Source organism: Callithrix jacchus, chromosome 2 (assembly GCF_049354715.1).
Source record: "Callithrix jacchus isolate 240 chromosome 2, calJac240_pri, whole genome shotgun sequence".
NCBI classification, from domain to species: Eukaryota; Metazoa; Chordata; class Mammalia; order Primates; family Cebidae; genus Callithrix; species Callithrix jacchus.
In genome coordinates, this window is record NC_133503.1 from 64,305,090 (window position 1) to 64,563,705 (window position 258,616).

General features: G+C 46.0%; 4 protein-coding genes, 1 non-coding gene and 2 pseudogenes across 6 annotated transcripts; 3 read left to right on the top strand and 4 right to left on the bottom strand.

Moving 5' to 3' along the window:
- Positions 1-13,729: 13,729 nt before the first annotated feature.
- On the bottom strand, positions 13,730-13,836 carry LOC118151822 (U6 spliceosomal RNA). The gene has a single exon (XR_004740228.1). It is a non-coding gene; the product is annotated as a U6 spliceosomal RNA (small nuclear RNA).
- Positions 13,837-14,835: 999 nt separating this feature from the next.
- LOC100401944 (small ribosomal subunit protein eS6-like) lies at positions 14,836-15,991 on the bottom strand (annotated as a pseudogene).
- A 5,693-nt stretch (positions 15,992-21,684) lies between these two features.
- On the bottom strand, positions 21,685-200,125 carry STK10 (serine/threonine kinase 10). Of its 2 annotated transcripts, XM_035290516.3 has the most exons (20): positions 199,987-200,125; positions 199,073-199,156; positions 142,937-143,101; positions 108,771-108,819; positions 100,821-100,970; positions 90,601-90,673; positions 89,422-89,616; positions 88,306-88,387; positions 78,441-78,575; positions 74,620-75,168; positions 72,143-72,273; positions 63,336-63,459; positions 62,702-62,881; positions 43,591-43,683; positions 40,270-40,399; positions 36,445-36,569; positions 34,754-34,942; positions 33,438-33,563; positions 31,946-32,059; positions 21,685-23,063 (listed from the first exon to the last, which is right to left on the bottom strand). In XM_035290516.3, exons 2-20 carry the CDS (start codon positions 199,142-199,144, stop codon positions 22,923-22,925), a joined length of 2,823 nt encoding a protein of 940 aa, XP_035146407.2. In that variant the 5' UTR covers positions 199,145-199,156; positions 199,987-200,125; the 3' UTR covers positions 21,685-22,922. The 2 variants fall into 2 exon arrangements, with proteins under 2 accessions (XP_035146407.2, XP_008989120.3); XM_008990872.4 differs by lacking the exons at positions 199,073-199,156; positions 199,987-200,125 and adding an exon at positions 174,600-174,908.
- On the top strand, positions 177,555-179,257 carry LOC100414592 (keratin, type II cytoskeletal 8). The gene has a single exon (XM_035290519.3). It carries the CDS (start codon positions 177,608-177,610, stop codon positions 179,054-179,056), a length of 1,449 nt encoding a protein of 482 aa, XP_035146410.3. The 5' UTR covers positions 177,555-177,607; the 3' UTR covers positions 179,057-179,257.
- On the bottom strand, positions 199,959-201,037 carry LOC118151333 (cAMP-dependent protein kinase catalytic subunit alpha-like). The gene has a single exon (XM_035290520.3). It carries the CDS (start codon positions 201,006-201,008, stop codon positions 199,959-199,961), a length of 1,050 nt encoding a protein of 349 aa, XP_035146411.3. The 5' UTR covers positions 201,009-201,037.
- A 22,941-nt stretch (positions 201,038-223,978) lies between these two features.
- On the top strand, positions 223,979-225,475 carry LOC100400712 (ADP-ribosylation factor-like protein 5A pseudogene; annotated as a pseudogene).
- A 21,885-nt stretch (positions 225,476-247,360) lies between these two features.
- On the top strand, positions 247,361-254,403 carry EFCAB9 (EF-hand calcium binding domain 9). The gene is made up of 4 exons (XM_008990846.5): positions 247,361-247,514; positions 251,400-251,548; positions 252,910-253,086; positions 254,160-254,403. Exons 1-4 carry the CDS (start codon positions 247,379-247,381, stop codon positions 254,301-254,303), a joined length of 606 nt encoding a protein of 201 aa, XP_008989094.1. The 5' UTR covers positions 247,361-247,378; the 3' UTR covers positions 254,304-254,403.
- Positions 254,404-258,616: the final 4,213 nt, after the last annotated feature.

The window sequence follows — 258,616 nt, forward strand, 5'->3', positions numbered from 1 at the left end:
CCCCACCCTTAGGCTGAAAGTCACAAAAATGGGAAACTCATATTGTGCAGTTCTCCTGTTTCATTTTTTTTTTTTTTTTGAGACAGAGTTTCACTGTTGTTACCCAGCCTGTAGTGCAATGGCGCGATCTCGGCTCACCGCAACCTCCGCCTCCTGGGTTCAAGCAATTCTCCTGCCTCAGCCTCCCGAGTAGCTGGGATTACAGGCGCGTGCCATCACGCCCAGCTAATTTTTGTATTTTTAGTAGAGATGGTGTTTCAGCTTGTGGACCAGGATGGTCTTGATCTCTTGACCTCGTGATCCACCCGCCTCAGCCTCCCAAAGTGCTGGGATTACAGGCGTGAGCCACCGCGCCCAGCCTTCTCCTCTTTCAGTTTTAACTGCCTTCTGGTATATGCCCGTTTGTTCACTCTCCAGTGTCTTCAGGTAGTTTTGTTGTTTGTGTTTTCTTGTTGCCTTCGGCCCGGAGTTTACAGTTGTTTATGGGACAACTATATGTCAGATTTATCCATTACTTAGCTACACTGGAATATACTCGAGTTTTTTTCTCACTCATTAGTTGGATGTAGAGGACATCCCCTGCTCCTCCAGTGAGGCTGTAGACATCAGCTGAAGAGAGGCATTAGTGGGGCTCAAACTTGGCAGCCTATTAAGTTAGCCAGTAAATGGGTTGAAGCAATATTCCCAAGTGTAGAATGTGCCGTTTCTAAAGCCAGAAGAGGTCTGCCAACACTGTGCTTCTTAATGTTAGAAGCTTCACTCTGCAATAATAATTACTATACCCTAAAGGGGATGTCCTGACATGGCATGCCCCGGATCATTAAGCACTTATTTATTTTTATTATTATTAATATTTATTTATTTAGAGATGGTTTCATTCTGTTACCTAGGCTGGAGTGCAATGGTGTGATCAAGACTTCACTGCAGCCTCGAACTCCTGGGCACAAGAAATCCTCCTACTTCAGCTTCCCAATTAGCTGGGACTATAGGAATGTAACATCATGCCCAGCTAAATTTTTTTTTAATAGATGGGGGTTCCCCCATGTCGCCTAGGCTGGTCTTGAAGTCCTGAGCTCAAGCAGTCCTCCTACCTCAGCCTCCCAAAGTGCTGGCATGAGTCACCACACCCAACTGTTAGGCACTTCAAAACTACACTGGTCAGCCAGGTGCAGTGGTTCAAGTCTGTAATCCCAGCACTTTGAGAGCCAGAGGCAGGTGGATCACTTGAGGCCAGGACTTTGAGACCAGCCTGGCCAACATGGCAAAACCCTACTAAAAATACAAAAATTAGCCAGGTGTGATGGTCCATGCCTGTAATTCCAGCTACTGAGGAGGCTGAGGGGGGTGGATCACTTGAGCCCGAGAGGCAGAGGTTGCAGTGAGCCAAGATTGTTCCATTGCACTCCAGTCTGGGTGACACAGCAAGACTCTGTCTCAAAAAAAAAAAAAAACAGAACAAAAAAAAACAAACAAACAAACAAAAACCTAAACTGGTATAGCAAGGTTTTTATCTCCCAACCTCTGGAGCATACAATCTCATTGGGATATCTGCAGTAATTACCACTTCTGTGCATCAGGTCCAGTTAATGTAATATATCAATATAGTGAACCAATGTGATGTTACATTGAGGGTCCAGGAAATCAAGTCCTATTTGGACTATATTTTGACAGAGAATAGGAGAATTAACAGGACAGTCTTGAGGCAGGATATAAATGTATACTGAGGCAAGATGTAAATGACAGTCGTGAGGAAAGATGTACATGTAAATGTTGTCCAGCTCAGGTAATGCAAACTGTTTCTGATCTTCCTTTCTGGTGGATATTGGAAGGTGAACATTTATTAGATCAATAGCCAATAATATGTTAGAGAGGTTATTCTCTTCATTCTAATACAGGTCGAACATTACAAATCCAGAAATCCAAGATTCGAAACATTCCAAAATCTGAAAATTTGAGGTCACTGATATGACACTCAAAGGAAATGCTCATTGGAACAATTCAGATTTTGGAGTTTTGCATTTGGGATGCTCTAATGGTAAGTATAATGCCAATCTTCCAAAATCCCAAGAAATAAAAACTAGAAAATACTTCTATTCCCTGGCATTTTGGATAAGTGATAACCAACCTGTATAGATAGCATATTCAGCACAGCAATTACAGTGTGGCTACCACTTAGTTAAGTTTGCAGTATAGTTCAGCATCATCTGCCATTATCTATCTGATTTTGCAGGGTCTAGAGTGGGAGATTAAAATGGGATATAATGAGCACTACCACCCTCACTTCCTTTCAGTCTTTTAAGTTTAGCATACCATTCTACCCACAAGGCAGTGTTGTTTGTGATTTACTATCTTAGCCAGATTTAGGGATAATGGAGTGGGGTAGGGAAGAGCAATTCAGGGGCCTTCACTTGGCCTTTCCTACTACAATAGTCTTTATTTCATAGGTTTAGGAACTAATGCAGAGGTTCTCCCATATATTAGGTATATACAACCTGATCATACATTTGGGTACCAAGTGTGTGAGTCTATTCTCACACTGCTATAAAGAACTGCCCAAGACTGGGTAAGTTCTAAAGAAAAGAGGTTTAATTGATCCATAATTTTGCTGGGCTGGGGAAGCCTCAAGAAATTTACAATCACGGCAGAAGGGGATGCAAACATGACCTTCTTCACATGGCAGCAGGAAGGAGAAATGCTGAACAAAGGGGATAAAAACCCTTATAAAACCATTGACTCTCATGAGAACTCACTATCATGAGACCAGCATGGGAATAACTGACCCCATGATTGAATTACCTCACATCAAGTCCCTCCCACAACACGTGAGGATTATGGGAACCACTATTCAAGATGAAATTTGGGTGGGGACACAGCCAAACTGTATCATTCCACTCTGGTCCCTTCCAAATCTCATGTCCTCACATTTCAAAACACAATCATGCCTTTTCAACAGGTCCCCAAAATCTTATCTCATTCCAACATTAACCAAGAAGTCCAAGTCCAAAGTCTCCTCTGAGACAAGGCAAGTCCCTTCCACCTATGAGCCTGTAAAATGGAAAGCAAGTTAGTACAGGGGGTACAGGCATTGGGTAAATACACCCACTCCAAATGGGAGAAATTGGCCAAATCAAAGAGGCTACAGGCCCCATAGAAGTCCAAAATCCAAATGGGCAGTCATTAAACCTTAAAGTTCCAAAATGATTTCCTTTGACTCTGTGTCTCACATCCAAGTCATGCCTTTGCAAGAGGTGGGCTTCCATGACTTTGGGCAGCTCTGTCCCTGTGGCTTTGCCTGGTAAAGCGCCCCCTCCTGGCTGCTTTCATAGCTGGCATTGAGTGTCTGCAGCTTCTCCAGGCACACAGTGCAAGCTATCAGTGGATCTACCATTCTGGGGTCTGAAGGATGGTGGCCCTCTTCTCACAGCTCCACTACCAGTGCCCCAGTGGAGACTCTGTGTGGGGACTCTGACTCCACATTTACCTTTTACAATGCCCCAGCAGAGGTTCTCCATGAGGGCTCTACCCCTGCAGTAAACTTCTGCCTGGACATCTAGGTGTTTTCATAAATCCTCTGAAATCTAGGTGGAGGTTTCCAAACCTCAATTCTTGACCTCTGTGCACCCACAGGCCAACACCACATGTAAGCCACCAAGGATTGGAGGTTGAACCCTCTGAAGTAATGGCCTGAGCTGTACATTGGCCCGTTAGCCACAGCTGAAGCCAAAGCAGCTTGGGATGCATGGCACTGTGTCCCAAGGCTGCATAGAGCAGTGGGCCTTGGACCCAGCCCATGAAACCATTTTTTTTCTCCTAGGCCTCTAGGCCTGTGATGGGAGGGGCTGCTGTGAAGGTCTCTGACAAGCCCTGGAGACATTTTCTTCATTGTCTTGGTGATTAACATTCGGCTCCTCATTACTTTTGCACATTTCTCCAGTGGGCTTAAATTTCTCCCCAGAAAACATGTTTTTTATTTTTTGAGACGGAGTTTCGCTCTTGTTACCCAGGCTGGAGGGCAATGGCGCGATCTCGGCTCACCGCAACCTCCGCCTCCTGGGTTCAGGCAATTCTCCTGCCTCAGCCTCCTGAGTAGCTGGGATTACAGGCACGCGCCACCATGCCCAGCTAATTTTTTTGTATTTTTAGTAGAGATGGGGTTTCACCTTGTTGAAAGAAATTTAATTGACTCACAGTTCTGCAGGACTAGGGAAGCCTCAGGGAACTTACAATCATGGCAGAAGGTGAAGCAAATGCGTCCTTCTTCACATGGCAGCTGGAAGGAGAAATGCCAAGCAAAAGGGGCAAAGCCCCTTATAAAACCATCAGATCTCATGAGAACTCACTATCACAAGAACAACATTGAGGTAACTTCCCCCATGATTCAGTTACCTCCCACCAGGTTCTTCCCATGACACGTGGGAATAATAGGAACTACAATTCTAGATGAGATTTGGGTGGGGACACAGCCAAGCCATATCACCAAGGAAATTATTGACAGGTGTTGTCTGTGAAGACTTTGGACCCATTGTAAGAAAGACCTGGGTCAGAACTACATTCATGTCTGACCTCTAGAATCCCTACTCTAATGATGAGTCTTTGATGGTGCTTTAGTTTTGGAACTTTTGATCTCCTTCTCAGCACTCTGTCATGGTAGTTCCAGCATATTACCTCATTCAATACAGGCCATTATTTTTTCCAAGTACTTAAACACTATCCCTCTATTAATTCTAACTTCAAGGCCCCTTGTCAGGCTATTAAATATTGAGTTCTGGAAGAGTTTCCCCATATCAGCGAACACTCCTTTAACCAGATAAATATTCTACCACCGCAATTCCTATTTCAGCATCCTCAAGGTACATTTGTAAGCAAGCACCCCCTATTCTTGTTGGTATGTACTAGTCTGGTTCTACAGATTCTTTGGTGAATAATCCTTTTCTATTCTTAGCAAAGCCGGCCCTTCCCCAGGTGGGTCATGCTGAGACTTAACCCTAGTTGTTTGCCTACTGTCCAGGAGGGGTATGGGGAAAGATCTTGAGGAAGGCAGATATTGTTTTGCAGGTTTTCTGCCACAGTTCAGGCCCCTGCATAGTTTCTGCAAGGGTGGGGCTGCTATTGTCTTTTAACAAGGGGAAACTTTTGCCCAGAATGTTCAAGGGGATCTAAGAGTTAAATGTTCTCAAGTGCCTCTTCCCAGGTATCTGCATCCAAGTCTCATGGTTCCATTTCTCCCCTATCAGGGCCTGATTTTCTTGGAGAAAACTTACTGGGACGATAAAGTTAGCCATTGCTGAAGTTCTGCTGCTCTTATAATACAATACAGTCCTATGCCTGGTCTTCAGCACAGTTTGTTTTCCCGCTACAGTAGATGGCAGTCTTTTTTCTTTCTTTCTTTCTTTCTTTTTTTTTTTTTTTTGAGATGGAGTCTTGCTCTGTCACACAGGGTAGAGTGCAATGGTGCCATCTCAGCTCACTACAACCCCCGCCTCCCAGATTCAAGCAATTCTAGTACCTCAACCTCCCGAGTAGCTGGGATAACAGGTGCCCACCATGCCCAGCTAATTTTTGTATTTTTAGTAGAGATGGAGTTTTACCATGTTGGCCAGGCTGGTCTCGAATTCCTGACCTCAGATGATCTGCCTGTCTTAGCCTCCCAAATGCTGGGATTAAAGGCGTGAGCCACCGCACCCTGCTGACAATCTTTCTAAATGCTGCTGAAGAGGACTTCTGACTTCGCATCTTGCCTTCGACTGTTAACTGTCTCACCTGAGCCTGTCATTTTCGCTCATGCATCAACAACATCTGGCAACCATAAACTAATTCTGCAGTCCTTAAATAATTGCTTTTTCTGAATTGTACAAGCCAGTGTGACCCCTTTCAGCTGTATTCATTCTATTCTAATTTTCCACAGGCACGTATTTCACTAATGGCAACGATACAGCATACCAGGCACTAACAACACCTCCCTTACGATCAGTAATAGGGTCCTTATTGCCATCTGGCCAGCAAGTGATTGAATTCCAAATCTCATCCTTAGAGTCTATTTCCTAGGACTATTACCAGTTCCAAATGTCTTAAATAGGGTTATTCAGAAGCAGAATATGAAATGAGAACTTGTGTGCAAGTAATATATTAAGGAAATGCTCACAGGAGAAATTGGAAAATGAATAGGAGAAGCAGGATCATGGAGGGAAAATGCAAAGCAAGGGTGCAATCTCAAGCAAAGTTCCATGGTGGGTAGCTGCAGCCCGATCCCACAGAGGAATTTCAGAATATAAATTACGCCTCAGAGTTTGTCCTGACTTGTTGCAAGGGATCTGGGCTTTCATACTCCCACACCACTCAGTCACTGGCTGAGACCCACCCATCTTAGGGTGGGTGGGTATAAATTCTCATGCCCTTCTGACTCCAGTAGCCAAGAGCAGGCCTTTAAAGAGAGCCTCGGGTGAGGAGGGTTAAAGCAAAATCCACAGGAACTGGGACAATGCAAACAGAAACTATAAAGGCGGATCTGAGTGGAACCCGAACAGTATCCACTACATGCTTGTTATTTTTCCTCCCCAGCTCTCTTTTCACTCCTCTGACCCTGGAGGAGAAGAGCAAAGCGGCAGAAATGGTAAAGACACAAACTACATTCGAATAGGCTAGGTTATATTGCTGCTGTTGTAACAACCCCATAATCTCAGTGGCTTATCATATTTGGTTTATGTTTTGCTTATGCCTTTTGTCCTATGTGGACTGGGAGGGGCCCTGCTTTCCACGGTCACCGGGGCTAAAGCTGCTGGAGGTTCTGCTGTCTTGTTCTGCACCATCTAAAATGCACAGCCTCCTCATGAGCTTTAATAGGAAGAGCGAGACCAGAGAGTCAGGCTTGGCTTTCCAGTGTGCTTCACCACAGGTGTGACAATCATGTCATTAAGCAGAATGGGTCACCAGGACCTGCGTGACTGCAGGGAGGCCAGAAATATAGAGGATCCAAATGGTGCGTTTGGTGAGAATTGTCCCAACCATACCAATCTTTGTCACCAGGAGCTTGAGCTTGAGCTGGGTGAGAAAACGGTTATTTTTTTTGAGACAGGGTCTCACTCTGTCACCCAGGTTAGAGTGCAGTGGAGTGATCTTGACTCACTGCAACCTCAACCTCCCAGGCTCAAGATATCCTCCCACCTCAGCCTCCTGAGTAGGTAAGACAAAAAACATGTGCCACCATGCCCAGCTAATTTTTTGTAGAAACGGGGTTTCACCATGTTCCTCAGGCTGATCTCAAACTCCTGAATGCAAGGGATCCACTTGCCTCAGCCTCCCAAAGTGCTGGGATTATTGGCGTGAGCCACCAGGCCTAGCCTGAGAAAAAACTTTAAATCAATGTGAAAGTAAAACTTGGTAACAACACTTTACAAAATAATTTTGGAAAAGCTATGAGATTTGCCAGATAATTTTTTTTAATCATCAAGGTAGAGGGAAAAGATTTTACTTGGCACAGAAAATATGTTGTTATGTGAAAGAATAAAGTTTCTGGCCGGGCGTGGTGGCTGACGCCTGTAATCCCAGCACTTTGGGAGGCTGAGGCGGGCAGATCATCTGAGGTCAGGAGTTCGAGACCAACCTGCCCAACACGGTGAAACCCCATCTCTACTAAAAAAAAAAAAAAAAAATACAAAAGTTAGCCAGGCGTGGTGGTGGGAGCCTTTTAATCCCAGCTACTCGGGAGGCTGAGGCAGGAGGATCGCTTGAACCCGGGAGACGGAGGTTGCAGGGAGCCGAGATTGTGCCACTGTACTCCAGCCTGGGCGACAGAGCGAGACTCTGTCTCAAAAAACAAACAAATACCGGAAACCCCTAACTGTATAGTACTGATTAAGTAGATAACAGGACACAATATGGTGTGGTTCATAGGTTGGTAGGTTAATGAGCCATTTAAAACGATGTTTCCAGAGAACTGTTGTTGACATTGTTAAATGTTCATAGTATAATGCAAGTGAAAAAATCAGGATATAAAACCGTATCTGAAAATCTCTTCCCATCTTTTACCTAGATTACTGTAAGGACCCTGACCGTGAGCCACCCTCCAGCCTGTGTCCCTCCAATGTGTTTTTACAATGCAGCCAATCATCTGCCTACAACATCAAGCAGAAGTCATTCCTTGTTTGCAGGATAAAATCCAAATTCCTTTTCATGGTTTGCATAAATCTCCTGGTCAAGCCTCCTTTCCAACTTTATTTTTGTTAACTCCCCACCTCACACTCTAGTCTCAAACTTATAACCTCTCAGCCCAGATATCTCCTCTGAGCATCAGATGTGTGTACACAAATGACATCCCTCTGTGGATGTCTCGTAGGCATCTCAGATTAATTACTTTACTTATTTTATTTTACTTTGTGGGGTGAAGTCTCACTTTTGTCACCCAGGCTGGAATGCAGTGGGGCGATCTTGGCTCACTGCAACCTCTGCCTCCTGGGTTCAAGCAATTCTCCTGCCTCAGTCTCCCAAGTAGCTAGGATTATAGGCGTGCTCTACCACACCTGGCTAGTTTGGTATTTTTATTTTTATTTCTATTATTTATTTATATATTTATCATTTTTCTGTTTTTCCTTTTTTAGATATAAAGACAGGGTTTCGCCATATTGTTCAGGTTTGTCTTGAACTCCCGACCTCAGGTGATCCGCCCGCCTTGGCCTCCAAAGTGCTTGGATTTATTTTTGTTAACTACCCACCTTAAACTACCCTCCAAAGCACCCAGCCTAGTTTAGTATTTTTAATAGAAACAGGGTTTCTCCACATTGGCCAGGCTGGTCTTCAACTCCCAACCTCAGGATATCCACCCGCCTCGGCCTCCCTAAGTGCTGGGATTACAGGTGTAAGCCTGTATTTTGAGACAGTCTCACTCTATCACCCAGGCTGGAGTGCAATGGCATGATCTTGGCTCACTGCAACTGCAATCTCCACCTCCCGGGTTCAAGTGATTCTCCTGCCTCAGCTTCCTGAGTAGCTGGGATTATAGGCGGGCTCCACCACGCCTAGCTAATTTTGTATTTTTAATAGAGATGAGGTGTCTCCACTTTGGCCAGGCTGGTATCCCCCTCCTGACCTCAGGTGATCTACCCACCTCGGCCTCCCTAAGGGCTGGGATTATAGGCGCGAACCCCCCGTGCCTGGCCATTATTATGATTATTATTATTATCATTATTATTTTGAGACAGAGTCTGACTCTGTCGCCCAGGCTGGAGTACAATGGCACAATCTCGGCTCACTGCAACCCCTGCCTCCCAGGTTCAAGTGATTCTCCTGCCTTGGCCTCTCAGGTACCTGAGATTACAGACACCCACCACCATACCTAGCTAATCTTTGTATTTTTAGTAGAGACAGAGTTTTACCATGTTGGCCAGGCTGGTCTTGAACTCCTGACCTCAGGTGATCCAGCCACTTTGGCCTCCCAAAGTTCTGGGATTGCAGGCGTGAGTCACCATGGCTGGCCTTTGTTTTTTTGTTTTGTTTTGTTTGTTTGTTTTGAGATGACATTTTGCTCTTGTTGCCCAGGCTGTAGTGTAATGGTGTGATCTCACTGCAAACTCTGCCTCCTGGGTTCAAGTGATTCTCCTGACTCAGCCTCCTGCGTAGCTGGGATTACAGGCATGTGCCACCATGCCTGGCTATTTTTTTTTTTTTTTTTTTTTTTTTGAGACAGAGTTTTACTCTTGTTGCCCAGGCTGGAGTGCAATGGCTCGATCTCGGCTCACTGCAAACTTCACCTACCGGGTTCAAGCGATTCTCCTGCCTCAGCCTTCCGAGTAGCTGGGATTACAGGCTACTCTACCACACCCGGCTAATTTTGTATTTTTAGTAGAGATGGGGTTTTTCTCCATTTTGATCAGGCTGACCAACCTCAGGTGATCCGCCCGCCTCAGCCTCCCAAATTGCTGGGATTACAGGCATGAGCCACTGTGTCTGGCCTGGCCTTTGTTATTACTATTATTTTTTAATTTTTTGTAGGGACGGGGTCTCACTATATTTCCCAGGCTGGTTTTGAACTCCTAGGTTCAAATGACTGAGATTATTGGGGTGGGGGGAAGAAAAAAAGAGAGATTATTATATGACAACTTATTATTTTTATTTCAAGACTTTTTACTTGTTTCTTTTTTCAGCAGTAGCTTTGTTGAGATATAATTTGCATAATCATAAAATTCACCCTTTAAAGTATACAATTCAGTGTATTTTTTAATATTCAGGGTTGTACAAACATCACCACTATCTAATTTTAAAACAGTTGGTTCTAGCGGCCAGGCACGGTGGCTCAAGCCTGTAATCCCAGCACTTTGGGAGGCCGAAGCGGGTGGATCATGAGGTCAAGAGATTGAGACCATCCTGGTCAACATGGTGAAACGCCGTCTCTACTAAAAATACAAAAAATTAGCTGGGCACGGTGGCGCGTGCCTGTAATCCCAGCTACTCAGGAGGCTGAGGCAGGAGAATTGCCTGAACCCAGGAGGCGGAGGTTGCAGTGAGCCGAGATCGTGCCATTGCACTCCAGCCTGGGTAACAAGAGCAAAAACTCTGACTCAAAAAACAAACAAAAAAAAATTTGGTTCTTTTTAAAACTTTTGATGCTAAAATTTTCAAAAGTATTTATTCAAAAGCATTTTTTATCTCCTCAAAAGTAATAAGCGCCAGGCGCAGTGGTTCATGCCTTTAATCCCAGCACTTTGGGAGGCCAAGGTGGGCGGATCAACCATGCCAGCCTGACCAACATGGTGAAACTAAAAATTAGCCGGGCGTGGTGGCACATAATCCCAACTACTTGGGAGGCTGAGGCAGGAGAATCACTTAAAGCTGCCGAGGTTCCAGTGAGCCAAGATTGCACCATTGCACTCCAGCCTGGGTGACAGAGTGAGACTCCATCTCAAAAAAATAATAATAATTAATTTTAAAAAGTAGTAAGCATAGTGATTTTATTTATTTATTTATTTTTATTTTGGCCTTTTTTGAGACGGAGTCTCACTCTGTCATCCAGGCTGGAGTGCAGTGGCGCAATCTTGGCTCACTACTCTCCACCTCCTGGATTCAAATGATTTTCCTGCCTCAACCTCCCAAGTAGCTGGGATAACAGAAATGCACAGCCACTCTCGGCTAATTTTTGTATTTTTAGTAGAGATGGGGTTTTGCCATGTTGGCCAGGCTGGCCTGGAACTCCTGACCTCATGGGATCTGCCTGCCTCAGCCTCCCAAAGTGCTGGGATTACAGGCGTGAGCCACTATACCCAGTCGAGCATAATGATTTTAAAGTTGGATTTAGGCCAGGTGAAGTTGCTCATGCCTGGGCAATATAGTGAGACTGTCTCTACAAAAAAATTAAAAATTAGCTGGCTGTGGTGGCATGTGCCTATAGTTCTAGCTATTTGGAAGGCTGAGGCTGGAGGGGTGCTTGTGCCCATGAGCTATCATGCCACTGCACTCCAGCTTGTGCCACTGGGTGAGAACTTTTCTTTTTAAAAAAAAGTGTGGGTGCAGTGGCTCATGCCCATAATCCCAGCACTTTGGGAGGCCGAAGCGGATGGCTTATGAGGTCAGGAGTTCAAGACCAGCCTGACTAACATGGTGAAACCCTGTCTCTGCTAAAAATACAAAACTTAGCTGGGCATGGTGGCATGCACCTGTAATCCCAGCTACTCAGGAGGCTGAGGCAGGAGAATTGCTTAAACTGAGGAGGCAGAGGTTGCAGTAAGCCGAGATCGCACCGTTGCACTCCAGCCTGGGTGACAGAGCAACATTCCATCTCAAAAAAAATAAATAAAGCTGGACTTAGACTACTTCATATCTGTAGCCCCTATTGATGTATTTCTAATGTCTGTTCTTTCTCCTGGTGTGTTCATGTTATTTCTTCTTTGTGTGTCTAGTTATTTTTAAATTGTGTGCTAGACATTTGACTTGTAAAATTGTTTGCATAAATAATTGAAGCCTAAGTTCACTCCCCCAGTAAGGATTCACCTTTGCTTCTGCCAGGAGCTTGTGAACACTGGCAATCTTGGATCACTCCAGTCCAGTTTCAGAGATTTTTATTAGTTGAAGCAGAACTACAATCCTTATGAGGACTGTTAAATCTTATTTATGGGTATAGCCCTTTAGGGTCTGCACTCAAAGGGAATGGCTCACCTGGCTCTCTTCTATCATGCCCTTGGCAGGCCCTGGATTTCAGTCCTTGTCCATGGAGCCCTGGGAGCCTGTCAAAAGCTCAGCACTGCATTTCTGTTACCCTCTCTAGGATCAGCAAATGTACCCAGGGTGAAATCTCAAGAATTGCCTCTCCAGGTTTTCATCCTTGCTTGTATCCTGGCTTCATAATTCATCCCTATCTTGCAGTTTCAAGTACCTTCAAGTAGATGTATTTACTGTTTTTGTCTAGCTTTTCTGTTTTATTTTGGAGATGGAGTCTTGCCCTGTCACCCAGGCTGGAGTGCAGTGGCAAGATCTCAGCCCACTGCAACCTCCATCTCCCAGGTTCAAGCAATCCTCCTGCCTCAGCCTCCCAAGTAGCTGGGATTACAGATGTGCACCACCACACCTGGCTAACTTCTGTATTTTTGGGGTTTTTTTTTTGAGACAGAGTTTCACTGTTGTTACCCAGACTGGAGTGCAATGGCACAATCTCGGCTCACTGCAACCTCCGCCTTCTGGGTTCAAGCAATTCTACTGCCTCAGCCTCCCGAGTAGCTGGGACTACAGGTTCTCACCACTATGCCTAGCTAATTTTTTGTATTTAGTAGAGACGGGGTTTCACCATGTTGACCAGGATGGTCTCAATCTCTTGACCTCGTGATCCACCTGCCTCGGCCTCCCAAAGTGCTGGGATTACAGGCTTGAGCCACTGTGCCTGGCCTTGTCTCCAGATTTTTTAATGACCGCCATTCTAACTGGTGTGACATGGTATCTCAATGTGATTTTGATGTGCATTTCTCTAATAATCAGTGATGATGAGCATTTTTTTTATATGTTTGTTGGCCTCATATATGTCTTCTTTTGAAAAGTGTGTTCATATTCTTTGCCCACTTTTGGCTGGGTTTGTTTTTTCTTGTAAATCTGTTTTAGTTCTTTGTAGATTCTGGATATAATTCTGGATATTAGCCTTTTGTCAGATGGGTAGATTGCAAAAACTTTTTCCCATTCTGTTGGTTGCCAGTTCACTCTAATGATTGTTTCTTTTTCTGTACAGAAGCTGTGGAGTTTAGTTAGGTCCCATTTGTCTATTTTGGCTTTTGTTGTCAATGCTTTTGATGTTTTAGTCATGAAGTCCTTGCCTATGCCTATGGCCTGAATTGTTTTGTCTTGGTTTTCTTCCAGGGTTTTGATGGTGTTAGGTCTTATGTTTAAGTCTTTAATCCAACTGGAGCTAATTTTAGTGTAAGTTGTCAGGAAGGGGTCCAGTTTCTGCTTTCTAGCCAGTTTTTCCAACACCATTTATTAAACAGGGAATCCTTTCCCCATTGCTTGTTTTTGTCAGGTTTGTCAAAGATCAGATGATTGTAGATGTGTGGCGTTGCCTCCAGGGCCTCTGATCTGTTCCATTGGTCTATATCTCTGTTTTGGTACTAGTACCATGCTGTTTTAATTACTGCAGCCTTGTAGTACAGTTTGAAATCAGATAGCGTGATGCCTCCAGCTTTGTTCTTTTTGCTTAGGATTGTCTTGGCTATGTAGGCTCTTTTTTGGTTCCCTATGAAGTTTAAGGTAGTTTTCTTCAAGTAAAAATATGGAACGCTTCACAAATGTGCATGCTATCCTTGCACAGGGGCCATGCTAATCTTCTCTGTATCCTTCCAATATTACTATATGTGCTGCTGAAGCAAACACTACTCCAGTTTCGAATACCTTGTTCCTCATTTCTATTTGAGACCTCAACAGAATGGCCTTTACCGCCCATATTTCTACCAACATTCTGGTCATGAGCCTTTAAGTAATCTCTTAGATGGTTCAGACTTTCCTTACAGCTCTTCCCTCCTGAGCCCTCACCAGAATCACCCTAATGCTCCATTGATGGCAGTATAGGCTTTTTCTGGCCTGCTCCTTCCAATTTTTCCAGTCTCTATGCATTACCTAGTTCCAGAGTGGTTTCCACATTTTCTACAAGTGTTTGTTATTGTAACAGGCCACTGCTCAGTACCAATTTTCTGCTTTGGTTTCTGCTGCCATAACAGAATATCATAGACTAGTTAAATTTATAAAAAACAGAAGTGTTGTACTGGCCCGAGCATAGAAAATCAACATCAAGACAAAAGTATGCCAAATTGCAGGGTCTTTATTGCTGGCGGCCATGGAGTTCTCGCATCTCTCCAACCTGTGGCCCCGAAAGGAGGGTGTCAAGACCTTTTATACCCATAAAAATCACCTTGGGAGTGAGGGTGGGGGTGAGGGGCTCCAGACATTCCAAGGGCCAGTGGACTTTTTGACATTCTGGTTGTTACTCAAGTGATTCACAAAAGTCAAGATTAGCATTCGTTTACACATTATCTGGGTAGGGTGGCAATCACAGTCCTTAATTACTTATTCACATTTGGGTTATAGAGAGCAGTTTCAACAGAAAGCTGAGGGGTGGTTGAGATATGCAGTTTTATGGGGCTTTTTACCATGTCACAGAAGTTTATTTGGCTCACAGTTCTGGAGGCTGGGAAGTCCAAAAGCAGTATCTGGTAAGGGTCATCCAATGGCAGAAAATGGAAGACAGAAGTGAGCATAGACACAAAGGGAGGAAATTGGGTAAACTCATCCTTTTTTTTGAGACGGAGTCTCACTCTGTCACCCAGGCTGGAGTGCAGTGGTGCAATCTCGGCTCACTGTAACTTCTGCCTCCCAAGTTCAAGCGATTCTCCTGCCTTAGCCTCCAGAGTAGCTGGGATTACAGGCGCCCACCACCACACCTGGCTAATTCTTTTATTATTTTTTTTAAGTTTGATCTTATTTGTTACTCAAAAATCTTATTTCTGACTGAATTCAGACTTAGAAGTAGAAGCTCACAGAGATGGAAAGTCTGCGTCTCTTTGCAATGTGTTCCTGGCGCTTCTCTTTAGCCTCCTTCATTCTCTTGGCCAAAAGTTTAGCATATTCTGCAGCCTCTTCCTTATTGTTCTTAGTGCACTGCTTCTTCAGAGCAATATGCCGCCGTTTGTTCTGCAGGACACGTGGAGTAACAAGATGCTGAATCTGCCGGGTGCGGTGGCTCATGCCTGTAATCCTAGCACTTTGGGAGGCCAGAGTGGATCACTTGAGGTTAGGAGTTCAAGACTAGCCTGGCCATCATGGTGAAACCCCATCTTAAAAAAAGAAAAAAGAAACAAAATGCTGAATCTTGGGGTGCTTTGGTCCTAGGTTTCTTACCTTCTTTGTTTAAGGGCTTTCTTACAACATACTGGCGGACATCATCTTCTCCAGAGACATTGAAAAGTTTGCAGATTCTGCTAGCTCTTTTGGGCCCGAGGCGACGAGGCACCGTGGTATCAGTCCAGGAATATCCTTCTCTCCTTTTGTTACAATAACCAAGTTGAGAACACTCAGATTAGCATCCACAATGCAACCACAAACTGATTTTCTCTTTCTTTCTCCAGTTTTCCTTCGTCTGTAACAGGAATGCCCCTTACTCAGTAGGAGGCGGACACGGCCATGAGTCAAGATGCCCTGCTTCATGGGGAAACCTTGTTTCTCTTTCCCACCACTGATTCGGACCACATAACCCTTCCATTCTTCGCCCAGAGGGTCAGCAGCAACTTCTGTCTCCATACGTTTCTCATAAAAAGTACGAAGTTTGCATTCATCGTCCACTTCGATGAGTTTCTGGCAGCCAGTGGCTGAGAAGGAGATGTTCAGCTTCATCTTGAAGCAGCTCAATTTTTGTATTTTTAGTAGAGACAGGGTTTCACCATGTTGGCCAGGCTGATCTTGAAATCCTGACTTCAGGTGATCCTCCCACCTTGGCCTCCCAAAGTGCTGGGATTACAGGCTTGAAGTACCACACCCAGCCAACTCACCTTTTTATCAGGAATCCATTCCCATGATAACTAACCCACTTCAGCAATAATGGCATTAGTCCATTCATAGGGCTCTTGTACTAGTCACCTCTTAAAGGTTGCACCTCTCAACATCCTTACAGTGGCAATTAAATTTCAGTGAGTTTTGGAGGGGACATTTACACCACAGCAAGGGGTCAGCTAAAAAGCCCTACTTCTTGCCCTCATGGAACCTGCAGTCTTCCCTTTCATTCTGAAATCCTCAAAACTCTGGGCCAAAAAACTCTTTCACTGGGCGTGGTGCACTTTGGGAAGCCAAGGCTGGGGGATCATCTGAGGTCAGGAGTTCAAGACCAACCTGACCAACATGGAGAAACCCTGTCTCTACTAAAAATACAAAATTATCCAGATGTGATGGAGCATGCCTGCAATCCCAGCTACTCGGGAGACTAAGGCAGAGAATCGATTTTGTGGTGAGCCAATATCACACCATTGCACTTGAGCCTAGGCAAGAAGAGGAAAACTCCGCCTCATAAATAAATAAATCAAATATTTCAACATAATCTCAGTTCTTTTCAGCCAGTCTCTTGAATTGCCAAGGCCATGATTTCAACTGCCCTTTCCCTGAGTGAACTCCCATTCTTCTGACTGCCCTTGGGATAGATAAAGGTGTTTTAGCCTAGCATGTTGGTCGGGACCTGCTCATCTCTTCAGCCTCATGACCTGTAAAGCATTTATCCTAAACATCCCTATCTCCGAATGCACCTCTTCTGGTACATACTAGTTTGTCTTCCGAGATTCAGCATCACCTTCTCTGGGAAGTCTTCCCTGATTCTCCCAGGCAACGTTGGTCTGAACTTACACTCTGCTTTTCCAGGTCTGTTTCCCTACGCGGACAAGGAGACAGTGTCAATGTCTTACTCAATCTTGGCATCTCTAGCACATGGTACTTAAGAGGTGTCAATGAACGTGGAATGATCTCATTTCCCAAGTCCTATGAATCCCCTAGTGCACTGTTGGTTTGTCAGTTTCATGAATTATTTTTCACGAGAACCCCAGTCATTTTTCTAGCCCTTAATGGCAGGCAGGCCAGCTGCTTGTTTATTTGCATCTCCCAGACAGTAATCAATGTGAAGTCTGCACTGACCTCGTGGCTGCAGCCTGCCCCCTGCTGGTCAGAAGTTTTCCGGGACAGAGACAATTCAAGGCTGGAGAAACAGGGGTTCTAAATCATTTTTTGTGTCATAGACTCCATTGGCATTCCACAAAGAATAGGAATCCCTTCTCAGAATAATATATTATTTTTTGAGACAAAGCCTCACTCTGTTGCCCAGGCTGGAGTGCAGTGGTGTGTTCTTGGCTCACTGCAACCTCCACCTCCTGGGTTCAAGCAATTCTTGTGTCTCAGCCTCCTGAGTAGCTAGGATTACAGGTGTGCCACCACGCCTGGCTAATTTTTGTATTTTTAGTAGAGACAGGGTTTCACCATGTCAGCCAGGCTGGTCTCGAACTCCTGATCCCAAGTAATCTGCCAGCCTCAGTCTCCCAAAATGCTGGGATTACAGGCGTGAGCCACTGCCTGGTGGCTTCTCAGAATAACATTTTCAAGTGTGCAATATAAAGCACATAGATTACAAATGAAACCAATCATATGGAATACAGGTGACAAAATACTGAAAAACCTGTAGATATTATGTATGTGATATATATGCCCATGTAATGTGATATATGGATGTATATACACACATATGCACATTAAATAAGATCTAGCAATAGGTTTAATAGCTAATGTAATTTCCAAGTGATAAAAATATTTTGAGATCTTAGCTGGGCATGGTGGCGCACGCCTGTAGTCCCAGCTACTCGGGAGGCTGAGGCAGGAGAATTGCTTGAACCCAGGAGGCAGAGGTTGCGGTTAGCCGAGATCGCGCCATTGCACTCCAGCCTGGGTAACAAGAGCGAAACTCCGCCTCAAAAAAAAAAGTATTTTGAGATCCTTACAACAGCTGCAATGTGATATGAAATATCTGTGATTTTTATTGGTGATAGTCACAACTACTGTTAAACTGCTAGAGTTCGTTGGCTACATCCACAATGAAAGGAAATGCTTAATTTCAGTTAAAGGATAGTAAAACTAAAGACCAGCTGAGTGTGGTGGCTCATGTCTGTAATCCAAGGACTTTGGAGGCTAAGGGGGGTGGATCACCTGAGGTCAGGAGTTCAAGATCAGCCTGACCAACATGGTGAAACTCCATCTTTAAAGAAAAAATAAATAAATAAATAAAATAATAAAACTAAAGACCAACTCTTTTGCCATCCAAGTTCCAAGACACTCTGAATTCTACATATAGATCCTTTGTGGGGACAGTCTATGGACCCAAAGTTAAGGAAGCCTAAATGGTGTTTCAGAGGCATAACAGACAGATTCTTTTTAATACGGCAGAGATGGCTAGTGTCTAGGTGTCTGTGTGACCCTTGATTAATTAGTTCAAGTGGCAGTTGGGTGAGACACAGGAGGTGTGCCAGGAACACCTCTTGCAGAAGGTTTAAGTTTGACTCCCACAGTCATCACTTACCAGTGATTTGAGATTTGGCTTGACCCTTCCCCTGGCCTAGTGCCCATTTCCTCATCTATAAAATGAGAATGAGCCTGGTGTGGTGGCTCACACCTGTAATTCCAGCTGTTTGGGAGGCTGAGGCAGGAGGATTGCTTGAGGCCAGGAGTTTGAGACCAGCCTGGGCAACATAGTGTTCCCGCCTGCCCTGACCTCCATCTCCACAAAACAAGTTAGCCAGGCACCGTGGCTCAGGCCTATAATCTTACCTACTCAGGAAGCTAAGGCAGGAGGATCGCCTGAGACCATGAGTTTGAGGTTATAGTGAACCATGATCATACCACTGTATTCTACCCTAGGTGATAGGGAGACCCTGTCTCTACAAAAACAAAACAAAACTAAACAAAAACCCAATAGATAAATACATAAAATAGGAACGATGATGTCTTCCCGATTGTCAAAAGATTCAGTACATTAACAGGTGAAAATTTCTGGGGGCCAGTGAATGCTTGTTGTTAAATGAGAATGATATTAAATGCCTGTAGAGAACATGGCCCTCAACACACTCTCTCAACCAAGCATAATGTCTTTCTAAACAGAAACCTGAAGTCTGAGCTGCTGTATAACCTGGGAGGCACCTGTGTACTTGGTTGATAAGCCCTTTCTTGCTGGGCTTATGGATAAGTGTGCCCTGCTTTTCACCCCATCCAAAAGAACAACCCGAATGGCAGATAACCTTGTTATTTTATTAGAAGCATATTTACATTCTTGTATTCTTGTAGTTAACTTTCTAGAAAACCTTTTACAAAAATTTTGTATAAAGGCTGGAAACTACATAAAAATAACTTCTATGTTTCATAAAGAGAAAATATAAGTTAGTTACACTGACTCTGCTAAAACCAGACAGAGGGAAAAAAGAAAAATCAGCTCTGTCTGTCCCTTATGTAAAAAACACTAGCACAGAGCATGAGGAATACTGCCTGGGCCTCCCAGATGGGCACTGCAGGTGGCTCCCTTGTAAGGCTAGGAGACCCTGCCAGTCCCCAACCAAAAAAGCACAGGGAAGCTCTGAGGGGTCAGGCGACACTAAGCAGGGAGGCAGCAACTCCTTTAAGGGCAAAGAGGATGTGAAAGAGGCCAGGCGTGGTGGCTCACACCTGTAATCCCAGCACTTTGGGAGGCTAAGGCAGATGGATCACGAGGTCAAGAGATCGAGACCATCCTGGTCAACATGGCAAAATCCCATCTCTACCAAAAATACAAAAACTACCTGCGTGTGGTGGCACATGCCTGTAGTCTCAACTACTCAGGAGGCTGAGGCAGCAGAATTGCTTGAACCTGGGAGGCAGAGGTTGCAGTCAGCCGAGATTGCGCCATTGCACTCCAGCCTGGGCAACAAGAGCGAAACTCAGTCTCAAAAAAAAAAAAAAAAAATGACGTGAAGGATGAGCCACAAGGGGAATAATGAGACTTTCACCTGAACCATGACTGGCATTTCACCTAATACTTTCTCACACGCCAAACTACAAACAAAAATACTATAAGCAAAGCCCAAAGCAGCCCTGTCTGATGGTTCCCAATGCTGACCTGGCCTGGTAGAACTGGGTCTGTGTTCTGCAGTTACACTGCAGCTAGTTCCTGTTTCCCCAGCACCTGTGCACCAAAGAGAATAAAAGGAGAGGACTGTTGGACTTGTCTCATTTGTGAGAGACCTGAAAAACATCCCATCTGGGTCAAATTCTGCAGCAGGCAAGATAAATGCTCACTAACTTGAGAACCACTGCCTTACCTAGCTCCAAGAGGATCTTTCCTAAGATTTGGGCAGTCCCCTTTTCCTGTTGAAGGGCTGCTCCTCCCTTCCCAAGCATCCAGTTATAACCAATGTTGAGAGAATTTCCAGGAAATTGCTTTAGAAAGACAGAGTACCGGGCGCAGTGGCGCGTGCCTGTAGTCCGAGCTACTCGGGAGGCTGAGGTGGGAGGATAGCTTGAGCCCAGGAGTTCTGGGCTGTAGTGCGCTATGCTGATCAGGTGTCCGCACTAAGTTCAGCATCAGTATGGTGACCTCCAGGGAACGGGGTACCACCAGGCTGCCTAAGGAGAGGTGAACCGACCCAGGTCAGAAATGGAGCAGGTCAAAACTCCTGTGCTGATCAGTAGTGGGATCGCGCCTGTGAATAGCTACTGCACTCCAGTCTGGGCAACACAGCGAGACCCTGACTCAATTAAAAAAGGGCTGGGCGCGGTGGCTCAAGCCTGTAATCCCAGCACTTTGGGAGGCCGAGGAGGGTGGAGCACAAGGTCAAGAGATCGAGACCATCCTGGTCAACATGGTGAAACCCCGTCTCTACTAAAAATACAAAAATTAGCTGGGCACGGTGGTGCGTGCCTGTAATCCCAGCTACTCGGGAGGCTGAGGCAGGAGAATTGCCTGAACCCAGTGGCATGTGCCTGTAGTCTGAGCTACTCGGGAGGCTGAGGTGGGAGGATAGTTTGGCAGGCGGAGGTTGCGGTGAGCCGAGATCGTGCCATTGCACTCCAGCCTGGGTAACAAGAGTGAAACTCCATCTCAAAAAAAAAAAAAAAGAAAAAGACAGAGTATATGGAACCTTAACCGAGCTGGGCACAGTGGCATGTGCCTGTCGTTCCAGCTACTCTTGAGGGTTAAGTGGGGGGATTCACTTGAACCAGGAGTTTGAGACCAGCTTGGGCAACATATGAGAGACCCTTTCTTGCTCTGTCACCCAGGCTGGAGTAAAGTGGAGCAATCTTGGCTCATTGCAACCTCTGCCTCCCGGGTTCAAGTGATTCTCCTGCCTCAGCCTCCCAAGTATCTGGGATAACAGGCATGCACCACCATGACTGGCTAATTTGAGATTTTGCCATGTTGGCCAGACTAGTCTCGAACTCCTGATCTCAGGTTAACCACCAATTCTTTTATTTTATTAAAAATAAAAGAATCATAAACCTGTGGGAGTGAAGGTGGAAAAAGTCCTCTCACCCAAATCCTTACCAATTTTTTTGTTTTTGTTTATGTTTTTTAAAAGAAGATATCTTCCTGGAGAAGCCATATATTTTATAGCTATTTCAATGAAACAACTAGAAATCAGGGTGAAAAAAGGTTTTCTTTGTAAATAAACCTGCATATATTTGAACATTTGCTTTTATTGAGTTATATACAGTGCTGCCATGGGATCGCAATCTGGGAGAAGCCAACTGAGAAGCGAAGGCCCAGGGGTCTATCTGAGGTACAGAACCTGTGCTTCTGCCAGGTTCCTGGGGCAGGGGGCATTCCATTTCTCCCTGATGCTTTTTCTTCCTGAAGGTAAGTCCAAGAGACTGCCAGCCCAGGTCTGAAATGCAAGGTGGGAGTCCTGTACATGGTGGGGCGGGGATGGGGCAGAGGAAACAGCCCTCCTGTTTCACCTGCAGACAGGGTGGGCAAGAGTACTCTGGAGCAGACAGGGTTGTGGAAGCCTTGTGTGCTGAGGAATTAGTCCCTGAACACAGGAGCCTGTGTGGGACCAGCATGAGTCGAAGCCTGGCAGTACAGCCTGTGCTGCTCTGTGCCTCTGGTGCCAACACCCCGCACGCACCACACCAACTGCTCCACCTAACACACTCAGTGGCACAGGCTCAGGCAGCAAATGTGTTCCAATCCACCTGGGCAGAAGAGGCCAGGCCAGCAGACCAAGTCCTGTGTGTGTTCGTGCGTTCACACGTGTGTGCAGGAAGAGGGACGTGAGATGGCATGAAACCCTCAAGAAGCAGAATAAACATTTCAGCCTCCCTCTTTCCCCGGTCCCCACCTCCCACATAGACATGGCCTTATCTTAAGTGGAAAGCAAACTGGGAGAACAGGATGAATGAGGCCATCTCCTGAGCAGCCAGCTGCAGGCTGGGCTCCACCGGGAACACAAATGGCTCAATGATTCCGTGACTCTTCTGGGAATGACTGAAAAACCACCAAGAATTACGGTCAGATGAGCCCATGGAGTTTTCATCAGCAGTGCTTTGTGCCCAGAGAGAGCAAAACTGGTATTTTGGCAAACAGAAAAGACTTGAGGCGACAGAACACCCATTCCTCCTGGACCCTGACCCCAACAGCCCCATCCCTTCCAGCTTGAAGGGATCTGGGGCTCAAGGAGAACATACATTAGGGTCAGGGGACACATAATAACACCTCGCCCTTCACAGGTGAGTGAGAAGTCAGGAATGCCGGGGAGGGTCTGCCGGGCACAGCTGGGGTGGCACAGGGCGAGGGGCTGGATTTGAGCTGGCACAGATGCAAGAGGGAAAAGAGGTCCTGAGTTACTTGTTCACAGAGAATGAAGGAGAAGGCCCTGGGGCCCCCCCAGGCTGCCAGCCACAGCCCTGGGCGGTTGTTAAGAAGCATCTGCAGAACTGTAGGGGAAGAACTTGGTGGCCTTGCTTGGGGTGGTGGGGTTTGGGCACTCTGACTCCTCGCTTAGCTTGAAGAACATCTCCTGCTCCCGCTTCTTCTGGTTCAGATCCTCTTCCAGAGCCTAGGGAAGAGAGAGGAGGGTGGTGCTTGGTCAGATCTGCAGGCCATACATGGGTCTCCCACTCACAGGACCCCCACTGACATGGTCTTCTCTGGAAAGTTCCCTCCCAGGCCTCAGTACTTGGGAAACTAGGTCTTCCCTCTTTCCTATCCTAGAGCTCCTCTCCCAGGAGGTAAGCACACCTCCTGCCACTGCTACTCAGAAGCTCCCTGTGGACCGAAGAAGGGTACAGTTGGTGGAAATGCCAATCTAGATGGAGCAGGGAAGAAAAAAGCAGATGCAAATCCTCAGGCAAGAAAACAGCCAAATGACTGGAGAAAAACCCAAGGGGGAAGACGGAGAGAGATTTAGCAGGAAGGAAGCAGAGATGTCAGAGGCTTTTTGTTTTTTTTTTTAAATACACATGCCTTTGCCCAACCCCAGAGGTTCTGATTTTGAAGACTGTGGTGGGACCAAGGGTTTCTGTACTGTACAAACTCTTCAGGTAACTTGGAGGAGAGCTCTAGCTGAAAAGCACTGTGGGAGGTTCCCTTGGGCCCAAGCAAGCTTATCTAGACAAGTTGGATCCTGCTAGAAAGATTTTTATTTGGGCGGGGTGCGGTGGCTCACACCTATAATCCCAGCACTTTGGGAGGCCGAGGCAGGTGGATCACGAGGTCAAGAGATCAAGACCATCCTAGTCAACAAGGTGAAACCCCATCTCTACTAAAAATACAAAAATTAGCTGGGCATGGTGGTGCATGCCTGTAGTCCCAGCTACTCGGGAGGCTGAGGCAGGAGAATTGCCTGAACCCAGGAGGTGGAGGTTGCGGTGAGCCGAGATCATGCCATAGCACTCCAGTCTGGGTAACAACAGCGAAACTCTGTCTCAAAAAAAAAAAAAAAAAGTTTTTTATTTTCCTTTCGAGACAGTCTAGATCTGTGGCCCAGGCTGGAGTGCAACTTCACTGTCCCAGGTTCAAGCGATTCTCCTGCCTCAGCCTCTCCGGTAGCTGGGATTACAGGCGACTGCCACCATGCCTGGCTAATTTTTCCATTTTAAGTAGAGATGGGGTTTCACCATGTTGGTCAAGCTGGTCTTAAACTCCTGACCTAGGTGATCCGCCCACCTCGGTCTCCCAAAGTGCTAGGATTACAGGCATGAGCCACTGCAGCCGGCCCTGAAAGAGTTTTTTTTTCTTTTTGAGACGCATCGCATAGCTCTTGTTACCCAGGCTGGAGTGCAATGCAAAGAACATGGGCTTGACAGTGAGACAATGTTGCCAGAACTCCAGAATTTTTTTTTTTGAGGTGGAGTCTTGCTTTGTCTCCCAGGCTGGAGTGTAGTGGTGCAATTTCAGCTCACTGCAACCTCTACCTCCCTGGTTCAAGCAATTCCCCTGCCTCAGCCTCCCAAGCAGCTGGGATTACAGATGCACACCACCACACCCAGCTGATTTTTTTGTATTTTTAATAGAGACAAGGTTTTATCATGTTGGCAGACTGGTCTTGAACTCATGACCTCAGGCAATCCACTCACCTCGGCCTCCCAAAGTGCTGGGATTGTAGGTGTGAGCCACTACACCCAGCCCAGGATTTTCTAAAGAAACTGGAAATCAAGGTTTTAATGTAAAATCTCCTTATATACTTAAATGTGGACATCTTTATTTTATTTTATTTTTTATTGCATTTAGGTTTGGGGGTACATGTGAAGAACATGCAAGATAGTTGCATAGGTACACACTTGGCAGTGTGATTTGCTGCCTTCCTCCCCTTCACCTGTATCTGGCATTTCTCCCCATGTTATCTCTCCCCAACTCCCCACCCCCTGCTGTCCCTCCCCTATTCCCCCCAACAGACCCCAGTGTGTAGTGCTCCCCTCCCTGTGTCCATGTATTCTCATTGTTCAACATCCGCCTATGAGTGAGAACATGCGGTATTTCATTTTCTGTTTTTGTGTCATTTTGCTGAAAATGATGGTCTCCAGGTTCATCCATTGGACATCTTTAAAAAAATTTACAAGCCGGGCGTGGTAGCTCATGCCTGTAATCCCAACACTTTGGGAGGACAAGGCAGGTGGAACACCTGAGGTTAGGAGTTCAAGTCCAGCCAGGCCAACATGGTGAAACCCCATCTCTACTAAAAATAGAAAAATTAGCCAGGCCTGGTGGTGTGTGCCTGTAATTTTAGCTACTCAAGAGGCTGATGCAGGAAAATCACTCGAGGGGAGGCAGAAGTTGGAGTGAGCTGAGATCATGCCACTGCACTCCAGCCTGGGTGACAGAGCAAGACTCTGTCGCAAAAAAAAAAAAAAAAAAGGTACATCATGATGTTGGCCAAACATACCATGTCTGTAAGCCAATTCCAGCACATAGGCTATGAGTTTGGGATCTCAGCTCTAGGAATACCAACATTTAGCAGAGTGGTTTAGTAACTTGCCCAAGTCTCACAACTAGTTAGGACTTTATCCCACCCGTGTGACTCCGAAGCCTGGGCTGTTTAAGCACTATTCTGTCTACCCACCACATATATTTCTCAATACAACCTTCTAAGGCCAGAGTCAGTGATCTTTTTTCTGTTATGTGACAGAAAGTAAACATTTTTGGCTTTGCAAGACATATTTGGTCTCTGTCGTGACTACTCAACTGCCACCATAGCACAAAATCAGCCATAGACAATCTGTAAATGAATGAGCATGGCTGTGTTCCAATAAAACTTTATTTACAAATATAGGTGGTGGGCCAGATTAGGCCATTGGCAGTAGATTGTTAACACCTACTTTAAGGAAATAAGTATTGTCTACACTTTACAGCCCGAAAAACCAGGATTCAGGAGGAGGGAAGATTTGACTTGTTTGAGGCCACATTCTGTATTAACACTGACCCAAGCAACACTTTATTGACTCTGCCAGATATTTTGTATTTACTTGAAATACATCTGAATTTTTCTAAAAATACTCCACAATGTACAATCACCTCCCCTGCCTCCATACAAGGCAGGGGGTTTACAGGCTACTGACATAATGCAAGAATGTAAAAGACCATTTATTCTCAAATGAAAATCATCACCTCTGGGTCATTGTTCCAGCAGAAACCCAAGCAGCTAATGACAGAAGAATTCTATAAAGAATTCTGCAGAGGCAGCCCCCATAGGCAAAGTCCAAATGCACACTTGCGGTACCTCCCCTGAGCCCAGGCCCCTCTTTGAAACAATGAGATGTAAGGCAACAGCTAGAGGCGATGTGATCATTCATTTCCAGACTCTCTGAGGACGTGCCACAGGTATAGATCCCCCAGGTAAGAGAACCAGGTGAACGTTTCTTTCCGGATTGCAGAACCAACCTATGTCAGCAGGAATATTATTGATTTGAGTATCGAGTATTGAAAGTCCCAGCAGACCATGGTTACAGAAACTGATGAGCATGGGCCTGTTAACAAGAAGTCTGGGACCTTGGCCAGCTTCCAGCCAGAAAGCTCCATTAGCGCGGGGAGGGAGACCTCAATTCAAGGACTTCCAAGGCCATTACACAGCTGAGATGGGCAGCTGCCTCCTGTTCAGACCACAGTTCCAGTAAGCAGAACTGATGTAACATGGCAGAACAAACCTCACAAACCTCAGGACTTCAGGACCCAGGGGCATGAGATTAGGGGTAATTTGGGCAGCTCTCTCCTCAGAGAGTTTAGGGGAATGGAAGGGAATGAGTATGTCCTTGGCCTGTACTATGTGCTGGCAACTTTTGGCATAACATTGCAGTCTCGATCGCTTCACCATACAAACAACCACACTGAGGCCCCATGTTTGTTTTTTTTCTTTGAGGCAGAGTCTTGGTTTGTCGCCTAGGCTGGAGTGCAGAGATGTGACCTTGGCTCACTGCAACCTCTGCCTCCTGAGTTCAAGCGATTCTCCTGCCTCAGCCTCCCTAGCTGGGATTACAGGTATGTACCACTGTGCCGGGTTAAATTTATGTGTCAACTTGGCAAGGCCATGGTATCCACCTGTCTGGTCAAACACCAGACTAGATATCACTATAAAGGTATTTTCTAGATGTGAAAATACATTTAAATAGGTAAACTCTGAGTATTACCCTTCATCATGAGGGTGGGCCTCTTCAATCAGTTGAAGGCCTTGAGAGAAAAGAAGAAAGAAGGAATTCTGCCTTTAGACAGCAACAACCACCTGGTCTCCAGCCTGCTGACCTGTCCTGCAGATTTCAGACTCAGCCCCCACAATTGTGTGAGCCAATTCCTTAAAATAAATAAAGGCTAATACAGGTCCAGAGTGGGGAAGATAGACGGCTTGCCTAAGATCCCAAAGCTGGTGAACTGCAAGAACATCTGGAGTGCCAGCTAGAGAGGAAATGGACAAATTCCCTCCACCTCCGATACTATCCTAGTCCAAGCTGCCATCATTTCTCACCAAGGTTATCACGATAGTTTCCTTACTGGTCTCTCTGCTTCCACTCTTGACCCCTGAGGGCAACCAGCGGGATCCTCTTCAAAACATGAGTCAGTGTTGGGCATGGTGGCTCATGCCTGTAATCCCAGCACTTTGGGAGGCTGAGGTGGGCGGATCATGAGGTCAGGAGTTTGAGACCAGCCTGACCAATATGGTGAAACCCCATCTCTTCTAAAAATACAAAAATTAGCCGGTGTGGTGGCGAATGCCTGTAATCCCAGGTACTTGGGAGGCTGAGGCAGGAGAATTGCTTGAACCTAGGAGGCGGAGGTTGCAGTGAGCCAAGATTGCGCCACTGCACTGCAGCCTGGGTGATAGAACGAGACTCAGTCTCAAACGAAAACAAAAACAAAACCATGAGTCAGACTACTCTGTCCTGCTCAGAACCCTCCAGTAGCTCCACCTCCCTGACTTTAGCTCCTATTACCTCCCAACTGCCACTCTCTCTGGCTGCAGGGGCCTCCTTGTTTCATAAGCAAAGCATCCGGGCCTTTGCAGTTGCTCTTCCCTGTGCTGGGAATGTCCCCCTGAGACCCCCCACAGCTGCACAGCTCCCTCCCTCAGGTCCTTCAGATCTTTGCTCAGATGTCATCTTCTTAGACATCTTCCTGCCACACTGTCTGAAGCAGCCCAGCTTTGTGACCCTGCATGCTGTTTCCCTCCCCGCTTCTTGGCCTCTCACTAGGTCAGTCCTTCCTGAGAGCATGGACTTGTCCCTTTTGTTTAGTGTAGTGTCTCTAGAGCCCGAAACAGTGTAGGGCACTTAGTAGGTGCTCAAGAAATATGTGTTGCATTAATACACAAATGAATGAATGATCAAGCTAACGACAACACCCGAATGCAATCCCACGTGATAAGCACCATGACAGGGGCAGGGACAGGGAGTTGCTGGAGCCCAGAAGAGACACCACACAGCCTCCGTGGGGGAGACCTGAATAATGAAGACAAACAGAAGATGGCCAAGCAAGGCTGCTGGGTAGAGGATTCCTGGCAAGGGGAAGAGGCTGGGCAAAAGCCCAGCAGGGAACAAGGGAAGTGCATATGGTATGGAGATCTCTTTGGGTACTGAAATCTGTTCAGAGCACAAGTGGGGGATGAGACTCACAGGAGATAAGGCAAGAAGAGTGGTTCTCAAAGTGTGGTCCATGAACCCCTAGGGGCCCCAAAACCCTTTCTCGGGGTAGGGGAGGGGCAGCAAGTTCTAGTTTCCTATTAATATACACAGTTTGTCTTTTCACTGTTTTGATATTCATGCTAATGGTACTAAAGCAATGATGGGTAAAACTTCTAGAGCTTCTGGAGGATTAAGACGATGGCACCAAACTGAAGAGGTATTCTTCACCACTGTGCACTCGCAGTATTTATTTATTTTTATCTTTTTTTTTTTGAGATGGAGTTTCACTCTTTCACCCAGGCTGGAGTGAAGTGGCATGATCTGGCTCACTGTAACCTCTGTCCCCCACCGCCCCAGGTTCGAGCAATTCTTCTGCCTCAGCCTCATGAATAGCTAGGATTACAGGCACCTGCCACCATGCCTGGCTAATTTTTGTATTTTTAGTAGAGACTGTTTCGCCATATTGGCCAGGCTGGTCTCCAACTCCTGACCTCAGGTGATCCACCCACCTCAGCCTCCCAAAGTGCTGGGATTACAGGCGTGAGCTGCCAAGCCAGTCCCACTCACAATATTTTAGAAAGTTTTTCAGTTAAAACAATAAAGCCAATTGCACTTAAGATCACCTTGATGGTGCAATACAAATGGTTCATTTTATTAAATCCTGACCTTCAATGTCACGGCCCTTTAACGTCCTGTGTGAGGAAATGGAAACCATGCATAAGGCATGTCTGCTGCCCATCAAAGCATGATGGCTGTCTAGAGATTTTGTTCTTTGCAATTGTCTTAAGTTGTGAGCTGAACTAGCCACTTATTCTACAGAATATCTTTTTTTTTTTTTTTGTAGAGACAGGGTTTACACCACGTTGGCCAGGCTGGTCTTGAACTCCTGACCTTAGGTGATCCACCCGCCTCGGCCTCCCAAAGTGCTGGGATTACAGGAATGAGCACTGTGCCCAGCCTAGAATATAATTTTTATTTATTTTTTATTTTATTTTATTTTTTTTTTGAGACAGAGTTTCGCTCTTGTTACCCAGGCTGGAGTGCAATGGTGTGATCTCGGCTCACTGCAACCTCCACCTCCTGGGTTCAGGCGATTCTCCTGCCTCAGCCTCCTGAGTAGCTGGGATTACAGGCATGCGCCACTATGCCCAGCTAATTTTTTGTATTTTTAGTAGAGACGGGGTTTCACCATGTTGACCAGGGTGGTCTCGATCTCTTGACCTAGTGATCCAGCCGCCTTGGCCTCCCAAAGTGCTGTGATTACAGGCGTGAGCCACCATGCCCGGGCCAAATATCATTTTTATTAAAAAAAAGTAACTGACAACCAGGGGCATGTGTCTACAGTTCCAGCTGCTTGGGAGGCTGAGACAGGAGAACTGCTTGAGCCCAGGGCAACATAGCAAGATCATATTAAAAAAAAACTGACACATGTGAGTCTTTAGCAAACACGTTCTTGAAAATGAACAAATTGTGCGGATCACTTCAAGGAAAACAACCAAGGATATTTATTGCTAATGACAAAATTTGAACATTCAAGCAAAAATTAGAACTTTGGAAAACCTGTGTCCACCAGCCTGAACTTGACAGTTTCTCAATTTTCTTTTTTCTGACAGGGTCTCAATCTGTTACCCAGGCTAGAGTGCAATCGTGCAATCATGGCTCACTGTAGCCTTGACTTCCTGGCCTCATGTGATCCTCCCATCTCAGGCTCCAGAGTATCTGCGACCATAGGCATGTGCCACTGTGCCTGGCTAATTTTTGTATTTTGTGTAGAGATGAGATTTCACTATGTTGCCCAGTCTGGTCTCGAACTCCTGAGCTCACTCCTGTAATCTCAGAACTTTGGGAGTGGTAGCCAGCACTTGTAATCCCAGCTACTCATAAGGCTGAGGCAGGAGAATTGCTTGAACTGGGAGGTGGAGGTTGCAGTGAGCCGAGATCGCGCCACTGCACTCCAGCCTCAGGCGACAGAGTGTAACTCTGTCTCTAAATAAAAAATAAAATAAATAAAATAAGGAAATCAACAGATGAGTCAGGAGGGACGTTGCAGAGGGGCCAGTGACAGAGAAGAAACCCAGCAGAAGGTGGCCCTGAGAGGACAAGACAGGCAAGGAAGAGAGTGACTGAGGGCATTGACCGCCACCAGGAGGTCAAGTCCAGCAAATCGTAACCATGGGAGTCGGCCACCAGGATGCTGTTATTGACCTTGCCAGGAGCGGCTGCAGTGGGCCGTGAAAGAAATTTCTCAGTGGGCTGAGGAAGATATTGCGACAGGGTAATGGGCTGCTCAAAATGCTTTGCAAAGAAGGAGAGAGAGTGACAGGGCAGTAAAGAAAGATGCAGGACTGAGTGAGGGCGTGGGTTTTCAAGGTGAAAGTATGGCAGGCGCAATTCAAAAGTGACCCCTGTGACTCACTCTCGTATAACTCCCCACTCATCTGAGTGTGGGTGGAACCTCTGAATGTAATATCATTTCTGCAAGCAGGGAAACTACCCCATGAGCCTGATTTAATCACATGAGCCTTTTAAAAGAGTTTTCTTTGGCTGGTGGCAGAAGGGGACATCAGAGACATTCAAAGCACGAGAAGGTCTGAATGCATATTTGCTATTTGCAGGTGGAGGAGGCCACATGATAAGGAATGCCAGTGGCCTCTAGGAAAGAAAGTAACCCCTGTCTGAAGCCAGCAAGGAAACAGGGACCTCAGATCTACAGCCACAAGGAACTGGATTCTGTGGAAAGCTGAATGGGTTTGGAAGTGATTCTTCCCCAGAAACTTTAGCTAAGAGCCAGCCATGCTGACAACTTTGACTGCAGTCTGGTGAGTCCCTGAGCAGAGAACCCAGGCAAGCCCACCCAGACTCGTGACTGCCATCACTGGAAGAGAGTAAATGGACGTTGGCTGAAGCTGCTGAGTATGTGGCAGTTCATCACACAGCAACAGGAAACTAAACTGGCAAGGAGTCCATCTGGTGCTGGGTTCTGACCTCTCAGAATAACCTCCTCTTAAGAGAAAATCCCCATAGGCTGGGCTTTGGCCTGGCAGCATGGCTGCTTCGACTCACTGCAGCATCCTCTGTGGACACTACATGGCAGGAGTCCTTTGGTCCGTGAGAGGGAGCCAAGCAAGAGGATGCCCTTCCATGGGTGGAAGCTGCGGGGCATTCATCCACAAAGGGTTAGAAAGTTCCCCCGTCTCTCAGGCTGGAGATCCATTTTATGGTGCCACAAAGCAAGAGCCCACCAAAACAAGGAGACCTAACATGTTCTGGCCAGAGGCCTGTGCACGGCACGAGCAGAGTCCGGGACTGAGCCCACCAGCCGAGACATGGTTACCTTCTTGCGCGGCCGAAGCTTGTCCCGCCATTCCTTCAGGTTCTGGTTATGGCTCTCGTCCAGGGCCTTCAGCTTCTGGGTCTCATGCTCTACCAGGAGGTGGCATTTTTCATTCTGGAACAAATTCCAGGCAAAACAGGTGAGAAATTAGAAAAAGACACAGGCCCTAAAGACTGAGACACACTTCACACTGTGGCCACAAGGGCACCAGCATCGTTCATTTATTACTTCTTCTTGACTATAAACCCCATTTATTCAACCTCTATATGTATGTTACATGCACCAAGAGGTGCCTGGAGGAATAGTCTAGAATATGTTAACAGTTCTTATTAACTCTATGGTGGGGATGTGTGGTAATTTGCAACTTTTTTTTTTTTTTGAGACTGGATCTCACTTTGTCACCCAGGCTGGAGTGCAGTGGCATGATCTTGGCTCACTGGAACCTCCATCTCCTGGGCTTAAGTGATTCTCCTGCCTCAGCCTACCGAGTAGCTGGGATTACAGGTGCCTGCCACCACACCTGGCTAATTTTTGTATTTTTAGTAGAGATGGGGTTTCACCATCTCTTGGTCAAGCTGCTTTCTAACTCCTGACCTCAAGTAATCCACCTGCCTCCCAAAGTGCTAGGATTACAGGTGTGAGCCACCACGCCTGGCCTGGAAAGTGCCTTTATCCAGATACCACTACCCTACTGGGGTTGGAAAATTGGAGACTTTCATTTTGGGTTGCATGCTAGAGGCTTGCGGGAGTTTAGAGTTCGGCTGAGTGAGAAGTAATAATCACAGCAGCGCTGAGTTCCTGTGGCGTGCTGGGAGCTGTGCTCGGCACTTCATATGGGCTCTTAGTGCTCACAGAAACCCAAGGCAGGGATAGGAAAACAGATGCGGAAGGTGAGTGGCTTGGCCAAAAGTCCCACCGTGGTAAGCAGCAGAACCCTGCCGGGCAGGCATCAACACCTGGAATGTTTCCTCCACGCCTCCCTGCCTCTCCAGAAACTGCTCGATGGGTCCAACAGTCCGAGTAATTTCCTGAGGTTCATGTCGGGCCCCATCCCCACAAGGGGGCTTCAAATGCCAGCTCCTGGGGCTAGGAAGCTTGAAGAGGTCAGGAATTATGACAGGAAAGCAGCCCATAAGGGGTTCGGCCACACCCCAACTGCCTTTGCCCAAAACAGCGATGACTCAGAAGCCGTGCCGCAGCCCACTGCCGGCTTCAGCATCGCTGCAGTCACAAGTCCTCGCCCCAGTCCTGCACAGCGGGAATGGGCATCCCCACCCCACATCCGTGTTAGAGGTGTGGGAGCTATGGCTTGGGAGGGCCTTATGATTTGCCCAACCTCAAAAGCCTGAGAGCAGCATGGCAGGATTGCAACCCGCCCACCCTGGGCTTCGCTGATGAAGATCCTTCCCTGCTGTGGAGTTTCTGGCCCCCTGAGAGCTGATGGCCTTGGGGAAACCGAGGCAGCTGGGGGCGGGGGCAGGCAGGGCAGTACCTGCAGCTGCTGCAGCTCGCTCACGTTGCTCTCACACTGGGCCAGCATGTCCCGCATCTGGTTCTCGTGTTTCTGCTGTTGCTGCAGCCGCTCTGACTTCTGCCTCTTCTCCTCCTGCTGGGAGAACTGCACCAGAGAGAGGGTGGGTGCCTCAGGGGGCCAGGGCCAGGGCCTGGCTGGTTGGGTAGGTAGCCCACCTCAGCCCTGGCCCAGGGAGACCCTTCAGGGGACTGGTCTGTGCCCAGCCCCAGTACCCGGCACCACCCCAGGCAGTGCCCGTGTTAAGGTAAGTCCTCACCCTAAGCTGAGATCCAGCCCTGCTCTCAAGGAGCTCCCAGGATGGTGGGGACGTGACACTGTAATGTTACATATGCCAGGAAAGTGTGTGTGCCAGGCAGGAATCACAGGGCCCATGTGCCCAAGCCACACGGCAACACAGGATGTGGGGAAGATGCCCAGATAAAAGCATGGGAGTGTGGAAGGGAACAACGCAGGACAATCTGCAGCACAGCACCACGCTCCCGCCTCTGTCCACACACAGAGGTGAATTTACCATGAGGCTGATGAAGCTTCCAGGGCACACCTGGTGACTCACACAACCCCTCCCCCCGCCCCGCCCCACCGCCAAGACCTTATGGTGGGAGGGTCAAGGTGTATCTTTCTTTTTTTTTGAGATGGCGTCTTGCTCTGTCACCCAGGCTGGAGTGCAATGGTGCGAACTTGGCTCGCTGCAACCTCCCAAGCAATTCTCCTGCCTCAGCCTCCTAAGCAGCTAGGATTACAAGCATGCGCCACCATACCAGCTAATCTTTGTATTTAGTAGAGACAGGGCTTCACCATATTGGCAGGGATGGTCTCGAACTCCTGATCTGCCCGCCTCGGCCTCCCAAAGTGCTGGGATTACAGGAGTGAGCCACCATGTGTGGCCTTTTTATTTTGAGATGGAGTCTCGCTTTGTTGCCCGGCTGGAGTGCAATGGCGAGATCTCAGTTCACTGCAACCTCCGCTTCCCAGGCTCAAGCGATCCTCCCACCTCAGCCTTCCAAGTAGCCAGCATGCCTGGCTAATTATTTTTAAAATTATTTTTTGTAGAGACGGGGTTTTGCTATGTTGCTCAGGCTGCTCTCAAACTCCTGGGCTCAAGTGACCCACCTGCCTTGGCCTCTCAAAATGTTGAGATTATAGACGTGAGCCTGTAATCACGCCCAGCCTGTATCTTGTTTCATATTCTCCCAAATCATATAAAGCCCAGGCCCCGCCAAACCTGGCCCTGCCTGCACCCCAGCACACCCGCAGACCCGCACACCGGCTCCCACCTGCTTGATCTTCTCACGCTGCTCAGCCGCGCTGCCTGCACCGTTGATGTGGAGGCTCTTCTTATACATGGCCATGCGAGTCTTGCCCTCACTCCTCTGAATCTTGGGCAGCCGCGCCTTTTCCTGCTGCTGCCGCACCTTCAGCTGCTCTATCATGCGCTGGTTGTAGCGCTGCATCTGCTCCAGCTCCTGGGGTGGGGGGTGGGTGCGGCACTGAGGTCAGCTGCACTCTGCCCTCAAGAGTGTGGTCAGAGGCTAAAGGCCCCCACACTCCATTTGGGGGCCCAGGACCAACGAAGCCCACAATGTTCAGTGAAGCAAAGTTTGTTATTTTACTTTTTTTTTTTTTTTTTTTTTAAAGACAGGGTTTTACCATGTTGGTCAGGCTGATCTTGAACTCCTTACCTCAGGTGATCTGCCCGCCTTGGCCTCCAAAGTGCTTGGATTACAGGCGTGAGCCACCATGCCTGGCCTGTTATTTTACTTCTACAGCTAGTAACATTTTTTTTTCTCACTTTAAAAATTCTTGTTAATATTTTGGATTCTTATCTTCTAGATGCCTTCTCATCTAATCAATGGTGGCATGCCATCATTAGCTAGTATCGCAAAGCAAAATGTACACTAAAAGGGATGGTTCATCATTAGTGACGGCAGATGTGAATTTATATTGTAAAAAAAACTTGATACATTTAAATTTTTTTCCTTCCCCTAACACCTATTTCAAAGCTCAGCATGGGCATCACCTCCTCCAAGAAGCCTTCCCTGATTTCCTCACCTGGTTGGGTAGCCTTATTCTGAACTCCCATGGCCCTATGCTGACTCCCATCACTGCACTCAGATAAGAAACTGGAATTGTCCACAGCTGCTGTGCATCCAGACCTTGGTCTGTCCGTCACTGTCCCACTATGGAGGCTGAACTGAGACAGACAACTCCCACAGGAGAGGGTGCTTGGCCGCACAGAGCAGGGCTCTCACCTGGGGAGTTCAGGGAAGGCTTCCCAGTAGAGGTAGTGTTTAAGTGGAGATCTACAAGTATTCTGAGGGGATACACAAGAAAGAGAAAAACAAAGAGGAAATGCAAAGGGAAGACAAGGAGGGAAAGAGAAAAAAGAGCAAAGGCAGACATACCCCGGGCAGGTGCGGTGGCTCATGCCTGTAATCCCAGCACTTTGGGAGGCCAAGGCGGGCAGATCACTTGGAGTCAGGAGTTCAAGACCAGCCTGGTCAACAAGATAAAAGCCTGACTCTACTAACAATTACAAAAATTAGCTGGGTGTGGTGGCAAGCGCCTGTAATCCCAGCTACTTGGGAGACTGAGGCAGGAGAATCACTTGAACCTGGGTGATGGAGGTTGCAGTGAGCCAAGATTGTGCCCCTGCACTCCAGCCTGAGTGATGGAGTGAGACACTGCCTCAAAAAAAAAAAAAGAAAAGGAAAGAAAAAAACAATCACAGCAAGTAACAAGAGTCAGTGAGGGAGCTGCTTGGGCCATCGCATGGTTTCCCCTATTCCCAGTCCCTCGAGCTGAAGCAGGACACCCCTGGAGAACTCCTGGGGCCTCACTGCAGCAAGCCCTGGCTCCTCTCAGGGGCACAGATGGTACCCACGAGGTGCCCCATCACGCACAGCTTCATAGCTCTCCCGGGTCGGCCCAGCAGCGGACCGGAGCCCCACGCCGCTGGCAACCTTACCTTCTCATGCTTGCGCAGCAGCTCGTGCCGCTGGAGGAAGTACTGGTCTTTGAGCTGCTGCTTCACCAGCTGGTGCCTCTCCTGCAGCTGGTGCTCCTCCATCTCCCACAGGGCCGCTTCCCGGTCTGCGGAGGACATGCCACCCACCTGGTGAGGTGCTAGCAGCCGGAGACTTGACAGGCCCTCGGCCCCACCCCTCTGTACCAACCTGCTGGGCTCAGGAATCGCCACGTGTGCTACCTCATTAGACCATGTTCGCTGATCTGAGCTGAGGTATAGAAACCTCCTGTAAGCCTAAGGAATGATAGCTCCCAGCAACATGGTATAGCAGGAAGTGTTCAAAGTCAGGAGCCAGAGAAACTGCAGATGTAGGCTGGTACCCAGCTCCATCAGTGGGATTAGGAATGGAGAGGTTTTCTAGGCATCAGCTGCCATCTCTGCCAAATGGACATAGCTATACCATGGAGGGAGGAGCGTCCTTGGGAGACACTTTTAAGTGCAATCCACACTGCATCTCTGCTTTCCTGATGGGCAAATGGGAAGGGCTCAGATGAGACCCCATGAAGAAGACACAATGGCCCCTTGTCAATATTTCCTCCTCTGAAAAATGGGTGAAATCCTCCTTGTCCCCTGCACTTCCCATGCATGTGTTATGGAGACAATGGTATCTGGCGTTTTATCACTGGAGGTCGATTAATCCACTCTTTTTTTTTTTTTTGAGATGGAGCTTCGCTCGTAACCCAGGCTGGAATGCAATGGCACAATCTCGGCTCACTGCAACCTCCGCCTCCTGGGTTCAGGCAATTCTCCTGCCTCAGCCTCCTGAGTAGCTGGGATTACAGGCACGGGCCACCATGCCCAGCTAATTTTTTGTATTTTTAGTAGAGACGGGGTTTCACCATGTTGACCAGGATGGTCTCCATCTCTTGACCTCGTGATCCACCCGCCTCGGCCTCCCAAAGTGCTGGGATTACAGGCTTGAGCCACCACACCCGGCCCCGATTAATCCACTCTTATGCACAGCACCCAGGTGGAGACCTGGGGTCAAAGGGAGAATCTCACATCCTTTGAGACAGGAGATTATGCTTGGTTCACTTCGAATGTTGTTTATTTCACTGCATTCCTGTTCTGTGCAAAATGCTATCTGCTTTTGGTATATGAGAATCGTGATTTTGCCTTCCACACCAAAATCAGAACCATAGTTCTGTAAATAGGGCGGTTCTTACCAACATCATGGGATAGGAAAAAGAAGTGAAGGCTTTTCTCAAACAACTGTGCTCTATGCAGAATATTGAAAACTTACGGACGTTTTCAATGTGATCCACACCAAATAATAAGAGATGTGTGTTGCTTAACCGCATTGGTCATCAAAGGCCTGGATGAGGTCTGTTTTATAAATGGCCCTGGGATATTGGCCTCATGTTGTTTACTTCCTCACAGTAAGCCCAGACCGTCAAAAGTCCACAGGCACCAAACTCAAATTTGTATCCATCCCCCTGTTATTTTTAAAACATAATATGTATGGCTGGGCACAGTGGCTCACGCCTGTAATCCCAGCACTTTGGGAGGCCGATGTGGGCAGATTGCTTGAGCCCAGGAGCTTAAAACCAGCTTGAGTAAAACCGCAAAACCCAGTCTTTAGTAAAAATAAAAAAATTAGCTGAGTGTGGTGGTATGCACGTGTAATCCCAGCTACTCGGGACGCTGAGGCAGGAGACTTGCTTGAACAGTGGAGGCAGAGGCTGGAGTGAGCCAATATTGTGCCACTTTACCCCAGCCTGGGTGACAGAGTGAGACTTGGTCTCAAAAAAAAAAGAAAACCCCAAAAGCATGTATATAGTTATACAAAAAAGCTCAAACAGGCTGGGCCAGACGAGGTGGTTCATGTATGTAATCCCATCACTTTGGGAGGCCAAGGCGGGTGGATTACTTGAGGTCAGGAGTTCAAGACCAGCCTGGCCAACATGGTTAAACTCCATCTCTACTAAAAATATAAAAAGTAGCTGGGTGTGGTGGTGCAAACCTGTAATTATCTCAGCTACTACAGAGGCTGAGGCAGAAGAACTGCTTGAACCTGGGAGGTGGAAGTTGCAGTGAGCCAAGATAGCATCACTCCACTCCAGCCTGGACAACACAGAGACTCCGTCTCAAAAAAAAAAAAAAAAAAAAGCTCAAACCAAGCAGATATTTAGCCATTTGGAGCCTGCCTACTTTCTATACCCTGTGAAACTGCACCTTATATCTGCTAGCCATAGAGAAGGCAGACCCAAGGGTTACATAAAGACCCCACTGCCCTTTGCAGTTCTCTGACCCAGAGATGCCCCATCTGAGCTCTCTATGCTGGACAACTCCTCTAGACATGTGACCCCCCTCTCAGGTCCCCTTCTTGCCCAAGAGTTCTTTTGCCCTCGTCCCCTGCTGGGTGATGGCCTGCACCATCATCTCTAGAAGGCCTCATTCTGTATGGGAGCCCCTTGGCATGTAAAGCTGTCCAAATGCCCCCCTAAGCAAAGCTGCTTGTATGCTACTGCCATCTTGTGGTCATTTATTTTTCTTCAGTCAGCCCTGAAAACCCTTGAACTCAGAACAGCACCAGGGTAGGCCCAGCTCTATCACCCATCAACTGTGCAATCTTAGTATTATGGCTTGAACGTTTGTGTCCCCTCTAAATGTGTGTGTTGAAATCTTAACCCCTGAGGTGAGGGTATAAGGAGGCAGGGCCTTCTGGGAGGTGATTAGGTCATGAGGGTGAAGCCCTCATAAATGGGGTCAGTGCCCCTTTATTAATAAGAGAGACCCCAGACTGGGCACGTTGGCTTATGCCTGTAATCCCAGTGCTTTGGGAGGCCGAGGCAGGCAGATTGCTTGGGCCCAGGACTTCGAGACCAGCCTGGACAACATAGAAGACCCCATTTATACCAAAAACACAAAAATTATCCAAGCATGGTAGCACATGCCTGTAGTCCCAGCTACTTGGGAGTCTGAGGTGGGAGGACTGCTTGAGCCCCAGAGGCGGAGGTCACAGTGAGCCATGACTGTGCCACTGCACTCCAGCCTCAGCCACAGAGCATGACCCTGTCTCAAAAACACCACAAAACAAAACCGCAAAACCCTCAAAACCCAAAGAGACTCCACAGCTAGTCTCCCTTCTGCTATGCGAGGATGCAGTGAGAAGGAGCCAACTATGAAGCAGAGAGTAAACCTTCTCCAGACCGCAAATGCGCTGGCACTTAGACTGCAGATTTCCCAGCCTCCAGAAATGTAAGAAATGAGTATCTGCTGTTTCTAAGCCACCCAGTCCGTGGTAATTTGTCGTAGCAGCTTGAATGAACTAAGATACTTGGCCAAAGAATAGTAAGTCTCCAAGCCTCAGTCTCCTCATCTACAGAAATGGGGATAGATAACCTAGGCCCAGCTTCACAGTGTTAGGTGAGGATTCAATGATACAAAGTAGAAAAACAGCCTGGCTGAGTGGTTGCTCAGTCCACGCCAAGCTGTTGGATGGGGCTCCCTATCCTGTCTCCGCCTTCCGTAAATCCAGCTCGCTTATTAACAATTTCCACCCACTCTAGGCCTGTTCCTTTCTTTCTGTTATTCCCTTGACTTCTGGAATAATGTCAAATAGTGTTGGTGACAACTGCTGTCCTTGCCTTGTTCCGTATTTCAGTGGGGTTTTTCCCCAGGTTTCACCATGAAGAATGATGTTTAGTTTTGGGGATGGAGAAGGCCTGGGGGGTTTTCTTGCCCATCCCCACTTCCCAGGGCTGGGATGTCCATTGACAGAAACTCTGGGCCAAGACAGCACTGCCACTTGCACACCCCCACCTCGAAGGAGCTCCTGCTTCCTCATGAGGCATTCACGCTCCTTGTCACAGATCTCCCGCCTGTTGTCGGCGGTGAGCTTCTTCATGGCCAGCTCCAGGTCCTCCTTCTGCTTGGCTACAAAGTCCCGGTCCTATGGGGAGGGAGGAGGACAGGGCTTTACTCAGAGCTGGCTTGGGCACCTCAATATCTCTTCCTATTATGGAAGAAAAGCCTACGTGATCAGAGAAGAAAATTCAGAAAATGAAAAAGAAACTGGTGGAGGGGAAATTGAAGAGAGACTTAGAGATACATCAAATAATTTCAGCATGTGGGCTTCATCTGGATCCTGGCTCAAAGAACAACTTTATTTTTTTTAAAAGATGACATTCATGAGACAACTGGAAACTGGAATGCTGACAATGTAATGCTGTTCAGCAATTATTGTTGAATTTGCTAGGTATGTTTACAGTATGGTGGTTATTTTTGTGATGTTTGACAGGTAAAATAATATAATGTCTGGGATTTGATTCAAAATAATACCCTGGGGTCAGGGAATGAATGAGTGGACATGAAGTGGTATTACTGAGGTTAGGTGATAGGTATATGGCAGTGCATTATACCATTATACCTATTCCTATGTTTCTATGTTTTGTTTTGTTTTGTTTTGAGAGAGGGTCTCGCTCTGCCACCCAGGCTGGAGTGTAGGCACTTGAGCTTGGCTCACTGCAACCTTGGCCTCCCAGGTTCAAGTGATTCTCCTGCTTCAGCCTCCTGAGTAGCTGGGACTATAGACATGCACCACCACACCCAGTTAATTTTTGTATTTTTAGTGGAGACGGGGTTTCACTACGTTGCCCAGGCTGGCCTTGAACTCCTGACCTCAAGTGATTTGCCTGCCTCGGCCTCCCTATTCCTATATTTTTAAGTTTCCATAATAAAGAGTAAAAAAAAAATTAAAATAAAAAAATGTAGAAACCATGGAATTAGTAAAAATGGGTTGACAACTGTGGTATGTCTGTACAGGTATATCTACAGCTCTTATTATTATTGTGTGACAAAAATCATTCAAAAGGGCTCAAAGAGATATGTGAGCACGCAAGTTCACAGCAGGATTATTCACAATAGTCAAGGGATGAAAACAACCAACATGTCCATGCAGAGATAAATGGATAAACATCATGTGCTATATCTACACAGTGGAATATTATTCAGCCTTAAAAAGGAAGGAGATTCTGACACATGCAACAACATGGATGGACCTTGAGGATATTACGCTAAGTGAAATAAGCCAATCACAAAAGGACAAATGTTGTATGATTCCACTTATATGAGTACCTAGAGTAGTCAAATTCAGAGAAAGCAGAGTAAAGTTACCAAGGGTTGGAGGAGAAGAAATGGAGAGTTACGGTTTGATGAGTCAGAGTTTCAGTTTCACAAGATGAAAGAGTTCTGGAGATGAGTGGTGGTGATGGCCGCCTAATGTGAATGTGCTTAACACACTACCCTGTCCACTTAATAATGGTAAAGACAGTCAATTTTATCTTACAACTATTTTACCACAATTTAAAAAATTACCTAAAAAAATCTTTCCATGTTATAATGTGATCTTCCGGCCAGGCGCGGTGGCTCATGCCTATAATCCCAGCACGTTGGGAGGCCGAGGCAAGTGGATTGCCTGGGGTCAGGAGTTCGAGACCAGCCTGGCTAACGTGGTGAAACCCCATCGCTACTAAAAATAAAAAAATTAGCCAGGTGTGGTGGTGGGCACCTGTAGTCTCAGCTACTGGGGAGACCAAAGCAAGAGAATCACTTGAACCTAGGATGCGGAGGTCGCAGTGAGCAGAGATGGCACCAATGCACTCCAGCCTGGGCAACAGGGTGAGACTCCATCTCAAAAAAAAAAATAAAACAAGGATGCAACTCCCAGTTGTGGGAACTCTGTTTCAAAACAATAAAATAAATAAATAAATAATGTGATTTTCTATCGTGTGTGTCAATAACTGAAAACATTTCGTGCAATGGATGCACTCTGTTCATCCAATAAACAATAGCATGTTTCCAGGTTTTATCTATTTTAAACAGGGCTTCTTCAAATTCTGGTAGCTAAGTATTTGTGAACCTCTGATAATTCCTTCTGGATTTTTAGACTTTCTCAGGATTTCTAGAAGCAGAAAATTCAAGCCAAAGGATGCGCACATCTTCGAGGCTCTCCATGCAGCAAGCCACACAATCCTCTGTCCCTCTGCGTGGATGAGGGCCTGTGTGCCCTGCCCTCGCCAGCCCTGCACTCTCTTCCTAATCGTGGTGTCACAGGACAGGTCACAGATTGCCCGGGAAAGAACACAAGCATGAGGCCTCGACCCCCTCCCCGACTGTGAACTCAGCAATGTCACCTCTGTCAGACTTAGTTTCCTCTTCTGTGAATGGGAAAATGAATAGCCCCTACCCTGGTAAGCCATGAATGCTGAACCAGGTAATATACAAAGCATTTGCAAATGTGGACTCAAATATTCTCTGCTTTGGGGGCTGAGGAAGCAAGATACACAAAGACATGCTAGTGGGGGAAAATGGGAGCATTCTGGCAAGGGATGAAAAGGCTGGAGAGGCCGGGCAGGGCACAGTAAGGAGGCGGGCGCTTATCTTAGGGACAATTCGGGAGTCACTGAAGGGTTTTAAGGCACAGGGCTGTGGGGAAAAGGGTGGTGTTATCAGGTTTGGAATTCACATTGATCACACCTGCAGGCAGGAGAAAATAAACTGCAGGGGAGAAACAGCAACAGGAAGTCTCACTGGGAGGTCACTGGACAGTGGCTGGGGGGTTATGCAGATGGTGACAAGCTGATAGATCCAAGGACAGGAGATAAGAAATATACATACCATGCTTCAGCAGGTGAGGAAGGACTGGAAGGAAAGGAGGAGTGAGGAATGATAGGCCAGAAAGGAAGGAAGATGGCATCCCTCAGAGCATGAGAACAGGACCAGGTCTGGACGTCACGAGTTTGATGTCCTTTGGACTTAAAAGATGCCAAGTGGGCAAGGGAATACACTGGGTTGGTCAAGGAGATGTGACTTACAAATAAATAACCCTAAAACAAGGTAGGAGGTGCTAAAGGGTTCAGGTATCCAGAGATGGAAGAGCTCACTTACAGGTAGAGTCAGGTCAATTAAGGAAGGCTGCATGGAGGAGGGGATAATGGAGGCCATGAAGGATGAGGCAAGATTTAGGTATTCAGGACAGGGTATTTGAGGGGCAGGGATTGGGAAAAGGCAGAGAGGGGCCCTGGTCACCATTCCAGGTCTTGCACCAGCCCCTGTACTCTGCAGTTGAATCCAGGGACTCACAAGAAGCTGCTTTTTCTGTGTGTGTTCCTCCATCTTCTGCTTCATGCTCTCCTTCCGCTGCTGTCGGGGGAGCTTCTCCACCTCATTCTTCACCTGCAGCAAAGACAGCAAACAGTGGCTGGGTCAGGGTCCTCTCCATGCTTCCTACAGTATAATCTTCAACCCAGAACTCCTGGGCCAGAGAGACCCAAGAAGAGGCTCAGCTTTGTAGGGGCCAGCGTCCTACGTGGCTCCCCACCAAGTCTCTCTGAGCAGGTGCCTCGCACTGGCCTACTCCTGCCTGCTGCTGGTTTCAGCTTCCAACTCCTCCCGAACGGGCAGGTGCTGTTTTCAGCTGCTTGGTATCCACCCCTTCTTCTGGTAATAGCACCTCAGTTTCCTGCAGGGCAGCGTTTCTCAACCTTTTTAAAAACTTACAGTCCCAGGCTGGGCAAGGTGGCTCATGCCTGTAACTCCAGCACTTTGGGAGGCCAAGGCAGGCAGATCACGAGGTCAGGAGATCAAGAACATCCTGGCCAACATGGTGAAACCCCATCTCTACTAAAATACAAAAAATCAGCCAGGCGTGGTGGTGAGCACCTGTAGTCCCAGCTACTGGGGAGGCTGAGGCAGGGGAATTGCTTAAACCTGGGCAGTGGAGGTTGCAGGGAGCCAAGATCGCACCACTCCACTCCAGCTGGGTGACAGAGCAAGACTCCGTCTCAAAAAAAAAAAAACAGTCCCTATAGAAGTTCTTTTTTTTTTTTTTTTAAAGATGGGATTTCACCATGTTGGTTAGGCTGGTCTTGAACTCCCGACCTCAGGAGATCTGCCCACCTTGGCCTCCAAGGTGCTTGGATAATAGGCGTGAGCCACTACGCCCAGCCAGAAGTTCTTTTAGGCATTTTTTTCTAATCCCTCTCCCACCATGAAATATTAATCCAACAGACAATACTGTCAATCTGATAAACCACTGTCATGTCTCAGTTATTTTGCTTCCTTTGGGGTAATATTAGCCTGGCTGAGCATGCATACTTTTTGGTTTTTTTTGAGATGAAGTCAAGCAGTTCTCCCACCTCACCCTCCTGTAGCTGGGATTACAAGTGTGCACCACCACACTGGGCTATTTTTATATTTTTAGTAGAGATGGAGTTTTACCATGTTGGTCAGGCTGGTCTCGAACTCCTGATCTCAAATGATCTGCCTGCCTCAGCCTCCCAAACTGCAGGGATTATAGTTGTGAGCCACCACATCTGGCCCAGAATGCATACTTTAGGATCCCCCTTGTAGTCCCTGAAGTCCAGGTGGGCTGACACCCACCCACCCCCAGTCCTGGGCGGCTGAGCATCTGACCCAGGCTGGCCAAGCAGGACATTCCATGCCCTTAGCCGCAGGAAATGATTCAGAGACAAGCAGGTGACCGTCACTGGTCCAGTGCCCGCTTTGGGATGTTTGCTGGAACTACTGAAGAAAAGCTGCCTGCTGTCCTCTGGAGTTGTCAAATTGGGGAAATGAAGGCCAAGGTGAGTCACCTTGTCATCCCCTGGAGGGGACTGCCTGAGATGAACTCAATGCAGGGAAGCAATGCCAAGAGATGAGGAAGAAGAATTCTGGCAACACTCCTGCCCTCCTGCTCAGACGCCAGCAAGTGTTCTTTCCTCCTTAAGCCAGCTGGGAGTGGGTGTCTGTCTGTTGTAACAGGAGGGAGACAAGATCCATGATACCTCTCTCTACGGACCCTAGAGTTCCTCAGACTGTTCCTTCCAGAGAAACCCACACCTTCACAGGTGCCTCATGACCCAAAACCTGCACTGACAGAGGACTCTTAGGAGCATCTGGTGGCAGGAAAAGACTACCCATGATCAAAACAAAAGAGCATTCCAGGGAGTTCTGGCGTGGTGGGATAAGTCAATACAGGCAGTGTCTCCTGATGATTACAGTGAAAACTCTGCATCAAATGCGAAAGCAACTACTTGAGGACGCTGAAAACCAAACAAAAGCAGGTGACATGAAGGGGAGTCAAAACTTGCAGACGAGACTTGTACAGGGGAGAAGTTTCCTATTTTTCTTTTTCTTTCTTTTTTTTTTTTTTACTCAACCCCTCTCCCTCGAAGTTTCCTATTTTACATCACCCTTTGCTCTCCTGACTTTGCACCAAGCCCAGACCTGTCCAGTGGTGCAGTAGAAAAGCTGGCTAAAACTCCATAAGAACCTTGTGTTTCTGGCCAGAGAACCAGGAAAAGAGGCTTGTGCAGTCCAGTGACTCCCAAAGAGAAAGGTGCAGGATGTGAGCCACCACACCTGGCTAAGAATGCATGACCAGTGGCTCATGCCTGTAATCCAGCACTTTGGGAGGCTGAGGCAGGTAGATCACCTGAGGTCAGGAGTTGGGCAACATGGTGAAACCTCTTCTCTCTAAAAATACAAAACTTAGCTGGACATGGTGGCACATGCCTGTAATCCCAGCTCCTTGGGAAGGAGGCATGAAAATCACCTAACTCAGGAGCTGGAGGTTGCGGTGAGCCAAGACTGCACCATTGCATTTCAGCTTGGGCGACAGAGAAAGACTCTGTTGCAAAAAAAAAAAAAAAAAGAAAAGAAAAAGGAAGGAAGGAAGGAAAGAGAAGAGCACAGGAAAAGGGAAATTCCTAATTCTATGTGTGAACACAGAGATTCAACCCTGAGCTGAGTATGAGTGAGACAGGTGCCAAGCAGTATAGCAAAAAATCAAAAAAAGCAAAGACCCAACTAAACTAAGATTAGAACCACTACCCACAAAAGGTCAGACAGAACCTGTGGTCTACAGGGTTGCCTGTTAAACAAAAAACATCTACGTTCTCCAAAAGACTATAATACAAACCCACAGTCTACAGAACAGAACGTTAAAATGTCAAGGATAGCCAGGCATGGTGGCTCACACCTGTAATCCCAGCACTTTGGGAGGCTGAGGCAGGTGGATCACTTGAGCTAAGGAGTTCAAGACCAACCTGGTCAACACAGTAAAACTCCGTCTCCACAGAAGATATAAATACAAAACACTAACTGGGTGTGGTGCCAGTGCACCTGTAGTCTCAGCTACTCGGGAGGCTGAAGTGGAAGGATCACTTTAGACCAGAAGGTTGAGGCTGCAGTGAGCTGTGATTGCACCACTGCACTCCAGCCTAGGCAACAGAGCCCTATCTCTAAATAAATAAACAGAATGTCAAGGAAACAATAAAAGATTACTCTGCATACAAAGAACCAGGAAATACAACCAATTTTCAAAGAAAAGGCCAATCAATAGATGTCAGCTCTGGGATGATGCAGATGTTGGAACTGGCCAAAAGAAATGTTAAAGCAGCTATTATAACTATACTCCTTGAGGCAAAGCCCCTTTTCAAAAAAAAATTTTTTTTGAAATTTTAGTAGAGATGGGGTTTCACCATGTTGTCAGGATGGTTTTGATCTCTTGACCTTGTGATCCGCCCGCCTTGGCCTCCCAAAGTGTTGGGATTACAGGCCTGAGCCACTGTGCCCGGCCAGTAAAGCCCTTTAATACTTCAAATAATGGAAAGATGAAAGTGCACAGCACAGAAAAACTATTTTTTAAAAAATTAGTAAATTTAAAACTAAACAATATGAAGTCTGAGATTAAAATAAAACAGACACTGGATGGGCTCATAGCAAAATGGTGCTCACAGAGGAGGGTCAGTGAATTTGAAGACTGATTAACAAAGATTATATAATCTGACTGACAGGAAAAAAGATGAAGGTTTCAGGGACTTATGGGAAAATTATCTAAAGCTCAATGAAACCCAAACAGGTTAAATTCAAATAAAGCCATCTGGGCACAGTGGCTCATGCCTACAATCCCAACACTTTGGGAGGCTGAGGCGGGTGGATCACCTGCGATCAGGAGTTCAAGACCAGCCTGGCCCACAAGGTGAAACCCCATCTCTACTAAAAGTTAAAAAATTAGCCAGGTGTGGTGGTGGGCACCTGTAATCCTAGCTACTCGGGAGGCTGAGGCAGGAGAACCACTTGAATCCGGGAGGTGGAGGTTGCAGTGAGCCAAGATCACACCACTGTACTCTAGCCTGGGCGACAAGGGCAAAACTCTGTCTAAAAAACAAAAAAAAAAAAAAGGAAAAAGAAAAAGAAAACCACCCATATATATATCATAATAAAACTTGAAAATCAAAGACTAAAAAAATTTCAGGAGAGTAGTTAAGAGAAATGTGACATATTAACATAGGAAAATAATGACTCCAGTGACCATGGATTTCCCAACAGACACTAGGTAGGCCAAAAGCCACTGGAGTATCGTCCTTAAAGAGCTGAAAGAAAACAATAGGTACGTCTAGTGAAACTATCCTTCAGAAATGAAAGCAAAAGAAAGACATTTTCAGATGAAGGAAATGTAGGAAAAATTGGGGTCAGGAAGAAAGGCTACATCGCAAGTACTTTAGGCTGAAAAGAAGTGAGCTGTGGAGAAAACTTGTATCTTCAGTAAAAAAGAAAGAGTGACAGAAATGAAAAATATCTGCATAAACATAATTAACAATTTTCCCCTTAAGAGCTTTAAAATCTCAATGACTGTTTAAAGCAAAAGTTATCACATTGCCTGGTATGGTTTTTAACATACGTAGATATAATACATGTGATAGGCCAGGTGTGGTGGCTCACACTTGTAATGCCAGCAGTTTGGGAGGCTTAGGTGGGCAGATTGCTTGATGCCAGGAGTTTGAGACCAGCCTGGCCAACATTGTAAAAACTCTTGTCTCTAGGCACGAGAACTGCTTGAACGAGGAGGCAGAAACTGCAGTGAGCCGAGATCATGCCATTACACTCCAGTCTGGGTGAGAGAGCAAGACTCTCTCTCTCAATCTCAAACACACACACACACACAACCAAAAACGTGACAATTATAATAAAATCAAGAAAGAATCAAGATTAATTTAGGTGGTTGTAAAGGTACACTTTACTTAAAAAATTACAATATCAACTCTAAATAGATGCTGAAATAGGTATGTATATTATAATGCTCCAGGGCAACCATTAAATGTATACACCCACACACAAAGATAAACTAATTCATGAATTAAAAAAGAATACTAAAAACATTCAAATACTCCAAAAGGAGGTAGGAAAAGGGGGAAGAGAGGAACAGAAACCAAAGGAGACAAAACAGGTAATAATTTAAAAATAAATGGCATAAACACCTCTATTTAAAAAAACAAAGATTTTCAGATGGGATTAAAAAAATCAAAATCCAACTATATGCTGTCAACGAGAAACTCATGTTAAAAAAAATAAAGATTTAGACAGGTTACACTGAAAGGATGGGACAAGACATTATATGCAAACACTTATCAAAAGAAAGTGGGAACGGCTACTTATTAGACAAGGACTTCAGAACAGGGCATGTTATCAGGAATAATAATGGGCATTACATAATCATAAAGGAAGAGTCTGTTCACTAAGCAAATATGACTATTTTAGTCTTAGGTAGAGACTAGGAGGCTGAGGAGGATCACTTGAGCCCAGGAGTTTGAGAGCAGTCTGGGAAACATAGTCAGACTTCCGTCGCAAAGAAAATAAACAAATACATAAAAGAAAATGTGACTATTTAAAACAACAAAATAATTTCAAAAACTTGAAACAAAAGCTGACAGTACCGAATAAGAAATAGGTAAGTCCACAATTATAGTTGGGGACATTAACATTCCTTTCTCAGTAGCCAGTAGAACAAGTCGTCAGAAAATCAGTAAGAATACGGAAGATCTGAACAATACTATCAATTAACTTGACCTAATTGACATTTATAGAATATTCCACACAACAGCAGAATACACATCCTTTTCAAGTGCACGGCAAACACTCAGTAACATAGATCATATCCTGGACCACAAAACGAGCCATACATTTTGAAAAATTAAAACCTTAAGAAATATACGAGCTGGGCACAGTGGCTCATGCCTGTAATCCCAGAACTTTGGGAGGCCAAGGCAGGTGGATTACCTGAGGTCAGGAGTTTGAGACCAGCCTGGCCAACGTGGTGAAACCTCATCTCTACCAAAAACACAAAAACTAGCTGGGCATGGTGGTAGGTTCCTGTAATTCCAGCTACTTGGAGGGCTGAAGCAGAAGAACCGCTTAAACCTAGGAGGCAGAGGTTGCATTGAGCTGAGATCACCCCATTGCACTCCAGCCTGGGTGACAAGAGCAAAACTCATCTCAAAAAAAAAAAAAATTATACACACACACACACACACACGTACATGTTATTTGATAATAATGAAATCAAACTAAAAAACAATAAATGAATGATATGAAAGCCCCAAAACATTTTAAAATTAACAAGTTTTTAAATAACCTGGGTCAAAGAGGAAGTTGTAAAGGAAATTAATAAGTAATTGGTATTGAATAAAAATGAAAATGCAACATATAAAGATTTGTGGAATGAAGCTGAGGCAGTGCTCAATTTACAGCATTAAGCAAAATTTACAGCACTAAGTGCTTAAAGAAAAGAATAGTCTCAAATCAATATTCTAAATGAGCTTCTACATTAAGAAACTATAAAAGAAGGAGCAACTAAAACCCAAGACTAATATAATACCAGAAATCAATGACATTGAAAAGAGAAAAATCAATGAGACAAAAAGCTGGTTCTTTGAAAGTGTCAATCAGATTAATATTACTATTGCTATAACTATTATTATTATTCCTTATAGATGTCTATTGATTCTTTTTTTTATGGTTTTATTTATTTATAATTGCATTTTAGGTTTTGGGGTACATGTGCAGAACATGCAAGATAGTTGCATAGGTACACACATGGCAGTGTGTTTTGCTGCCTTCCTCCCCTTCACCCACATTTGGCATTTCTCCCCAGGCTATCACTCCCCAGCTCCCCTCACCGCTGTCCCTCCCCTATTCTCCCCTATTCCCCCCAACAGACCCCAGTGTGTAGTACTCCCTTCCCTGTGTCCATGTGTTCTCATTTTTCATCACCCGCCTATGAGTGAGAATATGCAGTATTTCATTTTCTGTTCTTGTGTCAGTTTGCTGAGAATGATGTTCTCCAGATTCGTCCATGTCCCTACAAAGGACACGAACTCATCATTTTTGATTGCTGCATAATATTTCATGGTGTATATGTGCCACATTTTCCCAATCCTGTCTATCATTGATGGGCATTTGGGTTGGTTCCAGGTCTTTGCTATTGTAAACAGTGCTGCAATGAACATTCGTGTGCATGTGTCCTTATAGTACAACAATTTATAGTCCTTTGGATATATACCCAGTAATGGGATTGCTGGGTCAAACGGAATTTCTATTTCTAAGGCCTTGAGGAATCGCCACACTGTCTTCCACAATGGTTGAACTAATTTACACCCCCACCAGCAGTGTAAAGTGTTCCTATTTCTCCATATCCTCTCCAGCATCTGTTGCCTCCAGATTTTTTAATGATCGCCATTCTAACTGGCGTGAGATTACCATCTCAATGTGGTTTTGATTTGCATCTCTCTGATGACCAGTGATGATCAGCATTTTTTCATATGTTTGTTGGCCTCATGTATGTCTTCTTGTGTAAAGTGTCTGTTCATATCCTTTGCCCATTTTTGAATGAGCTTGTTTTTTTCCTGTAAATCTTTTTGAGTTCTTTGTAAATTCTGGATATCAGCCCTTTGTCAGATGGGTAAACTGCAAAAATTTTTTCCCATTCTGTTGGTTGCTGATTCACTCTAATGACTGTTTCTTTTGCTGTGCAGAAGCTGTGGAGTTTGATTAGGTCCAATTTGTCTAGTCTGGCTTTTGTTGCCAAAGTTTTTGGTGTTTTGGTCATGAAGTCCTTGCCCACTCCTATGTCCTGAATGGTTTTGCCTAGATTTTCTTCTAGGGTTTTTATGGTGCCAGGTCTTATGTTTAAGTCTTTAATCCATCTGGAGTTAATTTTAGTGTAAGGTGTCAGGAAGGGGTCCAGTTTCTGCTTTCTGTACATGGCTAGCCAGTTCTCACAACACCATTTATTAAACAGGAAATCCTTTCCCCATTGCTTGTTTTTGTCAGGTTTATCAAAGATTGTATGGTTGTAGATAGGTTGTGTTGCCTCCAATGCCTCTGTTCTGTTCCATTGGTCTATATCTCTGTTTTGGTACCAGTACCATGCTGTTTTGATTACTGTAGCCTTGTAGTATAGTTTGAAGTCCGGTAGTGTGATGCCTCCCGCTGTGTTCTTTTTGCTTAGAATTGACTTGGCTATGCGAGCTCTCTTTTGGTTCCATATGAAGTTCATGGTGGTTTTTTCCAGTTCTGTAAAGAAAGTCAATGGTAGCTTGATGGGGATAGCATTGATTCTGTAAATTACTTTGGGCAGTATACCCATTTTCATGATATTGATTCTTCTTAACCATGAACATGGAATGTTTCTCCATCTGTTTGTGTCCTCTCTTATTTCGTTGAGCAGTGGTTTGTAGTTTTCCTTGAAGAGGTCCCTTACGTTCCTTGTAAGTTGTATTCCTAGGTATTTTATTCTTTTTGTAGCAATTGTGAATGGCAGTTTGTCCTTGATTTGGCTCTCTGTAAGTCTGTTATTGGTGTATAGGAATGCTTGTGATTTTAGGCCTGGCGTGGTGGCTCAAGCCTGTAATTCCAGCACTTTGGGAGGCCGAGGTGGGTGGATCACAAGGTCAAGAGATCGAGACCATCCAGGTCAACATGGTGAAACCCCGTCTCTACTAAAGATACAAAAAATTAGCCGGGCATGGTGGCACATGCCTGTAATCCCAGCTACTTAGGAGGCTGAGGCAGGAGAATCGCCTGAACCCAGGAGGCGGAGGTTGCGGTGAGCCGAGATCGCACCATTGCACTCCAGCTTGGGTAACAAGAGCGAAAAAAAGAATGCTTGTGATTTTTGCACATTGATTTTATATCTGAGACTTTGCTGAAGTTGCTTATCAGTTTCAGGAGTTTTTGGGCTGAGGCGATGGGGTCTTCCAGGTATACTATCATGTCATCTGCAAATAGAGACAATTTGGCTTCCACCTTTCCTATTTGAATACCCTTTATTTCTTTTTCCTGCCTAATTGCTCTGGCTAGAACTTCCAGTACTATATTGAATAGGAGTGGTGAGAGAGGGCATCCTTGTCTAGTGCCGGATTTCAAAAGGAATGCTTCCAGTTTTTGCCCATTCAGTATGATATTGGCTGTTGGTTTGTCATAAATAGCATTTATTACTTTGAGATATGTCCCGTCAATACCGAGTTTATTGAGGGTTTTTAGCATAAAGGGCTGTTTAATTTTGTCAAATGCCTTCTCTGCGTCAATTGAGATAATCATGTGGTTTTTGTTTTTGGTTCTGTTTATGTGGTAAATTACGTTTATAGACTTGCATATGTTGAACCAGCCTTGCATCCCCGGGATGAATCCTACTTGATCATGATGGATAAGTTTTTTGATATGCTGTTGCAACTGGTTTGTCAGTATTTTATTGAAGATTTTTGCATCTATGTTCATCATGGATATTGGCCTGAAGTTTTCTTTTCTTGTTGAGTCTCTGCCGGCTTTTGGTATCAGGATGATGTTGGTCTCATAAAATGATTTGGGAAGGATTCCCTCTTTTTGGATTATTTGGAATAGTTTCAGAAGGAATGGTACCAGCTCCTCTTTGTGTGTCTGGTAGAATTCGGCTGTGAACCCATCTGGACCTGAGCTTTTTTTGAGTGGTAGGCTCTTAATTGCTGCCTCGACTTCAGACCTTGTTATTGGTTTATTCATAGTTTCGACTTCCTCCTGGTTTAGGCTTGGGAGGACACAGGTGTCCAGGAATTTATCCATTTCTTCCAGGTTTACTAGTTTATGTGCATAGAGTTGTTTGTAATATTCCCTGATGATGGTTTAAATTTCTGTGGAATCTGTGGTGATTTCCCCTTTATTGTTTATTATTGCATCTATTTGGTTGTTCTCTCTTTTCTTTTTTATTAATCTGGCTAGTGGTCTATTTTGTTGATCTTTTAAAAAAACCAGCTCTTGGATTTATTGATTATTTGAAGGGTTTTTCGTGTCTCTATCTCCTTTAGTTCTGCTCTGATCTTAGTTATTTCTTGTTTTCTGCTGGGTTTTGAGTTTTTTTGATCTTGCTCCTCCAGCTCTTTCAATTTTGACGATGGGGTGTCAATTTTGGATCTCTCCACTCTCCTCATATGGGCACTTATTGCTATATATTTTCCTCTGGAGACTGCTTTAAATGTGTCCCAGAGATTCTGGTATGTTGTGTCTTCGTTCTCATTGGTTTCGAAGAACTTCTTTATTTCTGCCTTCATTTCATTGTTTATCCAGTCAACATTCAAGAGCCAGTTGTTCAGTTTCCATGAAGCTGTGCGGTTCTGAGTTAGTTTCTGAATTCTGAATTCTAACTTGATTGCACTGTGGTCTGAGAGAATGTTATGATTTCCGTTCTTTTGCATTTGCTGAGGAGTGATTTACTTCCAATTATGTGGTCAATTTTAGAGTAGGTGTGATGTGGTGCTGAGAAGAATGTATATTCTGTGGATTTGGGGTGGAGAGTTCTGTAAATGTCTATCATGTTTGCTTGTTCCAGGTCTGAGTTCAAGTCCTGGATATCCTTGTTAATTTTCTGTCTGGTTGATCTGTCTAATATTGACAGTGGAGTGCTAAAGTCTCCCACTATTATTGTGTGGGCGTCTAAGTCTTTTTGTAAGTCATTAAGAACTTGCCTTATGTATCTGGGTGCTCCTGCATTGGGTCCATATATATTTAGGATCGTTAGCTCTTCTTGTTGTATCGATCCTTTTACCATTATGTAATGACCTTCTTTGTCTCTTTTGATCTTTGTTGCTTTAAAGTCTATTTTATCAGAGACGAGAATTGCAACTCCTGCTTTTTTTTTTTGCTGTCCATTTGCTTGATAAATCTTCCTGCATCCCTTTATTTTGAGCCTTTGTGTATCCCTGCCTGTGAGATGGGTTTCCTGGATACAGCACACTGATGGGTTTTGGTTTTTTATCCAATTTGCCAGTCTGTGTCTTTTGATTGGTGCATTTAGCCCATTTACATTTAGGGTTAATATTGTTATGTGTGAATTTGATAGTGCCATTTTGATGCTAGCTGGCTGTTTTGCCCGTTAGTTGATGAGGATTCTTCATTTTGTTGATGCTCTTTAGCATTTGGTATGTTTTTGGAATGGCTGGTACTGGTTGTTCCTTTCTATGTGTAGTGCCTCTTTCAGGAGCTCTTATAAAGCAGGCCTGGTGGTGACAAAATCTCTGAGTATTTGTTTGTTTGCAAAGGATTTTATTTTTCCTTCACTTATGAAGCTCAGTTTGGCTGGATATGAAATTCTGGGTTGAAAGTTCTTTTCTTTAAGGATGTTGAATATTGGCCCCCATTCTTTTCTGGCTTGCAGCGTTTCTGCCGAGAGATCTGCTGGGAGTCTGATGGGCTTCCCTTTGTGGATGACCCGACCTTTCTCTCTGGCTGCCCTTAGTATTTTCTCCTTCATTTCAACCCTGGTGAATCTGACGATTATGTGCCTTGGGGTTGCTCTTCTTGCGGAATATCTTTGAGGTGTTCTCTGTATTTCCTGGACTTGAATATTGGCCTGCCTTGCTAGGTTGGGGAAATTTTCCTGAATAATATCCTGAAGAGTATTTTCCAGCTTGGATTCATTCTCTTTGTCACATTCTGGTACACCTATCAAACATAGGTTAGGCCTCTTCATATAGTCCCACATTTCTTGGAGACTTTGTTCATTTCTTTTTGTGCTTTTTTCTCTAATCTTGGTTTCTCGTTTTATTTCATTGAGTTGATCTTCCACTTCTGATATTCTTTCTTCTGCTTGGTCAATTTGGCTGTTGAAACTTGTGCATGCTTCGCAAAGTTCTCATGTTGTGTTTTTCAGCTCCTTCAATTCATTCATATTCTTCTCTAAGTTGTCCATTCTTGTTATCATTTCCTCAAATCTTTTTTCAAGGTTCTTAGTTTCTTTGCATTGATTTAGAACATGTTCTTTTAGCTCACGGAAGTTTCTCATTACCCACCTTCTGAAGTCTGATTCCGTCATTTCATCACACTCATTCTCCGTCCAGCTTTGTTCCCTTGCTGGTGAGGAGTTTTGGTCCTTTGTAGGAGGCGAGGTGTTTTGGTTTCGGGTGTTTTCCTCCTTTTTGCACTGGTTTCTTCCCATCTTTGCGGGTTTATCCACCTGTCGTCTGAGTAGTTGCTGACTTTTCGATTGGGTCTCTGAGTGGGCGCCCAGATTGTTGATGATGAAGTATTTCTGTTACTTAGTTTTCCCTCTAGCCCCTCTGCTGTAGGACTGCTGAGGTCCACTCCAGGTCCTGCTTGTCTGGGGTACACCTGTAGCAGCTGCAGAACAGTGAGGGGTGCTACCAGTTTCTTCTTCTGCTATCTTTGTCCCAGAATGATGCCCGCCAAATGTCAGTCTGATCAGTCCTTTTTGAGGTGACTCTTTGGATATACAGGGGTCAGGGAGCTGCTTAAGGAGGCGGTCTGTATTTATAGGAGCTCAAGTGCTGAGGTGTGAGCTCCGTTGATCATTCAGGGCTGTTAGGCCAGTACGTTTAAGTCTGCTGCAGCAGAACTCATGAAACCCCTTTTTATCCTCAGATGCTCTGTCTCGGGGAGTTAGGGCTTTCTTTATGAGTATCCGTTGCACCTTCCTGCCCAGCTAGGAGGCAGTCTAGTCACTATTTGCCTGCTGAGGCTCCATCCTGCTGCTGTGGGCTCCGCCCTGCTGTCATGGGCTCTGCCCTGTTGCCGTGGGCTCCACCCTGTTGCTGTGGGCTCTGCCCTGATGTCGCGGGCTCCGCCCTATTGGTGGAGTCTCTCTGTTATGGCAGATTGCCTTGGCAACGGCAGGCTGCGTCAGCAATGGGAGTGTACCTCAGTAGGGGCGGTATATCTCAGTAATGGTAGATGCCCCTCCCCCACTGAGCTGCACCGTCCTGGTTTCAGCTGTGCCCGCAGTGAAATTCTCAACCCACAGTGTTTCAAATCGCCGTTTTGTTTGTCCCTGTGGGGGTGGGACCTGTCAAGCCTGATCACCTGGCTTCCTGCCTCAGAGCCCTCTTTTTTTTTTTTTTTTTTTTTTTAAGTTGAACGGTTGACTCTCTCCCAGGTGTTTCAGTCGGCAGCTGATAGGGCACCAGGATCTGTGTGATTTCCCATGCAGCAACCCACTGCACCGGCTCAAACATCTCTTCCCAGGAATCTCCTGGTCTGGCTCACTGTCCAAGTCCCGTTTAATCAGATGGATATGCTAATCTGCCCTCCCAAATCTCAGATTGCTGGTTTAACAGGGCACCCAGGCCAGTGCATTCTGTGCAGCGTGCCGCTGCGCTGCGGCGCCGGCCGAAATGGCCACGCAAGCTGAGACAGCTGCGCTGGCATCCCATGTCTCTCTTACACCTGGGAATTTCCCCATTCTGTGGGCAACAGAGATCCGTCTGGAAATGCGGATTGAACTCACCCTCTGCACCTTCACTGAGAGCTGCAATTCTGATTTGCTCCTACTGCGCCATCTTGGCAGTCTGGATGTCTATTTATTCTAGCACCTGTTTTATCATCTTTTCTTTTAGGAATTATGCTTTTAGTGGTATATCCAAGAATTCTTTGCCTAACCCAAGGTCACATGCTTTAGGAGTTTTATAATGTTAGGTTTTATATTTTGATATATAATCTATTTTGAGTTCATTGTTATGTAAGGTAAGTGTGGGTTAGGTTCACTGCTATTATTATTTTTGAAGTTACAACTGTCAAGCCAGTTTTTCATGGATGCTAAAGATTACTGTGTATACAGGAACTGAGTAGCAGACCATCAAGTCCCTTCTTACAGAACTGTGAGAATGTATTCACATTAATATATATATATATATATATATATGCATATATACACATATACAGGAAGATGTAAATTACTTGAAATTGACATGAAGAATAAATAGGTCAACTGCCTTGCTAATAATTATTTTTCGTATTTGCATATCTCCTCATTGAAAAGTGATTAGCATGATAAATATTCCATACCAGTTGCTATAATCCTGAAAAGGGTCCCAGGAGGCTTCTCAAATTTTATTTTATTTTTGGTATGTGTGTTCCATGCCTGAATTTAAATTATGACATGCTCTCTCACACTGAATAGATCATAGGGAAATGGACAGGGTACACTCTTCCCTGCTCTGAGCTGGTTAAAGGGAAGTGCCTGTGGCATCTGTGTATCGTCTCTCTCTCCAGCATCCATGTGTGCATTACTTTGTTGCAGCACTGGAATGGCTGATGCATCTGTGGGTAGTTCAGAGGTTGCTCACCTGGGGTGGTCTCATCCCTTCCAATTTTGCCCTTCCCTCCTGCTGCTGCATCCTGACCACTACATCAAAGGCAATGGGCGAGACCTCTCATTCCTACTTAGAATTCCTACTTCCTTACCTAGCACCTTGCAACTCTTACAGAGGTGACCTTTGGAATCAGAGAAGGAGGTCTTAGGAGTGCAGAGTAGGCAATGGCAAGACAGCGCCATCTGGGATATCTGGGGGTGACATGGGGCAAAGCCTCTCACTGGCCTCCTGCCATCGCTCTCTGTTATATAAGCAAGTTGCAGAATCAAAGCAAGTAGTTTACCTATACAAAAGATGAGTAACTAGGACACCATCTTACTAAACGGTGTGAGCCTTATCCTCTTCATAAAGCCAAAAGAGGCTGGGCGCAATGGCGCATGCCTGTATCCCAACACTTTGAGGGGCCAAGGCAGGAGGATCACTTGAGCCCAGGAGTTCAAGGCTGCAGTGACCTGTGATTGTGCCACTGCACTCCAGCCTCATCATTAGCAACAACAAACAACAAAAAAGTCAAAAGAGCAAAGAAGTTAAGGTTTTTCTTTCCATGAAAACTTCTTGATGAAAAACACCATAGAAAAAGAAATTTTTAAAAACTGAATGTGAACAGAACCCTAGGTGCCAGATCTCATGCTCAGCCTCAGAGTTCAGTGGCAGGCTTGAGGGCCTTCCTGGAACCCTGCTGGTGAGGAGGTCCAACTTTGTTAAGGGCAAGTTCTGAGAAAGGGTGAAGAGCTCCGTGGCTTCCCCCACCCCCTCCTAAACTACGCAACCTCTTCTGTCACCTCCTCTCTTTTCCACTTTTAAGTCCTTACACATAACACACACACACACACACACACACACGCACACACACACACAAGGTGTGCACATGTGACAGGGTGCAGAGCCAAGGAGGGAATGAGCATCTACCCACCTCTTATTCCGAGAAGATACTGGGTCTAGCTCTGAATGTACTTCTCATTTAATGCTAAAACATCTATGTAAGAACTAGATGTTAACAGGATTATTAATTAGCACACTCCTGCCTGTGGCCCATTGCCGTATGTGAGCTGGCCTCTGTCTACCTGTCTGATTCCATCTTGTGCTATTCTCCCCTTTGCTTCCTGAGCTCCTGCTACATAGATGGTTTTCTGGCTCTTTGAACACTCCAAGCTCTTTCCCATACCTCAGGGCCTTTGCATGTGCTGTCCCACCCTCCTGGAAGGTTCTTATGCCTGCCAGCATCCTTCTGGTCTCAGCTTACACATCATATGCCGAGAAGCCTTCCCAGACCCGTCTAAAGCAGATCTCTCCAGATCTCTAGTCAGCCAGTCTATATGCTTTGCTAGCATGTTGGCAACTGTTTATTTATTCAATGTTGGACTTTTTGTTTGTTTGTCTGGCTTCTCTGGAAATTAACAGGTCTTTGAGGTCTATCCATTTTGTTACTGCAGTATCCCTGGCAGCCAGCACAGTGCCACACATGTAGACTCTCGGTGAAATACTTGCTGAATAACTCATTTTGACAGAAAGCAACTGGGACTCAGGGAAATGGCTTGTCCAAAGCCAAACAGCCAGCAAGCCAAAGAGCCAAGACTCGAAAACAAACCTGACTCCCAAGTCTGTGCTCTCTGCACAGGAGCTGGATGTCAGCTTCTCCTCTCTGCTCCCATGCACCCCCAGCCCACCTACCCATCTCTCTGCAGCTGGCCAGGACCACGGGGAGGCCAGTGAGGCACTCACCCCAGAACAAAATTTAAAGGGCTGACAAAAATTCAGTAATCAAGATAAATAACATAAAAAAGAAAAAACAAAACACCTAAATTCATGCAAAAAAATCATGGACAAAATACCAAAATTTTAAATAAAGACAGGATCCAGGCCTGTGCCTGGGGCACCCAGCCTCATTGCCTCACCCTAATCTTGGCCCTGTTAGAGCCTGTCTTTATTCTAATAACTGATATCTGTTCGCTATGAATTATTTGCATTTTTACTATAAAACATTGCATTAAAATATTCTGTATTTTGATGACTCAGATTTCAGGCCCTCTGGAATGTTGTGGGGGCAGACCTTATTTTATCATGCTTCACTTTATTCCACTTTGCAGATACTGTAATTCTTACAAATTGAAGGTTTGTGGCAATTCTGTGTCGAGTAAGTCTATCAGCGACATTTTTCCAAAAGCATGGACTCACATCTTGTCCACATTTTGGTAATTCTCACAATACTGCACATTTTTTCATTATTATTATCTCTATTATGGCAATCTGCAATCAGTGACCTCTGATGTTTTTGTTTTGACTACTGTAATTGTTTTAGGGTGCTACGAGCCCATATAAGACAGTTAACTTCATCCATAAATGCTGGGATGTGTTCTGAATGCTCCACAGATGGCCTTTCCCGTCTCTTCCCCTCTCCTTGGGCCTCCCTATTCTCTGAGACACAACAATATTAAAATTAAGCCAATTAATATCCCTACAATGGCCTCTAACTGCCCACGTGAAAGTAAGAGATGCATGTCTCTCACTTTAAATTAAAAACTAGAAATGATGAAGCTTAGTGAGGATGGAATGGGGAAAACTTACTAGGTCAAAAGCTAGGCCGCCCACACCCGCGGGTTAGCCAAGTTGTGAATACAAAGGAAAAGTTCTTGAAAGATAAAAGTGCCACTCCAAGGAGCCTAAACTGAGGTAGAGAAAGTCTGAGTGGTCTGGGTAAAAGACCAAACCAGCTACAACATTCCCTTACCCCAAAGCCTAACCCAGGACACAACCCTAACTCTATTTAATTCTGTGAAGGCTGAGAGAGGTGAGGAAGCTGCAGAAGAAAGGCTGGAAGCTAGCAGAGGTTGGTTCATGAGGTTTACAGAAAGAGGCCATCTCCATAACATGAAAGTGCAGGGTGAAGCCGCAAGTGCTGATGGAGAAGCTGCAGCGAGTCATCTTGAAGATCTAGCTAAGATCGCTGATGTAAGTGGCTGCACTAAACAACAGATTTTCAATGTAGATGAAACAGCTTTTTGTTGGTAGAAGATGCCATCTAGGACTCTCATAGCTACAGAGGAGAAGTCAATGCCTGGCTTCAAAACTTCAAAGGTCAGGCTGACTCTCTTGCTAGGGGTTAATGCTGATGGAGACTTGAAATTGAAGCCAATGCTTATTTTTTTTTTTTTTTTTTGAGAGGGAGTTTCGGTCTTGTTACCCAGGCTGGAGTGCAATGGCGCGATCTCGGCTCACTGCAACCTCCGCCTCCTGGGTTCAGGCAATTCTCCCACCTCAGCCTCCTGAGTAGCTGGGACCAGAGGTGCATGCCACCACGCCCGGCTAATTTTTGTATTTTTAGTAGAGACGGGGTTTCACCATGTTGGCCAGGAAGGTCTTGATCTCTTGACCTTGTGATCCGCCCACCTTGGCCTCCCAAAGTGCGGGGATTACAGGCGTGAGCCACCATGCCCAGCCTCATTTACTATTTTGAAAATCCTAGGGCCCTTAAGAATCATGCTAAGCTGGGTGGGGTGGTGCATACCTGTAATCCCAGTACTTTTGGAGGCTGACGAGGGTGGATCATGAGATCAGGAGTTTGAGACCATCCTGGCCAATATGGTGAAACCTCATCTCTACTAAAAATACAAAAATTAGCTGGGCATGGTGGCACGTGCCTGTAGTCCCAGCTAATCAGGAGGCTGAGGCATAAGAATCGCTTGAACCTGGGAGGCAGAGGTTGCAGTGAGCGGAGATCACAACACTGCATTCCAGCCTGGGCAACAGAGCAAGACCCTGTCTCAAAAAATAAAAATAAAAAAAGAATCATGCTAAATCTACTCTGCCTGTGCTCTAAAAAGGAGGCACAAAGCCTAGGTGACAGCACATCTGTGTACAGCATAGTTTACTGAATACTAGGGACTGGCTTTATTGCAGTATTTGCTTTATTGTGGTGATACAGAACCAAACCCACAGTATCTCCGAGGTATATTTGTGCCTAAGGTGACTGCCTTACCTGCTCAGCTGGCCAGGAGCCCTGGCTCCCACAGGCAGCTGTCCAAGCCACTGGGATGCCCTGAATGTCATGCCCACAATGGTAAAGTCTGGACTCTGGGCTCTGAGACCATCAGAGAGGCTGCTCACCCACTGCTCCCAGTTGGAGACTGCGAACAGCCTAGACTGGTGTTCCTGTCCTGGGGACATCCAGTCTACTTGTCTCCTTCCTTCCTTGAGGTTGTCTAGGTCAGTGTCCCAGCCTCCCAGTATCGCTCCACAGAGGGAGGTATGGGCTGTTCTTTGACACCCAGAGGCCTCTCTCCAGAGCAGCCAGAGAGATGTGCCTCAGGACCACCCACCTCCTTCTACCCTCCCCTTCCTCTTCCAACATGGGGAGAAGGAGGAGGCAGAGAGGGTGGAGCATATCAGACATGATGTCTGTGCCTACCCACCTAGCACCCAGGTGCCCTTCTGGGAATAGCATCTCAAATTCCCCTGGGGCCCCAGCCCTTCCTTTTTCCCTGCTGTTTCTCCACCAGGATTGCTAAACTGGGAGGATGTAAAGGAAGCTGCCTGAGGCCACATGGTGAGGGCCTGCCCTGAGCCACAGCAACACAGAGGAAAACAGAGTTCAGAAGATGGAGAAGTATCTTCTCAGGGAGCAGCTTGGGCACACAGATCCAGGCTCGCCAGCTCCTGAGCTCTTCAGCTGTAACCCTCTGTCACCAAGGTGAGGTTGAGCTGGAGCCTTGATCTCTTGCAACCAAGAAACCCCTGATTCTCCAAGATGGCCCTGCCCCAACCCAGCACATACTCACCTCTTTCTTCATCAGTTTGAGCTGCTCTTGGAACCTGGCGTAGTCCCGATCCTGCTCCAGGCGGATCCGCTTGGCCTCCTCCCGGCGGCGCACAGCATGGTCTTGCTCCATCTTCTCCACTTGCTGCTTTTGCTGACGCTCCAGGTTCTCTAATTCTGTGTCAAAGAACTTCTTCTTGGACTAAAAAGAGCAGAAATTCCAAGAAATTCAGCAAAGTTACTTTACACCTGGGAGAGATATGGGGAGTGGAACAGGGGGAACTCAGAGCTTGTGCTCAGACCTAGGTTTGAATCCCAGCTCTACCACCTCCTTGCTGTGTGACCTGGGGCAAGCTACTTAACATGAGTCTCCGTTTCCTCGTCGGCAAAAGGGAGACCAGACCATGTGCTGTTGCATGGTGCTCAGTAAAGGTTATTTTCCCTCTGGAGATCCTCCTGTGGGACTCAGGATCACTGGGACCTTCATGGGATTCTGTGTTAACAAGTCACTGCCTAAGAAGATCGGGAAACCCCAGGAATTGGGCAATTGATGTGAATTACTCTCCAGGACCTAATCATTCCCGCTATGTAACTTCCACTGAGAGAACACATGGAGGCAAGAAGCCCTCCAGGGTCCCATCTTTTCTCATACTCACGTTGATTTCCTGTTCAAAACGTTTGTGCATTTGCTCCAGTTGCAGCTCATGCTTATTACTCAGCTGGGTCTGGTTCCGATGCTCTTCTTTCTGGAGCAGCCGAAGCTCTCTGAGTTCCTGGCGCCTGAAAGGTTAAAGGATGTAGATATTTCACAGTAAGAAAGTGGCCTCAGAGGTCACAATACTCACAGCTTGGAACATCGAGGGCTGCATCATGGAGCAAATTCACAGAAGCCTTGGGCACAGGCATGACTAGAACTCAGGCTTCATTTGATATTTATTGACAGAAAAAATCTTAATAATATTTTTTTTTTTGAGACGGAGTTTCGCTGTTGTTACCCAGACTGGAGTGCAATGGCACAATCTCGGCTCACCGCAACCTCTGCCTTGCCTTCTGGGTTCAAGCAATTCTCCTGCCTCAGCCCCCCTAGTAGCTGGGACTACAGGCGTGCACCACCATGCCCAGCTAATTTTTGTATTTTTAGTAGAGACAGGGTTTCACCTCGTTGACCAGGATGGTCTTGAACTCTTGACCTTGTGATCTACCCGCCTCGGCTTTCCGAAGTGCTGGGATTATAAGCGTGAGCCACCACACCTGGCCAAAACCTTAATAATCTTAATATATAAAGAGTGCTTACAAATCAATAAAAGGACAACTATCCTTACAAAAAAAGTGGCAAATAACAAGAACAGACATGAAGTAAAAGATAAAAAAAATTAGAATCACCTATATAGATATAAAATGCAAATTAAAAAGAAACTACAATTTCATGATATAGAAAACATGATGCAGAAAATTTTATGTAGAAACTACATTTTCATGATATAGAAAATTTGATGTAGAAACTACATTTCATGATGTAGAAAATTTGATGGTAGAAATTGGTACATTTCTGGAGGACAGTTTGGTAATAAGTTTATGTCTTTTGACATAGTAGTTTCACTTCTGGATACTGATTTTAAAGAAGTATTTACAGATGCACAAGACCATTGAATAAAAATATTCAGTCAGGTACGGTGGCCCACACCTGTAATCCCAGCACTTTGGGAAGCCAAGGTGGGTGGATCACTTGAGGTCAGGAGTTCAAGACCAGCCTGGCCAACATAGAGAAACCCCATCTCTCCTAAAAATACAAAAATTAGCCGGACATGGTGGCACGTGCCTGTAATCCCAGTTACTCAGGAGGCTGAGGCAGGAGAATCGCTTGAACCCAGGAGGCAGAGGTTGCAGTGAGCTGAGCTCATGCCATTGCACTCCAGCCTGGGCTACAAGAGGGAAACTCCGTCTCAACAACAAGAACAACAACAAAGAATATTCAGTTATTTATAATCAATGTTATTTATAAGAGTAAAAAATCGGAAGCAAATGTCCATCAATATAGGTATAGGTAAATAAAGTGTATCAATATATCAATATGATAGAATTCTATACAACCTTAAAAAAATCAAGTTTCAGAAAATGTTTAATTACATGAGGAAACATCTATTGAAAATAATAATTCTTTATGAACAGATATGGAATAATCTCTAGGTAAAAAAAGCAAGATATTAAAGAATAGGCCTGCTTTGCTACCTTATCTGGGAGAAAAAAGGGCACCAATAGGTCTATGTACACACACATAGTTATTTCTTACTTTTCCAGTATTTCTGGAAGGATTAAATCAAAACATTAACACAGGAAAGGTAACTGGATTTCTAATAGGAAAATGAGGGAGATTTTTCACTGTTAATCTTTTTTTTTTTTAAATTCTGAACCATGACCTTATACAGGTTGAGTATCCTTTCCTGAAAAAGCTTGGGACCAGAAGTGTTTTGGGTTTCAGATTTTTTTAGATTTTTAAAAATTCTATTATCTTTTGTTTTATTTTTCATTTAGGGTTAATTCATTCATAATGCTTTTATTCATGGCTGGAGGTGTTATTTTCCAGATCAATAACCAATTATGTTAGTAGCATAATTAAATAAACTATTTTCTCTCCCACTGAACTAAAATGCCATCTTTATCATGTATTAAATTTGAATATATACTCAGATTTTTTTGACTTTCTGGTCTTCTGATCTCTACACTTATTTATAAGCTAAAATCACACAGTTTTAAAATGATGATATTAGCTTTGTAGAAAGTTTTAATAGCTGGCAAGGGAATCCTACCTCACTGTCTTTTCACAATTAACTATTTTTGTTGTCAGCTCTAAAACATTTAGAATTTCTCCAATATAAATGCTAAATATGTTTTTGTAGCCCCAGGAAAACACCACTGATATTCTGATTGGAATTAATTTATGGTACATATTTATTTAAAAAGTCATTGACATTTATGATGATTAATTCTTCCCATTCAAGGACACACTGTGTCTCACAATTAGTTGAAATATGGTTTTTATGCCCTGTAACAAAATGCTATGGCTTTCCTCATGGAGGTCTCATAATTTCTGGCTAGTTTTAACAATTAATTTTTCTAAGTAAATAATATAATGGCTATAAAGCACTTTACCCAAAAATCCAGTGTATAGTAACTATTACAAACATTAGGTATTAAAATTATTGTTGTTATTTTTATTATTAACTTTACTTATTCTCATTAAGTAAAATCATAGAAAAGATAAAGCTTGAAAAAGCTCTCTGCTGGTTAACTCACATGAATCCTGGATATTGTAAAAATGTCATTTCTCTCTAAAATCAATCTATAGAACCAATACAATTCCAATAAAAGTTCCAGGTGATTGCATGTGTGTGTGTGCAAATTCACAAGTTGCTTGTAAAATTTGTAGAGAAAGACAAAGAACCAAAAATAAGCTAATCTTGAAGGAAAATAAGAGGACTTACACTAGAGGATATTGAGACTTCTTTTGAAGCTCAATAATTAAGACAATGTGGTATTTGGAGCAAGTTTAGAGAAATGACCAATAGAACAGAAAAGTCTAGAGGTCCACACACATGCTCCATTTATGACAATAGTGACACTTAAGTCATAGCCATGGGAAGGTAGTATCTTTTCAATAAATAGTGTTGGGTCAATTACAAATCTATGTTTATGTTAATTTCTATAAACATTTTACACTAAAATCAGTTCCAGATGGATTATAAGTCAAAATATAAAAGGTAAAACAAGAAAACATGTAAAAGACAATATAGGAGAATGCCTTCATGACCTTGGGATAGACAAATATTTCTTTCACAGAATACCAAAAAAAAAGGAAGAAGAACGTAAAACATTGGCTGGGCATGGTGGCTCACGCCTGTAATGCCAGCACTTTGGGAGGCCAAGGTGGGCGGATTGCTTGAGTTCAGGAGTTCAAGACTAGTCTGGTCAACTTGGTGAAACAGTCTCTACTAGAAATACGAAAATTAGCCAGGCACAGTGATGGGCAACTGTAATCTCAGCTACTCAGGAGTCTGAGGGTGGAGAATAGCTTGAACTCAGCAGGTGGAGGTTGCAGTGAGCTGAGATCACACTACTGTACTCCAGCCTGGGTGACAGAACAAGACTCCTTGAGCTTCCCACAGTTCATCTACCGACCGCAGGAAGGGGGCGCATATGTCACTCTCTCCTCTCCAATTCAGCTACAACTCTGAGTTTGATCTTCACTGCAAACGACACCACCTGGTTGTTGGTCCCTAAGGTGTTCAGCCTGCGGAAGGGGGCTCAGCAACTCCACAGGCTTCTATTTCCATCCACAAACACCAGGACTCTTGTACACTGCGGGCACGCGTGACGGGGCAGCAGCAGGGAGCCCTCTCCAACGTCCCTACTCTGAGCCCAGCGGGGCAAGCCCGCAACCCCCCCAGGCTTGATTGTTTTCGATTTTAGAATATTATACTTACTGAACAAGCATCCCTAATCTGAAAATCTGAAGCCCAAAATGTTCCAACGAGAATTTCATGTCAGTGCTCAAAAAGTTGCAGAGTTTGGAGCATTTTGGATTTTGGAGTTTTTGATTTGGGATGTTCAACTTTTATTACATGCTAAAGATACATATAATAAAAATATGACCTGGGCGAGGCATGGTGACTCATGCCTGTAATTCCAGCACCTTGGGAGGCCAAGTGGGGAGCATCACTTGAGCTCAGGAGTTTGAGACCACCCTGGGCAACATAGCGAGATCTTGTCTCTGTCAAAAATAAAAAGTTAGCTGGGGTGGTGGTGCATGCCTGTGGTCCCAGCTACTTAAAAGACTGAGGTGGGAAGATTGCTTGAGCCCAGGAGGTCCAGGCTGCAGTTAGCTGTGACTGTGCCACTGCACTCTAGCCTGGGCTACAGAGCAAGATCCTGTCTTAAAAAAAAGAAAAAAAAAAACTGACCTAAGCCACATGCCATAATTTCATATATATTGTCAGTGTGTGTATGTGTGTACTCACAGAAAAAATATTGGCAGGATAAGCCCCTAATATTAGCCATGTTTCTTAATGAGCAAATCCATTAAAAATTGCTATATAGGCTAGGCAAGGTGGCAAACGCCTGTAATCCCAGCTCTTTGGGAGGCTAGGGTGGGCAGATCATTTGAGGTCAGGAGTTCAAAACCAACCTGGCCAACATGGTGAAAACCCATCTCTACTAAAAACACAAAAATTAGCTGGGCATGGTAGTGTGCGCCTGTAATCCCAGCTACTCGGGAGGCCGACGCAGGAAAATGGCTTGAGCCCGTGAGGCGAAGGTTGCAATGAGCAGAGATTGCACCACTACACTCCAGCCTGGGAGACAGAGTAAGACTCCATCTCAAGAAAAAAAAAAAAAAAGAAAGAAAGAAAAAATTGCTATGTATTATTTATATGATCAGAGAAAAAGAAAAAAATTAAACTGCTACAGAAAGAACTTGGGCCTCCTGACAGAACTGGGGTCGCGGTCCATGAGAACTGTGTCCTAGTCCAGGGCCGCACCATGGTGATTCCCATAAGGCTACGCTCTGACACCAGTGGCCTTCCTCATGGCTCGAAGGGACCATAACTGCTCATAGAGCAGCACAAGCAGGGGCTGGGCAGTGCAGTGAGGCCAAGCACATTCTCTGGGGTCTGAGCACCCCTGTCTGAATCTAGGCTCCATCAGCTTTCCAGCTGGGTGCCCACTCAGTCCGTCAGTCATCCTTGTGGGCCTCATTCCCTCCTCTGCAAAATGAGGCTAACAATCTTTACCTCATGGGTCCTTTGAGGGATAACTGAGATGACACAGGTAAAGTGTCCACATGGCAGGCACATGACCAGCCCTCTGTAAGTGGCACCTGCTCAAATTCTAACAAGGAGGAAGAGGCAATGGCTGCCCTGCCTCTGCGAAAAGCCAGAGGCACCTTTCACAGCCACAGAGGGAAGACTGTCTGAGCCTCTGCTTTTCTGGAAAGTGAGAAGAAAGGAGGCAGTTTTTTTTTTAGACAGTCTTGCTCTGTCGCCAGGCGCCAGGCTGGAGAGCAGTGGCGCAATCTCTGCTCACTGCAATCTCTACCTCCTGGGCAATTCTCCTGCCTCAGCCTCCCTAGTAGCTGAGACTACAGGCGCACAGCACCACGCCCAGCTAATTTTTGTATTTTTAGTAGAGACAGGGTTTCACCATGTTGGCCAGGATGGTCTCGATCTCTTGACCTCGTGATCCACCTTGTTCGGCCTCCCAAAGTACTGGGATTACGGGCGTGAGCCACTGCACCCGGCTGAGAGGAGGAAATTTTTGAGAGTGTTAACAAAGAAATGGAAATCCCGACTCAGGAGAAACTAAGGGTTAGAGAAGAATTGACAAAAAGCATAAAAGGAGTACAGAAAAAAAGACAGGCAGCCTGGCTCTAGCACCTCTCTGGCCCATCTGTGCTCTCAGAAGGAAAGGCGGGCAAAGAGAAAGCTAATGCTCAAGAGGGAAGGAACGGCAGAAGCGGTTTTAGGGAAGGACAGGAGGATCTCTGCCCAGAAGCCTCATCATGATTCTGGGAATGTGATAAACACTCAGTCACATGGTTCAAAACCCTAGGTGTGACCCAACTCTCCACAAATGCTGGGGGTCAGGTATGACTGGGGCCTGGGCCGGCAGGGAATCATTAGCGCCTTCCTCACCCCTGTGGTCTGGTGGCCTAGACTGGTTTACAGGTGCTTAGACCTACAGACCACGGCAGGCAAATGAGAAAATCCTGATCCCTGTCCAGCACCTCTTCACCTCCTCGAGGTCTCACCTTTTGACCCTGAGTAGCACGCAGCTGGTCTGCTTAGGAGGAGGGTGGGGACCCACAGTCAAGGCCAGAGAGCATCGCTTCTCCATGGGGTGTGCCAATCTAGAATTTTAACTCTGGGAACTTCAACTGCCCAGAGGGGAGGTGATGGAAACCCGGCTCCTGAGGTTGAAGCTCAGAGTCCAGGGTACCTCTCAGGTGACCATCAAAACAGAAAGTGGTGTCATCTGCCAAAGTAACCTGTGCCCTAGCCTCCCTAACCCACATAGATGATGTGTGTGTGTGTGCGTGCGCGTGCGCGCAGACACCACACTAGAGAAAAGTCTGTCTTTCCTCCTACTGTCTCCTAGGGGGAGAAATGATCCAGAACATCTAAAACTACTTTTATTTGGTTTTGGCATGTTTGTTTATTTATTTATTTATATGACAGAGTCTCGCTCTGTCGCTCAGGCTGGAGTGCAGTGGCACAATATTGGCTCCCTGCAACTTCTGCCTCCTGGGTTCAAGTGATTCTCCCCTTTCAGCCTCCCGAGTAGATGGGACTACAGGTGCCCGCCACCACCCTATGCAGGGCTAATTTTTGTATTTTTAGTAGAAACTGGATTTTGTCATGTTGGCCAGGCTTGTCTCGGGTGATCCACCCACCTAGGCCTTCCAAAGTGCTGGGATTACAGGTATAAGCCACTGCGACCTGCCTATGCTTTTATTTTTTACAATTTATTTTCATTTATTTTTGAGAGATAAGGTCTTTCTCTGTTGCCCAGGCTGGAGTGTGGAGGCATGATCCACACTCACTGTAGCCTCGACCTCCTAGGCTCAAGTGATCCTCCCACCTCAGCCTCCTGGGTAGCTGGGACTAGGTATGTGCCCAGCTAATTTTAAAATTTTTTGTAGACATTATGTTGCCCAGACGTCTCGAACTCCTGGTCTCAAGCAATCCACTCCTTTCAGCCTCCCAAAGTATTGAAATTACAGGTGTGTGCCACCTGTACACCTTATAGCTTGCATGCTTAAGCTTTTTTAAAATATATGAATATTAAAAATTATAATTCACAAGTATAAAAATATGTGATTGATGTTCTAGAAATTTTCTCCACACTAATCATGAATTTACCCTACAAAGGCCTGACCCCAAAAGAAATCCATGGCTCCATGTCCTCTCTAAGCGCTTAACTCCCCCAGCCCCAGCCAGCTACACGGTCCAGTGAAACCTGAAGGAATTCTCACACAGACAGACCCAGTTAGAATCTCCGCTTTACCCCTGCCCAACTGGAAGACCAAGGCAAGTGACTTACTTGCTCAGAAATACAGTTTCCTCATTTGTTTACAAAATGTGGAAATAGGGCCTCCCAAGGAGGGCTCTAAGTGGAGGATAAGCAGCTGAAACGTATAAAGATGGATCCTAGCAAACAGCTTTGCCTCACCCCTTCCTCCCTATTCCAATTCTTCACTCACTGGTTTTGCCTCCAAAATCTAGGTCAAATCTGACCTTGTTTTTCCCTTTTCCCAGCCTCTGCCCCAGCCGAGTCCAGAGCCCAGCCATCCTAGTCAAGATCTCCCTGTCTCCCTCCACCAGTCCCTTAAACAAGCTGAGGAGTTATTCCTCAGGGTCTCAGCAACTGCAGCTTCCCCGGGACTCCCCCAGCTCTGCTCCCCTCATCCTTCAGGCCTGGCTTGGGGGCTTCCCTTGGAGCAGCGGCCCCCACTCCAGGCACTCACCATCATGTCACTTGTTACTTCTTTCATGGCATGTACCACAATCAGGAATTATCTTGTGTACCGTGTCTTGGCCCATTAGGTGTAAGTTCTACGAGGGCAGTGGCCTTATCTATTTGGGTCACCACGTTATCGACAACCTGGTGGGTTGGGGGACACATGGAATATGGATGGATGGATGGATGGTTAGGATGGGTAGATGAATGGGTAGATGAGTGGGTGGGTGGACGAATGACTGGGTGGATGATTGGGTGGGCAGATAGAAAGACAGATAGGGAGTAGGTGAATAGACGGATGGGTAGATAAATGAATGGAAGAATAGATGGATGGATGAGTGATTAGGTGAATAGATAAACAGATAATAGGCAGATGGAGAAAATGATAGAATGGTGAGTGGGTAGATGGATGGGTGGATGATTAGGTGGATAGATAGAAGGGTGAGTGGGTAGATGAATGAGTGGATGAGTGGGTGTGTGGATGGATGGATGCATGGATGGATGAATGAATGGTGGATAGATGGATAGGCAGAGAGGTAAGTAGGTGGATGGATGGGTGGATAAATGAATGGAAGGATGAATGATTAAGTGGATGGGTAGATGAATGGGTGGACAGTTAGATGGATGGCAAGGTGAGTGGGTAGATGGGTGGCTGGGTGGAGGAGTGAGTGGGTGGAAAGGTGGGGAGATGGATGGGCAGATAGATGAATAGGTAGATAGGTGAGTAGTTGGTTAGATGGGTGAATAAATGAATGGATGGGTGGATAGATAGATGAATGACTGGGTAGATGGAGGAGTGCAGGATCTCAGGCAAAATGAGTTTCCTTTTGTCTCCCTGATTCCCCCACTTCATGCTGTAGACAGACAGCCCTCTCACCAAAAGGGCCAATGCCCACTCCTCTTACCATAGCCCCACCCTGTTACCACCACTGGTGGCCCTTCCCAGGCTTGCCTGAGAAATCTCATCTCCTCATCCTTCTTCTCATCTTCGCTGATGATCTTGGAGGTGGTGATGCTCACCTCCACACCATCCACCACAAATTTGCGTGTCCGCTTGAGGGTTTTGTTGTGTAGCTTCGGGTCCTGGCCAGGGAAAACCATTAGGTAAGTCTCAACACTTCAGCAAAGGACTCGTGGCTGTTGCAAGCAGGTGAGGCCGCAGCTCTGCTGGGCCCACAGGTTCAGCCCCACCCAGAGAGATGTGGCCGTCCATCGTCCCTCTCGCCTCAACTTAACCTAAAAGCCCTTGCCTTTCCCTGATCTCAACCTTCAGACCCTGGGCTGAGGCCTCCCCTACCTTGCTGCCAGCACCTCTCATGTATCCAGGACATGGTGTCAGAAAGAGCTGCATTCTAACCCTCACTATACCACTTACTGGCTCTGTGCCTCTGGGCCAGTCTCTTGTCCTGTCTGAGCCTCAGCTTCCTCACCTGTCCTGCGAGGATAATAACCTCCTGGGGAGGTTGTGAAGATTCAGTGAGAGACCACATGGGGGGCACACAGAGCAGCACCCGCTCCCATGCGTGTTCCATGCTTAGCATTTCTTTCTGACAGTTATAACTGCAGACTATACCCAACCCTCATGCATGGTGCCAAAATCCAAAGGTGCCCGAAAACCAAAGGCTGTTCTCTTAACTGGTTTGGTAGCCAAAGTTGACCTCACCTGAATTCCCCACCTGCTGGGAGCTGCTGTGAGATTATGCATAATCTTGATGTTTTACTCTGAGAAATTGCACGTCACAAGTGATTGTGCAGGGTGCCACCCGGAATACTGGAGGTGTTCGTGTGTTACAATACATGGTACCCTCTGGAAGTTCTCAGCTCTGATTCTGAAGGTGTTCCCTAATCCTCCTGCTCTGTCCACTGCCTCTGGTCTCTTGGCTGGTTTCAAAGGCTCTTTTTGGTGAAGCCCAGTGCTGCCTTCCTAACACCAGGCCTCCCATCCCCGAAAGAGGAGTGAGGAGCCAGCGTGGCAGGTCTCTGAGCCCTTGAAATCTATGCTGAGCTCCACTCCTGCTGAGTTGAAAGGGGCAGACAGTTCTTGCTTCCTGAGGTCTAGGCCCGTCTCTTGCCTGTGGCATCTTGTCCAGGGGCTCTGGACAGCATCAGCATGAATCTAGCACGCCCAACTCTCATCTCTAAGCTCACATGCCAGGACCCAGTCAGGATGGGGCAGACCAGTGGTGAGAAGTGGAGGCTGGCAGGAGAGACAGCGGAAGGGAAGAAAGGACATCCACAGCCACAGCCTTCTGCTGAGAACTGTTCCTGGTCATGGGGCCTCCTAGTCATGCCCGCGGGTGCTGGCACAGCAGGAGGCTCTCATCACAGCAGCCTGAGGTCCCTGACGCATTGCAGTCAACCAGAAACATTCTCCACAGCATGGTGAAGAGCTACATGGGTCTGTGTTACTAAACAAACAGACAAACAAAAATGCCTTTTTTTGTTTGTTCACTTAGTGTCTTTAGGAAGAGAAAGGGCAGGATGCCTGTCCTAAGGGAGACACTGCTCATAGGTGACAGCTACTTTCCATGCTTGTCACGGTGACCTGTTGGAACTGTGCTTCCTTTCCCTGCCTGAAGCTGATTGGCCATTGCAGCTCCTGTCACTCCCTTTTGCTTAGCAAATACGTTTGAGTCTCTACTGCTTGTTTTTCACCAAGAAAATTTGGGAAGGAAAAACAAAATCATACAGTATTTCCCCTAAAATCAGCCTTGGGTAGAGAGTCAGGTGACCAGTGGTGAGTTAGGTAACATCTGGGGTTTACTGGGGAGGCAGGGAAAGGAGTCAGCCACTTCCCGCTGCCTAAGGAGGAGGCCATGGCTCCCACTGGGAAAGTTCAGAGCTCGGAACCTGGGGTCTGACCACCTTCCTGCTCCTACCAAGCCCTGGGCTAGCTCCTCACTTCACTGAGCCTCCGTCTGCTGATCTGTAAACTGAGAGGATGAGGCCCTTCTGTTCTTTTTTACAGCACTTGTACAGGGTTGGCCTCACGTCCAGGCCTCTAGTGTGGTGGAGGCGTCATTCCCAACACTGCCCAACTCCAGAAAGGCCCCGGAGGCAGGGAAGGCAGATTTGAGCCCGTTTCCTTTAGTTGGATTTACCAGTTATCAGCTGGGTCTCGTGGCTGACCCCCAGATGAGAGAACTTCATTTGTAGCAAAGGCCTAGAATTATCTCCCCCAAATTTTACCAGGGCCTTTTACCAAGCTTTGACGTTCCTAAATCCCAAACCAAACCATCTGCTTGATGTTCCTAAATCCCATACTGAATCCAGATATTTTGGAGATTAAACTATAAGTCAAACCAAAAATTCCCCAATGAACCGCTTAAAATGCAAGGAAGCCCCTAAATGCTTTTGAAAGCCAAATGGAGCCACAGAACATCCTGCAATGCCCTCACTGCAAGCCTGTGGTGGGAGAGGTGGCATTACCTTGATGGACAGAGAGCCCATCTCTTTGTTCAGGGACAGGTCGGCGGAGAGATTGGTACCGAAGTCCATGCTCTCAGAGGTGCAGAGGCTGCCACAGTCTGAGTCTCCCTTGGGAGGGCCTGGAGCTGCCTGGGCAGGGGGCTCCAGGCTGCCATTGGTCAGCTTCTCCCCACCCAAGGTCTCCAGGGCGCTGCTGTTGGGTCGGCTCTGGCTGGCTTTTTGGGATCTGTTGGCTGCTGGGCTGCGGTCCTCACCCTGCTCGGCAACTTGCTTCTCCTGGGCTACCTGAATTCTAGCATCCATTGACATGGGCCGGGACTTCCTCAGGGGTACAGGCACTGCCAGGCCGTTCTCATTTCCAGGGGCCACGTCTGGGGGACTGGTGGTTTGGAGGGATCCGTCCCCAGAAGGCTGTCTGCAGGGTCCATTCACACTGTCCTGAGGCTGGCTGGGTGCCAGCGGGGTGGAAGGTGACTCCTTGAGAGGCTTGTCTGTGTTGAGTCTCAGCGGACTCACCTCAGAGGAGTTCTGAGTATGGTTCTCCATGGTCTAGAAAAAAAAAAGACAGTCAAGGCCATGCTGCTGTATGTTCAAGGAAAGAGTCAGAGACACAGTGGGGTGAGAAAGTCAGACACCCCAAGATGAAGGGGGCCAGGGCCAAGAGAGGCGAGCACACATCTCCCTAGCCGGAGTCTTCACCATTCCCTACTGCCTAACCATAATAAAATCACTACTTATTTTGAGGCACAGCAAACTCCTCACTATCTGTAATCTTAGCTGAATTTAATAGCTGTTATTTCTCCTAGGAGGCAGCTGTGGCCAGCTGGCCAACTCATGGCCCATGGAGAGGGGTCAGTGGCCACTCCATTCCAGCTAATTGCGACAGTGTGGGAAAATGGCTCCCCTGTGGCCAAACCTTCCCATATTTTAAGTTTTAATTTGTTATTTTATTTATTTATTTGAGACAGGGTCTTGCTCTGTCACCCAGGCTGGAATATAGTGGCATCATCCTGGATCAATGCAACCTGTTTCCTGGGCTCCCACCTGGGAGTGATCCTCCCACCTCTCATCCCAAGTAGTCTCCTGAGTAGCTGGGACTACAGGTGCATGCCACCACACCCAGCTAATTTTTGCTTTTTTTTTTTTGAGACGGAGTTTCACTCTTGTTACCCAGGCTGGAGTGCAATGGCTCCATCTCTGCTCACTGCAACCTCCGCCTCCTGGGTTCAAGCAATTCTCCTGCCTCAGCCTCCCGTGTAGATGGGACTACAGGCACGTGCCACCATGCCCAGCTAATTTTTGTATTTTTAGTAGAGATGGGGTTTCACCATGATGACCAGGATGGTCTCGATCTCTTGACCTTGTGATCCACCCGCCTCGGCCTCCCAAAGTGCTGGGATTATAGACGTGAGCCACCTTGCCTGGCCTAATTTTTGCATTTTTTAGTAGAGACACGGTTTCGGTATGTCACCCAGGCTTGGTCTCAAGCTCCTGGACTCAAGTGATCTGCCTGCCTCAGCCTCCCAAGTGCTGGGACTATAGATGTGTGCCACCGTGCCTGGCCGAACCTTCCAATTTTTAAAGACAAATTGGAAATCTAGTTTTTTAGTGGATATCTCTTAATTTTTAGGTGGCAACTAACTCATATTTTTTAAAAAATCATATAGAGGGCAAGCTAAGCCTGTCTGTGGGCTGGATTCAGCCCTGTGGCCACTAAGTTCTCAGCTTTATTTTTGTTTTTTAGGGTCTTTGTTGGGTGGAAAGTACTGGAAATGTTGCTATGCTGTGGTGAAACAGAACACCCTTCCTGTGTATGGGAATAATAAATCTCTGCTCTCTGGTCTTTGATGAAGAAGCAAGATGACGAAGGGAATGTCATCGTTTGGAAAGTGTCTCAGTGAGATGCACACGGTGTGCCGCCGCTGTGGCTCTAAGGCCCATCACCTTCAGAAGTCAACCTGTGGCGAGTGGCTGCTCCACCAAGAGCAAGAGAAAGTGCAACTGGAGTGCCAAGGCTAAAAGACGAAATCCCACTGGGACTGGTCAAATGAGGCACCTAATGATTGTATACCGCAGATTCAGGCATGGATTCCATGAAGGAACAACACCCAACACAAGAGGGCAGCTGTTGCAGCATCCAGGTCATCTTTTTTTTTTTTTTTAAACAACTTTTTTCTTTTTTGTGATGGGGTTTCACCATATTGGTCAGACTGGTCTCAAACTCCTGACCTCAGGTAATCCACCCACCTTGGCCTCCCAAAGTGCTGGGATTACAGGGTCAGCCACCGTGCCCGGCCACATCAAGTTCATCTTAAGAATTTCAACAATTATTCACGTAATAAATGCTCTGGTTAAAAAAAAAATCTCCAATTTGGTGAATAAAGTGAGTATCCGTGTAACTCTCCAGGCCAAGAGGGGACACTGTTGTGCCCCAGAGGCTATCCCCTGCCACCCTGTCCTTGCCGGTGGCAATCCTCTTCCACCTCTTGAAGGAGTCACTGTCCCATGGTCTCTAAGTGCTACGGGTGAGCTGTGCCTGCTTATAAACTTGCTGTATGAATGGATTCACACTAGAAACATTCCTTTGGGTCTTACCAGCCACTGGTTTTTAACCTCAGACATGGCAGCTGGTAGAAGCAACTCCAATCTACCTTCTATTGGACAGCCCGAGTGATGGCTCAAAAACTCAGATCTGACTCTGTCACCTCCACACCAATACCCAGTCCCTGCCCGAAACCCTTCAGGGCTCCGACTACCCTCAGGACAAAGATCAGTCTCCTGCCTGTAGACCATGAGGCTGGTGTGAGAGCTTTCTGCCTTCTCCTGGAGCCAGGCCCCACTGAGGTTCTCCTACTCCACATCCACAGCTGGCCCTGCCACCTATCCGCCCAGCCAGCCACTTCACTGCATTGAACTCAGTTTTCCTGTCCGTAAAACAGAGCTTGGTTACCCTGTGTCAGCCGTAGAGGGCCCAGCAACTGACAGGGGCTCCATGCATGGTTGCGGTGGCTATGATGATTCTGCTTGCCCTGCCCCCTCGGGGCTTTCCTTCTTCACCCTGGTAAGGGTCTGACCAGCCTCAGGCTCCACCCAGGACTGAATTAAATTTGAGAAAGCCGCAGTGCCGACCACAGCACGAAGATGTAGGCTAGCTCCATCCCCTGATGGGTAAGTCCAGCCCGGCTTCTCCAGGCACGGGGAACCATCTGAAGAGGCCTCCCCCCGCAGCAAGACCAGGGATTACAGAACAACAGCTCAGGCCAGACTCCAGCCCACAGACACATTTTCCTTGGCTCAGAGGGCTTTTACAAATTTAAATTAGCTTAAATTTCAATCTAAATCCAGCAAGCACTGAAGCTGCAAAAGGGTTCCAAATGTGCCCAGACATGGGTCTCCTTGGCACAGAAGGCAGCTGAGCGAGGGGGCCAGGGTGTTGTCTGTGGCCATATGCAGCCCCACATATTTATCCCAAAGTGAGCTAAAAACAGTCTCATTTTGTATGTGAGCCATGACAGAAACAAAAGCTGGGAAGCCATGAATCAGTTACCAACTTTTAAAAATGGGGAGATTTCATGTGAAAATCTAGACCCCTGGTATCTCCTGAAAACTCACAGGATCCAGATCCAGCCAACACCCGCTGCTGACTCACCCTGGCCCATGTGCCATCTTACATAACCTGCAGCGTGGGTGTCTGCAACCTCTAAGCTGGGAAGAAATTCCCTGAGCCCGAGCCCCGGCCTCCCCTGCCCCTCCCACACCAGCAGGGCCAGTGAAATCCCATCCTCCCAGCCCCTGCCAAGCCCCACTCTCCCCGGCCTTACAGAGGCGGCCTCCACGGTGTCCTCCTCTTCCCCCTCATCCCGGCCGTCTTCGATCTCCTCCATCACCTCAGCTTTGGCCTCAGCCACCAGCTCCCGCAGAGCCTTGTTACTGGTGACGCTGCTGACGAAGGGGTGCTGAGGGGGCAAGATGCACCTAGATTAGAACCACTTTGGGGTCAAAAGTGGGGTGGAAGAGGCTGGTGGAGCTCACCACCCAGGGCAGGGAAGGCCAGCCTCATTCCCGAGCAAAACGTGCACATGAACTTGGAGACCCAGAGACAACCGAGAAAGTCCTAAGTATGTTGGAAAGAGGGCAGATTCCAGCTCTGACTCTCACCAGCTGTGTGACCTTGCGCATGTCGCTTAACTTCTCTGAGCCACAGGTTCCTTATCTCCGAAGCAGACACAATAATGATGAACTCACAGGGAGGTCATGTGGATTAAATGAGATCATGTATTTGAAAATACTTAGCCCAAAGCAGGAGCTCAAGCCATGTTTGGAAGGGAGGGTGTCTAATTTCCTTTTTAAAAGGTTTTAATGTGCAGTTTTACAAAATACGCTACATACATTCTGTTGGGGAGTAACATTCCTACAGTGAATTTCACAGGTTGTAAAGCTCAATTATCTTTTTTTTTTTTCTGACTTTTGCTCTTGTTGTCCAGGCTGGAGTGCAATGGCAAGATCTCTGCTCACTGCAACCTCCACCTCCCGGGTTCAAGTGATTCTCCTGCAACCTCAGCTTCCCAAGTAGCTGGGGGTTACAGGTGTGTGCCACCACACCCCACTAATTTTTTGTATTATTAGTAGAGACAGGGTTTCACCATGTTGGCCAGGCTGGTCTCGAACTCCTGACCTTAAGTAATCCACCTGCCTCAGCCTCCCAAAGTGCTGGGATTACAGGTGTGAGCCACTGCGCCCAGCCTCAATGACTTTTTATATATACATGCACCCAGTGTAACCGCCGCCCAGTTCAAGATACAGAGCATTTCCATCACCAGGGAAGGTTCCCATCTCCCTTGGCAGGCAACCCCACTCCCACGCTGCCAGCCTCGGGAGCCTGCTCCTCAGCTTCCTAGAAACAGAGCGTCAAGTGTGCAGACTTTCGCGTTGGCTTCTGTTACTCAGCGTCGTGACTGTGAGATTCACCTACATTGTCGCGTATTTTGGTAAACTGTTCCCGTTTTATTTCTGTGCAGGGCCCACTGTGTGAATATGGCACAGTTTGTTTATTCATCCTGCTGCTGCCGGACACCTGGGCTGTTTCCCATTTTTGGCAACTATGAATAAAGCTGCTAGAGAAATCCACATATATGTCTTTGGGTGGACATATGTGTTTGGTTTTAAGAAAGGAAATATGAGATCTTGAGGCATGTTCTATTCTAGATTTTTATGGAAATGTCAGAGTCTTTAAAAGTGAATGTTCTTTTGAGGACCTTGGAAAACACCAAAGCAAAAGGTCTTAGTGATATGAAGTCAGTGCGAGGTATCCTGGGTGAAGGCACCCGGGTGTAACCAGGGATGTGGGATTCCTCAACCCACCACGCTCTCTCAGGGCCACTGGAAAAGCAATGATAAGGTAGGGTGGGGGCATCATGAAGTTAGAATTCACTCATTTACAATCTACAGGAAAGCTCTGATGAAATTCACTGTTTTGGCCGGGTGAGGTGGCTCACCCTGTAATCCTAGCACTTTGGGAGGCCAAGGCAGGTGGATCACGAGGTCAGAAGTTCGAGACCAGCCTGTCCAGTATGGTGAAACCACATCTCTACTAAAAAATACAAAATTAGCCGGGCGCGGTGGCTCAAGCCTGTAATCCCAGCACTTTGGGAGGCCGAGGTGGGTGGATCATGAGGTCAAGAGATCGAGACCATCCTGGTCAACATGGTGAAACCCCGTCTCTACTAAAATACAAAACATTAGCTGGGCATGGTGGTGCGTGCCTGTAATCCCAGCTACTCAGGAGGCTGAGACAGGAGAATTGCCTGAACCCAGGAGGCGGAGGTTGCGGTGAGCCGGGATCACACCATTGCACTCCAGCCTGGGTAACAAGAGCAAAACTCCGTCTCAAAAAATAAAAACAATTAGCCAGGTGTGGTGGTGCACACCTGTAGTCCCAGCTACTTGGGAGGCTGAGGCAGGAGAATCACTTGAACCCAGGAGGTGGAGGCTGCAGCGAGCCAAGATCACACCACTGCACTCCAGACTGTCGACAGAGTGAGACTTCATCTCAAAAAAAAAAAAAAAAAAAAAAAAAAGGCGGGCACTGTGGCTTATACCTGTAATCCCAGCACTTTGGGAGGCTGAGGCGGGCGGATCACGAGTTCAGGAGTTTGAGACCAACCTGGCCAACATGGTGAAAACTCATCTCTTAAAATAAAAAAAAAGAAATTCACTGTTTTTTACTCTTGGGGAAGAAGTATCAACAAGGTTGCTGGGGAAGTATTTAAATGACTAAAAAATAAATTTCTAGCACCTAAAAAACATTCAGAACGTATATGTTCACCACAAATCATTCTTATCTGTTTGTTCATTTAAAGCAGTTCATTTGTGGAAGTCCATCAGGCAACACCCTCTTCAACTCGTTCCTTACTTTGTACAACCTGAAAGCAATAAACCTTACTTCTTTTAGAGAGAGAGCCCTATCATTCCAATGTTCCCAAGCCCATCTGAGTTTCTCTAGTTAGTCCAAACTAATGAAGAGTTGAAAAGAACACAATTTTTATTTCTTTCCCACTTCCCTGTTCACCCGTGGATTCATTCCGCAGCCCATACTGAGGCCAGCAGTGTGCCAGGTATGGGGAACAGCCAAACAGATCAGACCAGGTCTCTGACCTTGGGGCTTCCAGTTGAGTGAGAGGGAGTTGATATGCAATCAAACAATAAACAAGAGAATTCCAGATCTTGTATAGCTGAGGGTGGCGGAGACTAAAGTCTGCAGGCAGAGGGGCCTCATTCAAGGTCAAATTCAACCTGAGACCCAAGGAATGTGAAGGGATTTCCCAGGGAAAGATGTGGGCACAGAGAATTCCAGGCAGAGGGAGCAGCTGATACAAAAGCCCTGAGACTGGAGTGAGCTTGCTGGGCAGTGGGAGCCACAAGACAGGCTGGATGGTGGGACCCAGAGGGTGAGAGGAAGCACGGGCTATGTGTGCAGGTGAGCCACCGAGACTGTCCTCACAAGCCACCAACAGGCTGCAGCACAGCAGTGATATTCACTACCACCCTTTAAATATGTCGTTCCGGCTGCTCTGTACTTTTAAGACGTCTTGAGTGGAACATTAAGGGTTTACTAATCGTGGGAGGCAAAGTAGCATAGGAGTTAAGAGTGCTGGCTATAGACTCTAGAACAAAGGCACCTGGCAAACTCCAGCTTCCACCAACGTGGGCAAGTCACTTAACCTCGAGCCTCAGCTTGCTCATCTGTATACTAGAAATAGCTGTTATAAGCATTATGGTTAATGCTCAGATATGGCAGCCATCATCATCATTACCACCACCATCATCACTTTCGCCACCATTACAACTATAATAGCACCATCATTACCATAACCATCACCACCATCATCATCATCACCATCACCCCCATCACCTTCATAACCATCACCACCATCATTGCCATCATCATCATCACTGTGACCCTTACCATCACCACCATCATCATCATCACATCACCCCCATCACTACCATCACCATCATTACCATATTCACCCATCACCATCACCACCATCATCACCACCATCATTGCCATCACCATCACTACCACCATCACCTCACCACCATCATCACCATTACCCCAATCACCACTATTAAAACCATCACCCCCCATCAGTGGCAGGAACAGCAGCACAACCAGAAAAGCCTGTTTTGGCCAAGTGCAGTGGCTCACACCTGCAATCCCAGCACTTTGGGAGGCCAAGGCAGGTGGATCACCTGCGATCAGTTCGAGATCAGCCTGGCCAACATACTGAAATCCCATCTCTACTAAAAATAACAAATATTAGCCGGGCATGGTGGTGTGTGCCTATAATCCCAGCTACTTGGGAGGCTGAGGCAGGAGAATCACTTGAACCCCTGAGGCAGAGGTTGTAGTGAGCCAAGGTCGTGCCACTGCAGTCCAGCCTGGGTGACAGAGGGAGACAGTCTCAAAAAAAAAACAACAACAAAAGAAAAGCCTGTTTTGCACTCCTAGTCACTCCTATTCCCTGCCACATGCCCCCAGAGCACATCTTTTTGGAACCAAAGGTGAGAACCAAGATCCCAAAGGTTTGTAAGCTCCACACTGCACAATCTAATACAGGTGAACTTGGGAAAAACGCCACAGGACGCTTCACTGCAATGGCTGAAGCACATGTGGCAGAAATAAACGCAGGAACAGGCTTCTTGGAAACACCAGGTTTTCATCAGGACACCCCAAGTATTGATCAAATCAGTGGCTTTTCAGCACGACTAGGAACACTGCTTTCTCAAAGCAGAATTATCTGCTCCACTGCCTCCTCTGACCACCCTAGTGTCCTTAGGAGAAGGAATGGGGGTCATGGGGAAGAAAGCCTGTGACAGGCAGGCGAGCAGGGCAGCTCTGCTGGGTGCCAGAGCAAGCAAGCCTGGCAGACGGGGCCACCGACCTGCAGCTGATTAGATCCAAACATTGTTTTACAGACTTCTCCGGGACACAAAACACAGACCACCTCCGCCACTGCATTAGCTCCTCTGCCTCCAGAGATGTATTCAGACGCCCATTAGAGAGGCAACGGCTGGGCTATGCTGCAAGGGAGAATGCTAGCCTGCACCAGGTAGACTGGTCTGCACACACGTCCCCAGTGGAAGGCTAGATCACAGAGGAACGTGACCACCAGTCCTCCAGTAGGAGGCACAGCTGTTTGGTGCCATCTTTGCTGAGACAGGCCAAGGTTGGTGAGTGTCATACAGCTTGCCAGTTGGCACCTGCCCTCTACCAAGGGCCTCCCTTGCAATCAAAACTGACATCCTTTCCAAGAACTTGAGCCTATTTTTCCTCTACGTGCTTAGAAACCATCAGCCAGAGGGGTCCTATACTCCAAGATGGGCTTTAAAGAACATCGAATAGGCCGGGCATGGTGGCTCACACCTGTAATCCCAGTACTTTGGGAGCCTGAGATGGGTGGATCACTTGAGGTCAGGAGTTTGAGACCACCCTAGCCAACATGGCAAAAACCTCTCTCTACTAAAAATACAAAACTTAGCCAGGAAGCTGAGGCAGGAGAATCACTTGACCTGGAGGTGTGGAGGTTGGAGTGAGCCGAGATCATGCCACTGCACTCCTGCCTGGCAACAGAGCAAGACTCCATCTCCAAAAAAAAAAAGTCAATGGATTTACCAAATATTTGCTGAGGGCTCTCTATGAATCGGGCACTGTTCCTGGGACCTATCCATGAACAAAACAAAGGTTGCTGTCCTCAGGGAGCTGACATGCTAGGCTTGCAACAAACCTAATAAGCAGGTGAGTTGTATCCTGAGTGCCATGTGCCATGGAAGACGGAATAAGCAGAGCAGGGAAATGGAAACTGGGGATGTGGGAAGTGTAGTGGGTTTGCAATTTCACGTGGGTGGTTGAGGAGGCCTCACTGCAAGGCTGACATTTGAGTAATGGCTTGAAGAGGGAGAGTCAGTCACAGAGGGATCTGGAGGAAGGGCATTCCAGCCAGCGTGGACAGCCAGTACAAAGGCCCTGAGGCAGGAACATGCCCGCTGTGTTTGGAGCACAGCAAGGGGGCTGGGCAGGCTAGAGCAGAGTGAGGCTGGAGTGAGGGATCGAAAGGGACAGGGGAGTCAGAAGTGGGAGGGCGAATCACACAGCGCTCTAAGGGGCCCTGAGACTCTGGGTTTTCCCTGGAGTGAAATGGGAGCCACTGGGGAGCTTTGGCAGGCAGGGAGGACATGAGCTGGCTCCTATTGAGAAGGTCCCTCTGGTTGCTGTGCTCAGCCCAGACCCAGCTGAGAGGACAGAAGACCAGCAAGGAGGCAGCAGCCCGAGTGAGAGGCAGTGGTGGCAATGGAGGGGCAGAAAATGGCGAAGTCTAGGCATATGCTGAGGGCAGAGACAACGGGATTTCCTGATAGGTGGGCTAGGGAGCATGGGAGACAGAGGAGCAAGGTGCCTGCATGGTTTGGTGCCTGAGCCACTGGAAGGGTGGAACTGCCATCAGCTGGATGGGAAAGCCAGCAGTGGAGCATGTCTGCAGAAAGATTCCAGTGATCAGCATCCAGTGTGAGATGGCCACTGGACATCCGGGAGTCAACAGCTGGACGCAGGCCGAGGCATGAGCTAGGAGTGCTGCACGCTGGGTGTGTGGAGATAGAGAGAAGGACCCGTGTACTCTCACACCAATGCACTGGGGTAAAGGGGGGCGAGAAAGGCAATGGAGAAGGAGTGGCTGAGACCAAAGGTGCGTGGAGGCCTGGCAGTCAAGTGCTGACAGGAGGAGGAGGAGGAGATGGGCTGGGCTGGTGCTGTTGACGGGGCCAGTGAGACAAACACGGAAGCTGACCATAGCACAGAAATTGCAGACGACCTTGGTAAGAGCAGCTGTGATAGAGTGGATGGGTTTCAGAGCAAATTCAGCCAGTATCTACTTAGCGTTGAATATGTGACATCTGTGGTGTTAAAAATGTTACATACAAAACCGCATTCACTAACACAATTCTGTGCAGCCAGCACTCTCCATCTTACAGATGAGGAAATTGAGGCACAGAGTGAGAATCATGCAGCTTCTGGGGTGGGGAGGGGCAGGTCTGAGTTCAGAGGCTGATTACTCACCACGACTTGGTCCTGGCTCAAAGAATGTCTGTAGGAGTCAATGAATGAATCACAAACCAATGGGGCATGATTCACTCTGCCTGGGGCAGGACACAGGGAGACATGAGGGCCAGGTGCTTCTTGGAAGCAGGTAGACACCCTGAAGGCTGACAGTGCTGGAGTGGGGGCTGGGAAGCCAAGATCTGGGCCCACCTCTGTTACTCAAAGCCAAGCGACCTTGGGCCAGTCACCTCCCGGCTGTAATCCTGGTATCCTCGTTTGAGGGGGTAAACCAGGCTCTCCCTCTCTCAGCAAAGTGGAAAAGGCGCATGGGCACAGCCAGCAGCAGCACAGGCGTGAAAGGTGCTTTATTCACCTCCCGAGATCACTCCTTTCTTCTGCAACCCTTTCTGTTGGACGCTAACAATCCTCTGGCAGGATCTTTTTTCCAAGTGTGGAACGGAAATTCCTGGCTCAGGCTGCAGCTCCGGAGCTGCCATGTGGGGATGGGGGACAGCTGGTCTCTCCGTGGAATGTCCCAGAGGCCGGATGTATCAGGGCAGGAGGTGCCTCTTACAGGAAACAATTGGCCCCAAGCGACTTGCACCGCGACAGCAGCCCCACTCCACCCCATCCACTTCAGGGAGCCCAGCCCACTCCCCAGGATACCCAGAAAATGAGGTCTTTGGCCACTTCAGAAATTTGCTTTTGAATACATTATAGAAATGTAAAATGAACAACTGTGACCCCACCCCCACCCCCAGGAGATGAACCCATTTTGCATCCTGGTTTCTCTTATTTCTTTATTATGTATTTATTTATTTATTTTTCATAGAGGTGGGGTTTCACCATGTTGGCCGGGCTGGTCTTGAACTCCTGACCTCAAGAAATCCACCCGCCTCAGCCTCCCAAAGTGCTGGGATTACAATTGTGAGCCACCGTGCCTGGCTGGTTCCTTTATTTTAAAACAAATAAATAAGTAAATTCCATGCATCAAGCATTCCTTGAGCACTGTGCTTAAGAATTAAGCTAAGCACTTCCTAGTACCTCTTCACTTAGTCCTCACAACCACCCTGTAAGGGGACTGCTGCTATTCACTCCCATTTGAGTGACAAGCAAGTCACAGAGAGGTTAAGCCACTCGCTCAGGGGTTCACAGCCAGTAAGTGGCAGAGCTGGATTTGAAACCCTTGACCTCATACTCATAATCACTAAGCTGCTACCCCAAGGGGGCGTGTGGTGGCTCAGGATGCTGACCACAGGCCCAGTGCACGGCCCACAGTAGGAAGCTGGGAAAAGCTGGGTGAACATAAAGACTCAAGTGCCTGGTGTGGTGCCTTCCTCCCTTCCTGCCATCGCACCTCTAAGACTGCCATGCTGGCGGCAGGACTGGAGCGGACAGGGCAGTGAAAGGGCAGCTCCATTGCATCACCCAGGCCTATTCCTCCCTTTTCCATCAGTGGCAGTGACAGGGGGACAGTGGTCAGCATATTTGTGGATGGTTGGGCAAGTGCTGTCCACAGTGCTCAGAACGCTGCTGTGAACATGCGGACCTCACCCAGCGACCAGCCATGACACCCTAGCATGAGGCATGGGATCAGGCAAAGGAAGGCTGACAGCTCCCTCCAATAGCTCGAAAAGCTTCAAGGAAACCTCCATCCACCTCCCCACTCTAAGGCAGTACAACCAGCTAATGAGATGCTCAGAATCTCCTGATCCCACACACAGCAGCCAGAAGGACCCTCATAAACGGAAGTCAGATTTCTCCCCTAATGCACAGATAAAGCCCAAGACCTGGCTCTGGCTTGCAAGGCCCTGCAGGACCCTGTGCAGCCTGGCCCTGTATGCAGAAAACAGCATGGCAAGCCTCAGAAAGGGCTGTCACAAGGTCAGAGCCTCAGCTGGTCTCTGCAAACTAGGAGGGGGCCCCCATCATTAACTCATGGGAGTTGCTCACTCTGCTTAAACTATTCTGCGAACAATATGGCTTAGGTTGATTACCTGCTTTCCTTCTGGAGTCTGGATCTTAGGTCTTTGCCAGGGAGGGGATGCCTATGTGACCACTACCCAGCAAAAACCCTAAGGGGCTTCCCTGGCAGACAGCACAGAGAATGAAACGTGTCCTGGTGACTGCACTGGGAGGGGGCCCTGGGAGCTTATGCCTGGCTCGAAAGACCTCTTCCCATGTGCCTCCTCCTCGGGCTGGATTCCCTCTGTACTTCTGCTGTCATAAGTCTCCGGGGGAAGATGCTATGCTGAGGCCAGGTGTTCTCCTAGGGAACCATCGAGACTTAGGACGCACACCTCAGTGCCTCTCTGGTCTCATCTTTCCTCCCCTCCACTCCCCTCCCCTCACCCCTGTGCTCCTGCTTCCCCACCCCTACCCCCTGGCTCCTTCCAGCAAGTGCAGAATACGCTGTCATCCCAGGCCTTTGCCTCCTCTCTCTCTGGGCCACTGGCCTTGCCCTCTCCCTTCCTGTGGGCATCTGCTCACCCAGAGAGCCCTTCCTTATCCTCCCTTACAAGACAACAGCTGCTCCCAGGTGCCCCACCTCCGCACCGTGGCATCTCCTTCCGGGGCGCTGGCCACCCCCTGCCATGTGCACATACTTGCTTATTTGACGCCTGTCTCTCCACTGGAACACACGCTCCATGAGGACAGGGTCTGGGTGGCTTCATGCCCCAAGGCACTCCCAACACACAGCTGGCATTCAGGAGGTGCCCGGGGAAAAGATGGGTGTGTGGAGATAGAGAGAAGGACCCGTGTACTCTCACACCAATGCACTGGGGTAAAGGGGGGCGAGAAAGGCAATGGAGAAGGAGTAGGAAGAGATACTTCACAGTATCTCTTAATTTAACCCTCACAACCACCCTGTAAGGGGACTGCTACTATTCACTCTCATTTCAGAGTGACAAGCAAGTCACAGAGAGGTTAAGCCACTCTTATTTTGATGAGAGTGTCTCACTCTGTCAACAAACAGCTGTCCATGCTGTCCCCTGGCTGGGGTGAGAACATGCCCAGCATCCAGGTCATTGGTGAGCTCATTAGTCTCTGGCCCTTCAGGGAGCAGAGCGGGAGGGGAATCCACTCACCTCTAGCAGCTGCGCAGCGCTGGGCCGGGTTTCTGGGTTCTTATCCAGGGCTATCTTCAGGAAGTCACGGAACTCTACAGACCTGGGAGGACAAGCAACAGAGGTGAGCATGGGGGAGGCAAGAGCAGAGAGAAGTCCCCCATGTCACAGACTCCAGGGTCCCAATCACGCCCCTCAAAGGACAGAGGCAACTTTCACAAGCTAAAACAGTGACAGGGCCTACACATTCCCCTTTTCATCATGGACATCACTGTCCAGATGGGGACACAGAAATCAGAGAGGAGCAGGGATTTGCCCAGGCCACACAGTGAGGAGACTTAGCAGTGCCAGTATCTGAACCCAGGCCCCCGATGTCCAGACCAGGGTTGTACCATATGGCTCCTGGGGCTCAGCTGGGGCTCCTGTTCCCACAGTGGAAGCTGGCTTATTTGGGTGACCTGGTTTGCTGTGATGAAGACTTCATGTCAAGATAACAGAGGGGGCGTGATGGCTCACACCTATAATCCCAGCACTTTGGGAGGCCAAAGCAGACGGATCCCTTGAGGCCAGGAGTTCAAGACCAGCCTGGGCAACATAGGAGAGCTTATCTCTATAAAAAATTAGCCAGGCATGGTGGTGGGTGCCTATAGTTCCAGCTATAAGGGAGGCTGAGGCGCAAGGATCTCTTGAGCCTAAGAGGTCGAGGCTGCAGTAAGCTCTTAAGCTCAGCACTTCACAGTATCTCTTAATTTAACCCTCACAACCACCCTGTAAGGGGACTGCTACTATTCACTCTCATTTCAGAGTGACAAGCAAGTCACAGAGAGGTTAAGCCACTCTTATTTTGATGAGAGTGTCTCACTCTGTCACCCACGCTTAAGTGCAGTGGTGCGATTCCAGCACTCCAGCCTGGGCAAAAGAGTGAGACCCTATCTCAAAAAAAAAAAAACAATAATAATAATAATAAAGAGCACCAAGGGAAAAAAGAGGCACAAAGCTCAGAGAGGGAAGATCCCCAGGCCCCAACCTCTCCTGGGGGCCAGCAGCAGCAGGAGAGCCCTACCACTGCACCTCCCCAGCCCCACCCACCACATATCCCAGCCCTAACCCCGGCACAAGCACCCCCCTGCCCCTCACCACTTAGAGGGCGTGAGCAACGTGGGAGGATCCGACTTGGCTATCTTTAGCAGGACCCGCATGGGGTTGAGCTCGTGGTGTGGCGGCTCGATCTGGGCCATCTCAATCAACGTGATGCCCAGGGACCAGATGTCGGCTTTGTAGTCGTAGGGCGTGTCCTTCATGGTCTCACACATGACCACCTCGGGGGCCATCCTGAACCAACCAAGGGACAACATAGGGCTAAGAATCTGGCCTCCATAGAGGCTTCTTGGACATTCAGGATCAAGGGCCACCACGAGCCACTGTCAGGGGTTGGCAGCACTCCCGAATCATGATCTGCGTGACTCTGCAACACACTTGTCTTCCTTAGGACGCTCTTCCACAGAAAAACACCTCCACGCGGCACCCCGCCACGTCCTGCTGCGGTTCCAATACCTACCACGAGATGGCAGCAGCAATCCGGAACACAGAGTCCTGGGGAGGGGGCAGGTGGGGGCGCAGGGGAAGGTACGGAGCAAAACACCGGGGCGTGGAGGTGGGTGGGCGAGAAGACAACAGCACAGAGAGAAGGAGAAACAGGTATAAAAGGGGGGAGAGAGAAAGCAAGGGTGAGTAACAAGCAAGCAAGAAAGGAGCCCAAACTCCACAATGGCAAGTAATGCACATGAAAAAATGGTGAAAAGGCAAAACAGAGTAGTCAGGCGCGAAATTCAGTGACAGTGTTTTGTTTTTAAAGTAATAGTTCTGGAAAAGAAGGAAACACGACAGACTAGAGAAGCCTCGGAGAAGTCCGGAGAGACTTCACATGAGCTTAGGAACTGAAGTTGTACTGTTCACCTTCATGGCCCCCGTCCCCGGTCCTCAATACATACGAGGTGAATAAATCATTAACTGAATCCTGTTTTAGGGATTCTAGTTCAGTTATTAATGGAGGGCCTTCTATGTGCACCATTTAATTTAATCCGCACAGTAACCTTATTAAGTAGGAGCTATAATATCCCTAATTTGTGGATGAAGAAACTGAGGCACGGGAAAGCTAGGCAGCTTGGCCAAGGTCACACGGCTAGTAAGCCACGGGGCGGGGCATGCTCCCACAGGCTGACCCAGTCGCCCTTGCCTTCCAGCCCCTCCCGTCTAAGGCACCCCGGAGAGTTTTAAGGTCCAGTCCATTCCATTTCCAGAAGCTACACGACTCACCAGTAAGGCGTGCCTATGAAGGAATCTCGTTTCTGCAGAGTCTTCAGATTCTTGGCAGACACACCAAAGTCAGCTGCAACACAAAAATCTCGGATAGAGTTTTCCACGGACACTCCTCCACCCACGGCCCTGGGGTAAAAGCCGGGGACGTGGACTCAGGGATACAGATTCCCAGTCGACTAACATGCCATTTTCTATGTAGCAAATTAGAGCATTAAAAATACAAGACTATTTGCTGCTGAGAGGAAGTACGGAGATGAACACTGTGCTCTCTACTGAGAGCCTAAACTGGCAAGAGCCTTAGGAAAGCAATTTGGCAATAAATAGCAAGAACCTTTAAAATATCCATACCCTTTTAATCCAATCATTCCAAATCTAGGATTCTAACCTTATGAAACAATCTTAAATTCAAAAAAATTATGCATAATGATGTTAACCAAAATGCCATTATAATAACAGTGACACACTAAAATCACCCATAGTTGCTTGGCTATCAGGGAGTGATTTTTAAACTTTTTATGTATGTTAAGAAAAATGGAGGCCAGGCGTGGTGGCTCATGGCTGTAATCCCAGCACTTTGGGAGGCAGAAATAGGCAGATCACTTGAGGCCAGGAGTTTGAGATCAGCCTGGCCAACATGGCAAAACCCAGTCTCTACTAAAAATAAAAAAAAAATTAGCCAGGGGTGGTGGTGTGTGCCTATAATCCCAGCTACTTGGGAGGCTGAGGCACAAGAATCACTTGAACCCCGGAGGTGGAGGCGGCAGTGACCCATGATCGCACTACTGCGCTCCAAGCCCAGGCAACAGAGTAGCTGGAGACTTTCTAAAAAAAAAAAAATTAGCTGGGTGTGGTGGCATGTGCCTGTAGTCCCAATTACTGGGGAGGCTGAGGTGGGAGAATCACTTGAACCCAGGAGATAGAGGCTGCAGTGAGCCAGGATCGTGCCACTGCACTACAACCTGGGTGATATTTATTGATTACTCTTTATTTATTTATTCATATTATAATTATTATTTTGAGACAGAGTCTTGCTCTGTCACCCAGGCTGGAGTGCAATGGCGCAATCTCAGCTCACTGCAACCTCCACTTCCCGGTTCAAGCGATTCTCGTGCTTCAGCCTCCCGAGTAGCTGGGATTGCAGGAGACTGCCACCATGCCCAGCTAATTTTGTATTTTTAGTAGAGACGGGTGTCGCCTGATAGCTGCCTTTGGACAATTCATCCCAAGAAGCTGCAGCACTATGACAACTTCCGGCCATTCCGGGCACCCACCTTGCCTGGCCTTGAAATGAGCTGTATCCAGGAACTCCCATCAGACTCGCAATTTCAAACCAGGAGGCAGCACAATGCCAAGAGGCCGGGCCTGAATATGGGAGAACTTGGTTCCAGCCTCTGCTCTTCTGCCTCACTGGTCCATTCACCCATTCATTCACATGCTCACCAAGCTCCTTCAGGAGCCAGACACTAGCCGGGAGCAGAGAATACAGTGAGGACCCTTGGGTAGTCCACAGTTTAGTTGGGGGAGCAGAGAGTAAGCAAATAAACAAACATCTACTGCTAACATTGGGAAGTGCTGGGAAGACAGGGGTGTGGGGCTACTCGACAGTGCACAGTAGGGGCACGACCTTGAAGGAACAGTCATGGAGGGAGGGCTGGGGGCCTTGGAGGAAGAACAGTTTTATTCAGCATACACTAACTGCACATCTGTTATGTGCCAGACATTGTTCTAGGTGCAGAGATGAAAGTAATCAAGTCCTGCCCCTCACGCCACGTTATTCTTGTGGTGGAGACCGGCACTTGGCAGACTCCAAAGAATGCCTCAGTGAGAAGGCCCCAGGGCTGAGAAGGCAAGGCGAAGGAATGGGTTGGAGTGAGGGTGGGGGGCTACTTTAGACACAAACTCAGGATCTGGGGGAAGGTATTTCCAGGCAGAGAAAATTGCAAACAGGCTGGGAGGCAGGAACTAACAGGCTGGAGGGACCAGTAGGGACAGGACACAGCCTGGCCGGAAGGAGGGGCGGGGTTTGCAGCAGATAAGGCAGGAGGCAGGCAGGAGGAAGGGCAGTTACACCCCTGACCCTCAGTTTCCCCATCTGTGACATAGGGGTGATACCATGGAACCACTGTGCAGGTTTTCCTAAGAATTAAATGATAAACGCAAAGTACTCTGCTGCAAGGCCCACTCGTGGCAAAAGTGAGATGATGGTGATTATTTCAGCGGCCCATGAGCCAGTCCAGCCTTTTTCAGGCAGGGGCAAGGCTGATGCTGAACTAAGACCACCCCCACCACCTCGTGGGGGTGAGCCCCAGTTAATGCTAACTGGATAGCAGTTGCTATATCAGGGAACAGTTTGGCCAGCGAGAGGGGACAGGGGGCCCTTGACCTCCGGAGGTGGGACCAACAGGTGCCACAGGTGAGGTGGGAAAGCAGGAAACCCAGGTAGAGTCCGGCTCTGCTGCTGACTCTGGCGGGCAGCTCCCCTGGGCCTCCAGTGTAAGAATGGGAGGCAGGGCCCACCTTCCTGCTGGGTCAGCCAGACACCCCTGTGGGCCTGGCTCCCCCGCAAACACCACCGCCGGCACATCATCCCATCCCAGGAAACCTTCTGGGAACAGTGAGTGACTCTCAGGCTTGGGGTGAGGATCCCCAGAAGCTGGCCATTCCCCCACCATAGGCCCTGCTGATCCCCTCCTAAGAGAGAGGAAAAACAGAAACCACCACGATGACACACTGCCGGTCCCCAGGACCCTCCCTCAGGCACACACCAGCCAGCTCTTTGGGTAGCTGCTACTTCCCCTTCTGCCCCACGTGATGGGGCTCAGATGCGGGGGTGGGGGGGCAAGCCCCACCTTGCAGCCCAGAGAACTGAGCCTGCTTGCTCCCTGCACAGTTTATGAGGGAGTGTCCCTTGATAGCTGATGGTTACCCTTGAACAATTCAAAAGGGGATTTCCACCATGCAGTCTCTTTTGATGAAAACACTCCCCCTTCCCTTCCCATTTTAAAACGAACTAGAGACAAGGGCAGCAGAGATATGGGGAAACCTCCCTTTCTAGACTATAATTTCCATAAGGAAAGAGATCATTTCCGCTGTGTCCACAGTTGTATCCCTGGCACAATAGCTAGAGCAGGAAGCACTCAACAGGTTATCCAATGAGCACACTCATGAATGAATAAAGAGACAAAATTTGCTAGAATGGCTTTACTCATATATGTAAAAAATAAAACTGGGTTTTAAAAACTTGTTTGCCAGCAATTCTATTTGCAGAAATCCATCTCCAAAACTAGATCTATAATATATATGGATGCTTATAAAAGCAATAGCCAAAAAGAATGATAAATTGGAAACCATCTAAATTGTTGCAGGAGCTTCATTGCTGAATGGTTAGATAGATAAATTTTGGTTCACCCCAGCTATGAAATAACATGCTGCTCTTAAAAAGAATGAGGCTGTGTTTGTATGTACTAACCTGGAAGTTTATCTCTCATACATGTCCCAGACATGTTGCTGATTGATCATTGAGTCTTATAAAATGTGTAGTATGATTCCAGAAATGATCCAGGTAACGATACTTTAGTAGAAGATTATATATTTTTTTTTTGAGACGGAGTCCCGCTGTGTCACCCAGGCTAGAGGTGCGCCATCTTGGCTCACTGCAAACCTCTGGCTCCCAGGTTCAAGCAATTCTCCTGCCTCAGCCTCCTGAGTAGCTGTGATTACCGGCGTGGTAGCCCATGCCTGGCTAATTTATATATTTTTAATAGAGACGGGGTTTTACTGTGTTGGTCAGCCTGGTCTCGAACTCCTGACCTCAAATGACCCACCCACCTTAGTCTCCCAAAGTGCTGGGATTACAGGTGTGAGCCACCATGCCCAGCCAGATTGTCTTTTTGATGTATGAATATTGTATGTACATATGTGCACATGTGCACACACACACACACACACACACACACACACACACACACACCGGTCTGGAAGGTTACACATCCAACTTCCTGTTCACCTCCCGAAGTGGGATTTTGGTGGGGGCAGTGCACAGAGGGGACCTCACATTTGTCACTTGACACACTTTTAGTCTTTTAAAATGTTTTTAATAGAGTGAATTGTTTCTATGGTTAAAAAAACTGGTATGTAGCAAAGTTTTTTTGGTTTTGTGGGTTTTGTTTTGTTTTTCTATTAAGGACAACTCAATAGGGGCCAGGATGTGGTGAAAACAGAACTTCACACTCCACTGGGGGGAGGGTCAACTGGTACAACCAGCACGGGGCATGATGGCTGCAGATGAACAAAACCCGACTCACCGCACACACCCAGCACTCTGCTTCTGAGAATTCCTCCTCAAGGTATGTTACAGAAAGAGACTCAAAGATCCATGAACAGCACAGTCATCACTGCTTGATTTAGTAAAGAAGATGATAAACCTCACGAGAAACCTATGTATCCCCTTCAGGGCTTTCCTTAGGGCTTTGAAAAGTAAACTACATTTTCTGCATGTGATGGGAGACAAGAAAAACCCGAAAATCATCACGTTTCTGAGGAATCTTTAAGGATATGGAGGAATATGCTGACATTCAATGTTAAAAACCAGACTAAGAAACTGTATATATATAACTATCCCAGTTTATCTTATAAAAACTAATATTTACTGAGAACTTACCATGTGCATAGCACTGTGCAAAGTAATGTATGCATATCATCTGCACATCTATGCCTACACACATCACTTGTATCTATGACCCTTTGAGGCCTGGAAAATTATGACCCCCATTTTACAGATAAGGAAGCTTCAGTTAAGAGAGACTGAGTAACGTTCAGGTCACCCAGCTGTGCTCTTTCCCACTATCTGGTCCAACCTTTCTGCAGAAAGAAAAAAGACTTGGAGGGAAGCCCACAGGGAGTGGTGATTTATTCTGGTAGGATTAGGAGAGACTTTAATTCTCCTTTTTGTGGGTCTTATTCCAAATTGTCTACAGGACTCTAGCGACTTGTGTGTGTGTGTGTGTGTGTGTGTGTGTGTGTGTGTGTTTTCTGATGACCAAAATAATGTTGTTTATTAGAAACTCATTATTTTACAGATAAACAACTATAATACTGACAGCTAAACATTTAAGGGTTTGCTGTGTATATAGCTTCAGATTTATTTATTTATATTAAAATTATATATTTTTAATTAAAACAATTTTTTTATAGTGTCGAGGTCTCACTATGTTGCTCAGGCTGCTCTTGAACTCCTGGCTCAAGCGATCCTCTCACCTTGGCCTCCCAAAGTGCTGAGATTACAGGTGTGAGCCCTACCTAAAAATTATATATAAGTAGAAATAGACAAAAATTATATATACATAATTTTTATGTATTTTCTACTTTTAAAAATGTAATCAGATTAAACATGCTATTTTTCAAGTTGCTTTTCCCCTTCAAAGTATGTATTACACATCTTTATAAGAGATGCAACTTCATTTTTTCTGCAACTTAGTTTCAATAGCTGAAGAAGATTCCACTGTTTGACAGCACCGTCACTTACTGAACCCTCTACTGGAGTGTGTGCACTTGGATCATTTCTGATTTCTTGCTCTTACAAATACTGATGTAATGTCTACCTTTGTATATATCTTTCTGTATAGGCATCAATATCCTAATTACCTTTATAATGAACAAAATGACATAAACAGTGTAAAATGCATTATAACATGCACAAAAGCAGTGAACTTAGAATACATGCACATTTATAAGGGAGTCTCTCATCCGTCCCCTTGATCTGTCACCTTGGTGAAGGTGACCAAAAGAATCCAAGGTAGGGCCGGGCGCAGTGTCTCATGCCTGTTATCCTAGCACTTTGGGAGGCCAAGGCAGGTGGATCATGAAGTCAGGAAATCAAGACCATCCTGGCTAACACGATGAAACTCCATCTCTACTAAAAATATAAAAATTAGCTGGGTGTGGTGGTGCATGCTTGTAGTCCCAGCTACTTAGGAGGTTGAAATAGGAGAATTGCTTGAACCCAGGAGGTAGAGGTTGCAGTGAGCAGAGAGCGCACCACTGTACTCCAGCCTGGGTGACAGAACAGGACTCTATCTCAAAAAAAACAACAAAAAAACATCCAAGGTAGGAGCAACCTTGTCATTCAGAAAACAGTGAAAACCGTCCAGTCCAAAATACCAACAGTGCTCCTGCGGACAAATGCTAGCCAGGTCCCCCATGGCACAAGCAGGAAAGCAAAGGACAGAGAGGTGCTGGGACTTGCTGAAACTGAGGTGCGGACAGAAGAAAGCAAATGCTTCTACCCTCAGCCCTGGGATCTGCAGCTCGCACCAGCCAGTGCGCATCTGGCTCATTAAGAAAGTGGCTTCTTCTCATGAGAGGGATGACCTGCCCTCTCAGAAGTGTCAGGCAAACAGTGTGGGCAGAGAAGTAAGAAGATTCTAGCTTGATCATAGACAAATTGCTAAATGCCTCTGAGCATCAGTTTCCTCATCTATTAAATAGGGATCATATTATTTAGCCAACCGTGAGCCGTGAAGAACTGCTCTACCTTGGTAATAAAAGTCTTTGCAAAATTATAGCTGAGGAAATGATAACAATGAAAGAAATCACACCTAACCAACTCCATCTTGCTTCTAACCTTGAAGCTGTCCTTGTTCATTCCTGGGCATAGGCCGAACTAACTTTGAGAAAAAATTCAGTTCATGGTTTGACTCTGAAACAAAATTGGTAACAGCCCCTTCCTAAAAAGACCCCCTTCTTGCCCGAGGACCGGTTTGCCTTTGCAGGACTAGCAAATTAGCTATGAGATTAGAAATTACAGTTTAGACTCCTGCAGCTCCTGGCTCCAAGAGTCTAAACCTCCCCAGATTGCTCCTGGGGATATGATCACTACTGTAAAACCTATGATCAGTGCTTGAGATATTTTGTAGACCCTACACTCCGAAGGATCAGCTGACACCACCCAAACGGTAATCCAGCTCAACCAGTTCTGCCATCACCTCCAGGAACAGAAAACAGCAAGAAAACTTCATCTCTAACCTGACCAATCAGCACTCCCCATTTCCCAAGCCCCTACCCACCAAATTATCTTTAAAAACTCTGATCCCAGAATGCTCAGGGAGGCTGATTTGAGTAATAATAAAACTCTGGTCTCCTGCACAGCAGGTTCTGTGTGAATTACTCTTTCGCCATTGCAATTCCCCTGTCTTAATAAATCAGCTCTGCCTAGGCAGAGGGCAAGGTGAAACCATTGGGCGGTTACAGTAAGGTTATTTTTATTTTCTTTTGTTTTTTAGAAACCTGGAGACATGTGCCCATTTGCTAAAGGCTTCATCTTCTGCTTTGACCCCCACCCTCAGCCTTCACTGACTCTCCTCCCACATCACACTGCACTGTCTTCCTGACACCCTCACCACACTCAGCGCCAAGACTGCCCTTTGTTCCCGCTTCCCATCCTTCACAAGCTTCTGCCTCACTCACTCCCCTTCTGCTGGGCCTATGTGATTCTCATAGGCTGGGCAGAGTCGGGGGACAGCAGTTTGTTTTCCTGGCCAGTCCAAATCCTCCCTCCCTCTGAAAAATCATCTCCCCACTGGCCACACTGCCCCATGTGGATGGGAAGGGAGGAGACTTCCGTGTTGTCATGTGACCCCACCCTCTGTACCAGAGACTGTTGACAAGCCCGGCCTATGGGAGACACCCTTCTTCCTGGGCCTCACTGATTGATCCAAGGATTGGTCTGATTGAGCCAAGTGGGGCCAATCAGAGCCCTCCCCTGGGATTATAGATACCAAAGCCTCCAATGGTGAATTCAGGCTCCTGCAGGAGGTGGTGATGCTGGAAAAGGTGAAACTAGATGGTGTCCTGAGCTTGGTGGAGACAGTTAGTCTGGGAGCCTAACCTATGTGCCCAGAAAGGCAGGGGCCAGGGAGATGGGCCTGGCAGCATTTATGTTCCAGGTTCCAACCAACTTTGAGGCCCACCCCACTGCATTTCTTCTCCAATTTGGCTCCACAATGTACAGTTTCCTGTTTGCCTTAACTCTTCGGAAATAGGTTTTCATCACTAAGAGAGTGACAGTCACTAAGCATGTAGGCTCTGGAGCCAGCTGCCTTGGTTTGAACTCTATCAGCAGTGTGACCTTGGATAAGTCAGTCTTGCTAGGTCCCAAATCCATCCTGCAAGATGTTATCAGTGGCCTTTGAGGATGAAATGAGTTAACACATATCAGCTGCTGGCTCAGCGCATGGTAGCTACAGTGAAAGAACCAGGTCCCCAGCCTGCTGACAGCAGGAAATAGCACTGCTGGGTTAGGTGAAGGCAGGAGTGAGAGGAGGGTAGTTGGCCTCCTGACTGGTCTACTTGCCAGGTCTCCTGCACATTGGGGAGGGGGCGTGAGGGTTGGGAGTTGGGGATGCTGAAGTAACCACAGACTAAATAAGTGGTGGTAATGCTGGAAGTGACTGTTTATTGAGTACCAACTATGGTCTCTTTTTTTTTTGTTCTTGAGACAGTCTCATTCCGTAGTCCAGGCTGGAGTGCAATGGTGCAGTCTTGGCTCACTGCAACCTCTGCTTCCTAGGTTCAAGCAACTCACCTGCCTCAGCCTCCTAAGTAGCTGGGATTACAGCCACACGCCACCACACCTGGCTAATTTTTGTATTTTTAGTAGAGACAGGGTTTTGCCATGTTGGCCAGACTGGTCTTGAATTCCTCAGGTGATCCACCCGCCTTGGCCTCCCAAAGTGCTGGGATTACAGGCATAAGCCACCACACCCGGCCAAAAAGCATTACTTTAAAAACTGTGTTATAGGCATATCATTTAGCAATGCAGAAGTACACATGAGAAGAGCTCAAAGTGCTTGTCTCTGTAGGTCGATGGCAAAGGGAGACATGTGAGGAGATGACACACGTATGTGTTATTTTGGTAAAAAAAAAAAATTAAAAAAACGAAGAGGAGACATTTAAAGAGGTAAGTTTCGAGCCGGGTGTGGTGGCTCACATCTGTAATCCCAGTGCTTTGGGAGACTGAGACAGGTGGTTCACTTGTGGTCAGGAGCTCGAGACCAGCCAGGCCAACATGGTGAAACCCCGTTTCTACTAAAAATATAAAAGTTAGCAGGGTGTGGTGGTGCACGCCTGTAATCCCAGATACTAGGGAGGCTGAGGCAGGAGAATCACTTGAACCCAGGAGGTGGAGGTTGCAGTAAACCGAGATTGCACCACTGCATTCCACCCTGGGTGATAGAGTGAGATTCTGTCTCAAAAAAAAAAGAAGAAGAAGAAGGTTTTGATATATGTGCTTAATGTCCTACTGTTTTCCAACTGGGGATGGAGCTGGGTCATCCCTCCATCCATCACTCTCACTCAAATTCTCTTGATTAGAAAGAAATGACCAGGCACAGTGGCTCACACCTGTAATCCCAACACTTTGGGAGGCCAAGGCAGGCGGATCACCTGAGGTCAGGAGTTCGAGACCAGCCTGGCCAACATGGTGAAACCTCATCTCTACTGAAAGTACAAAAATTAGCCGGGCGTGGCGGCAGGTGCCTGTGATCCCAGCTACTTGGGAGGCTAAGACATGAGAATCATTTGAACCTGGGAGGTGGAGGTTGCAGTGAACCAAGAACTCACCAATGCATTCCAGCCTGTGTGACAGAGTAAGACTGTCTCAATGAAATAAAATATAAAATAAAATAAAATAAAATAATAAAATAAAATAAAATAAATAAAATAAAAATTTTTTAAAAAAGAAAGAAGCAGCCGGGCGCAGTGGCTCAAGCCTGTAATCCCAGTACTTTGGGAGGCCGAGGCGGGTAGATCACAAGGTCAAGAGAACGACACCATCCTGGTCAATATGGTGAAACCCTGTCTCTACTAAAGATACAAAAAATTAGCTGGGCATGGTGGCACGTGCCTGTAATCCCAGCTACTCGAGAGGCTGAGGCAGGAGAATAGCCTGAACCCAGGAGGCGGAGGTTGCGGTGAGCCGAGATTGCGCCATTGCACTCCAGCCTGGGGAACAAGAGCGAAACTCTGTCTCAAAAAAAAAATTTTTAAAAAAAAAAAAGAAAGAAAGAAGCAAGAGTAGGAAGGGGAGAACTGCTGACATGCCAAGAGGGTGTAGGCGTGAGGATCCACACTCCCACCAGGCCCACACTGGACTGCAGAGGCCAGGCTGACACCCAGGCAAGTGCCCTGTGACTTCACCTTTCCCACCCTAAGTCCCTTACCCAGCCTGATGTCTCCCTCGAGGGTCATCAGCACGTTGCCAGCTTTCAGATCTCGGTGGATGATCCTCTTGCTGTGCAGGAAGTTGAGGGCTTCTAGCATCTGGCGGCAAACGACCTGTATCTGGGGCTCTGTGAGGCCTCTGTCCAGCTCTGGTAATAGAGGAGAACGGCTGTCAATTCAGTAAGCACTCGTCGCAGGCAACTGAAATGTCAGGCCCACGCCAGGGAGAAACACAAAAGCCACCAAAATCAAGGAGTGCTCACCATGTACTGGGTTCATTTCTAAGCACATCATGCACACTGACCCATTTTGTCATCACAATAGACCTATGGAGCAGGCATAAGTATTGTCCCCCTTTTACAGATGGGGAAATTGAGGCTTGGAAAGGTTGAGCCACCAGCTCAAGGTCATGCAGGTGGGAAGTCACAGATTTGAGATTCAAACCAGGGTCTGGCTTTAGAGCTCTGGTTTGTAAACATAAGCCTGACTGAGGCATAGAGATCCATCATGTCTCCAGACACTGAGAGGGCACTTACTATGTGTCTGGCTGTGTGCTTGGCACAGGAAGGCAGAGGGGACATGGAAATAGCCAATAACATTTGGAGCAGAGTAGGGTGCAGGCATGTGGGATGTCAGAACCGGTAGGAACCCCTTCTAGCTGGGGGAATCGGGAGGCTGCCCAGAGGAAAGGATATTTGGGCTGTGTCTTAACGGAGGAGAATAGGCGGGGCAAGGGCACTCTAGGTCAAGGAGCCAGCAGAGGCAATGGCTGACATGAGCTGGTGTTTAAAAAATATCCACTGGGAAGACCCTCTCTTGGGTGACCCACTTTCTCAGTATGAGGAAGCTTTTTTTATGTTTCTTCTTTTTTGCCTATTAAACTTTCCACTGGGTATTGGTGGTGGCACCGGGGGATGCGGAAGGGGAAAGGCCAGAGAGACCAGAGGGCAGGTTGCTAAGAGCCTTTTGTGTGCCAGTCAGCGGGGAGACACAAGTGCCCACGTGCACACACTGCAGACAGCTCGATGTCTGCCTAGAGATGGCCAGGGCCTTTCTTCCCTGAGGTTCACAGGTTGAATAAGTCTGAGCAGGAAGGTGGGGAGCAGGAAGAATATTCCTGGAGAGGGGAACAGACTCGTGTGGTGGGAGGGGGCAGATGAAGGGAGAGTGACTCAAGGTCAGAAGTCAACAGGCCTTGACTCTGCAGGACTTTTGGGCCACACTGTGGTGGCTGCATTTGATTTGAAATGTGGTGGGCAGTCCACGAGAGGTTCTGAGTGGGGCAGACAGTCTGATTTTTGCATTAAAAAAATTCCTATGGCTGAGAGAAGTTTAGTGCTCTCTACTCAGAAGGCCAAGATAGGAGAATCACTTGAGGCCAGGAGTTCAAGGCTGGCCTGGGCAACATAGCGAGACCCAGCTATGCTTATAACATTTATTATGTTATAAATGAAACAAAATAAACAACAAAAAAAATTCCCTCTAGTGCAGCAAAGAGCTTGCTGGGCAGCAGGGGCAGGGGCTCAGCTGGAGGTCATCAAAGTGGTCCCGACAGCAGCCAAGGCAGAGAGGAGAAAAGCTCAATGGATGGATTAGGGAGGTGGAGCCGACAGAATGTGGAGGCAGTGGAGGAAGGGAGTGAGAAGATTCCGGGGTGACAGCCTTGTGCTCTGCATCCCACAAGACTGTCCTGATTCAGTCAATGTTGCTACCCAAGACCCCTGTGACCAGGGGAGCCACCTCCCTTGGCCTGCCAGGTTCTCAGGCTTCAGCTTCTAAGCCTGGTCACCCAAAGGCACTGCTCTGAGTCCTCCCTCTGCCTATAGCAGAACTGCAGTGTCCAGCTCACCCATTGGTGCCTGGACAGGAACCCACAAGGCTCAGCTCTCCCAGCCAAGTCCTGAGGAGTGGCAAAATAGACATGCCAGCCAGGAATGCAGGTACCAACTGCCCTGCCCTGGGAAGCCAGGCCCCAGATCAGGGCTCCTGGACCAGAGACTTCTCTCTCTAGAGCCTGCAAGCTGCTCTCTGTCCCTGTGGCCTCATCCTTAACCTCTGTGCCTCCAGCCAGGGGCCAGGATCAGAGCCTGCATGGGCTTCAGGAGCACACAGACCAAGCCTATGCCAAGGTGCTGCCTCTCACTAGTTGTGTGGTTACTGGCAAGTCACCTAAGTGCTCTGGCCCTTCATTTCCTGGTCTGTGAAATGGGATGATTATAACCGACATAGGCAGGGCTCCAGCCCTGAGCCACCACGCGTGGCCTGATACACTTTTTAAAGTCAGGACCAGGGGAGCTACCTCCCTTTAAAGTCAGGATTGAGCTGGGCGTGGTGGCTCATGCCTGTAATCCCAGCACTTTGGGAGGCTAAGGCATACCATGAGGTCAGGAGTTTGAGACCAGCCTGGCCAATATGGTGAAACCCCATCTCTACTAATAATACAAAAATTAGCCGAGCATGGTGGCACACACCTGTAGCCCAGCTAGTCAGGAGGCTGAGGCAGAAGAATTGCTTGAACCTGGGAGGCAGAGGTTGCAGTGAGCCCTGGGAGGCAGAGCGAGACTCCATTTCAATAAATAAGTAAATAAAATAAAGTCAGGATTATTGAAGTAAAATTTACATATAGAAAAAATTCACCTATTTAAGATATACAGTTCTATGAATTTTGACCAACATATTCAGTCATGTAACCCTGTTCACAATTTAGATACAAAATCCACCAATCATCCTCCAAGATTCCCCTGCGGCCTTTGCAGTAAACTCTTACCCCCGTTTCCAGCCCCTATGTAATTACTAATTTGATTTCTATCCCTATAGTGTTGTATTTTTCTAGAATGTCATATAATTGGAATCATACAATATGCAGCCTTTTGAGTCCAATACATTTTTAGGAATGATTTTTAATTACACAGCAATGCATGAATACTTTCTCCTTATTAAAAAAAACTACAACACTGCAAATGAATCTAAGTCCCCTTTGACACCACATCCAATCCTTGCCTCCCATCCTTTCCATGATAAAAGGGTGGAGACCCAAGATGTTTAATAGGTAGCAAGGCATGGCCAATCGTATCCATTTCAATCGGAACAGGCACTGGGTGTTAAACTAGAATGGTTCCATGGTGACATACCACATGGGCATTTTCTCCATGTCACAAAAGGGCCAGTCCTGTGCCCCAAAGCCTCCAAAAAGAGAAACCTGGACTGGACCTCAGGGAATGGATCTCTGGGCCCCAAATCCAGGCTAGTAATGCTTTCCAGCCATGCAGGGCAAAGGGGAGACGGATGGAGGAGCAGAAAGCCCCTCTAAGTAGGGCAGGCATCTGCAGGGAAGTCAATCCTAAACAGCTGCCGCTAGGACCTAGCTCTGAACGTGTTGGCTGTCACTATTTCAGCTTCTCTTCTCCAATTATGATTTCCCAAATGTTCCTTTAACTGCTGCCACCAACAAGGGGAAAGCTGCCTAGGGCTAGAGCAGTCAGGGCCAAGAGGAGAACTGAGACGGGAGCCAGGGCAGGGTTTGCCTGCTGGCTTAGCTGTAGTCTGGGTCACGCCCCAGCTGTGAATGAGGTCGAGGGCATAGTACACTTCAGTGCCTTTTCTGTCTCTGATATTCCCCTCCAGCTAAGCTCATTAAGTTAAGCTGCATACCAGGGGACACAGAGGCTGCTAGCTGGTTTCCATTTCCCCCTTCTTTTTTAGTATCAGAACATATGGCTACCCAGCTAGAAAATCACATTCCCCAGCCTCCATTCCAGCTGTGTGTGATATGCTACAGCTAATGAGACCTATAGCAAAGTGTCATGTAAAGTTTTTCTGAAGTCTCTTTAAAAAAGAGTCTTCACTGTGGGGTAGGGGTGGGTGGTTATTCTACCCTCTTGTCTTCCCTCCTGCTGCTTGGAATTCAGATGTGATGGCTGGCGCTCCCACACCATCTTGTCATCAAGGGCAGAAAACCAGCATGAGAATGGGGCTAACACAGAGGACAGTGGGGCCAACAGTTGGTTAAAGAAATCAAGTCCTTACCATAACTCTTCATTTATTTTTTATTTTATTTTTGAGACAAGGTCTCACTCTGTCACCGAGGCTGGAGTGTACTGACATGATTTTGGCTCACTGCAACCTCTGCTTCCTGAGCTCAAGTGATCCTCCAGCTTCAGCCTCCCGAGTAGCTGGGATTACAAGTATAAACCACTAAGCCCAGCTAATTTTTGTATTTTTTGTAGAGTCGGGATTTTGCTGTGTTGCCCAGGCTGATCTCAAACTCCTGAGCTCAAAGTGATCCACCTGCCTCAGCCTCCCAAAGTGCTGGGATTACAGGTGTGAGCCACTGCATTCCACCCCTTATCATAACTCTTTAAAACTCCTAGAACAAGCTGTGCCTGAGCTAGCCATCCTTTAAGTCTTCAGTTCTTTGTGCTAATAAATTCTACTTCCTATATCCCCCACCTAAAAAAGTCTGAGTATTGGCCGGGCGCGGTGGCTCAAGCCTGTAATTCCAGCGCTTTGGGAGGCCGAGGCAGGTGGATCATGAGGTCAAGAGATTGAGACAATCCTGGTCAACATGGTGAAACCCCGTCTCTACTAAAAATACAAAAATTAGCTGGGCATGGTGGTGCATGCCTCAGCTACTCAGGAGACTAAGTGAAACTCTGTCTCAAAAAAAAAAAAAATGTCTGAGTATTTTGGCTCCTTATAACCTAAAGTCTCAATTCATACCAGACTATCTCTTTTATCCTGTTGGAGTCTATCCCCCAAAATGGTAATCTTCAAAGGCAGTGTCTGCTGAGAGAAGGCACACCCAAGAGCCATATAACACGTGCCATGTATCCTTCTCGCTACTGTCATTTACCTGCCTGGGAACTCGGTGGCGTGGTAAGTGGCTCTGAAACAAAGCTTATGGGTCCTGCCTTTCTACAGCCCGGGATGGGATGGACTACTGTGAATCTGACACATTCCTGAGATGGGTTTAGATCACAATCCTAAAAGACACAGTCTCAAATACCATAATTCCAAATGTTGAAATCCCCGAAGATCAAAATCCCTAAAATCTAAAATCCTAAAAATCTCAATCACAGGATAGTTGTATCCTGTTAGGTCAACTCTTATGAACGGTCTCTGTGCAACTGCCCATAATCTATCCCTGTAATACGCTTGTTCCTAAGTTAAATTTGAAAAAACTAAATGGTCTTTAGTTTATATATATATTCCCCACCCCCTCTCCCCCTTTTTCTTTTGAGATGGAGTCTCACTGTCTCACCCAGGCTGGAGTGCAGTGGTGCGATCTTGGCTCACTGCAACCTCCACCTTCTGGGTTCAAGCGATTCTCCTGCCTTAGTCTCCTGAGTAGCTGGGACTACAGACGTGCACCATCACACCTGGCTAATTTTTCTATTTTGAGACAGGGTTTCACCGTGTTAGCCTGGCTTGGTCTTGAACTCCTGACCTCAAGTGATTCACCTGCCTCAGCCTCCCCAAGTGCTGGGATTATAGATGTGAGCCACCACACACAGCCCTTTCCCCGCTGTTTTAAATAGCATTACTTTCTGCAATTCACTATGCTATGTATTTCATCCTCACATCATTTTCAATACTGGAGGCATAAATAGTATAGAGATTTTGAGAGAGTTCTAATTCCTTTTATGAGTTTTTTGCTAATTTAACTTCATGAAAGTGTGTTATCTCAGCATTGATGGTGTATAAGCATTGCTCATTATGTAAAAATGTTAAAAGTTCCTCAATAAATGAAGAGATGTCCTTTTGGTACATTTGCATTTGTGAAAGATAGACTTTCTCTAGATCCCAGCTCTTTGGGCATCTGCATAGGCCCTAGTGACCCACTGAGGGTTTTAATCGATCTCATCAAAAGGCTTAGGTGGCTCATTACAAGAGTTCAGACAACAGCTATAAAACTGTGTACACACAATCGCCAATCCTGGTGATATGCATTTATACATTTCCCTTTTTGACCTCTTTCTTTATGAGTACAAGTCATCTGCTCAATTTTTTTTTTGAGATAGAGTTTTACTGTGTCACCCAGGCTGGAGTGCAGTGGTGTTACCTTGGCTCACTGCAATCTCTGCCTCCTGGGTTCAAGTGATTCTCCTGCCTCAGTCTCCCAAGTAGCTAGGATTACAGGCACCTGCCACCACGCCCAATTAATTTTCGTATATTTAGTAGAGATGGAGTTTCACCATGTTAGCCAGGCTGGTCTCGAACTCCTGACCTTGGGTGATCTGCCTACCTCAGCCTCCCAAAGTGCTGGGATTACAGGTGTGAGCTACTGCATCCGGCTGATCTGCTCATAATTGTTATACCTGTGTAACCATCCTGGGTATAACTGAGTGTTTCTGTTTGCAAGAATATGCACGTTATTATCGCCTATTTGATTGTGTAAAGTAGCCTATGAAGTGTTGTCATGTTTTTCTATTTCTCAAATCCCCCTTTAAAATATAAATATACAGAATTTAAAAACTTTTTTTTAGAATTACATTTTTGAGATTTTGACCTTTCAGGATTGTACTTGACAGGAGTTTAGACTTTTGGCATTTTGTTATTTTGGGATTTCAACATTCAGGATTATGGCAATCAAGGTTGTTTCAGTATTATGATTGGCTCTGTCCTGAGATAAACTCAGGGAAAATACCTTCAATGGTGTGACATTATACCGAGTGCTTCTCTTCTTCTGGACCATCCCAGAATCCTGGACATGTCCCTCAACCTTCCAGGCCTCTCCTTGGCCTCTCTGAACTCACTGTCTTGCAGGGTGGCAAGAGCCGGGGATGCTGCGGGATGGGCCGTGGTGAGGAGCGGGTCACCCAGACCTGGGTTCACAGCTCTCCTGTGTGAACTGGGTGAGCCCTTTAACCGTTCAAGTGTCAGCTCAATAAAAAATAAAAGTGATGCTCGCCTGTAATGCACTTTTGGAGGCCTAGGAGGGTGGATCACCTGGGGTCAGGAGTTTGAGACCAGCCTGGCCAACATGGTAAAACCCCGTCTCTACTAATTAGCTGGGCATGGTGTCAGGTACCTGTAACCCCAGCTACTCAGGAAGGACGCTGAAGCAGAAGAACTGCCCAGGTGGAGGAGGTCACAGTGAGCCAAGATCGTGCCACTGCACTCCAGCCTGGGCAACCGAGCAAGACTTCATCTCAAAAAATAAAAAAATAAAACTGATACTCTTCCTGATTTTACACCTGAGGATTAGAGGAGGATCACATATGTGAACATGGCTGTGAACAGAGAAACACAGTTTCTCTGGCATATAGAAACTATTCACAAAGGAATGGCCACTACTAACATTTCACTATAGTCATCGTCATTGCTATGCTCAAGCTTGCGCAGGACACTGAGACCTGACACTGTCCCCACTGAGCATTTACTAAATGTGTGGGTCTCCCCACTTTTCAAAGACCTTCCTCTGGTATCTTGCTTTCATCTTCTTAGAGTACTGTGCTGTGGGGTCCCTCATAGAAGGCATCACACCCATCTTACAGTCAAGAGGCCTCAAGAGGGAGAGTGGCCAGTTTAAATGGCCACACATGGCTTTTGGGACAGGGAGTGCTGGTCTTCCAGCAAATATTTTCTTCAAGAACCCAACCCCCCTGTCTCAACTAAAAATAGAAAAACAAGCCATTCGTGGTGGTGTATGCCTGTAGTCCCAGGCTACTTGGGAGGTTGAGGCAGGAGAATCGCTTGAACCCAGGAGGCAGAGGTTGTGAGTGACCTGAGATCACACCACTGCACTCCAGCCTGGGCAACAGAGCAAGCCTCTGTCTCAAGAAAAGAAAGAAAGGAAAAAAAGCTGACAAAGCAAAGAGGTGCTCAAAGAGGCCATGGGAACTGACAGAGTGGGAGAGTGGAAGACCCAGTCCTAGACAGAGCCATTCAGCAGTTAGACTTAGGACGCCAAACCAGACATCTGGTCCCGGCAATCAAGTAAGACTCACCCAGCATGATAGCATCCACAGCTCCTCCTGGACAGAACTCAATCATGATCTGCAGAAAACACAGGGAAAAGTAACAATGAGTGGGGCTGCCCAGCCCTTGAGACCGAAAACCCCCAGGTCCCAGCCAGGCAGGGTCCACCAGCGTCCAATGCCTGGGTGCCCCTGCTCCCTGGACCTCCACCTCCTGCCTTGGGAGCCCAACCCCCTCCCCCAATGTGCCTCACCCTCACAGGAGGCTCTGACACCCAGAGGAGCTGCTTGGGGGCTTCATTTTCTGAAGGAGGAAAATCAAGTTGCTATGAAGACCTGAAACTTCAGCAAACAGCCTCTTCAGCCAAGCATACACCCTCCCGCCTCGCTCCCGCCTATGTCCTGGTGCCCACCAGCCAGCTGCCCTGTTTCCTACACTCCACAGCCAAGAACCTCAGGACGCCTTCCCCGTGGCCAAGCTGGCCAAGTCCTCCCAGAATCCCAGCACCTAGTTCAGGCTGTCTTCCATCTTCCAGCACCCCAGAACTTGCTGGCTTAGGACATCAGGGCCTCTAAGATCAGCTCAGATGGAGAAACTGAGGCCAAGAAAGGGAATGTAACGACCAAGGCCACACAGTTTGTTCCTGGACTGGGAAGCAGGGCTCCAAACCCTCAGGTCATCCACTCACTCATCATACACCTGCTTCACACTGACAGACTGCAGGCCCTGGGAGAACAGCCAGGTCCAGGCCCTCAAGGGGCTCCCAGCCTAGTGGAGAGGCGGAAAGGACAATTACATTAAAAAGCTCTTCTCGCCCTGGTTCACTCCTATTCTCACTCTTTCTGGCCCACTCTGGGCTCTTCGCATAGATGCTTTTTTTTTTTTTTTTCTTTTGAGACAGAGTCTCGCTCTTGTCACCCAGGCTAGAGTGCAAGGGCATGATCTTGGCTCCATCTCTCAGGTTCAAGCTGTTCTCCTGCCTCAGCCTCCCAAGTAGCTGGGATTAAAGGTGCCTGCCACCACACCTGGCTAATTTTTGTGTTTTTAGTAGAGACAGGGTTTCACCATATTGGCCAGGCTGGTCCCCAACTCATGACCTCAGGTGATCTGCCTGCCTTGGCCTCCCAAAGTGCTGGGATTACAGGCATGAGCCATCATGTCTGGCCTCTTTTTTCTTTTTCTCTTTTTAATTGAGACGGAGTCTCACTCTGTCACCAGGCTGGAGTGCAGTGGCATGATCTAGGCTCCTTGCAACCTCTGCCAGCCGGGTTGAAGCAATTCTCCTGCCTCAGCCTCCCAAGTAGCTGAGATTACAGGTGTACACTCCCACGCCTGGCTAAATTTTTTTGTATTTTTAGTAGAGAGGGGTTTCACCATGTTGGTCAGGCTGGTCTCGAACTCTTGACCACGTGATCCACCTGCCTTGGCCTCCCAAAGTGCTAGGATTACAGGCATAAGCCACCGCGCCCAGCCTCTTTAAATGTTGTTTTTTTTTTGAGATGGAGTCTTGCTCTGTCACATGGACCCGGGCTGGAGTGCAGTGGAACGATCTCAGCTCACTGCAAACTCTGCCTTCCAGGTTCAAGCGATTCTCCTGCCTCAGCTTCCCAAGTAGGTGGGATTACAGGCACCCACCACTATGCCCAGCTAATTTTTTGTATTTTTGGTAGAGATGGGGTTTCACCATTTTGGCCAGGCTGGTCTCGAACTCCTAACCTCAGGTGATCCACCCTCCTGGGCCTCCCAAAGTGTTGAGATTACAGGCATGAGTTCAAAGTAGAGCTACAGATGGTTGACGAAGGCAGATGGCATCACAAACTTCAGAGCAGGCAAAATCACCTCTTAGCTTCCAGCTCCTGGTTCCTACCTGTTGTGAAGTCCCTTCAACCCAGCTCGGCAGAAGCCCTGGAGAGTGGGGCAGTCAAGAAGACCCACACTCTCTCTAAACAGGAAAGAAACCCTCAGCCATGGTCCAGCTGGACCCGGGACAGCTCTCCAGCCAGAGAAGGGAATTTGATGAGGCCTCCAGCAATGTAAATATGAACTTGAGGTCATGAGGGTCCTATGAGGATGTGGTGATGCATGGCTTTGGAGCCAGCCATGGCCGGGCCCAAGACCTAGGTTCCACTGCTCACTAGTGTGGCCTTGGACAGGTCACTTCAATCCTCTAAGCCTGTGTCCTCAGCTGTAAAATAGGGCTGCTGATGTGGTTGCTCTGAACTAGGACCCCACCACTGGGCTGCACTAGGGGGTATGCCAGGCTGGGATGCAAGAAACCATAGCAGATAAACCAGGGGACTTTAACGTGGGCCCAGGTTCCAAGGGTAGCAAGGCAATCCAGGCCCTGCCAGGCTTGCCACATGCTGCGTGCCGCAGGCAGAGAGCTGTGGAAGGCGGCACAGCCCACTTCACATCACTGCCTGCTGAGGAGGAGGGAGGCTTGCTGGGTCACTCCAGTCCTCCCTGGTCATCAACATTGGGCCTGACCTCAGCTTCCTCAAGACTTCTCTCTAGCACTACAGTGACCCAACACCCTTGAATAAAAGTCATCAGAAATGGATCCATGAACACCAAGGAAGAGGTACTTCCTTCATCCACTTATTCAATCATTCATTCATCTATTCATTTGTTCACTCTTAGCCAACCACCATCCAATCAGCTTGTTGCCACAGGCAAGGGAACAGACAGAGGTGACTTGGAAATAGGCAATGACCTTTTGAAGCACAGCATATCATTCTGCCTTGTAGTAATTCCCAGTTCCACAAAAGAGGAAAAAAATTCTACTCACTGCGAGAAAAAAACCAAGCCGCAAGAGGTGATGATGGAAAAGAAGCCAAACTCAGTCACCATGCAAGGCCACTTACTAGCTGAGCAACCTGTGAGATGGGGATGATGTACCCTAACCCTCATGGGAATGATAAGCTCATCCAGGCCTTGCCAGGTGCCTGGCCCCTGGTTGGGACTCAGATATGTGAGCTGTCACTATGATTCTTTCCTTGAGTTCATGGGTCTGTTTTTCTCATTTATTTCTGTTTGGGTTTTTCAAGGCTCCATGAAAGCCACCCTCTCCCCTCTCCCCCAGAAATATTCCTGTGCAATTCTATTGAATCCTCGCACATCCTCAAGTTCCATCACCAAACCCTGGTTGGGAATCCCTGCTTAGCTTCTCTAATACCTACTATCTGTATGGCCTGGACAACCACAATCCTCTCTGTAAAATGGGCTACGATTACGTGGCTCTAGGATTTACTGTAAGAAATAGATAAGGTGGTACTTAATAAAGACCCGATCCTAGGCCAGGGGCAGTGGCTCACTCCTATAATCCCAGCACTTTGGGAGGCTGAGGCAGACAGATCACCTGAGATCAGGAGTTTGAGATCAGCCTGGCCAACATGGTAAAACGCTGTCTCTACTAAAAATACAAAAAGTAGCCAGGTGTGGTCGTGGGTGCCAGTAATCCCAGCTACTCAGGAGGCTGAGGCAGGAGAATCACTCCCAGGAGGCAGGGGTTGCAGTGAGCCGAGATCATGCCACTGCACTCTAGCTTGGGTGAGAGTGAGACTCTGTTTCACACACACACACACACACAAAAGACCCAGTCCTAATACACCGTGGATATTTAACAATGTCAGACACTTCCCCCTTCTCTAACAAAGTGCCAACAAAAAGGAAAAGGTTGTAAACTTGGGCTTGAGTCCTGGTATGCCACTTAATTGGCTGTGTGACCCTGGATAAGTCAATCTCCCTGAGCCTCCATTTTCTCATCTGTAAAATGGCATAATAACTTCTTGCCTCCAACTTCATTGAGACAGTTTTGAGATTCCTCACATGAAAGAACAGCACGAAAGCCACACAGTTCATGTGTTTGTTAAATCTCTACTAAAGGAAATCACCAGAAAGTTTCATGCTTAGATTAGATTATTTCGGCTTCCTACAAAAATATACCTTCCTTTTAGTCTGATTCCTAGGGAAAACAAAACAAAGAAATGCCTTCCCAGAACTACAATTTATTTATGTATTTATTTATTTTTGAGAACTACAATTTATGAACATGCCATCAGCTGTTCTTTTTTTTTTTTTTTTGAGATGGAGTGCCTCTTGTTACCCACGCTGGAGTGCAATGGTGCGATCTTGGCTCACCGCAACCTCCGCCTCCTGGGTTCAAGCAATTCTCCTGCCTCAGCCTCCTTCATCTGTTCTTAAGAGTCAGTATGGACGGGGCATGGTGGCTCACACCTGTAACCCCAGTAGTTTGGGAGGCTGAGGCAGGCGGATCACCTGAGGTCAGGAGATTAAGACCAGCCTGGCCAACATGGTGAAACTCTATCTCTACTAAAAATACAAAGTTAGCTGGGTGTGGTGGTGGCGCCTATAATCCCAGGTACCTGGGAGGCTAAGGCAGGAGAATCACTGGAATCCAGGAGCTGGAGGTTGCAGGTTGCAGTAAGCTGAGATCACGATATTGCACTCCAGCCTGGGCAACAGAGTGAGACTCTGTCTCAAAAAAAAAAAAAAAAAAAGAGTCTGTATGAGAAGTGACCAAACCCAGGCAGTTCCTTCATCTTTCATTGAAGCTGTCCCTTACACAACACTCTTACACAAGGTCCCTGTGCCCTCTCCAGAGGTCAGCATTCTGACAAACTGGCTTGCTTCCTCTTCTACAGTTCAACAGTTCCACAACCCCTTGAGCTTCCCTTTTATTTATTTATTATTTTGCCTTGGCTACCGGGAAGCTCTGAGTTAAGTTCTTCAGCTTTGGTTTGACTCCCAGGCCTTACTTGCTTTTTTCAATATCTGGGTCTTAACATTTTTACCTTCAGCTTATCAGTGGCAGGAAAGTTCTCCCAAAAGGCATGTGTTGGCTGGGCATGTTGGTGGCTCACACCTGTAATCACAGCACTTTGGGAGGCCAAGGTGCATGGATCGCCTAAGGTCAGGAGTTCAAGACCAGCCTGACCAACGTAGTAAAACCCCATCTCTGCTAAAAATATAAAAAATTAACTGGGCGTGGTGGTGGGCCCAGCTACTTGGGAAGCTGAGGTAGAAGAATCCCTTGAACCTGGGAGGTGGAGGTTGTGGTGAGCCAAGATCCCACCACTGCACTCCAGCCTGGGCAACGAGAGCAAGACTCCATCTCGAAAAAAAAAAAAGCCATATGTTGGAAACTTAATCCCCAATGTAACAGTGTTGGAAGGTGGGGCCAACAGTAATGGGAGGTGTTTAGGCCATGAGGGCTCCACCCTCATGGATGAATCAGTGCTGATTATAAAAGGACTAGAGGCTGTGAGTTCAGTTCCTGGCTCTCTCTTGAAAGCTCTCTTGCCCTTTTCACCTTCCACCATGGAATGATGCAGCAAGAAGGCCCTCGCCAGATGCGGGGCTCTCAACCTTGGACTTCCCAGCTTCCAGAGCCATGAGCTAGATAAATTTCTATAGTTTACTAATAAGCCAGTCTTAGGTATTCTGTTATAGCAGCATAAACGTAAAATGCACTAAGATAATGGTAATAAATAAAATAATAATCTCAGTGCTTTAGGAAATTACTAAATATGCATGCTTAGAAAGAAGACTGGAAGCACAAAACTCATAGGAGGTTTACAAGTAGTTTGTATTTTTATGTATTATATTCAATAAATATGTATTATCAAATTGTATATTAGAAATAAACATGATTTTTAAATTTTTAATTTTAAAAAACTTTTTAAATTCAAGCTAGGAAAAGGACTTTAGATTTATTTTTTCAAGAGGAAGTTTCCCTCTGTTGCCCAGGCTAGAGTGCAATGGTGCAGTTTTGGCTCACTGCAACCTCTGCCTCCCAGGTTCAAGCAATTCTCCTGCCTCAGCATCCAGAGTAGCTGGGATTACAGGCACCTGCCACCATGCCCAGCTAACTTTTGTATTTTTAGTAGATACAAGATTTCACCACACTGGCCAAGCTGGTCTCAAATTCCTGACCTCGTGATCCACCCACCTCAGCCTCCCAAAGTGCTGGGATTACAGGCATGAGCCACTGCACCTGGCCAGATTTTTTTTTTAATAGCAAGAACTGGCCTAGAATAACCTACTGCTACAGATACATCTATCCTTCTGATTGGGATGAGGAATCCATGCCCACCCATGATGAAGGTCCAAATGGTCCAGTCCCCAGCTTCCTAGATAAAGGGAAGTTCCTCAGGATTGAAAGCTAAAGGCCTCTAAACCCTCACCAAGTCCACAGTGAAACTGCTCCAGTGTTGAGGACTGATTCCTTGAACCTGTCAAGGGCGCAAGCAGCCTATATTTGCAAGTGGCTCAGGGTTTTCCCAGGACCTGAAGAACTGAGGTTTGCGGTCAATTGAATGCATTGATAAATATTAACTGAGTCTACCAGGGGCCCCACTTTGCTAGGCAACAGCAGGGGGCACAAAAGTAGTATGTGATCAACAAACACTATGTGAACTCCTAGTCTGTGGCAAACCTGGGGACTGAGGACCCAGGAGAATCAAACAGGTCCCTGCCCCGAGGCTACCAGCTGAGGGAGATATAGAGATGAGTGGTACAGGCACAGGGTGACTGTTAACCCAGAAGCCTGCGGATAAAGTCATTAACCTGGCTTAGAGCCATCCCAGAGGAAGCAGATATCCAGGCTGAGTTTTGAAAGGCGAATTTACCACATGGGGAAGGGTAAAGACATTCCAGGCAGATCACAGAAGCAGAGGTGGGGCAGCATGGAGAAGTGTGGAAGGGGATAATGGTGGAGCATTCCATGGGGTTCCAAAGGATGGGAATCCAGCAGGCTGGAAAGGTCAATTCGAACCAGAATTTGAATATCTCAAAGTGTGAACCTAACTGGAGATGTGCGTGTGTGTGTCTGGGGAGATAGACCAAAGGGTATAAGCAAGGGGTGTTGTAGACAGGCTTTTGCTTCAGAAAGATCCCTCTGGATGCATTGTCTCTGGAGTGTGGAAAAGAAGGAAAACAGTGGATTCAGGACAAACAGCAAGGAGGCTATTTCATGAGTCCTGGTGTCCTGGGCACCATGGCTACCTCCCCCTCCACATACAGCATTTCTTCCTTCCCCTTTGTGAAACAGCCATGAGAAGTGGGTGGGGCTTACCCATCCCCTGAGAGGGAAAGATAGAAGCAGGGTGCTAAGCCAGTCAGGAAAATTTTCTGCCTCTTGCCCTGATGCAGGGCTAGTGTCATTGGAGCTAAGCTGGTGAACTGTGCTTGACGGTGTGGAATACCATGTCGTCCCACTCTGGAGCTAAGCAGAAAGCACACAGCTCTGATAGTTGCAGGCAACCACCTTGCAACTATGAGAGAAGCGGGTGTGAAGGAAGACCAAGCTAATATACAGAGGAAGACAGAAACTTACAGGGAAATGGAGAACAAACCTGCTCCCTACTGACTTTGTAGGCAGAATATGCAACCCAATTAATTTCTGCAGCTGTTTAGTAAGTTAGTTTAAGGTTTGCTGTCAATTATCACCAAAAGTACCTGATCTCACACTTGGCAGAAGATGATGAGTAATCACATTCTCCAGGCGGCAGACTCCAGGTTGTACCAGGTGAAAATGCTACACCAGTGGCTCTCCAACTTGAATGTGCAGCAGAGCGCTTGTTTAAACAGATTACTGGGACCCACCCCAGAGTTTCTGATTCAGCGGGTCTGAAATAAGGTCCAAGAATCTGGTTTCCAACAAGTGCTCAGATGCTGCTGCTGTTGCTGGACCCCCGGCCACACTTTGAGAACTATCGCTTAATGTTAAGATGGTGGTAGAGAAACTTGGGGGCAAGCTGGCAGAAGTACTGCCTCTTTTTATGCTCCTTGTTACCCTAAATTTCATCACCAGTGTTCCTTTTTCTCTTGCCTCAAACCAAAGAGCTAGGGGCTTTGGTAGGAGGTACGATCACCCTCATCAACCTTTACAAAGAGATGGTTTTAGAAGCCCTGAGTATTCACATAGAAGCTTTGGAGATCTTTGTTATTAAAGGCAGTACTGCAGTCTGTTTCAATGAGTGTTTCTTTAAAAATTATTTACATATCCTCCCATCTTTAAATAAAAACTTTGAGGACCTCTAAATGTGTGTCAAAGGGTATACAGGGGTTAGTAAAGACCAGAAGGGTAAAAATGACACCAAAAGCACAGGCAACCAAAGAAAAAATAGATATACTGGACTTCACCAACATGAAAAATATTTGTGCATCAAAGAACAATGTCAAGAAAGTAAAGGCTGGGTGCAATGGCTCACGTCTGTAATCTCAGCATCATTCTGGGAGGCCGAAGTGGGAGGATCACTTGAGCCCAGGAGTTTGAAATCAGCCTGGGCAACATAGGAAGACCTTATCTTTACCACCCCCCCCAAAAAAAGGAAAACATGCTTTAAGTAGCCAGGCATGGTGGCACACACCTGTGGTCCCAGATACCTGGGGGGCTGAGGTGAAAGGATCATTTGAGCTTGGGAGGTCGAGAATGCAGTGAACCATGATTGCGCCACTGCACTCTAGCCTGGGAGACAGAACAAGACTGTCTCAAAAAGAGAAAAAGTAACCCACAAATAAAAACATTTGCAAATCATATATCTGATAAAGGACTAGTATCCAGAATACATAAAGAACTCTTAGCACTCAACAGTAAAAGAGCAAATAACCCAATTTTAAAATAGGCAAAAGATTTGAATAGATGTTTTTCCAAAGAAGATGTACAAATGGCCAATAAGCATATGAAAAGACACTCAGCATCACTAGTCATTAGGGAAACACTAATCAAAAACAAAATGGGATACCACTTCATACATACTAGAATGCCTAGAATAAAAACATGAACAACAAGGTTGGGGGTCGTGGCTCATGTCCGTAATCCCAGCACTTTGGGAGGCTGAGGCGGGTGGATCACCTGACATCAGGAGTTCAAGACCAGACTGCCAACATAGTGAAACCCTGTCCCTACTAAAAATACAAAAATTAGTTGGGTGTGGCGGTGCACGCCTGTAATCCCAGCTACTTGAGAGGCTGAGACAAAAGAATCGTTTTAACCTGGGAGACAGAGGTTGCAGTGAGCCAAGATCACGTCACTGCACTCGGGCCTGGGTGACAGAGCAAGACTTCATCTCAAAAAAGAAAAACAAAAGATAAACAACAAGTGTTGGCAGGAATATGGAGAAATTGGAACTTTCATACACTGATAGTGGGAATGTAAAATATACAGTCCGGGTCCTTGGGAAAGAGTTCAGCAGTTCCTCAATATGTTAAACATAGCATTATCATTGATCCAGCAATTCCTGCCTAGATACAGACCCAACAGAATTTTAAAAATACATTCATTAGCTAAACAGACTAAGATGAAAACTCAAATTATGGCCAGGTACAGTGGCTCACGACTGTAATCCCAGCACTTTGGGATGACCTGAGGTCAGGCGTGTGAGACCAGCCTGGCCAACATGGAAAAACCCTGTCTCTACTAAAAATACAAAAATTAGCCAGGCTTGGCACACAACTGTAATTCCAGCTACTTGGGTAGCTGAGGCATGAGAATCACTTGAACCCAGGAGGTGGAGTTTGCAGTGAGCTGAGATCACTCAACTAAACTCCAGCCTGGGCAACAACAGAGTGAGACTCTGTCTCAAAAAAAAAAAAAAAAATTCAAATTACTATAACCAGAAATGAAAAGGGGACCCAGTACTGCTGATTTGACAGAAAGGACTATCAGAGAGTACTATGAACAACACCTGAATCATGAAGAAAAGAAAAATCTGAATAGATAAAACTTCTAAGGAGACTAAAACCTCCAAACAGGCTGGCGCTTTGGAAGGTCGAGGCAGATGGATCACATAAGGTTAAGAGTTCGAGACCAGTCTGGCGAACATGGTGAAACCCTGTCTCTAGTAAAACTACAAAAATTAGCTGGATGTGGTGGCAGGCGCCTGTAAGCCCAGCTACTTGGGAGGCTGAGGCAGGAGAATCTCTTGAACCCGGAAGGCTGAGGTTGCAGTGAGCCAAGATCGTGCCATTGCACTCCAACCTGGGCAACAGGAACAAAACTCTGTCTCAAAACAAGCAAACAAACAAAAACAGAATGGCTATTCCATAGGCAGAGCATGGCGTTCCCAAAACTAAGAGGAGGAACGTGCCCACCTAGGGACCATGCTTGCTTATGTGTAAGATAACAAAATTCATGGGGGAGATGTGCTCTCCTACAAGGGTTTGTGATAAAGAATTGCTAATCTTTGTGTATCTACTGTCTTTCACAAGAGTCTATATTATTATCCTTATTTTTGTTTATTTTTTGTTATACTTTAAGTTCTGGGGTACATGTGCAGAATGTAGAGGATTGTTACACAGACATACACGTGCTATGGTGGTTTGCTGTACCCATCAACTCGTCATCTACATTAGGTATTTCTCCTAATGCTAGCCCTCCCCTAGCCCCTGACCCCACAACATGTCCCAGTTTGTGATGTTCCCCTCCCTGTGTCCATGTGTTCTCAGTGTTCATATATTATTATTTTTAAAGAGAGACTTACTTTTAAACCAGGAATGCTTTTTGTTCTTAAGATATCAGGACATCAGGATACTTCCTGGGTTTGTTAGATTGTGGGTCTGTTTCTGATCCCTTAATTATAAACATATTATGGCTAAGAATACCTAACTTCCTGAGAATGTGGCCCAGCAGGTCTCAGCCTCATTTTACCCAGCCCCTATTCAAGATTAAGTCACTCTGGTTTGAATGCCTCTGACATACTGATGCAAAGATACTCAACAAACTACTTGCAAATCATAATCAAATATTAAAAGTGAGATTACAGCATGACCGAGTGGGATTTATTCCTGCAATGCAAGGAAGGTTCAACATAAAGAGTCTATCGGTGTACTATGCCACATTAACAGAACGAAAGGGGAAAAAAACACATGATCATCTCAATTAAAGCTGAAAAGGCATTTGGCAAAGTCGAACACCATTTCATAAGAAATAATCAACAACAGAAAGAGGAAATAACTGTAACATAGTAAAGGCCGTATATTAAAAATGCACAGTTAACATCACACTTAATGGTGAAAGACTGAAAGGTTTTCCTCCAAGATCAGGAACAAGGCAAAAATGCCCACTCTCACCGCTCCTATTCAACACAGCACTGGGAGTCCCAGCCAGTGCATTGAGGCAAGAAAATGAAATAAAAGACATCTAAATTAGAAAGGAGAAATAAAATTATTTTTATTATCATTATTTTTTCAACTGAGTCTCGCTCTGTCACCCAGGCTGGAGTACAGTGGCACAATCTCCGTTCACTGCAACCTCTGCCCTTGGGTTCAAGCAATTCTCCTGCCTCAGCCTCCTGAATAGCTGGGATTACAGGCATGCCCCACCATGCCAGGCTTTTCTTGTTTTTATTTTTAGGAGGCACTATTTTTATTTATTTTTTCTTTTTTATGGGGTTTTACGATATTGGCCAGGCTGGTCTTGAACTCCTGACCTTGTGATCGGCCCATCTCGGCCTCTCAAGGTGCTGGGATTACAGGCATAAGCCACCGCACCCAGACAATAAAATTATTTCTGTTGGTATACAACATAATCTTATATGTAGAAAACTCTAAAGATTATGCCCAAAAAAGTTAGAATTAACAAACAGATATAATTGCAGGTATAAGATCAGCACACAAAAATCAATTGTGTTTCTATATACTAACAACGAATAAACAAAAAACTAATTTACAATAGCATAAAAATGAATATACTTAGGAATATTTATGTAGTATTCCTGAAAACTTAAGAATAAAAAAACTTTAAAAAGGAGGCACAAGACCTGTGCACTGAAAACTACAAATTGTTGTCAAAAGAAATTAAAGATGACATATATAAATGGAAGACACCCCCGGTTTATGGATTGGAAGACTTAATATTGTTAAGATGTCAATATTACCCAAAATGATCTAAGACTCAGTGTAATCCTTATCAAATCTTGATGGCATCTTTTACAGAAATAGAAAAATCTATCCTAAAATATTTATGGAATCCCAAGGGACCCTAAACAGCCAAAACAACTTTGAAAAAGAAAAACAAAGGTAGAGGTCACACATTTCTAGATTTCAAAATGTACTACAATGCTACAGTAATCACTACAGTGTGGTACTGGCATAAAGACGGACATATCAATTAAGAGAAAAGAATAGAGAGTCCAGAAATAACGCTGGGTGCTGGGCATGGTGGCTCAAGCCTGTAATTCCCAGCACTTTGAGAGGCTGAGGAGGGCAGATCACCTGAGGTCGGGAGTTGGAGACCTGCCTGACCAACATGGCGAAACCCTGTCTCTACTAAAAATACAAAATTAGCTGGGAGTGGTAGCACATGCCTGTAATCCCAGCTACTCGGAAGGCTAAGGCAGGAGAATTGCTTGAATCCAGGAGGCGGAGGTTGCAGTGAGCCAAGATCGTGCCACTACACTCTAGCCTGGGCAACTGAGGAAGGCTCCATCTTGAAAATAAATAAATAAATAATAAAAATAAAAATAGAACTACTATATGATCCAGCAATCCCATTTCTGGGTATTTATCCAAAAGCATTAAAAGCAGGATCCTGAAGAGATGCCTGCACTCACTCCCATGTTCATCGAAGGACTCTTCATAAAAGCCAAGATGCAGAAACGCCCTGAATATCCACCGAAAGATGAATGGATGAAGAAAAGGTGGTATGTACACACAGTGGGTCTCTATTCTGCCTTAACAAGAAGGAAATTCCATCATCCTACACCTTTAAGAACAAAGTGAGATAATATGGATGAACCCTGAGGACATTATGCTATGTGAAATAAGCCAGCCACGGAAAGACAAGAACTGCAGATTCCACTTCAATGAGGAATCTGGTAAAATAGTCAAACTCATAATTAAGAGTGGAATGGTGGTTGCCAGGGGCTGGTGGTGGGGGAAATGGGGAGTTACTCATTATTGGGCATAACGTTTCAGTTAAGCCAGATGAATAAGCTCTGGAGATCTGCTGGACAGGCCTACCGTGTGTAATAAGGTGCTGTCCATGTTAAAATGTGTTTAAAGGATAGTCTCACATTAAGTGTTCTTATCACAATAAAATACAATTTAGGGCCAGGCGCGGTGGCTCACGCCTGTAATCCCAGCACTTTGGGAGGCCGAGGCAGGAGGATTGCTTGAGCTCAGGAGTTCAAGACCAGCCTGGGCAACAAAGCGAGTCCCTGTCTCTACAAAAAAAATACACAAAAAAGTTAGCCAGGCATGGTAGCATCCACTCAGGAAACTGAGGTGGGAGGATGGCTTGCCCCCAGGAATCAGAGGTTGCAGTGAGCCGATCGTGCCATTACATACACTCCAGCCTCAGTGTCAGAGCCAGACCCTGTCTCAAAAAAGAAAAAAAAAAAAAAAACTATTTAAAAGAGACAAAAGAAGGTGGTCCTTGGCCAGGCGCAGTGGGTCACGCCTGTAATTCCAGCACTTTGGGAAGCCAAGGCAGGTGGATCACGAGGTCAGGAGTTCAGGAGCAGCCTGGCCAAGATAGTGAAACCCCATCTCTACAAAAAATACAGAAATTAGCCAGGCGCAGTGGCAGGTGCCTGTAATCCCAGCTACTTGGGAGGCTGAGGCAGGAGAATCACTGAGGTTGCAGTGAACCGAGATCTCGCCGTTGCACTGCAGACTGGACAACAAGAGCAAAAACTCCATGTAAAAAAAAGAAGGTAGTCCTGCCTGGGCTTAGACACAGGTAACGAGGTAACACACTCTGGTAAGGGAGGTGCCTGCTCTATCTGGGCTCTCTTGTCAGAGGTGTGGTCTGTGCACCCAGGAGCTCCTTGTTTTCCTGGCCACCTCAGCCCATATGCACTCTCAGAGGGTGTCTGACGGGGGACTTCACAGCAGCCTGTGATCGCTGGCTTTCTTCTCTGGCTGAAGGCCAAAGGAAACTGGACACCTGTGTTCCATGACCCCATCAGTTTACATGGAGCAGCTGTCACGGTGCAGTGTAAGGGTTGGGGCCTTGCTACGTGATCCTGGCAGGCCGCATCACCTCTAGGGTCCCTCATCCATTCATTCATGAATGTATCAGGCACCTGCCCTGTACCAGACATTATTTTAGCCACCGGGAATACAGCAGTGAAAAAACAGTTTCCATCTCCTGGGAGTTCACGTTCAGAAGGCCAATCCGTGAGTCTGGGTGGTTTTCTCTACCTGCTAGGCAGGGATAAATGAGACAGCACACGTCATGCACCCAGTTGAGACCTGCACAGCTCCATTTAAGTAATTATTTGCCTTCTTGGCCCAGCGTCCACTTAGAGGTGCCTTCTTGGCCCAGTCTCCACTGAGACTGTTATTCTACAAACGTCTTTTGGGCTGTGCAAATTAGGAATCAACTCAACATCACTTAGGACTGCCAGAGTTAGGATTTTAAAAGCTCTCTTCTCTACCAGACCAGCCCTCTGGGAATAAATATTGACACCAAAGTGCTGGGCCAAGTTGATTTCCACCCTTCTAAGTAACGAACCCAAAGAAAATGCCATATGTGCAGGTGTTTTATGGTTTTACATGACATCCTCAAAATTCCCACAGGTAGGCAGTTTAGCAGGTTAACCTGGGCCAGCCTCGGTCTCCCCATCCATGATACCTAATGCAATCTGAGAGCTTACTCTGTGCCAGGCCGTATGCTAAGTGCTTTCCATGAATTATCTCACACTCACTATTTGAGGTAGGTATCCTAAAAAATGCCTAGACCTCATGAGATTTATTGTAAGGATTTAGTAGGATAATGTAGCCAGAAAGTAAGACATTGCCTGATACACAGTAAGTCAATCCCTAATGAGTGTTATCAAGTAATATCAGCATTAGGCATTATTTTATTCCCATTTTACATATGGGGAAACTGAGAGTCAGAAAGCTGAAGGTCACAGATAAGTGGCAGAGATCTATTAAGCACCCTTGTCCCTCCTCATGCTTCAAGGAGGAAGCCACAAACAGTCTGGGTCACAGCCCCTGGGTGGTGGGAGAAAAGGCCCCTCTGTCTCTGTGCTCCAGCCCTCTCTGGACCCTACTGGTTAGCACACACATACCAAATGAGCTTGCTCACCCCAGATAAGGAAGCCAGAATGTCTCAGCCCAGATAAGGGAGAGCCTGGACCATCCACAGGGTTTAGACATTAACTTTCACAGCCCATAGGCAGCAGGGCCAGCAAGAATTGGGTCAGCATAGTCACAGCCCCAGCTGTCCTCAAGACAAAACCGAGTGCTGGGTGCAGTGGCTCACGTTTGTAATCCAACACTCTGGGAAGCTGAGGTGGATCATTTGAGCTCAGGAGTTCAAGACTAGTCTGGGCAACAAGGCCAAACCCTGTCACTGCTAAAAATACAAACGTCAGCCTGGCGTGGTAGCACACGTCAATAATCCCAGCTACTCAGGAGGCTGAGGCAGGAGAGTCGCATTAATGGGGGAGGCAGAGGCTGCAGTGAGCCGAGATCGTGCCACTGCACTCAAGGCTGAGCAAGAAAGCAAAATGTAGGGAAGGAGGTGAGGGAGGGAGGGAGGAGGGAAGGAAGGAAGGAAGAAAGGAAGGAAGGAAGGAAGGAGGGAGGGAGGGAGGGAGGGAGGGAGGAAGGAAGGAGGGGAGGAAGGAAGGAAGGAGGGGAGGAGGGAAGGAAGGAAGGAGGGAAGGAAGGAAGGAAGGAAGGAAACTAACCCAGTGACCATACTGTGCTCTGAGCCTGGATCCCCTCACCTCCCTGGCCTTTCCTGAGGCCAAGAGCATGTCCTGGGTACACAAAGGTACTCAATAAATAAATGTTAGCAAAACTCCTAGAACTCAAATTAAATAAGCCCCAGTCAGGAGATGTGGACTTGGTCCCGGGTCTGCCACTGTCCTTCTGTGGGGCTCTCCTGATCTCTTTCCTGCTCTGAGCCTCTGTCGTTTTCCCATCCGGAAAATGAAGCTCTCAATAGCCATAAGGTCATCTGCAACATGGACTGTGTAGGTTCAAAGTGATTGAAGTCACTTTATCCTTGAAGAAGCAGTTTACATCTGAAAAATGCCTTCATATGATCCATTATCAAAGCCTGGGACATCATCATTAAGTGTTTGTTGAATGAATGAATGAATGAATGAATGAATAAATATGAATGGAAAATTTCAGTTGCCTTAAGATGCCCAGAAATCAGAGCAGAACAGCCAAAGGATGGCTAACAGAGATGATAGCCAGACTGGGAAAATGAAGTGGGACAAAAGCAAGCCAGTCCCTCCCTCTACTGCCAACCAAGAGAGAAGAGATAATGACTGCCATTATTGAGCAACTAGTGTATACATGGCATGGTGCTAAGTGTTTGATAAGCATTCCTTCACTCAGTCTCATGGAAACTTATGCCTGTTTTACAGATGGGGAAACAGGTTTGGTGGGGAAGGGGCTTCCCCAAAGCCACTCAATTCATAAGTGACAGAACCAGGGTATAAGCCAAGGCCAGTCTGACTCTAAGACAAACAGACAGCCTAGCTGTGTAGCTACAAGCAAGCCACCTTTCCTCTCTGGGCTTGTTTCTTCCTGTGGAAACAGAGGTAGACATGGCCGTCAGACCCCCAGGCCTCCCTGCACTGAGAAGCCATTACTGGGTGGTGCTGGGAACCTCCTTAGCCCTCCAGATACAGCATGGAAGACAAACGTTATCCAGCCAAGGCCTGCACCTGCGAAGCAAGTCCCTGGAGGCAGACACCAAAAGACACAACAGTCAATACAGAAATGTCCTTAGCGTTATCAGCAGCCAGCAGCTGTGGGTAGTCCCAGAATCTCCCCATCTCTGAGCTCCAAACAATGCTGCCATTGTCAGGGCAGCCCACACCTCCAGGCTTCCCAGGAACACTGGGCCGGACTGAGTTCCTCCACCCCCGGACTCACCCACCACATTCGAAGGAAGCCTGGGGAAGGAGTGAGGGCTGCTCTGGAGCAGGGTGAACTGAGTTCACCCTGGGCAAGGGCATCTGGAACACAGGGAGTGACCTTGAGGTTCCTAAGTATGTACATGGCATGGGGCAGGGTGGGGGGCATCTTGCCAAGGCAAAGGGGAGGGGTCATCTAAAGGATGACTTAGATACCCCACCTCCTTTTACAGATGAGGAGACTCAGGAGGCTCCACACCCAAGTATGTGTGCCCAAGTCCCAGGGCACCTCAGGATGGAACTGAGGCGATTCAAATTCAGGGGCCTAACTCCTTCAGGTACTATCTGGCCCAGAGGTCTCAAGCACTGAGACTCTGGGGTCAAAGTCCCCTGAGCTTGAGTCCATCTCATCTTCCAGAAACACCAAGATCAGGGCTAAGATCAGACTCTGTGTAGATGCTAACCGAACTTCAGCCCAAGCGGAGAGACCAAGGCAGTTCTGTGTCTGCAGGGACATATTTGATCCATTTGACCGTCTGTCTCTCTGGCCACCATTCCCTAAAGCCAGCTCTGCTAAGGACACTGCTGGACACAAAGGGGAAGGAGCCAGGGCCAGGCCCCTGCCCTGAAGGAATTGACCCCAGGGAGGTGGTCAGGAGATGTTCTCACAAACCCTAGGACAAGCATATTTAAGAAGGGTCAGGGAAAATGCACACGAGCTGCTGGAAGGCAGCACATTCAACTCAAATTACTAAAGGTTTTGTAGCCTTAAGTTGGTCCTTGAAGGACAGGTAATACTCAAACCAAGAGAGGGGGTGGCCACTGTAGGCAGAGCATGCACTGGCCCCCTCAGAGGCATGAAGATGGCCTGGGGCAGTGCCACACAGTTCTGTCCAAGAGGCCCAGGATGGGTGTCCATGTCTCACCACTTCTCTAAGGGCAACCCTCAGCCTTCCCGGATTCATTACTCAAGGGACGTATGTCTCCAAAGAACCAAATCACCCACATGAACCAAGGTGAGCACTGGGTTTTCGCTCTGGGGCCGGACACACCTGAGGTCCTATTCTGGCCAGACACTAACAGAATGACCTTGGGACAAGTAACTTCATCTGTAAAGTAGGGGTGATGGTAGAGCCTGCCTTCCCGGTTGTGATCCCATGGGATCACACAGGGAAAGCCTGTAGCTCAGAACCTGGCATGCAGTGAGTACAGTGCAACCATTAGCGGCACCGGGGCTGGGTCCATGTGGAAACTGAAATCAACACGCTTAGAGACAGCCCTGCACTAGCGCCTGTGCAAGGCTGGAGAAACAACAGCTGTCCTGGGCAAGCTCACACTTCCCACAGGACAATAAAACACTGCACACACACACACTGCATAGCATCCATCTGTCCACAGAGCACGTCACCAACTCACATACGTACGCCTTACTTTTATTGTCTGTTGTCTGCCTCCCCCTCCCTCCCTCCCCCGTAGAATGTAAATTTCCAGAGGGCAGGACTTTCTGTCTGTGCGCCGGCCCCTAAACTGCCTGGCACACAGTCGTTGCTCCCCGGGAAACATTTGTTGGCAAATGAATGAATGACTGAGTGAATCATCGCTACCCTGCCTACCCGAGGGAGGTGGGAGGCCAATCACATGAGATCACCCATGTGGAATGCCAGACACAGGTAAGTGTTATCATGACAGGGACAGAGGCCATGATGGCTGCAAGTACTAAAGGTTCCACCAGAGACAACCCAGCCCCAGGGCCAGGAAGAAGGAAGCAGTCCAAGAAACACAAGGAAAGTGGAACACAGCCCCACAGCCCCCCGCATCTCCCTCATCTCCACACTCCTTCCCGCAGCACTGGAATAATCGGCTCCTATCTCAGACCAGGAAGGAGCACAAATCCAGAGTGGTCACCTGGCTGGGGCAGGGCAAACTGGGAGTGTGTGCCTGTGTAGAGGTCAGCCACACCCAGCCTGACTCACAGAGGCTGCAAGGGAATGGGGCCTGTGGGGCCAGAGCCACTGATCCCTCAGGCCACGTCAGATGTCTGGATTCTTCTGTGAAAGCTGTGGATTTATAAAGGGTCACACCAATTCAAATAATACAAAATGTTTGCTGTTCAGGAATAACTTTTGGGGGGGAATGGAGCTTTTTTCGGGGGAGGGGATGGAGTCTCGCTCTGTCACCAGGCTGGAGTGTAGCGGCATGATCTCGGCTCACTACAACCTCCCCCTCCCAGGTTCAAGCGATTCTCCTGCCTCAGGCTCCTGAGTAGCTGGAACAACAGGTGTGCACCACCATGCCCAGCTAGTTTTTGTATTTTTAGTAGAGACAGGGTTTCACCGTCTTGATCTCTTGACCTCGTGATTTGCCCACCTCGGCCTCCCAAAGTGCTGGGATTACAGGCATGAGCCACCATGCCTGGCCCAGGAATAACTTTCAAATTTTCTTTTCCCTCTGTTTTCACACCATAATCATCAACACAGAAGACATCTGTGACCAGATGTGGGGATTCTTCCCTACAGACAAGCAGCGGACACTAGCTGTGTGTCTTCCAATTCAGTTGCAAAACTATCTACTGGGAAACAGTGTCACATCTCACAGGCTGAGGGCTCAACCCCCAAAACTGTGCCCCTCCACCCCACATACCAGTTGCAAGTCCAGGCCTCTGGACCTTCTGACTGACTAGCCTCCAGTTGAGGTTCCCATGACCCCTGCCTTGGGTTTGGTTAATCTGCTGGAACTGGCCTACAGAACTCATGGAAACATTTACATTTATTGATTCACTATAGAAGATATTACAAAGGATAAAGATAAAGGGATGTGTACAGTGAGGCTGGGGGAAGGGAGCTGGGGCTTCCATGCCCTCCTTGGGCATACCACCCTCCAGGAAGTTCCACCTGGTCAGCTGTCCAGAGGATCCCTGAATCCTGTCCTCTTGGGTTTATATGGAGACTTCATTACACAGACATGACTGATAACCACATTGTCAGATGTGATTGGATAAACAAGCGCACAGTCTAAACCCAGCAAGGCCTGCTGCTCAGACTTTTTTTGGTCTTTCTGTATGGCATTCCTTCCTCTAAGACTGCTGTAATCAGAGTCTCTTGACCCACAATCAGGTTAGAGTCCTGCCTTAGTCAGGTGACAGGAGGACAGGAGGTCAGAGAGACTGTTTCCTGATGCCTGTTCCTGAGGACTAACTCACCCAACATTATAACGAAAGATGGTAACAAGGACAATGGGAGTTACGAGCCAGGAACTGTGGATGAAAACCAATACACATGTGATCATATTACACCTGCCATGGCGTGGCCTGTGGGCGTGGTTTACACATCTGTTGGCTGATCTGGACTATAAGCAACACACCTGTCCTGCTAGTTAAGATGCCTGGCTTGGAGTCACACCATGAAAGCCACAAGCAGATTTGGGACCCTCCTACACAGCTACTGTCTGCCAGCTGGGTTTCCAACCCTGGACACACTGTGATGGTCAGCACCATCACCCCCAATGTCCAGATGAGGAGCCTGCAGCTCAGAGGCACGAAGAGATGTGTCTGAGGTCACACAGCAGGATGGGGTGCAGCCAGATTCCAATCCCACTCTGTGCATGATCAACTGAAGGAATGAGGGTGTGAGTGACAGGGTTTGGGGACGGAGGGAAGCAGGGCTGGGAGGTGCCTGGAGAGGACTTCTGCAGGGGAAGGGGAAGGTCAGATGGTGCACTGGCCTGACAGGAAGGCCACATGGAGATGCCTGGTGACATGGTGGGTGAATCCTGGAATGACAATCCCCCATGCTCTTGTGTATGTGACACAGACAGCCCAGGCCGGCTGTTCCAACAGCAGGATCCCAGCAAAGCCCTAGGTTACCTACCTGCTGCTTCACAACTCCACCTGCTCCAGGCCACCAGCTGCACTCGGAGGGTCATTGCCCAAGGGAGCAGCGGGACAGGGGCCCTGGCACAGGCCTCCTCCCCACCAAGCCCTGCCAATAAACATTCTGCTGGGTGGCTCCTCAAGTGGAAGGGTGCGGTCACAGACTGTGTTCTTTGAACTGTTCCCAGTGATGCCCCGAGCCTGGCACCCAGAGAGGGGCACTGTAGGGAGCAGGAGAGAAGGCTTTGGAGCTAGGCAGACCTGGGCTGGAACCTGGCTATGACATGTGGGACAAGCCACTCTCCTTCACCTTTCTAACCCATGGTCTTCACATCTGTAAAATGGGGGTGACATCTCAATCTCGGGCCAGGCACAGTGGCTCATGCCTGTAATCCCAGCACTTTAGGAGGCTGAGGCAGGTGAACTGCTTGAGTCCAGGAGTTAGAGACCAGCCCTACTCTACAAAAAATACAAAAATTGGCTAGGTGTGCTGGCACATGCCTGTAATCCCAGCTACTTGGGAGGCTAAGGAAGGAGGATTGCTTGAGCCTGGGAGGCAGAAGTTGCAATGAACTGAGATCATGCCACTCCACTCCAGCCTGGGTGACAGAGCAGAACAAAAGCAAACAAACAAAACTGAGTCCCACAGAACTGTGACAATCTGGTGAGCCCATCCGGCACAGGCCTAGCACAGAAAACATTCCTGATGAGGCCAGCTATCTACGTCATTATGTTTCTGCCTCCTTCCTTTCGTCACCACCCGCTGCCTCCTGATTCATCCTCTAGGTCAAGGTGCAGCGAGCCTCCTCCCCCACGTTCCCTCCCGGGCCTCAGGGGGTCCCCTCTGTAAAATGGGCATGTCCATACAGTAATAAGACACCCACCTCCAGGGCTGCAGAGCCTGTGCAGACTTTAAAGTGCTTTACAAAGTGCTCCTGTGTCTGTGTCCCAACAACTGGGTGCCCCAAAGTCCCAATCCAGAGGGAGGGCAGGGGTTAGTGAGTGCCAGGGGTCCCCAGGAGGACCAGGACCCCGCAACCCATGGAAAAGGTCCTGGCACCCAAAACTGCCAAAAAGGGATGCCTCGGGCCAGGTGACCACAGATCCAGACTTCAGAACTGCAGAGATACAAGGACTAGGACAAAATAGGCACTCAGTTCAAAGACCTCCTTGGGTTCCTCCCTTCCAAACCCCGAGAGTTATGGATTAGCAAATAGAGGCCCAGGAAAGGGATGATGCTTATCTTGGGTCACATAGCTAGTTGGTCCCAGGTCCAGGCAGAACTCAGGTCTCCTGGGTCGGGTGTGATGGCTCATGCTAGTAATCCCAGCACTTTGGGAGGCTGAGGAGGGCAGATTATGTGAGATCAGGAGTTTGAGACCAGCCTGGCCAATATGGTGAAACCCCATCTCTACTAAAAATACAAAAATTAGCCAGGCATGGCAGCACGTGCCTATAATCCCAGCTACTGGGAGGCTGAGGCAGAAGAATTGCTTGAACCTGGTGGGCAGAGGTTTTAGTGAGCTAAGATTGCACCACTGCACTCTAGCCTGGGTGACAAGAGCAAATCAATGTCTCAAAAAATAAAGAAAGAAGAACTCAGGTCTCCTGACTCCAGTCCTGGATCCCTTCTGCCACACTGAACAACTTTCTAAAGTACATAGCACTGTTAGGGACTTCTGGGTATCACATTCTCTTTACAGCTCTGGTTGTTTTAATCTCTGTTGGTGACCAAGGGCCAGTCTCTGAGACCAGGGTGACAAACCACAGAAACCCTGGCCCACAGTTACTCCTTCAGGGAGGGTAACCATGGTGTCAGCCAACTTCCTCATCAGAAAGTCTTGGGGAGCATTCTTGTGCTGGGCCACCCCAAAGGAACTCTGGCTGTTCTTGACAATCAGACTCCTGCTCCACCAAGGGCAGGCATGTCCTGTCTCCTTTCATCTCCCCAATGCACATCTACCATGGACAGACTTCATACTGGGGTCCCCAAAGAGAACAGACAGCAAGGGAGAGGCATGATGAAGGTGAGAGTCGATACTTACTGAAGCCCTTCTGTGTGCCCAGCCCTGTTGTAGACCTTTTCTTTCTTTCTTTCTTTTTTTTTGATGGAGTTTCACTCTGTTGCCCAGGCTGGAGTGCAATGGCGCCATCTCAGCTCACTGCAACCTCCACCTCCCAAGTTCAAGCAATTCTCCTGTCTCAGCCTCCCAAGTAGCTGGGATTTACAGGTGTGCACCACCACACCTGGCTAATTTTTGTATTTTTAGTTGAGACGAGGTTTCACCATGTTGGCCAGGCTGATCTCGAACTCCTTACCTTGTGATCCGCCCACCTTGGCCTCCCAAAATGCTGGGACTACAGGCATAAGCCACTGCACCTGGCCAACCCTTTCCATTTTTGAACAACTATTTTAATGCTCAATTCTTCTTACGGGTACTACAGTGAAGATCCCCATTTTACAGTTGAGAAAACTGAGGCACAAGGAGAGAAGGAATTGGCTCTAGTCTCACAATTAGTAAGTGGCAGGCAGGAGAGGATTGTGAGCCTGCAGGCTCCAGAGGCTGGCCTTTGTGTTTTGCAAAGCAAAGATCTGGTACCATTTCTGGGTCCCTGCCTCTCACCCCCACAACCATCATCTCCTGAGGGCGCGCGCGTGCACACACACACACACACACACACATACACACACACACTCCTTGACATACAGGTTCAGGAAGTTCATAGGCCCCTCAATAGCCTATTTTTGAACTCCCTAGGCCAGGAGTCCTGGCTTAAACGCCCTCCAGGTCTGAGTAGCTAACTTAACAGTGTACTACAGCCTGCCTATATGGAAAAAATGTCTTCTAACACACTTTACTGGAACTCTTTGTTACCTACTTTCCTCAGTTTTGATAGAGACACGGGGTGAGAAACATTTCATTTCCTTTTACTTTTACAGTGAGAAAAATAGTGCATGGTACACACCAATGACCAACAGTCCTCAGCCTCAGTATTGGGGCATGTAAGGGAGTGGTGAGGTCTGAGGCTAACTAAAGGGGACATCCACCTGATGGGCAGTGACTGTTCAGCCCTAGGCAGCTGCTGCCATGTAGAAACATCTCCAGATCATTCACGAAAAGTCAGAAGGCCAGGATTTTACATGGAATCTGACAAAATGCTAGCAACGAATTTCTAAAAACATCATGTACACCAAACAAAATTGTGCCCATAGCCCCAGTTTGGCCCAGTTTATGGCCTTGCTCTAAGGGTTCATACACATAGGTCGGGGCCATGGGTCACAGCCTGTCTGGTTGGTTGACACGTTGCCACCCCCAACAGCAAGAGGCTATGAGTGGTAGGGAGCAGTGCTTCTCTACCAGGGCGACCTTATCCCCCAGGGGACATTCGGCAACATCTGGAGAGAATTTTGGATGAAAGGTGGTATGGGCACCTAGGGTGGAAGGTGGTACTGGCAGACAGTGGGTAGAGGCCAGGGATGCTGCACATCCTGCAATGCCCAGGACAGCCCCATTGCTAAGAATCATCACACCCAAAATGTCCACAGTGCCAAGGCTGAGGAACCCTGGGACAGACCAGAGCCCAAAAGGTCAGGAGCTGCTCTGGGGGGTCACTGCAGAAGTGGGAGCTGGGGTAAGGCCTGGCACCCCAACTTAGGCAGCATCTCTGTGCTATTTTCTCTGTGGCCCACAAGGACTTCTACATATATTTCAACAGAAGAGGGTTCTGCAGCTGAAAACACTATAGCCCAGGTATAGACAGTGAGAGTTGAGAATAAGCCAGTGGGGGCAAGACCACTGGCCTCAGGATGGGGAGATGTGGTTCTAAGACCAGACTCTGTCCCCTGCTAAGCGATCCTGGATAAGTCACCCTGACCCTCATCACTTCATCCCCAAGAAGAACATCCCTAATAAAGAATGACCTTGTGGGGCCTGGCCCAAATGTTCCCATCCTATGACATGTCCCCCAGTAGAGGCCCTCTGATCAGAAGGTAAGTTTGGGGGCTCCACACAGCACCAAGGGCCGAAAGTAGTCCTCAGTTCCCTCTCACTTTTCCACATCCAGCTGGCACTCACACACTACAAAGTCCCATCGTGACACTCTCCTGGGAGGGTTGTGCCCAAGCTGAAGGCTTTAACAGGCAAAAGGATCAGGCTATACTCAACAGAATCCATTCACTTGCTTTTATTTGTTTGTGGTAAGTGGGTCCTAGTTTTCCATTTAGGGAGTAAGAAGAAGGGTATTTGTTAAAATAAATATATTCAGTTTCTGAAAAGTGAGTCACCTTAAAATATACATAAACTAGGGCCGGGTGCAGTGGCTCACGCCTGTAATCCCAGCATCTTGGGAGGCCGAGGTGGGTGGATCACAAGGTCAGGAGTTCAAGACCAACCTGGCCAACATAGTGAAAGCCCATGTCTACTAAAAATACAAAAAATTAGCCAGGCATGGTGGCAGATGTTTGTAATCCCAGTTACTTGGGAGGCTGAGGCAGGAGAATCGTTTGAACCCAAGAGGCGGAGGTTGCAGTGAACCAAGATTGCACCATTGCACTTCAGCCTAGGTGACAGTGCCAGACACCATCTCAAAAATAATATGTATTTAATATACAATGCATTTTATATATTAAATATATATATAAACCATTAAGGAGGTAGGGAGGGGAATGAATGAAGTTTGAAAGAGGCAGCCCTATGAAGAAGGTCTTTTTTTTTTTTTCTAAAGTGGGTCTCATTCTGTTGCCCAGGCTGAGTGCAGTAGTGTGATCATGGCTCACTGCAGCCTCCACCTCTCTGGCTCAGCCTCCCGAGCAGCCAGGACCACAGGTGCACACCACCATATCCAGCTACTTTTTCATTTCTTGTAGAGAGGGGGTTTCCCTGTGCTGCACAGGCTGGTCTCAAACTCCTGGGCTCAAGTGATCCTCCTGCCTTGGTCTCCCAAAGCTGAGATTACAGGCACACACCATGGCGCCCAGCCCCAAAACGGTCTCATATGGCACACTGTTACTGCTGATATTCAGCAGCGAGAACAGCAAGTTTCTATCCACAGGAAATACCCAGGAAGACTCCAAGGCTCCAGGGCCTTCAATGCCAAGCAAAGGAGTAATTGCCTCAGTAGTCAGCAGTGAGACAGATTCCTGGACAGGACAGATAAACCTGCTGAGAAGGGCTCCGGCCAGGGAAAGCCTGGGATAGAGGGACTTTGAACGTGACTTGTACTGCGTCTCCAGGGCGGGTGGGGGCGCTTTCCTCACTCTCAGCTGATGTCCTCATCCACCCTGACCCTGACATCACCTTTCTCATCGTTTGGGGGCGAAATGATCACAGCAAAGCCTCAGAAAAGTTCACCAGGTCAAAGGCAGAGAAGCCAGAAGAGAAGGGGCTGCAAGAAACGGAGGACTCAGAGTGCGTAGTGAGAATGGTGGAAAGACAGAACTGGGAGAGAGGGGGCAGAGAGACAGTGGCATTTCCCACGCACCCACTCTGCACCAGACACTGCTGCCCACATGCAAACTGCACTTCTCCCTTAATCCTGATAACAATGCCACGGGCAGGGTTTTATTTTCATGGTCTCCATTTCAGAGATAAAGAAATAGACACTCAGAGATGAGCTAAAATCCCAGTTAGTGCCAAGAACCAGGACTGGACCCCAGTTCTTCTACCACGTGGCAGGGAAGAGGAGAGCAGAGTCAGAGACTGACTCCACTAATAACTGCTGGGAGGGTAGGGTGCCTGGCTCGCCAACTGCCCCTCCCCACCAGGTTTCCCAACACCTACAGTGAGATCACAACTCCACCCCTGACCTTGGCTCCTGCGGCCCCTCCCCAGGCCCCTCTCTGTCTACGGAGGCAGTAGGCATGCTCTGGCCTCTGGGCTTTCTTTCCCACTCTCTATTTTCCTGATCCTCCCTCTACCCCTTCCTCTAAACACCACCTCCTCAGAGGGGCCTCCCCTGACCTGCACTTGAAGTGGCTTGCCCTTCCCTGAACAACACCTCCCGATTTTGTTTTTTCACTTTTTGTTTTTTTGAGACAGAGTCTCACTCTGTCATCCAGGCTGGAGTGCAGTGGTGTGATCTCAGCTCACTGCAACCTCCACCTCCCGTGTTCAAGCGATTCTCCTGCTTCAGCCTCCCAAGTAGCTGGGATTACAAGCATGTACCACCACACCCGGCTAATTTTTGTATTTTCAGTAGAGACAGGGTTTCACTATGTTGGCCAGGCTGGTCTCGAAGTCCTGACCTCAGGTGATCCACACGCCTTGGCTTCCCAAAGTGCTGGAATTACAGGTGTGAGCCACTGAGCCCAGCTCACCTCCCGATTTTATATCCGCCCTGACCACTACTGCAGCTGTGTGTTCATGTACTGGTAGCTGTCTCCTGCATGCAGACTGGAGGCTCCACGAAGATGAGGACCCTTTTTCTCTCCCTCGCTGATGAATCCCTAGCCCCTACAATGTGGGCCTTCCACTTAGCAGCTGCTCAGCAGCATGTGCCGCGGGCCATCTAGACTCGGTTCACGTTATTCTGCTGCTCTCCCCCTGCCATGCACAGCCACAAAAGCTTCTGTCAGGTCCTCTGCAGGCTCCTGCCTCAGGGCCTGTGGACTTGCTATTCCGTCTACCTGGCGCTTTCTGCCCCCACACAGTTGGAGGTCTGCCTCCATCTGGTCTTTTGGCTCTCAGCTAAAACGTCACCTCGTAAGAAAAGCTTCTCTGTCCACTGTCTTTATAGCACCTGATCCCGACCCTACTCAGGAATGCCTTCTGCATTTCCCCCTGATTTTTCTTCCACTCACTTGTCAACTTGCCCAAGGCCTCTCATCTACTTCTTCATCGGCTTTCATACCATCTGTTTCTGCCACTAGACTTTCAGACTCGTGAGGCCAGGGGCCTTCCCAGCTCTGTTATGACATGGAGTTGGTAGCTTGAAACCGATCACAGTGGAGATGTGTACATTTAGAAATGCGAAAATGCCAGGCACCAGAGCTTTTCTTCCCAAAGAACTCACTCTTGCTCCTGTAATACATGTTGGAAAAGAGACCCTGTCCTTGAAAGACTTGCCCAGAGACCAAAATCTGGCTCAGGCTGAGGGTGGAGGATGGAGGTAGTTATGAGCAGAGGAAATTGATGAGGTTAGCCCAGGCTTTCTTGTTGTACTCACTCATTCTGGGACACGGGCGTCATCCAGGGCTTCCCTGTCTATGCTGTCCAATACAGGAGCCACTAACACACTACTGAATGTTCCCAAAATGTGGCGAGGGTAGACCCAAATGGATCATTTTGTTCTCTTCTAATTCATTTAAATTTTAAAACTGAGGCCAAGCACAGGCCAGGCACAGTGGCTCACGCCTATAATCCCAGCACTTTGGGAGGTTGAGGCAGGTGGATCAGAAGGTCAGGAGTTTGAAACCAGCCTGGCCAACATGGTGAAACCCCGTCTTTATTAAAACTACAAAAATTAGCCAGGCATGGTGGTGCACACCTGTGGTCCCAGCTACTGGGGCGGTTGAGGCAGGAGAACCACTTGAACCCAGGAGGCAGAGGTTGTGGTGAGCTAAGATTGCGCCACTGCACTCTAGCCTGGGCATCAGAGCGAGACTCCATCTCAAAAACAAGAAAAAAAAATTTTTTTAACAGATTTGGTTCAGCTACTAGGAAACGTTTAAGAATGCTGGAACAACTTGGGGGTGGGAATCTACCTTTCTCAACTGTAAATTTTAAGACATCTAAATACAAATCAGGGATATCTAATGAAAGTTTAGCTCCTGAATTAAGATGTGCTAAAAGTGTAAAAGACACACCGGATTTGAAGACTTGGAATAAAAAAGCAAAATAGCTCAATAACTCAATTACATATCAATATGATCATATTTTTATGTACTGGGTTACATAAATTATATTATTGAAACTAATTTCATCTGTTTCTTTTTGCTCTTTCGGATGTGGCTGTTAGAAACATAAAATTATGCGTGTGGCTCACATTATAGTTCCACTGGTCTAGAGCACTTGAGTTGTTTTTCCCCAACTTGCACCATTTGATATTCAAAAGTGGAAGTAGCGATAAGGAACCACAGACGGATTTTGCCATGATTACAAACTCTGGACGAAAATGAGCTAATCTTGTCAAATGGCACATGGGGTGGTTTGGTGAATGACCTCCACCCCACTCGGGGGAAACTCTATCCCTCGTTGCCATGGCTACAGAAGGGACACAAGACACTTGGAGAACAGCCAGTTTCTCATCCCAAAGTCCCTGAGAGCAGACCCCAGGTCCAGGACTGGTTTTGTCAGAGATATTCACATGGAAGATGGCTCTTAGGGCCACACAGAAGCCCAGGCCTGGTCACAAGATGGGCCTGAGAACCATCGCACAGAAGAAAATATCGAAGGATTGGTGCATCTTTCAACCTGTATCTCTGGACTTCTCCCTTCTGCACTTGTGCCCATTTGCTGGTCTCTCTACTTTGACTGCTCTTCCTTCTCTTATCTCCCTGGAGGACTCCTATGCATCCTGCAAGACCCAGTTCAAATGTCCCTTCCCCTGAAGCCTCTCCTGACCAGAGGATGTTCCATACCACAGCCTTGGGCTCCTGCACTAGTCTATTCATACCACTTCTCAAACTGCCTCAATGTTTTTCTCTTGTCCTCTCAAACCTGACTTCTTTCTGTAACACAGAATATGCCTCTCCCCTACAGAAAAGTAGCACTGGGTCTCCACCTACAACAGTGGTTCTCAAGCTTAAATGAGCAACAGTGTAACTTAGATTGCTGGGCCCTACCTTAACATGCCAATTGCTGGGCCTCACCTCAAAGTTACTGACTTAGTAGGCCTCAGGAGGGGCCTGATACCCTGCATGTCTAACCAAGCCCCAGCTGAGACTGATGAGCTGATCCAAGGGCCGTAAGTTAAGAACCACTGCAGTAAAAGATCGGAGGCAAGGTCTTCGCCTTGGTATGCAGGGCCTTCCACAACATGACCTCCAATTACTTTACCACCCTCATCTTTCGCATCTTTCGCCACATGCTGCCCCGGTCCTGGACTAGCCATCTTCCAAATGTGCTGTGCCTGTCATGCTTTCACCCCGCTGCCATGCTGTCCCTTCTGCCTGACATCCTTTCCCCCTTTATATCCACCCAGTTCCAGGGCTGCCTTCCTTGATCTCACAGCACTAGTACCTTTAAACATGTACAAAGTAACAAATTGTAGACTGTCAGGGAAGCTACAAAAGAGGAGGGTAAGAAATGGTCTTGGCTGGGCGCGGTGGCTCAAGCCTGTAATCCCAGCACTTTGGGAGGCCGAGGTGGGTGGATCACGAGGTCAAGAGATCAAGACCATCCTGGGCAACATGGTGAAACCCCGTCTCTACTAAAAATACAAAAAATTAGCTGGGCATGGTGGCGTGTGCCTGTAATCCCAGCTACTCAGGAGGCTGAGGCAGGAGAATTGCCTGAACCCAGGAGGCGGAGGTTGCGGTGAGCCGAGATCGTGCCATTGCACTCCAGCCTGGGTAACAAGAGCGAAACTCCGTCTCAAAAAAAAAAGAAAAAGAAAAGAAATGGTCTTGGCCACAGCAGTGGGTGTAGGATGAGTGGGATGAGAAAGCACCAGCCTTAAAGTGACAACTTAGGGACAGAAAAATCTAGTGTATTTATTTCAACAACAGCATGGCAGTCACATCTAGTTAGGAACTGTTTTTGGCTCTACCTGGTTTTCCAGCTCTGCCACTTGCTAGCTGTGTGGCCTGGGGAGCAGCTTGCACAGCTCTTTTGCTTCTCATTTTCTTTTGTAAGATGGGATAAAGCAACAGCCTCACTGAATGCAGATTAAACCACACAATGCAAGTAAAACTCATAGCAAAAAACCTAGCACACAGTAAACTCTGAATAAATGCCAGCTATTATGAGAAGTATCTCTGGAACGGGGAAAGTAAGGAACTTGGTACCCAGCCACAATCAATAATGGAAATAGAAGCATACTAGAGATTTTTCTTCATGGTACATAGTCAGCAGTCCAACAAACGCTGTATGCACAGAGAGGAAGATGAATGGACAGGAAAGTGGGTGGCTGGGTGGGTGGGTCAATGGGAGATCGCCTTTGGTTAATATCAAAAGTGGCTCTGTGAGGCCAGTTTGGCAATAGACACTTAAGAATCTTTAAAATTCTCATTAAAAAGCTCTCAGACAAAAACACACACACACAAAATCAAAAGATGTCCATCACAGAGTTGTTTATAACAGTCCCCCCCACCCAAAAAAAGGAGAACCCTAAATGCAAACCAATAGAGAAGGACACAGCACAGTCAGAAGATGAATTTCTTTGGAGGAATAAAAAAATGAAGATAAAAGTGTTTCTCCACTGGCATGGAAACATGTTCTTTTTTTTTTTTTGAGATAAGAGTCTTGCTCTGTTACCCAGGCTGGAGTGCAATGGCATGATCTCAGCTCACTGCAACATCCGCCTCCTGGGTTCAAGCAATTCTCCTGCCTCAGCCTCCCAAGTAGCTGGGATTACAGGTGCACACCACCACGCCTGGTTAATTTTTTGTATTTTTAGTAGTGACGGGGTTTCACCATGTTGGCCAGGCTGGTCTGGAACTCCTGATCTCAGGTGATCCACCCATCTAAGCCTCCCAAAGTGCTGGGATGACAGGTGTGAGCCACCGCATCCAGCCATGAGTTCACATTTTAAAAAAATCTCTGTGTGTGCATACAGAAAAATTCCAGAAAATGTATTCCAGATGTTATCAGTGATTATTTCTGGGTAAAAATTTGAATAATTTAATCTCTTTTTTTGCTTTTCTTATCATTTTTCTCTTATGCCCATTTTTATTTGTGTAATTTCTTTTTGTTTGTTTGTTTATAGAGGTGAGGTCTCTCTATGTTGCCCAGGCTGGTCTTAAACTCCTGGGCTCAAGCGATCCTCCTGCCTTGGCCTCCCCAAATGCTGGGATTATAGGTATGAGCCACTGTGTCTAGCCTATTGTGTAATTTCTTAAAAGAAGGAAAAACTGGCTGGGCACAGTGGCTCACGCCTGTAATCTCAGCACTTTGGGAGGTCAAGGTAGGTGGATCACCTGAGGTCAAGAGTTCGAGACCAAAAATTAGCCAGACAGGTGTGATGATGGCACCCGCCTATAATCCCAGCTACTTGGGAGGCGGAGAGAGAAGAATTGCTTGAACCTGGGAAGTGGAGGTTGCAGTAAGCCAAGATTGTGCCATTGCACTCTAGCCTGGGCAAAAGAGCAAAATTCCATCTCAAAAAGAAAGAGAGAAAGAGAGAGAGAGAAAGGAAGAAAAAAAAGGGGAAAAAAAGGAAGGAAAAGAAGGAAAGGAAGAAAGCAGGCAGACAAGAAAGAAAAGAAGAGGAGGAGGAGGGGTGGAGGAAGAGGAAGAAGAAGAGGAAGAAGAACACGAACAACAATAACCACCACTTTAAAAGGCAGCTCCCTGAATTAGGACAGAAGAAACCTACAGTCTCGGGTCCTAAGCCTGAGCCGTGTGACCATGAGCAAGGGGCCTGCCCTTTCTGTGCTTCTGTTCCCTCCTCTGGAGAAGGGTGACACCTGGTAACTCTCCCTCGTTTGTTCTCCTCTGGAGGACCCTGAGGACTATATATAAACAAGGGCTTTGAAATCTGAAGCTGAGATTCAAGTGGTGGCAGTTTTATTACCCCAATACCACCTGAGAGATTCCTCAAGGAAATGCTCAAAGAGGTAAAGGAAAGTTGGCCTGGGCCCCAGGGTTAGCTAGTTTTAGGGGACAGAGCTCTGGATGGGCTAGAGGGCCCAAGTTCTCAGCCCCCTCGGCCACTGGCTTCCCCTTACAGGGCTTCAGTAGTCCAGTCTGTGAAACGGGAAGAATACACAATGCTTTCTAGACAACACTTTGTTCTTCTTAAGCAGCAGGGTTCTTCTCTCCAAGGAAATACACATTTCTCCATTGAGCATCAGTAATTTTGCTCCTATAAATGAGGCATTCTGTGCAAAAAAAAAAAGCTAGGACTCTCTTTCCCATTATACAATGTTATATATCAACTCAATTCCCCACCAATTTCCTAAAATGTAACTAATACACAGTAAAACTCTCTTCACACATAATAAACTATCATGACAAGTATGGACAATGCTTAAAACATCCCTTCCCGATCACCCAATAACCACCATTAATAACTACTGCTGTGTGCAGTAACATGGCCCTGAGCTCTCTCTGCCCCAGCAACAACTGGGATGACCAGACCCTTACATCTGATTCTGACATGCTTCCAAGTACATCCAGCAATCACTCAAGACTTTTTCTGTCTTATATTTTTTTGTTATAAATGCTGTACTGGGTTTTTGGGACAAACATATAATGTTTTACATAGAAAACACTGGCTGCAAAAAAGCTTGGAGAGATAACGCATTCCAGGAATTCTATTTTATAAACTGAGAGGCATTAACACCAGGAGAACATAAATAAGACAGACTCAGGCAGGCTTGTCCCATGAAAGCCAGGGGGCACTCCCCAGTTCCTTTGTGGAAGTTGAAGGGTGGGCTGGGCATGGTGGCTCACACCTGTAATCCCAGAACTTTGGGAGGTCAAGGAGGGTGGATCACATGAGCTCAGGAGTTTGAGATCAGCCTGTCCAACATGATGAAATGCTGTTTCTGCTAAAAATACAAAAAATTAGCTGGGTATTGTGGCACATGTCTGCAATCCCAGCCACTTGGGAGGCTGAGGCAGGAGAACTGCTTGAACCTGGGAGGCAGAGGTTGCAGTGAGCCAAGATCGCTCCACTGCACTACAGCCTAGGCAACAGAGTGAGACTCTGTCTCAAAAAAAAAAAAAAAAAGAAGAAGTTGAGGGGTGGTGCTGAGTTTGGAAGGTAGGGCTTGAATGTGCATCCACACTGCTCGTCAAAGAATGAGGATGCTGATGGAAAATAGGGCCTGGTAAAGAGACCGCTTCTTTACGGCAGCCGTCGAGAAGGATCTCCACATAGCAGCTGTGGCAGTGGTAGAAGAAGTGCTACTATGACAGTTAATGAAATAGCCAACACTTACTGGGCTCTTACATGTGCCCAACACTCTTCTAAGCACCTAGCATGAATTAACTCACTTAATCCCACTAATCACTCTACAAGCTAGGTACTATTATTAGCCCTTCCTTACAGATGGAGAAACTAAGGCATGCAGAGGTTAGGAACTTGGTTAGGATTATTCAGCTTGTAAACAGCAGGGCTGGGATTCGAGGCCAGGCAGCAGAGCTTTAGAGTTCCTTCCTGCTCCAAATCCCTGGTGCTCCTCCCAAGGGGGAGGCACCACAGGAAGGGGAGGGTAGGTGGCCAGGAGCTCCTCACTTCCCCATCTCCTTGCCCTGGTCCTCGCCCTCAAAGCAGATGCTGAGAAACAGCTGAAGACCTCAGGACCAAGCTAGCTTCAGAGCACCAGGCAATGGGGGCTGAGCAGAGGAATGCTGGGCGGCAGCCTTACCCACAGCTTCCCGTTGTGATAGTAGGCTCCCAGGAGCTTCACGATGTAGGGGTGGTCACAGGTGGCCAGGATCTCAATCTCCACGATGTAGTCCTCCAGCTCCTCCTCACTCTTGGTTTCAATGACTTTGGCCGCAGCCAAGGCACCTGTCTCCTTATTCTTGGCCTGCAAAGAGGAGACACGGGAGGTCAACAAGGTATGCTTGGCAGGAAATTGACCTCTGGACGTGAGCCCAGAGCCCTGTGTGAGTATGAAAACAGAGGCCGGATGTCCAGATGGGGACTGAGATGCTGAACCAGGACGTACATTGTTCTTGACAACAGCCAGTGCCACACATCATGTCTGTACTTAGTAATATGTAACAATATACCCATACAATACTATGGAATAAATAAAAATACAAGAATGAGACAGCTCCACAAATAACAACATACAAAGACTGTGGATTTGTTCAGAAAAAAAAAAAAAAAGAAAAAACAACCAAGTCACTAAACAGTAAAAGTGGCACAATACTTTTTGCATAAAAAATGGCAAACTACACCTTCATACATGCTCACAAGCATCTGTGAATGCATGGGAAACTCAGGAAAAATACTGCCTGATAGCAGGCTGGGGAGGGGTCACAAATGCGGAGGCATTCAAAGGGTACTTTCACTCTGTTTAAAATGTAAAAGCTAGGCCAGGCATGATAGCTCACACCTGTAATCCCAGCACTTTGGGAGGCTGAAGCAGGCAGATCGCAAGGTCAGGAATTGGGAGACCAGCCTGGCCAACATAGTGAAATCCCATCTCTACTAAAAATATAAAAATTAGCCGGGTATGGTGGTGCGTCCCTGTAGTCCCAGCTACTCGGGAGGCTGAGGCAGAATTGCTTGAACCCAGGAGGCAGAGGTTGCAGTGAGCAGAGACCATGTCATTGCACTCCAGCCTGGGTGACAGGATGAGACTTTGTCTCAAAAGAAAATAAAAATTAAATCTGTGGGAAAAAATTTTGTTTTCGTTTTTTGAGATGGAGTTTTCCTGGGACTACAGGCGCGCACCACCACACCCGGCTAATTTTTGTACTTTTAAGTAGAGGTGGGGTTTCACCATGTTGGCTGCGCTTGTCTCGAACTCCTGCCCTCAAGTGATCCGCCCACCTTGACCTCACAAAGTGCTGAAATTACAGGTGTGAGCTACTGCGCCTGGCCTAAAATTTATTTAAGATTTTTAATAGGAATGTTTGATGCATTTATTTGCAACATTTCACATGCATTAACAGTAGAATGAAAGGCAGTCTAAGTGCCTACCAGCTGTGGTGGAACTGCTTCGGAGATGCATGTCACCTGGGCAAAGCAAGTCTTCCTTATTTGAGGAAAAAGAGTAAGCAAACTCCACACATACTAAGATGGCTATAGTTTTAAAAAATGGAAAATATTAAGTGCTGGTGAGGACTGGAGAAATTAAAACCCTTGTGCATTGTTGGTGAGAATGTAAAATGGTGCAGCCAGTGTGAAAAACAGTTTGGCAGTTTCTCAAAATGTTAAACATAGACCTACACTAGCAATTCTGCTCATAGGTATATACCCAAAAAAGCTCAAAGCAGGGACTCAAGGAGATATTTACATACTCATAGTAGCCAAGGTGTGAAAACAACCCAAGTGTCCATCAGTAGATAAATGAACATTTAGGAGGCCAAGGCAGGCAGATCACTTGAAGTCAGGAGTTCAAGACCAGGCTGGCCAACATGGTGAAACCCCATCTCTAATAAAACTACAAAAATTAGCTGGGCGTGGTGCACACGTGTAATCGCAGCTACTCAGGAAGCTGAGGCAGGAGAATCACTTGAACCCAGGAGGTGGAGGGTGCAGTGAGCTAAGATCACATCACTGAGAGCAAGATTCCATCTCAAAAAAAAAAAAAAATGAATGAATAAACAAAATGTGGTATATCCACACACTAAAATATTCCATCATAAAAAGGAAGGCAATTCTGGTCTGGCGCAGTGGTTCATGCCTGTAATCCCAGCACTTTGGGAAGTCGGGAGGGGCGGATCACCTGAGGTCCGGAGTTCGAGACCAGCCTGGCCTACATGGAGAACTTCTCTACTAAAAATACACAATTAGCCAGTCATGGTGGCACACTCAGCTACTCAGGAGGGATTCTCCTGCTGAGGCAGGAGAATCACTTGAGCCCAGGAGGTGGAGGTTGTGGTGAGCCAAGATCGCGCTATTGCACTCCAGCCTGGGCAACAAGAGTAAAAAAACTCTGTCTCAAAAAAAAAAAAAAAAAACGGAAGGCAATTTCCGTTTTCACTTAACATAATGTTTTCAGGATTCATCCATGTAGTTTGTGTCATGGATGAATCCTGAAAACATTCGTTAAATGAAATAAACAAGACACAAAAAGATATATATTGTACAACTCCACTTTCCTGAAGCACCCAGAGTAGCTGAAATCATGGAAAACATGATTCAGTAGAACAGAGTTTTCCAGGGGTTGGAAAGTGGGGGATGGGGAGTTATTGTTTAGTGGGTACAGATTTTTTGGAGAGGGTGATAAATATTTTGAGGTATAGGCAGTGGTGATGGCTACACACTTGTGAACTGATTTAACGCCATTAAATTTACACTTAGAAATGGTCAAAATGACGAATATGATGTTCTACATATTTTACCACAATTCAAAAGAGAATGAGAGAGAAATACATGTCAATGGAGCAGGCAGCCCACTCTGTTCCACACAAGGAGCTGGTGTCTGGGAAATGGGAGGTGAGGACCCACAGCGCACCGGGGGTCCCTCAAGGACGTTAGTGGGGAATACTGCAGCAAGCATTTCACCCACCCCACTGCATGGGGTTCTGGTGTTGAACAAGAACACATGGTGTGGCGTGGTGGCTCATACGTAGAACCCTAGCACTTTGGGAAGCCAAGGCGGATGGCTTGCTTGAATCCATGAGTTTAAGACCAGCCCGGGCAACAGAGCGAAATCCCACCTGTACAAAAAAAAAAAAAAAAAAAAAAGCAAAAACTAGCCGGGCATGATGGCATGCACCTGTAGTCCCAGCTGCTTGAGAGGCTGAGGCGGGAGGATTGCTTGAGCCCAGGAGGCGGAGGCTGCAGTGAGCTGAGATCTTGCCACTGCACTCCAGCCTGGGTGACAGAAAAAAAAAAAGGCCAGGTACAGTGGCTCACACCTATAATCCTAGCACTTTGGGAGGCCAAGACAGGTAGATCACCTGAGCTCAGGAGTTCGAGACCAGCCTGGGCAAGATGGTGAAACCCCATCTCTACTACAATACAAAAAATCAGCTCGGCATGGTGGTGGGTGCTTGTAATCCCAGCTACCTGGGAAGCTGAGGCACGGAGAATGGCTTGAACCCGGGAGGTGAAGGTTGCAGTGACCTGAGATCATGCCATTGCACTGTAGCCTGGGAAACAGAGCAAAACTCCATCTCAAAAAAAAAAAACACTCACATACACATTTCCTTACAAAATGGCCCCTAGCCAGGTGCGGTGTCTCACACCTGTAATCCCAGCACTTTGGGAGGCCGAGGTGGGCAGAGGTCAGGAGTTCAACACCAGCCTGGCCAACATGGTGAAACCCCATCTCTACTAAAAAGTACAAAAATTAGCCAAGCGTGGTGGTGCAAGCCTGTAATCTCAGCTACTCAGGAGGCTGAGGCAGGAGAATTGCTTGAACCTGGGAGGCGGGGGTTGCAGTGAGCCGAGATTGCACAACTGCACTTTAGCCTGAGTGACAGAGTGAGATTCCATCTCAGAAAAAAAAAAATGGCCCCTAAAAGCACTTGTTTCATCTGGAGACCTTAAACAGCAGTCTATTCCAAAACACAGGGAAAATGGACTCTGGACTGAGTATTATAGCTTAGTCTCCACGTGGCACCTTCGTAGGGTAATATTGATCACACTCCACACTTGCCTTCCATGACAACTCTGGAATCTGACTGCTCCAGAAATTCTGGCTGGCCAAGTCATTCCTGCACCTCTAGCTCCCCATGAATGACAACATCCATTCATTCCTGTCATTACAGGGACCTGAGGCTTAGGGATAGTCCCACATTCCACAGATGGACGTGCAAGTCCAGGTTTAGAGGGAAAGTGCGATTGGAACTGGGGGAGTGGCACCAGAATTTGCATCTGGGTCCTCTAACGTCAAAATTCTGCACACTTTCCATCCCTGTATAAGGTCTCCCTAAAATCTCCACCACTTAGAAGCTTCTACAACCCCAATGCCAATAGACACTTACCAGAGCACTACTGGGCCAGCCCTGTACAGGTTGTGCACAATACAGACACAGAGCGACCCTCTCCCTGGCCAGCTCGAAGCCTAGCTAGAGAGACACAGCCCTCTACTGGGAGTGACCAGACAGTATGCTTATGATGGGGTGAGGGAGATGGCACCTAACCCCACCAAGGAGCCTTCTGGAAGGAAGCAATACTTAGAGGTGGGCCAGGAACCTGTAATTCCAGCACTTTGGGAGGCTGAGGTGGGTGAATTGCTTGAGGTCAGGAGTTTGAGACCAACCTGGCCAACAGAGTGAAACCCCGTCGCTACTAAAAATACAAAAAACTAGCCGGAGTAGTGGCAAACACCTGTAGTCCCAGCTACTCAGGAGGCTGAGACAGGAGAATCGCTTGAACCCAGGAGGCAGAGGTTGCAGTGAGCAGAAACTGTGCCACTGCACTCCAGCCTGGGCGACAGAGCAAGACTCCATCTCAAAAAAAAAAAAAAAAAATTACTGAGGGATGGTATAAGCAGGCAATTTCTCCGCACATTTGCTTTTTGTATACTCATTCTCAGTTTAGATAAATAGTTTTCATTAATTGAGCTGCAAAGTTTCTAGGGTCCCATGTAGTGATAACAATATGTCACTTGTTATACAGGGTGGCCTCTTTCTCAGGGGTCCACTCTGCAAGCGGCACTGATCTGCACTGCTTATATGTGTTAGCGTATTGATCTCCCGGATCACCCTACAACGTGGTGCTATCGATATCTCACAGACAGAAGAGGAGACAGGGTACCCTAGGAATCAGGCGGAAAAGTGGGCTTGGAACTAAGGCAGTCCCATGCCCAGGTCTGCACACTCTTGGTGGCCACATTCTTCCTCCAGCCAAGTCCCTTGCATGCCAGAGTCTGGGATGCCTCCTATCCTGGGCCCAGGAGCCCCGTTCAGGGAAGGAAATTTCATGACAGGCCATTTTCCAGAGCCTAGAATTAACCAGCTCACTTGGCTCTAACTCTGTGGGGTCTTCTCCCCTAAACTTAATTTTGAAAGTTTGTTGAGGCTGGGCGCAGTGGCTCATGCCTGTAATCCCAGCACTTTGGGAGGCCGAGGTGGATGGCTAACCTTAAGTCAGAAGTTCGAGACCAGCCTAACCAACATGGTAAAACCCCATCTCTAGTAAAAATACAAAAATTAGCCAGGACTGGTGGTAGGTACCTATAATCCCAGCCACCTGGGAGGCTGAAGCAGGAGAATCGGTTGAACCCAGGACATGGAGGTTGCAGTGAGCCAAGGTCACGCACACTGTACTCCAGCTTGGATGACAGAGTGAGATTCAGTCTCAAAAAAAAACAGCTTGTATAGAATGCCTTAGCAACCCATCAATTAAGTTTCAGGTGCGTGTGCGCTCTCTCTCTCTCTCTCTCTCTCACACACACACACACACACACACACACACACACACACACACACAGAGTCTTTAACTGATTGTGTCCCTGCTTTTTGTAAAGCTGATTTTTGTATATCTCCACCAGAGGGCTGGCAAAGAATCCCTTCTTTCTGCACACATTGCTTTTTCTCTTCCTGCTCCTCTGCTTCCTCCTCTCCAAACCCAGAAGAGAGGTTAGGCCAGCTCTGCTCCTTTCCTGAGAGGAAGGTGGAGGGCTTAGTGGAGTGGCTAGAGCTAGGGCCAGTGACCAAGGCAACCACCTTGACCATGTTGAGCTGGGCAAGGGTCCCCCTTCAATCGCTCATCTTTCAGTCCTGAGAGCTGCCAAAGAAGGCTGCATGTCACCTTTTCCTGGGTTTCCTGAAAAGGGATGTTTTCTCCTGATGGAGGAAGAGGCCGAGGTGGGGACCATTTTCCAGGAGTGCACAAACCTTGCCTTGCCCACCATCCTGAAAGGCAGCATTGACCAGAGTCAGGCCTCAGCCAGTACCAGTGCCAACTCAAGGCACACCCGCTACCCAGCACCTCACTCAGATTCCACAGAGACCAGACCCTGCCAAACAGAGGTTAGTAGGAACCGTGGACCAAAAAGTGACTTGGCCAAAAGTAAATTCTTTCAAAGCAATCCATCACCCTGAGGCCACAGGGGAGGTAATGAGGCTGATGATAAAAACGGCTAACACAGACTGAGCACTCTCTGTGTTCCAGAATGAGCTTTAAATGGAATTTCTCACTTCATCCTCCATCCAGCCCTTGAAGACAAATATTATTCCCAGTTTACAGATGAGGAAACAGATTCAGAGAGGTGGGGTGATGTGCCTCAGGTCATACAGAGAGTGGGGTGGAGGGTGAGGGTTGGATCCAAATGTAAACCTTCCTTACCTCCAAAACATTTCCCCCAAAGACCTTCTCTGATGAGTGTCCAGCACTCCCTGCTCTATCTCCCTTTGCTAAAGATGAACGACAATCACAGCCAATAGCAACCACTCACATAGAGGGACCGCCTGGCAGCTGAGGAGTGCTCAGGCAGCCAGAATGTCATCCGCCAACAAACCTTTAAGGCCAGCGTTGGCCTTGGTGCCTGCCCATTTACCAAGCAAGCAGACTGAGGCTTGGGAATCCAGCAGGACTGTGAGCTGTCACAGTGGCCTCCTGACCGCCAGTCTAGTGTTCTTGGTCACTACACCACACTGCCAGGAAGCAGCTTATTCCCTATTCATTCATTCAACCATTATTTACTTGGCTAAATTCTAGTGAACAAGACAAGCAGTTTCTGCCTAGGAGAATTTGCATGAGGCAATCACTTGCCTCTCATATCATAATTCAACCTTCCCTGATTTTTCTTCAACAGGGGCCAACCTGCCCTCAGTTCCAGTCCCTAAACTGCAATATTTAGAAGAGGATAGGGACTCGGCCAATCAGAATACTCCGCTCCCTCTGGCCAAGTGATTGGCTCAAGAATAGACACCATGGTGGGGCAAGGTGGCTCACGCCTGTGATCTCAGCACTTTGGGAGGCCAAGGCAGGTGGATCACCTGAGGTCAGGAGTTTGAGACCAGGCTGGCCAACACAGTGAAACCCCATCTCTACTAAAAATACAAAAATTATCTGGGCGTGATGGCACATGCCTGTAGTCCTAGCTACTCGGGAGTCTGAGGCAGAAGAATTGCTTGAACCCAGGAGGCAGAGGTTGCGGTGAGCTGAGATGGCACCATTGCACTCCAGCCTGGACAACAAGAGCAACATTCTATCTCAAAAAAAAGAAAAAATTAGCCAGGCGTGGTGGCAGGCACCTGTAATCCCAGCTGCTCGGGAGGCTGAGGCAGGAGAATCACTTGAACCTGGCAGGTGGAGGTTGCAATGAGCCAAGATTGCGCCATTGCACTCCAGGTTGGTCAACAAGAGTAAAACTGTCTCCAAAAAAAAAAAAAAATTGGCATGTGATCAAGTCAGTTAATGAAATGAAACCTCTCAACAACTGCTGAGCCAGCTGAGAATGCTGCAAGCCCTTTTTGACTTCTAGCCTCAAGCCTAGAGCCATCCTGCCCCTAACAGGGCCTGAAAATGAAACTAAGTCCAAAGCACTGAAGCTGAGACAGGGCATAAGAAGACAGTTTGATCCTTTCAATTAACTTTTACAGCTCTCTATTAAGGGCTTGATTTTATATAAAAGAAAACTGATGCTTAGAGAGATGAAGTCACCTGCCCAAGGTCACACAACAGGTTCATAGGATTAGGAGTTCAATTCTGGCCAATGTGGGTTTAAATTCCATGTACCTGACTGCTTTGCCAGAGATGCCTGCATATTCTGCTAAAGTCCCGTCTGGGCCTCTACATAGTGGGAGGATGGATGGCAAAATGATGTCCAGCTCTCTCCCATGCTCTGACAAGGGCCATCTTAGGGAGTGGGTGAGTCTTGGAAAGTTAAGGGTGGTCCAAGTAGCTGAGGCACATGTGGGAGCTGGCAGGCAAGAAACGGCATCAAGAACAAGTGGCTGTCTGTGGCCTCTGACGTCCGTCTCTCCCACTGGCCGAGGCAAGGCCGGGTTCCAGCACAGGATGCAGGGAGCCCTGGCCCAGCCTTCCACTGCTGGCTGGCAGTGACTAACGGCTCAGCCCACACCCTTCAGAGCAGACACACAGTGGCCACTTGTGTTTTCTGGCCCAAGCACCTCTGTGGGAACAATCCTCCGCCTTGTGCCTGCAACGGGCCCAGCCTGGAGAAGGTGGGGACAACCCTCCCAGCCGGGGCTCTGCTTCACCCAAGGGGCCCAACCAGCCCAGTCAGGGTTGGGGGCTTCCTGAAGAGTCAGCTGCACAGAGGCCAGCAGGGGACTGACCCCCCAGGCTCTCCCCTTCCCTCCTGGCTGCCAGCCGATCAGTGTGTCACTCCCTCAGCCTGCTGGGAAATAGCTGATATCATAGACCTGAGGAACAGAAGAGAACTTTAGCCACCCCTCCTTAACTGTAGCTCCCCAACCCCACTCTGCAGATGAGTAAACTGAGTCACCAAGGCGAATGCAGAGACCAGGGTCCAATTTTGTGACATTCGTCTCATCTGTGACACAGATGTGTCTCAAGAAGAGTAAATGAGAACAGAAGAGGCTGGGCACAGTGGCTTATGCCTGTAATCCCAGCACTCTGAGAGGCCGAGGCGAGTGGGTCACCTGAGGTCAGGAGTTGGAGACCAGCCTGACTAACATGGTGAAACCTCATCTCTACTAAAAAATTACAAAATTAGCTGGGTGTGATGGTGGGCGCCTGTAATCCCAGCTACTCGGGAGGCTGAGGCAGGAGAATTACTTGAACCCGGGAGGCGAAGGTTGCAGTGAGCCAAGATTATGCCATTGCACTCCAGCCTGGGAAATAAAAATGAATCTCCATCTCAAAAATAGTGGGGAAGAGAGAGAGAGAACACAAGAGCAAAGAGCCTAGAGGGATCTGTCCCTGGGAGCATCCCTAATCTCAGGCCTGGGAGCCACGGCAGCTGCTTGGAAATTGACCCTGGGGCTGGGGAGTAGCAGGGGACCTGGCTGGCATCCACTCACCCTTGTGGATTCAAAACTCGAGTTGCCTCTGGACATTGCCTCTCCCTCGCTCTGAGTCCAAGGGATTCACAGTGGGCTGACCTCACCCTGGGCCAGGGGCATATCCCAGGCCCAGCCAATCAGATGGCCGAACCAAGGGTGCCTGAAAATGAAACCTGCCACAGTCATTGGTTCAGAGATGCCTGGACATGGTCCCAAGGCAGGCCAACAGGGTTGTGTCTGGGTGGCTTTTTACATTTGTTTTTGGTTGTTTGCATTTTTGCTGAAGTTAGCAGGGAAGCAGCTTTTGCTTTCTCTGGCACTGCTAAATGGATAAAATGAAAGGCTGGAGGGTCTTGTAGACCATCTTGCCACTCTTTCAGAGTGGCTGCTGGAGGATAAGGCCAAGATGGCAGAAGTAGGGCTCATAAATGGAGGAAAGCAAAGTGTTGCTGGCTCTGTGGAGCACCTAGAACCAGCTGTTCCTGAAGGCAGACTCTACCCATAGACTTTTCAGTTGCATGAGCCAATAAACTCCCTTTGGACTCCTGCCATTTTTCACCAAAAAGGAAATGAGTTCCCTCTCTCTGGGGGTGTTCCAGCAAGGAACAGATATCTAGAGGAGTGTCTCACCACACAACACATGTGTATTAAGGCCACCTTCATTCCCAAGCCCACCATAACCGATAAGGTGACATTCACTGAGACCTTGCCAAAGAGCTGACTGATAAATCTAGGATTTGGAGACGTACACGGGAAACGTGGTGACTAACAAAACACAGGCCAACAGAAATTATGGAATTCTTCTGCCAAAGGAATCTTCCTCCAAAAAAAGTGAAAAGGATCATTTTACAGTTAATAAATTACCAAAAACATGCAATTGTGACAATCCCAGCGCTGGAGACAATGTAGTAAAATGGGTGAACTCATTCCTGACAAGAATAGAAACTGATTCAATCTTTCAAAGATGCCAATTGGCAATAGGTTTTAAAAGCCATGAAAATACCCTTTCAGCCTATTATTCCTCATTTCTGAGAATTTAAGGCCAGTAGATACTTTTAAGAAGATAACAGGCCAGGCGCAGTGGCCCATGCCTGTAATCCCAGCACTTTGAGAGGCCAAGGCAGCCAGATCACGAGGTCAGGCATTCGAGACCAGCCTGGCCAACATACTGAAACCTTGTCTCTACTAAAAATACCAAAATTAGCTGGGTATGGTGGCACACGCCTGTAGTCCCAGCTACTCGGAAGGCTGAGGCAGGAGAATCACTTGAACTTGGGAGGCAGAGGTTGTGGTGAGCCAAGATCGCCCCATTGCACTCCAGCCTGGGCAGCTCCATCTCAAAAAAAAAAAAAAAAAAAAAAAAGACAACAAAAGAAATGTACTAGGATCCTGTTCAGTTTATATTAGTCCACAGTAATGGAAAAGAAAAAGGGTGAAATCACTTAAGACAATGGTTATATTAACTTAATGGGATATTAAGCAACCCTTTAAATGATAAACAAAAAGATAATACAGTAATCAGAAAAAATACTTAAGCCATAATAGTAAATAACAAGATAGGATAGTGAAATTGTAACTAGGCTACAATTTTTGGGGGGGAACACTGCATGTGCCTATGGACAAGGACGAGCTAAAATACAGCATCATGAAGTCAAGTGGTTTATAAAGACGATTGTCACCCAGTGACATCTGGCGATTATCCACAGGGGTCCAGTGAGGGCAGACTGGGGCTGGTGCAAAGAAGCCTCCCCCAAAGAAAGAGACCACTTCATCTGACCTTGCCTTCAGCGTTCCAGAGACAGACACCCTCGTTCTTTCAGAACCCACTTTAGCTGCACCGTCTGGTGCAGTGGCTACTAGCCCACGTGGCTATTTAATAAATATGAAACAAAAATTTAGTTCCTCAGTTGCATTAGCCACATTTCATGTGCTACCACACTGTGGCTACCGTATTGAACAGAGCAAGTACAGAACATTTCCAACACTGTAGAAAGTTCAGCCTCAGCCCTCCCTGGCAGAAAACGCCTCTTCAAAGGTAAGGGAGCATCTAAAACTCACCCCACTGTCCCAGACCCAGTCTCGGAAACATGGGTTTCTTTCTCTAGGAAGCAAAATGGGACGTGTACAGGGAATCAGCAGTGGAAGCCCACCCAGCAATCATTTGCTAGGGAGGTCTCCTAGCAACTTGGCTAGGTGGCAGGCATGAGGGAAGGCTCCCAGCTGACCTGTCAGATGAAAAGCCTGGGTGTGGGTCAGAGCCAAAGAACGGAGCAGTCAGGGCTCAGGGTTTCTATTTCCCCATCTTTATTCTGGATAGCTGTGCCAGGCATGTGTCAAATATGGTTCAGGCCACTGGAACCAAAGCAGGGCTTGATCTTGGTATCACACAGTATACAGCTGTGCTGTCCCTGTCTGAACACAGTTCATCTCTGCATGGTGATGAATGTTGCCAAGAAGGGCTATGACTCCATTTAGGAGAGAGAAAGTCTAGCCCCAGAGAAAACCAGGGTCACAGCAGAACTGACTATGTGCAGGAAAAGGGCCCAGCATAAAGCCAAAGGGGGTGATCTGAGGACGGCAGACAGAGCTGGGGTGGCCAGCTGATGTGGGCTTGAGTTTAGAGCCCATGAAGGCCCCTGGCTGGCAGGTGTGAGTCAGCAGAGGACAGGAGTCTTGTGCACCAAAGGCCTGGGCCTTGGGAAGCCCGTGTCCTTGCGGGCTCAGGATGAATAAGGCCTGCCGAAACCTCTTATAATCTCTTGCTACAGGGCAATGAGCAGCCCGACTTTCTCCAGCACAGGCCCATGAAGTATGCAGAGGTACTGCCATCTCCTTTTATTGAAGGGAAAAGGGAGGCCCAGGCAGAGAAGCTGACTTGTCCCAGGTCACACAGCTGGGAGGTGCTGGCACATCTGGAGCTCAGCTCTGGCTCTCTGCCCAGTGCTCTCTGCCCTCAGCAGCCCACCAAAGTGGTCATGCCAGGGATCTCCCACCCAGCTGCTCAGTGTTCCAGTCCTGCTTCCCATCTTTCCCTCCGTGGTCTTCAACCAGAAACACTCTTGGTGAACCCTCAGTGGCTGCTTGCTGCTGACAAGCTAATGCCTGTGCTCCCCGGCCCAGCGCTTGGGGCCCTCACAATCTGCCCCTGCCCACTTCCCCCAGGGTCCTGCACTCCCTCTCACCCAGCCCCATGCCTGCTCCCTCCTCCCAGCCCTCTTCATGCTCCCTCCTCCACATGGAATGCCTCCTCCCTACCTGTGTGTAATCAGCCAGCAAAATCTAACTCAACCCTAGCCTAGCCCATGACATCTTCCCCAGAACCCCAGCCCAGCTCCCCTACTAGAATCTCTTTGCACCTTGTTAAGGCTTTCATCACAGACTGCTCTGTACCCTGGGCATTTGATCACAGCTTCTCTGACCTGGCTGTGATCTTTGAAAAGTGAAGACCACCTGACTCTTCTCAGTTTACCCCAAAGCGCCTGGCACAGAACAGCTGGTGGGTAGATGGAAGAGTGGAAGTGTCGGTGAATGGGAAGATGGGTGGGCAGACAAGCAGATGGAGGAGTGGATGGATGGGAGGTAGGGGGATGGAGGAATGAATGAGAGGTTGGGTGAATGGATGGATGGGCAGATGAATGGAAGAATGGACAGATGGATGAGAGAGTGAGTTGGCAGGAGCATGAATAGATGCATGAGACTAGGTGGGTGTGACAGGAATAAAGGAATGACATGTATGTCCAGGGAGTAGACAATTATCATCTTCCCTTCTTTCCAAAAGGCACTTCAGCCTACCTTTGCTGGGTTCTATGAACACCAGCCCCTCTCCTTCCTTCAATCTCGTAGCCAAGAAAGTTATTGTTACAGGTACCAAACCCACTCCATCCAGTGTCCCCATCTTGGCAAACTTAGAAATGAGCAAATTTCAGCCGGGTGCAATGGCTCATGCCTGTAATCCCAGCACTTTTGGAGGTTGAGGCAGGCAGATCACAAGGTCAGGAGTTCGAGACCAGCCTAGCCAATATGGTGAAACCCGCTCTCTACTAAAAATAACAAAAATTAGCCAGGTGTGGTGGCATGTGCCTATAGTTCCAGCTACTCGGGAGGCTGAGACAAAGGAATCTCTTGAACCCAGGAGGCAGCAGGTGCAGTGAGCTGAGATCGTGCCAGTGCACTCCAGCCTGGGTGATAGAGTGAGATTCCATCTCAAAAAAAAAGAAAAAGAAAAGAAAAGAAATGAGCAAATTTCCATCAAGCAATTTGTGGAAACAGCCCAGGACCCAGGCTCAAGTCCCAACTCTACTACTTACCGGCTAAATGCACTTGAGGAAGCCAGGATACCAGGCCTTCGTTTCCTGATGAAAACGTGGACAATTTCAGTGATGCATGGGAAAATTCATACACCACTATGGGTTAGACAGTTGACTATTGGTTGCTACTGTTCTTTCTTGGAACTGTGTAGCGTTTTGTTTTCGAAAGCCTAAAAACATGTTTATTTATTTTTTTCATCAATGTATCTATTGTATCAATGTATCTATGTATCTGTCTGGTCATGAATATGTGTTCTTAAATGACTGATGAATGAGTGAATAGAATGGGTGTTTGTGCCTTCCTGCAAACAGGGAGAAATGAGGTCCTCCACATAAGAGATGAAAGGAAAGTGATGAAGAAGTCAATTTTATCCACGACATATTTCTATTTCTGAATCTCTGGCTATTCTCCAGTTTTGAAAGATGGTACCTCTTTCTTTACCTTGCAGGAGCCAAAGCCTTCGACTGGGCCAGGATGTACACAGCTGAGTCCTGCCAAGCAGACAGAAACCACTTCCCAATCAATCATCACCATGCCAAGTTTCAGCTCAATGACAAACGAGATGGCCAAGTGTCAGAACAAGTGACACTTAAGGACGGCAAAGATTATGAAGCCCAAAAGCAGGAGTGACACGGCTTCCAAAGACTTGCTTTGCATACCATCTCCCTCAGGCCATCCACCCTGGCACAGCTCAGGGAAATGTTGAGCTGCAAAAGTTGTGAACCAGCAAATAAAGAAACGAAACCCAAACGGGACTGGCCCAAAGATACCAAGTCTTGGCCTTGGCTGAAAACCGGGGCAACCTGTCTAACTTGGCTTGGGAGCCCTTAGATCTCAGCTCTTCAAAAACAACGGGAATCCAACCCCACATATCACTGATAAAGGAAGCGGGAAAGGTGCCCATGGACTCTGCCTCCTTGCAGGGGGCTGCTCCCACCTTTCCCAGACTCCTCTCTACCCAGAGGAGGACAGCGAGACTCGGTGCGGAATTGCGGAGGGGAGAGGACTCCGGGGTCCACTGCACTTTCTGGAGGGCCACCTATGCCCCCTGCCTCCACATGTTTAAGGCAGTCATTTAATCTTCACTGCAACCCTGGGGGTCGTGTCCTTTCATGAACTCTGTTTTGCAGACAGTATCAAACCTCAGAGAGGTTAAGGTCAGCTTGTTTATTCCAACCACAGTCTTGTGGTCCTAAAGTAACATCTGTTAGTTAAAGACAATCTTAAAAATATAATGGTACAAAGAAGAAAATCAAAACCTTTCATAATCCCAGAGAGAATTGCCTTTGGTATTCTACGGTGGGACATTCTTGGAACTGTTTTCCAATCCCAGCTCTAACACTTCCCAGCTGTGTGCCCTGGGAAGGGGGGCGCGGAGGGAGGACCTCTTTGTCCTCACTTCCTAGCCTTTTATACCTTTATATAATGAAAATGTTAACCACTCCTCCTCCAGAGGCTGTTGTGAGCATTTAATGAGTTCAGATGTGAAAGGCACTTAGAAGGGGCTTGGTCCTTGGCTGGGCATGGCTCAAACTTGTAATCCCAGCACTTTGGGAGGCCGAGGCAGGCAGATCACCTGAGGTCAGGAGTTCGAAACCAGCCTGGTCATCAGGGTGAAATCCGTTCTCTACTAAAAATACAAAAATTATCCAGGTGTGGTAGTGCATGTCTGTAGTCCCAGCTACTCAGGGAGGATGAGGCAGGAAAGTCACTCGAACTCGGAGGCGGAGGTTGCAGTGAGCTGAGACCATGCCACTGCACTCCAGCCTGGGCGACACAGCAAGACTCTGATCCTAAAATGAATAGAACACAATAGAATAGAATAGGCTGGGTCCAGAGTAAAAGTTCTTAAATGTTCTCTCACTGTATTCTCTCTGGTCACAAATATTCTCTTCCATACTTTATAAAATTGGGATTAAACTGTATACAGTGGTCATCCTTACTTTCACTTAACAGTATGGCATGGCTGGGCATGGTGGATCATGCCTGTAATCCTGCTGTAATCTCAGCACTTTGGGAGACGAGGTGGTGGATCACCTGAGGTCAGAAGTTTGAGACCAGCATGACCAACATGGTGAAACCCTGTCTCTACCAAAATTCAAAATTAGCTGGGCGTGGTGGCACACACCTGTAGTCCCAGCTACTCCAGAGGCTGAGGCAGGAGAATCGCTTGAACCGGGAGGCAGAGATTGCGATGAGCTGAGATGGCGCCATGACACTTCAGCCTGGAGACAAAAGGGAAACTCCATCTCACAAAAAATCAAACAGTATGGCATGAATAGCCCTTCGGAGCACAAACACTCTTCCCCAGTGTCATCTCCAATGGTGGCAGAATGTTCCACTGAGTGACAGGACCCTCATCTACTTGAGTAGCTCCCTATCATGGAGCCATGCTACACTGGTCACGTGGTGCCACATCCAAACACCTAGGCTTTGATTGACAGGTTGTCAAATGCTCTCCAAATGGCAGGACCAAGCTATACCCATGTTCCGCCAACACCAGATATAATTCAGGTATGAAACTGGGCTTGGGTCGGTTCTGCCACATCTGGCTGTGTGTCCTTGGCACTGGGCCCATGATGGTGCAGGTATAAAGATGTCTATGTCCCACTGTGTGAGGTACTATTGTCCCTATTTTGCAGAAAAGAAAACCAAGGTTCAGAGGGGTGATATCACTTGCCCAAGGTCACGCAGCAAGGCCAACAGCTAAGCAGGCACTTATAAGATGAATAGCATCCCCAAGTCAGAAGCCTCTAAGGTGGTCAGGTGTGGTAGCTCATGCCTGTAATCCTAGCACTTTGAGAGGCTGAGGCAAGTGGATCACTTGAGGTCAGGAGTTTAAGACCAGCCCGGCCAATATGGTGAAACCCTGTCTCTACTAAAAATACAAAAAGTAGCAGGGCATGGTACCACGTGCCTGTAAGCTACTTGGGAGGCTGAAGCTGGGCAATCGCTTGAACCCAGGAAGCGGAGGCTGCAGTGAGCTGAGATCATGTCACTGCACTCCAGCCTGGGCGACAGAGTAAGACTCTGCCTCAAAAAAACAAAAAAAAGAAAAGAAACCTCTGAGGCGAGGAGCCCGGCATGGAGGGGGTGCTTCAGGGGTCTTCCACTAGCTACCACAGATGGTCCTGCAGCCAGATCAGAGGCCGGCAGCAGCACCTGGAGCTCCATTTTCCTCATTAACAGAGGCACCCAGTCACCTCTCCCCAGCCCAGAGATGAGTTTCCTGTCATCTCGAAGTGAGTAGGGGAGGGGGAGTAGAGGACGGTGAGGGCTCTAAGAAAGAAGGGGTCTCAAGAAGGGGCTCAGGCTTCCCCAGCCCAGCACCAGAGCCCACTAAGACGCAAAACAAGGGTAAAAAGAATCTCAGGGAGGCTTGCCAGCACTGACAGGGGTCATTGCCTCTGGGTGACACTGTTGGCTCTGACAGTGGCAGTCGCCTCAGAGGGCCAAGCCTGGGCTCCCAGACAAGACTGGAGCTTTCCAGGAAGGAGTCAGAAGGGAAGCAAGGCACCAGCATTAGCTTCTTTCTCCAGGGCATGAATGCTGCACTGCTGGTGCGCTCAGCTACAGCTCACCCTGTGGCAGGCACAGAGCTGAGACCTTACACTCATCCCACCAGATCCCCCACTAGCCCTGTGCAGGCTCCAGGCTGGGAGGCAGTCTTCTTTTATCTTCATAACAGAGATAAATCAACAAACTTCAGGCTGATCCCAGACCCTTCACACGCCTCCACCCAGAAGCACCCTCCAGTGTAACAGCCAAGGGAGAGGCTCAGGGCCTCAAGGAAATCTGCCTCTGTCAAGCTCCAGGAAGTCACCCCGCAGAAATGAGAACAATCATAGTCACAACAGCCACATTTGCATCTTTTGTGCGAGGCAGGACAGGACAGTAAGGGCTGGCCACAAGCATCAATCTGGGGCAAAGTGCTGTTTTGATTTAGATGTCACAGCTCCAGACACTGAGGATCAGAGGGGTGAGGTGACTTGCCCAAAGTCACACAGTAAACAGGCAGGGAAGCTAGGAGGAAGCTCAGAATTGATCCCAGTGCCACATCACAAGCACAGTGCGGGGCCTGCCCAGAAAGAGGGAATAAGCGAGGCCTGGCATTCACTCACCCATCCTTTGATTCGCTCAGCAAGTACTTCTTATTTTTTATTTTTTGAGGTGGCGTTTCGCTCTTGTTGCCCAGGCTAAAGTGCAATGGCGTAATCTTCGCTCACTGCAACCTCTGCCTCCCAGGTTCAAGCGATTCTCCTGCCTCGGCCTCCTGAGTTGCTGGAATTACAGGCACCTGACACCATGCCTGGCTAATGTTTGTATTTTTAGTAGAGACGGGGTTTCACCATGTTGGCCAGGCTGGTCTCGAACTCCTGACTTCAAGTAATCCACCCACCTCAACCTCCCAAAGTACTGAGATTACAGGTGTGAGCCACCCCATGCCTGCAGCTCAGCAGGTATCAACTGAGCATCTACCCTCCTAGGCCCTGTTCCAAATGCCAGGGACAAAAAAGAAGGATCACTCCCTGCCCTCAGAGACTTCACATTTGCTGGGGAGGACAGAAAATAAACAGGGAGACACTCAAGAGAATCCCAGTTTGTAACAACCACCGGGAAGGAAATCTACAGGCAGCTGCCACCATGGTCAGGGAGGGACAGGCCTCTCTAAGGAGGGAATCTGAGTTGAGAGCCCGAGAATAAGAAGGAGACAGCTGTGCAGAGTCACAGAGTGGCAGGAGGGGAACCCGTCCAGAAGCAGAAAGGAGCTGTGCTTACCTCAGCTCCTCCCAGAGGCCCCACCAGCCTCCACCACCTTCCATCACCCAACCCAGGCTGGCTTGAGTTAACTCTTCAGTCACCAGTGCCTGGGTCAAGGGCCTCCTCTTCCTAATCCTTCCCCCCAAGTCTTAGGTGTCTAATTCTGGCTCTGGCTGAGCTTGGTTTTTGTTGTTACTGTTTTCAGTCAGGGTCTTACTCTGTCACCCAGACTGGAGTGCAGTGGCGTGATCACAGCGTGCTGCAGCCTTGAACTCATGGCCTCACATGATCCTCTTGCCTCTTGTCTCTAGAGTAGCTAGGACTACAGTTGGTACCACCATACCTGGATAATTTTTAATTTTTTTTTTTTTGAGACAGTCTTGCTCTGTAGCCCAGGCTGGAGTGCAGTGGCACAATATCAGCTCACTGCAACCTTCGACTCACGGGTTTAAGCGATTCTCCTGCCTCAGCCTCCCAAGTGACTGGGTCTACAAGCACCTGCCACCACGCCCAGCTCATTTTTGTATTTTTAGTAGAGACGGGATTTCACCATGTTGGCCAGGCTAGTCTCAAACTCCAGATCTCAGGTGATCTGCCCGCCTTGACCTCCCAAAGTGCTGGGATTACAGGTGTGAGCCACCACACCCAGCTAACTAAATTTTTTGGAAGAGATGGAGTCTTCCTATATTTCCTAGGCTGGGTGTGAACTCCTGGCCTCAGGCTATCCTCCTACCTTGGCCACCCAAAGTGCTAGGATTACAGACGTGACCCACTGTGCTAGCCCTGGTATAGCCTGTTAGTAAGAAAATATCAGTAAGCTATTGAGGAAGAAGGAGAAAAATGCATCACAGGGGAAGCAGAGAGAAAGGAGAAGAGAAAGAGTGAAGGGGAAGGTGAGTGTGGGGGAGAGAGGGAGAAGGGAGGAGGAGTCTTTTCGGCACCTGCCCTCCTTGCCCTCCCTGCTCTGCTGATGAGACCCAGAGACACCCTGCACTGCAGGCAGCTTCAGTCCCAGCAGCCCCACCCACAGGGTGCCAGGAGGGGCCCCAGGAGCACTTGGCTTCCCTGCCCTGGCGCCCACCCCTCTCCCCTGCCACTTCCTGTGCTAGTCCTGCCTACATCCCTCACCACTTCCTCTGCATGAGAGGCCACCATCCATCGCCATCCAGCTGAGGCAGGCTTGCAAAGAAGGGTGACATTCCTGGGCACAGAAACCACAAGGCCAAGAGCAGACACGGTGTAGAAGCAACTGTGGACTGCCCAACAGGCCCCTTTGTTTTTCTCTCTGTGCTTTGCAAGAGACAAGAGACAGGCTCCTGGCCAGAGAGATCTCAGTGCAAGTCCCAGCTCTGCCATAAAAAAGCTGTGTGACCCTGAGTAAGTCACTGTACCTCTCTGGGCCTCTGCTTCATCAGGTGTGGAGTGAGGGTATCCCCCTGCCTTTCATGGGGATAGAAGAATAAATGATGGACAGATAAGAACTGAGCAAAAGTCAGCTCCCTACTCATCTACCTTGTTCACTTTGGAACTCACAGGGCCTGGCACAAGTATAGTCTGTTAAGGGCTCAATAAACAATCTAGAGCTAACACATAACTTCTTCCAGTGTCCTAGACCAACTGGTTTCCATGGGTTATCTCATTTCATCTTTCAACAGTCCTATGCGATTGTACCATTACCAGCACCATTTCACAGCTTAGGAAACTGAGGCAGAGATAAGTAAATTCCTCAGGATCACCCAACCTACAAGAGGTAGAGCCAGGCACCGGACACGGTGGCTCATGCCTATATAATCCCAGCACTTTGGGAGTCCGAGGTGGGCAGATCACCTGAGGTCAGGAGTTTGAGACCAGCCTGACCAACATGGAGAAACCTTGGCTCTACTAAAAATACAAAATTAATCAGGCATGGTAGCGCATGCCTGTAATCCCATTCACTCTGGAGGCTGAGTTAGGAAGGAGAATCTCTTGAACACAGGAGGTGGAGGTTACAGTGGGCTAAGATCATGCCACTGCACTCAAGCCTGGGCGAAGGAGTGAGACTCTGTCCCAAAAAAAAGGACCCTAGAAGGCTAGCTCTCCCACTGTCCCTTCCACTATGTGAGGACACAGAGAGAAGGCACCTTCTCTCTGTATGTATGTATGAAGCTGAGCAGGCCCTCACTAAACACCAACTCTGTGAGAGCCTTGATCTTGGACTTCCCAGTCTCCAAACCATGAGAAATAAAATGTTTACTGTTTGCAAGTCACCCAGTGTATGGTACTTTGTATGGCAACCTGAATGAGCCATGCCCCCAAATGCTATTGCAGATCTGGCCCTGCCTTTGGCCATGTTCAGTTCCCAAATCCAATGACCACTGGGTTTGAGGAGGCAACACTAGAGACCAGATCTGTCATGCCCAACACAGTAGCCACTAGCCACCTGTTACTGTCGAGCACCTGACACATGGCCAGGCAGAGGGAGATGTGCCATTAGAGCAACACCCACTGATTTCGAAGACTTGGCATGAAAAAGGACTTAGCACATTGCTTTAATTTCACATTTATCACATGCTGAAGTGATAAATATACCATTGAACTTCATTTCCCTATTTTTCCTCTGGTTTGAATGAGATGACTGGAAAACCTGCCATTGCCTGTGTGGCCCGTGTGACACTCCCTTGGACAGCATCACTGGTCCTGATGCAGAAGGGACCAACTTATCTTATTATTATTATTATGTTGAGACAGAATCTTGCTGTTCCCCAGGCTGGAGTATAGTAGTGTGATCTCAGCTCACTGGAACGTTTACCTCCCAGGTTCAAGTGCATCTCCTGCCTCAGCCTCCCGAGTAGCTGGAACTACAGGTGTGCACCACCATGCCTGGCTAATTTTTGTATTTTTAGTAGAAATGAGGTTTCGCCGTGTTGGCCAGGCAGGTCTCCAACTCCTGATGTCAGGTGATCCACCCACCTCGGTCTCCCAAAGTGCTAGGATTATAGGCGTGGGTCACTGTGCCTGGCCCAGGGCCAGCTTCTCTGATACTTACAGAGAAGACAGAAATATGGGATTTTCTGTGAAATCTCTTCATTTAAAAATCCTGGCAATCAATTTAAATTTAAGTTCAACTCCCACAGGGACCACACTGCATGGCCCCATCTACAGGCCACATCAGGCCTAACAGCCAGCAGTCAGCAACGATGGGCCTCAATGGGCCAGCCTCCCTCCTGGCCTGGCCTTCCTTCTCTCTACCTTATCACCATCCCGCCTGCCGTGCCAGGTGGAAGCTTCCCCGCTCATGGCTGGCTGCCTGTTTGTCCCTGCACAACTCTCATGGCACACAGGACCTTCCTGTCTCCTCCCCCACAACACACTGGAAGCAGCAGGAGAAGCCACCTTATCCTGAGCACCTACTGTGGCCAACTGAATACCCGCTGTGTGAGCTACTGATGCAATTCCCACAATAGCTCCCGAGGGTGCAGTCAGCCCCACTGTACTCATGGGGAAGCTGAGACAAGCCACTCACCTGAAAGGACACAGTGGCTACGTGGGACAGCCAGGATGCAAACCCCAGCTTCTCTGGCTGCAAGGCTGTCTTGCATTGCACCCAGAGACCTGACACAGGAGGTCAGCAAATACTGTCTGCCAGGTTGAATAAAGAAATGTCAGGAGTTTGAGACCAGTCTCATTCATCTGCACGAGGCAGTGGTTCTCAGATGGAGCCATTGTGCCTCCCTCCCCCATGGAACATGTGGCAACAATGTCTGGGGACACTTTTGGTTGCCACAACAGCGAGGAGGCGTTCTGGCATCCAGTGGGTAGAAGCCAGCGATCCTGTGGAACACCCTATAATGCGCAGGACAGCTCATCACAAAGAAGAACTCGCCCGAAATGCCAGTCATGCCAGGTGAGGAAGCCTTGGCATGAGGGCTATGCTATGAACACTGAAGTATCTGGCCTTGTCCCCGGTTCAAGACATAGTGGCGGGTCAGGAACTTCTGCATCGGACACCAAGAGCATCAATAATAACATCTCATCGTCATTTCCTGAGCCCTTCCTGGGTGGGGATCAGACACTAAACACATCACCTCCTCCATTCCTCTCAGCCAACTCTATTTTGCAGACACAAGACTCAGGTTCAGAGGAGGAGGTGGCTGCCTACAGGGGTTCAAACAGGGCCAGGACTGGGACCCAGACCCTACTGAGCCCCAAATCTCTTCCCTTCGCCACCACCATTCCACTACCCTCAACAGCAGTGGGCCTGAGAGTGACCACCCAGGGCTGTTCTGAGTCTATGGGGTGACAGTCCCTGGAGAGCCCCCGCAGTCTAGGTAACCTCAGGAGGCCAGGCCACAGGAGAGTCTTAGATGGAGGGCGGGTCCATCTGTTTCAGTCCCTTCCCCCTGCTTGCTTTCACATCAGCTAAAAAATTTCCCAGAATGGCCAGTGTGAAATCAGTCCCGAAGGGCTGCGGGCATGGCCCCACACAGAAGCCAGACCCCCTTGAAGGGAGTCATCTCCAGGAAGCTCAGTCCCCCTTCGTTTGGGGGCTGAGTCACAAGTCAGAAATCCACTCACAATAGCATGGACTTGGGTTTAAAAATACTTGGCTGAGCGGAAACAAGGTTACTGCCTGAGGGCAGATCTCTTTCCGGAGGAGGAGGGGAGCACTGAGACCTTGGGCAGCCCAGAGGAAGCGGAAACCCAGGCTTTCAAACTAGTAGGCAGGAGAGGAGGTGAAAGGAGAAGGCCCCTGGCCCAAGGAGGGGCAAGAAGGCCTGGGAGGGCTCGTGCCTCACATAACCTGGGCTTCCTCTCAACCAGGCAAGGAGGGCAGAATGTCACATCACTCCTAAAGCCAGCACACAGCAAGGGCATCTAAGCTCTGCACAGCAGCTGCCAAGGCCCCCTATGTACTTAAAGGGTCTAAGACTTGGGGATTGGTCCTCAGCAATAGCAAGAGACAAGAGACCTGTATTAATTTCTCTCTTTTTATTTTTTAAATCACCCTCCATTAGGCATACGCTTTGACGTAGTAATTCCCTTTCAAAGTCTAGCCTAGGCCGGGCATGGTGGCTCACATCTGTAGTCCCAGCACTTTGGGAGGAGGAGGTGGGCAGATCACCTGAGGTCAGGAGTTCGAGATCAGCCTGGCCAACATGGCAAAATCCCATCTCTACTAAAAATACAAAAATTAGCCTGTGCACAGTGGCGGGCACCTGTAATGGCAGCTACTCGGGAGGCCAAGGCAGGAGAATCACTTGAACCTGGGAGGCAGAGGCTGCAGTGAGCCAAGATAGTGCCACTACACTAGAGCCTGGGCAAAAAACTGAGGCTCCATCTGAAAAAATATATATATCTAGCCTAAAAAATAATTTAAAATACAGTAACAACCAGGCATAGTGGCTCATGTCTGTAATCGCAGCACTTTGGGAGGCCAAGGCGGGTGGATCACTTGAGGTCAGGAATTCCAGGAATTCCAGACCAGTCTGGCCAACATGATGAAACCCCGGCCCTATTAAAATCAGAAAATATATGTATACATATATTAACCCGGTATGGTGGCACACACCTGTAATCCCAGCTACTCAAGAGGCTGGGGCAGGAGAATCACTTGAACCCAGGAAGCAGAGGTTGCAGTGAGCCGAGATCACACCAGTACACTCCAGTCCAGGGGACAGAGTGAGTCTCCGACTCCAATAAAATAAAATACAGCAAGAACTGTACAAAGCTGTTCATCAAGATACAGTCAGGTCTGTAAAAACCGTTATTTTGAACCTGCCAACTTTGCTTCAACACCATTGACATGCTGGGGAGTAACTCAGCATCAGCTAAGGTTGTGTTTGCTTACGTACTGAAACAGCAAGTGAACACAGTAGGTGAACGCACAAAACTGCTTTCAGCTGATCTGGGTGTTGAAAGAATGCACAAAACACACAGGCACACACCTCCAACATCCATCAACCACCTTTGAGCCCCACCCATGTGCATCTGCCATCAGATGATATGTGCACGCACCTCCTTCCACAGCTTCCCACACTGCTGCCTTCCCAGCACCCACGCCCACCCATGCTGCACATCTTTTTTAAGTAAAATGCCTACTTACTGCAGCATGTGTGTGTGTGTGTGTGTGTGTCTTCTCCATGTAACTTGTGTAAAACTGCACTACTGGTTTTTAGATTCTGAACTTTTTTTAAAAGATGCCACTGATGAAGTACTTGAGTGTTGTGCTCTCAACCCCATTCTTCCCACAAGACCTCTAGTTTTTACTGCATGATTTTGCATAGCTCTGTGGTTTTTATAAAGGCATAATTGTCTTCTATTACATATTAAGTAAAGTGCCTAGCACAGTGTCTGGCATATGGTTATTTAATCTATTTTAATTTTTTTTTCCTTTTTTGAGACAGAGTCTTGCTCTAACCCCCAGGCTGGAGTGCAATGGCACGAGCTCGGCTCACTGCAACCTCTGCCTCCTGGGTTCAAGCAATTCTACTGCCTCAGCCTCCCCGAGTAGCTGGGATTACAGGCACCTGCCACCATGGCAGGCTAATTTTTGTATTTTTAGTAGAGACAAGGTTTCCCCATGTTGGCGAGGCTGGTCTCAAACTCCTGACCTCAGGTGATCCTCCCACCTTGGCCTCCCAAAGTGTCGTGATTACAGGTGTGAGCCACCACGCCCAGCCATATTTTAACTTCTTAATAGTAAATAATAGTAATAATAATAAGGGGGAGATAATTACTTAAATATCCAATAAGATTAGGTTCAAGATGGCCAGGTGCAGTGGCTCACACCTGTAACCACAGCACCTTGGGAGGCCGAGGCAGGTGAATGAAATGAGGTCAAGAGTTCAAGACCCAGCCTAGCCAACATGGCAAAACCTCATTTCTACTAAAAACACAAAAATAGCTGGGCATGGTGGCGTGCACCTGTACTCCTAGCTACTTGGGAGGCTGAGGCAGGAGAATCAGTTGAACCTGGGAGGCAGAGGTTGCAGTGAGCCCAGATTGTGCCATTCCACTCTAGCCTGGGCAGCAGAGCCAGACACTGTCACAAAAAAAAAAGGATTAGGATTAAGAGGGCCCTGAGCCATCCTGGAAGGTATGTGTGAAACATTTAGAACAATACGGTTAGAAATGAAAGATACCATAAAACACTATAGATACATATGATTACAACCAAGCAGGAAAAAAAAATTTCACCGTAACATCGAAAGTCTAGAAGGAAATACATCAAAATGTCAACAGACATTGATAGAACCTAGAGCATTTTTTTTCTTTTTAATGTTACTATTTGTTTGGTAAACTCCCAGTTTTGCAAAATAATAAATTTTTTTTGTTTTTTTTGAGATGGAGTTTCATTGTTGTTACCCAGACTGGAGTGCAATGGCACGATCTCGGCTCACCGCAACCTCCACTTCCTGGTTTCAAGCAATTCTCCTGCCTCAGCCTCCTGAGTAGCTGGGACTGCGGGCGCACACCACCATGCCCAGCTAATTTTTGTATTTTTAGTAGAGACAGGGTTTCATCTTGTTGACCAGGAAGGTCTCGATCTCTTGACCTCGTGATCCACCCGTCTCGGCCTCCCAAAGTGCTGGGATTATAGGCATGAGCCACCGCTCCCAGCCTAAATTTTTTAAAGGTTTAAAAAGGCTGGGCTTGGTGGCTCATCCCAGTAATCCCAGCACTTTGAGAGGCCAAGGAGGGCAGATGACAAGGTCAAGAGTTCAAGACTAGCCTGGCCAACATGGTGAAATCCCGTCTCTACTAAAAATACAAAAATTAGCTAGGCGTGGTGGTGTGCACCTGTAATCCCAGCTACTTAGGAAGCTGAGACAGGAGAATTGCTTGAACCCGCTAGGCGGAGGTTGTAGCGAGCTGAGACTGCCTCCCTGCCCTCTAGCCTGGGTGACAGAGCAAGACTCCATCTTGAAAAAAAAAGTGTGAAAACAACAAAAAATCAAAACCAAAGCAATTTTCTATTTTTTGTTCATTTGTTTGTTTTGAGACTGGGTCTCAGGGTCTCATTCTGTTTCCTAGGCTAGAGTGCAGTGGCAGGATCTCAGCTCACTGCAACTGCTGCCACCCAGGCTCAAGTGATCTTCCCACCTCAGCTTCCTGAGTAGCTGGGACCACAGGCCCATGCCACTACGCCCAGCTAATTTTTTATCATTATTTTGTTTTGAGATGGAGTTTCACTCTTTAGCCCAGGCTGGAGTGCAGCAGTGCTATCGAAGTTCACTGCAATCTCCCCCTTCCATTTTCAAGAGATTCTCCTGCCTCAGCTTCCTGAGTAGCTGGGATTACAGGTGCCCACCACCATGCCCGGCTAATTTTTGTATTTTTAGTAGACTCGGTTTTACCATATTGGCCAGGCTGGCCTCATGAGCTGCCTGCCTCGGACTCCCAAAGTGCTGGGATTACAGGTGTAAGCCACTGTGCCCAGCCAATTCTTTGCATTTTTGGTGGAGATGGAGTTTCATCATGTTGCTCAGACTGGCAAAGCAATTTTTAAGGAGGATACCAGGCTCAGTAGCTCATACCTGTAATCCCAGCACTTCAGAAGGCTGAGACAGGAGGATCACTTGATGTAGGAGTTTAAGACCAACCTGGACAATACAGCAAGACCCAGTCTCTATAAAAATTAAAATTAGTCAGGTGTGGTGGCGTGTGTCCATAGTCACAGCTACTCTGGAGGCTGAGGCAGGAGGATCCCCTGAGCCCAGGAGTTTGAGGCTACAGTGAGCAACGACGGTGCCACTGCACTCCAGTCTGTGTGACAGAATAAGACACTGCCTCTGAAAACAAACAAAGAGAAGCAGAAAAATCATCTCCGCCTGCTAACCCAACTCCTTTCATTTCTCGTGTTCCCTGTCCACACTGGGTGCATGAGCACCTGTGCTGCCTGCTGCTCTAACAGCAAGCACACCCCACTAAAGTCAGTTTTCCCACTCAACCTATCACCTTTTCCCCTTTCTACTTCCTCTTCAAAATTAGGATTATTTTCAGTGATAAGAATTTTAAAACCAAATAGCTTGTAAACTTTACTTTTTTTTTATTTTTTTTGAGATAAAGTCTTGCTCTGTTGTGCAGGCTGGAGTGCCAGTGGCACAATCTTGGCTCTCTGCAACCTCTGCCTCGCAGGTTCAAATGATTCTCCTGCCTCAGCCTCCCGAATGGCTGGGATTACAGGTTTACAGGCATGTCCCACCATGCCCGGCTAATGTTTTGTATTTTTAATAGAGATGGGGCTTCACCATATTGGCTGGGCTGGTCTTGAACATCTGAATTCATGATCCGCCCACCTCAGCCTCCCAAAGTGCTGGGATTACAGGCTAGGATTACCACACCTGCACCCAGCCCACTTTGTATTCTTGTAATGAACTAAGAATGGTTTTCTTTTGAAACCAATCTGCAATCACAAAGGGATTAGGTGAGAATGAGCTTGACGTTGCACAAAATCAATCCTATCCTCCTACCTTTCTCCTGAGGCAGATAGATAAAGACTTATCAGTGAGAGGAGGAAAAAAGAGGCTTGATATCTCGGAGACTGCTAATGTGAAGGTTCATCAGGAAATCTGGAATCTTAGAGTCCTCCCCAACAGTGTCGATAAATTCAAATTTCCAAGGCCGGGAAAGACCTCAGGAAGCCTTCATCACCGAGGCTGTCAGAAGAAAAAGAGTACTGCTGGCGGTCCCTCCTCAGCTCCCTGCCAACTGCTCTCTCAGGTGCTGTGTCAAAACGGAATCTCTGGTTCCGGCCACAAAACCAAGATGGAATGTTTGGTTTGGGTTACTTCAGTGACCAGGCCAGGGAACAACCAAACCACCTGGGCAGGAGTCGTGGTCCTTGATTAGAGGGGTCTTTAGTAAAAGCAATACCTGCTTCGACTTCAGCCAGGAGAGGTGAGTCAACAGCACCTCTCCAGAGTAGGCAGCCTGGGTGACAGTGATCTCTGATCCAGGATGGGTCTTCCTTAGCTGGTGACTAAGGAAAGTGTTCAACTGAGGCCCAGAGCCCTGGATGCTAGTCCCTTCTCTTCTCTGGGCACCAAGGCATATGGGGTTGGCTTAGGTCAGAGGGGCTAAGGCCAAGTAGGTAACAGAATAGATTGCTCAGGTCTATCAGCCATCACATAGCCCTCTTGGTCTGGCTCTCCCTTAAATAAGAGAAAATTGTGGATTCAGAGAGGTAGGGGGAAAGGGCTGTGGTGGAGCCAGCTCATAACTTTGAGAATTAAAGTCATCTTTTTGTTGTGGTTGTTGTTTTTGAGATGGAGTCTCCCTCTGTCACCCAGGCTCAAGTGCAGTGGTGCGATCTTATCACTGCAATCTCTGCCTCACAGGTTCAAGCAATTCTCCTGCCTCAGCCTCCCAAGTAGCTGGGATTACAGGCATGCACCACCAAACCCAGCTAATTTTTTATTTTTTATTTTTGCATTTCTAGTAGAGTTGGGGTTTTGCCATGTTGCCCCAGCTGGTCTCAAACTCCTAACCTCAAGTGATCCACCCACCTCGGCCTCCTGAAGTGCTGGGATTACAGGGGTGAGCCACAGCACCTGGCCCTGGAGTCACTTTTTAAAAAACTGACGTTCCACATGCTTTGGAGAACCAAGAGGAGACAGTATAGCTTGTGAACTGGATGAATTCCTTTGTATGAAACTTTCAGAGTAGCAGGGGAGCCTTAGCGGGCTAAAGCAGGCGGAAACACAACCGAAAATGACAAGGGGAAATCTTTACCAGCATAAAAGCAAAGTTCTGCATTTAAATTTAATGGAAGATGAACCCTATGAAGCCAGGATACATTGCAGGGAAGGGGACAAGAAGGCAATTGAAAGAAACAAAATGCATTTCCCTAATGAAGAAACAAACAAAACACTGAGAGCGAACAGCATACACTATAAACACCAACTGAACATTCTGGAGAATATGGGTCCTGTGGTGAGCTGACCAAAGGTCCAGCTACCTTCACGGCAGTCAGAACACAGCTGCAGGAGCAGGCCCTGTCTAAGTCAGGCAAAGGCACTGACACTGTCCAGGGAGAGGTACAAGGCTGAGGACCCTTCTCTGGTGCCACTAGGAGGAAGATGCAGCTCTGAGAAGAGTAAAGAAAAGGTGTGCTGAGGAGAGGGTGAGCTGGCTGCCCTCAAATATGCACAAGGCCCTCAGGCACAGGAGGACAGCAAGTGGGGGCAGTCCAAAAACACTGCCTCTCATTGCAAGACCTCTTCCCACCCCATAACAGGAAGTGTGGGCTCAGACGGAAGGTGGTGAGGTAACAAAAGAGGCACCGGACCAAGCACGGTGGCTCATGTCTGTAATCCTAGCACTTTGGAAGCCTGAGGCAGGTAGATGATCACTTGAGGTCAGGAGTTCGAGATCTGCTTAGACAACATGGTGAAACCTTGTCTCTACTAAAAACACAAAAATTAGCCAGGCGTGGTGGCTGAGGTAGGAGAATCACTTGAACCTGGGAAGTGGAGCCTGGAGCGAGCTGAGATCAAACCACTGCACTCCAGCTTGCTCGCCAGAGTGAGACTCCGTCTCAAAAAAAGAAAAAAAAAAAGAGGCACCAGGTGGACCTGGTTGGTCTCAAAATTGCCACCACTCCAGGTCAGGTGCCGTGGTTCACGCCTGTAATCCCAACACTTTGGGAGGCTGACAGGCTGACCTCATGAGCTAAGGAGTTCATGACCAGCCTGGGCAATATGGCCAAACCCCAACTCTACAAAAAACAAAAAATGTAGCCAGGCTGTCGTGTGCACCTGTAGTCCTAGCTACTCAGGAGGCCGAGACATGAGAATCGCTTGAGCTCAGGAGGCAGAGGTTGCAGTGAGCCAAGATCGCACCACTCTACTCCAGACTGGGCAACAGAGGAAAACCCTATCTCAAAAAGAAAAGAAAAAGGAAAACATTGCCAACACTCCGAGTCTCTAGGGCAGTACATCTCAAACCTATTTGCTTAGGAATCACCTGGGATCTTATTAAAATGTAGACTCTAATTCAGCAGGTCTGAGCTGGGCCTGAGATTGTTCACTTCTATTTGTGTGTGTGTATGTGTGTGTGACTGAGTTTTGCTCTTGTTGCCCAGGCTGGAGTGCAGTGGTGCAATCTCAGCTCACTGCAACCTCTGCCTCCTGGGTTCCAGCAATTCTGCCTCAGACTCCAGAGTAGCTAGGACTACAGGCACGAACCACCACCCCAGGCTAATTTTTTTGTATTTTCAGTAGAGACGGAGTTTCACCATGTTGGTCAAGATGTTCTCCATTTCCTGACCTTGTGATCTGCCCAACTTGGCCTCCCAAAGCGCTGAGGTTACAGGCATTAGCCACCGCTCCCAGCTGAGATTTTTCACTTCTCACAAGCTCCCAAATGATGCTATCATTGGTCATCTAGGAATAATTTTGGTAACTAGACAATAGACCACTTTCAAGTCAGAGGAGAAGCCTTCTCTGTGGTCCAGCCTCCTAGAAGGGCAATCCTGGGGTCAGAGTGGCCCACAAGCTACAGGAGCCCCAAGGAGGAGGATGGTGGCTTAGGAGAGAGGTGCTCTCCAGGAGATATACACGAATTTAACAAGTGGAAGTCTCCCAGTAAAAGTTTTCTTAAGGGAAAGGAAGAAATCAAGCTGTAGGTGTTGGCTCCCTAAAACAATTCAGCACCTCAGAATTAGCTCCCAGCAACAGAAACCAACGTCCTCTTGTCTCACTTCTCTAGATTCAATCAGCTCTGCCTCATCCACTCCACAAAAGCTCTCTGCCCCGTCTTCCTCTAAGGGAGAGGTGACTGCAGACTGGGAGACTCCCCAGCTGTGACTCAGACCGACGGAATCAAATCTGTTCCCCGCGGGTCGGCATTCACCAGACCCGGACCTCCCCCTCTGCCCGGCCCCACCTCTCACTCCAGAGGCCATCCCACTCCCCTTCCCAGTCTCTGGCTCATCTTCAGTTGTGTCCTCAACTCCCAACCCTTCCAAGCGCAGCCGAGTTTCTCGGTCCCCGTCGCCTCGATATTCCCACAGCATCTGTGTGGTCTTTCTTTTTAAAAAGTGTGCCCCGTATCACAGTTTTACGGAAGGTTCCGGGAAGGTGCCTCGAGTGGCCCTCTCGGATGCTGAGGTCCTGTCAGCGCCCCTTTGTCTCCCCGCGCGGCGCCGAGCGCAGTGCGGGACGCACAGGAAGTGCTCTGAAACAGGGCTGGGCGGGGGCGGCGGCCGTGCCCAGAGGGGGCGCCCAGAACACGGGGACTCGGCCGGGTCGAGTGCTCTTCCCCCGATAGAAAAAGAGTCACCGGGTCGGGAGCCAGGAACCCGGAGTTCAGCCCTCAGAACCAGAGTCAGGATGACCCGGGCCGGGGCTGGCGCCCCTTCCTTCCGGAGCCCCTCGACTAGCGCCCGGTCAGCCACCTCCGCGCCCTCACCTTGTAAACCTTGCCGAAGGCGCCGTCGCCCAGCTCGCCCACGATCTCCCACACCTCGTTGGGGTCCAGGTCGCGGCGGACATGCTCGTATTCGCGGGACTTTCTCTTTTCGAAGGTAGACAGGCGCAGGATGCGACGGAAATTGGCGAAAGCCATGGCCAGGGGCGCGGTGGCGCCGGCTCAGGCTCGGGCTCTGGCTGTGGCTGTGGCTCTGGCGGCCGCGAGGAGAAGGAGGAGGAGGAGTTGGAGGACGCCGCGGCTCCCGGGGTTCTCCCCAGATCCGCCCTTCCCCGCAGCTCGATCTCGATCAAGTGCGCTTCGGGCGCGCCGCGCCGGGAGCACCCGGAACCGCGCAAGCGGCCGCGTCCCCGCCCCCGCCCTGTCCTGTCCCCGGGGCCGCCTCCCTCGTGTCGGCCCCGCAGCCCCCGCCGGCCCTGCCCGCGAGGAGCCCCGGACCCGTTCCGGGGGACCGTCCCCGCGCCCAACCCACCGGCCGGGCTCCACCTGCCGCTCCCCGGCAGCGCCCCGAGACCCCCTAATTGGCTGCGGGTGCTCCCCGGCTCCGCCCGTCGCCGCAGGGCACTCTGGAAACTGTAGTCCCCGCACACCCCGCGCTGGGAGCCGCTGGCCGGGCTTTGGAGAAGCTTCGGGGTTCTCTGGGTGCGACCGCTCGAGGTCTCAGAAGCCCTCCCGCCACGCCGCGTGACTCCCAAAACTTTTGTGGGAGCGAGTGGAACGGCGACTTGGCATTTCGAGAGCGCCCACAGATCGCTGTCAGCGCCCAGAAGGTGAACCTGCACTTGTTCATTTAATCCTCCCGCAGCTGTCCCGCGAGGCTGCCCTCGCCCCCATTTTCCTATGGGACGCCGGCGGGCGAGGGCACTTGCCCGGGGCGCACACCCCGCCTTCCCGTCCACTGCAGGTTCCTCGGCATGGTGCTGCCTCCTAGTGTGCGATGGGGCGCGTTGGGGCAGCCGCCGCCAGTCCCTGCAGGCCCAGCTTTCCAGGGGCTCCCCTCTGCGAACCGCAAACCTGCCAGGATTAGAGGGCTGGCAGAAAGAGCTCCTTTGGCACTGATTTATCTTTACTTCATGATGGGTTTGCAGATGTATTTGCATAGTAAATAAAAACTTTATTTTAATTTTTAATTTCCCAGTTTCAAAATAGATGAGCGCACTACATACAGATCAAACTCAAGTCTTCTTTGAGCACCTTCATCCTGGATCCTGGCCCCTTGGGTCACTTCACTGCTACTGTTGCCTGTTTGTCCTCTAGACGGTTATAACATGCTTGTACCTGAATCTACGGAGAGGGCGGGGGGACGGGCAGTCTGCAAGGCTTATTATGGGGACCCTCTCTCATAAACAAATTGAGTCTTTGCTAATGTCACACTTCAATATCCCCAACCCCAGGGAACGGCCATGTTGATGTGTTTTTGCCCCTTCCTCGATGCTTTGTTCGAAAATATCCCTTGAGCGATGTGCAAACAGCAAGCACGGTTTTCGGCTGGGAAAGCCAGCTAAAGAAGCCTGCGATGCTGGTAGTGGTCGGTGCAGAGGGTGTCCTGGCCGTCCAGAAAATGCTTCCACAGTTGCAGGAGTGCCTGGAATTGTAGAGTGTCTTTATCTCTAAAGGAAGCAAATGCCACTCAACGCTGACTGTTCTCATTGAGTGTGCTGTCTGAACCTCCCAGGACATGCTGAAAGGCAGGCCTTTCATTTGTTTCAGAACATTTGGCCAATGAAGCGGGTGGGGAGACCAGGAGGGTTGCTTCCATGCTAGGAGATGAAGGCTCTGAATTCCCAGAATGTTGTAGGCCTGGAGGGCTCTGAAGGTCAGAAGACTCTGACAAGCTCTGACAGCTTCTGGGAGGGGAGGAGGGAAGGGGGGGGCGGGCACGGTGGCTCATGCCTGTGATCCCAGCACTTTAGGAGGCCGAGGCGGGCGGATCATGAAGTCAAGAGATCGAAACCATCTGGCCAACATGGTGAAAACCCGTCTTTATTAAAATACAAAAAATAGCTGGGCATGGTGGCATGCGCCTGTAGTCCCAGCTACTCGGGAGGCTGAGGCAGGAGAATCACTTGAACCCGGGAGGTAGAGGTTGCAGTGAGCTGAGATTGCACCACTGCACTTCAGCCTGACAACAGAGTGAGTCTCCGTCTCAAAATAAGTAAATAAATAAGAAATAAAAATAAAGAGGTTCATTCAATAAAATTCAGTGACAGAAGCCAGACACAAAAGGCCCCGTGTTCTACAAATTTCCATTTATATGAAATGTCTAGAAAAGGCAAATCCATACAGACAGAAAGTAGATTAATGGTTGCCTGGAGCTGGTGTGAAATGGGAATTAACTGTACATGAACACTAAACAGTCTAATTGGGGTGATGAAAATGTTCTAAAACTGCACAGTGGTGACAATTTCATAACTTGGTAAATGTGCCAAAAATAATTGTAAACTTTCATTTTTGTAAATGGATAAATTTTATGTGTAAATTATACCTCAGTAGCATTGTAAGAAACACATTGAGGTTCAATAGAATTAATGCTACTTCTTTGAAATAACTAATAGACTAGTCAAAGAAAAAAAAAGGGCCAGGCGCAGTGACTCACGCCTGTAATCGCAGCACTTTGGGAGGCCGAGCTGGGTGGATCACCTAAAGTCAGGAATTCAAGACCAGCTTGGTCAAAACAGCAAAACCCCAGCTCTACTAAAAATACAAAATTTAGCTGGGCACGGTGGTGCGTGCCTGTAATCCCAACTACTTGGGAGGCTGAGGCAGAGAATCACTTGAACTCGAGAGACAGAGGTTATAGTAAGCCAGGATCATGCCACTGCACTCCAGCCTGAGGAACAGGGCAAGACTCTTGTCTCAAAAAAAAAAAGGCGAGTCGCGGGAGGCAAGGCGAATTGGTGAAAGAAAGAAATATTCGAAGAAGCAGCTTCTCCACTCCTTCTGGAATCTCTCCCTAGTTCAGCTCGCCTGCTTCCACTCCTGCCTCCACCATGTCCACCAGGGTGACCCATAAGTCCTACAAGGTGTCCACCTCTGGCCCCGGGGCCTTCAGCAGCCACTCCTTAACGAGTGGGCCTAGTGCCCGCTTGAGCTTCTCCCGAGTGAGCAGTAGTGGCTTCCGGGGTGGCCTGGGTGCAGGCTATTTTGGGGCCAGCGGCATAGGCATGGGAGGCATCACCGCCGTCACCATCAACCAGAGCCTGCTGAACCCCATTAAGGTGGATGTGGACCCCAACATCCAGGCCGTGCATACCCAGGAGAAGGAGCAGATCAAGACTCTCAACAACAAGTTTGCTTCCTTCATCGACAAGGTGCGGTTCCTGGAGCAGCAGAACAAGATGCTGGAGACCAAGTGGAGCCTCCTGCAGCAGCAGAAAACGGCTAGGAGCAACATGGATAACATGTTTGAGAACTACATCTACAACCTGGGGCGGCAGCTGGAGACTCTGGGCCAGGAGAAGCTGAAGCTGGAGGCGGAGCTTGGCAACATGCAGGGGCTGGTGGAGGACTTCAAGAACAAGTATGAGGAAGAGATCAATAAGCGTACAGAGATGGAGAATGAATTTGTCCTCATCAAGAAGGATGTGGATGAAGCTTACATGAACAAGGTAGAGCTGGAGTCTCGCCTGGAAGGACTGACTGACGAGATCAACTTCCTCAGGCAGCTGTATGAAGAGGAGATCCGGGAGCTGCAGTCCCAGATCTCCGACACGTCTGTGGTGCTGTCCATGGACAACAGCCGCTCTCTGGCCATGGATGGCATCATTGCCGAGGTCAAGGCGCAGTACGAGGATATCGCCAACCGCAGCTGGGCTGAGGCGGAGAGCATATACCAGATCAAGTATGAGGAGTTGCAGATGCTGGCTGGGAAGCACGGGGATGACCTGCGGCGTACGAAGACTGAGATCTCCGAGATGAACCGGAACATCAGCCGGCTCCAGGCTGAGATCGAGGGCCTCAAAGGCCAGAGGGCTTCCCTGGAGGCTGCCATTAGAGATGCTGAGGATCGCGGGGAGCGGGCACTCAAGGATGCTCATGACAAGCAGAAGGAGCTGGAGGCCGCCCTGCAGCGGGCCAAGCAGTACATGGCAAAGCAGCTGCGTGAGTACCAGGAGCTGATGAATGTCAAACTGGCCCTGGACATCGAGATCACCACCTACCGCAAGCTACTGGAGGGCGAGGAGAGCCGGCTGGAGTCCGGGATGCAGAACATGAGTATCCACACGAAGACCACCAGCGGCTATGCAGGTGGTCTGAGCTCTGCCTATGGGGGCCTCACAAGCCCCGGCCTCAGCTATGGCCTGGGCTCCAGCTTTGGCTCTGTCGCGGGCTCCAGCTCCATCAGCCGCACCAGCTCCACCAAGGCTGTGGTTGTGAAGAAGATTGAGACCCACGATGGGAGGCTGGTGTCTGAGTCCTCTGACATCCTGCCCAAGTGAACAGCTGCAACAGCCCCTCCCAGCCTGCCCTTCCCAGCCTGCCCCTCCCAGCCTGCCCCTCCTGAGGCTGCCCCAGAGCCCAGGAGGGAGGTTGCTGTGCAGGGGAGCGCAGGGAACAGGAGACCCACCTGACGCTCAGCCCTAGCCCTCAGCCCACCGGCGCTCAGCCCTCAGCCCACCGGCGCTCAGCCCTAGCCCTCAGCCCACCAGCAGGGAGTTTACTGCCTGGGGACCCCCCTTGCCCATGCCTCCAGTTGCGAAACAATTCAATTGCTTTTTTTTTTTTGGTCCAAAATAAAATCTCAGCCAGCTTGGAAAAAAAAAAAAAAAAAAAAAAGAAAGAAATATTCACTGGAAGAAACAAAAATGAAAAGGGAACATAATATTAGATCCTGTAGATATTTTGAAAATCATAAAGTGTGAGTTTGTGTCGTTTGTAGGGACATGGATGAATCTGGAGAACATCATCCTCAGCAAACTGACACAAGAACAGAAAATGAAACACTGCATATTCTCACTCATAGGCGGGTGATGAAAAATGAGAACACATGGACACAGAAAGGGGAGTACTAAACACTGGGGTCTATTGGGGGGAAAAGGGGAGGGCCAGTGGGAGGGGGAGGTGGGGAGGGATAGCCTGGGGAGAAACGCCAAATGTGGGTGAAGGGGAGAAGAAAAGCAAAGCACACTGCCATGTGTGTACCTACGCAACTGTCTTGCATGCTCTGCTCATGTACCCCAAAACCTAAAATCCAATAAAAAATTTAAAAAAAAAATTACAAAGTGATATTTTTGACAAATTTATGTAAATAAATGTTTTAATTTACATAAAATGGGTAATTATTGAGAAGAAAATATAAATGATAGGTAAAAATAACTTCAATAAGAAATAAAAACCTAGCAAGGCATGGTGGCTCACGCCTGCAATCCCAGCACTTTGGGAGGCTGAGGGGGGGCGGATCATCTGAGGTTAAGAGTTTGAGACCAGCCTGAACAATATGGGGCGGATCACCTGAGATTGGGAATTTGAGACCAGCCTGAACAATATGGGGCGGATCATCTGAGGTTGGGAATTTGAGTCCAGCCTGAACGGATTTTTTTAATTAAAAAAAAAAAGAAAAACCTAAATCAACCAGTAACCAATAAAGAAATCAAATCAAGAATAAGGCCAGGCCCAGTGGCTTATTTTTTGCCATTACTTTTAGTAGAGAAGAGAAATCAATTATAAGCATAAAAATAGAAATTTTTACAGATGTTATAATAGTGTAACTAGAAAATCCCAGATAAATCAATGATGCCACTAGCTCAAACAATAAAAGAATTCCATAAACTAGCAAGTTATAAAATTGACATAAAATATCTGCAGCCTTCAGTTAGAGGATTCTGGGAAGATAGCAGAATAGAAGCACAAGAAATCTGTCTAACCTAGACAACAATTGCATTGACAAAATATGTCTGATGTAAGTATTTTGAAACCTTGTATCCAGTTGAAGGCTTTTAACTTCCAGGGGAGGCTTGGATGGTAAATTACGGTTAATTTTAGTCAATTTCAGCTTTTAGCACAGCAGTGGCTAGACAGCCCCCACGCAGCCCCATGGCAGGCAGCTGTGCAGGTGTTCCTGGAGCAACTTGCTTGCAGCCTTGTAGAACTAAAGTGGGCAGAAAGGACCCTATCCTTCAAGTAGTTGCGATCTGTGCTCTGATTACTGATTACCAATTGCCGCCTCTGATCACAGAGATGCAGACAAAGAGGCAGGAGGCCATTGTTGTGGTCTGGACCTCAGCTGTGGGTGAGTTAGGTAACATGAGCAGGAGAGCTCTTTTCCCATAGGAGACACCCAGAAGATCTTCGTTGATGTTACCCTAGTAGATACCAGAATCTGGTAACAAACAAAATTTAGAGAGCTTACAAGAAGAAAAAATAGAAACATCAAAAATGCTTCTAAGATGGAAAGCCCGGGCACCTGAATGGAGAGTGTTATGCTGATGTAATTTAGTTGAATAGAAATATTAGAGTTACAGTGTGCGAATTGGTGGCTTGTTGATAGATCTAACAGCTGAAAAACTAATCTACTTCAAAAGACCTCAGGTTAGATTACATGCAGACTTTACATAACTCAGACTCCCACAAACAAATAGGCAATTTGGGGAAAAAGTATAGCCTTTACAAATCTTAAATATTAGGAATGGGTCATATAAAGAAAGAAATAAACATATTCATTATACTCTTTTAAAAAATAGTAAGGGAAGATTTTCCTGACAGCCCTTCTAGAAATCTTTACCTTGAGCCTTTGGAGAAGAAAGATTCTGTCTGAAAATGCAGACATTGTTGTAAGACCCTGCCTGTCCTGCTGAAATGACTTCCAGGGCATGCAAAAGCCTGGGGCCTTTAAAAAAGTATTTCTAAAGATACCCATATGGTAGGTTTGTTGTAAGAATTAAACAGGATAATGCTCTTCAATCGTTAGCAAGACTTTTTACTTGGGGCTCCTCAGTAACAGCAGCTGCTACTGCCACTACTCCTCTGCACAGAGAGAGATTGCAACAAATAAATGAAGCAGCAAACCCAGGGGAAGGAGCTCACCTGATTTTTAGAGTTGCTACTCTAAATTATTAGACATTAATGGATACAAATGTCCAATGTTTAACAAAAAAAATCATAAGGCACACAAAAAAACTCAGAAAAATATCTGGCCCATTGAAAGAGAAAAAAGATAACCCGCTGATACTGTTCCTGAGAAAGACCTGATGGTAGCTCTACCAAGGAAGACTTTAAAACAACTGTCTTAAAGATGCTTCCTTCAGCTAAAGAAAGATGCGGCGGGAGTCAGTAAAATTATGTATGAATAAATTGGAAATATCAGTGAAGAGATAGGAAACATAAAAGGAAACCTGAAAGCAATTCTTGGTCTGAAGAATACAAGAACTGAAATTTACTAGAGGAAAGACAAGGCCAAGCAGCACTGTTTGGAGGCTCCCATAGAAAAAAAACATAGTAAGGGGAATCCTTCACCAGCAACCAACGTATCCAGGTTCTGTCATCAAAATGGACTAGAGGCTGGTCACAGTGGCTCATGTGTGTAATCCCAGCACTTGGGAGGCCAAGCTGGGTGGATTATCTCAGGTCAGGAGTTCAAGACCAGCCTGGCCAACATGGTGAAACCTTGTCTCTACTAAAAATACAAAAATATTAGCTGGGCATGGTGGCACATGTCTGTAATCCCAGGTACTCAGGAGGCTCAGGCAGGAGAATCACTTGAACCCAGGAGGCAGAGCTTGCAGTAAGCCAAGATCACACCATTGCTCTCCAGCCTGGCCAACAAGAGCGAAACTCTGTGTCAAAAAAAAAAAAAAAAAATTGACTAGAAGGCTGGCATGACACTTGGATAGAAGGAAGAGCAGTGTAGTGCAGTGACCCACCTGAGATCACACAGGGAAGGAAAATACCCTTCTGCCAGTCAAAGGAGGCAGTGAGTGAGTGCACCACCCAGCTGGGCAGACAGTGCTTTTTCCAGGGAACCACGCAACCAACAGATCAGAAGGTTCCACTCACGAACCCACACCACCAGGCCTAGTATCTCAACTCCAAAACTTGAAGATTCTTACAGCCTCTCAGCTGGCATCCACGTAAGCCTACCGAACTCCCTCCTGAGGGGAAGGGCAACCAGCACCAGCTGTGACTGCCTGTTGTCTAAGTCACTTGAACTCCTTGGGGAAGAGGCAGCAGCCAGCACTGGGACTCAGAACTGACTAACACACTAAGCTCCCTGGGTGGGGGCAAGGCGGCATGCATTTCTATAGCTCCAGGATGGGCTTTCCCCTTGCTGGGGCAAGGGAGGCTAGATGGCTCGGTCCCAAGACTTGTCCCCAAAGCCCAATACACAGGCAGTGCCCGTCTGTGGCTAGAGCGCCTCTTCAGGTCTAACACAGACCCATCCTTTCCTCAGTGGGCAGGGCTTCCCTGGAGCATCTCCAGTAACTCCAGCCAGATGCCCAGGGACAGATTTCCGATCTTCCTGGGCTTGAGCCCCTAGGGAGAGGGGTGGTCTGCAATCTCTGCAGACCAGCAGACTTAGCCTCTTCTCCTGGTAGTTCTGAGGAATCCAGCCAATCCAGACGAGTGGGTTTCTCCCCAGCAAAACACACCCCTACTGCCAAGGGACAAAGTGCTTCATTAAACGCATCCTGCTCCCTGTGCCACCCAACTGGGTGAGACCCTCCAACAGAGATTGTCAGACACGCTATACAGGAGTGATCCTACTGTCATCAGCTTGGTGCTCCTAGAGGTCAGAGAGGTCCCAGAAGAAGGAACAGGCACCCATCTTTGCTGCTCTGCAGCCTCCTTGAGTGACATCTGCAGGCACGGGAGTGAATCAGATGGATACAGCCTGAAGTGAACCCTCAGGAAACTGCAGCAGCCCTACAGAAGAGGGACCTGACTGTTGAAAGAAAAACAAGCAGAGAGCAACAACAGCATCAGCAACAGCAGAAAGGCCCCTGCAAAACCCGATCCAAATGTCAGCTGCCTCAAAGACAGAATAGACAAACTCACAAAGATGAGAAAGGATCAACAACCTAAAAAAAAAAAAAATGCTGAAAACCAAAAAGGCCAGAGTACCTTTCCTCTGAATGATCTCAACATCTCTCTATCAGAGGTGCATAACTGGATGGAGAATCAGATGGGCAAACTGACAGAAGTGGGCTTCAGAAGATGGTAATAAAAACTATGCTGAGCTAAAGGAGCATGTTCTAACCCAATGCAAAGAAACTAAGAGCCTTGATGAAAGGTCACAGAAATTGCTAACTAGAAGAACCAGTTTACAGAGGAACCTAAATGGCCTTATGGAGCTGGAAAACACAGTGTGAGAACTTCGTGAAGCATATGCAAATATCAACAGCTGAATCAACCCTGTGGAAGAAAGGATATCAGAGTTTGAAGCCCAGCTTACTGAAATAAGACATGCAGACAAAAATAGAGAAAGGGGAATGAAAAGGAAGGAATAAAGTCTCCAAGAAATATGGGACTTCATAAAAAGACCAACCCTATGATTGATTGGGGTACCAGAAGGAGGCAGAGAGAATGGAAACAAGCTGGAAAACACACCTCAGGATATTATCCAGGAGAACTTCCCCAATCTAGCAAGACGAGTCAACATGCAAATGTAGAAAATACAGAGAACACTATTGGGATACTCCCTGAAAAGAGATACTCCGTCTGTGTCTGTTTTCTGGAAGAGAGTGCAGATAATTGGTATTATTTTCTTCTTAAATGTTTGGTAGAAGTCACCAGTGAAAACCATTTGGGCTGGTGCTTTCTTTCCTGGAAAGTTTCCTGGTGCTTTCTTTCCTGGAAAGGATGTAAAGGAGCGCTTTCAAGGATAACTACAAACCACTGCTCAATGAAATAAGAGAGGACACAAACAGATGGAGAAACATTCCATGCTCATGGTTAGGAAGAAAGAATATCGTGAAAATGGCCATACTGCCCAAAGTAATCTATAGATTTAACACTATCCCCATCAAGCTACCAATGGCCTTCTTCATGGAACTGGAAAAAAACACTTTAAACTTCATATAGAATCACAAAATACCCCGCATAGCCAAGACAATCCTAAGCAAAAAGAACAAAGCCGGAGGCGTCACACTGCCGGACTTCAAACTATACTACAAGGCTACAGTAATCAAAACAGCATGGTACTGGTACAAAAACAGAGACATAGACCAATGGAACAGAACAGAGATCCCAGAAGAAACACCACACATCTACAGCCATCTGATCTTTGACAAACCCGGCAAAAACAAGCAATGGGGAAAGGACTCCATGTTTAATAAATGGTGTTGGGAAAACTGGTTAGCCATGTGCAGAAGGCAGAAACTGGACCCCCTACCTGTCACCTTGCACTAAAATTAACTCCAGATGGATCAAAGATTTAAACATGAAACCTAACACCATAAAAACACTAGAAGAAAATGCAGGCAAAACCATCCAGGACATAGGCATAGGCAAGGGCTTCGTGACTAAAACACCAAAAGCAATGGCAATAAAAGCCAAGATAGACAAATGGGATCTAATTAAACTCCAAAGCTTCTGTACAGCAAAAGACACCATGATTCGAGTGAATCGGCAACCAACAGAATGGGAAAAGGTTTTTGCAATCTACGCATCTGACAAAGGGCTGATATCCAGAATCTGCAAAGAACTGAAACAGATATACAAGGAAAAAACAAACAACCCCATTCGAAAGGTGGCAAAGAATATGAACAGACAATTTTCAAAAGAAGTTATATACGAGGCCAACAAACATATGAAAAAATGCTTATCATCACTGGTCATTAGAGAAATGCAAATCAAAACCACATTGAGATACCATCTCACGCCAGTTAGAATGGCGATCATTAAAAAATCTGGAGACAACAGGTGCTGGAGACGATATGGAGAAATAGGAACTCTTACACAGTTGGTGGGAGTGTAAATTAGTTCAACCATTATAGAAGACAGTGTGGTGATTTCTCAAGGATTTAGGAATAGAAATTCCATTTGACCCAGCAATCCCATTACTGGGTAAATACCCAAAGAGCTATAAATCATTCTACTATAAAGACACATGCACATGTATGTTCATGGCAGCCCTGTGTACAATAGGAAAGACCTGGAACCAACCCAAATGCCCATTAATGATAGACTGGACAAAGAAAATGAAGTACATATACACCATGGAATACTACGCAGCCATAAAAAACGATGAGTTCATGTCCTTTGTAGGGACTTGGATGAATCTGGAAACCATCATTCTCAGCAAACTGACACAAGAACAGAAGGCCAAACACCGTATGTTCTCACTCATAGGTGGGTGTTGAACAACGAGAATATGTGGACTCAGGGAGAGGAGTATCACATACTGGGGGCAGTTGGGGGCGGTTAGGGAGAGACAGCAGGGGGTGGGGAGGGAGGGGATGGTGGAGGGAAAACATGGGGAGAAATGCCAGATATAGTATGCACCTAAAGTAAAATAAATAAATTTTTAAAAAAAGATTTCTATTACCTTGAATGTGGTGTATGTTAATGATTGTTCTGTGTAAGCTTCAATAAAATAAGTATTCTGATATTGTTTAGTGGAATATCCTGTAAATGTCAATTAGGTAAAGTTGACTGATAGTGCTGTTTAACTATATCCTTACTGATTTTCTGTCTGCTTGGGCCAGAAGTTACTGACAGAGAAACTTCAGTAAACGAATATAAGAGTGAATTTACAGATTTCTCTGTTTGGTCCTTTCAGCTTTTGCCTCATGTATTTTGATGTTGTGTTATTAGGTGCATACGTATTTAGAATTATGATGTCTTTTTGGAGAACTGACCCCTTCGTCATTATGTAATCCCCCTCTTTATCCCTAGTAGTTTTCCTTGTTCGGAAGTTTGGTTTGTCTGAAATTAATATAGCTATTTCAGCTTTCTTTCGATTAGTGTTAACATCATGTATCTTTACCCTTTTACTTTTAATGTATAACGTTTTATATTTAAAATGAAATTCTCATAGACAATTTGGTTGGGTAACTTTTTACCCACTCTGACAATCTCTGTCATTTAATTCATTTAACTGATGTTTTTAGTCTATTCACACTTAATTATTGGTATATTATATTAATACATATCACGCTTATAATTGCATCTATTCATTGCATTTGTTTGTTATTTCTTTTTCTGCCTTCTCTAGTCTTAATTTAGCATTTTATATAATATGTCTTTATGTTCTTTTTTTAATATCAATTAGATTATTTTAAACATTTTGTTAATGATTGCCCTAGAGTCCCCAGCATAATATTTTATTAGTCTATATGTAACAACCCTATTCTGCTTCATGGGTAATGAAGACATAACAGATTACTTCCAATTCCTCCCTTTCATCTCTTGTGATGTTGCTGCCACATGTATTACTCAGCAGTATGAGATAGTCACTCAATATATCATTACTCTCATTTTAAATTTATCTTTGCAGTAACATGGATGGAGCTGGAGAGCATTATCCTAAGTGAATTAACACAGAAACAGAAAACTCCATGTTCTCACTTGTAAGTGGGAGCTAAACACTGAGTATACGCGGACACCAAGAAGGAAATAATAGGCACCAGGCCTTCTTGAGGGTGAAGGAGGGGAGAAACTAGAAAACCACCTGTCAGGTACTGTGCTGATTACCTGGGTGACAAAATTATCTGTATATCAACCCCCCGACACACAATTTACCCATGTAACAAACCTGCACATGTACCCCCAAACCAAAGATAAAAGTTGGAAAAAAATTACCTTTTAGATAAATTAAGAATAAGAGAAATAAAAAATATTTTATGTTACCTATTTGTATTCTTTTCTCAGTCCTCTTCACTCTGTAGTCTAAGTTTCCGACTGGCATTTTCCTTCTCCCTGAAGAACTCGTATTCACATTCCCTGAGGGTCAAGCCTACTACTGCTGATTACCCACTATTTTTGTTTGTCTATGAAAGTGTATATATTTTTGCTCTTGGAAGGATAACTTTACTGGTTATAGATTTCTAGATGGGTGTTTCTTTCTTATGCAATTGAGATTTAAATCCATGTTTGTCTAGTTTCTCATTTAGGTTCAAGCCAGGACTGCCTCTGCCTCCTTCACTTTTTGTTCTGATTTGCATTGTGATGAGATTTTAAAGTTTAAAAAAAATTGGTAGCTCTTTAAGATGTCAGAAGAGTGCTTATTTAAAATGAATAACTAAAAAGATGATTTGTTAGCATTTTTTAACATGCTTCCAACTTTAGCTCCCAGCCAGAGTTTTATATCCACCAAATCAGATTTGCTAATATTTCTCGACTCTTTTTTGTTGTTTTTTCTGAATTAATAAAGGGACATTTTTGAGAACTTCAGTCACCAGACTTTGCTCCATCTCCCACCATTCAGTTCATTTCATCTTTAAAATAGAGATGAAAATACCCACCTCAAAGATCTGATTTTTGGGGCCAAATATGAAAAACCATAACCTGTTATTAACTCTTCCATTGAAATCAACAGAAACACAATTAAGGCTAATTAGGGTAATTTGAAATTTCCACTTTATTCCAGTTCAAAAGTTCTGAAATTATGAAATTTCTCAATATATTATCTTCATTTGCAAATCAGCAAAAAATTAGATGTGGGTTTGGTTCCTACGTTAGCAAATTGGGGCTGTTTTGCTGTCATCTGGAGTTTATCGGGTTCAAATCTCTATCTATAGCAGTTATTAGGGGAGTGCATATCTCCAATCCTCCCAAATTCTGGCATCTGGTATTTGATGAAACCCTGGGAAAGAGACAGACCCAGAAATGACATCTATATGACATCTAGTAAGCTCTTACTAAATGCCGGGGGTAGGAGATAGATTCCCGTTACTGCATTCCTTCCTTTGGGGACCCAGTCATCCCCTACGTCAGACTCAGCATGCCCAGCCTCTCCAGCCACTTCAAGGCGGATCCGTCCTCTGCCCCACCCTGCATGTCTACACCAGTCACAGTAACTGATTTGCAGACAAGCACATGCATGTAAGGCTGTCGGTAAGTCAAGTGATACACATGAAAGTTTAAGGCTTCATTCAGCTGACGCACACCAAGGAATACCTGAAGATGAGGTCATGCAAGTTGAAGTGTGGTTGGAATTTGACAGAATGAAGAAACAATTGAGGGGCACACGTCCTTGTAGCCTGGCTCGGATAGCAGTTTTCATCTTTAATCTGTAAAAAAGTTGTGGTTGGGGGTTGTTCCTGTCTTGACACCTCTTGCTCAGGTTCGGAGGTGCAGCCCCATACCTGTAACGGTCAGAACTGTATTTCCTAGAACTGTTTGTGCAAGCTGTTTGTCATCTAGTCAAGGTTCAGGGGCAGGGAAAGGGGCAAAAAGTGGGGGAGGGAAACAGGAAAGGATTTAATGCAAAGGGAAACTGGGAACCTCTGTCATGTCTCTTGGTCCTTCTCCATGGAAAACTAAAATCTCTGGGAGGATGCACCCTGGATCTATCAGCAGAGACACAATGTCTCTATCTGAGAGTGTCATCTAGGAGGTGCCTGGGTCTCCGGGGCCACCTTACACAGTGTGAAAGATACTGTCTAAGGATGAAGCTGGATTGTAGCTTCAAATGGAGAAGCCAAATGGAAACTGTCCTGTCTTTGACCTCCGGATGCAACGGTGCCTGAAGCAAGGCATGCTTCGTTTTCCCATTATCTGATCCATGAGCTCACCAACTTAAGCAGTTTGAATGGAATATTTGTCAACTGAAATAGTCTTAATAATAGGCTAGACCTTACCCAATGTGTGCCCCAAACCCCAACAATCAGACCTTTGAGTTGGATATATATATTTTTTATTATACTTTAAGTTCTGGGGTACATGTGCAGATCTTGAAGGATTGTTGCATAGGTACACTCGTGCCATGGGTGGTTTGCTGTAATAAATGGTGAAAACTGGCTACCCATGTGCAGAAAGCTGAAACTGGACCCCTTCCTTACACCTTACACTAAAATTTACTCCAGATGGATTAAAGATTTAAACACAAGACCTAATACCATAAAAACCCTAGAGGAAAACCTAGGAAATACTATTCAGGACATAGGCATAGGCAAGGACTTCATAACTAAAACACCAAAAGCAATGGCAACAAAAGCCAAGATAGACAAATGGGATCTAATTACACTTAAGAGTTTCTGCACAGCGAAAGAGGTGGATATTTTTATCCTCCTTTTAAAGACGAGAAAATTGGCCATTCAGTTGGTAATTGGTGGGTCCTCAGTCAAAACAAGATTCTACTTCAAATTATGTGTAAGGGCATGAGCTGTTTTTCAAGTTTTTTTTAATTTCTTAGTTTAAAAACAGTAACTTATTTCACGGTTCAACTGGAGACAGAAAAACCTGAATTCTAGGAAAGTGATTGGACCTCTCTTCTCTTAGTATAAGGATGTAACATGGTGGCAAGAATGAAGCCTGATTTTGCAGCAGGACAGGTAGACATCTTGGACAGAGACAGACCAGAAGTGGATGGGTGCCTGCCCCAAACCCAGCCTGCTGCTAGGCTCAACCAATCAGAATGTGACTCAAGGGAACCCGAATTTGCACCTACCAAGAAAGGGAGGGCCTCAGGAGAGTTCGTGCTGGCATATTTTTATATTTTAGGTACTTTGTAAATATTATTTGAGTAAGTAAATAAATATGTATCATATGAAAATGCACCAAAAATTATTCTTCTTCCATGTGTATGCACACAGCAACATCATAGAAAAAGACTGAAAGGATACACTCCAAACTGTCAAGGTCTACTTCTCTGAAGTGTGGAGAAGAAGAGTAGGATGAAGGTCATGATCATAAGAATGTAACCTGTCTATAATGTGGAATTATGTTTTATAAGGAGAATAAGTATTCATGCATTATCTGCATTATTAAAAAGTAATACCTGAAAAATATTCTCCCATTTAAAAATAGGCTTATTTCAATGGAGAATGAGAACTGGCCATCTGCCCAAGTTACTTATCTGCTCTGATTCTCAGTTTTCTCCTTTATCAATTGACAATGAAATAGTACATCTTCGGGGAAGGATCCAAGATGGCCGATCGCTAACATCTCGGGATTGCAGCTCTCAGTTAAAGCACAGAGAACTAGAGGACGCCACACTTTCAGACAAATACAGGTAGCTCACGGAGCAGAAGATCCCCAGTGGAGGAGTCACACAGGTCACCAGCACGACTCTTGTGGCCGGCGCGGCAGCTCTCGGAGCAGAGTAAACAGGGCTGGCTCCCCTTCTGACCGACGTTTGGAGGACCCACACAGGCCCCCAGCATGACTCCTGAGGCCAGCGCAGCAGCTCTTGGTGCAGAGTAAACGAGACCGGTTCCCCTTCTGACCGAGGTTTGGGGCCCCGGGAAGGCAGAGTCGCCTATTTCCAACACAAGAAGGAAGCCAGACAGGAGAATCCTGGGCAGAAAAGCACCATCAGTCTTAACGCCACTGTTCTGGCCCTGGGAACTAACAACTTGGACGTCCACTCAAGAGACCTAATCTGAAAGTTGGTAATTTCTAAGATGACAGGAGGATAAATTTACAATGATGGGAAGAAACCAGCGTAAAAAGGCTGAGAATACTCAAAATCAGAACCCCTCTCCCTCTAAAGATGATCACAGTTCCACATCAACAATGGAACAAGGCTTGATGGAGAATGAGCACATCCCAATAACAGAATCACGCTTCAAGGAATGGATAATAAGAAACTTCTGTGAGTTAAAAGAACATGCTGTAGCCCAACGTAAAGAAACTAAGAACTTTGAAAAAAGGTTTGATGAAATCCTATTGAGAATAGACAACTTAGAGAGGAATATAAGTGAATTAATGTAACTGAAGAATACAATACAGGAACTCCGAGAAGTATGCACAGGTTTAAACACTCGAATTGTTCAAGCAGAAGAAAGGATATCAGAGGTCAAAGTCCAACTTAATGAAATAAAACAAGAAGACAAGATTAGAGAACAAAGGATAAAAAGGAATGAGCAAAGTCTCCAAGAAATGTGGGACTATGTGAAAAGACCAAATTTACGTTTGATAGGTGTACCTGAATGCGACGGAGAGAATGAATCCAAGCTGGAAAATACCCTTCAGGATATTATTCAGGAAAATTTTCCTAAACTAGCAAAGCAGGTCAATATTCAACCCGAGGTAATACAGAGAACACCATAAAGATATTCCTCAAGAAGAGCAACCCCAAGGCACATAATCGTTAGATTCACTAGGGCTGAAATGAAGGAGAAAATACTAAGGGCAGCCAGAGAGAAAGGTCAGGTTACCCACAAAGGCAAGCCTATCAGACTTACAGCAGATCTCTCAGCAGAAACTCTACAAGCCAGAAGAGAGTGGGGGCCAATATTCAACATCCTCAAAGAACAGAACCTTCAGCCCAGAATTTCATATCCAGCCAAACTAAGCTTCACAGCTGAAGGAAAAATAAAATCTTTTATGAACAAGCAAGTACTCAGAGATTTTATTACCACCAGGCCTGCTTTACAAGAGCTTCTGAAAGAAGTATTACACACAGAAAGAAACAACCAGTATTAGCCTTTCTAAAAATATGCCAAAAAGTAAAGAGCACCAACATAAAGAAGAATTTACATCAACGAATGGATAAAACAGCCAGTTAACATCAAATGGCAGTAACCCTAAATTTAAATTGACTAAATCCCCCAATCAAAAGACACAGCCAAAACCCAATGGCAGGTTACATCCAGACCTGTTTCACATGTAAGGATACACAAAGACTCAAAACAAAGGGATGGAGAAAGATTTACCAACCAAATGGAGAGCAAAAATAAATAAATAAAAAGCAGGAGTTGCAATTCTCATATCGGATAAAACAGATTTTAAAGCAACAAAGATATAGTGGTAAAAGGATCAATGCAACAACAAGAGCTAACGATCCTAACACCCAGATAGGAGACTTAGATTCAATGAGACAGAAAATTAATAAGGATATCAAGGACTCGAACTCAGATCCGGAACAAGTAAACTTAATAAATATTTATAGAGCTCTCCACTTCAAATACACAAAATATACATTCTTGTCAATACCGCATCACACCTACTCATAGGTTTAAATGAAACATTGATTGGCCATTATTAATACCCATTTTTTTTCAGAATAAAGCAATATTTCTGTTCACCCTCCCTCTTTCTCTTCCTCTTTCTTCCTCTCCTTAAAAATAAAAAAATAAATTTAAAAAAAAGAAATAGTACATCTTCATGATGATTAAATGAGATGATATGTGGAGAGTGCCCAGCATGTAATCACCACTCAATATTTACTCACTATGGTTATTGGCCTTAAAAGAACATCCTGAGTTTCTTTCCTCAGTTAATGACAAGACCACCCATGTACCCAAGCCAGAGCCCTAGTAAACACCTGCCTCTTGCTTACTCCTCCAAATCTTGCAATTGATAGCAAGTTCCAAATCTTCTCCCTTAGAAAAATGTGTCATCCAAACATTGCGATGACTTTCTTACTGGTCTCCCTGCTCTGCCATCTTCTCTTTTCAATCTCTTCCTCCCAATGGACAGAGTGACCATCGTGTCCTGCTCACAGGCCCAGAGGGCCTCCACTCCTGCACTATAAGGGCCAAATGCTGAATGTAATACTCAAAAGTTATTTCATAATCCAAACCCCCACACCAATAGCCCCCTAGACAGGGGTCTTTCTGCTCTTTCAAAAACATGCTTCTAGGCCTCTACACAGCTGTTTAGTCTGTGTGGCATACCTGTCTCCACTCTTCCTACCTTCCAAATATTGACCTATACTTCAAACACCACCTCCTCTAGAATCCATGTATTCACTCACCCACCATCCATTCATACATCTATTCTTCAATTCAACCTTACATCCACCCACCCATCCGTCCATACATCTGTATATCCATCCATTCATCCATTCATCCAACCATCCATCCACTCAACTACCCATCCATTATTCATCCATTCATCCATACATCTATTCGTCTATATATCTACCCACCCACCCATCCATCCAATCACTCACAAACATTCACTGAAGACCTGATATGTCCTAGGAACTTCAAGAAACTAGAAATATAGGGGTCATCAACCTGAACACATGCCCTGACCTCTAATGCAGTAGACCAAAAAGAGAGGGTCATATACTCTCCCTGGGAATGTCCAGGGGAATATTTAAAAATTTTCATTTGTAGTTAATTTTATCTTGTCTTTATTCATTTCTATTTTGCATGTGTTTTAAAATATAAAATACATTAGTACAGTGGTACAAGCATACAATATGTAAAGTAAAAAACATATAATAAAGGAAATGCTTTTTTTTTAACTAATAGAGCTGCATGATCAAAAATATCCCACTAGCACTGGGAGAATACTCTCAGATTCCAGGAAACATGTCACCCCAGAGCCACAGACCTGTGTATGTTTCCCTATTAAAGAATGTAGAATGTCTTATGTTTGCCTGAATACCATCATGCTGAAGAACATGGACTCTGGAGCCCATACAGACGGACTGAGGTGGGATTCCAGCTTTGTCACTGACTATCTGGGTGGCCAAGGTGCCTAGCCTTTTGGGTTTTAGTTACTTGGTATTTCATATATTAGCAAGCTAATTTATGTAAAACCCTTAGAAGGGCCTTAGTGTTGAGCCTCTAGGACTCAACACTGCTGTTGTCCCCATCAGACTTGCCGGGCTGAGACAACTGTCTTCCCAGGGATAGCCCAGTGCTCTGCACGTAGCAGATAGGGACAAACTGTGTGATGACACAGTTTCACAGTGGGGGTGAATTTAGGAGATTTTCCTCCCTATGGATACATCAAGTGCTTCATCAGCAAATGGAAGCCAGCCACATTCAGAAGCAGCTCCCTCGGCTTAAGCCCAGAGACACATATGGTGCAGGAATGCCATTTCATCCCATCTCAGGTGTTAATTACCAACTTCTCACTACCAAAAGCTCTGAAACAACACTGAGGAGAAGTAATTACACTATTTTTAGCAATATTTTGACAGCTATATTAATAAACAATAATTTTCTTCCCATCTACCAGCTGATCTCCACTTGCCACCGAACAGATCAGCCTTCAGTTCTGCAGGGAAAAAGGTAGCAGAGATGGGAAACTGTTAGGCTTTTTTTTTAAGTGAAAATTCCAAATAACAGGGTCACTGACTGTGTAATGGCCTCGGCATGGCTGCTCATTGCTTTGTGTAAGACCTTCTTCCTTTTCCATTTCAACTTGAAAATCACTCAAGGGGCACAGAAAGATGAGATAGCCTGGGAGCCAGCTGGACCCCAGCCCTCTCAGGTTCTTGCTCTAAAACAAAGCAACTGGACTACAAACACAAACTTTGGAGATGTCAGGACCAGGTGGAACATGAATAACCTGGCCAGTTATTCTCTCTCTAATTATTGCTTATGGAGGCTGTAGTGTATGGATGTGCAGCTGCTAATCACAGGCTTCCAGATGAACGCAAGGCAGCCTTTTAATGTTAACAAATGAAGACACTCTTAATTTAATCACTCATTTCTGGGTCAGGGAGCCCAAGCTGCCAAGGCTGTTTGGTGCAGGGCAAACACAGAACCCTCATCACAGGGGGTTTGCAGTGGGGTGAGCCAGGCCTGTTTTGCATACCTTCCTGAGGGGCATCAACCCACCTCTGCTCAGTGAAATGAACCATCACTTTCCATTGTTTATGCATAATTGTTTCATCAATGAGAATGGGAAAGAACTAGGAGGAGGATGAAGGAAGAAAGAAACAAAGATACGGAAAGAAGGAAGGAGGCAGAAAGCGGGGGAGGGACGGAAGGAAAAGGGGAAAGGGAGGGAAGGAGGACAGTAGGACATCTTTTAGCAATGTATCATTTTCCAAAGACCAGAAATGCAGTGTCCTTGATGTCTTTATAACTTGTAATCAATTTTAATCGATTAGTGCTAATGGCACTTCTAAGACAATGTTTCCAATCTATCAAAACAAAACATTTTCAAGATATATGTTCAGAGCAACCCAGTCCTGCAATCAAGAGTTCTGGCTTGGCGATCAGGGGGTTGGGTTTGCATCGTAGACTCACTACGGACCAGCTGTTAACAAATAAATTCGTAGCCCTGCTATCTCTGAGATAACAATTGTACTTAATCCACAGTGTTGTTTGAGGAGTGAGTAAAATTAATGTACTTTCTGGGCTTAGTACAGGGCCTGGCACATAATAGATGCCTAATAGTTGCTTTAAATGGAAGATTGTCTATCAAAGGACCCATTACTGACTGATTGGGACTTCGTGGATTGTGGAGCCGACAAGAGGGTTTTCAAGGGCAATCGGTTCTTTGGGGATGAAGGTCCACTGGGGGTTGCAGCTTCCTAAAAGGGCACAGCTGGGGTGGAAAGGGCATTAGCAACAGCGTCTCCATCAAGGCATCTCTGCCTCCGTATCATAAAAGCATCGGAAATTCACACATCTACCTGGGGTACCCACACACAAATGAAAGCTCTGGAGAAAACCACCGCTTAAACTTTTTGGAGCTGCCAAAAAGTTCACTGTGTGCTCATCTCTCCAAATTAAGATGTGCTTGGCAAATGACAGCTCTGGCTGTGATACATTCACTTGTTCACCAGTTAGGTGAGGGCTGGGAAGCATTTTTTAGGAGGAGGCTAAAACATAAACGCTTCATCACAATTTCTTTCTCCTTTGATGTACTTCAAGGTTGACACCATTTGTGCGCTGGAGAGATGACTAACTTCCCTCTGACAATTTCTATGTCTCAAATCAGGCAGTCCAGAAGTTGCAATATTTCTATTATGTAAACCGTAGATTCAGAACTGCTAATGAATGTGTAACATGGATCTAGTTTGAAGGTTTTCTCTCATTTTCCTGAATCCTTGGTAGTTTTTTAGACTTGTTTTTAATTGACAAATGCTAATTTATATATTTACTGTGTACAACAGGATTTGATGGCTGCATACAATGACTGAATCAGTCCATTTAACATATGCATTATCTCACATACTTTTTTGTGGTGAGAGATTCAAATCTCTCAATTTGAATTTGAAGAGATTTCCCAAACTCTTTCTCATCTACTATGCCATTTTAGCCTCACAATGGCCTTGTGCATTGGAACTTGTAACTACCCTTAACTTATGAACAAGAAAAGCAAGGCTGGGAGAGAGAGAGGGGCTGTCACCCACAGCACATCAGAGGCTACACTGTGATGCATTCTGGCTCCAAAGCCAGAGAAAACCTACACTCTGCCACCTGCATAAAGACTTGTCTGGGAAAGATACCTCCAAAGGTTATCTTGAAGTGGTCAAGGAAGTATGCTCTACATTTGAAGAGTGCTGTTTGATGTGCTTCTAATTTCATGTGTTGCATTCATTCCTGTTCATTTAGTCATTTGTCTTTGGTTTATTCATTAAATAAATACCCCAAACACATGCCCAACTCCTGTTGATACATGGAAAACAAACAGAATTCCTAGGGCACATTCCAAGTCGGTGCTTGGTAATCTCCTCTCCTGACTCAGAATTCAACCTTAACACCAGCTCTATCCCCTCCCTTCCCTATCCCCAGCTCACTGCTGTCCCAAGTGAGGACTCACTAGTTGAGCCAATCCTTGGCCAGTGTGATGTTTTAGTGAGTCTGATCTCCCCACCACCAGGTTGAGGAGTGGATTTGCATTGGATCTATGAGTTGAAGGATAAGTTAAAGCCTACGTATCAGAAACAAGGAGTAAAGAAGATGCAAGGAAGGAAACTAGCATGTAACCTGCAAAGGCCTGAGCCACAGAGGACCTCACAGAAAGTTCAACGCGGCTGCAGTGTGGGATTCACGCAGGGGATGAGGCTGCAGCAGGGGCTGGTTCAGATGATGGAGACCCCCAGGTTTTCCACTGCACATAAAATCAAACTCCACTCCATTCCCTGCCTGGGTTCCTAACCTCCTCTCCCACTGCTCTCTCCCCTCCTGCAGGCCCACTTTGAGCTCGTCAGGTTCCTTCCATCTTTGGGGCCTTTGTATGTCCTCAGTTTAGACCCCTCCCACTCCCCATCTTACCTCACCTAGTTAATAGATTCACCAGAAACATCTTCTTGAATGTGACATCAAAGGCCTTGATGTCTTCTTTCACAACTGGTATCCCAGGTTTCGATTATCTGTTTAGGTGTCTGATTACAGTTTAATGTCCTTCTCCCCCTATTAGGATGTAAGCTCTTTCATGAAAGAGAAGTTTGGGTCTGTCAGTTCACTGCTGTATCCCTCATGCCTTGCACAGTGCTCAGTACCTAGTGGATGTGCAAATATTTGGTGGATAAATGGATGGAAAAAATGGATAAATGGATGGATGGATGGATGAATGGATAGATGGGTAGATGGGTGGGTGAGTGGATGGATAGATGGGTGGATGGGTGGATGGATAGATGGATGGGTGGGTGGGTGGATAGATGGATAGATGGGTGGATGGATGGATGGATGGATGGACAGATGGAAGGGTGGATGGATGGATGAATGGATGGATGGATGGATGGATGGATGGGTGGATGGATGAATAAGACTGGGGACAGTCATCTTTTTTATCTCTGACTCCGTTTGTGATCCCTTGGCTGCAAACTGAATGTTATGTCCTTCTCAAATTTCTATGTTGAAGTGCTAATCCCCAATGGATAGTATTTGGAGGTTAGGCCTTTGGGAGGTGATTACATCAGGAGGATGAAGCCCTCATGCACGGAATTAGTGCCCTTACATTAAAAAGATAAGAGAGAGATAATCTCTCTCTTCACCACATGAGGATAAAGCAAAGATTCCTCCATCTGCAAACCAGAAAGAATGCCCTCACCAAAAACCAAATCACATGTTATCTTGATTTTTGACTTCTCAGCCTCTAGAACTGCAAGAAATAAATGCATGTTGTATAATTCACCCAGTCTCTAGTATTTATATTATAGTAACCTGGATTGACTAAAATACCCTCTGAATACAGGATATTTTAGAAAGGCAGAAAAGTTTCTGCATCATGAGACAATATGCACCACATACAATTATGGTGCCCCTGTGGGTTTTCTTTTCTTTCTTATTTTTTTCTCTTTGGTGGGTGGGTGGGTGGCAGGGTTGGACTGAACTGCCAGAGGGCACCAAAGTTCCTTACATCTAGTTTCACCCCCCCACCCCACCCTCTAGGTTGCAGTAGCAGGAAGCCCAGATATTTAGAGGGACAGAAACACCAGCTGCTCCCTCACCCCCAATTATGGTCAAAACTGGAATCCCAAAAAATATGGTTTTTTTATTTAAAAGTATTTATTGGGCACCTGTAACATGTCAGGCATCATAGTACGGGAGATAAAGAATTAAATACAATCACTGCTATTCAGCATGGTACTGAGAGTTTCAGCCAGAATATTCAGGAAAGAGAAAGAAATAAATAGGAAAAAAAAAGAAGTCAAACTATCTGTCTTCATGGATGATATGACTTATTATATGCCAAGAAAATGGGAACCGCACCTTCCCAGAGAAGATGTTTTCGAAGACGTGGATCTGCTGGTCTGCATAGAAGGGTGGGAAGCCCACGGCCATCCCGTAGAAGACCTAGAAGAAATGGAAACATTCCTGAATTTGTTTGTATAACTCTTCTAAATTGGAAAATGAAGAAATAGAAAACCTGAATAGACCAATAACAAGTCAGGACATTGACTCAGTAATAAAATGTCTTCTGTTGGTGGCAAGTTCAGTGCCTGATGGCTTTAGTACTGAATTCTACTACATTTAAGGAAGGATCCATGCCAATTCTCCTCAAACTACTTAAGAAAATTTGTGAGAAGGGAATACTTCTAGACTCATTCTAAGAGGCCTTCATTATCCTGATACACAAACCAGAAAAGGACAGAACAACCAATAAAAAGTAAGAAAGCTACATGCCAATACTATGTTTTGCTTGTTTTACTTTGCTGTTTTTAATTGTTTTTATTTTTTTAATTTTTAATTTTAGCAAGCAGCCCATTGAACATGGCACTAAACCTCTCTCCTTCCCTAAGCGTGAATCCCTCTTTCCACACCCTGTTCCTGGATACACCAACAAGACCTGGCCTGAATAGAGCTGAGAAACTAAAACAGGTAGAAGTGGGCTGGGGCAAGGGGGACTCTGCGGGAGGAGGAAGGGAGAAGCACAGAGGGCCCAGGAAGGCATAGGGGGTGAGGGAGCAGCTGGTGTTTCTGTCCCTCTAAACATCTGGGCTTCCTGCTACTGCAACCCTAGAGGGTGGGGTGGGGGGTGAAACTAGATGTAAGGAACTTTGGTGCCCTCTGGCTGTTCAGTCCAACCCTGCCACCCACCCACCCACCCAAGAGAAAAAAATAAGAAAGAAAAACCCACAGGGGCACAAGCACACCCTTAAAACTGAGAAAACTCGTTGGCATACTTCTCCTTGATGGAGATGCGGATCTCTTCCTCCTCGTAGTTGTCAAAGTTACTGGCATCCCCAGGGCCTTCGAACTTCGGGATGAAGGGAGCTTCCACCTTCTTCTCACAGAGGGTGATCCAACTGGTTTTGGGGAACCACTTGTGGTTCTTAATGTCGCCGACCCCGTTCCGGAGGTTCCCGAAGCGCTTGGAGAGGTCCACCTGCAGCAGGTTCCGCAGCAGGTCCTTGAGGTCAGAGCTGACGTGGGAGGGGAACCGCACCTTCCCGGAGAGGATGTTTTGGAAGACGGAATTCCGCTGGTCGGCGTAGAAGGGCGGGAAGCCCACGGCCATCTCATAGATGAGCACCCCCAGGGTCCACCAGTCCACGGCCTTGCTGTAGCCTTTGTTCAGGATGATCTCGGGGGCCAGGTACTCTGGGGTCCCGCACAGGGTCCAAGTGCGGCCCCTCACGCGCTTGGCGAAACCGAAGTCGGTCACCCGCAGGTAGCCCTGCTGGTCGATGACGATGTTCTCGGGCTTCAGGTCGCGGTGGATGAGGTCGAGCGAGTGCAAGTACTGGAAGGCCAGGACGATCTGGGCGGCATAGAAACCGGCATGGGGCTCTGTGAACCTTCCGACGCGCTGTAGGTGGGAGAACACGTCCCCACCCGGCACGTACTCCATCACCAGGTACAGGTTGGAGTTGTCCCTGAAGGAGAAATGGAGCTTGACGAGGAACGGAAAGTCGATCTCCTGCAGGATGCGCTTCTCGTTCAGGACGTGCTGGACCTGTTTCAGTCTCACCACCTTCTCCTTGTTGAGGATCTTCATGGCATAGTGGCTGCCGCTCTCCCGGTGACTCACCAGGACCACCCGCCCGAAGGAGCCGATGCCCAGCGTCTTGAGCAGTTTAAACTGATCCAAGCGGGCGGTGTTCTGAACCGGGCGTTCCCATCTACGGAGGAAATCTTCTTTGGCTCCGGCTATGAACTCTTTCACGACCTTCTGCTCGGTGTCCTTGGCGGGCACGTTGCCCATGGCGGTTATGGCGGCGGCGGCGGGGTTCTGGCGACAGCGTCGGCGGACTAATGGCGGCGGGGGTCTCGCGACCGCGGCGGCTGCGATGGCGCCCCCCTGGAGCTGGCTGCGACCCCCTACGCACCCCCTGCGCCCCGGGCCGGCTTACAGTCCCAGCTAATGAGAGGCTGACAAATATGGGAGGATTTCTTGAGCCTGGGAGGGCGAGGCTTCCGTGAGCCAAGATCACCCAGCTGCCCTCAACACTATGGATAAATCGAAAAGGCATTATGCAAGTGAGAGAAGCCAACTCTAAAGGGGACTTGGCGTATGAATCCATTTCTTTACTTTTTACTTTATTATTTTACTTTCTTTACTTTATTACTTTTTTTTTTTGTAGAAGTAGGGGTCTCCCTATACAATCATACTGGTCTTGAGCTTCTGCACTCAAGCAGTCCTCCTGTCTCAGCCTCCCAGAGTGCCGGTATTACATTTGTGAGCCACAGCACCCCGTCATCCAATATTCCTGATGCACACAGATGCAAAAATACTCAACAAAATAATAGCAAACTAAGTTCAACTGCAAACTGAAAAGATCATCCACTGTGATCAAGTAAGTTTCATCTGAGAAATGCAAGATGGTTAAACATATGCAAATCAGTAAACATGACACATCACATTAACAGAATGAAAAAGATCATATGAATGTTTCAGAAAAGGCAGGAAAAACATCTGATAAAATGCAACATCTCTTCATGATAAATATTCTCAACAAATTAAGTATAGAAACTATAGTTCAACACTGTAAAGGCCCTATATGACAAAACTACAGCTAACACCATACTGAACAGAAAAAATTGAAAACTTTCTTTCTAAGTCTGGGCAGTCTGTGCTTTTTCCAGGGAATCACACAACCAACAGATCAGAAGATCCCACTCACGAACCCACACCACCAGGCCTAGCATCTCAACTCCAAAACTTGCAGATCCTTACAGCCTCTCAGCTGACATCCACGTAAGCCTACCGAACTCCCTCCTGAGGGGAAGGGCAACCAGCACCAGCTGTGACTGCCTGTTGTCTAAGTCACTTGAACTCCTTGGGGAAGAGGCAGCAGCCAGCACTGGGACTCAGAACTGACTAACACACTAAGCTCCCTGGGTGGGGGCAAGGCGGCATGCATTTCTATAGCTCCAGGATGGGCTTTCCCCTTGCTGGGGCAAGGGAGGCTAGATGGCTCAGTCCCAAGACTTATCTCCACAGCCCAATACACAGGCAGTGCCAGTCTGTGGCTAGAGTGCTTCTTCAGGTCTAACGCTGACCCATCATTTCCTCAGTGGGCAGGGCTTCCCTGGAGCATCTCCAGTAACTCCAGCCAGATGCCCAGGGACAGATTTCCAATCTTCCTGGGCCTGAGCCCCTGGGGAGAGGGGTGGTCTGCAGAGACTGCAGACCAGCAGACTTAGCCTCTTCTCCTGGTAGCTCTGAGGAATCCAGCCAACCCAGGCGAGTGGGTTTCTCCCCAGCAAAACACACCCCTACCACCAAGGGACAAAGTGCTTCATTGAATGCATCCTGCTCCCTGTGCCACCCAACTGGGTGAGACCCTCCAACAGGGATTGTCAGACACGCTATACAGGAGCGATCCTACTGTCATCAGCTTGGTGCTCCTAGAGGTCAGAGAGGTCCCAGAAGAAGGAACAGGCACCCATCTTTGCTGCTCTGCAGCCTCCTTGAGTGACATCTGCAGGCACGGGAGTGAATCAGATGGATACCGCCTGAAGTGAACCCTCAGGAAACTGCAGCAGCCCTACAGAAGAGGGACCTGACTGTTGAAAGAAAAACAAGCAGAGAGCAACAACAGCATCAGCAACAACAGAAAGGCCCCTGCAAAACCCCATCCAAATGTCAGCTGCCTCAAAGACAGAGAATAGACAAACTCACAAAGATGAGAAAGGATCAACAACCCCCCCAAAAAAAAATGCTGAAAACCAAAAAGGCCAGAGTACCTTTCCTCTGAATGATCTCAACATCTCTCTATCAGAGGTGCATAACTGGATGGAGAATCAGATGGGCAAACTGACAGACGTAGGCTTCAGAAGATGGTAATAAAAACTATGCTGAGCTAAAGGAGCATGTTCTAACCCAATGCAAAGAAACTAAGAGCCTTGATGAAAGGTCACAGAAATTGCTAACTAGAAGAACCAGTTTACAGAGGAACCTAAATGGCCTGGTGGAGCTGGAAAACACAGTGTGAGAACTTCGTGAAGCATATGTAAATATCAACAGCTGAATCAACCCTGTGGAAGAAAGGATATCAAGAGTTTGAAGCCCAGCTTACTGAAATAAGACATGCAGACAAAAATAGAGAAAGGGGAATGAAAAGGAAGGAATAAAGCCTCCAAGAAATATGGGACTTCATAAAAAGACCAACCCTATGATTGATTGGGGTACCAGAAGGAGGCAGAGAGAATGGAAACAAGCTGGAAAACACACCTCAGGATATTATCCAGGAGAACTTCCCCAATCTAGCAAGACGAGTCAACATGCAAATGTAGAAAATACAGAGAACACTATTGGGATACTCCCTGAAAAGAGATACTCCGTCTGTGTCTGTTTTCTGGAAGAGAGTGCAGATAATTGGTATTATTTTCTTCTTAAATGTTTGGTAGAAGTCACCAGTGAAAACCATTTGGGCTGGTGCTTTCTTTCCTGGAAAGTTTCCTGGTGCTTTCTTTCCTGGAAAGGATGTAAAGGAGCGCTTTCAAGGATAACTACAAACCACTGCTCAATGAAATAAGAGAGGACACAAACAGATGGAGAAACATTCCATGCTCATGGTTAGGAAGAATGAATATCGTGAAAATGGCCATACTGCCCAAAGTAATCTAGAGATTCAACGCTATCCCCATCAAGCTACCAATGACCTTCTTCATAGAACTGGAAAAAAACACTTTAAACTTCATATAGAATCACAAAATACCCCGCATAGCCAAGACAATCCTAAGCAAAAAGAACAAAGCTGGAGGCGTCACACTGCCGGACTTCAAACTATACTACAAGGCTACAGTAATCAAAACAGCATGGTACTGGTACAAAAACAGAGATATAGACCAATGGAACAGAACAGAGATCCCAGAAGAAACACCACACATCTACAGCCATCTGATCTTTGACAAACCCGGCAAAAACAAGCAATGGGGAAAGGACTTCATGTTTAATAAATGGTGTTGGGAAAACTGGCTAGCCATGTGCAGAAGGCAGAAACTGGACCCCTACCTGTCACCTTGCACTAAAATTAACTCCAGATGGATCAAAGATTTAAACATGAAACCTAACACCATAAAAACACTAGAAGAAAATGTAGGCAAAACCATCCAGGACATAGGCATAGGCAAGGGCTTCGTGACCAAAACACCAAAAGCAATGGCAATAAAAGCCAAGCTAGACAAATGGGATCTAATTAAACTCCAGAGCTTCTGTACAGCAAAAGACACCATGATTCGAGTGAATCGGCAACCAACAGAATGGGAAAAGGTTTTTGCAATCTACGCATCTGACAAAGGGCTGATATCCAGAATCTGCAAAGAACTGAAACAGATATACAAGGAAAAAACAAACAATCCCATTCAAAAGGTGGAAAAGAATATGAACAGACACTTTTCAAAAGAAGACATATACGAGGCCAACAAACATACGAAAAAGTGCTCATCATCACTGGTCATTAGAGAAATGCAAATCAAAACCACACTGAGATATCATCTCATTCCAGTTAGAATGGCGATCATTAAAAAATCTGGAGACAACAGGTGCTGGAGATGATATGGAGAAATAGGCACTCTTACACAGTTGGTGGGAGTGTAAATTAGTTCAACCATTGTAGAAGACAGTGTGGTGATTTCTCAAGGATTTAGGAATAGAAATTCCATTTGACCCAGCAATCCCATTACTGGGTAAATACCCAAAGAGCTATAAATCATTCTACTATAAAGACACATGCACACGTATGTTCATGGCAGCCCTGTGTACGATAGGAAAGACCTGGAACGAACCCAAATGCCCATTAATGATAGACTGGACAAAGAAAATGAAGTACATATACACCATGGAATACTACGCAGCCATAAAAAACGATGAGTTCATGTCCTTTGTAGGGACTTGGATGAATCTGGAAACCATCATTCTCAGCAAACTGACACAAGAACAGAAAGCCAAACACCGTATGTTCTCACTCATAGGTGGGTGTTGAACAACGAGAACATGTGGACTCAGGGAGAGGAGTATCACATACTGGGGGAAGTTGGGGGGGTGTTAGGGAGAGACAGCAGGGGGTGGGGAGGGAGGGGATGGTGGGGAGGGAAAACATGGGGAGAAATGCCAGATATAGTATGCACCTAAAGTAAAAAAAATAAATTAAAAAAATAAAATAAAATAATAGCAATTATGACTGGTGTGAGATGGTACCTTAAGGCAGTTTTGTTTTGCATTTCTCTACTGATCAGTGATATTGAGCTTTTTTATATGCTTGTTGGCTGCATGTATATCTTCTTTTGAAAAAGTGTCTGTTTATGTCCTTTGCCCACTTTTTAATGGGATTGTTTGGGTTTTTGTCTTGTAAATTTGTTTAAGTTCCTTATAAATGCTGGATATCAGACCTGGTAAAGAAATTTTGAATCACAGATATAAAGAGCAGCCCACAGCTCTGGGGCACTGGTAGAGCACCTAGAAAAGTAACACACCTGGAAGTGACCCAGCACCCACAGGTGGGACCAGGCTTCACTGGAGAGATGACAAGCCCACTGAGGATGAATCCACCAGTGGGATGATGCACAGAGGATACCCCATCCAGGATGCCAGGGAAGCTGCTCACCGGGGTGCCTCTAGAAGCACTTGCTTAAAAAAAGCCCTTTGTTTTTCAGTGCCCTTCCAGTGTCATGCTTAATGTCATGCCAGCTGACAAAGGAGGAAAATTCCACTATCATAAGCAGGACAGGGATGGGTGGCTTTGGGAGCTGAGAGGTAATAGACTGATAACTAGCAAAACACTGTATCAGACTTGACCAGACACACACACACACACACACACACACACGCGCGCGCACATCCCCCCCACAACACACACACATGCACACACATATACAAGTGCACACACACACACACATATATGCTCTCTCTCACACACACATGCACATACACATATATGCATGTACATGCATACACCTATATGCATGAACACACACGCACACATACGCACACACATACACATGCATGCATGTGCATATGCACATGCACACATATGCACATACACACATGCACACACGAACACACATGCACATGTGCACACAGGCACACATAACCAAATACGTACATGCACACACATGAACACACATGCACATACACACATACTCAATAAGAAATGTTATGGGAAATTCCTCAGAAAAAAGAAAAGTTATATCAAATGGAAATTTTGAATTAAAAACACTAAAAGATAGTTAAGTATGTGGGTAAACATAATTTTTCGTATTTTTTAACCTCTTCAAAATATAATTGCTTAAAACAAAATGAATAACAATTTATTATATGATTCACAACACATTGGAAATAACACAAAACATGAAGGACAGCATGAAATGATTTTGGAGTTGATGTTGTAAGTATGGCCCTAACACAGCACATGAAATGGAATAATGTTATTTGAAGGCAGATTGGGATATGTTTCAGATATATATTATATGTCTTAGAACAGCCACTTTAAAAAGTTATACAAAGAAGAAGTCTAATAATCCACCAGGAAGAGAAAATAGAATTTTACATGCATACACATATATATGTAAAATTTCATTTTCTCCTCCTGGTGGATTATTAGACTTCCTCTTTGCAGACATGTACATATATATGTGTATAGGCATATACACACACATATATATTAATGTATATTAAGAACACTAATCCAAAAGAAGAAAGAAAAGAAAGAAAAAGAAAGACTAAAAAAGAAAAAAGAACAAAGAAAGGATTTAAGAAATATTTTAAAAATAGCAAGAAAGTAGATTTAAACCCAAACATTTCGATAATTATGTTGATTATAAATGGTCTATAAAAGCGCACAACTACATGTGTCTTTTGGTAGAACGTTCATCTTTCTTTGAGCATATACCCAGTAGTGGAATTGCTGGGTCAAATAGTAGTTCTGTTTTAAGTTATTTGAGAAATTTCCACACTGCTTTCCACAGTGGCTAAAATAATTTACATTCCTACCAATAGTGTATAAGTTTCCATTTTCTGTGCAACCTCACCAATATGTGTTACTTTCTGACTTTTTAATAATAGCCATTCTGACTGGTGTAAGATGGTATCTCATCATGATTTTGACTTGTATTTCTCTAATAATTAGAGATGTTGAATATTTTTCACATGCTTGTTGGCCATGTGTATATTTTCTTAAGAAGTATCTGTTTATGCCTTTGCCCATTTTTTAAAAATGGGTTTGTTTGGGTTTTGCTTGGTAATTTTCAAGTTCCTTATAGATTCTGGATATTAGACTTTTGTCAGATGCCTAGTTTGCAAATATTTCCTCCATTTTGGAAGTCATCAGTTTACTCTGTTGAAAATTTCTTCTTTTTTTTTAAGCAGGGCACACAGTAATCCTTAGCCCCTGGATTTTTTTTTTTTTTAATTTTGATAGGTTTTGGAGGAACAGGTGGTGTTTGGTTACATGTATAAGTTTTTTAGTGGTTAATTTCTGAAATTTTGGTACACCCATCACCCAAGCAGTGTACACTCTACCCAATGTGTAGTCTTTTGTCCCTTACCCACCTTGCACCCTTCCCCGAGTCCCCAAAGTTCATTGTGTCATTCTTATGCCTTTTTGTCCTCATAGCTTAGCTCCCACTTATGAGTGGGAACAGGATGTTTGGGTTTCCATTCTTGAGTTACCTCACTTAGAATAATGGTCTCCAATTCCATCCAGATCACTGCAAATGCCATTATTTTATCTCTTTTTGTGGCTTAATAGTATATATATATGACTTTTGGGCTGGTTCCATATTTTTGCAATTGCAAATTGTGCTGCTATAAATATGCATCTGCAAGCATCTTCTTCATACAATTATTTCTTTTCTTATTATACTTTAAGTTCTGGGATTCACGTGCAGAATGTGCAGGTTTCTTACATAGGTATACACTTGCCATGGTGGCTTGCTGTACCCATCAACCCATCACCTACAGTAGGTATTTCTCCCAGCACTATTCTTCCCATAGCCTCCAATCCCCCAACAGGCCCAAATGTGTGACGTTCCCTCCCTGTGTCCTTGTGTTCTCATTGTTCAACTCCCACTTATGAGTGAGAACATGCGGTGTTTGGTTTTCTGTTCTTCTGTTGGTTTGCTGAGAATGATGGTTTCCAGCTTTATCCATATCCCTGCAATGACCTATTTTCCTTTGGGTTGATACACAGTAGTGGGATTGCTGAATCAAATTGTAGATCTACCTTTAGTCCTTAAACGAATCTCTACACTGTTTTCCATAGCAGTTGTACTAGTTTACATTCCCACCAACAGTGTAAAACTGTTCCCTTTTCACCATATCCACATTAACATCTATTATTTTCTGATTATGGCCATTCTTGCAGGAGTAGGTATTGCTTTGTGGCTTTTATTTGCATTTCCCTGATAATGACTGATGTTGAACATCTTTTCTTTTTTCTTTTTTTTTTGAGACGGAGTCTCGCTCTTGTTACCCAGATTGGAGTGCAATGGCACGATCTCGGCTCACCACAACCTCTGCCTCCTGGGTTCAGGCAATTCTCCTGCCTCAGCCTCCCAAGTAGCTGGGACTACAGGCGTGCACCACCATGCCCAGCTAATTTTTGTATTTTTAGTAGAGACGGGGTTTCAGCTTGTTGACCAGGATGATCTTGATCTCTTGACCTCGTGATCCACCTGCCTCGGCCTCCCAAAGCTCTGGGATTATAGGTGTGAGCCCTCGCGCCTGGCCTTGAACATCTTTTCATATGTTTGTTGGCCATTTGTATATCTTCTTTTGAGAATTGTCTCTTCATGTCCTTAGCCCATTTTTTGACGAGATTGTTTGTTTTTTTCCCTTGATGACTTGTTTGAATTCCTTGTAGATTGTGGATATTAGTTCTTATCAGATGTATAGATTGCGAAGATTTTCTCCCACTCTGTGGGTTGTCTGTTTACTCTGCTAATTATTTCTTTTGCTGCGAAGAAGCTTTTTCATTTAATTAATCTTTGTTTTTGTTGTATGAAGTTGTTGGCTAAGCCAATGTTTAGAAGGGGTTTTCCAAATTTATCTTCTAGAATTTTTATTGTTTCAGGTTTTAGATTTAAGTCTTTCATCCAACTTAAGCTGATTTTTGTATAAAGTGAGAAATGAGGATCCAGTTTCATTCTTCTACATGTGGCTTGCCAATTATCCCAGCACCATTTGTTCAACGGAGTGTTATTGCCCCACTGTATGTTTTTGTTTTCGTTGTTGAGGATCAGTTGACTGTTAAGTATTTGGCTTTATTTCTGGGTTCATTATTCAGATCCACTGGTCTATATGTCTGTTTTTATACCAATTCCATGCTGTTTGGGGGACTATGGCCTTATGCTGTATTTTGAAGTATGGGTCATTTACAAAACTACATTCCCTTTAACAAAAAACATTTGCATGCCTTTTTTTATAATATTTTACCAAAAACTTCTACTTTTCTTACACACCTTGTATGTAAACCTGTTTTTCTAGTAGTCTCAATTACAAGTTATAATATTAACTCTAGCAACTTTCAGTTTTGGTAACACATTCAAAAGTGGGCAAAGGATGTGAACAGACACTTTTCAAAAGAAGACATATATGAGGCCAACAAACATATGAATAAATGCTCATCATCACTGGTCATTAGAGAAATGCAAATCAAAACCACATTGAGATACCATCTCACACCAGCTAGAATGGTGATCATTAAAACATCTGGAGATGACAGATGCTGGAGAGGATGTGGAGAAATAGGAACACTTTTACACTGTTGGTGGGAGTGTAAATTAGTTCAACCATTGTGGAAGACAGTGTGGCGATTTCTCAAGGAACTAGAAATAGAAATTCCATTTGACCCAGCGATCCCATTTCTGGATATATATCCAAAGGATTATCAATCATTCTATTATAAGGACACATGGACATGAATGTTCATTGCAGCACTGTTTACAATAGCAAAGACTTGGAACCAACCCAAATGCCCATCAATGATAGACTGGATTGGGAAAATGTGGTACATATACACCATGGAATACTATGCAGCCATAAAAAATGATGAGTTCATGTCCTTTGTAAGGACACATATGAACCGGGAAACCATCATTCTCAGCAAATGGACACAGGAACAGAGAATCAAGCACTGCATGTTCTCACTCATAGGCGGGAGTTGAACAATGAGAACACATGGACACAGGGAGGGAAGCATCACACACTGGGGTCTGTGGGGGGTGTCTAGGGGAGGGACAGTGGGGGGTAGGTAGTTGGGGAGGGATAACATGGGGAGAAATGCCAGATATAGGTAGTGGAAATGGAGGCAACAAACCACATTGCCATGTACGTACCTATGCAACAATCCTGCATGTACTTTACATGTACTGCAGAATCTAAAATGCAATAATTAATATATATAAAGAAACCTGATAAGTAAGCCATTTTATCTATGTACTGGGGTGGAGCCTAAGACATCAGACAGAAGTAAAGATAAGGTCTAGCTCAGCTAGGAGCCATGGCTAACTCCATATGTCCCCAATTCTTATCTAATGCTCCAAAGTAAGAGTATTTGAAGAATCAAATGCTTCAAAATAGGTAAACTGAACAATTTTCAGAAGTCAAAAAAGCAGTTTATGACCTTAAAGAATTTAGCAAATCTAATATCTAATCTTGATTTAGACCAAATGTCTAACTTTTGAAGACATTTTTAACTGTACCAATAATCTTTAAAACTATATTTCTGAAAGATTACTAAAGTCACATGAACAAAACGGCATTAAAGTTTCTACTTTTCTGACAAAATATGATTTAAGTGCTTACTTTTGCAAGCCAATTAATTGAGCTCTTTTTTTTGAGATGGAGTTTCACTGTTGTTACCCAGTTTGGAGTGCAATGGCACGATCTCGGCTCACCACAACCTCCGCCTCCTGGGTTCAAGCAATTCTCCTGCCTCAGCCTCCCGAGTAGCTGGGATTACAGGTGCACACCACCATGCCCAGCTAATTTTTGTATGTTTAGTAGAGACGGGGTTTCACCCTGTTGACCAGGATGGTCTCAATCTCTTGACCTCGTGATCCACCTGCCTCGGCCTCCCAAAGTGCTGGGATTATAGGTGTGAGCCACTGCGCCCATCCAATTGAGCTCTTTCATATAAACATCACACACAACACATATAAATACACAAACAGACAAAAGATCCAGTAGCTGTATGATTTTTTATTTCCCAGATTCTGAAATGGATTACTGGCTTCACGGTGGAACTCCTGGAGAAACAAGGCCAAGAAGGCATGCGGTTTCTTATTAGGGCCTAATAAGCAGACACAGCTGGAAGACAGAAACAGATCCCCTAAATTAAAGATACCATCTTATACTAGATCCTGGATTGCTAAAAAGGAGGAAAATCCTACAGGATAAGATAGTGCAATGTTTCCACGGTGCACCTCCTTGCAAGGCAACCCAAAGCCTATAAGCCCATTTTGTAATCAGCCTATTCCCCCATGGAAGTGTCATCTCTCAGTAAAGGGTGGAGATGTTTCCACATCTTCCAGGTGGTCAAGCGCATGCTTCTCTAGTCCAAGCATGCAAAAAACCAAGTATCCCTCTGTGACTGCCATTAGGCGTCCCTTAAAGTATATTTTCTACATAGTTCTCCCATAATGCAAAGTAATTTTTTATACCCTCCAAAGTTAAAGCTATCAGATAACACAGTGCAAAACAGAACAAAGCCTTTGGTTTTGAAAGGGATATATTTTCTTTCAGTTCCTAGGGTTCCATGAGGAAAACAGTTTGTCCCAGAATGGGGTCTGTGATACCTCCTCTTCTTCTACCCAGGAGTCCCAGGCTGTTAGAATTTATCTCTTCTGTGGATATCAAGAGTGACAAGAAGACAAAATGGAGACAAACAATTCAGTTGACTGAGAAGAAAAAAAGACTTTTTTCTTCTGAAAAATAAGATCCAAGAATACTAAAAAAACAGTCTTTTAAATATATGTATAGTTTGTATATTCAATTTGAATTAAGCTGATATTAAACATAGAGCTCTTTTAAAAAAAATATTTTAAAATATGTTATTACCAGACTCTAGCCTGGACAGTCAATATTTCTGGCTTTTGAATTCTATCACGGGTAACCTCCCACATGAAATTGATGTTTTAACTAAGGTTATAACTTAACCATGGGCATATAAGGTATCTCAAAGAGATATAAGCAGTTTCTTTTTCTTTTTTTTTTTTTTTTTACGAGATTTTTAGAATCTCCCCAAGGGTAGTTGAAATAAAGGAAAATTCAAGACAGAAAATTAGAAGCTATCCATGGGGTGGGGGTGGGGGTAATCTTAATAAATGGCAAAGTTACACTAATAACAAACCAGAGAAGAATCATTCTTGAAACCAAGAATTGAACCCATGCTGCTATTGCCAAAAGAGCCTTAACTACTGAGTTACAGCACTGATCAGTTTCTATTGCTCTTCCCAGAAGTCTAGGGCAGCCAGTTTGAGCTTGCAGAGGTTTTTAACTGCTCAAGATACTTTTTAGGGCTATGACATGAACCCCAAAATTCCTGTCCTCTGGATGGTGGAGACCAAGAAAAAGTATCTCCACATGCTCACAAGGATAAGCTCTTAAGGGTACAAAACAAGACAGAAAAATTTTATCCAGTATTGGTTTCAGAGACCCACAGCAAACTTGGTAACTGACCAGTTACCAGGCTGGCTTGAAATGAGAGCCTATAGGGGTCCTAAGCCCACGTTCTATCCGGTGATACCTCCCTCTCAATTACAGAATGACATAGAAAGATAAATTCTTAGCACAAAGTGCACCAGATTTGCTACATCCAAAGACTAATCTCACAAATCCTCTTTTTTTTCTATTAATCAAACTCTTGCAGAGGAGACAAACAGAGATGTTTAACATTCCTACCCCTGCCCCCTCCCCCACACACACAGACCAGAAATTTGACTAGTAAGAATTTCTTACCCTTTATGCTGGGATACCAGGTTTCTGGGTCCTCTTTACAGTTTCCAGAAGAATGGAGCAGCTTTTGATGACACTGCTCACTGTGCCCTAACTGTGGGAGTTGAGCCTCTTTACAAAAGAAAATCACTCTGTTCTGTTTTATGGAACCATAGGCAAAGGATTCTTAATTTAGCAAGATGCTGCCCAACAGGTTGCATGGGGAACCAAATTAACATTTTTTATCCCAGCTAAAGCAAAATATGCGTAACAAAACAGACACTAGTCACCTTGTTCAGCACCCAATATCGACCTGGCAAGGCTCAGACTTTCTTCTGTTGGTCCCTGTTGTCCTTGATCCACTCTTACTGGGGAGGAATGATCTCTGAATGGTAATTCAGTGGGTGATCTCTGGGCAAGATGAAGAGTGAGTCACCCCAGGTCAAGCCCACTGAGCTTTCTCCAGGACTCACTAAATGTGACCAGATATATAAGGAGAGTTCTCTAAGTTAGGTTTGCTGGGCTTTCATCAGCAATTCTTTCAGAAATTCACTTTATGTATACAAGCACACACAAAGACAAGACAGACAGAAGGCCTTCCAAATCAAGATCCCTAACTGAGAACTCCAAGAGTATCCCTTCTAAACCATCCTTCTATTCTCTTTATGAGAAGTCTCCCCAAAATCTTCCTGACCAAGGAGACGTCTCTCAAAACAAGACTCTATGAATTAAGGAGAGTCAACCAAGACCCCAAAAGGAGCCAAACTGAGACACCCATAATGGAGCAACAGAAAAACTGAGACCCCTGAAGAAGCCAAACCATTCAGGAGAAGGAAGGACGCATTGGCAACACCTAGGATACTCACCAAACCAAACACTTCGTAATGAGGCTGCATCTACAGACACTCCATGACCGGCTATAGACAGACACCCTGTGATATGCCTATAGTTATGGGATATCTTCCCAGGACTATTTCTCTATTGCAAGTAAATCCATGCACACTGGGTCAGCAGTGCCCCACCAGTAGAGAGAGTACCAGAGTCAACCCCCTATCCAAGAGAACTAAGCAGCTGCTTGGGCTGCTGTCTGGATCCATTGCGGGAGGGGGGCTACTGAACCATGGGCAGGTAACCACAAGGGCAATCCCAGAAGATCCCCAAAATTTGTAACTGCCCAATGGGTTCATTTTGCCTGCTGCCTAGACAGAGTCAGTTTATTGAGACAGGGGAATTGCAATGGAGAAAGAGTAATTTACACAAAGCCAGCTGTGAGGGAGACTGGAGTTTTATTATTACTCAAATCAGTCTCCTACTCTGTTGATAGTTTATTTTGCTGTGCTGAAGCTCTTTAGTTTAATTAGGCCCCACTTCTCAATTTTTGGTTTTGCTTCAGTTGCTACTGAGGACTTCGTCATAAATTTTTTCCCATGGCAAATGTCCTGAGTGGTGTTTTTTAGGTTATTATGTAAAATTGTTCTAGTTTGTAGTCTTACACTTAAATCTTTAATCCATCTGAGTTAATTTTTGTAAACAATGAAAATAACAGGTTCAATTTCAATCTTCTGCCTACGGCTAGCCAGTTCTCTCAGCATGATTTATTGAACAGGGAGTCCTTTTACCATTGCTTGTTATTGTCAACTTTGTTGAAAATCAGATGATTATTGGTGTGTGACTTTATGTCTGGATTCCCTAACCTGAAGAGACATATTTTAAACATAAACACACACATAGTTTAAAAGCAAAGGAGGGAAAAATATATACCATGCAGACACTAATCATATGAAAGCTGAAGACAAATGGCTAATAAACTCATGAGATAATGAGAAGAAAGGAAAAAGGGATGGAAGGAGGAAATAAGAGCAAGTGAATTGTGATATAATTAGGCAGGGTCACTGGAACACTGAAGTCCTACCCCTTTCTGAGGTTCATAAGTAGATGCACAAGAGGCAGTGTGAAGCAGAAGTGCATTTCACTTGTTGCTGGGGCTCTGGTCCCTGGCCCCATTTAGCATCTAGAAAGTCAGCTGGATACCAGAGAGGATGCATGTTTTTTTTTAGCCCATCCAGGGTTGCTGGTTCCACCTCCCAATGTATCCCTCAACTGTGCACTTCTCACCATAGCCAAGGCCACCAATCTAACCCATGCTATTATTCCCTCTCCGTCAACTACTGCAGAAGTTTTGTTCATTGGTCTCATGGCTTTCCTGCTGCCACCTGTCATTCCCTTTTGAAACAACCAGGATGATCTTTTAGAAACACAGATCTGACAATGCCCAGAGCCTCCTCGGAGCAGAAGCCAATGGTTCCCAAAGCCTCAGGCACCTCACTCATGGCCCTACACTCTTCTCATTATGGACCATCTGCCCTGACTGCCTTGCAGTTCTTCACAGCACCAGACTCTGCCCACCTCCCTCACCCGCTTAGGTCCTATTCTCTGTCTGGAACACATTTCTTTAATCTGGTTCCCTCACATCCTTCAGAATCAGCCCAAATGTCACTTCCTTGGAGAGCAATCAGATCCCTCTTACTTACTCTCTCTGGAAATGCCTTCCTTTCACAGCACCTACCACAATTTGTAATCATATATACATCTTTGTGTTTGTTTGTTTAAAGTCCCTCTTCTACCCGGAGAGAGCTTCACAATGGAAGGACTGTGTTTTGTTTGTTTATTTCACCACCGTATCTTCAGCACCTAATACACAAAAGAAGCTTATTAATCTTATTGAACCTAGAATAAGACCACACACCTACAACTATCTGATCTTTGACAAACCTGAAAAAACAAGCAATGGGGAAAGGATTCCTATTCAATGAATGGTGCTGGGATAACTGTCTAGCCATGTGCAGAAGACCGAACTGGACATTTTCCTTATACCATATACAAAAATTAACTCAAGATGGATTACAGACTTAAATTTAAAACTGAAAACTATGAAACCTTTGGAAGACAACTTAGGCAATACCATGTAGGACATAGGCACAAACAAAGATTTCATGATGAAGACACCAAAACCAATTGCAACAGAAGCAAAAATTGACAAATGGAATTTAATTAAACTAAAGAGCACTGAACAGCAAAATGAACTATCGACAGAGTAAATAGACAACCTACAGAATGGGAAAACAGTTTTCAAACTATGCATCTGACAACAGTATAATATCCAGCATCTATGAGGAACTCAAATTTACAAGAAAAAACAAATAACAGCATTAATAAGTGGGCAAAGGACATGAACAGACACTTTTCAAAAGAAGACATATATGCAGCCAAGAATCATATGAAAAGAAGCTCAACATCACTATCATTAGAGAAATGTAAATCAAAACCACAATGAGACACCATCTAACACCAGTCATCAGAATGGCTAGTATTGAAAAATCAAAAACGGATTCTGGTGAGGTTGTGGGAAAAAAGGAATGCTTTTACACTGTTTGTGGAAGTGTAAATAAGTTCAACCATCATGGAATACAATGTGACAATTCCTGAAAGACCTAAAAACAGAAATACCATTTGACCCAGCAATCCCATTACTGGGTATATAGCCAAAGGAATATAGATAATTCTGTTATAAAGAGGCATGAACACATATTCATTGAAGCACTATTCACAATAGAAAGACATGGAATCAACCCAAATGCCCATCAAAGATAGACTGGATAATACAAATGTGGTACATGGAATACTACGCAGCCATAAAAAGGAACAAGATCATGTCCTTTGTGGGGACATGGATGGAGCTGGAGGCCATTATCCTTAGCAAACTAACATAAGAAGAGAAAAGCAAATACCACATGTTCTTACTTGTAAGTGGGAGCTAAATTATTTATGAGAACATATGGGCATAGGGGTGAGTGTCCTCGGAGGATGGAGGGTGGGAGGAGGTAGAGGATCAGGAAAAATAATTAATGGGTACTAGGCTTAATACCTGGGTGATGAAATAATTTTTACAAAAAACCCCATGACACAAGTTTACCTATGTAACAAACCTGTACTTGTACCTATGTACCAAACCTGCACATGTATATGCTCATTTATTCTGTTTTTAACTTTTAAGTTATATATATATAAATGAACATATATATGCTCATTTTTATATATATAAATATTTATATATGCTCATATTATTAAAATATCACAATATAAATATGTCATATTTGTATTATAATTATATTAATATTATCTTATAATATGTATATGTCATATTATATATATGTTCATATTAGGCTGAACTACAATTTCAGATCCTAATCCAATAGGAAGGAAGTCAGAGCAACACTCCCAGGGAGAAGCAGAAGGTTTGAGAGTCAAAGGAAAGTAAAATGAACATCTCCTCCAAAGTAGAGGCTGGTCCAGACCACCTGCCCAGGAAGAGAGAAAAATAGAGAAAGATGGTTAGTTTGTAATTTCCCAGAGGATAGAAAGGAAACTATTCAATTTTTCTCTCAAGTATTTTATTCTGACTTTCCTTAATACTCAGTAGTCAAACTTTCAGAAAAATCTGTTCAATGCTAGTGTTTCTTAGAGGAATGTTTGCCTGATTTAAAAAAAGGCATCAGATCACCTAAAACTCAAGACCTAAACTCTTCCTCACTCTTCCTCACATTATGGCGACCACTGTTGTTGTTGTTTTTTCTTTTTTTGGACTGTCATTCACGTTCGTAATTGTAGAATTTGCACAGTGCCTGAGAGTTAGTAAATGCTAATAACTACTGAATAAATGAATGAATTAGTAAAGAATAAACAAGTACACATTATACAATCTGTGGACAACTAACCCCCCCCAAAAAAAACATAATAGAAGTTGTGCCTAATCCCTTGTGTTTACAGGTTTCTGCTCCTTGGCACACAGTGTTAGTGAAATTTATAAGCTAATATTTCAGAATAACCATTTGTCGCATGTTATAGTCAATTAAAATTCTCTTTCCCACGACCTCCATTGTAATTAGCACAGAAAATGGGTTTTAGCTGCTTGCTGGAATGTACATTTACTACTGTGTTCTCTCTCTGTCAAGTGACAAAGAGCTGACCTTCATTTAGTAGCTGCGTGTCTGCTGTACGCTTCTTCTGCCGCAATCACTGCAAGCAATTGGCTAAATTCTTCACCTGGACTGGGTCAAATCCTGAAGATGCCGTTTAGTCCAGCGAACGTACAAAGTTCTGTCCCTTGACTCATGCTGCCTCCAGCTTCCTTAAAACACCGCTTTCTGAACCTATGTTAGTTGATAAACATAAGAACTGAGTCAAGGCCCAGGGGAGTCATTATTAAGATGTCAACCTAGAGAGATGAGCAGAGAAGCAAAGGCAGGAGGAGCCAGGCCAGAGCAGGGTAGGTGGCTCTGACATAGACAGCAGCCGCTTGCTTGCACCAGGGCATAGAGAACATCCCCAAGATCTAGATAAGAGACTTCCACTGCTGTGCGCCAAGGGGAAGGGTAAAGCTTACAGACTAGATTCATATTATGAACATTTGAGTCAAATAAATGAAAAGATGCAACAATGAAGTGACTTAAATTTTTACAAGCATTTCCATCTGTCTATAAAGGCACTCCTGGAATGACGGGGCAACTGGCAACAATGATTCTATCTTTAAAGGGTCAGGGCATGCAGGTTACCTAGGGACTTGGTTTTTATGCAAGAAATGCTTAGTGAAAATGGATGACTAAAACACTAACATTCCTTTCCACTTGGCAAGCAAATAACTCAGAATCCATATTGGCAAATGCTTTTTCATTTAGAAAGGAGAGGCTATTGATCAAATAAGCCTTTTCAATGTCAGAAACCAAATTTTATAGCCTAAGAATATCTCTCTCTTTTTCTTCCAATTAGTTTGAATAGTTTGAATGGTTACAGGGGCCCTTTAATGCCCAATCTAAAATATCTCTATCCCACCACTTGACTACATCAAAATTTTCCCACCATGATATATGGCTTTAGCTTTTTTTTTTTTTTTTTTGCTCCCTTTTATAGGAAAATTTCCAGAAAGAGAAAAAACTTTAAGCTCATTGCAGTTCTTAACCAGCATCCTGACATAACAGAGTACTGTATCTGGACAACCATTTACAGTCTTCAAAACGTTTCCACATTTATCACTGAATTTTATCTGCACCATAACAATTATGGTTATTGCAATAAATTTTGTTGGGAAAACTGGAAATCCACATGCAGAAGAATGAAATTATCTCACGTCATATACTGATCATCTCAATAGACACAGAGAAAGCATTAGGCAAAATTTAACATGTTTTCATAATAAAAACTCAATAAATTAGGTATAAAAGGAATGCATGTCAACACAGTAAAGGCTATATATGACAAGCTCACAGTTTTCATTAAAAGCTTATACTCCAAGATCAGGAATAAGACAAAGATGCCCACTCTCATGACTTTTTTCTTATACTACTGAAAGTCATAGCCAGAAGAATTACACAAGAAAAAGAAATAAAAGGCATATTGTTTTTATTTGCAGATGACATAATCTTATATAGAGAAAACCCTAAGGATTCACCAAAAGGCTATGATAACTAGCAAACAAATGCGGTAAAATTGCAGATACAAAATAAACCTACCTACAAAAATCAGTAGCTTGTCTGTATACTATCAATGAACTATTTGGAAAATAAATCACACCTATAATAGCATCCCAAAAAATCATAGGAATAAATTTAACCAACGTTGTAAAAGATCTATCACTAAAAACTATAAAACAGCAATGGAAGAAATTTAAGACACAAATAAGTAAAAATATGTTTTATATTCATGGATTTAAGAATTATTATTGTAAAAATGTCCTGATTACCCAAAGCAACCTACAGATTGAACACAGTCTCCATCAAAATTCCAAAGGCGCTTTTGCAGAAGTAAAAAGAAGCAATTTCAAAATGTATATGGAACCACAAAGGACCCTGAACAGCCAAAGCAATCTTGAGCAAAAACAAAGCTGTAAGCGTTACACTACATGACTTCAAAATATTCTACAAAGCTATAGTAATCAAGACGATATGGCACTAGCACAGAAATTTTATATATATATATATATAATTGGAATATAATATATATTTCTGTGCTAGTATATATAACATATATTATTATATATAATTTATATATATAATTTCTGTGCTAGTATATGTTATATGTATTTAATATTATATATAATATATTTATATATAACATATTATATATAATATATTTTATATAATATATTAGCACAGAAATTGTATGTATAATTGGCATATAATATGTATATTCCATTGGTCTGCGCATATATACATATATAAAATATACCAATGGAATATATATATTATATACCAATTTTATTTATATACGTGTGTGTGTGTGTGTGTGTATAATAAACCAATAGAATAAAATGGACAGCCCAGAAATAAATCCACTTATTTATGGTCAGTTGATCATCAACAAAGGTGCCAAAAACACATAATGGGGAAAGGACAGTCTTTTCGATAAATAGTACTGAGAAAAACTGGATATCCATATGCAGAAGAGTGAAATTGGACCTTTATCTCACACCATATACAAAATCAACTCAAAGTGTATTAAAGACTTAAACATAAGACTTGACACTGTAAAACTACTACAAGAAAACTCAAGGAAAAGCTTCCTGATATCAGGCTGGGCAATAATTTTTTCAGCCAGGGCTACAAAAGCACAGGCTACAAAAGCAAAAATGTACAAATGGGATCTATCAAACTAAAAAGTCTTTGCACAGGAAAGGAAACAATCAACAAAGTGACAAGATCATCTATGGAATGGGAGAAAATATTTGCGAACCATACATCTGATAAGGGGTTGTATCCAAAATATGGAAGGAACTCAATAGCAAGACAACATATAGATTAAAGAATGGGCAAAAGGCTGAATACACATTTCTCAAAAAATGACAAACAAATGGCCAAGAGGTACATGAAAAAATGCTCAGCATCACTAAAATCAGAGCAATGCAAATCCAAATCACAACAGGTATCATTTCACACCTGTTAGAAGGGCTGTTTTCAAAAAGAAAAGACAACAAGTGTTGGTGAAGATGTGGAGAAAGCGACACTTGTATGTTGTTAGCGGATGTAAATTAGTACAGCCACTATGAAAAACAGTATGGAGGTTTCCCAAAAAGGAAAACTAGAACTACCATATGATCTGGCAATCTATCCTACCTCTGGGTATATATTCAAAGGAAATAAAATCAGTATCTTAAAGAGGTATCCTCATTCCTATGTCCACTGCAGCATTATTCATAATAGTCAAGATTTGAAATCAACCCAAGTTTCCATCAGCAGATGAATGGATAAAGCAAATGTGGTGTTTGCTTGCAAAGGAATACTATTCAGCCTTTAAAGAAAAAGGAAATGCTGTCATTTGGGACATGGGTGAACCTAAAGGACTTTATGCAAAGTGAAATAAGCAAGGTACAGAAAGGCAAATACTGCATGATGTCACTCAGAATAAAAAAAAAAGTCTAACTCACAGAATCTAAAAAAAAGTCTGACTCACAGAAGCAGAGAGTAGGGTTTATGATGGGTTGACTCCAAGGGATTCTATGGTACTGTGAGACAAGGTAGCTAACATAAGAAGCCATACTTGCTCGTTTCTGCCTGCCAACAAAATGTCACAAGCAGCTAACTATGGGATGACATACAGCTCTCTGGAAAGATGCTCTGAAGACAAAACAGGAGAGAGCGCATGACCCCAACGTCTCTTGCCTGGGTCACTGTATTCCTGAAAAGATGAATGACCTTAGTCCTTGCCTTTTTCTTCACTTAACAACTGGCAGGGCTAGTAATTATGCTGTCATAATCAATAACCAGATGTTATTGATTATACATACCCAGTTGGGACTCTGCTTTAATGTAACCTATGAGCAAATGTGATGTGGTTTTGCATGCACTGAACATCCACAGCCTGTCTCTAAACCAGGAGCTAAAACACCCGGGGAAGTCTAACAGAACTTCTAAGAAAGACTCCCTGGGCTGCTGTCCTCAGTAAGACTTCTCAATAAAACTTCAATTCTTTAAAAGCTTAATTTTTTCTTTAGTCAACAGTACAAAGGTAGACATTGCATCTCAGACACATATTTGTGACATGAGAGCACCAAATGATGTCATAGTTTCCTCTACAAATAGAATCACGGTGATGTGAAGAGAGGGAGTGATATGAGAACTGAGACACCTGCATGGCTCCCATGGCCCGGGGTCCCATAACCCAAAAAATCATGAGCCACTGCACTCAGAGCCTTGGGCATTGATATGATTGCATCAAAACAGCAGCATTTGTCACATTAAAGGATAATAGTTAATTAAACAGTATCTACTTTATGGCTTAATTTGTATTTTCTTAATTTGCAATTTCTAGTTTTAGAAATTCATAATAGTATAAGCATAAAGTGATCATGATGCTCATTTCACTGACTAATAAAAATGATTTAGTTGGATACCTGGGAGTTGTTCAACTTCTTCCCTCTAAAAGTTGTTCAAATGTTGAGTTTGAGAAGATACGTTAAACCTGCTTTCCCCAGCATTCATGGAAGATGGAACAATGGGTATCATTATCCACCCTCGTTTTGCTCATGAAGGAGTTGGAGTTCCACACAGAAGAACTCGCTCAATAGCACTCCTCTCATCTGTGTTTGAGCTACAACCAGTGTCCCAACTCTTCTAGGGTGGTAAAAGAAGTTTAGAGGAAAGGTTGCAAACTGGTGGTCCACAGACAAACTTTGGTCTCCTCCTAAAAGTATTAAAAAATTAAGATAGTTCACATTAAAAACCCCAATTTTCCAGTTTCTCTTGAAAAATTAGACTTGATGACAATGGCCCACATTCTTACAGGACAATCAATGGTCAGGGTTTGGAGTAGCTGCTCCGCATCAGAGGTGCCCAGACCTACCCCAGTGCCTCTCAAATCTCCTGGGCTTTTGCTCCAGTGCAAAGTCTGACTGAGCAGGTTTGGAGTGGGGCTGAGATTCTAACAAGCTCCCAAGTGGTATGAATACTCCTGGTCCAGCCATCTGACTCTGATCCTTCTGCCTCCATCTTTCACTTTTAAGGACCCCTCTGATTACATTGGGCCCATTTGGATGATCCAGGATAATCTCCTTATTTTAAAGTCAGATGACTAGCAAACTTAATTCCATCCACAACCTTAATTCCCTTTTGCCATGTCACCAAACATATCCACAAATTCTAAGGATTAGGACTTGGTCATCTTTGGTGAGCCATTATTCTGCCCACTATATTCAGTAAATATGTATTATTATCACTATTCAAATTAAGTTATCTTCATCTTTCTACCCTGCCCAAAGCCTTGATCAGAGAGGCAGATCATTAAAATCTGGTTCCTCTAGTACTCAGTAATGTCAACTCAGGCCCTTATTTGATTTTCTCAGTAAAACCAACAGTAGCCAGCTGTTGTCTTGAGGCATTATATAGGCAGGCTGATGACAGGGAACCTGCTTGGCCCTGAAAAGTTCTCCAAAGCCAGTGAGCACCCAGCCAAAGCCAATACCAGCTCAGGGGAGCTCAGAGTGTTGAGAAGGTCAAGAATGAACATTTGATTTTAAAATCAGATGGCCAGGCATAGTGGCTCATTCTTGTAATCCCAGCACTTTGGGAAGCCAAGGTGGGCAGACCACTTTAGCCCAGGAATTCGAGAATTCCAGTCCAGTCTATGCAACATGATGAAACCCCATCTCTACCAGGAAAAAAAATATATATACACACACACACACACACACACGCACACGCACACGCACACGCACACACCCATATTTTAAATATATACACATATAGACCGCTGCCGCCCGAGAGGAGCTGGGTGAGGACGGTGGCCCGCGAGGCTCGTCAAGGACAACGCGGCAGCGATGTCCGCGAGCCAGGCGAGTGCCGCAGCGGCAGCGGCGGGGCCTCGCGCGCGGCAGGGCGGCCTGGGCTTCGGTTTCCCTCCGGTTCCCTGGAAGCGGGCCCGCGGCCAGCGCGGGAGGAGCAGCAGAGGCGGAGACTCCAGCGCATCTCTCTCCTCCCCCTCAGCCTGAGCCAGGGGAGGCGAGGCGGCCCAGGTGTCTGGAAGGGGGTCCGCTGCCCGAGAATGGGAATTCTCTTCACCAGAATATGGAGACTGTTCAATCACTAGGAGCACAAAGTTATCATTGTTGGGCTGGATAATGCAGGAAAAACTACCATCCTTTACCAATGTTCTATGAAGTTGTACACACATCTCCTACAATGGGAAGTAACGTAGAAGAGATAGTGATTAATAATCCACGTTTCCTAATGTGGGATATTGGTGGCCAAGAATCTCTTCGTTCTTCCTGGAACACTTATTATGCTAACAGAGTTTGTAATAGTTGTTGTGGACAGTACAGACAGAGAGAGGATTTCTGTACCTAGAGAAGAACTCTGTAAAATGTTAGCACATGAGGACCTAAGAAAAGCTGGATTGCTGATTTTTGCTAATGAACAAGATGTTAAAGAATGCATGACTGTAGTAGAAATCTCCCAGTTTTTGAAGCTAATTTCTATTAAAGATCACCAGTGGCATATGCAGGCATGCTGTGCTCTCACTGGCGAGGGATTGTGCCAAGGACTTGAATGGATGATGTCACGACTTAAGATTAGATGACTTCTACTGACCTCTTCTCATAGACTTTGTATGAATGAAGTGCTGGACTTTACCTGAAAGTTGCAAAAATTAATGATTTAGATATATTTATAATAAACTGATTTAAACTTTTTCTATAAGAAGAAAAATTAAGACCACTTATTTGAAAACAAAGATGAAGTCTCACCTTCCAATTTGCTTTCTCATTAGTTTTTCCAACGTAAGTTTTAAAGCTGTGATTGACATTTTTCTCATAATGAATCCTCTCAGGACATTGTGTAGCCTGCGGTAAGTACAAAGGGAGAGGAAGACATTTTGAATTTTAAGAGCATTATTATCAGTATAACCCTCCCTAGTTGAATGTTGTTTTCTTCTTGTTCCATTAAGTCAAAATACAAATCACAGATACTCAGTTTCCAATATTTTAAAATGTAACGTTACGTATAAAAAGTATTTCACTTAAGGTTGTGTGTGTATCGTGTATATACCTCAAGTTCAAGTTAATGGCTTTGATTTATGTTCTAAAGAAACACAAATAACACAAATATTAATAATATCCTTATAACCGTCATGAGATAAATATTGGCTTTGGTGTTAAGTGCCATTTTATACTTTCTCCCTGTATTCTCTGTATTGTACTAATCAACCTCCCAAATCAATGAGCTGCTTGTTTAAAAAAAAAGAAGGAAAAAGCATGACATTGTGTATTGATTTTTTGTTGACTAAAATCACACACGTGGAAACATGTAATTCAGCAGAGTGGGATAGCTATCAGATTCTTGGCTTAGTATTACTAATGGACAGGATTGTACCATGAGCAATTATCGGATTATTCCTTTCAGTGGTTCTTATGGCATCTAAATTACTGAATAAATTATTCATTAATCAGTGAATCATAAATTACGATTTAAATGATCAAATGAATTCTCAGCATTAATTGAAAACTGTTGTGTTGTGGAAAACATGTCTTCCCAGGAAAGTAACACTCTATAAATACTGTTAAACAATTTAGCTCTATTATTTTTAAATATTATATTGTATGTCAAGCGGTTAAAATGAATTTCAGAGTAAAAGTTGGGTGTGTTTCTGAGCAACATTGATAATTTCTTATTTTGGTACTTGAAATATAGTGTGAGATTTTTTTATTTCTAAATTTTGTTGTATCTTCTATTACATAAATGCATTGTTTGACAGTTATAAAATGCAAGTTTTTTTGAATAATCTTAAGAATTTGGCTTAAAAATTCATTGATAAAATGTATTATTTGTACTATGAAGTAACTTGACCCAAAACGCCCTTTATGTTAGCTTAGCGTGTACTCAAGAAATGCCTAAAAAAATAAAATATATACTTTATTTGATAACACAGCCTAGGTAACACAGGGTTTCTGTCACAATTTGTACTTTATTTGAATAAAAATCTTGAAATTGAAGATATCCCTCTTACCCTCAACAAACCATAATGTAATGAAGCACGAGCCACACAATTTTGTCTCTTTCCTAATACAAGTATGTCCTGTCCCTGGCATTAGTTAATGCAGTGACTAGAAATGCAGTGACTAGATGTTGAGCCATTTCATTGGTGCATATGTATATGTGTATGTGTCCAAATTCCTCCTCCTTGTTTAGATTCTACTTATAAATCAAACTATTTAATAGAATCTTAATACATTTATCATATATTCTTCCAGGTTTTTTTTTTTTTTTACTAACTATAGACTATGACTAAATTCTGGGGCAAAGCTTGATTGTATTTTCAGTGATGCATAGTTACATTGTTTCATATTAGAAATCATTGTGCATGGAAAGTGAAATGTGCATACGATTTTAAATTATTGTAATATGTACTGTGCCCTTCCCCTAAACATCTTACATTGATGATACACAGAATTCCTCTGTTTTTGCTTGAAAATAGCCCTTTAGATTGGAGTAGCCTTTTCTTACATCCCTCTATTGTTCCATGGTATAAGGTGATATCTACAAAGCACTTTTAAAGATACTTTTTAGGTTAATGTCCAAGATACAGCATTGAGGAGGCAGCTATGTCTAATGAGGGCTCTCTTGTTTGCTAGAGATGAGAGAAATGTATACTAATCATTTTAATTTGTACTTAAAATGCATTTTACTAATCATATTGATTTTAAATATGACAGATTCTTCTTGTAGATATTAATCTTTAATCTTTCTTGTTTATCATATTGTTCTAGAGAAGCCTAGATAAAAATGAATTCCACCTAGTCTCTTTGTAAAACACCTTCCCTGCGCACTCCCCATCCCTTCCAATTGAGCTCTATGCACTTTGACAAGCAAATAAGAAGACATTAGGTTTCTTGTATTTGAATTTCCAAAACAATAAAAGGTTTTTACTCAAGATTTGCATGCAAGAGGCAGAAATTTTGTCTCATCTCTTCATCATTTTGTGAACTTGTGTTTCTCTGTATGCTAGGGAAATTTTGCACACAAGGAATGTTTGAAAAAGTGAGAAGTTTAGAGTGCTTGGGTGCTTTTTATTTGCTCAGCGCTGATATGTTAGGTATCAAGGGAAATAATGCTTCAGGACCTTTTCCACAACACAGCTTCATCAATGACTGGGGGATATTTATGTTTGTGCTGAGGAAAGGGAGGAGTAGGCAGGTTGGAGTGGGGGCCTTTCCGTGGAAAGCAGTGCAGTCAGCTGCTTTATAGATGTGGTTTTTCATTATACTTGTAACAACATTCTTGTGTCCATAATTGACTGAAATGTCAAGTTTCAGGAATGCAGGGCATTTATCAGGTGACCGGAAGTAGAAGCTTGTTGATTATGAAATGGAAGAATAATGTCAAGGTAGTTGGGGGAAAATGACAAATAAGATTTTACTGGTGAATTTCCATGTTTAATATGTATATTAATCTTTTTTTAAGTTGCATGTTAATCTGGTATAATGTATTATCTCTGCTTTATGCTTTGGGTAAAAAGGAAAAAAAAAGGACGAGTTACAATTGTTACTCTATTATGTACTATTACATATACCTTTTCTTTTAGAAAGGGTTAATTATAATTACTATTCACAAAAAAAATATATATATACATATATAGATAATACATATACATGTTTAAATTTCATATACGTATAACTACATATAAATTTCATATATATATACGTATATATATATATAAATTATCTGGGTGTGGTGGCACACACCAGCTACTTTGGAGGCCGAAGTGAGAGAATTACTTGAGCCCAGGTGGTTGAGACTGCAGTGAGCTATGATTTCACCACTGCACTCCAGCTTGGAAGACAGAGCAAGATCCTCTCTTAAAATAATAATAAATCAGAGCTTAAGCATGACACATCAGAGCATTGAGAAAACTCTCATTGCTCCAATGTGTCATGCTTAAGCTCTGATTTATAATAATTATTATTTATAGAAGTGAGGTGCCTCCCACACCCACTGTGAAGCTGGACCACCGTAGTATCCTTCTGACTTCCCCCACCTACTCCCTTGGAAGAAAGAGAAGAGGCCAACAGGGCCTCTTCAGGCCAACATGGGTTTCTACTTAGGCTCCTTCATCCGCAGGCTATGTGACCCGTGGAGAAGGATTAACTCCTCCAGGCTTCCTTTTGCCCATCTGTAGGATGGGTGTGATTAGCCACACTTTGCAAAGCTGTTGCAAGAACTTGAGATGACAATGTGGCACAGGGCAGCTATTCAGGGCTCCTGAGCAGTGACATCACGTTTCATCCTCCAGTACCCTGCAGCCTAATACATCCCAGCAAGAGTCATTGTCTGCTTCTGCGCTTTTGGTTTTCACTTCTCCATCCCTTTGCCCACAACCTGTTTCTTGCCCTCTGCAGCTAAGGCACTTCGCACTACAGTCTCAAATTACCTTTAAAAAAATCCTTTTGCTCCCACTAATAATGAATGAATCCTTCACCTTGTAAAATATTCTAATAATACAGAAATAAATGTATACAGAGTGAAATATGCAAGTCCCTCTTAACTCTCACTCACTGCCCCAAACAACCTCTGCCAATAGTTTGGTGTAGTCATCTGGCCTTCTGCACACATGTACATGCTCATATACACGTATATAATGTCTCATATAAATATAGTATTGTGCGTTGGGCTCCAATTAGCCTAGGTGGGACACGCTTATCTCTCCTGCATATCTGTGCCCCTGCTGAACCCCTGTAATTCCTGTGCCCCTTCCTCTAGGCCTCTACTCTCTAGAAAGGGCTGGGTTAGATTCCACAGGCTTCAAGCTGCCTTCCCACCTGCCTGCTTCCTCTTCTGAATTCCAAAGACAGTCATTCAGTGAAATATACATTTTTCACCAGATATATGTAAAGTCCTGCATGTGATCAACATATGTGCACTTCCTTGGAACCCATTGCAGGGTCTAGAACAGACCTGGGCATGTTGTAGACAGTTCACAAATAAATAGCAAGCATCGTACTGATGTTTACCACTCATAACTAACATTCATTGAGTACTTATCATGTGTTAGACACTGTGCTAAGAACTTTTACATAAGAGTCACACAACTAGCAAGTGGGCGAGCCAGGATTCAGAGCCAGTCCTACTGACTAAGAGGTGCACACTTTTACCTACCATGTTGTATTGGCTGTGGGTCTCCGCTGTGGGTGGATCCCACTCAAGCCAGATTGCACCTATGCCAGAGACCCAGTTGCTGCTGGTTTCCTCTGTTCCTCTCCAGACCCACTCTCCCCCCAAAAAGAGACCCAAACCCTGGCTTCATTCCCAGTTTCATCCTGGACTTCCCCCTGTGGGCTCATCATCTTCCTCCTGCATGGCTTTGATCCATGGCTTCCCAGCCTCAGCCTCTCAGTCATGCATTGGATTCACACCTGGATTCTGCTCCCTCCGCTCCAGCTTTCCTGCCACCCCAGGCCTCAGCCTCATCATCCTGAGCCTTTGAAAGCTCAGGAAAAGCACAGCACCTGATTGTCTTAGTCATGAATAATCAGCTCAACCCAAGTCCCGCTGATGGGAGGAAAGGGAGATTTGACACTGATGAGCAGATATAGGTACAGGTAGGGCATCTGCTCACAACCATTAAGGCTGGTCCATCCACAGATGTGAGCACTATGGAAGCTCCACGCAGGAGAGGAAATGCAGCATGAGGTAGCCTGAACATGACAGTCAGTGTGTATTTGTGATGAAAGAACCTCAACACTCCCGGTCAAGAAGGCTGTCATTCTCACCTCAGGTCCTGCTGACTCGAAGAACCCTGGGAGAGAACGGGGTTTGCTCAGCCTCATCAGCCAAGTTACCTGGAAGCAAATTAGCTTTATTAAATATCATGATGATGATATAGGTATGGAGTACTGTAAGCAATTTTCCACTTTCTTTATTACAGACATTTTTTCTGGCAAACTTATCAAAGTGAATCTCCCTAATTAGCTTCTGTGGCTGACATGATTCGCAGAGCCAAGCCAGCAAATCGAGGGTCAGCTGACACAGTGTTTTGTTAAAAGTGCATTATCAAAGACCATAGGATTTACAATTTTTAAAAATATTCGGCCGGGCACGGTGGCTCACGCCTGTAATCCCAGCACTTTGGGAGGCCGAGGCGGGTGGATCACGAGGTCAAGAGATCGAGACCATCCTGGTCAACATAGTGAAACCCTGTCTCTACTAAAAATACAAAAAAAATTAGCTGGGCATGGTGGGGCGTGCCTGTAATCCCAGCCACTCGGGAGGCTGAGGCAGGAGAATTGCCTGAACCCAGGAGGCGGAGGTTGCGGTGAGCCGAGATCGCGCCATTGCACTCCAGCCTGGGTAACAAGAGCGAAACTCCATCTCAAAAAAAAAAAAAAAAAAATTCTCGTGGCATAGGCACTTGGCACCTGGAATAGGCAATGCTGCTCGAAAACAAATGTATGAAAACTTACAGCACTGATATTCAGTGAAATGCAACAAAGACATTAAATTACCATTTTATTTTATTAAATTCACCTTAAAGTTTTTTGTTTTTTGAGACAGAGTCTCTCTCTGTCGCCCAGGCTGGAGCACAGTGACGTGATCCTGGCTCACTATAGCCTCCACCTCTGGGATTCAATTGATTCTCCTGCCTTAGCCTCCTGAGTAGATGGGATTACAGGAGCCCGCCACTATGCCTGGCTAATTTTTGTATTTTTAGTAGAGATAGGTTTTCACCATGTTGGCCAGGCAACCAACAGGTTTCGAACACCTGACCTTGAGATCCATCCACCTCCGCCTCCCAAAGTGTTAGGATTACAGGTGTGAGCCACCATGCCCAGCTCACCCTAAAGTATTTTTTTACTAAATGATGGCCAATCCTGAGGATGCTGAGGTGAACCTGATTTACTTATGCCTAGTGGAAGCCATGGTCAAGCTATACAAGACTTTTGGGGAATAATTTAACAGTACATATTCAGAATATACTATGTTTCCACCCTTTTACTTGGTAATAAAAATTGGAAAGTTTTTACATGTTCTCACTTATAAGTGGGGGTTGAACAATGAGAACACATGGACACAGGGAGGGGAACACACTGGAGCCTGTTGCAGGGTCAGAAAGAGGGAGAACATCAGGGAAAATAGCTAATGCATGCTGGGCTTAATACCTAGGAGAGGGGTTCACAGGTACAGCAAACCACCATGGCACACATTTACCTATGTAACAACCCTGCACATCCTGTGCCCTGGAACTTAAAATTTCTTTTAAATGGAGGGTTCTAATGAAAGAGGGAGAAGCTCCAAATAAAATTCTAAAGATCTAAGGAGGTTTATTACAGCATGATCTAAAACGGGTAAACCCAGAAACAACATAAATATTCAACCATAGCATCTTGGCTAATTATAGCACAGTGTAGCAGTATTCTGTAGTAAATAAATATTTAGCAACAACAAAGTGTATTTATGATAAAATGTGAAATGAAAATAGAATACAACCCGAGTTCCTTATAATCCCACCTATGTGCCTTTCAACCAGGGACTCAGAAGGAATTCCCAGCAATGAAAACAGTGTCAGCATTTATGTAAGACTTTTTTAAAAATCAAAATTGCCTTTAAAATGTTCATAACTATGTTTATAATATAAATTTTAAAATTGTTGAACTTGTACACATTAATGCTAAGATGATTTTAATTTTTTTTTTCCTTGTGGCAAAGTAGATCTTTTGTGGCTGGAATAATCAGCCTTCTTCTCCCGCAGTGAGTAGTTAAGCTTTTCAGCCTGTATTATTTCTTTATCTACCTAAGTGCCCTGGGATAAAAGCCCCAACCTTTCAACACAGCACCTTGAGAGATGGGGCTTGTACCAGCGAATTTAGCAAAAGTCAGTGGCATAATGACTCATCACTGCCTGAAATCAAAGTGGTTTTTCTAAAAGAGGGAGAGCTGTAAACCCAATCCCTGCCTTTTGATCCTAGTCAGGCTAGGGGCAGGAGAGATAAACTTAAAGAAATAAAATAAATGAGTTCAATAAGGATTATGTGCTTACTGTGCACTCCTGACTGTGCTAAACCATTTAGTGCAGGGAATAAACACCTGTGCTCTGGAATCCAGGAACCTGGATTTGACTCCAGGTCTACCTTTTACCAGCTCTGTGGCCTTTGGTTTAAGTTACTCAACCACTCTGAGCCTTGCCCTTCTCACTGTTCATCAGGTTTCGACTCTACGTCAGGCACTAGGATGAGCACTAGGAAAATGAAAACTTACAGCTAATCACTAAATGGACCTCATTCTTCCTAAGTGAACATGAAACTTTTATAAAATTACCATATTGCAGGCCAATTACCCTTTGGAGAAAGCTAATTGCTCCTAATCTCTTACAGTTACCTTTTCTCTGAACCCTTTGAGGATAACCTCAGTCAGTACTCAGCTACTTTCAAGGAGTCAGCAGTATTGACCAGATCTGTAAAATAGACAACTTCCAATGAGATGGATACCTGCCAGCCCTTTTAAGAAATGAAAACACTGTGTAAATCTCCTGAGAAACATCACTGGAGACTTAGCAGTAAAGACAGAAAACACTGTATACCCAACAGAAGACTTCACCCAACCCCCCACTCTTCACACTTCCTTCCCAAATGCCAGAAGGAGAAGCGGGGGCTGGCCGGGGCTCTCCGTTGCCCATCTGCCATCAGCCCAACGGACTCAGGACTTCTCTGTCTTCATAATGTCTCCCTGCTCTGACACAGCCCCTCCCTGCCCGCAAGCCCACACCCATTAGTGAAGGACACTATAGCTACCTCACTCTTCCTCCTTAAAATGCATGACAAGGAGGGGCTGCAAATATATAATATGTATTTTATTTTCTTGTCCTGAATGCTCTGAAAGGCACTGCTTAATTGTCATGACCTGTGTTCGTAAAATGGCTCCTTATCTTTGTCTCACCTCTGTTCTTCGAGTCATTAGATCAGTAAAGTTGTGACAATTTGTTTTTAGTTCTAAGGGAAGACAAAAGATGTCTTTGGTATATGACGAGTACATTCAAGTGTGTGTGTGTGTGTGTGTAGCAGGATAGAGAGGGGGAATCTGTGATGATGAGGATGAAGGTGGAGTTTTTACTGAAATGGAGAAAGGCTTCTGGCTGAATGACTCCAAGTTATTATGATTTCACCTCATAAAAAAAGGGATAAATAGTTTCTATTTAGAGTCTAAAATAAGCTTGAAAAAACACCAAGCAAGCCTAATGCCTGTCATTCTTTCTTTGCTCCTACTCTCTGACAGTCACCTTTTCTCTGAACCCATTGAGGATAATCTCAGGGGCACAGTTCCGAGTCATGAGCCGTACCAGAAGGCTCAGTGGCCTGACGGGGAAATCCTCCTCTCTTAGGTGACCTCTGAAATTATACTGCTAATCCTGGATGGAGAAGGCAAATGAATCATTGTCAGTCTGGAGGTGCCCTGAAGCTACCCAAGAAACTGGCCAAAGGACTACAATGAAAACAAGAGCTAGAAGAGAAGGCCCAAGTATGGTGCCTCTGGGGCTATTCCCTACTGGGTAGGTAAATTTAAGTCATTGGATCAAAAGAGCATAATATATCCGGGTCCATCAGATTCCTAGTGCTTAAGACCACCACAGGAGTAAATTGTTATATATTCAACCACTGGTCATTCAACTGCTATTGAGAGTCTACTATGTATTCGCTGAACACCAAGGCACTAATACTCAATGACTAATGTATGCCAGGCACTGTTCTGGGCTCTGGAAATTCAAAGGGAAAAGGTAGACAAGAATCTCAGACCCTAAGTGACTTACCTTCAAGTTGGAAGAATGTGAGCACTTAGCAGTAAACTAATAGACATGTGTTAACATTTTCCTGGGATGGTCTCAGTTTGCACACGTTATTCCAAAGAAATTATGAATAGCATCCTCTTTTGCTTTTAAAATTATTAGTTTGAGGCCAGGCGCGGTGGCTCACGCCTTTAATCCCAGCACTTTGGGAGGCTGAGGCGGGTGGATCACGAGGTCAAGAGATCGAGACCATCCTGGTTAACAAGGTGAAACCCCGTCTCTACTAAAAATACAAAAATTAGCTGGGCATGTGGTGTGCACCTGTAGTCTCAGCTACTCGGGAGGCTGAGGCAGGAGAATTGCTTGAACCCAGGAGGCGGAGGAGGTTGCGGTGAGCCGAGATTGTGCTATTGCACTCCAGTCTGGGTAACAACAGCGAGACTCCATCTCAAAAAAAAAAAAAAAATTATTAGTTTGGAAGGATAAATTACATGGTTACTCTACTAATAAGTCAAGGAAGAAAAAAACTGGATTTATCAAAATAACAACTGTAACAGCTGAAGTTTAAGTGGAATGCCTGGGGTGAGAATCTGACTGAAATTATTTGAAAAAGAATGGGCAAATAAAAGCAATGGACACTGTGAGTGAAATCAATTGTTTTGAAGATTACAAATTTTACTTGCTCTTGAGGGAAGCAGAAAAGTGGAACAAAAACTAGTGTGCCTCCAGAGAGTTTATTTTTATTATGAGAGAAATAGTAGCCTGTTTGTATGTTAATGAATTCATCTGCTTAGAAGGGAACCTTGATGATGAGTAAGGAGTGAAGGCAATTGCTGAAAAGCTATCCTTGAGTAGGAGAGAGGAGAGGAGAGCCAGTGTGGAAACAGAGGGAATGCCATGAATAAGAGAGAATATGGATGGATGGATGGATGGATGGATGGATGGATGGATGGATGGATGGGTTAGTGGGTGGGTGGGTGCCTAGTTAGGTGAATGGGTGGATGAATTAATAGATGGACTAATGAGATGAGGTAGGCACAAGCTTAGGTAAATGTATTAATGTATGCTAGTAGAAATTCTCATTATATTGCCTCAATTTTCTTAGCAAAGTAAGAATCTAGGCCTTCTTTGGCGGGATAGAGGTGTTAAGGACTTGAGGAAGAGAGGAGAATTTGTGAGGTGGGTATGTGGAAAACTGGGAGAGTGAATAGACTTGGGAAGGATGCGAAAATCATCTGGTGTCCCACACGAATACTTCACTGTGTGGTCTTTGCTGCGATGAAAGAGGATCGGCATGGTTAGGGGGTTTCTCTCTAGCCACATTTGCTGGTTGAGTGCATACTTGAAGTTGTGGAAAGTTGAATGTTAACAAGCTTGCAGATCTAGTCAGACAATTACATCGAAAGCACAAAGTAATGAAGGGATATGCATGGTAGTGATTAGAATATTGGAATATGAAATATAAACTGGGTAAAGAGAGGAGTGGGGGACATGAGGAGATTGAGTGGTAGGGAATAGTATGTGGTCGGGCCATTGGACTGGAGGTCCTGGTGGAGTGCAAATGTTGGATTGGAGGCACTAAATCTGGAAAGATAGAAAGTAGCAATCAGAGAGTGGGATGGCAGAGGGTGAACTGATGGAGGAAGTATACTTATTGGTAATGACAGCAGGGCATGGGAGTGGGCACCTGAAGTAGAAATATCAGGGTCAGCTAGGTGCAGTGGCTCATGCCTGTAATCCCAGCACTTTGAAAAGCTGAGGTGGGCGGGCATATCACTTGAGGTCAGGAGTTCAAGACCAGCCTGACCAACATGTTGAAACCCTGTCTCTACTAAAAAAACAAAAATTACCTGGGCCAGGTGGTGCTTGTCTGTAGTCCCAGCTATTCAGAAAGCTGAAGCATGAGAATCGTTTGAACCCAGGAGCTGGAGGTTGCAGTGAGCCGAGATCACACCACTGGACTCCAGCCTGGGCAACAGAGCAAGACTCTGTCTCAAAAAAAAAAAAAAAGAAGAAGAAAAAATATCAGAGTCATGCTGTGTAAACTACCGGCTTGCTGATAGATTTAATAGCTGAAAAACTAACACACCTCAAAATGCCTGCACTAGAAAGCATACACAGATTTATTTTACTCAGGTCCCACAAATAAATATACAATTTTGGGAAACATAGCTTTTAAAAATCTTAGGTTTTCAAAACGGGTCATATGGAGAAAGATATCTATCACACTTTGTTGAAAAATAGTAAGAGGAGATTTTCCTGACAACTCTTCTAGCCATACTTACCCTGAGTCCCTGAAGGATGGTTCTGTCTAAAAAAGCATGTTTCTCTAGTATTTCTCAAATAACAGATAGTCTGAGGCTAACAGAAGAATTAATTAATTTGAGTTTTATTAGGTGAAGACTGCTTACTTACTTTGGGCTGAAAAACAAAAAGAAAAGGTAATTAGTTCAAAAAAAGTTCAGGGCAGCATGGAAAGCATTGAGATTTGGAATTTTTAATGAGGATAAGCCGTCAGTTTCTTAAGACCTTTTCTCTGCAGAGAGAATTCATTGCAATTTAACCAAAGAGTGACATTGGGTGGCATTGACTGGAAGAGCCACTCGTACTTTATGACATCATCAAGATGAAGTTTGCATGAATCTGCCAAGGCTGAAATCCCACAGGAGGCCAGGATTGAGCTCTTGTTCCTTGGAATGACTCAGCGGTAGTTTCCTAAAATTGGAATCTCATTTCAAGATTCTGATCCTTTGAATCAGCTCCTCCTTCTGCTTAGAACATTCTTTCTGCTCTAATTGATAGAATACCTTCTTATGTTAAGGCTTATTTGCACTCCTGCGAAAATTAAAATTAGGGACCACTTCTATTGCACACATCTGTATTCTAGAATTCATTTCACTGTATGATGATTACTTATTGGTAGAAGTTCTTACTCCAATTCAAATATTTAGTGAATGGATTATTAAATATCCATATTGCACTAAATATTTTGGATACAAGTGAAAAGTTTCAGTAATTCACCAAATGAAGTAGTGAGTGTGATACAGACAACTACCTTACATGAAATTTGGAGTAAATTTTTCACTTTTAAAGCATATGATTTACAATTTACAGACATGGTTCTATCAAATATTTTTCTTCCTTTCTCTTTGGGATTTTATTTGTTTTCTATATTTTAATAAATGTAAATACAAGGTCTAAAAAGCCCAGCTCCTTCTTGACCCTTGGGCAATGGTGAGGAGTGAGCAACAAAAATTTCTAAAGGATGCTCTCCTTACACTCTTCCGCAACTCTGCACCATTGGACTTGTAGTGGGAAGAAGGATCTCGGCCTAATGTTCTGCATTTGGGCTGTCTTTACCTATCCCTTTCGTTATTTCACTTTTTCCCATAGAGGAGAAACCACCAATTCGGTTTGTCATAGCTCAAAATACTAACAGGGTGATGATGGCTAGTAGGCAGGATCATTAGGTTAAAGACATGTATTTTACTTCTGAAGTATTTCAGGATAAAATCTTTCAATATAAAAATGTATAAATCCTGCATATCTGAAATGTTTTGTTTCTTTGATAGGGTTCTAACATATTGTTGAGACTCTTTTTCTAATATAAACTTTTATTTTGGGAAGAGAGATGTTGATTTCTTTATCAATAATTGGGAACTTGCCTCCATTACTATTCAACATTGAACTAAAGGTAGTAGCCAATGCAATTATTAGATTGGTCCAAAAGTAATTGGTAATCCCAGCACTTTGGTAGGCTGAGGCAGGTGGATCACCTGAGGTCAGGAGTTCAAGACCAGCCTGGGCAACATGGTGAAACCCCATCTCTACTGCAGAACCATAGCTGATCTCAAGTACCTGGCCTCAAGCAATCCTGCCTTGGCCTCCCAAATTTCTGGGATGATAGGAGTAAGCCACCGTGCCAGCCTGGGAGCTTCTTTGCCCTTTATTTTATTTTTGAGATGGAGTCTTGCTCTGTCCCCCAGGTTGGAGTCCAGTGGCACGATCTTGGCTCACTGCAACCCCTGCCTCCCAGATTCAAGTAATTCTCTTGCTTCAACCTCCAGAGGAGCTGGGATTACAGGCACGGGCCACCACACCCGACTAATTTTTGTATTTTTAGTAGAGATAGGGTTTCACCATGTTGGCCAGGCTGGTCTCGAACTCCTGACCTGGTGATCCACCCACCTTGTCTCCCAAAGTGCTGGGATTACAGGTGTCAGTCACTGAGCCCAGCCAGAAATGGTACTAATTTTATACAGTGATTTTTGTATCCAGAAACTTTGTGCCCAGCCCTTCTTTGCCCTTTCTAAGCACACCACTCTACCAGCAACTCCACCTGTCCACCTGTTCTGGACTCACCAACTCAGAATCTCTTTGAATTCTATCTAAAAGGACAGACCCTTTTACGGAGGGCTCTTACATAGTCATGGTTAATTAAATCATTGGCCATTAGTGATTGAGTCAATCTCCAGCCTCTCTCCCCTCCCTGGAAGTCAGTTGGATGGGGTGCTGAAAGTGCCAGGCTTTTAATCACACAGTTGGTTCCCCTGGCAACCAGCTCCCCATTTGTTGATTTCCAAGAGTCACCGAATTAATATAAATTCAGGTGTGGTTAAAGGGACTTTGCTGGGCACGGCAGCTCACATCTGTAATCCCAGCATTTTGAGAGGCTGACGCAGGTGGATCACTTGAGATCAGGAGTTCAAGACCAGCCTGGCCAACATGGTGAAACCCCATCTCTACTAAAAATACAAAAAATTAGCCAGGTGTGGTGGTGGGCGTCTTTAATTCCAGCTACTTGGGAGGCTGAAGCAGGAGAATCACTTGAACCCGGGAGGCGGAGGTTGCAATGAGCCAAGATCCCACCATTGCACTCCAGCCTGGGCAACAAGAGTGAAACTCCATCTCAAAAAAATTAATTTGGGGGTGCTTTTTATGAATGAAAACAAAAGAGGCTTTTTTCACCTTTCTAGCTCTTATCACTTAGGAAATTGTAGGGTTTATGAGTTGGGTGCCAGGAACTAGGGAAGCCCAAATGTATATTTCTTATTATAAATCACAGTCTCACAGTAGTGGCTTCTTGTTCTAGGCTTTTGCAGCAACAAGTTCCCTGAGAACTTAGAAAAAGAGGCCAAGAAACCAGAATCAATAGGCTCACAGGCTAAAAAGTCAAGCAGAGCACAGATTATAATCTCCAAATACAATTTTTTACTAAATAATACCATGGTTCCTTGGAGAAGTATGTTGTAGGTCTGAGATAGGAAATGTCTGTCCTATTCTCACATTAATACCCATACCTCTGCCTTGAAAGAGAATACACAATGTGTACAGATGACAAATATGCACATATAACAATGTTCAGTGTCATTAGTCAATTTGGGAAAGCATATAAAAATCATTGACTTTTGGCCAGGCGCAGTGGCTCATGCCTGTAATCCCAGCACTTTGGGAGGTGTAGGCAGGTGGTTCACCTGAGGTCAAGAGTTCGAGACCAGCCTTACCAACATGGTGAAACACCATCTTTACTAAAAATACAAAAAAATTAGCTGGGCGTGGTGGCAGGTGCCTGTAATCCCAGCCACTTGGGAGGCTGAGGCAGGAGAATTGCTTGAACCCAGGAGGCGGATGTTGCAGTGAGCCAAGATCGTGCCACTGTACTCCAGCCTGGGTGAGAGAGAGACTCTGTCTCAAAAAGGAAAAAAAAAAAATCACGGAGTTGGGCATGCAGGGTGTCTCACGCCTGCTATCCCCATGCTTTGGGAGGCCAAGGAGGGAGTGTTGCTTAAGACCAGGAGTTTAAGAACAGCCTGGGCAACAGAGTGAGATGTCACCTTCACAAAAAAATTTAAAACCTGGCTGGCCATGGTGGCACATGCCTGTAATTCTAGCTGCTTGGGGGACTGACACAGGAGAGTTACTTGAGCTTAGGAGTTTGAAGCTGCAGCGAGCTGTGATCCTGCCCGTGCACTCCAGTCTGGGTGCAAACAAAACCTGTAATATCTTCATAGCTTAATACAATGAAGATTGATTTTTTTATGCCATCGATTGGCAGGGAGGATTTTCTCATGTCTTTAGTCAGGACTCAGGCCTGAATGATTCTGATCATCAAGATGGCCTAGGGAAAGTCCCCAAACTCCAGTGGAACTTCGTCCCCAGCCAGTGTCCAGGCTCTTGACCCCAATGGGAGAAGGAATTCAAGGATGAGTCAGAAAACAGAAGTGGCTTGGCGCCTGCCCAGCCTGCAATCCCAGCACTTTGGGAGGCCAAGGCAGGTGGATCGCCTGAGGGTCAGGAGTTCGAGACCAGCCTGACCAACATGGTGAAACCCCATCTCTACTAAAAATATAAAAAATTAGCTGAGTGTAGTGGCAGGTACCTGTAATCCCAGCTACCCCGGAGGCTAAGGCAAGAGAATTGCTTAAACTGGGAGGTGGAAGTTGCAGTGAGCTGAGATCACACCATTGCACTCCAGCCTGGGCAACAAGAGCGAAACTTAGTCTCAAAAAATAAAAATAAATTAAACAACAACAACAAAAAGAAAATAGTGAAAGTATGGAGACTTATTGCAAAGCAAAAAGTACACACTCAGGAAAGGGGAGTGCAGGTGTGCTTGAGAGAAGAGTCACATACTAGGGTGTTAGGGGCTGCTCCCTTAGGAGTTTCTTTGTTTTTTGAGACAGAGCCTCACATTGTCTCACCTGGGCTGTAGTGCAGTGGCTCAATCTTGGCTCACGCAACCCCCGCCTCCTGGTTTCAAGCGATTCTCCTGCCTCAGCTTCTCAAGTAGCTGAGATTACAGGTGCCCGCCACCACGCCCAGCTAATTTTTTGTATTTTTAGTAGAGACGGGGTTTCACCATGTTGGCCAGGCTGGTCTCGAACACCTGACCTCGTGATTTGCCCACCTCAGCCTCCCAAAGTGCTGGGATTACAGGCCTGAGCCACCACACCCAGCCGACAAGTTTCTTTAACCAAGAGGTATACTATTCATGGAGATTCCTGGAAAAAAGGTGGAGATGTCTTGGCATGATGGTGCCACCCATTTTTCCACCAAATATGGGCATTCCTGGAACTGCCAACTGTGGTGGATGTGTGACTTTGTATGTTTTTTTTTTTTTCTTTTTTAAAGACAGGTTTTCACCATGCTGGTCAGGCTGGTCTTGAACTCCGGACCTCAGGTGATCCGCCCGCCTTGGCCTCCAAAGTGCTTGGATTACAGGCATGAGCCACCATGCCCAGCCGATTTTGTATGTTAATGGGAGGATAATGAGGCCCTAGGAGAAAAATAAGTCAAGTCCAGCAGCATGTGGTCCAGTCATTCTTGCCAGCTTGGCCCATACCCTGCTTGTCAGGGTCTTATTGATTCCTAGCTGCTGCAGCTACTTTAGGTTTCCTCCTTTTTCTTGTTGTTGATGAGACAGAGTCTTGCTCTGTCACCCAGGCTGGAGAGCAGTGGTTCGATCTCTGCTCACTGGAGTTTGGGGACCTCTCCTAGGCCACTGGTATCATCTTAATGATCAGAATCATTCAAGCTCCGACTAAAGACATGAGAAAATCCACCCTGCCAATCTGTAGCATAAACAAATCAATCTTTGTTGTATTAAGCTCTGAAGACATTAAGGTTTTGTTTGCACCCAGACTGGAGTGTGGTGGCGTGATCATAGCTCACTGGGGTTCAAACCCCTGGGCTCAAGTAATTCTCCTGCGTCAGCCCCCAAAGCAGCTAGGACTACAGGTATGTGCCATCATGCCCAATCAAGTTTTTAATTTTTTTTTGAAGGCAACAGCTCACTATGTTGCCCAGGCTGTTCTTAAACTCCTGGCCTTAAGCAATACTCTCACCTTGGCTTCCCAAAGCACTGGGATAATAGGTGGGAGACATCCCGCATGGCTAACTCAGTGTTTTTTTGTTTGTTTGGTTTTTGTTTTTAGGCAGAGTCTTGCTCTGACTCCCAGGCTGGAGTGCAGTAACAATCCTGGCTCACTGCAACCTCCGCCTTCTGGGTTCAAGCAGTTCTCCTGTCTCAGCCTCTGAAGTAGCTGGGACTACAGGTGCGCACCACCATGCCTGGCTGATTTTTGTATTTTTAGTAGAGATGGGGTTTCACCATATTGGTGAGGCTAGGCTTGAACTCCTTACCTCAGGTGATCCAGTCACCTCGGCCTCCCAGAGTGCTGGGATTACAGGTGTGAGCCGCTGCACTCGGCCTGCTTCAGGTTTCCTTTCTGCTAGTCATGTGAAACTGCTGCCTGGAATTTTCTATTCTCCTGTGACCTGTATTATTTCTGTCTCACTGGCATTGGAAAAAGAGTTAGTTCTGATATGCAGGGAATTGTTTGTTACAGTAGCCATTAGTACTTGTGAAGCAAGTTTACTGTGAACTGGTTACCAATTTGTTTGAGTCTAGTAAGACAGAACACCCATACACAAGGTACATGAAGTGGGTTTATTACTTAGAGGTAGGCAGCAAGGGACCACAGAAGCCTAGTATGCATGTGAACCAGTCCCCCAAGGGTCAGAAAACCTGCATGGGCTGGAGTCTTATCTGTGGATACCCACTTCCACTGCACCTGAGGGAAAGCAGCCCATTAAAAAAAAAATGAGGTTTTTTTTTTTTTTTTTTTTTTTTGAGACAGAGTCTCACTGTTGCCCAGGCTGGAGTGCAGTGATACAATCTCAGCTCACTGCAACCTCTGCCTCTCAGATCCAAGCGATTGTCCTGCCTCAGCCTATGAGTAGCTGGGATTACAGGCACCCACCACCACACCCAGCTAACTTTTGTATTTTTAGATGAGATGGGTTTTACCATGTTGGCCAGGCTGGTCTCAAACTCCTGATCTCAGGTGATCCACCTGCCTCAGCCCCCCAAAGTGCTGGGATTACAGGAGTGAACCACTGTACTGGCCCCACCTTAAGTTTTACACCCTGGGGAAACATGACTAAACCGGCCTTGGGTTTTATGCCCTGGGGATCATGACTTGCTGGGATAAAGCATTGAAGCATTCTGTTTCTAGGTGGAGACAGGAACAGCAATTGGCTTGCTCTGGCCAGCTTCTCCTTATCTCAGGTTGAATTCCCAGCACATTCTACATTTATTCTTGAGAATCCAAAGGAGAAATCAATGTGAACTGGGTTGTCTAGGGCCACCCAGAGACCTGTCCTGCATTACTGTTGTTGCATTGAACTTAGCACAGAAAGTCAACACCAGAACAAAAGGATGCCAAATTGCAGGGTTTATTGCCGGTGACCATGGAGGACTCACGTCTCTCCAACCCGTGGCAGAGAAAGAAGAGTGACAAGACCTTTTTATACCCACAAAACCACCTTGGGAGTTGGGGTGAGGAGCGGAGATGGGAATGAAAGCTGTCAATCACCTCCTAGGCTGAGATGAGGGTGAGGGGGCTCCAGACATTCCAAGGGCCAGGGGACTTTTGTCATTCCGACTGCCACTTAAGTGGTTTACAGAGGTCAAGATAAACATTAGTTTATACATTATTTGGACAGGTGTGGGGTCCATATAATTTTAGGTTACTTGGCGCCAGGATGGAACTATCTGGGGGTGCTTACTTTGGTAAACAAAGGCCAGCAATTCTGGCAGTTACAGATAAGAGAAAGTATGTAGCTTGTCCTCTCTGCATTTTGCAAGGTAATCTTAGTAGTTTACAGAAGCCATGGCTAGCAGTCATTGTGAGGAGAATGGAAACAGTTTTCCCATTTTAAAATGGCATTGTACGGGTTCTAATTCTAGGCCAGCTATATCACACTGTGGAGACAAAAGTGACTCCATCTTGGATGCTAATTGGCCACGTTGACTTCTAAGTAACCCCAGTCCCACGAATGACCCCTGATTCCTACTTTCCTTACTGTCTTTTAGTGAAAGAACATGTACCCACTATGAATCTTGCCTTTAGATCAAGGCAACCTTGATATTATCATACAAATTATAGGCTGTGATGCACATAGCTTTCTTGCCTTTTCTGGGGGATTGCCTTTCATTGTCTCTAGAGCACATACCTCCTTTCCCCGTTGTAGGTGAGCCCTGGGTCTGGCGAGTAGTGGGGCGGAGTTCTGTATGTCTATGGCCACCCAGGACCATGCTGCTGCCTGTAAGTTCCCCAATAAGTCACCCTCTACCAACAAAATGAATTTGGTTTCTTAGCTCCTCCTGTGTTTAGGGGTCACTTTGCATGGACAGCCCTTTCATAGAACAAGTACTCACCCTAACTAATATAATGAAGAAATGCAGTTAAATATGACACCTTTTCCCCCCACCCCCTCAGCAGCAATGCATCTCTTCCCTGTGTTCTCAGAGAGAGAACCATGATTTTTTTTTTTTTTTTAAGAGAGTCTCAGTCTTTTACCCAGGCTAAGGTGCAGTGGCATGATCTCAGCTCACTGTAGCCTCTGCCTCCAAGGTTCAAGCAATTCTTCTGCCTCAGCCTCCCTAGTACCTGGACTATATGTGTGTACCACCACACCTGGCTAATTTTTGAATTTTTGGTAGGGATGGGGTTTCACCACGTTGGCAAGGCTGGTTTTAAACTCCTTACCTCGTGATGCACCTGCCTTGGCCTCCCAAAGTGCTGGGATTACAGGCATGAGCAACTGCGCCTGGCCTAATTTTTGTATTTTTAGTAGAGACCAGGTTTCACAATGTTGGCCAGGCTGGTCTTGAACTCCTGACCTGAGGTGATCCTCCTGCCTCAGCCTCCCAAAGTGTTGGGATTACAGGTGTGAGCCACCACACTTGGCCTTTAGGGTTTTTTGTTTCGTTTTGTTTTGTTTTGAGATGGAGCCTCACTCTGTAGCCCAGGGTGGAGTGCAGTGGCGTGATCTTGGCGCACTGCAACCTCCACCTCCTGGGACCCAGTTCAAGCAATTCTCCTGCCTCAGCCTCCCAGGTAGCTGGGAGTACAGGCATGAGCCACCATGCCCAGTCAATTTTTAAATTTTTAGTACAGATGGGGTTTCACTATGTTGGCCAGGCTGGTCTTGAACTTCTGACCTTGTGATTCACCCGCCTCTGCCTCCCAAAGTGCTGGGATTACAGGCATGAGCCACCGTGCCCAGGCAGGTTTTTAATTTTAATTAATTAATTTATTAATGATTTACTTTTGTGGAGACAAAGTCTCGATCTGTCCACCCAGGCTGGAGTGGGGTGGCGTGATCTCGGCTCACTGCAACCTCTGCCTCCCGGGCTCAAGCCATTCTCCTACCTCAGTTTCCTGAGTAGCCAGGACTACAGGCACACGCCACCATGCCCAGCTAATTTTTAATTTTAGTAAAGATGGGGTTTTACCATGTTGGCCAGGCTGGTCTCGTACTCCTGACCTCAGGTGATCCGCATGCCTCGGCCTCCCAAAGTGCTGGGATTACAGACATGAGACATTGCGCCCAGCCTATTTTATTTTATTTTTTGAGATAGGGTCTCACTCTGTCACCCAGGCTGGAGTGCAGTGGTGCAATCTCAGCTCACTGCAACCTCTGCCTCCCAGGCTCAAGCAATTCTCCTGCCTCAGCCTCCTGAGTAACTGAGATTACAGGTACCCACCACTGTGCACAGCTAATTTTTGTATTTTCAGTGGAGATGAGGGTTTCACCATATTAATCAGGCTGGTCTCAATCTCCTGACCTCAAGTGATCCACCCACCTCAGCCTCCCAAAGTGCTAGGATTACAGTTGTGAGCCACTGTGTCTAGCCCTATTCTATGTATTTGTGTTGTCCAGTATGATAGCCACTAGGCATAGGAGACTGTTACGCACTTGAAATGTAACTAGTCCAAATTGAGATGTGATCTATCTAAAATACACACTGGGTTTTAATTTTTAAAAAAACGTTGATTGCAAATTTAAATGATATTTTGGATATATTGGGTTAGATTAAATGCTATTCTTTTTTTTTAATTTTCTTTGACAACTTTCTGTCGGATGAGATAAAATCTTATTGAAACCAATTTTACTTGATTATTTTTGCTTTTTTTTTTTTTTTTTTTGAGACGGAGTTTCGCTCTTGTTACCAAGGCTGGAGAGCAATGGCGTGATCTCGGCTCACCACAACCTCCGCCTCCTGGGTTCAGGCAATTCTCCTGCCTCAGCCTCCTGAGTAGCTGGGATTACAGGCACGTGCCACCATGCCCAGCTAATTTTTTTATTTTTAGTAGAGACGGGGTTTCATCATGTTGACCAGGATGGTCTCAATCTCTTGACCTCGTGATCCACCCGCCTCGGCCTCCCAAAGTGCTGGGATTACAGGCTTGCGCCACCGCGCCCGGCCTATTTTTGCTTTTTAAAAATGCGAAGACCGGCCGGGTGCGGTGGCTCACACCTGTGATCCCAGCACTTTGGGAGGCCGAGGTGGGTAGATCACAAGGTCAAGATATCGAGACCATCCTGGTCAACATGGTGAAACCCCGTCTCTACTAAAAATACAAAGAATTAGCTGGGCATGGTGGCACGTGCCTGTAATCCCAGCTATTCAGGAGGCTGAGGCAAGAGAATTGCCTGAACCCAGGAGGCGGAGGTTGCGGTGAGCTGAGATCGCGCCACTGCACTCCAGCCTGGGTAACAAGAGCGAAACTTCATCTCGAAAAAAAAAAAAAAAAAAAAAAAGTTAAGACAAGGCATAGTGGCTCACGCCTGTCAACCCAGCACTCTGGGAGGCCAAAGAGGGTGGATCTCTTGAGCCCAGGAGTTCAAGACCAGCTTGGGCAACATGGAGAAACCCCATCTCTACCAAGAGTGCACATATTAATCTGGTGTGGTGGCACGTGCCTGTGGTTCCAGCTACTTGGGGGCTTGAGGTGGGAGGACTGCTGAGGCCGGGAGGTGGAGGCTGCAATGAGCAGCAATAGCCCCACTGCACTCCAGCCTGGGTGACGGAGCAAGACCTTGTCTCAAAAAGAAAGGAAAAATAGAGGAGAGGGGAGGGGAGGAGAGGGGAGGGGAAGGGAGGGAAGATTCCTTCTCTTTGACATTATTTTATTGTACTTATTCTAGGTTCTTTTAGTACTTTTCTGTGTGTTTTTCAATTTTTTTTTGTTTGTTTCTAATAAATGATTTAGGCTATAAATGCTCTGAAAACCACTTGGGCTTTGTGGCAGTTTTCCTATGTAGTACATTCTCTCATTCATTTCTGTGTGGATCTTAGAAATGACTGTATTTTAGTGACATAAGGATAATCACATTAGCAAGAGATTTCAGACAACAGATATCTATAGCATAGCTGGAAAATTAAGCAGCAATTTTACTTTTTGCTGTTTCCTCTCACGTGTATACCTTTACTGCTGCCAGGTTGCAGATACTCTGTCCAACATTCTACTTCTGAGGCAGAATTCTGTATTCCATTTCTGGTAGCCAGAGCCTTCAGTTTACAGGATACTAAGATGAGACTGAAGGAAGGATCGTTTCTGTGGTATCTGTATTTGGACAAAACATACTGCTTACTATCCGTGAGAAATGTGAAGGCTTTGATGGAATATTTTCACCTTCTGGATGTTCATGGCAAGAACACCTTGAATGGTCAGTACTTCCAGACATGTCTCCTCTGGGTCCTTACCTGATTTTTAGCTAATGTGTGGGAAAACTTGCAGAGCCAGAAACTGTTTTGTTAGTAATTTTTTTTTTTTTTTTTTTTTTTTTAGACGGAGTCTCACTCTGTCATCCAGGCTGAAGTGCAGTGGTACAATCTCGGCTCCCTGCAACCTCTGCCTCCTGGGTTCAAGCAATTCTCCTGCCTCAGCCTCCCGAGTAGCTGAGGTTACAGGTGGCCCACACCACGTCCAGATAATTTTTTGTATTTTTAGTAGAGACAGGGTTTCACCATATTGGCCAGTCTGGTCTCGAACGCCTGACTTCAGGTGTTCCACCCACCTCAGCCTCCCAAAGTGCTGGGATTATGAGTGTGAACCACTGCGCCTGGCCTGTTAGTAAATCTTTTATCTTCTAGTTGAAGCACAGAGAGAAATTGCCAACTGAGAATTGACACTGGGACGATTCAGTGGGGAGGAGAAAATCGCAGGCTCTGTGGTAGAATCCTGGCTCCACACCCATTATTCTTTGGTGATGTGGATACTGCATCATCACCCTCTCCAAGTCTCATTTTCCTCATCTAGAGGTGAGGCTTCTCATAATGGAGTCCATCTCATAGTTGGAAAAAAAGAAGATAATGAGATAATGTATGGCAAATGCTTAGCACAGTGTCTGACACATTGTGGGACTTAATAAGTGTTTGTTATTATTGTAATTGTTATTCTTGGGAGCTGAGCCCCACTCAGGCATTAATCCTGGAGACCCCTCAGCAAGACTTCTGATTTGTCAAGTGGGAAGTTTGAATCTGATGAGCTGCAGGATCCCTTCTACCTTCTACTTATTGGTACTTGTGAATAACAACAACAACAAAGAAAAAGCTGGGCACGGTGGCTCACGCCTGTAATCCCAGCACTTTGGGAGGCCAAGGTGGGTAGATTATCTGAGGTCAGGAGTTGGAGACCAGCCTGGCCAATATGGTGAAACCCTGTCCCTACTAAAAATATAAAAGCCTGGCATGGTGGTGGGCGCCTGTAATCCAAACTACTGGGGAGACTGAGGCAGGAGAATCGCTTGAATCTGGGAGGTGGAGGTTGCAGTGAGCCAAGATAGCACCACTGCACTCCAGCCTTGGTGACAGAGCGAGACTCTGTCTTTCTTAAATAAATAAATAAATGACTGTTTTGAAACCAGCAGATTCTGTCTGGCTCACCCAAATCTCCAAGACCTTAAGTCATTCCTCCACGGGAGGGCAAACATTAAGGCTGTGCCTTCACCCTTCCAGTCCCTCTGTGACCAGAAGACATGAGCATGGCATTATCTCCTGGGAATTGCATCACCAGGAATGAACTGGTTACCAGGGAGCTGAGACTCCTCTCCTCAAGCATCCCAGCGAGACTCAGTGTGGGCTTTGCAGGCAGAGAGCCCTGTGTTTCCATCTTAACCTTTTATTTACAACCAGGTCCCCTGCAGCTGCTTTATCTAGGGCACGGTTATTGCGAAGATTTGGCAACGCACTGTACGTAAATCTCTATTAAAGAGAAAAAGAAGGTGTCCCTTCTTTATTGCTTGTTTTTAAAAATTGAACGAACTCCTTAAAATCACAACGGAGAAACCCCTTACAAATAGCATTTCTCTCTCAGAGGTCAGAACCAGTGAATAGATAGGATTCCTTATTTCTATCCAGTCCTGAAAAGAACCTAAAGTACTTTAATTGGAATTCTATTTGTTTGTGAACTCAACAAGCACAGCTGAGATCTGCAGGGTTTTTTTGTTTGTTTGTTTTCTTTTTTTGAGACAGAGTCTCACTCTGTCGCCCAGGCTGGAGTGCAGTGGTGCCCTCTTGGCTCATGCAACTTTCACCTCCTGGATTCAAGTGATTCTCCTGCCTCAGCCTCCCTAGTGGCTGGGATTATAGGCTCCCGCCACCAAGCCAGGCTAACTTTTGTATTTTTACTAGAGAGGAGGTTTCCCCATGTTGGCCAGGCTGGTCTTGAACTCCTGATCTCAGGTGATCTACCCTCCTCGGTCTCCCAAAGTGCTGGGATTACAGGTGTGAGCCACCACACCCAGCCTTTTTTTTTTTTTTTTTGTCATTCACAAGTATTAATAAGTAGAAGGGATCCCGTAGCTCATCAGATTCAAATTCTTTCCACTTGACAGATGAGAAGTCTTGCTGAGGGGTCTCCAGAGTTAATGCCTGAGTGGGGCTCAGCTCCCAAGAATAATAATTACAATAATAACAAATACTGGGACTACAGCTGTGCACCACCACACTGGCTAATTTTTGAATTTTTAGTAGAGACAGGGTTTCACTATGTTGGCCAGGCTGGTCTTGAACTCCTGACCTCAAGTGATCTGCCTGCCTTGGGCTCCCAAAGTGCTGGAATTACAGGTGTGAGCCACAGCACCCAGCCTCAAAACAGTCTTTATTAAGTGGCTACTAAGTTGCACATGGAAACATTTCTCAAGGAGCAATTACACAAACGTCACTGTGTGTGTATGTATGTATATATATATATATATATATATATATATGGTGTGTTGTTTCCAGGTGCTCATATCCAGGGAGGTGTAGAGAAGGAATATTAAGGGGATGTCAGAAGCCCCCAAATCATGACTCTCTGACTACGGATTTGCTGTGCTTTTAGCTGGCTTCAGCTGGGACTCCACAATACACATACAGGTTTTACGTATTCAGTGGAGCCATTTCTTATGCAGGAGATAGTTTCTGTAATCAGTGGGCAAAGGGAAACATATGTAGATAAAAGTAAAAATCCTTTGTTACTGTGATTTGTGCATACAACTGTAGACAGCCACCCACCACTGTGTAAGTGTATTGCCATGTTTATTTTTTTCATCTTTTATTTATGATTAATGAGTAGAATGGCAGGCAAAAAACTCTGTACTTGGTATGCAGAAAGATATTGAAAATGAAAAAACCAAAAAACAACAGCAGAAAAACTTCCCAGTTCTTTTTTTTTTTTGAGAAGGAGTCTCACTCTGTCACCAGGCTGGAGTACAGCGGTGCCATCTCGGCTCACTGCAAACTCTGCCTCCAGGGTTCAAGTGATTCTCCTGCCTCAGCCTTCTGAGTAGCTGGGATTACAGGTGTGTGCCACCATGCCCAGCTAATTTATGTATTTTTAGTAGAGACATGGTTCCACTATGTTGGTCAGGCTGGTCTCAAACTCCTCACCTCAAGTGATCCACCTACCTCAGCCTCCCATAGTGCTGGGATTACAGGTATAAGCCACCATGCCCGGAACTTCCCAGTTCTTTAATGAGTTTTTCAGTATTTTTTCTTCTGAATGTATATGATTAAATATGCATTAACTAATGCACAAAAGACAGAGTTTCACCATGGAAAAAACACCACGGTCAAGCAAATTCACACTTGAACCCCAGCTCTGCTGCTTACTATGTGAGGCACCCCTTCGCCGCTCAATGCATGGTACTCAGCCAGCCGCAGCTACATCACCTAGGAGCTTGGCGAAATGGGGAATCTCAGGTTTCATGCCAGATTTCTTGAATCAGAATCTGTAGTTTTACAAGATCCCCAAGTGATTCGTATCCCATTACAGTTTGAGAAATGCTGGTATTGACTAATGGACTTGTGCGAGCTGGAGGCAGGAGACAAACCCTGTCCATGTCTCATTCTCCACAACTCCAGGTCCAGTGCTATTCCACAAGCTCAAGGGTGATGAAGGTTTGAGGAACTGTAGAAGGCACAGTGGCAAAGCCAGAAACAAAATGTTATCATCATTCTTCCTAGATCAACAAGTTTCCAACATCACTACTGTTTATGTAGCTCCTAGCTGTTTAGCATTTTGGAACTGTTTCCAACTAACACATCTTCTCACCTGCTCCCCGTAACAGATGTGCTGTTCTATCATTTCCTTCATCATGTGACTGACTTGAAAAAGAGAGAGATCAACCTTGTGTTTGACATGCTGGACTGGAATGCTGTGGGTGAGATCGGCTTTGAGCAGTTCTATGTGCTGGTGTGCATACTGCTGGCTCACCAGGCAAGTATTAGCACGGCTGCTGCCACCCTCTTGCTAAAAGGAGCACTGAATTAGAAATGCACCAGAGGTTTTCTTCCTTTCACTAAAAAGAGGAATTAAAAATGGGTGGTGCAGGCCGGGCGCGGTGGCTCACGCCTGTAATCCCAGCACTTTGGGAGGCCGAGGAGGGTGGATCACAGGCTCAGGAGGTCGAGACCATCCTGGCTAACATGGTGAAACCCCATCTCTACTAAAAATACAAAAATTAGCTGGGCATGGTGGTGCGCGCCTGTAGTCCCAGCTACTCGGGAGGCTGAGGCAGGAGAATCATTTGAACCCGGGAGGTGGAGGTTGCAGTGAGCCGAGATTGCGCCATTGAACTCCAGCCTGGGCGATAGAGACTCTGTCTCAAAAAAAAAAAAAAATAATAATAATAATAAAGGGTGGTCGGAAGAACGGTAAGTTTTCGTTCCTGAATGGTTCAGGTTTTTCAACAGCCTCTCCCTGCTGTAGCCCCAGCCTCTTGGCCGCCCTCCCACTCCCCCACTCCTCAGAGAGGACAAATTTGGCCATCGTATCCCTTCTCGGCATTCTTTTCTTCACTCGTTCTAGCTAGTGATTTTCAGAGAATCACCAGTGAGCTCAAATGCCTCACTCCTTCAATGATCCTTTTTCTCAGGGAATTTTCTGAAGGTGGAACCTTTCCTTACTGTATATACACTTCCACTGTGAATTTACCCAGTTCAATTTTTTTTTGAGACTGAGTCTCCCTCTGTCACCCAGGCTGGAGTGCAGTGGCATGATTGCAGCTCACTGCAACCTCCACCATCCAGGTTCAAGCAATTCTCATGCCTCAGCTTCCTGAGTAGCCAGGACTACAGGTGCATGCCACCACACCCGGCTAATTTTTGTTTTTTTAATAATGACGGGGGTTCACCATGTTGTCCAGGTTGGTCTCAAACTCCTTACCTCAAGTGATCCGCCTGCCTTGGCCTCCCAAAGTGCTGGATTATAGACGTGAGCCACTGTACCCGGCCTCAGTCCCCATTTTTTTGAGGAAAGAAGGTCATCATTTTATCATCCATGCCATGATGTTTCACAAGACTTTCACTGAATATAAGGAAATGCATTATAGTAACTAGAGTTCTGTCTAGCTGAATTGATTACTACATGTGGCAGATTTCAATTTCTTTTTGAATGCAGATACTGAAGTGGGACTTGCTACATTGATGATAGAATGCTTTCAGCCCTGAGCTTCTGATTTTGTCTTTTGCTTTTAGCTCTCTCGGGAAGGGGCTGATGAAGATGTATCTTGATAAAACAAGTTTAGAAAGCAGCATTGACAATACTGTCGCTCGTCTTACCTATTTCTCTCGCAATAGAACCATTTGGAAGAACGGTTTATGTACCGTCATTCCCGGACTGTCTTCGGCCTGCTTGACCTGGAAGGGGATCAGAAAATCAGTCCAGAAAACTTCGAGATGTACAGATTTCTCTTCAATATCCAAAAACAGGAACTCAAAGATCTCTTCTGTGACTTTGACATTACAGGTGACCGTGTACGTACAGATCCAAAATGTGGCATCTGTGTGGCTGGTCTCTTTCCATAAGCAGAGAAAAATGTCCCACTACATATAGGAGAGATGAGTGAGGAGGAGGGTGGGAAAAACCTACTCAAATAAGCATATTGCATGGCAGTAGGATCAGAAAAAATCTTAAGAGACTTATGCGCCCTTGGAGAGAAAAGGTAGACTAACTAAATGTTATATCATGGACAGGCAGGGGGCTCATGCCTGTAATCCCAGACTCATGCTTGTAACTCTCAGCTCCTCAGGAGGCTGAGGCAGGAGGATGGCTTGAGCCGAGGAGTTCCAGGCCAGCCTGAGCAACATACTGAGACCCTGTCTCAAAGAAAAAATTCCTAAGAGAAAGCTATGGTGAAGATGTGAATTATGCCTATCTAAAGAGGAAATCCACATTGGGGAAGCAAGTGGCAACTAAGGTTGAAAATGATGATCACATTGTGAACAACCTTAGATGCCAGCCTCAAGTCTCTGGACTTGACATGGTAATGGTTGGTGTAAAAGTAGTTGAGGCTTTTGCACCAAACTAATGGAACAAAGTGCCAGGAATCATGGCTCATGACTGTAATCCCAGCACTTTGGGAGGCTGAGGTGGGCAGATCTCTTGAGGTCGGGAGTTCTAGATCAGTCTGGCCAACATGGTGAAACCTTGTCTCTACTAAAAATACAAGAATTAGCCAGGCTTGGTGGCGCACGCTTGCAATTCCAGTTACTTGGGAGGCTAAGACGGGAGAATCACTTGAACCTGGGAGGCGGAGGTTGCAGTGAGCTGAGATCGTGCCACTGCACTCCAGCCTGGTAACCGAGTGAGACCTCGTTTCAAAAAAAAAAAAAAAAAAGAAAAAATGATCCTTGTTTCTTTAGCATCTACAATAGACTCTCTATTCCTGGGTACTCGACTACAATCAGACCATAATTATGTCCCAATTACTGACTGTCTTTAATTTTCCAAGTTTTTAAAACAGAAATGAGTACAATCCTGCTATCATCTGAAACAAACTACCAAGTGTTTCCTGAAATAACTTTTCTTTTTTTCCCCCTAACAAAAGCGTCTTAATTACCAGGAATTTAAGCTGTATACAATCGTCCGCATTAACAAATTACAGAAGAGGAAGGAAAAAACAGAGAATGCAGAAAGAGAGAAGAAATCTCTGCTCATAAAGAAAATGTCACATCAAGTACATGCAAGCTGAAAGAGTCTCTTGGGAAAAAATGGGATCTGAAAGTAGAGAACATGAACATTGATGAAGACTGTTAACATGTCTAAAAATAAATTCAGAGCAACGAAGTAGATATCTTTACGACTTTTTTTTTTTTTTTTTTTTGAGACAGTCTCGCTCTATCGCCCAGGCTGTAGTGCAGTAGTGTGGTCTGGACTCACTGCAACCTCTGCCTCCTGGGTTCAAGTGATCCTCGTGCTTCAGCCTCCTGAGTAGCTGGGATTACCCCTATGCCCAGCTAATTTTTTGAATTTTTAGTTAAGACAGGGTTTCATCGTGTTGCCCAGGCTGGTCTCAAACTCCTGACCTCAAGTTATCCATGCACCTCAGCCTCCCAAAGTGCTGGGATTACAGGTGTGAGCACTGTATCCAGCCAGGTTCTGCATTTTAATAACCTCTTGACCTTACACAGAACTTACAATAATGTAATATGGAATAACCACTTTCTTTTTGTTGACATGTCCCAATTCTGCTGCTGCTTTTCAGATCAACCCTTATCAATAGATTCCTCTGTACCCAACTAATTGCTAACACAACATACTGCAGTCAGGGAGTTGAAAGAAGGTACAGCTTTCCTGATACTGGTCATTAGTGGTCCAAAAGTCTCAGAATCATTTTTTTTTTGAGATGGAGTTTTTGCTCTTTTTACCAAGGCTGGGCTGCAATGGCACAATCTGAGCTCACCACAACCTCCACCTCCCAGGTTCAAGCGATTCTCTTGCCTCAGCCTCCCGAGTAGCTGGGGTTATAGCCATGTGCCACCACGCCCAGCTAATTTTGTATTTTTAGTAGAGACAGGGTTTCTCCACATTGGTCAGGCTGGTCTGGAATTCCTGATCTCAGGTGATCCACCCGCCTCTGCCTTCCAAAGTGCTGGGATTACAGGCATGAGCCACCGTGCCCAGCTCAGAGGTCTCAGAGTCCTTTCTAGTCTCCTGCTTCTTAGGCTAAGGCCACCTATGTGTCAGAGATTTCAAACTAGCCAATGGTGAAGTGCTCCAACCACAGGAGTTGACATTTAAGGATATGGAGGCTATGTTCTTCCTAGCACCTGAATTACTCTGAGTTAGGCACTTAAACAAGTGAACCAAATTTACTAGGGTAAAATAATAATAATTATTATTGTTTGAGACCGAGTCTTACTCTGTCACCAAGGCTGGAATGCAGTGGCACAATCTTGGCTCACTGCAACCTCTGCCTCCCAGGTTCAAGCGATTCTCCCTGCCTCAGCCACCTGATAGTTGGGACTATAGGCATGTGCCACCACACTGGGCTAATTTTTGTATTTTTAGTAGAGACTGGGTTTCACCATATTGGCCAGGCTGGTCTCAAACTCCTGACCTCATGATCCGCCCACCTTGGCCTCCTAAAGTGCTGGGATTACAGACATGAACCATCAAGCCCAACTGGGTAAAATAATTATCACATGCCCTTGCATAATTTTAATTTTTTTATGCCTTGAATAATTTAAAGATTTTTTTGACATAGGACTTATGAATCCTCTCTACCCAATTATACTGTAATGTTACTGATGACAGCTGCCATATATTATGTGCTTGCTATGGGTTAGGTAGTTTTTTTTTTTTTTTTTTGAGATGGAGTTTTGCTCTTGTTGCCCAGGCTGGAGTGAAATGGCACGATCTCGGCCCACTGCAACCTCTGCCTCCCACGTTCAAGCGATTCTCCTGCCTCAGCCTCCTGAGTAGCTGGGATTACAGGCCTGCACCACCATGCCTGGCTAATTTTGTATTCTTAGTAGAGACAGGGTTTCTCCATGTTGGTTGTTGGTCAGGCTAGTCTTGAACTCCCAACCTCAGGTGATCCTCCCCCTCAGCCTCTTAAAGTGATGGGATTACAGGGGTGAGCCACCATGCCCGGCCAGGTTAGGTAGTTCTTCAGACATATGACTTTATTTATCCTTATGGCCCTATGAATTAGGTGTTACTCTCCTAAATGTACAAATGAGAAAATTGAGCCTAGAAAGATTAAGAACCTTACTCAAGCCAGGTGTGGTGGCTCATGCCTGTAATCCCAGCACTTTGGGAGGCTGACGTGGGTGGATCACAAGGTCAGGTGTTTCGAGACCAGCCTGACCAACATAGTGAAACCCCATCTCTACCAAAAATGCAAAAAAAGAAATTAGCCAGGCGTAGTGGTGCATGCCTCTAATCCCAGCTACTCAGGAGGCTGAGTCAGGAGAATCGCTTGAACTTGGGAGGCGAAGGTTGTTGCAGTGAGCTGAGATTGCGCCACTGCATCCAGCCATGGTGACAGAGTAAGACTCTGTTTCAAAAAAAAAAAAGAGCCTTACTTACTTACTCAAGAACATATAGCTCACAAGAGGGAGGATGGGATTCAAATTCAAGGTCAATTAGGTGCCTGTGCTTAGAGCCAGTATCTAAGTAGCTCATTGTAGTTTCAGCAGATTCTCTTCAAGTTTTAAGCTGGGGTTTCACTGGCTCAGAAATCTATTTTGTGTAATGTTATTAATCACCACATCTCTCTCTATCATAAATTTCTCAGGAAAGAAATTAAATACAGCTCAAAAAAGAAAAACAGCTAGAAACCAAGGATTTCTTAAGGATACATTACATAACTGGCCTGAAGAAATTCCCTGAGTTCCAGAGTAGTATCAAAACTAAAATGTAATTACACGTTGTCAATGTGCAACAGACAAGAATACTGTTTATCAGGCCGGGCGCCGTGGCTCACCTGTAATCCTAGCACTTTGGGAGGGTGAGGTGGGTGGATCACCTGAGGTCAGGAGTTCAAGACCAGCCTGGCCATCATGGTGAAACTCCATCTTAAAAAAAAAAAAGAAAAAAAGAATACTACTTATCTAAGACTGTCATTCATAAGTTAAACTTGTAAGTAACAGCTAATAATTGCTCTCTCTCTCTATATTTAATAGAGATGGGATTTTGATTTCATGCTTCTAAGCGTGGCTAATGTATTTAGCAGCCAAAACTTCTCTTCCCCACAATGGTACAAGAAAAACAAATCCAACTCGACCTTTGATCTAGGGATCATGGTATCTATCTCATGGAATTGTGTAAAACAAAAAGATGCAAGGCATCTCATAACAGTGTTCTTCCTTTCCTTTGATTTGGTGAAGAGTTTGCAATTATTCTCCGAGGAGAAATACCCTCTGGCAAGCAAGTATGGACACTACTACACCTACCCACTGTACTGAAAGATGAGCACTATCTAGTCAGAAAATGGCAGCTAGAGATTAGCCATAGCTCCAAAGTGCACCACTAGGCTCATCTTGGGTATAAGTTTCTGCCTCTTGTGACAGCCTCGATGGCTTTTGCCACCAGACAGCCTTGGGATCTAGGGGTGGTTCTGGGGGAAGAAATTACAGTGAAGTCTCAAAAAGACTTCTCTCTCCTGTCTTCCAGAGGGGTCCTGAAATATATAAAGGGTAACCATGGCCAGATGTAGTGGCTCACACCTGTAATCCCACCACTTTGGGAGGCTAAGGTGGGTGGACCACTTGAGCTCAGGAGTTCAAGGCTAGCCTGGGCTATTAAAGACAGAACAAAACAAAAGCGTAACCATGGATATGAGTTTTTTTCAGACATGGTCTCTAAAGCAATGAAAATACTATACCCTTTATTGTTTCTGAACGGGGGCACGGAGGAAAGATGGCCAAAGATAATAGGTACATTTAGGTACTGATTTAGGCTAACTTAAAACCCCATCAGATGACTACAGTTTCAGGAAGGAGCATTTTATAAAAGTTTTCCCCTCCACTCTGGAAACCATTAGGGTGGCTAAATAACCAACTATCAGATTTTTTTTTGAGATGGAGTTTCGCTTGTCACCCAGGCTGAAGTGCAACGGTGTGATCTCGGCTCACTGTAACCTCTGCCTCTCGGGTTCAAGCGATTCTCCTGTCTCAGCTTCTTCCTGAGTAGCTGGGATTACAGGCACCTGCCACAATGACCAGATAAATTTTGGCATTTTTAGTAGAGATGGGGTTTCACAATGTTAGCCAGGTTGGTCTCAAACTCCTGACCTCAGGCGATGCATCCTCCAAGAAAGTGCTGGGATTACAGGTGTGAGCCACTGTGCCTGGCCAGATTTTTTTTTTTTTTTTTTTGAGATGGAGTTGCCATCTTGTTGCCCAGGCTGGAGTGCAGTGGCGTGATCTTGGCTCACTGCACCTCTACCTCCCGGTTCAAGCCATTCCTCCCACCTCAGCCTCCCGAGTAGCTGGGATTATAGGTGCCCTCCACCATACCTGGCTAATTTTTGTATTTTTAGTAGAGATGCGGTTTCCC

Excerpts from the sequence above, each read along its gene's own strand:
- LOC118151333 (XM_035290520.3), bottom strand. The coding sequence starts at position 201,008 with ATGGGCAACGTGCCCGCCAAGGACACCGAGCAGAAGGTCGTGAAAGAG.
- EFCAB9 (XM_008990846.5), top strand. The coding sequence starts at position 247,379 with ATGAGACTGAAGGAAGGATCGTTTCTGTGGTATCTGTATTTGGACAAA. Across the intron at positions 247,515-251,399 it reads TGGCAAGAACACCTTGAATG|ATGTGCTGTTCTATCATTTC; the intron begins GTCAGTACTTCC and ends TCCCCGTAACAG. Across the intron at positions 253,087-254,159 it reads TTGACATTACAGGTGACCGT|CGTCTTAATTACCAGGAATT; the intron begins GTACGTACAGAT and ends CCCTAACAAAAG.
- STK10 (XM_008990872.4), bottom strand. The coding sequence starts at position 174,755 with ATGGCTTTCGCCAATTTCCGTCGCATCCTGCGCCTGTCTACCTTCGAA. Across the intron at positions 72,274-74,619 it reads TGGGCTCTCTGTCCATCAAG|GACCCGAAGCTACACAACAA; the intron begins GTAATGCCACCT and ends TTCCCTGGCCAG. Across the intron at positions 40,400-43,590 it reads CACAGAAAAAGCAGCTTCTT|GACCGGGACTTTGTAGCCAA; the intron begins GTGAGTCCCTGG and ends CCCTCCCCATAG.
- LOC100414592 (XM_035290519.3), top strand. The coding sequence starts at position 177,608 with ATGTCCACCAGGGTGACCCATAAGTCCTACAAGGTGTCCACCTCTGGC.